A 288,358-nucleotide genomic window follows, 5' to 3' on the forward strand; every position below is an offset into this window, starting at 1 on the left:
TGCAAAAATATAATTTAGAATAGATATTTCTATGAGGATGAAAAAATATATATTGATGAATGTATAAATTATTTTAGAAAAACATTGAAGTCAGATCACTTTTTGAGCAAACCCTTGCATAAGCAGAGTATGATAACTAAAGCTGCATTTTAATTAATCAGTTCATTAAAACCTAAAACCTAAAGAAACATCCAGGCAGAGCAGAAAAAATGCATTGTTTGCAGAGGCAATCTTGGTCAGAAGAGGTAATGATGGATGAGGAATGATGTTAAGGAGTAATGATCCTTAATTGCAAGAAAAAAATGGGTAAACAGACAATGGAATGTTACAGGTTCAACATAGATGTCAGAAAGGCAGTCAAATTGAAAGAGTTCGAAAATCAAATAGGTACTAGGAAAATATTAGCTTGGGAAACTGAAATTTGAGTTTTAAAATGCTTTTGGTTTTATTCTTAGCAGTTTTGCCCTACAAATGTCTGAAACAGAATATTTTATCTTGTAGCAAAATTCTTTAAAACTTCATTCAATTGTAAATATTTCAATTTTCCTTTCTGAAATTTTTCCTAATATTTTAATTTACATGAAAATATTTCTGTAAAGAATTCAAAATACATTGACCCAGTAAATCCCCTAACTATTAGTGGCAATTAGACATTTAATCACCATTTGTTCTATTATACCAAAAATTGACAAAAGTGAAGACAGGGAGAGTCCTGAGCTTTACTTACCTTGTGATAGCAACTCTTTCTCTCTGAGGTGCCTTTCCTTATGAGGAATGTCAGCATCAAACTCTTCCTTTCTGTTGACTGCCTCATCAGAGGACAAATGCAATTCAATATCTTCTGAGTCATCCTGCAAAAACAGAGTCAAACCTTACATTTATATAGGGAATATCCATTTTAAACATAAACCAAATGCCCCATAAACTTTTGCACAATAAATAATATATTATAGTTTTCTATTTCATATATTACATTATATATTAAAATTTAAAATATTAATGCATGCATTGAACAAAAAATAATGCATTGAATTAAAAATGCATTGAATGCATTGAATTAAAAATAATTGATCCAGCACTTGTCTTCCAGCACTTAAACTTAACTTTTGCACATTAAATAAAATATATGTATGTGTGTGTATATATATATATATTTGTGAAATAACATAGATTACATAAGCAACACTAAATTACTTTGTTCTCTTACCTGAATCTCATCTTCTTTACAGTAATTATCAGCCATCAAAGACAATTTTCTGTTGGCTGTATACCTGTCCTCTTCCTCAAAAGATTGTCCTTCTACTGATTGGCCAGCAGCTATCATGGGACTGCTCAATGCAATCACATTGTCTGATGTACCCGTAACTACATCTACTCCAGGGCTCTCTGAAGCCTCATTGTCATTGCTCAGGACTACCCTCTCCACCTTATTAAACATATAATACCATATTCAAAAAGAAGGTATTGGTATGTGAATATTAAATTCACCAACTGCTAACACCTTTATGGTATTACATGCAATTATCCTATTCATAGGGTTAATATAAAGAGAAGAGATCAAAAGCTTTTCTTAGTGCGTAAGATATAAGTTTTTATGAAGAGGTTATTATTAGTTCCTGTCCTAAATTGTAAAGTTAAGGAACTGATGACAATGCACAATGCGTTAGTGATCTGCTAAATTTAGATCATCAGGTAATAGTTTGAATGACTGCAGATGGTATATGCTAGATAATATGACCATGCAAATCTTCATCTAACAAATTTGGAAACATCAATGAACTGCAAAACACTTGCCCTGAATATTTTAAAGGGCATTATAATAAGTCTAATATCCACCAGGAATGGCCTTTTGAAAAATTAAAAAAAAGATACCAAATAATAATACAATGGAAATGATAGAATAAATTATAATAATTGGATATACTTCCTTACTCTAAAACTTCCACTAAGCAAATTCATAGTGAAAGCAGTGCTTATGATTTTATATCATGCAAAGGAGGTGGTCAATCACAGAGATATACCTAAAGGAAAGGTAGGACTCTGTGGTGCTTACCTTGAAATGTAAGATAGGCTGACAAGAAGGGTCAACATGGTAATGGTGTCTCACCATTTTTGGTATATCACAGCAACAATTTAATAACGGTCATTTTAATGAGAGTTGAAAGAAGCTTAAGTTGTTGGGCAAAAAAAGTTAAGGGAATTTTCAACATGTTCACAAAAATGACACAAAACAATTTCATAAACACAGTTGATATTCATTAAAATAAAAATTATCGACGGAAGACTGTTTTATAATATGAATAAATAAAATATACAAAAAGGACCAATTTATTTTTAACCTTCCGCTTACTACTAGCAATTACAATGGACGCATACATTTTAATAATTACATCATCATTACGAATGTTAGAAGAAACTTCCTTAAAATTGTATTACTTCACAAACTTATGAATAAGAAGACCTCCATAGAGAGGATTAAAAGTTCTTTTTTGCTCACGAAACGTTATTCTACATATGGGCATCTGTAAAAATATTTATGTTTATGGATTTTTCACAAATTATTGAAAGTGAAATGTGAAGGTCACAATTTTTAGGCATTTCACTCTGCGTACCCTATTACATGCGTTATTGAGATGTATATTTAATACAAAGTTTTCAAAATATTACCAGTAGCACAGTTAATTCCTAAAATATTTCCAATTTTTACATCAACGCCAGTATTAGTCATTCGAGAATAAGACCTTGAGACTTTCGTACACAAGGGAGGTCTCTGATTCAGAATAAACATATTCATTCTTAAATTTAAACAATTTCCGTTGACGCATAACGTTATCCAGGACATAGCTCAGAACATTATAAAATGCCAACCAAAGTTGAACCAGACTCACCGTTTTACGACGGAGATTTCTCTCTCCATGTTTCTTTGTCCTTTGCCTGTTCAATAGATCGTGGTTTTCACGGCACTGCTGCTTAAACATATAAAAATCTGTCCGCAATTTAAAACATTTGTGACACAGCAACCACGGGTTGTTCCTTTCCCTTATTACCTATTAGAACTAGTTTATCAAAGCATTAAACCATAAACATTCCCTCTCAATGCAGTTCGAATCATTGTATGAATGCTATATAGGCTTTATAAATTAAAACAGGGCACCACTTAACATTTCCTGGTTAAATTACGATAAATGCGTCATTATGAATTAAACGTAAACACACAACGGATGTCTTACTTTCAATTCCAACAACTCTTCCATTGCTTCCGCACCAATTTCTCAGCATCATTGTTTTCATAAAAAATATTTGTATACCGTCCACCACGGCTTAGACATAATCTACACTTTAAACATTCATTTCGAGGCATCTTCAGAGCACTTAGAGCCGTCAACATTAAAAACTCGTAAGCAATAGATTCCAAAATGGCCGACTACATTTCGATAGGTCGCTCGATCAGAATCGATGCTAAATGCGAGTATAAGAATCGATTTCATTTTGTTTTGGTTCTAGGTGATCATCATATTTATGTAATATTAATTTCTAAAAATGGTTTAAGCTCTCACTTAATAGAATGTGGTCTTTCCTGTGAGCTTATAATACTATTGACAATCAGGAAATCAAAATAGTACTTCTATTTTCAAATAAGAGTCATTATACGCAACATTACTGTAGCTTTGTTTATTTTATTTTGTACGTTATCTAACAACTTCAAGTCTGTTAAAGTGATGTCGTGTTTAAGGTAATAGGTTTCCGGCATAAATATTTCCAATAATGACTGGAAGTGGAAATAGTGTTCATTAATTATTTTGGTCGTAAAAATCTAACGTGAACTTTTGAGTGGTAATGAATTAGACGCTTTTAATTAAATAGGCAGATTTTTTTAGAATTTAAGTATCGTGACCTTTAGTGATTATTCTGAGAGAACATTTGTGCATCGTAAGTCTCAAGCTCTACATTTTGAGGCTTAGCCTTAAACACGGGCCCTAAAAGAGTCATCATATACATTAGTACGCTTGTTGACATCCAAAATCGTATCTAACGCCTTATGAAAAACCATCCTCGAAGCTCACGCAATAGACGTACACCCTGTGAAGGCAGAGGAAATTAAATGTGCAAACACCCAGGACGTATATACAACCCCCAATATCATCTCCTCGTCGCAGTTCCTTGTTTTACTTTCCTCTTTGTCCACCTCATCTTCTCCATCTGCAAACTGACTTTTTAAATGTATCAAAACAACGTCTGTTATAAGCATTAGCATCGCAGGCGGTATTGCAATGCACCACATGCCATAGTTTTCTCTCTACTCGTACATGAAAGTAGCCTGAGACGTGCTGGTTCTGGTTAACCCTCATGCTCTTCCATTTGTGTTTCATTTTAATTATTAGTATTTCAAAATATATGCAAAAAATGCCCTTTAGGACATAAACGGGACAGGAAAATACATACCGATTGTATTATAATTGTTCATGTACATAATAGGGCCCTCATTACTGCAATACCTTCCCCTTCCTGAAACTATACTAACCATGTGTTCAGTATTACTCATTTGCCATTGCTCTCCATCCTCACGCAGAGGACCATATGTATCTTCTTAGCTGGATGTTAAACTTCCTATATTCCTGTAATTGTTGCAAATTGAAGAATTTCCTTTCTTAGAATAGACACTGAATCTAATTTAAGAATACTTGCAGACAAGTTCCTCTCTAAATGGCAGTACTATGAAATAATCCTTATTTACTCTTTTTCCACACCTGTAAGTCATTGCATTTGCAGCAACGTCACTTGTGCACTCAAAAGCCCCAGTATCAATGATACTTAAGATTTATTTTGCCTCCACAAGATATAGAAGCATCTTGCGAGCTTCAAGGATGGCTTCCTTTGCAAATCCCTCATTGCAAATTTGACATTTTTGCTATATATTCCGCAAGGGATCCTGTCCTTTGCCACCATTTGAAAGATTGATGTTATCTAATTTAAACTCACAGGAGGTATATAATATTTGGATGGCAAAAAAGAGAATAAAATATAATAGAAAACATATAAAAGGGCTCTCATATTATATATTTTTTGAGCTTGTGTTCTTTCAGACCTTGAAGGGAAAGAAGGAGGGCTAGGAAAGAAGAAGATGTAGGGCATGCCGGTACAGGAATTAAAAATAGTGATTAAGGGTGGGGTTTTAAAGGATTGATAAGTAAGGTTTATAAAAAGACTCGCCAGTTCTTTTATTTTCTAGCACCAAGCACCTTCTTATGTTTTTTGTTTTCTTATCAGACAAAAGAACAAATTAAGCCAACGATTTGCTAATATATGAACCTGCCACATATAATTAACCATGATAGAAACCAGGGTTCTCTAGATTCAGAACATAAATACTCAACAATTGGCCACGTGATTATTTAACTGTCATCCAGAATAAAATATGAATTGGCAATTTTATTTGTTTTAAACCAAAGGGCATATCAGGTGGGATCCTGTAAATCCTTGAAATGAGAGTTTCATCATCTTTAAATTTACCTTTGAGTATAATTGCATGAATCACATGGATCATATCATTTTCTTATAACCAGATACATTCTATTACATAGTTTTATTGGTTTAGGTTTCACAGTATCATGCCAATCAAGCCAACTTTCAGCTGTACTTTTGCAGTGGTAAGCCAGGCATATCCCAGAAGTTCAAATTTTCAGATGGATAGTGGATGACTTCCTCTTCATTTGGTTTTCAATTGTCTTCAACAAATGCAGATTAACAATGATTTTATTCCAAAATACAAAGTTTGGTCATCCAAATCAATCAATATTCTTGGCTGCCAAAATGGCTTGCTCTCTCAATCATTTATGATTTTTGAGGCTATCAATGACAATCGGGAACAGTTCGCTGATAAGCTCATCTTTCAGTGAAAAGAAAATGCAAACATTCTGTGGATATGAAATCAATCTGTTCATTTGTTGACAGGAAAATGGCCATTAACAAAAGGCAAGTTGCTTGGAGAAATCTGTAGCAGATGGATTAACCATCAATGCCAATCCCATGTTATTTGCCAGTTAAAGTTTCTTCTTATAGCACCAAAAGTTTGATGATTTGAGATGGGCGTTAATTTAATCTGTAACAGTCAATCTTTTAATGACTGGCAGGGTTTGGTGAAAATCGCCAGGCAGTAAAATATTTTATCAGCAAAGCATCTTGAGACATTTTGCAAATCAATCAATGTCCAGTCAAGTGTTTACAATGGGTATTTGTTTTCCATCATGCATTTGTCTAATATGATGATTTTAGGTGCTTATAAATTTCAGTCACTGGGGACTGTCTTGAAATGTTACATGTTACTTATGCTGAATTCTGTACTTTTAACGGAAACTTTAACACTGAATGAGCCTTATGGCATCCTTTCAACAATGGAGCTGCTGTACCAAAAGAAGAAACAGCTACTGCAAAATCCTAATTTGCACAAAGATTACTCAAAAGCAATGAGAGAAAAAATGAATTTCCAGTTTCACCAGGGACAACCAGGAAAGATAAGCCACAATTTCCATCATCAATTCCTTCATTATTATATCATACTCTACCTTCTCTGGGGGATTCAGCTGGTAAACACTCGCTTTAATTGATATGTCAATTTTATCATGATCATATTCACATTCACATTTCAATTCTCAAATAAACATGTTGTTCATTCCATGATCTGGCTCAGCATTCTTAACTTGACCAATAGACCGCTGCACATAAGGTAACACATATCTTCAATCAACAGAAAAGCCTGGCTATGAATCTCTTCATTTACCTCAGCATTTATATTTATTGAAATTACATAAATATGATGAATATTGTCTTCCAAAATGTTATCCTTTTATTTGTGCATCAGGTCATTTGGATTGAATGGGAAGCATGTTGAAAGAATGGTAGAATATATTGTGTGAATCTGACTTGGAGATGCAGAAATACTTGCTTCAGCCATGGTAGTGACCACTTGATTACAGCTTTGAAACAAATTGAGCTTCTAACATGCAGTACAAAATATCGGGTTCACTATACCATTAACAGTTTGTAGTTATTCAAATGATGTTGGCCCTCGAATATTTACCAGCAAAAATCATAACCAGAAGCATTCAGCATTCTTTGGATGAACCATGTACATATGGCAAAGAACATAAGTAGAACCATAATCAGAATGACCAGTAATCACGTCACCTTGCTTGGAACATTGAAATTTCCTTGATGAAGCAATGAAATATGATAATATTACAATGCTTTGATCGGTATTCTGTGATTATGATCTGAGATGAATCAGAAACAACCAAATATATTGAAAATTAACCATAGGATACGATATATAAATATAATACTTAAACGCTAATATAATGGTTATTCTGCTAGTCTGGTATGAGAAGAATCCATAACACCAAATGATATTAAAATCTAAAATGATTTGTGGGATTACGGTTTAGGCACAAGAAATGACCACAAAAGGAATGCAGTGAAATTCTGCGGGAGAAAGGGATTAGACGTCACAAACACTTAGTTTAGACACCACAAAAGATGCAAGTATACTTAGAAAATGCAACATGACTCGGAAAGGTATCAGCTAGATTATTTTCTGATTTGACACAGATTTAAGAACGGTGTGATATATTCACACAGCTTCCCGGGAGTGGATGCGGACTCTGACCACAATATAGTTGTTATGAAATTCCGGGTCCGTTTCAAGAACATATAGCAGAGCCAGTGGGTCAGGAAATAAAATGTGGAAGCATTTACGGGATTGAAAAGAAAAGACTCTTCATAGACCTTAAAGGAAAACATAGATGATGGTAAAGAGCTGAATACTATCAAAAAAATGGGAAAGTATCCAGAAAGGGTATTCTAAAGCCGCAAAGGATACTATTGGAAACATTAACACAAAAAGGAATAGGAAACCATGGATCACAGTGGAAATGATTACAAAGATGAATGAGAGGAGAAAATGGAAGAATGTAAATACATAGATAGGAAAAATGAAGTACAAAGAGTTAAACAATAGTTTTCGGTAGGCAATAAAATAAAGCAAAAGAAGCATGGTCAAAGGCACATAATGACAATGGGGTAAGTTTGCAAAGCAAGGTCAAAACTTGTGTGCTGTACAGAAAAGTTCTTTTTCAGAAAGAAAATCTTTTTTGGGAAGTAAGAAAGGAAGATCAATGCTAATAGTTAGAGATAAGGCTGGTAAAATAATAGTTGACACAGGAAAAATCCATAAAAGATGGAAGAAATATACAGAAGAGCTGTGTAGTAAAGTTGTTAGACCAACAAAGTTAGACATAGAAAAGTAACGTGATGTAGAGAAAGATATCTAAGATCCAGGCATACTCAACAATGAGAAAGAAAGTATATTCAGTGAGATGATAGTAAATAAGGCCATGAGGCTAGATACAATTCCTGTGGAACTACTGAAATGTTTAGGCAAACGTGGGAGGAAGAATGGTATCGATGATAAAGTACTCCTAAAGACTTGGTGAGATCAGTTTTAGTTTCTATATCAAAATATTTAAAGGCTACATCATGTGAGGACCACAGGACAATAAGTTTGAAATCCAATGCAGCATAGGTTATTATATAGCTGCTTATTCAGAATTTGTTGATACAATGGAAATGAGAGCACTGCTTTTTAATCATTTTGGTTTCTCTTGCCGTCCATCCTATCTAATCATATGCGTCCTGTGTATTGGATGACATTGTCTGAAGTTCTCAAGCCACTGAAAGGCTACTAATCTGTTTTCATCCGTAATCTCTTGAATGTGTTATGGTGTAGTTGTGTTGATTAATAGCTGCTTATACAGAATTTGTTGATACGATGGAAATGAGAGCACTGCTTTGTAATCATTTTGGTTTCTCATGCCGTCCATCCTATCTAATCAATTGCGCCCTGTGTAATGGATTATATTGTCAGAAGTTCTCTGTGGGTTAGAACTTTGTTTTCTCGGCCTTTAGATTGTAAGCACATTGCCGCAGTCTCAAGAAAAGGGGAAAAGTCCCAATTTGACTAAGTGACATCAGCATTTAATATACAAAATCTAACTATGCAGAGGCCGACAAAAAAATTTGCAATTCACTGGTTTTTCCTTATTTATTTATAATTTTCTCTACATGTCTTCTTGATGTTTTCTTATATTTAAATAAGCTAGTTTTATTGAAAAATGTTTTTAAAAAGTATAAGTATTGTGGCTAAAAATCGAAATTTTTTTGCTAAAAAAATTTTCTTCAAATTTATAATACTGTAATAATTCCATTTATTTTTCAGATGATGTAAATGTTTTACAACATTACTAACTACATTATTTTATTAAAAAACACTGCTAATGGATCTAGACAAATAACTTCATAATGTTTTTTTTCCTAAGGTGACACATTTTCTTAAATTACCCTTTGCACTTCTCACAAGTACCCCTGGAATCACCGCTGCACAAAGAGGGTTAATTATTGCTGGGGAAATATTTAGGAACAGCTGAATTCATCAGCTCAATTTCCCCTAGTTGGACGTTGAATGTTTTTACAAATTAATATTTCTGGCATCCAATACAAATGATAAAGCATTATAACATTGAATGAAATATCATAAACTGAATTAAAAAGCAAAGAGTATCAGCTAACTTAAGAGAGGATCATGAGTGAGGGAAAGGAGCTAAGTACCATTGTGGAAAAATTTGATATATATTCAAAAAGATTTAATGAGAACAAGAAACAAAAATATAGGTACTTTGAATAGAGAAAACAAAAGGGAATCATGCACTTAGGGACAAATTGAATAGAAAAATAGTTGAAGGATGGATATGGATGAATGCAAAATATGTTAAATAAAAGAAAGCAAAAATGGTTTAACAATAAATTGAGTTAAATAGAATGATTAAGGAAACACAGTGCCGCAGTGTCGCAAGTTTGCGACATGATATCCTTTTCCTGGCTCCTCCGAATGCCCCAACCGATCAACGACACAATGTTTCAAGAATGCAGCGTGGTATTCCTTCCCTGGTTCCTCCAAAATTCCCACGTGACCAAAGACAATGTTTCAAGGACGGACAAGGGCTCTGCCTAGGTTATGCATGTTGTGACCGCGTCCGCCCTGCCATACTCCCTTCCTTCCTGACGGACGAAGGTTCTGCATAGGTTACGTTTGTCATGAACACGTCCTCCCTGCCATACTCCCTTCCTTCCCGATGGACGAGGGTTCTGCCTAGGTTATGCGTGTCATTACCTCGTCCGCCCTGCCATACTCCCTTCCTTCCCGATGGACGAGGGCTCTGCCTAGGTTATGTTTGTTGTGACCACGTCTGCCCTGCCATACTCCCTTCCTTCCCAATGGACGAGGGCTCTGCCTAGGTTACATTTGTTGTGACCTCGTCCGCCCTGCCATACTCCCTTTCTTCCTGAGGGACGAGGGCTCTGCCTAGGTTGTGCGTGTCATGACAGTATCCGCCCTGCCATACTCCCTTCCTTCCCAACGGACAGGCATTGGGTTGCTGAGGGTTTAGCCATCTTGAAGTTGCATATAACTTTGTAAATGGTGCATTATAACTGTATGTTGTATTATAAACGATTGTTTGGTTAAGACTCGGTGTAGTTATTCTGACTTTCCCCGATACCCTTCTTGTTGCACTATGGAAATGCCCCTTGTGACACATCACTTTTGGGTGCGACCCTATATATATATATATATATATATATATAAATATATATATATATATATATATATATATATATATATATATATATATAATATATATATATATATATATATATATATATATATATGGGTCACAGTAGTCAAGTGGGTAAAGCATTGGACTGCTGACCAGGGGGTCCAAGGTTCGATTCCCGGGCAAGGCAATCAGGGCACCTGAAGCTCCACCCAAGCCAGTGATATTTCAGGTACCAGGTCTTCCTGGGAAACCATAACCAGCACAGGGAAAGGAACTGGTCTCCCGTTAATACCCTACCAATGTGTGAATTTTTACATGCTGTAGAGGGCTTAGTACTGGGTGATCTCTACCATCACCTACTAAACCGAGCTTCGGAAGGTTATTTTTTTTGTGGTCTAAAAGAATGTGTGCATTAGTTTTCAGTCTACTCTTACATGTACATGGACTGGCCATGAGCTGATTAATTGCCACAATGAGAACATGACAGGCTTAGCCACATCTTACCAGTAAAACCCTGCCATTTCATTTGGAAAAATGTGCACTGGTATCATATATGTACACACCTTTTGCCTTAGCAATTGCAATTTAATTAAATATTACAATTACCACTTGCCATAGTTGAAGACTTCTCATAGTTTGAGGAAGGTGGCCTCAGCAACTGAAATTTTAATTAATTAATGTTTTTAAATTAATGTCCTTCTCTTGATTGCATCTCTGAATTAATTTTTTGATAGAGATTTTAAAGTGTATATTTACAACTGTATGCCTGAATATACATCATGGTCTTCAACATCCCGCTGCTAATTAGTGTATGAGGTGTGTCTGAAAACTATCCTATGTGTTTTGTTCATATCTCCACATTGGTGTTAATCTTTGTAATCCAGGGCATGGCATCCTTCAAAGTAGTCCCCATTTGATTGAAGCTCATGCTCCCATGTGGGTTTCCACTTCTTAAAGCAATGCTTAAATGAAGATTTTGTAATGGCATTCAACTCATGTGTCATATTCTTCTGAATCTTTGAACTTCTTTTCTTTTGAGTGCCATTTTCAACTTTGGGAACATCCAAAAGTTGCAAGGAGCTCCGTCAGGACTGCACAGAGGCTGGTGAAGCTGTGCAATCTTTTGTTTGGCCAAAAAATTGCTTTAAAAGGTTTGCTGAATGCGATGGTGCATTATCATGGTGATGAAGCCAGTCACCACTTGACCAGAGACGCGATTGTTTTCTTCTCACAGCATCACGTAATCTTTTCAGAACTCTTATGTTTTATTCTTTTCGGAAAAGAAATAGTTATTCCACATACGTTTAATTATACACGACCTAAGGTTTGGCTTACAAATTCACCTCATGATAATGTTTTAAGTCAAAATCCTGGTCATGTTTAATTAAAAATATTTGCGGAATAACCGAATATTTCTTCTCTGGCACAACCTAGGACATTAAAACATTCTAATGTTATATTCTTTGATAGTCATATGACTTCTTGGAGCAAATTCATAGTGTACAACACCCTCACAATCAAAATAATCAATGTAAAAAGAATGCACGTCAGATACTTTTTGGACACACCCTGTATCCCCTCTATCTCGATCTTTAATTCTTCCTGCCTCCTTTACATTACTCCCCACGATATTCTCCATACTCCCCACCAACCATTCCTTTCACGCTTTGTAATTTGTTTTTCCTTTTATCACACTTTACCTAAAGTAAACCCAAAAAGTGCTGCAAATCCTATTCTTCTTTTTGCAGTAATGAATAGGAGAATGTAAATATTTACTCACCCATATTAATCCTATGAAAGTAAGTAGACATTTCTACATCTGTAACTTTTTTCTCTGATCTTACAGGATCCTACAGAAAATGGACAATTACATATGCCCTTTAACGAGGAAGTGGACATTAAGGAGGAGTCTGATATTGGTATTCCTGAGGAGGAAGGATACCCAGGAACGGATCTGTTGCAGGAACAAAGAGACAATTACGAAGCTCACACGATGGACACACATCCTGTGAAGGCGGAGGAAATCAGATGTGCTGTTGATGCTGAGGCATTTGATTGCACAAGTGATGTTGAAGCAGATGCGGTGACGTACAAGTGTGCCATTTGTTTGAGAGCATTCTCAGTGAAGGGAAAACTTTAGAGACATATGTTGGTACATACTGATGAAAGACCATTCAAGTGCGAGATGTGTTCAAAAGGTTTCAATCACAGACAACACATCGAGGGTCACATGTTGACACATACTGGGGAAAGACAACACAAGTGTCCTGTGTGTCAGAAGGGTTTTACTCTCAAGCAACACCTTAAGGATCACACTCGTATACATGCCGGAGAGAAATCTCACAAATGTGAAGTGTGTTCGAAAGTGTTTACAATGAAACAACAGCTTACCGAGCACATGTTGGCACATACAGGCGAAAAACGTCTTAAATGTGATGTGTGCTCAAAGGCATTCTCGCAAAAGGCTAATTTAAAAAGGCACATGCTGATACACATGGATGAAAGGCCTGACAAATGCGAGATATGCTCCAAATGTTTCCATCACAAGCAAAATCTTGAGTGTCGGTGAGAATCTGTGATATGTTGACACACACTGGAGAAAAGCCCTATAAATGTGAGGTCTGTCCAAAGATGTTTACACTAAAACGAATCCTGAAGGGTCATATGTTAATCCATAGCGAGGAGAAGACTCATAAATGTGAAGTGTGCTCGAAAACCTTCAGGCGTAAACAGCACCTGAAGGAGCACATGTCGAACCACAGGCATAGGCCCCAAATATGAGATGTTTGTTCAAGGACATAAGGAGTCTTAAAAGGAACTTGAAAGCGCACATAGACATCGACTGAATGCCGACAAATGACTATATGACCACCAATACACATTCACTTCCTTCTAGGAAAAACAGTGCCTCGGCAGTTTATCAGTGTAGGGCACTAGAATGCAGAGAATTGACTGATACCCTAACTCATGTATGTTTAAGGAATCATACGTAATTTGTTAATGCTAAAATTATATTTTTACATTTTTCTCAACCTGTTGTTTTCAATGAAAACTTGTTCACTAATCCTTGTATTAATGTGTGGGTCGCAGTTCCAGTGGGTAAAATGTTGGACTACTGACCTGAGGGTCCCGGGTTCTATTCCCGGGCATGGCACTCTGGGCAGCTGCTGCTCCACGCAAGCTATGTGATATTCTGGGTACCAGATCTTCCTGGGAAACCATAACCGGAACAGGAAAAGGAACTGCCCCCCCTACCATGATGTGTAAATTTCACATGCCATATAGGGCTTTGTACTGGGTGATTTCTACCATCACCCGCTAAACAGGCCTTCAGGTTGATTACTGTGTCTATGGTTTTGTATTAATGTAACATTCCTCGTTAGTATTACACGCAACAGCAAACTAATATATGTATATTCATAGAATAAATATAAAAATAAACAAATTATGGATTGGAATGCATTCCTTTCAGCCTTCTTTTGAATTTGTGGAACATCCCCCACTCTTCTCCTCTTTTTATCACTCCCTTGTTTGTTTTCCTTTCTGTCCACTTCATCTCCTCCATCTTTCTTCACACTCGCATTTCAAAAGGCTCCAATCTACAGGGAATCGAGATGGTGCGGGGGTGCTATTGTACTGGCTTCTCACCAAGAGGACGCGGGTTCAAATCCCAGCGTGGTTGAATATTTTTTAGAGGTATCTCGATCCCTACTTGAGGTGCTTTGTGGAGGGCACTTTGAGTGATTACACCGTCCATTGGATGGGACGTTAAGCTGCGAACCCTTTCGCGCCTTTTGTAAATAAAGAGTAGGCAAATGCCGATGCCGGGTTTCTCTCCTCCCTTCACCCTTTCCTGTCCATCCCCTATGGCGCAAATGACCTTAGCTGTCGGTAGCCTTACCTCAAAACTACTACAACTACTCCAATCTACACCCACCATACATTGAGCTGCGTGAGGTGATGATGGGATACACCCCATTCCATACTCCTCTTCCTAACAATGCCCATGTGGACTCTTTTTTCCTCACTCGCACCTGATAGCAGTCTGAGACATGTACAGATTGTGGATTAGCCTCCAATCTCACCAACCTAACCAATTGAACTCATTAATTAATCCTTATATCCGCTATCGAACGCTTTTTCGACATGTACTGAACAGGGAAATACGCCCTGAATGTATTCCATTCGAAATATAAATCATTTGCCATTGCTCTCCATCTTCTTGAACATGATCGTGAGTATTACAGTAGCTGCTTGTTAAATCAAACTTCCTATATTCCTTGCAAATTGAAGCCTTTACCTTTCTTTGGATAGTACTTCCGTTGAAATCCTCGCAGTTTTCCCTCGTTTTCATTCCTCGTAATATTATATTCTTTTCACATCCTCAAGAATGTAATAGGGACCTTAGAAGGTACAGCATTTACATTGTTACTTATAATTACAGCCAAATAAAGGAAAAATAGGTTTACCATTGAATAATTACTTGCGTAAAGTGACGGAAATACCATTCAAAGATGTTTGAGAAGACTTAAGGGAGTGTATCGATGTTTAAAAACACCGGGTACGCGTCAACGTTCGAAGAATTATATTCTCGTGTATTGAGAAAGGAAGTGATGGGAAAAACGGCACAACAGTATTTATATATATATTTTTACATTACTCTGTAGTGCGACAGGTAATGCATGCATACATTTATAGTTTTCCTTAAAAATTGGAAACGTAAACAATACAATTCTGAATCTATTGATCCGAATCTTTGGAATGAATGAACGGGATTGATGAAATGCTTCTTTTCTTTCCTGATGTAATTTTAGTATTATACGATACCTGTGACTATCCATCAGTTCAAGAGACTAATTGTTATTTTAATTGACCTAATTCTATATATCTAGGTGATTCAGGCCAATTAATCTCCGAGAAATGTGCTAATATGAGTGACCTGGATTAAGATCATCACTTTTTGTATCATTCAATTGAGTTTCAAAGGAAACCAAAAGATGAAGAACGAAATGCAAGTGGCCAGATGAGAAATTGTTTATTTCGTGTTTCAGAAACTTTTCATAGTACGTTAAGTAAATTGCGAACAGTGCCATTCTAATTTTAACAATACGTTTTCCAGTAAATCATTTGGAGTACTTTAAAAATATCCGGATGTGCGATAAAGTCGAATTCGAAGTGTGCAGACTGTGTTTAAACAGTCATGGACTGTTGATGAATGTTTTCGGCGACAATAGTAAATTACAATTCCTGCTGCAAAAGACCATAGAGGATTTAATAGATGTCAAAGTAAGTTTAAACTCTCTAACTGTTTTCTCTCTGTTTTAAACGTTCTATAATTATATTTCCAAGAAATCTTCGTTTATGTCATTTAGGAGTTGGTTTGTGTATTTCGTACACTGCTGTCAAAATGTATATTTATATTACGGAAAAAGGAGTTTTGTGCATTCTGTGGCTAATATCTGTATTGAAATTGTTTTATTAGGTTGTGGAGGATGCAAATTATCCCTGGTTGGTGTGTTATACCTGCATGGAGAAGCTAACGGAATTCCGGCTTCTTAAGCGTCGATGTGTCGAGTTTTGTCTGTTTTCGATGATTGTATCCAAAAGGGGTTCAATCCTACAACGAAAGAAATGATAACCAATCGAGAGGAGGTCAGTATTATTCATTACATTGGATTATGGGTTGGTGTCACTACCGATTGTGTTAAATAAAACTATGTTTAGGGGTATTTTGAAAAGTGCTTGTAGAGCACAAACAAATCAATAACAAGATGGCAAAAAGTATATATAAGTAAAATTATAAGTTTCAAAAACATGTATATGCATATATATATATGTATATGCATATATATATATATATATATATATATATATATATATATATATATATATATATATATATATATATATATATATATATATATATACACATATATATATATATATATATATATATATATATATATATATATATATATATATATATATATATATATATATATATATATATATATGCATATACATATATATATGCATATATATAGCGATTGTCCAGAAAAACTCATACGAGCAGCACAATAATGTGCTGACACAACATAACACAAATAGAAAAGAATAGACACATAGAAAAGAACACTTACACGGTAAATTGTTCGAGCTTTTGGCCCTCTCAGGGGCCTTCTTCAAGAGACTCTTCTCTCTTGAAGAAGGCCCCTGAGAGGGCCGAAAGCTCGAACAATTTACCGTGTAAGTGTTCTTTTATATGTGTCTATTCTTTTCTATTTGTGTTATGTTGTGTCAGCCCATTATATATATATATATATATATATATATATATAGCCAGAAGAAAGAGATGAGCCATATTAGCCAAATACACATTCAAACACGAAATCCCACCAAACGGCAAATAAATACTCATTTATAAAGAAACAGATATAAGGAATGAATGAATGAATTTTAGACTCTGAAATTGTTGCATTGAAATGCACATTAGCGGATGACTCCATTAAAAGTTACTGTTGCGGCATCTACCGCAGTTTCTTTGGAATTTGTCAGGATGGAATATGTTAAAAAAGAATTAAAGAACACCAAATGTGTTCAAAAAAATATGAGCATATCATCTCTCATTGCATAGAAACTTGCATGAAAAACCCATTGAAGTGACTTGGTGACTAAAATTATTATTTTGAAAAGAAATTTCAAAGGCTTGATGCTTTGAAATCAGTGTATGCTGTGGGAAGGGAGTATCAATGCCACCAGTGCAATGGTAAATGTTACAACAGTTTTCAAGTATATAATTACAGAATTCCATTTAAACGAAGTGTACCACACTTAACTACTGAGAATGAAAATTATGTGAATTATATTGCCATGTATTTAGCTTTTTTGTACAATATATATTTTTTGAAATTAATTCCACTTCAGTTGTTTCAGTCATACTTAAGTAAAGACTTGAAAAATGTTTCTCTTGGGTGCATCCCACTCAAACAGGGATGCAAATTATTGGCCATAAAATAATACAATCACTTGAGGACTTTCAGTAGGATTAACAAAAAATATGACCAAAGAATTATATCTTATAAACACACACATTAAATATCCATCAAAATAGACCACAAACAAGATAGAAGCACAACCCAAGCTCATGTAAGTTCGAAATTTTTTGTGCTTTGCCATATCTACCTTGTACCTTAAATGTTTCCTCTCCAAAGGCATCATCTTTTTGTGGAATGTCATAGTCATACTCTTCCTAATTATCAACTTCATCATCATAACATAATTGTAATTCTTCATTTTACAAATGATTCTCCAAGATCAAAGATAAACAGCAACTTTTAGGTGCATAAATATGGAAAATAGCTATCAGAAGTACCCCTACCTTTGACCATTCTGAATTTCAAAATCTGTCAATGCTGTAACATGCATTTTAAATTTTAAAAATATATTTCTTGCATTTCCTGCTCAATTTAAATTGATTTTATATTTTCCAATAATTCTCTTCTTATGAGTGAAACCATTCAACATCATCTGTTGTAAATATGTGGTGTTATGGTATCTTAGTAATTATTACAAAGGAATCACTGAGATATTAGGATAAAATTTATGTTACATATTAATTTAGCCATGCATATGAGCCATTATATATGGCATTCCTTAACTTGGAGAAGACCAAGTTGTGATTAAAGATCGATGGGCTAAGGGCAAAACGTTTTTGCAGCAATATTTCAACCGATTCAAGACAAAGGGAACTAAAATTTAACACCATGAATGTGTAATTGGTCCATCACAAAATGCATTGAAAGAGGAGATAAAGCAGGATTTTGAAGCCTGTGGTTCAGCATCAAAAAAACCGAAGTCAAATTCTTCTTGTTTTCCAAAGGGACTTTATATTCAAACCCTTATAATGAACAACTTCCATTATATTCTCCACTCAATTACTTTTCTTCACTAAGCAGCAGAAGTTTCAGGAGAAATATGAGGTAATTAAGCTGAAAACGTCTAGATAAGTTGATATTTTATCATAGACCCTCCTATTTTCAGCAGATCCATAAACAGAGGATTTTCCAGACTAAAATATCTCAACCCCTGATTATTCTGAATGAAAGTTTAGCAGAATGCAACAGCATTCTAAATACTTTTTTTGTGCATAACGACTTACTCCAAACTCTTAACATCCTAGTCTACTTTCCCAAGATTACGTCAGCAATGCAATCCTTAAAATTATTCACCAAGAACCAGGGAACACCTTCACAGCATTCCAGTATTTACATATACACCTACATAAACATACCTATACTTCTTCCAAACCAAATGCTGTGTTATTAAAGGCAGATGCCTTGTTTCATCCTACTTTCATAGGCATCATGCAATAATTCATTCTCTATGAATTAACATTCATCAAGGAACTGCCAAACTTTTGCATATATTTTCTTCAGTAATATTCTAGACAAATACTTCCTGCCCATTTTAGGCTTTCCACAGTTACTGACAAGAGAAAACATATATATTCGAAATGCCCTGTGAACAAAACAGTTTTTATTTTTCTCTTGCATAACAAACTTTGCATTTTATTGATCACATCATCTTATTCCTCAATGAAATTGAAAGGAGGTAAATTTACAGGCAAAAAGGCATGAGACACAAGTGTTTTGCCTTGTACATGGTAAACATAGTAGATAGTATTGGAATGAATTTAATAACACGATTCATGGACAAATAGGTGATATAATTTTCACATTGCCATGTAAGCCTTATAACTGATTCATGTATAGGAGAATTGAAAAGTATCATTGTTTGAATTAATGATGAATTACAAGATTATCTTATAAAAAATTATGTAATTTTAATTCTTACAGGATCAAATCGTTTCTGTTTAGACTAGTTTTATCATAATATACATAATGATGCAGAGATTTTCAACTTTCTCTAATATATTTATTTAAAGATATTATATAAAACAGAAAAATAATGTCACTTTGATACAAAGTTGTAATTAATGTTTTACAAAGGTTTTTTCAGAGTAATATATATATAATTCTCAGCAGTTTAATGCACTTCAAATTAATGTTGCCTTGGCACTCTTCTGTTCACAATGCTCCAGGTGATGAATGATATATCTTACATTTTTGTGATCATTTTGCAGGGTGTGTCCTCATGTGTGTGATAAGGTGAGTAGGCTGAATGAATGCTTTTGAACAGACATTGCACTTGTGTGGCCTTTCACCAGTGTGTGTCTTCATGTGCCTCTTTAGACCGCCCTTGTAGATAAACGTTTTCTGACATATCAGGCATCCGTATGGCTTTTCACCAGTGTGTGTCATCATGTGCACCTTTAGTAAACTGCTCTTGCTGTAAGCTTTTGAACAGACATTGCACTTGTGTGGCCTTTCACCAGTGTGTGTCCACATGTGCATCTTTAGCAAAGTACTCTTAATGAATGATTTCGGACATAGCATGCACTTGTACGGCTTTTCAGCAGTGTGTGTCATTATGTGTTCCCTAAGATAAGCACTTCGGGTGAATGCTTTTGAACAGATGCGGCATTTGTGGGGCTTTTCACCAGTGTGTGTCCGAATGTGCACCTTTAGTTCACTGCTCTTGCTGAAAGCTTTTGAACAGACATTGCACTTGTGTGGCCTTTCACCAGTGTGTGTCCACATGTGCATCTTTAGCCAGGTACTCTTAATGAATGATTTTGGACATAGCATGCACTTGTACGGCTTTTCAGCAGTGTGTGTCATTATGTGTTCCCTAAGATAAGCACTTCGGGTGAATGCTTTTGAACAGATGCGGCACTTGTGGGGCTTTTCACCAGTGTGTGTCCGAATGTGCATCTTTAGTGTAGTACTATTAATGAATGCTTTTGGACATATCATGCACTTGTACGGCTTTTCACCAGTGTGTGTCAACATATGGGTCTTTATATGATCACGATCAGCCAATACTTTAAGACATATATCACACTTGTATCTCCTTTCCCCAGTGTGTGTCAACATGTGCCTCTTTAAATGCATCTTTTGAGAAAACCCTTTGGAACATATTTCACATCTCTCTGCCTTTTCTTCAATGTGTGTCAGCATGTGAGTTTTAAATTTATTTAAATGTAGAAAGTTTTTTGAGCAGAATTCACATTGGTGCTTCTTCTTAAGAGCATGCACCAATTTGATATGACTTGCAAGGTCATTTTTTCTCTTAAATACGTCCAAACAAACATCACATTTGAATTGAATTGCCTTGTTAAGGTGCACATTCATTACATGCCCTTTGAGAAGGTCCCTTTGCTCAAATACCTTGTTGCAAATTTCACACAGATGCAGTTGAGTGGCCGAAGTTTCTTCCCCAGCATCATCTTGTTTTTTATGTTTATCTGAAAGATTTGAAGTATAAGGTAAAGTAGATATTCATTAGAAAGTTAATACCTGTGATTAAAAAATTGTTTTCACCAGTTTGGATAAACAAATTAATGTAAATTAATAATTATAGGTATGTTTGTTCACATTCAATCATATGTGTACATGAATGTATACAACCATGTCTAGTCTTGCCTATACAAACTCATTTGTCTATGCATGTATGTAAGCAACATCAGCTATGCTGAGATCCCAGGAACAAAGCATCTGTCATCACCTAATGCTGATCTGAATTAGGCCTTCTAGCACTTTTTGTTTTACCTTCATCAGTGTTAAAGTCCTTTCCTTTCAAGTCTCTCTTGACCTGGGAAACCTAAAGCAGTTACAGGGGGCTTAATCCAGTGACATGAGCCAATTTTTATTATTTTGCTTGGAAGTAATTTATTATTTAGATTAAAACTGCTATTGTAGAGCAAAGAAAAAGAATATAATATAGACTTGAAATAAAATGAACTGTTTTTTCTTACAAAGAAAAAAGAAATTATCTAATAAAAGGATGTATAATTCTTTCATGTTACTGCTTCACATGAGTTTACTTAATGTTACCCAGAAAGAACAATTATTCTTTATACAATGACTTCTAGAAGGAACAAAATGAACATTTCTTTAGCATTTACAATAAAATTAGCATTAAGAAAAGGAAATATATCTTTAAGGATTAATATATTTTTTCAATGAAAAGATTTTTAAACATCAGGGAAATTTCCTACTGCTGCTTTTAATGTAACGCAGAAAATAAATCAATAACAATGGATATGACATAAATAAGAAAAAGGTAAGATTAGGACTAGGAAAGTCAGAGTATACAGCAGTTAACATTAAGTTGTGCAATTAATTAATTTTCATCATGGTACATTTTTTAGGGTTTCCAGATGATTTCATTAATCTAATATTTCTGTTGGTTACATAAATTGTACATCTTGATTTGCTAAATTATATGAATTACTGAAGTATTTTTTAGCAAATCATTTTTGCAACTTCTTTTAATGTAATATAAGTAACTCTATAAGCATTTTTCAGAATCTTTCTTACTTTTGATTCGGTTTTATTAAATGACTTTTTTACATCTCTATCAACTGAAAATAAAAAATATCAATTTTTGCAAAAATTTAAGCAAGTTGACCAAGCCAATAGTCTATTTTGCCATATCAATATCCCATGGGGCCCTTAGGGTAAATGTAAAATAGAAAGCACTGAACTAACTCTCATCTTGGGTTTGTAGGTTTTTGTGGCATTTTGTGGCATGTGACTCTCCATTCTCAGGATGTCACCATGTAAGTTATTTTTCTGTTAACAGTTTTGCCCATGTTTCAATGAGCAACTTCAGTTTGAAGTGAACCAGATCAGGTCACTTTGACCTGAAGATGCTTGTTGACACACAGGCAGAACTGTTGTCAGAAAAACAATCTATATGAGGACATCCTGCTAATGGAGAGCCTAACTCTGATCTTAATGGTTCATGAAATCCATTGTGCAGACATCACAATTAGAGCATACTATTTGGCATGCTAATTTTTCAAAAAGCTACATAGTTTTAACAAGCGCTTTGGTAAGAAATTTGAGGTTTATTCCCATGGAAACTGAATGAATTATTATGCAGGAAACTTATATTAGGAATGAAATTATGAGACAATTAGAAAAAACCAAACAAATCCTACCTTGTTGCTTCAAACAAAAGCAGCAAACACATTATTAAGAAATAATAAACATAAAAAATCAAAGAATATAGTCTAACTGTAAATAGAGGACATGTAAAAACAACAAATGAATGGCATTGACACCTTTCACATGATGTTTAGATCCTACTTAGGGTAAAACATAAGATATTGAAAGGGAAAAGGGTTGTTTTGGATTATTTCATTTATTTTTCTTGACCGATAAAGTCCAAATTTAGCATAACCAATTAAAACAAAAGAAGAGACTTGAAAACACAGCAAAATGAATAGAAGATCTAGTCTGAGCATATAAATAAATAATTGCAAATAAGATGATGAAATTATCATCTTTTTGCAATTTATCATAATATTTAAAATGGCCTTTCAGTTATTTTTTTAAAAATTCTCTAAAGTTAACCCAGTTTTTCCAAAATACATTAAAAGTACTGCAAGGGTTAATCAACAATAGTTGTATTGCACCAGAAAGTAGCAAAAGTGAAGTGACAGCAGTCCTTAGCTCTCCTTACCTTGTTCCTGCAACACCTCCCCTTCCAGTCTTACTTCTATCTGAGGAATTTCAGTATCACAATCTTCCTTAATGTTTACTTCCTCCTCAGAGGGCATATTTACTTCTGCTTCTTCCAAATGATCCTGCAAGATCAAAGAAACAACATAAGTAAATATAAAAAAAAATATTTTGAAAAGTAAGATAAAAAAATTGTAACTTGAATGCATTATATTACTGTAGTTTTAAGTCAGCCTGTTTTGTTCAGAAATACAAGAGAAGTAACTGCATATGACTCCACACAGTGAAAAACACTTCAAACCTTTTCTTTAACCCTCTTAGTGCGGCGGGCCGATATATTGTTTCTTGCGTAGGCTATTGTTTAAATCGTTGTAACTTATGGTTTTTTCTTTATTAATTTATGGTTTTTGTGCTATCAATAGGTTGAATTACATAGAATTACATATGTATTTTTTAAATTTTTTATTAGCAATTTTAAATGCTTTTGAAATAGTATCATTCTTACTGTAATTTTTCGTTTAGTTTTGTACATGTCAGGAAGCTCGGCCTCATTGTTTGCTCTTTTTTTCTGAGTAGTCTTTCCACTATGAAAAGCCACTGAAAGGCTACTAATCTGTTTTCATCTGTAATCTCTTGAATGTGTTGTGGTGTCCTGGTGTTGATATATACCTGCTTATTCAGACTTTGTTGAGACGATGGAAATGAGAGCACTGCTTTGTAACCATTTTGGTTTCTCCTGCCGTCCATCTTATCTAATCATTTGTGCCCTGTGTATTGGAATACATTGTCAGCAGTTCTCTGTTAGTTAGAACTTGGTTTTTTTCTGCCTTTAGATTGTAAGCACGTTGCCGCAGTCTCAAGGAAAGGGGAAAGGTCCCAATTTGACACAGTGAGATCATCCTTTTCAACAAAGTTTAACTATGCAGAGGCTGAAAAAACCAATTTGCAATCCACTGGCTTTTCTTTATTTATTTAGAATATTTTCTACATGTCTTCTTGATTCTTTATTATACTTAAATATCATAGTTTAATTGAAAAATGTTTTTAAAAAGATATTAGTTTTGTGTCTAAAAATCTAAATATTATTGCTAAAAAAATATTCTTCAAATTTATGAAACTGTAATAATTACATTTGTTTTTCAGATGATGTAAATGTATTACATCATTATTAACTACAATATTATATTTTAAAATAAAAAAAACTACGTATGGATATCTAAACAAATAACTTCATAATGTTTTTTTTCCAAAGGCGACACATTTACTTAAATTACCCTTCGCAGTTCTCACTCGTACCCCTGAAATCCTTGCCGCACCAAGAGGGTTAAAAAAATATAATGTGATGAACAGAAACGCCTCTTGAGATTTGGCCTTAGCCTTATTGAACAGATATTAAGAACCCATGAACTAAAGCTGTACACTTTGCCAACTAGTGCTAACTTCATATGCATTATAATTTGATTTAGGTAATTACCAGTTAAGGTAGATTATGTATGGACATAAGTACCAAATAAAACATTTTGGGACTGATTACAACACAAAATCCATGGATATTCTTTATATTAACCCTTTAAGTGTGGCGGGCCGATATATCGGCTTTCGTATCCCTGGCGAAAAGTGCGGCGGGCCGATATATCAGCTCTTGCCTAGGCTTTTGTTTAAATCGCTGTAACTTATGGTTTTTTCTTTAATAATTTATGGTTTTTGTGCTATCGATAGGTTGAATTCCATAGAATTAAGTAACTATTTTTTAAATTTTTTATTAGCAATTTTAAATGCTTTTCAAAAAGTATAATTCTTAGCATAATTTTCCGTTCAGTTTTGTACATGTCGGGAAGCTCTGCCTAATTGTTTGCTCGTTTTTTTTCTGAGTAGTCTTTCCAATATGAAAAGCCACTGAAAGGCTACTAATCTGTTTTCATATGTAATCTCTTGAATGTGTTGTGGTGTCGTGTTGTTGATATATACCTGCTTATTCAGACTTTGTTGAGACGATGGAAATGAGAGCACTGCTTTGTAATCATTTTGGTTTCTCTTGCCATCCATCCTATCTAATCAATTGCGCCCTGTGTAATGGATTACATTGTCAGCAGTTCTCTGTGAGTTAGAACTTGATTTTTTTCTGCCTTAGATTGTAAGCACATTGCCGCAGTCTCAAGGAAAGGGGAAAAGTCCCAATTTGACTCAGTGAGATCAGCCTTTTCAACAAAATCGAACTATGCAGAGGCTGACAAAAAAATTGGCAATTCAATGGTTTTTCTTTATTTACTTATAAAATTTTCTACATGTCATTTTGATTCTTTATTATACTTAAATATCGTGTCTAAAAATCGAAATATTATTGCTAAAAAAATATTCTTCAAATTTATGATACTGTAATAATTACATTTATTATTAAGATGATGTAAATGTATTACATCATTATTAACTACAATATTATATTTTAAAATAAAAAAACTGCATATAGATATCTACACAAATAACTTCATAATGTTTTTTTTCCTAAGGTGATACATTTGCTTAAATTACACTTCGCACTTCTTACTAGTACCGCTGAAATCCCCGCCGCACTAAGAGGGTTAAGTCCCCCTTTATCTCTGAGTATTTCTTGACTTCACCCAATCCAAAATTCTTTTCTTGTTCCTGCCCTTTCCTTGTTTGACTGATATTCTCCCTTCTATTAGTTTTTAGCCTCTCACTGCCAGTCAATATGGCTTTCCTCCAATTTTTCCTGCCATCATAGGATTTCTTGGACATACCTATATCCTTGCCCACATTGCCGAGCAATTCCTGATTTGTTTTCTTTTAGGTCAATTGCTTTTTCTTCATCTTTATAGGTGCATACATTTTGAAAGCCTACAATACTCTTCTGTTAATGTCCCATATCAAATTTGAACAAGTCTTTTCTTTACATCTACACTCCATGTCCCTGTCATCAATTCCCACATTTTTAATGCCACATTTCCTAGTACAGGGAATCTCCTTATCTCAATACTGCATTGACAGCATTGTTACAGAACACTTCCTAGATACGTAAACCTTATAGTATTTGCCTTCCTTTTGCAATGCTTTTTAATCTAGCCTTTTCTTCAAAATTCTACAATCTTTGTTTCATTAATTTTGCATCTCATTCAATATCTATAAAATAATGGACAACCCTGACTTATATCCCTTCTTAGCACTGCCCAACCAGACCATCTGTTCTTTATTCTCACCTTCCCAGTCTAAGATATGTACAGATAAATGTTTACCCTTCTGTTTATCCTATCTATTCCTATTTTCTGCATTTAACTCTCAAGTTCATCCCAATTCAATCTAACAAATGAGCTTTTGAAATCAAGTAGTAGTATTCAGGGGATGTGACCAACTGCTGAGGTCATTTGCACCATAGGGAATAGACAGGAAAGGTTTAAGGGTGGAGAGAAACCCAGTGTCGGCATTAGCCTACTCTTTACAAAAGGCGCCAAGGGGTCTGCAGCTTAATGTCCCAAGTGACGGACGGCATACAAACTCAAATGCCCTCCACAAAGCACCTTAAACTGGGATTGAGATACCTCTCAAAAATATTCAACACTACCAGGATTTGAAACCAGGCCCTCTGGGTTGGAAGCCAGTACATTAGCCCCCGCACCATCTTGATCCTCTTTTGAAATCAACAAAACAGATGAATACATACTGATTGTAATCTAAATTCCTCTCCATTAATTGATTCCAAACTATACTAAAAATCTCCTATAGTAAGTATTTACTTGACTATCCCTTTATCGACAAATCCAAAGAACCACTTGAGATGTGCAGTATTTCAAATATATTGTTTATAGTCCTGATATAACCTTTACCTTGTTTGGAAAGGAATTAAAACTTATCATACAAAGTTTTTTGGTCAGATTCTTTCCTCTATACTACTACAAATCAGTCCATATACCTTTCTTCCAAAATTTCCCAAAACTTTTTGGCAATTCTGCAAACATGTTGTCTAGCCTTATCACCAAATTTAACTTTATCTGCTTCACAGCCCTTTCTATGTCATCATCAAGTATGCCTGAACCTAAGCTTCAGTCATCTTACTTTTCTGTGTATTTACTTTTTTTAGACAGTTTTTCACATTATTCCTTGCAATTTGCTTAGATATTTTCTGTCAGCTATAATCTTAGTCAACTTATCTCTAATTGCTAGTGTACATCTTTCCTCCTTACTTTCTGGTAATGATTAAACCTTGCTGAATAGTACCCTAATATTGTCCCTATATATATATATATATATATATAAACCATCCTCTTCCCGGACTACAACCTTGACATGGTGGAAGGGCTTGTGCATTCTGATGACCTTTAAGGATATGCTGGCAGGAGTAATAATAATTGCTCCTGGTAGGGTCACCCATGCCAGATAGGTTGAAGGTTAGGAGCCAGATGAAAGGTAGTCCATGCAGCATCTGTTCCTCAGTGAGGTGGCTGCAATGGCATCTGACCCCAGTGGGGCAGCCAGTAAGTGGTGTCATGATAAAAAAGCTATTGAGGAAGGAAATGGGAAATCACCTCAATTATCATTCCCAAGATTAACATGATGGACTATACAGAGATTTTGAGTCATCATCCCACGAAACCCTTGCAAGGGAAAACCAGCAGCAGCAGTACAGAAGACGCAGGAGAAGAAGACCACATTAGTAAGAATAGGAACGTGGAATGTTAGGACAATAATGAGGATAGGGATATTGGAGAATGATAAGCAAGAGATGGGATGGGGAAATATAGATATTTTCCATCTATGCAAGGTGAGATGGAAAGATAGCAGAGATTACGGGAGTGATAAGTATAGAATAATATACAGCGGTGGGGACCAGAGCCAATGAGGAGTTGCCATAGTATTAAATGAAGAGGTAGGAAGAAGCATAGTCAACATTGAGCGGGTAACGGATAGAAGACTACTAGTGGAGATAAAAGCAGAACTCACAAACTTAGTTATTATTCTGGTAAACATGCCACTAAGCAACCATAAAGAAGAAGAGGTCAATAGGATATATATGGCAAATTTGAGGACAGAATCGCATGTGTTCCTGCAGGAAAACATTTGATAGTGATGGGAGATTGGAATGCGATGGTAGGTGGAGGAAGACATGGTTACAAGGTCGGGGGCTATGGTTTTGGCACGAGGAATGACCGCAGAGGGAAAGCAGTTAAGTTCTGCAGGAGACAGGGGCTAGTCATCAACAACACTTGGTTTAGACACCACAAAAGACACAGGTATACATGGAACATGCCTAGTGACTCAGAAAGGTATCAGCTAGATTATATCCTGGTTAGACACAGGTTTAGGAACAGTGTGATAAATTTGCACAGCTTCCCAGGAACGGATGCGGACTCTGACCACAATTTAGTTGTTATGAAATGTAGCATCCGTTTCAAAAAGACAAGGCAGGGGCGCAGAGTTTGAAAATGGAATGTAAAAGCATTAAATGGTTTGAAAAGGAAAGAATACAAACAGGCAGTAGAGGAAATCATGGAGGATGGTAAAGAGCTAAGTACTATCGGAGAAAAGTGGGAGAGTTTCAAGAAAGGGTTGTCGAAAGCTGCAAAAGACACTATTGGAACGGTTAATGCTAAAAGGACTAGGAAACCATGGATCACAGATGAGATAATTACAGAGATGGATGAGCAGCAAAATTGAAAGAATATAAATACAGAATTAGGCAAAATGAAGCACAAAGAAATAAAAAATATTTTGAGCCAGGCAACAAATAAAGCAAAAGAAGCATGGTGGAAGATGTGCACGGATATGGAAAGTCTGCAGAAGAAGGGTGAAATCAGTGGGCTGTAAAGTTAAAGTTAAAAGCAAAGTTAAATCTTTATCGGGAAGTAAGAAAGGGAGATAAACAATAGCAGTTAGATATAAGGCAGGTAAGGTAATAGTTGACGCAGGAAAGATCCAAGAGAGATGGAAGGAATATATAGAAGAACTGTATAGTAAAGAGCTTAAACCAACAAAGTTAGACATAGGAAAGTCACATGATGTAGAAGAAGATAGCCTAGGTCCAAGCATACTAGACAAGGAGATACAAAGGGTATTAGGGGTAATGAAACTAAATAAAGCCAAGCAGATGGATAACATTCCTGCTGAACTTTTAAAATGCTTAGGAAAATGTGGGAAGAAGAGGCTATATAGGCTGTAGTATTTATGAAGGAATCTGGCCAGAAGACTTTTTGATATCTGTATTAGTTACATCAGTTACATAAAGTTTTAGTTTTAGGCTATATCATGTGAGGACTACAGGACAATAAGTAAGATATCCCACACAGCTAGAGTTATTCTTAGGATCATAAACAAAAGGATAGAGAGTAGGAAACATTATTACTTAGGGGATGATCAGTTTTTATTTAAGAAGGGAAAAGGTACGTGTGATGCCACTGCAGTAATGACATTATTAATCGAGATGAATATAGAACACAACCAGGAGGTATTTGCCTGGTTCGTAGATTTCGAAAAAGCATTTGATAGGGTGACTTGGGAGAAACTAATGAGTATATTGCAGAAAGTAGGAGTAGATTGGAGGGAAAGGAGGCAAATCCACAACCTGTATATGTCTCAGACTGCTCAGGTACGAGTGGGGAACAGGGAGTCTGGTTGTGCAGTGTTAGGAAGATATGTACGGCAGGGTTGCCCATTATCACCGTTGCTTTTCAATCTGCATGCAGATGAAATGATCAAAGAGGCATGGGAAGAACTGGAGGTAGGAATGAAGGTGGGCAGGGAATTCGTGAAATCAGTTCGGTTTGCTGATGACCAAGCTTTGGTTTGTCAGTCAGCCAAGGGGTTGCAAGTATAGCTGAATGAATTGGAAATTAAGTCCATCAGGTATGGGATAAGAATCAATATTAATAAAACAAAGGTTATGCAATTTTCTAGAAAGAAAAAGGTTAAGCTTTACATTAGAATAGGAGAGCAAAAACTAGATCAGGTAGAACAGTTTACATATCTCGGTAATGTTTTGGACCAACAGGGTCAAAGTGGTAGCGACGTAAGGAGAAGAATTGCGCTAGGCAAAGAGGCTTTCACAAGGAGGGAGTTGATGATGGGGGCATTGAGTAAGGATGTTAAGAAAAGACTCATAAAAACTTTGATATGGAGCGTAGCTATGTACGGTGTGAAAACGTGGTCATTGAAGCTGCAGGATAAACGTAGACTGAAGGCTTTTGAAATGTGGGTGTGGAAAAGAATGGAGAAGGTGAAATGGACAGAGCCTCTAAAGCCTCATTGTCTCTAGAATCAAGTCACCTGATGAACAAAACTCAGAATTAATAGGCCACCACCTTCAACCTTTAGCCAATTCAAACCATTCTTGTATGCAAAATTTGTACCACTTCCTGAAACATTGACACTCAATCCGAATTCCTTACAGAATAATAATTCTCAAGGCCACAGTATACATTACATTCCCTGAAGAAAGAAGGTTTTGAAGCCCCGAGGTATAACCTTTCCCTATAAACCACAACATACCCCATCCATTTATTTCCTCTTTCAACCTACCCAAGCTGTCTGCATCCAAAATTCTTTCAAATTTAAGGACAAATTATGTCTGCATGTACGAGGGTGATCTGAAAAGTAGGCTCCCTTATTTTTTTCATGAAAAATGAAATTTATTCTCAATTTTGCATACATCTTTGGAAAGGTTGAGCATTTGGCCATTTTCCTACATTGTAACCTTGATAAACAATCACTTTTGCATTCTTTTAGACAGTTTTTAATCCCAGCATCATGACTTCCTCCTGCTGCATCAGGAAGCCAACTGATGACCGCTTTTCCAATTGAAATTCATTGCCATTTAGTGAAAGTGTATGTAAAGAGGTGTATAGACATCGAAAACATGCTATAAAAGCGCAATATATTGTTTCATGCTGGGAAAATTTCCTCGATTAGCAGCCATCAGGGTGGCTGAATTTGCCACAATCAACCGTGGGCTAATTGACAAGTTTGCCCACATAAACAAGGTAATTATTCTTTATCAGATAGAAAAGGCCGTCATGAATAGTGTGGATACTTCTCCGTGCAGAATATTATGCCAAAGGTTCTTGGTAACATCAACTTGTCTCATCATAGGAGTGTGTTTGCATTATGACAATATATGTGCACATGGCTTCACATCAATTGAACAGCCTACTTTGGCTGGTCATTTGATGTGAAGATTGAGGAATGAATGTTTGATTTAATGAATTTGGCAGGAATATCATCAAATACCCTCCTTAAAGCCTGGACATTTCCCCCAGTGACTACCACTTGTTTTCTGTTCTCACAACATGCCCTTGAGGACAGAAGTTCAAGTTAGACGAGGAAGTGCAAGAAGCAGTTGTCAGTTAAATTAATGTTGCGGCATGAGAAAGGTATGACTCAAGTATTTAAAAGTGGCTTACATGGATGAAAAATATGATTGATTGACAAGGAAACTACAAATACTTACGCTTTCATATGATGTACAGTAAGTTGAGAATATATTTGATTTTCAATATAAAAAAATACAAGACCTGACTTTTCAAATTGCCATTGTAAAATGTAGTACAATAGACATGCCTATTGCTCCTGCATATGCATATCTATTTATGGGTAAACATGAACATAAGTTCCTCCATTGAAAAACACTCAAACCACACTCCAGCATCAACTATATTTATGACATTTTCTTCCATTAGTCACACTGTCATGATACATCATCATCCTTCATTTCCTTTCTGTTCGTCTTTTCCACGGGATCTTTGAATTCAATTATATCTGACTCTAATATAACTTTCCAAGCTATCAACATTTACATCTAGAAAAAAAATTTAACACTTCAGTCTGAATGAAACTGACCAACAATCAACAATAATTTATTTCAACAGGGGCCATCCATCACAAACAAAATCTTTCATCCCTTCCTCATTTAGTTTGTGGCTTCTGTTCCTACAAGAACACTACCCTCCAATAAAAATAATGGGACCAGCTTGTTGATTGTCTCAGAAAGTGGGTACCCTGAAAAAGTGCTGAATGATAAAATTTTCCTCTACCTCTAGGGAAGTCCCTTCCTGAATTTGAATATTGTGGTCCACTTCGTCCTTGATAGCTGGAACTTCAATAAACTCCGGGTCTTCAACATCAATCTTCTCTCTTTTCACTGTGATCTGTACATAATAGTTAAAAAGGTTGATAAATTTAAAAAAATTAGACTAGCAATATCAAAATTGAAATTGAGTGCATGATCAACAATTTCTATTAAATGAAAGTGATTGGGATATTTGCAATTTTAAATTAAACAGCAGGGCTTTCATGCTAATACATTATGATTATGGCATAAAAGATTTCCATTTAAACATGTGGGCAGACACATACATACATATAGCTAGCAGAGCTAGATATCACAGAAAAACCAATTAATAAGATAACTAATTGTAAAATCCAAAAAAACATCATCTGGTTGCCAATTTTAATATTTTGGGATTAGAATTTTTTAAAGATATTCAGTAATTAAAATAAATTATATTGCGTTATCATTGGATGTACATGAAGTGAAATTGTAAATCTAAGACATTCTACAATGACTAAATGCAAATTATTATTAAATCAGGAATCATTCCAAATATTATGTTTTGAACATATGACCCTATTACTTTAACCTTATAAGAAAAGATGCTAGTCATTTTCTTGGCAAATTGTTTCAAGGTTGCTTGAAAAGCTACCATTGAGTCAATGTATACATGAATGAAATATTTCTGTATACAAGAATAAAACGCGTAAAAGAAAGCCAGTCTATGAAGTCTTTTGCATACTCTTATAATAAACATATAAGTATTCAATTTTTGCATGTCTAATATATACAATATACGCGATTGTTAAGCCATAGCTCGTATTTGTCATTGGGTCATTAGACATTTAAACACTAGGTAGGGAATTCATTTCATATAACCACGTTTATTAAATAATATACCTTACTTTCCAAAACGCATATCGTTATAAAGGACATTGCTCAGAATATTATACAATAAATACATACGTTGAACACAACTCACCTTTGCACGACTAATATTTCCCTCTTCGAGTTTGATTTCCGTTTGCCTCTCCAATATAAGACTGTTTTCGTAGCATTGCTGCTTAAACATATAGAAATCGGTCAGTATTTTAAAGCACTGATAGCAAATAAACCACGGGTTGATTCCATCCCTCACTACCTACGAAAACAAGATTATCAAGCTAATAAACCCCACACATCTTCTCTCAAAAGGACTCCAATTATTAACAGAGTAATGCAAAGGCTTTTTTTGACATAAAACCGGGAACAACCAAACACCACTTTACCACTTTGTGGTAAAATTACGATAAAAGCGTCATGGTGAAAACGTAAACATGCAATGGATAGCTTACTTTCAATTCCAATAACTCTTCTATTGCTTCCCGCACCAATTGCTCAGCATCGTCGTTTTCACTAAAAATATTTGTCAACCGACCACCACGGCCAAAACATAATCTACACTTTAAACTTTCTTGTCGAGCCATCTTCGTAGCACTTGAAACTGTCAACATTAAAAACTCGTAAGCAATTGATTCCAAAATGGCCGACTATATATCGATGGGTCGTTCGTTCTGAATCGATTACTAAGAGCGATGTGGACAGTCGATCTGGTTTTATTTTGGCTCCAAGTGATCACCATATTCAAATAAATTCCCGCATTTTAAAATTATTTTAACTCTTACTTAAATGGGTACTTCACTTTTTTACATTCACAACATACCGCGGCTTTTTAATCATAATCTGCTAGGTTTAAATTCAGTGATTCGCGCATTAATATCGTTTGTAAGGACTACCAATGATTTACTGAGCAACCTAACGCTAAATATATGATAACAAAGTTTACAATTTACTTGAATTAGCCTCCAAAATTACTATAACAACACTAGTAAACAACAGAACTTCCCAGCTGGGCACTTGCGTTTCGTTCTTCAGCTGTTCATTTTATTTCCGAAGTATTTCTTCTAAATCAATGGATTGATACGATTAGAGTCGATCTGAATCTGAGTCAGAACATAGAAACATATTTTACGAATTATTAGACGAATCACGTAACATTGATGGTGAAAATTACATGAAGCTTATTTTGAGATCTTCATTATCTGATTAACCATAGCAAACAACCTTTTCTATTAACGTGACATCGATTCACATCGTCAGAAAAAGATCCAGTTCTTCAAAGTCCCGTTCCTACGGGTTGAAAAATTATTTTGATGTTAATTCAGGAAGTTACTGAATGAAAAAACGGTTACAAGGAATTTGAAATATTTTTAATACAATCTATGTCTACAACGAAAATAACTATCGCTTGTTTAAATACTCGGTTATTCTTGCATGTAACAATCGTAGGCAAAACGTATCTGGATCTTTTGATCCGGCTCTTTAAAATGAATGAATGGTACATATTAGACCTTTTTAGTTTTTTCGAATTGTATATGATATAAAAGAATGCCCGTCATCCCTTATTAACTAATAAAATTATATAAAACGGAATTATTTTTTCTTCCCTTAATTACTAGATTACATTGAAATACCCCGACATATTTGTGATCGGATTAAGATCCTTTATTTCCATTTCAATCGATACCATTGCAATTCAAGAGAACTTCTCAAATGAGTATGACAGATGAAGAACGGAATGCAAGTGTCCAGCTGTTGAGTTGTTTACCATGAGGATTCGGCTGTTTTAATAAATTTTAGTTCTATTTCAAGTAAACTGTGACATATTGCCGAAATAATTTGGGTAAGATTGTCCAGTAAATCTTTCGGAGCAGTCTAAAACTTTCATAATGTGCGATACAGCCGAATTTGAAGTGTGCAGATTGTGTTTAAACAGTCGTGGACTGTTGATCAATGTTTTCGGCGAGAATAGTGAATTACAAATCATGCTGGAAAAGACTATAGAAGATTTAATAGATTTCAAAGTAAGTTTAGTTTTCTATTTGACTGCTTTTGAAATTATGTTTGTAAAAAATCTAATATGAGTTAAAATGCGGTTTATATGTCCCGTATATTTTTGTGTCAAAGAATGGTGATATTAAGGTCAGAGGATTTAGTGCGTTATTTGGTGAATATCTGTTTATGAAATACTTTATTAGGTTGTGCAGGATGCAAATCATCCCTGGTTGGTGTGTTCTGCCTGCATGGACTTACTGACTGAATACCGGCTATTTAAGCGTCGATGTCGCGAATGTTTGTCTGATTTCTATGATCGCATGAGAAAGGGGTGCAATTTTAAGACGAAGGAGTGGGTAACCAATCGAGAAGAGGTCAGTTGTATTCATTAAATTGAATTTTGTGAACAACGAATACTATACTTCCTTCTGCGAACACGAATCTGCGTGAAAATAATTTCGTCATCACTAAGGTCTATAATATCAATGCAATTAATTTTTAAGTGTTGCGGAAATACACAATACTAGAAAGGGGAAAAATAAAAGTTTTTAAATTTTGTATTCTCGGAAAATTTTCCTTGTTTTAAAAAGTAAAAAAATGGAAATGCATTATAAAAAAGTCACCTGGAATATTTTTCCAATGTATTCAAATGCCATTTTTGGTTTTGGTTATTCATCGCCAAGTTTGGTGATGACTATCCCCTGTCTCTCTCCGGCAGAACTCAATTTCCTTCTCTGCACAGGCATTAGTTGCACATAAACCATAGTCTCCCTCCTCATCACCATCTCTTCCATTGCCCTTTATTGCATTTCTCTCTGCAGTCATTATCAAGGGTTTCCCTGAGGTAATACACACCCTATTATGTCTTCTTTGTGAGGGTGTATTATGTCAATTTATTCCTACTTTTGATTGCTTGGAGGCATTAAGACTTGATCAATATCAAGGATGTCAGTTCTGTGTACTTCTACCAATGGTATTCTATCTGTTTCTAGGTCTATGTTTATTTGGTTGATATTGATTTTTTCATTTCCAATTGCTGCCACCTTGATATTTAGTTCTGCGTATTTGGTAGTGCCACTGTCCATCAAGGACATACCCTCATACCAAATGTTTTCCAATGAATTGAAAAGGGTTTAATTAAATGTTATCAAGGTAGAATGTTTCTTCTCTTTTTTAATGGGATTAAGAAGAAATGAAAGTGGTAGATTGAGATGTGATAGGAAGGTGATAGATACTGAATTCTCAACTAGGAGACTTGAATTGGATTTGTATACACACCGCTATGGTCACTCTATACCATGGACTTGAGCATTTTCAATCTTATTTCGTTACCAGATTTAATCTTGGAAAACCATTGGTGGCACTGGGAAAGGATTTATCCACTCCCAATTATTAATACACTGCTAATGGGTGAATTTCACATAATGACATGTAGGGGTTAAAATTGGGTGAACTATAACATTAACTGCCAAATGGAGGTTCCCATTGATTGCTGTGTTAATGGTTTATAAGGAGTAGGGTGATGTCCTGAGCAATGACAACAAAGGTGCAAAGAGGCTAGGAGAGGATATGATTTGTGGTACGTCATGCAAATTGTGGACATTCAGTAGTGCTGCAGCATCTAATATCATTCGGCTTGAATAGAAATGATTGATAGAGATGTCAATTATTTTGTGAGCACTTGGAAGAACCACTTAGATTACCACTAATTAATACAACAAGGCATTGATCAAGGTTAAAGAATTAAGCTATTATGCAATGCAGTGAAAACAATAGTTTTTTCACAAAGTTTATTACAAAATTAGCTTAAAGTGATTAAGTTTTTTACTGCTGTTTCTAGTATTTGCTTAGCTGGAAAGATGTATTGTCCTGATGCTCTTATTTGTAAATGTTTATCACCTGCAATTATGATATTATAACCTGTTTATGCTTTCCATTAGTTGCCCACTGAGAATCAGAAAGACATTGATAAGGATGCATTCGCCTTTGACACTGTTGGCAGTAGTGCCTTGAATGTCCAAGATGACTTGATTATTGTAAAAGAAGAGGCTGAGACTTCTAGTGGATGCTCTGTAGCTCCAGAAAAGGATATTAAACTGCCAATGAATGCATTAATTCAGGAAGATGAAAATAATTGGTGCAGTAATGTGGAAGCAAAGAATTTGGTGAGTGTGTATATAAAATATGGTATGTGAATGTATAATAATGTGTACACAATTAACCATCTGCACATTAAATCCAGTCTCTTTTGAAATAAAACTTTCCTGTTTATTTTGAGCAATCCCCCTTTTTTATCATGACAGTTGCACTTTGTTTTTGTTATCCTTTCATTCCAGTTTACTTTGTTTCTCCATAATGGATTACAGTTCCTATTCTTCTGCCTGCAGAAGTTGTTAGGAGAGTATAACCTTATACTGTGACATGTCTGCATCTGTAATGTTTGTCTTTCAGGACCCATTGGAAGATAAACGTGTTTTATTATCCTTTAATGAGGAAGTAGATATTAAAGAAGACTGTAGTTTTGACATTCCTCAGGAGGACAAAGGCCTGGGAATGAATCTGTTGCAGGAACAAGGTAAGGTCTCATGACTATTAGTTTTTCACTTTACTATAGGCAAATCCCTTTCATTACCCTCAGTGTTTCCTATTAAGTGAGGTAGAAAGAATAAGCAACATTGGCAAGGAACTTGTTAATGTTGCTTACTTATAAAAGCCTTTGATAGCAATGCCTTTGATAACTGTTTATGGACTTTTTTAAACATTTTTTAGGATATAAGTGAAGTTGAATTTTCAAGATGTAGTCTGCATGCATGCCAATTTGCAAGTGCTGTGGACTAATGCCATTGGATGAGGAGCACTCTGAATCCATCAGTCCTGCTTCCTTTGGGTTTATCCTAACAGTCCACTGTCTCTTCACTAATAGCACTTTCTTCTATGTTTTTCTTTCTGTCCACTCCACCTTCTTTTCCTAACCTTCACATCAAAAGCAATCATTCCTTGCATCTCCTCTTGTTTCAATGACTGTGTTTCCAAGCCACACAGAGCCAGAGCTTAATGATCCATTCAACAAAATTTAAAAGGTTTCAATTCTCTAATTCATTCATTCCCTACCACATACCATAGGTTGGTACCAGGAGATTTCATGAATCAGGGAGACGGATTAATCCTTAAAGAATTCTAGCCTATCCTCAAACATGATAGTTCCTTCTTCAATCTTTTTCCTAAATGCCCCTTGTTAGCTTTCAAATGCCTTACCAACATACCACACTTCAAATCAAATCATCCTTAATATCTCAACCTCTTCCAATAATCACTTCCATTCCCTGCAGTAAAATTATATGTAAAATATTTGTTTTAAAAACCAGAATCTTATACATATCTCACATAGGATTTAACTTGCTCCCACCAAATCCCTGCTCATCATGATCTCCAATAATGTAGTTTATCTTCTGAATCACCAACTTTGCCATTCCCTCTGATTTTGGACAGTATGTTTTATCCCTCAATATTAGAATTAATAATCATGTCTGGCCTCATGCTAGGTATTTACACTGATAGAGATGTTCCTGAACCCAGATTTTACTCATACTTACATATACAACTGACCAACAAAGAACAATACTTACATTGTAACAGTTGCTACCCATATTAAACGAAATGGTCAATTCCTTATTACCTATCCATAAAAACATAATCTATAATTACCCTGAGTACTGAGATAATTCCTTTCAAGACCATGCTATGCCCTTTTTAAAAGTACCTGCCTCCACCAAATCCTCAGATTTCTACAGCATAATAAATATTCCATATATAATCATTACTTCTTGAGAAAAATATTAAATGGTGTGGTTTTCAATTTTGCAGATTATTCATACATGGTAATCCTCTACACCTCTAACACCTTACATGTTATCCATACCCTTCTAGAAATCCACCATCCAATTTTTCCTTTGGCATCCCTCACCATACCTATCCCTTCCATCCGGCATCCTCAGACCCTTATGTTAAAATCTTTTCCTAAGTTCCTTCCTTCTCTTCCTTAAAAATGTCTTTGCAGCTTCTCTTCATATAAAAGGGCAGTTCTATAAGTACTCATGTTAGAAATGAAGAAACCATTTATAAAAAATATTTTTTTATTTTTCAACCTAGTCCCCTTTTAGAAATATACACTTCTCTCAACATTGCAGCCATATTATTAACCCCTCGAAAAATAGGAATTGTCAACATCTCCAAAATATGCCTATTTCTCAGTGATAACTCATTTGGGCTAAATTTCCCACAAGGCATTTCTTCTTGTTAGGAAATATAAAGAAGGCACAGGAAGCCAGATTGGGTGAATACGGTGGGTGTGGCAGGAGTTCATAATGTAGCTCAATAATTCCAGATCAGCTTGTTGTCCACACTGTGCAATTGCGGCAATCATTGTGCCGACAAGTTTTTCATCCCCTACTTATCATGTAAAATATTGCCATTCTGGTCAACAGACCCACGACCTCTGCTATTTTGTGCACCATGAAGAAACATGGTGTGGACTTTTGAATGATTTACTTGACAAACATGTGTGCTGGGTGCCATGGTCACTCCACATCAAAAACAGATGTTTGTCCACATTAAAATTCATTCAACCGATATTTAACTGTGATCATGGTTGGCAAATTTTCCCCATAAGCAGCAACCAACTTTGCTTTTATCTCCTTGCATTTTTACCCATCCAAAAACAAAAAGTGAACTACGGAATAATACTGCTCCTTTCCCATCTCAGCGAAAATCATGAAACACTTCTTTCTCAAATGGCTGCCAAATCCTAGCTAACCGTTGAATCAGTCCGACATTTATTTCCTCATCATTTAATAGATGGCAGCACACAATTACAACATATACTTTCCTCGGGAATGTTCTTTGTTGGAAAACACTTACTTACTGAACTGCTCATTTAAGAGAGTTATATATTTACCTATTTGTATGTGGCTAAGCAGTAAATATATATATATATATATATATATATATATATATATATATATATATATATATATATATATATATATATATATATATATATATATATATATATATGCGTGTGTGTGTATATAGTATACATACATACATACATATATGATATATAAACATGCAGCTAATTGGTCTGGATGTTAATCTGTAAACTGTAATCAACTTAAAGGTTGGTATGCTAGCAAGCAGTAGATTTCACCCAGTATTAAGCCTGGCTATGTGAAATTCACACATCAGGGAATTGCGACCAGTCTCTTTTCCTGTTCCAGAAAAAAGACTTGGCAAGCCAGGCCAAAATTACAGTTAAACAATGCATAAACCAATCTGAATACTCATTAAAATATGCCATAGTCAAAACAAGTGAATAACATAACTTTAAGTTCACTGGGGCATACTACCATTTTCTTTATCCCCATCACACTTTTTGTAGTGTTGACATGTCAATTGTTATTGATTTATTTTTTGCATTTGATTAAAAGCAGTAGCATGAAACTTGTATTTTGACCTTTAAAAGAATTTTTTTCCTTATTGATATATATTTTCTCATTGTTCTACTTATTTTGTTAAAGTTCAGGGATTTTTCTTTTTTTCCCTCTCAAAGTTCCTGTCAAAAATGTATTTGTTTTGAAAATAAATATCCTAAACACACTTTTGGGAAAGTCATGGAAGACCACATGGACCATTTTTTTAGATAATTCCTTTTCATCATTTTTTGCTAAACAAAAGGTAATCAAAATAATAAGTGTCCCAATTGTTTCAATGTGAAATCAGGTGGCACAGGATAGGGATATAACCCCTTAATAATACTGCACTAATAATTAGGTTCACATAATTAAATATAAGGCTTGGTGTTAGGTGAATTAAACCATCACTAACTAAATTGACCATTTTTTTTCATTAATTAATTGGGCATGATTGAACTCATGATTTTATTCATCGCTAAGTATTGTCATTTTCATAGATCCCATTTTACCTTTTTAGTTAAGCCTTTTCAATGACTGTTGTTTTAATTTGTGCCATTTGTTGAAAGCAGGAGAATGTTATGCTTTTTATTTAGTTTTCTGTTCTTTAGGCAAAGAATTTCCTTCTCTATGTGATATTTTCCTTTCCTGCTTGCTTTTCTTTTAAAGCATAGGAAATATAATTATCCCTTCTTAATTTTAATCAACCCTATCCCTTCTTCACTTTCAATGCCCACTTGTTTTAAGTCAACAAAAAGGTGTATGTTAGGTTAAATAGTCTATTGACATAGTCAATAATAAGGGGAAAGTCGGCACAAGGGTCATAGTTTTCAGTCAATCGCAGTTAAAGTTTTAAATTATCAACAAGAGGAAATTATTTCAAAAGTATTTAAAAATTATTCTTTGATATGAATTTATAAAACCACAGAATTTAGCAAAAAGTAACTGTTTGCATAAATTGTCACAAATTTCATGCCATTTCCTTACAATATACTTCTTAAAAAGGTTTATATAGAGGCTAAGAAGTATTAAGCCTATCTTTTTATTGTGAGTACAAGCATTTTCCACGGACATTCTGGGAAAAACTCATTGAAGTAACTATTAAGGCCAGCATTCTGTGATGACAGCTGCCTTTTTCCTGAGATTTAAGCATTATTGCAGCTGATAGGATAACCAGACAGCTTGATGAATTTGTATGAAGAAAGACTTTTAAGCATTTGATTGAAAACCTACTTTCATTAATACATTAAGAATGTATACGAATATGTTTAATATTATTATTTATGTTCAGAAATGTGAATATCCCCACTTGTGATGAAAAACTTGTTTATAACTAGTTATTGATTATCTTATTTTTCTTTAAATATTTAGGCAATGTCCAGAAGCAAGAATGTACAGGGAAAGATGCTGTAGGTAACCTTCTGAACACTTGTCAATTTGGTGAGCACCTTAAGAAAAGGATAAAATTCATATGTCATATTTGCTCAGATGTATTTAAGTGTAAAAATGACATTGCAAGACATATCAAAGTGATGCACACTCTTGAGAAATATCATCAATGCCAACAGTGCACCAGAAAATTCCAAAGATTAGGTAAACTCAAAAGCCACATGTTAACACATTTTGAGGAAAGGCCATTTAAATGTGAAATATGTTTGAAAAGTTTTTCTCAAAGGTGGATCTTAAAGAGACACCTGTTCACACATTCTAAGAAGAGTCCTCACAAATGTAAAATGTGTGCGAAATCTTTTAAGGAGAAACGTCTCCTTGGGAATCATGTGCTGACACATTCAGATGAAAGGCAGCATAAGTGTGATAGATGTTCAAAAGCATTCTCAATGAAACGAACCCTAAGACAACACATCCTGACGCACGCTGCTGAAATGAGGCACAAATGTAACATATGTTCTAAAGAGTTTTCCCTCAATGGTAAGCTGAAGGTGCATATGAAGATGTATGCCAGTGTAAGACCATACAAGTGTGATATATGCTCAAAGGAATTTACTCACCTGAGAAATCTAAAGAGTCACATGTTGAGACACACTGATGAAAGGCTCCACAGATGCAAAATTTGTTCAAAGGCATTTCCTGAAAGTAGAGATTTAAGGAGACACATATTGACACACACTGGCGAGAGGAAATACAAGTGTAACATGTGCTCAAAATCATTTGCTCTAAACAGTAATCTGAAGAAGCACTTGTTAACACACGTTGACGAGAGATCTTACAAGTGTGAGTTTTGTCCGAAATCATTCAATCGCAAAGATTACCTGGATAATCATCTTCTGACACATACTGATGAAAAGCCTTATAAGTGTTTAATATGCTTGAAAGCATTTAATGATAAAAGTAACCTTAGGAGGCATATGAAGTTGCATGGAGAAGTAAACACCGACTAGAATGCCCAAATATCACACTCACATCTATCACCCAAAAAGAACCAAAATGACCAATAATGGAAGTACATTAGAACACTCAGTACTGTATGAAATTTAAAAAGTTGCTTGTATCAACTTCCTTACACTAACCAGATGCCATTATAAACACTAAATTTTACATAAAATGTTATTGTGTACAGATATTATTCTGTTGTTTTACGAATTTCTTAATAAATAACTATATGATACATCACTTGATACCTTTCTTTTATAATAACATTGATTTCCTAAATACCGCTTTCATTCCTTAAAACTTACAATTTCATATTCATTACTATAATATTCTTTCAATATCATTATCTTTGACAATGGTTTAAAGTAAAAATGTAAAGTAGAAAAGGAACAACAGTAAGGCTTCCATGGCCATGTTTAAACTGTTTAGTCCTTAGTTAACAGTGTTGGGAAGCAGTGGGAATGCAATGTTTGGCTAAAAAGGAATGGTTGGAATGTGAAGAGGGGTATACACTTCACAAAACATTTAGAAGAACATTTCAGAAAAAAACTGACAACACATCTTATATTGATGAATGCTGGCTGTAAAACTTGAACAATATGGGGAGTTTGAAAGAATTCAATTAAGGTAACACTTTTATATTAAGGTGTACTTGCGGTAGAACTTTAAGATCCAGAAGATAGGGACAGAGAAGGTAGTTGATGCATTTTTAAATATTTTTCGGGACACAAAACAATTGAAAATTCAGAGGGATGGTAGGTGGATTTTTAAATAATAAATTTCAGAAAATTCTTAAAGATGGATGATTAAAATGTTATGCTAGTAATTATCCCGCCGTTAAAAGTATTTTCAAAAGGTACAATTGAACACAAAAAATGTCATGTACTTAACAAAATAATTGGCGTATAACAACATAGATGTCTTCTAAATTGATTTTAAGTTATAACAATATTGTTCATTCCAAATTAGGTAATAAACCCTGTGATGTGATGAAAATTGCATATACATTAACCAGCAGAAGAACCAAATTCATGGAACCCTTTGAAATCTTCAAATTGGTCATCATATGAGGATAAGCATTGACCAATTTCTATTTGTAAAAGGATACACATGAAATTACCTTAGGGACGTATTTTATGTCAGTGGCAAGTGTTGATCCAGCCATACCAATTCATAAATTACAAGATATGAATGGGGAGAATTTCAAGGGTTGTTTCTGTGCTGAAGAATTAGTCAAGGTTAGCACCTCTTATTAGACAGACTATATGATTACAATGTTTTTAGGCATTTAGGGAGTTGTCAGCAACTGAAATATTTGGTTAAGTGGGAGAGGTACTATTCTTTAAACTCTTGGGTTAGGGCCTCATCAGTTTGTAAGATATGAACAAATTTTTTCTGATGCTAATTAGATATATCTCAATGGGTGTTTTACCCAAAAAAATTCTCATTTTCAAATGATAATATCACAGCGTTGTGTTTTGGGGCCAGTGGGTTTGCTAGGATTTTGATTTTATAGATTGAGGTGGTCCATCATGGAGTTGAAGGATAATATATCATGTCATATGGAAGAGTTAAAAATATCACAGCATAATGGAAAGCTTAATGAGGAGGGAGAACTGCCTGAGGATAACAGATCACACAATGAGAATGGAGTGGTCCAAGATGATTCAGGTAAACATAGGGATCAGGTCCAAATTTGATTAAAAGATATTTCATTTTTTACTATCCAAAATAGAATGCTGAGTGAATAAGATAGAACTTGGTGAAAATTTGATTAAAGAAACCTAATATACCTTTCTGCTGGGTATATAGGTCATTTATGGAATTTTTATTTATGACACTTCAAATGACTTGTAGTGTAAAATAAAATCAAATAATAAAATACTTATTTTCTTAACTTGTACTGTATCTTTCTATGGAAGATTAGTTGTCACAGCAGGATTTAAAAAATATATCAATATATTTCACAACAAATAGTACTATTTTTGGAAAAGGAAACACCATTATCAAGCCTTATCCATCAAATATATAAACATTTACAGTAATATTCCATAGCCTCAATTCCTGAATGATTCACTGAGCAGATGCCTATGAATGGTTAATATGGAGGTTGATCGATATCAGACATTCAATCCAATATACTCTTTCCCTGTCGAGACAAAGATTGTCTATAGTGTTGACATATTGATGACGCATATTATCGGTCAACCTGACTGTCCATGGGGAATCGCAGTAATCAATTGCTTGTTTACATTTTATAAAGGGGAGGTAATTCTTGTTTATGGTTCATTGGCTTTTGAGGTCATTCTGTCAGCAGATGGATACTTTGCTTCTTATGCCAGACAGTTGAGAGAGGAGTAAGGACCAAATTAAAGCTTGTTTTACCTTCTGATAATTATTGACACTGAGGGAATTATTTTGAAAATACTTTAACCTATGAGGTTTACACCTGTAGAACACAATTATGTATTCTTAGGAGGGCATTGGTTACGGGAGAAGATGGATAACAAAAATGAGAGATACATTTAATGGAAATCATGTTTAAATGAATAGTTCAGAGATGGAATTATACAGAAAATTTCATGTGGAGAGTTTCAACCATGCTCACCTATTGCTGGTTTGAGTTGATGTAGGAATGAGGCTAATGCTGGAACAAATATCTTTTTATCTTATTGGCCCAAATGATGGGATTTTGAGAATTCTTGATGCTAATTTGTTTGTGCAACATTTAGAATTTAATGCATCTATATTAGTGGCATGGATATAAATGTTGGAGAATAACAATGACTAGCTTATGGAGCTGAAAACCTTTACAATTCCTGCAAGAAGTTGATCCTTTAACATTGACAATGCAATCATTGGTAAGATACCTAAAAAAATAATTGTTTGTATGGTGGTTAACATGAGTAGTGCTACCAGTAATCCATTTGGTCTCTCTCGTTATTCCCTCTACAACTTTTCTTCTTTTTGATTGGTGTTCAGATTCCTTCCAAAGGTTTGGAGGGTAATTTATACAGCTAAGAATATTGGGCAGGGGCCAACAATTCCTTATTCTTAGGTGGTATATTAAGGTAATACAACCAAGGTAATCAATTTATCTATCATATTCCATAATCAGACATGGCTATTTCATCCTGGTCTACAGTCTTATACCTGGAAATTCAGGGAACAAAGATTATGTTAATTTCGGTGATAGAAGTGTCATCAGAATAGAGACAACATTTGAATGAGAGTTGGCAATATCCATCACCTGTTTGCTTTTAGCAGAGTACGATGATCCTGTAGAAATAGATAGAAACAGAAACAATATCACAAACTCTTAGTAATGGATTGGGTGCAGATTGATAGGGTATTATACAACAGATTTTGCGGAATGTATTCTTCTAATACAGTGATTTCTTTCAACAGGCTTTGCTTGCCAAAATAAACATAATTGCATATTTTAATGACTTCTGATATTGAAATTACATAAAAGGTAATGCAATTCAAGGAAACTCAGCATAAAAAGCTTCAATTGCCTTTTTTTGAGAGAGAGAAATTTTGAACAAAACTCTTTAATTTCAAATTATATTACATCAAAATTTTATGTATACAGTGTATAAGATTCCTAAATCACAGTTACCTAGTTTGATCAAGACTTCTATCTTAATAAGAATTATAATGGTAATTGAAGACCCATATTATATTAATTTTCTCAATTGTATTATTTTCAAAAGAAATTTCATTTATAGCTGGTTACAACAGTCAACTTGAATCAATGTAATTAATCTATGAAGGCAACAATGTATTTTGAATGAGATGGCCTTCAAGTATGTAATTTGAACATTCAAAAAATATTTATGATATATTTCAAGTACCCATTATTTCTTGCATAGATTTATTGTAATTTAAGTTTGCCAACTTTAAAACTATTAAATGGGTCACATTTTTAAAAGTTTTTCTTCTCATCAGTTTTCTCTAGCAAAGTAATTGAAACTGTTGAGATGTATGTGTAATTAGATAAAAAAGAGTACGCTGATAACTAATGCGAATATATCCTTGTACATCAAAAAAATTAATCTTCAGAAACAATCCTGGTGACGTACCTCCTCATCACCCATTTGCAAGTTGAGTACTAATTCTACTCAAAGTGCCTATATTGAAATGTTTTGTGTATTCTGTGAATGGTTAAGTGTGTAATTCCAAATGTATTAGCATGTATGTTTTGGATACTTGAGAGTTCATGTAAATATTTGTTTAAAAATCAGGTGAAGTAAGGTATTATAACCAAGGTAATCAAATTACATATTCCATGTTCAGACATCCTGGTCTTCAGTCTTACCCCTGAGCATTCAGGGAACAAAGATTATGTAAAATTTGGTAATAGAGATGTTAGAATAGAGACAACATTCGAATGAGAGTTGGCAATAACCATCACCTGATTGCTTTTAGAAGAGTAGGATGACCCTGTAGAAATAGATAAAAACAGAAACAATATCACAACCTTTTAGTCATAGATAGAATGTAGATACATAGAGCATTATATTAAATGCTAAGTGAAATATTTTTCTGGTTGTATTCTTCTGAAAGTTATTCCAGCAGGCCTTGCTTCCATCAGAATTGTTTACATACTATCATTAGGGCTCCTAAATCATAATTACCATGTTCGATCAAGACTTCTTTTTTAATAAGAATTAAAATGGTAATTGCAGACCCCTATTATATGAATTTTCTCACATGTTTTGTTTTTGAAAGACATTTTGTTTAAAGCTGGTTACATCTGTCAACCCAAATCAGTGTTATTTATCTATGAAGGCAACAATGCATTTTGAATGAGATGGACCTCAAGTATGATTTTTGAGCATTCGAAAAATATTTATGATTTATTTCAAGTACCCATTACTCCTGCAAAGATTTATTATTAATTCATGAGTTTGCCAACATTAAAACTATTTAATGGGTCACATTTTGAAATAAGTATTTCTGCTCATCAGTTTTCTCTAGGAAGCTATATCAATCTTTTGAGATGTATGTGCAAATAGATAAAAAGAGTAGGCCGATAACTAATGCATATATCCTTGTAAAACAAAAAAAATAATCTTCAGAAACACTCCTGGTAACATATGTCCTCATCAATTATTTGCAAGTTTGAGGTCATTTCATTAATTCAGTATATTTTAAGAAATAGAAGTATGTAGATCTGTTCTAGTGTTTTGTAACAGAAGTTAAACAGGGTGCTGTTATGGAATTTACATAATGCATATAATTTCTTTATTAGGGATGACCTGTTATGTCAATGAGGTTGCAGGAATACAGCTACTTTAATGAGGAAAGACCTCATTAAGATAAAGAATCTCCTAAGAGTATGAAATGGAATGATATATTTGGGTAAATTGAAATGATCTGTACCTGGCCCATAGTTGGTATTCCTAAATGAGAAAAATTAGGATTTCTGATACATATGTCCATTGACCATTTATAACTTAATCTCTCAAGTAGTTTGTTTACACATATTGTTGCAGTACATGACTTATATGTTTCCTATTGAAATGAATAGACTCAAATTTCATGCAGGCCTAGAATTCCTCAATATGGATGCATTAATCCCTGAGGTAATTAATGCAAAGTTAACTTAATGTACAGGGACTCTACTCCTTCAATATTAACCAATAAAACGTAGGAAGCATAATTAAAACATTATCTTATATCCCTTGGAAATGATCCACCTGAAGGATGGCCATAAATCTGTTGAGATGCATGTGCATTTAGATTTTAAAAAAATGGTAGGCTGATAAATAATACATATATCCATGTAGAACAAAAATATTAATCTTCAGAGACATTCCTAATGACAAATCTCCTCATCGCCCATTTGCAGGTTTGAGGACAATTCATTCATTCAGTATATTTTAAGAAATGGAAGTATGTGGACCTGTTTGAATGCTTTAGCAACAGAATATAAACAGGGTGCTGTTATGGAATTTAAGTGATGTATATAATTTCTTAATTGGGGATGAGCTGTTATTTCAATGAGGTTGCAGGAATAGAGCTGCTTTCATGAGGAAAAACCTTATTAAGATAAAGAATCTTCTTAGACTATGAAATGGAATGATTTAAATGGGTAAGGTGAAATGTTCTGTACCTGGCCCATAGCTGGTATTCCTAGATTATAAAAACTTAGGATTTCTGTCTGGATACATGTCCTTAGACCAGTTTCAACATAATCTTTCAAGTAATTTGTTTACACATATTGTTGCAGTACATGGCTTATATGTTTCATGTTGAAATGATTTAACTTAAATTTCTTGCAACCATAGAATTCCTCAATATAGATGCATTGTTCCCTGAGGAAATTTATTCAAGGTTAAATAAATGTACAGGGACTCTACTCCTTCAATATGAACCATTAAAAAGTAAGAAGCATAATTAAAACATGATGGAAGATGATCATGAATATTACAAATTGAAGAATTTTCTTTTCTTAGAATTTTAATTAAAAGTAATTTGAGATAACTTTCAGACAAGTTACTCCCTCATTTCAATACTGTGATATAATCCTGATTTACTCTTTCTCCCCCATAATCATTTGCCTCTAATCAGTTTATGGTAGAGTTAAATTATTCAATATTACATATTCTTTTCATAATCATAACAATATGATTGAGAAGTAGGGTTTATAACTTAAATTTTCATTTTTGTACAAAGCCAATAATAGTTTACAAATGAGTAATAAAATGATTACTTGTTGTCAACTTCAAACCATTCAAAGGTTGATATTATTCTTAATCACATGTTGAGAATTTTCCAACTAGTGAGGCCATGTGAACAATGGTGGAATTATTTTGATGTGTACATAGAAAGGAAGTCAATAGAACCACATCATAGTAAAGTTTTAATATTTTTACATTTCCGTAAAAAAGACAACTGATGTATGAATAGATTAATGGTTAATTTTTGATTTTGGCATCGTAAATGATATGATGAAATGCAAGTGGACAAACATTCAGTGGTATGTGTTGTTGTCATTGGGGTTTTATCATCTATTTATAATACGTCAAGTAAATAGTGGTATAAACCATTACAATTTAAACATTATTGTGTCCTTTGAAGCATTCCAAATAGTTTGAAACAATCAGAATGTGCAATGAAGCCGAATATGAAGGGTGCAAATTGTGTTTTTACATTCGTAGTTTACAACGTTTTGATCCATGTTTTTGGATAAAATAGAAAATTACAATTCATGTTGGAAAATACCACAGAGGATTTATGAAATGTTAAAGTAAGTCATGTTCTCTGTTTTATGTTTTTAGAAAAAGTGGAATGATATTTACCCCTCGCAATTTTTACATACAAATATTTGCTTTTCATAGCAATTTCAATATGTATAAAAATTAACCCAAAACTAAGAATAGCATTAAACATTTAAATTGGCCATTATTTCTCTATCAGATTTTTTACAGAGGTGAATATTTTAAGAGCATTTTGAAAACAAATTTTTATTTTAGAAATGACGTTTTTAAACATGGGAAAAGGGGACCAGAAAGTATTTTCATTTTGGGAAAATGAATTAATTAAATTATATTTAAATTATTATATGTTAGGTTCCTTGACAAATTTCTGTATTTAAAAGGGACCACTTTGCAAATACCTGTCTAAAATGTATGTTTTGCTCTGTCAATTAAGATTTGCCAATTACTCTTTTTCTACCGCATCCCGCAGATTCTTTTCAACAAATCCCTTAACAAAATTAATAATTTATGCTGTTGCTATTAACTTATCTATTTAGCATCTCTGATGACTGCCCCAATTGACTGGTGCTCTTAGATAGTCCTCTCAATTAGTCCAAATAATGTTGGTTATTTATAATGTACACGATGGTCTTAGAATAATACCAGTTTACAATAACAATAACATTACTCTAATTCTGGTAACATTTTATTTCTCTTTGTCAAAAACATATTTAACTATGAACTTTGAGTTTGTTGTTTTGCCAAACTCTGTACAACTCACAATGGTAAATTACATGCATAAATATTCAACGGAGTAATATATTTATGTATTTATGTTTCTTTGACCACAATTTCAGTCAAAACTGCTACTCTTTGATCAATAAAGGTTAATACTTTTGGTACAGTCACTTGTTAATTTATCCCAGTTGAAACAATGACCATTTAAACACGTAACTTACTGTCATCTATGGTGGAAGCAGAAACAAGATCCTTTTTGGCTGCTACAGGAGAAACTGACCAAGAATATATTAAAGAGTGTTTATAATTATATTTATTTTTACAATCGAATTCTAATGGTGATCCCTAATTTAAGGCATTATGAAGGATTTTAATATGGATTTCTTTAATTTCTTAGATTAGATTTGATATAGTTGTCCGTAAAAAAGTCCTAATTAGGGTCTTTTAGAATAATTTTGCATTCTTTGAAGAATTATATGAAGGTGTTTAAGAGAGTAACTTACATTTGCATATATGAAGTAAAATAATGGAGGGAGTAAAGATAAATTTCTTACAATGAATAAATTTAGTTACGTAACTAGATAAACAAAAAAAGCAATCAACCCCCTTTAGTTATTAATGCGCTAATCAAGAGAAACAGGAATCCTTTAATATTCATTGGCCCTGGAGCCTGTTTGTCAATGCCCCATGCATTATTTTTGATGATTCAGATCATAAGATTTGCAATAGGTTATTATTTGACCACAGCATTGAAGAATAACTATAAATTCATGCATGCAAAAGCTTACATACCTCCAGATAAATATAAAAATATTCTGATTATAAATTAAATTTAAAAACTTTTCTCTTTGGTTCCTTTTGGATGAGTCTCAATAGTTGTACATATTTTGGTTCATTTCAATGTTTCAACCTAATGTATAATTTTTATTCACTTAATAAGCTTTGTTTTTTCCAAAATCGGCTTTCTTTATTCTGAAATCCATGGTAACTCCGATTCCATCAGGCACTATTCTAATCATATTTTGAAGCAAACGTCTAAATATTTCGACAATTTTTTGGTTCATTGCAACGTTTGAACCCTATTCTATAAATTTCAATGTCATAATATCATCGTTTTTCCGCAAATTTGGTTTTTAATTCTTTTAATCAATGGTACCATCGATTCCATCAGGCGTTAGTATCATCATTTTTTCATTTCAACGTTTAAACCCGGTTAAATAACTTTATATCCCATGGTTTGCATCGTTTTTCCTCAAATCGGCTTTGTTTAATCTGATACCCATTATAACACCGATTCCATCAAGCATTGTTTTTATCATTTCTTGGAGTAACCGTCTCAAGTTTTTTATAGTTTTTTTTCATTTCATCTTTTGAGCTTTATTGTTTAACTTAATATGCCATAGCTTGCATCGTTTTCCTACAACTCCGGTTTGGTTTTCTTAATCCCATGGTAACACCGATTCCATCGGGCGCAGTTCTTTTTAATTCTTGGAGCACACATCTAAATATTTCGACATTTTTTGGTTCATCTCATCGTTTAACACGTAATGTTTAATTTTAAGTCCAAGGTTTGTATCGTTCTTCCGCAAATTATCTTTATTTATTCTGAAATCCATGATAACACCATATCCATCATGCGCGACTCTAATCCTTATTTGGAGAATATATCTAAATATTTTATCGTTTTTGGTTCATTTCAACGTTTAAACTCTGATGTTTAATTATCAATCTCAATGTATGCACCGTTATTTCTCAAATCGGCTTGGATTATTCTGAAATCCATGGTAATGCCAATCCCATCAGGATTTGTTCTAATCAATTCTTAAAGCAGACGTCTCAATTTTTGTATATTTTTTGGTTCATTTCAACGTTTAAACGTTATTGTTTAAGTTTCAATATCAAAATATGTATCGTTTTTCCGCAAATTTTGTTTATTTATCCTGGAATCCATGGTAAAATCGATTCAATCAGGCGCTCTTCTATTGAATTCATGGAGCATGCAAAATATTAATTAACGACAATTTAATTCTTTTAATCAATGGTACCATCGATTCCATCAGGCGTTAGTATCATCATTTTTTCAAGTAAAAATCTTAATGTTTAGACTTTATTTTTCTTTTCAGCGTTTAAACCCGATTAATCAACTTTACATCCCATGGTTTGCATCGTTTTTCCTCAAATCGGCTTTGTTTAATTTAAAACCCATGGTAACACCGATTCCATCAAGCATTGTTTTTATCATTTCTTGGAGTAACCGTCACAAGTTTTTTATATTTTTTGGTTCATTTCATCTTTTGAGCTTTATTGTTTAACTTAATATGCCATAGCTTGCATCGTTTTCCTACAACTCCGGTTTGGTTTTCTTAATCCCATGGTAACAATGATTCCATCGGGCGCAGTTCTTTTTAATTCTTGGAGCAAACGTCTAAATATTTCGACATTTTTTGGTTCATCTCATCGTTTAACACGTAATGTTTAATTTTAAGTCCAAGGTTTTTATCGTTCTTCCGCAAATTATCTTTATTTATTCTGAAATCCATGATAACACCATATCCATCATGCGCGACTCTAATCCTTATTTGGAGAATATATCTAAATATTTTATCATTTTTGGTTCATTTCAACGTTTTAACTCTGATGTTTAATTATCAATCTCAATGTATGCATCGTTTTTCCTCAAATCGGCTTTGATTATTCTGAAATCCATGGTAATCCCAATCCCATCAGGCGCTGTTCTAATCAATTCTTAAAGCAGACGTCTCAATTTTTGTGTATTTTTTGGTTCATTTCAACGTTTGAACGTTTTTGTTTAAGTTTCAATATCAAAATATGCATCGTTTTTCCGCAAATTTTGTTTATTTATTCTGTAATCCATGGTAAAATCGATTCCATCAGGCGCTGTTCTATTGAATTCTTGGAGCACGCATGTAAATATTAATGCATGTTTTTAGTCATGACAACGTTTGAACCCTAATTCATAATTTTTATTCTCATAGAAGGCATCGTTTTTCTGCAAATTGGTTTTGTTTGTTCTGAAAACCTTCGTAACACAATTTCAATCAGGCGATGTTCTTTTCAATTTTTGGAGAAAATATTTCCATATTTATAAATTTTTTGGTTCATTTCAACGTTTAAAACTTAATGTTAAATTGTAAATCCCATAGAGTTTCGATTTTTCACAAATCGGCTTTGTATATTTTGAAATCCATGGTAATACCGATCCCATCAGGTTCTTATCATTTTTTGGAACAAACGTCTGAATATTTTTACATTTTTTGGTTCATTTCATGATTTGAAACCTAAAATATAAATTTGAATCCAATAATATGCATCCTTTTTCCACAAATCGGCTTTGATTCTTCTGAAATCCATGGTAACTCCGATTCCATCAGGCACTGTTCTAATCATTTTTTGGAGCTAACGTCTAAATGTTTCTACATTTTTTTGGTTCATTGCAACGTTTGAACCCTATTGTATAAATTATCATGTCATAATATCATCGTTTTTCCTCGAATCGGCTTTGTTAAATCTGAAACCCATGGTAACACTGATTCCATCAGGCACTGTTTTAATCATTTCCTGGAGTAACCGTCTTATGTTTTTATATTTTTTGGTTCAATTCCTTGTTTGAAATTTAGTTTTTTACTTTATATCCCATGGTATGCATCGTTTTTTCCACAAATCGGGTTTGTTTAATCTGAAATCCATGGTAACACCGATTCCATTAGGCGATGTTAAAATCATTTCTTGGAAAGAAATGTTTCATTATTTTTACATTTTCAGTCATGTCAACGTTTGAACACTATTGTATAATTTTGAATCACATAGAATGCTTTGTTTTTCCGCAAATCGGCGTTGTCTATTTTGAAATATATTGTAACAGCGAATCCATCAGGCGTTGTTCTAATCAATTCTTAAGGCAAATGTCTCAATATTTTTACAATTTTGGGTTTATATTTGAACGATTGAAATTAAATGTATAATTTTCACTCCAATAGTATGTTTCGATTTTCCGCAAATAATCTTTGTCTATTCTGAAATCCATGGTAACACCGATTCCATCTGGCGCTCTTCTAATCAATTCTTGGAGGAAACATTTCAATATTCACATTTTTTTTGGTTCACTTCAACGTTTGCACAATATTTTATAATTTTCAATGCCATAGTATGCATCGTTTGTCCTCAAATGGACCTTGTTTATTCTGAAATCCATGTTATTACTGATTCCATCAGGAGCTTTTCTAATTATTTCTTGGAGCAAAAGTCTCAAATATATGTACATATTTTGGTTCATTTCAATAATTCACCCTAATGTATAATTTTTAATCACTTAATATGCTTTGTTTTTTCCAAAATCGGCTTTCTTTATTCTGAAATCCATGGTAACTCCGATTCCATCAGGCACTGTTCTAATCATTTTTTGAAGCAAACGTCTAAATATTTCGACAAGTTTTTGGTTCATTGCAACGTTTGAACCCTATTGTATAAATTATCATGTCATAATATCATCGTTTTTCCTCGAATCGGATTTGTTAAATCTGAAACCCATGGTAACACTGATTCCATCAGGCACTGTTTTAATCATTTCGTGGAGTAAACGTCTTATGTTTTTTATTTTTTGGTTCATTTCATTGTTTGAAATTTAGTTTTTACTTTATATCCCATGGTATGCATCGTTTTTTCCACAAATCGGGTTTGTTTAATCTGAAATCCATGGTAACACCGATTCCATTAGGCGATGTTAAAATCATTTCTTGGAAAGAAATGTTTCATTTTTTTTACATTTTCAGTCATGTCAACGTTTGAACTCTATTGTATAATTTTGAATACCATGGAATGATTCAGTTTTCCGCAAATCGGCGTTGTCTATTTTGAAATATATTGTAAAAGCGAATCCATCAGGCGGTGTTCTAATCAACTCTTAAGGCAAATGTCTCAATATTTTTTACAATTTTGGGTTTATATTTGAACGATTGAAATTAAATGTATAATTTTCACTCCAATAGTATGTTTCGATTTTCCGCAAATAATCTTTGTCTGTTCTGAAATCCATGGTAACACCGATTCCATCTGGCGCTGTTCTAATCAATTCTTGGAGCAAACGTTTCAATATTCACTTTTTTTTGGTTCACTTCAACGTTTAAACAATATTTTATAATTTTCAATGCCATAGTATGCATCGTTTGTCCTCAAATGGACCTTGTTTATTCTGAAATCCATGGTATTACTGATTCAATCAGGAGCTTTTCTAATTATTTCTTGGAGCAAAAGTCTCAAATATATGTACATATTTTGGTTCATTTCAATAATTCAACCTAATGTATAATTTTTAATCACTTAATATGCTTTGTTTTTTCCAAAATCGGCTTTCTTTATTCTGAAATCCATGGTAACTCCGATTCCATCAGGCACTGTTCTAATCATTTTTTGAAGCAAACGTCTAAATATTTCGACAATTTTTTGGTTCAATGCAACGTTTGAACCCTATTCTTTAAACTTCAATGTCATAATATCATCGTTTTTCCGCAAATTTGGCTTTTAATTCTTTTAATCAATGGTACCATCGATTCCATCAGGCGTTAGTATCATCATTTTTTCAAGTAAAAATCTTAATGTTTAGACTTTATTTTTCTTTTCAGCGTTTAAACTTGATTAATCAACTTTACATCCTATGGTTTGCATCGTTTTTCCTCAAATCGGCTATGTTTAATCTGAAACGCATTATAACACCGATTCCATCAAGCATTGTTTTTATCATTTCTTGGAGTAACCGTCTCAAGTTTTCTGTATTTTTTGGTTCATTTCATCTTTTGAGCTTTATTGTTTAACTTAATATGCCATAGCTTGCATCGTTTTCCTACAACTCCGGTTTGGTTTTCTGAATCCCATGGTAACACCGATTCCATCGGGCGCAGTTCTTTTTAATTCTTGGAGCAAACGTCTAAATATTTCGACATTTTTTGGTTCATCTCATCGTTTAACACGTAATGTTTAATTTTAAGTCCAAGGTTTGTATCGTTCTTTCGCAAATTATCTTTATTTATTCTGAAATCCATGATTACACCATATCCATCATGCGCGACTCTAATCCTTATTTGGAGAAAATATCTAAATATTTTATCATTTTTGGTTCATTTCAACGTTTGAACTCTGATGTTTAATTATCAATCTCAATGTATGCATCGTTATTCCTCAAATCGGCTTTGATTATTCTGAAATCCATGGTAATACCAATCCCATCAGGCTTTGTTCTAATCAATTCTTAAAGCAGACGTCTCAATTTTTGTATATTTTTTGGTTCATTTCAACGTTTGAACGTTATTGTTTAAGGTTCAATATCAAAATATGCTTCGTTTTTCCGCAAATTTTGTTTATTTATTCTGGAATCCATGGTAAAATCTATTCCATCAGGCGCTGTTCTATTGAATTCTTGGAGCACGCATGTAAATATTAATGCATGTTTTTAGTCATGACAACGTTTGAACCCTAATTCATAATTTTTATTCTCATAGAAGGCATCGTTTTTCTGCAAATTGGTTTTGTTTGTTCTGAAAACCTTCGTAACACAATTTCAATCAGGCGATGTTCTTTTCAATTTTTGGAGAAAATATTTCCATATTTATAAATTTTTTGGTTCATTTCAACGTTTAAAACTTAATGTTAAATTGTAAATCCCATAGAGTTTCGATTTTTCACAAATCGGCTTTGTATATTTTGAAATCCATGGTAATACCGATCCCATCAGGTTCTTATCATTTTTTGGAACAAACGTCTGAATATTTTTACATTTTTTGGTTCATTTCATGATTTGAAACCTAAAATATAAATTTGAATCCAATAATATGCATCCTTTTTCCACAAATCGGCTTTGATTCTTCTGAAATCCATGGTAACTCCGATTCCATCAGGCACTGTTCTAATCATTTTTTGGAGCTAACGTCTAAATGTTTCTACATTTTTTTGGTTCATTGCAACGTTTGAACCCTATTGTATAAATTATCATGTCATAATATCATCGTTTTTCCTCGAATCGGCTTTGTTAAATCTGAAACCCATGGTAACACTGATTCCATCAGGCACTGTTTTAATCATTTCCTGGAGTAACCGTCTTATGTTTTTATATTTTTTGGTTCAATTCCTTGTTTGAAATTTAGTTTTTTACTTTATATCCCATGGTATGCATCGTTTTTTCCACAAATCGGGTTTGTTTAATCTGAAATCCATGGTAACACCGATTCCATTAGGCGATGTTAAAATCATTTCTTGGAAAGAAATGTTTCATTATTTTTACATTTTCAGTCATGTCAACGTTTGAACACTATTGTATAATTTTGAATCACATAGAATGCTTTGTTTTTCCGCAAATCGGCGTTGTCTATTTTGAAATATATTGTAACAGCGAATCCATCAGGCGTTGTTCTAATCAATTCTTAAGGCAAATGTCTCAATATTTTTACAATTTTGGGTTTATATTTGAACGATTGAAATTAAATGTATAATTTTCACTCCAATAGTATGTTTCGATTTTCCGCAAATAATCTTTGTCTATTCTGAAATCCATGGTAACACCGATTCCATCTGGCGCTCTTCTAATCAATTCTTGGAGGAAACATTTCAATATTCACATTTTTTTTGGTTCACTTCAACGTTTGCACAATATTTTATAATTTTCAATGCCATAGTATGCATCGTTTGTCCTCAAATGGACCTTGTTTATTCTGAAATCCATGTTATTACTGATTCCATCAGGAGCTTTTCTAATTATTTCTTGGAGCAAAAGTCTCAAATATATGTACATATTTTGGTTCATTTCAATAATTCACCCTAATGTATAATTTTTAATCACTTAATATGCTTTGTTTTTTCCAAAATCGGCTTTCTTTATTCTGAAATCCATGGTAACTCCGATTCCATCAGGCACTGTTCTAATCATTTTTTGAAGCAAACGTCTAAATATTTCGACAAGTTTTTGGTTCATTGCAACGTTTGAACCCTATTGTATAAATTATCATGTCATAATATCATCGTTTTTCCTCGAATCGGATTTGTTAAATCTGAAACCCATGGTAACACTGATTCCATCAGGCACTGTTTTAATCATTTCGTGGAGTAAACGTCTTATGTTTTTTATTTTTTGGTTCATTTCATTGTTTGAAATTTAGTTTTTACTTTATATCCCATGGTATGCATCGTTTTTTCCACAAATCGGGTTTGTTTAATCTGAAATCCATGGTAACACCGATTCCATTAGGCGATGTTAAAATCATTTCTTGGAAAGAAATGTTTCATTTTTTTTACATTTTCAGTCATGTCAACGTTTGAACTCTATTGTATAATTTTGAATACCATGGAATGATTCAGTTTTCCGCAAATCGGCGTTGTCTATTTTGAAATATATTGTAAAAGCGAATCCATCAGGCGGTGTTCTAATCAACTCTTAAGGCAAATGTCTCAATATTTTTTACAATTTTGGGTTTATATTTGAACGATTGAAATTAAATGTATAATTTTCACTCCAATAGTATGTTTCGATTTTCCGCAAATAATCTTTGTCTGTTCTGAAATCCATGGTAACACCGATTCCATCTGGCGCTGTTCTAATCAATTCTTGGAGCAAACGTTTCAATATTCACTTTTTTTTGGTTCACTTCAACGTTTAAACAATATTTTATAATTTTCAATGCCATAGTATGCATCGTTTGTCCTCAAATGGACCTTGTTTATTCTGAAATCCATGGTATTACTGATTCAATCAGGAGCTTTTCTAATTATTTCTTGGAGCAAAAGTCTCAAATATATGTACATATTTTGGTTCATTTCAATAATTCAACCTAATGTATAATTTTTAATCACTTAATATGCTTTGTTTTTTCCAAAATCGGCTTTCTTTATTCTGAAATCCATGGTAACTCCGATTCCATCAGGCACTGTTCTAATCATTTTTTGAAGCAAACGTCTAAATATTTCGACAATTTTTTGGTTCAATGCAACGTTTGAACCCTATTCTTTAAACTTCAATGTCATAATATCATCGTTTTTCCGCAAATTTGGCTTTTAATTCTTTTAATCAATGGTACCATCGATTCCATCAGGCGTTAGTATCATCATTTTTTCAAGTAAAAATCTTAATGTTTAGACTTTATTTTTCTTTTCAGCGTTTAAACTTGATTAATCAACTTTACATCCTATGGTTTGCATCGTTTTTCCTCAAATCGGCTATGTTTAATCTGAAACGCATTATAACACCGATTCCATCAAGCATTGTTTTTATCATTTCTTGGAGTAACCGTCTCAAGTTTTCTGTATTTTTTGGTTCATTTCATCTTTTGAGCTTTATTGTTTAACTTAATATGCCATAGCTTGCATCGTTTTCCTACAACTCCGGTTTGGTTTTCTGAATCCCATGGTAACACCGATTCCATCGGGCGCAGTTCTTTTTAATTCTTGGAGCAAACGTCTAAATATTTCGACATTTTTTGGTTCATCTCATCGTTTAACACGTAATGTTTAATTTTAAGTCCAAGGTTTGTATCGTTCTTTCGCAAATTATCTTTATTTATTCTGAAATCCATGATTACACCATATCCATCATGCGCGACTCTAATCCTTATTTGGAGAAAATATCTAAATATTTTATCATTTTTGGTTCATTTCAACGTTTGAACTCTGATGTTTAATTATCAATCTCAATGTATGCATCGTTTTTCCTCAAATCGGCTTTGATTATTCTGAAATCCATGGTAATGCCAATCCCATCAGGCGCTGTTCTAATCAATTCTTAAAGCAGACGTCTCAATTTTTGTATATTTTTTGGTTCATTTCAACGTTTGAACGTTATTGTTTAAGTTTCAATATCAAAATATGTATCGTTTTTCCGCAAATTTTGTTTATTTATTCTGGAATCCATGGTAAAATCGATTCCATCAGGCGCTGTTCTATTGAATTCTTGGAGCATGCATGTAAATATTATGGCATGTTTTTAGTCATGACAACGTTTGAACCCTAATTCATAATTTTTATTCTCATAGAAGGCATCGTTTTTCTGCAAATGGGTTGTGTTTGTTCTGAAATCCTTCGTAACACAATTTCAATCAGGCGATGTTCTTTTCAATTTTTGGGGAAAAAATTTCCATATTTATAAATTTTTTGGTTCATTTCAACGTTTAAAACTTAATGTTAAATTTTCAATCCCATAATGTTTCGATTTTTCACAAATCGGCTTTGTTTATTTTGAAATCCATGGTAATACCGATCCCATCAGGTTCTTATCATTTTTTGGAGCAAACGTCTGAATATTTTTACATTTTTTGGTTCATTTCATGATTTGAAACCTAAAATATAAATTTGAATCCAATAATATGCATCCTTTTTCCACAAATCGGCTTTGATTCTTCTGAAATCCATGGTAACTCCGATTCCATCAGGCACTGTTCTAATCATTTTTTGGAGCAAACGTCTAAATGTTTCTACATTTTTTTGGTTCATTGCAACGTTTGAACCCTATTGTATAAATTATCATGTCATAATATCATCGTTTTTCCTCGAATCGGCTTTGTTAAATCTGAAACCCATGGTAACACTGATTCCATCAGGCACTGTTTTAATCATTTCCTGGAGTAACCGTCTTATGTTTTTATATTTTTTGGTTCATTTCCTTGTTTGAAATTTAGTTTTTTACTTTATATCCCATGGTATGCATCGTTTTTTCCACAAATCGGGTTTGTTTAATCTGAAATCCATGGTAACACCGATTCCATTAGGCGATGTTAAAATCATTTCTTGGAAAGAAATGTTTCATTAATTTTACATTTTCAGTCATGTCAACGTTTGAACACTATTGTATAATTTTGAATCCCATAGAATGCTTTGTTTTTCCGCAAATCGGTGTTGTCCTTTTTGAAATATATTGTAACAGCGAATCCATCAGGCGGTGTTCTAATCAATTCTTAAGGCAAATGTCTCAATATTTTTACAATTTTGGGTTTATATTTGAACGATTAAAATTAAATGTATAATTTTCACTCCAATAGTGGTTTCGATTTTCCGCAAATAATCTTTGTCTATTCTGAAATCCATGGTAACACCGATTCCATCTGGCGCTCTTCTAATCAATTCTTGGAGGAAACATTTCAATATTCACGTTTTTTTTGGTTCACTTCAACGTTTGCACAATATTTTATAATTTTCAATGCCATAGTATGCATCGTTTGTCCTCAAATTGACCTTGTTTATTCTGAAATCCATGTTATTTCTGATTCCATCAGGAGCTTTTCTAATTATTTCTTGGAGCAAAAGTCTCAAATATATGTACATATTTTGGTTCATTTCAATAATCCACCCTAATGTATAATTTTTAATCACTTAATATGCTTTGTTTTTTCCAAAATCGGCTTTCTTTATTCTGAAATCCATGGTAACTCCGATTCCATCAGGCACTGTTCTAATCATTTTTTGAAGCAAACGTCTAAATATTTCGACAATTTTTTGGTTCATTGCAACGTTTGAACCCTATTCTTTAAATTTCAATGTCATAATATCATCGTTTTTCCGCAAATTTGGTTTTTAATTCTTTTAATCAATGGTACCATCGATTCCATCAGGCGTTAGTATCATCATTTTTTCAAGTAAAAATCTTAATATTTAGGCTTTATTTTTCATTTCAACGTTTAAACCCGGTAAAATAACTTGATATCTCATGGTTTGCATCGTTTTTCCTCAAATCGGCTTTGTTTAATCTGAAACCCATTATAAAACCGATTCCATCAAGCATTGTTTTTATCATTTCTTGGAGTAACCGTCTCAAGTTTTTTATATTTTTTGGTTCATTTCATCTTTTGAGCTTTATTGTTTAACTTAATATGCAATAGCTTGCATCGTTTTCCTACAACTCCGGTTTGGTTTTCTGAATCCCATGGTAACACCGATTCCATCGGGCGCAGTTCTTTTTAATTCTTGGAGCAAACGTCTAAATATTTCGACATTTTTTGGTTCATCTCATCGTTTAACACGTAATGTTTAATTTTAAGTCCAACGTTTATATCGTTCTTCCGCAAATTATCTTTATTTATTCTGAAATCCATGATAACACCATATCCATCATGCGCGACTGTAATCCTTATTTGGAGAATATATCTAAATATTTTATCATTTTTGGTTCATTTCAACGTTTGAACCCTGATGTTTAATTATCAATCTCAATGTATGCATCGTTTTTCCTCAAATCGGCTTTGATTATTCTGAAATCCATGGTAATGCCAATCCCATCAGGCGCTGTTCTAATCAATTCTTAAAGCAGACGTCCCAATTTTTGTATATTTTTTGGTTCATTTCAACGTTTGAACGTTATTGTTTAAGTTTCAATATCAAAATATGTATCGTTTTTCCGCAAATTTTGTTTATTTATTCTGGAATCCATGGTAAAATCGATTCCATCAGGCGCTGTTCTATTGAATTCTTGGTGCATGCATGTAAATATTAATGCACGTTTTTAGTCATGACAACGTTTGAACCCTAATTGATAATTTTTATTCTCTTAGAAGACATCGTTTTTCTGCAAATGGGTTTTGTTTGTTCTGAAAACCTTCGTAAAACAATTTCAATCAGGCGATGTTCTTTTCAATTTTTGGAGAAAATATTTCCATTTTTATAAATTTTTTGGTTCATTTCAACGTTTGAACCCTATTGTATAAATTATCATGTCATAATATCATCGTTTTTCCTCGAATCGGCTTTGTTAAATCTGAAACCCATGGTAACACTGATTCCATCAGGCACTGTTTTAATCATTTCCTGGAGTAACCGTCTTATGTTTTGATATTTTTTGGTTCATTTCATTGTTTAAAATTTAGTTTTTTACTTTATATCCCATGGTATGCATCGTTTTTTCCACAAATCGGGTTTATTTGATCTGAAATCCATGGTAACACCGATTCCATTAGGCGATGTTAAAATCATTTCTTGGAAAGAAATGTTTCATTTTTTTTACATTTTCAGTCATGTCAACGTTTGAACCCTATTGTATAATTTTGAATACCATGGAATGCTTCAGTTTTCCGCAAATCGGCGTTGTCTATTTTGAAATATATTGTAACAGCGAATCCATCAGGCGGTGTTCTAATCAATTCTTAAGGAAAATGTCTCAATATTTTTAAAATTTTGGGTTTATATTTGAACGATTGAAATTAAATGTATATTTTTCACTCCAATAGTATGTTTCGATTTTCCGCAAATAATCTTTGTCTATTCTGAAATCCATGATAACACCGATTCTTCTGGCGCTGTTATAATCAATTCTTGGAGCAAACGTTTCAATATTCACATTTTTTTTGGTTCACTTCAACGTTTAAACAATATTTTATAATTTTCAATGCCATAGTATGCATCGTTTGTCCTCAAATGGACCTTGTTTATTCTGAAATCCATGGTATTACTGATTCAATCAGGAGCTTTTCTAATTATTTCTTGGAGCAAAAGTCTCAATATATGTACATATTTTGGTTCATTTCCATGTTTTAACCTAATGTATAATTTTTAATCACTTAATATGCTTTGTTTTTTCCAAAATCGGCTTTCTTTATTCTGAAATCCATGGTAACTCCGATTCCATCAGGCACTGTTCTAATCATTTTTTGAAGCAAACGTCTAAATATTTCGACAATTTTTTGGTTCATTGCAACGTTTGAACCCTATTCTTTAAATTTCAATGTCATAATATCATCGTTTTTCCGCAAATTTGGTTTTTAATTCTTTTAATCAATGGTACCATCGATTCCATCAGGCGTTAGTATCATCATTTTTTCAAGTAAAAATCTTAATGATTAGGCTTTATTTTTCATTTCAACGTTTAAACCCGGTTAAATAACTTTATATCCCATGGTTTGCATCGTTTTTCCTCAAATCGGCTTTGTTTAATTTAAAACCCATGGTAACACCGATTCCATTAAGCATTGTTTTTATCATTTCTTGGAGTAACCGTCACAAGTTTTTTATATTTTTTGGTTCATTTCATCTTTTGAGCTTTATTGTTTAACTTAATATGCCATAGCTTGCATCGTTTTCCTACAACTCCGGTTTGGTTTTCTTAATCCCATGGTAACAATGATTCCATCGGGCGCAGTTCTTTTTAATTCTTGGAGCAAACGTCTAAATATTTCGACATTTTTTGGTTCATCTCATCGTTTAACACGTAATGTTTAATTTTAAGTCCAAGGTTTTTATCGTTCTTCCGCAAATTATCTTTATTTATTCTGAAATCCATGATAACACCATATCCATCATGCGCGACTCTAATCCTTATTTGGAGAATATATCTAAATATTTTATCATTTTTGGTTCATTTCAACGTTTTAACTCTGATGTTTAATTATCAATCTCAATGTATGCATCGTTTTTCCTCAAATCGGCTTTGATTATTCTGAAATCCATGGTAATCCCAATCCCATCAGGCGCTGTTCTAATCAATTCTTAAAGCAGACGTCTCAATTTTTGTGTATTTTTTGGTTCATTTCAACGTTTGAACGTTTTTGTTTAAGTTTCAATATCAAAATATGCATCGTTTTTCCGCAAATTTTGTTTATTTATTCTGTAATCCATGGTAAAATCGGATTCCATCAGGCGCTGTTCTATTGAATTCTTGGAGCACGCATGTAAATATTAATGCATGTTTTTAGTCATGACAACGTTTGAACCTAATTCATAATTTTTATTCTCATAGAAGGCATCGTTTTTCTGCAAATTGGTTTTGTTTGTTCTGAAAACCTTCGTAACACAATTTCAATCAGGCGATGTTCTTTTCAATTTTTGGAGAAAATATTTCCATATTTATAAATTTTTTGGTTCATTTCAACGTTTAAAACTTAATGTTAAATTGTAAATCCCATAGAGTTTCGATTTTTCACAAATCGGCTTTGTATATTTTGAAATCCATGGTAATACCGATCCCATCAGGTTCTTATCATTTTTTGGAGCAAACGTCTGAATATTTTTACATTTTTTGGTTCATTTCATGATTTGAAACCTAAAATATAAATTTGAATCCAATAATATGCATCCTTTTTCCACAAATCGGCTTTGATTCTTCTGAAATCCATGGTAACTCCGATTCCATCAGGCACTGTTCTAATCATTTTTTGGAGCAAACGTCTAAATGTTTCTACATTTTTTTGGTTCATTGCAACGTTTGAACCCTATTGTATAAATTATCATGTCATAATATCATCGTTTTTCCTCGAATCGGCTTTGTTAAATCTGAAACCCATGGTAACACTGATTCCATCAGGCACTGTTTTAATCATTTCCTGGAGTAACCGTCTTATGTTTTTATATTTTTTGGTTCAATTCCTTGTTTGAAATTTAGTTTTTTACTTTATATCCCATGGTATGCATCGTTTTTTCCACAAATCGGGTTTGTTTAATCTGAAATCCATGGTAACACCGATTCCATTAGGCGATGTTAAAATCATTTCTTGGAAAGAAATGTTTCATTATTTTTACATTTTCAGTCATGTCAACGTTTGAACACTATTGTATAATTTTGAATCCCATAGAATGCTTTGTTTTTCCGCAAATCGGCGTTGTCTATTTTGAAATATATTGTAACACCGAATCCATCAGGCGTTGTTCTAATCAATTCTTAAGGCAAATGTCTCAATATTTTTACAATTTTGGGTTTATATTTGAACGATTGAAATTAAATGTATAATTTTCACTCCAATAGTATGTTTCGATTTTCCGCAAATAATCTTTGTCTATTCTGAAATCCATGGTAACACCGATTCCATCTGGCGCTCTTCTAATCAATTCTTGGAGGAAACATTTCAATATTCACATTTTTTTTGGTTCACTTCAACGTTTGCACAATATTTTATAATTTTCAATGCCATAGTATGCATCGTTTGTCCTCAAATGGACCTTGTTTATTCTGAAATCCATGTTATTACTGATTCCATCAGGAGCTTTTCTAATTATTTCTTGGAGCAAAAGTCTCAAATATATGTACATATTTTGGTTCATTTCAATAATTCACCCTAATGTATAATTTTTAATCACTTAATATGCTTTGTTTTTTCCAAAATCGGCTTTCTTTATTCTGAAATCCATGGTAACTCCGATTCCATCAGGCACTGTTCTAATCATTTTTTGAAGCAAACGTCTAAATATTTCGACAAGTTTTTGGTTCATTGCAACGTTTGAACCCTATTGTATAAATTATCATGTCATAATATCATCGTTTTTCCTCGAATCGGATTTGTTAAATCTGAAACCCATGGTATCACTGATTCCATCAGGCACTGTTTTAATCATTTCGTGGAGTAAACGTCTTATGTTTTTTTATTTTTTGGTTCATTTCATTGTTTGAAATTTAGTTTTTACTTTATATCCCATGGTATGCATCGTTTTTTCCACAAATCGGGTTTGTTTAATCTGAAATCCATGGTAACACCGATTCCATTAGGCGATGTTAAAATCATTTCTTGGAAAGAAATGTTTCATTTTTTTTACATTTTCAGTCATGTCAACGTTTGAACTCTATTGTATAATTTTGAATCCCATAGAATGCTTTGTTTTTCCGCAAATCGGCGTTGTCTATTTTGAAATATATTGTAAAAGCGAATCCATCAGGCGGTGTTCTAATCAACTCTTAAGGCAAATGTCTCAATATTTTTTACAATTTTGGGTTTATATTTGAACGATTGAAATTAAATGTATAATTTTCACTCCAATAGTATGTTTCGATTTTCCGCAAATAATCTTTGTCTGTTCTGAAATCCATGGTAACACCGATTCCATCTGGCGCTGTTCTAATCAATTCTTGGAGCAAACGTTTCAATATTCACTTTTTTTTGGTTCACTTCAACGTTTAAACAATATTTTATAATTTTCAATGCCATAGTATGCATCGTTTGTCCTCAAATGGACCTTGTTTATTCTGAAATCCATGGTATTACTGATTCAATCAGGAGCTTTTCTAATTATTTCTTGGAGCAAAAGTCTCAAATATATGTACATATTTTGGTTCATTTCAATAATTCAACCTAATGTATAATTTTTAATCACTTAATATGCTTTGTTTTTTCCAAAATCGGCTTTCTTTATTCTGAAATCCATGGTAACTCCGATTCCATCAGGCACTGTTCTAATCATTTTTTGAAGCAAACGTCTAAATATTTCGACAATTTTTTGGTTCAATGCAACGTTTGAACCCTATTCTTTAAACTTCAATGTCATAATATCATCGTTTTTCCGCAAATTTGGTTTTTAATTCTTTTAATCAATGGTACCATCGATTCCATCAGGCGTTAGTATCATCATTTTTTCAAGTAAAAATCTTAATGATTAGGCTTTATTTTTCATTTCAACGTTTAAACCCGGTTAAATAACTTTATATCCCATGGTTTGCATCGTTTTTCCTCAAATCGGCTTTGTTTAATCTGATACCCATTATAACACCGATTCCATCAAGTATTGTTTTTATCATTTCTTGGAGTAACCGTCTCAAGTTTTTTATATTTTTTTGGTTCATTTCATCTTTTGAGCTTTATTGTTTAACTTAATATGCCATAGCTTGCATCGTTTTCCTACAACTCCGGTTTGGTTTTCTGAATCCCATGGTAACACCGATTCCATCGGGCGCAGTTTTTTTTAATTCTTGGAGCAAACGTCTCACTATTTCAACATTTTTTGGTTCATCTCATCGTTTAACACGTAATGTTTAATTTTAAATCCAAGGTTTGTATCGTTCTTCCGCAAATTATCTTTTTTTATTCTGAAATCCTTGATAACACCATATCCATCATGCGCGACTCCTATCCTTATTTGGAGAAAATATCTAAATATTTTATCATTTTTGAGTAATTTCAACGTTTGAACTCTGATGTTTAATTATCATTCTCAATGTATGCATCGTTATTCCTCAAATCGGCTTTGATTATTCTGAAATCCATGGTAATACCAATCCCATCAGGCTTTGTTCTAATCAATTCTTAAAGCAGACGTCTCAATTTTTGTATATTTTTTGGTTCATTTCAACGTTTGAACGTTATTGTTTAAGGTTCAATATCAAAATATGCTTCGTTTTTCCGCAAATTTTGTTTATTTATTCTGGAATCCATGGTAAAATCTATTCCATCAGGCGCTGTTCTATTGAATTCTTGGAGAATGCATGTAAATATTATGGCATGTTTTTAGTCATGACAACGTTTGAACCCTAATTCATAATTTTTATTCTCATAGAAGGCATCGTTTTTCTGCAAATTGGTTTTGTTTGTTCTGAAAACCTTCGTAACACAATTTCAATCAGGCGATGTTCTTTTCAATTTTTGGAGAAAATATTTCCATATTTATAAATTTTTTGGTTCATTTCAACGTTTAAAACTTAATGTTAAATTGTAAATCCCATAGAGTTTCGATTTTCACAAATCGGCTTTGTTTATTTTGAAATCCATGGTAATACCGATCCCATTAGGTTCTTGTCATTTTTTGGAGCAAACGTCTGAATATTTTTATATTTTTTGGTTCATTTCATGATTTGAAACCAAAAATATAATTTTGAATCCAATAATATGCATCCTTTTTCCACAAATCGGCTTTGATTCTTCTGAAATCCATCGTAATTCCGATTCCATCAGGCCAGTTCTAATCATTTTTTGGAGCAAACGTCTAAATATTTCTACATTTTTTTGGTTCATTGCAACGTTTGAACTTTATTGTATAATTTATCATGTCATAATATATCGTTTTTCCTCGAATCGGCTTTGTTAAATCTGAAACCCATGGTAACACTGATTCCATCAGGCACTGTTTTAATCATTTCCTGGAGTAACTGTCTTATGTTTTTATATTTTTTGGTTCATTTCATTGTTTGAAATTTAGTTTTTTACTTTATATCCCATGGTATGCATCGTTTTTTCCACAAATCGGGTTTGTTTAATCTGAAATCCATGGTAACACCGATTCCATTAGGCGATGTTAAAATCATTTCTTGGAAAGAAATGTTTCATTATTTTTACATTTTCAGTCATGTCAACGTTTGAACACTACTGTATAATTTTGAATCCCATAGAATGCTTTGTTTTTTCGCAAATCGGCGTTGTCTATTTTGAAATATATTGTAAGAGCGAATCCATCAGGCGGTTTCAAATCAATATTTAAGGCAAATGTCTCAATATTTTTACAATTTTGGGTTTATATTTGAACGATTGAAATTAAATGTTTAATTTTCACTCCAAAAGTATGTTTCGATTTTCCGCAAATAATCTTTGTCTATTCTGAAATCCATGGTAACACTGATTCCATCTGGCGCTCTTCTAATCAATTCTTGGAGCAAACATTTCAATATTCACATTTTTTTTGGTTCACTCCAACGTTTAAACAATATTTTATAAATTTCAATGCCATAGTATGCATCGTTTGTCCTCAAATGGACCTTGTTTATTCTGAAATCCATGGTATTACTGATTCCATCAGTTTTTCTAATTATTTCTTCGAGCAAAAATCTCAATATATGTACATATTTTGGTTCATTTCAATGTTTCAACCTAATGTATAATTTTTAATCACTTAAAATGCTTTGTTTTTTCCAAAATCGGCTTTCTTTATTCTGAAATCCATGGTAACTCCGATTCCATCAGGCACTGTTCTAATCATTTTTTGAAGCAAACGTCTAAATATTTCTACATTTTTTTGGTTCATTGCAACGTTTGAACCCTATTGTATAAATTATCATGTCATAATATCATCGTTTTTCCTCGAATCGGCTTTGTTAAATGCTGGAGATCTGGAGATAATCCAGAAATCCATGGTAACTCCGATTCCATCAGGCACTGTTCTAATCATTTTTTGAAGCAAACGTCTAAATATTTCGACAATTTTTTGGTTCATTGCAACGTTTGAACCCTATTCTTTAAATTTCAATGTCATAATATCATCGTTTTTCCGCAAATTTGGTTTTTAATTCTTTTAATCAATGGTACCATCGATTCCATCAGGCGTTAGTATCATCATTTTTTCAAGTAAAAATCTTAATGATTAGGCTTTATTTTTCATTTCAACGTTTAAACCCGGTTAAATAACTTTATATCCCATGGTTTGCATCGTTTTTCCTCAAATCGGCTTTGTTTAATCTGATACCCATTATAACACCGATTCCATCAAGTATTGTTTTTATCATTTCTTGGAGTAACCGTCTCAAGTTTTTTATATTTTTTTGGTTCATTTCATCTTTTGAGCTTTATTGTTTAACTTAATATGCCATAGCTTGCATCGTTTTCCTACAACTCCGGTTTGGTTTTCTGAATCCCATGGTAACACCGATTCCATCGGGCGCAGTTTTTTTTAATTCTTGGAGCAAACGTCTCACTATTTCAACATTTTTTGGTTCATCTCATCGTTTAACACGTAATGTTTAATTTTAAATCCAAGGTTTGTATCGTTCTTCCGCAAATTATCTTTTTTTATTCTGAAATCCTTGATAACACCATATCCATCATGCGCGACTCTAATCCTTATTTGGAGAAAATATCTAAATATTTTATCATTTTTGAGTAATTTCAACGTTTGAACTCTGATGTTTAATTATCATTCTCAATGTATGCATCGTTATTCCTCAAATCGGCTTTGATTATTCTGAAATCCATGGTAATACCAATCCCATCAGGCTTTGTTCTAATCAATTCTTAAAGCAGACGTCTCAATTTTTGTATATTTTTTGGTTCATTTCAACGTTTGAACGTTATTGTTTAAGGTTCAATATCAAAATATGCTTCGTTTTTCCGCAAATTTTGTTTATTTATTCTGGAATCCATGGTAAAATCTATTCCATCAGGCGCTGTTCTATTGAATTCTTGGAGAATGCATGTAAATATTATGGCATGTTTTTAGTCATGACAACGTTTGAACCCTAATTCATAATTTTTATTCTCATAGAAGGCATCGTTTTTCTGCAAATGGGTTTTGTTTGTTCTGAAATCCTTCGTAACACAATTTCAATCAGGCGATGTTCTTTTCAATTTTTGGAGAAAAAATTTCCATATTTATAAATTTTTTGGTTCATTTCAACGTTTAAAACTTAATGTTAAATTTTCAATCCCATAATGTTTCAATTTTCACAAATCGGCTTTGTTTATTTTGAAATCCATGGTAATACCGATCCCATTAGGTTCTTGTCATTTTTTGGAGCAAACGTCTGAATATTTTTATATTTTTTGGTTCATTTCATGATTTGAAACCAAAAATATAATTTTGAATCCAATAATATGCATCCTTTTTCCACAAATCGGCTTTGATTCTTCTGAAATCCATCGTAATTCCGATTCCATCAGGCACTGTTCTAATCATTTTTTGGAGCAATCGTCTAAATATTTCTACATTTTTTTGGTTCATTGCAACGTTTGAACCCTATTGTATAATTTATCATGTCATAATATCATCGTTTTTCCTCGAATCGGCTTTGTTAAATCTGAAACCCATGGTAACACTGATTCCATCAGGCACTGTTTTAATCATTTCCTGGAGTAACTGTCTTATGTTTTTATATTTTTTGGTTCATTTCATTGTTTGAAATTTAGTTTTTTACTTTATATCCCATGGTATGCATCGTTTTTTCCACAAATCGGGTATGTTTAATCTGAAATCCATGGTAACACCGATTCCATTAGGCGATGTTAAAATCATTTCTTGGAAAGAAATGTTTCATTATTTTTACATTTTCAGTCATGTCAACGTTTGAACACTACTGTATAATTTTGAATCCCATAGAATGCTTTGTTTTTTCGCAAATCGGCGTTGTCTATTTTGAAATATATTGTAAGAGCGAATCCATCAGGCGGTTTCAAATCAATATTTAAGGCAAATGTCTCAATATTTTTACAATTTTGGGTTTATATTTGAACGATTGAAATTAAATGTTTAATTTTCACTCCAAAAGTATGTTTCGATTTTCCGCAAATAATCTTTGTCTATTCTGAAATCCATGGTAACACTGATTCCATCTGGCGCTCTTCTAATCAATTCTTGGAGCAAACATTTCAATATTCACATTTTTTTTGGTTCACTCCAACGTTTAAACAATATTTTATAAATTTCAATGCCATAGTATGCATCGTTTGTCCTCAAATGGACCTTGTTTATTCTGAAATCCATGGTATTACTGATTCCATCAGTTTTTCTAATTATTTCTTCGAGCAAAAATCTCAATATATGTACATATTTTGGTTCATTTCAATGTTTCAACCTAATGTATAATTTTTAATCACTTAAAATGCTTTGTTTTTTCCAAAATCGGCTTTCTTTATTCTGAAATCCATGGTAACTCCGATTCCATCAGGCACTGTTCTAATCATTTTTTGAAGCAAACGTCTAAATATTTCTACATTTTTTTGGTTCATTGCAACGTTTGAACCCTATTGTATAAATTATCATGTCATAATATCATCGTTTTTCCTCGAATCGGCTTTGTTAAATCTGAAACCCATGGTAACACTGATTCCATCAGGCACTGTTTTAATCATTTCCTGGAGTAACTGTCTTATGTTTTTATATTTTTTGGTTCATTTCATTGTTTGAAATTTAGTTTTTTACTTTATATTCCATGGTATGCATCGTTTTTTCCACAAATCGGGTTTGTTTAATCTGAAATCCATGGTAACACCGATTCCATTAGGCGATGTTAAAATCATTTCTTGGAAAGAAATGTTTCATTATTTTTACATTTTCAGTCATGTCAACGTTTGAACACTACTGTATAATTTTGAATCCCATAGAATGCTTTGTTTTTCCGCAAATCGGCGTTGTCTATTTTGAAATATATTGTAACAGCGAATCCATCAGGCGGTTTCTAATCAATTCTTAAGGCAAATGTCTCAATATTTTTACAATTTTGGGTTTATATTTGAACGATTGAAATTAAATGTATAATTTTCACTCCAATAGTATGTTTCGATTTTCCGCAAATAATCTTTGTCTATTCTGAAATCCATGGTAACACCGATTCCATCTGGCGCTCTTCTAATCAATTCTTGGAGGAAACATTTCAATATTCACATTTTTTTTGGTTCACTTCAACGTTTGCACAATATTTTATAATTTTCAATGCCATAGTATGCATCGTTTGTCCTAAAATGGACCTTGTTTATTCTGAAATCCATGGTATTACTGATTCCATCAGTTTTTCTAATTATTTCTTCGAGCAAAAATCTCAATATATGTACACATTTTGGTTCATTTCAATGTTTCAACCTAATGTATAATTTTTAATCACTTAAAATGCTTTGTTTTTTCCAAAATCGGCTTTCTTTATTCTGAAATCCATGGTAACTTCGATTCCATCAGGCACTGTTCTAATCATTTTTTGAAGCAAACGTCTAAATATTTCGAATATTTTTTGGTTCATTGCAACGTTTGAACCCTATTGTATAAATTATCATGTCATAATATCATCGTTTTTCCTCGAATTGGCTTTGTTAAATCTGAAACCCATGGTAACACTGATTCCATCTGGCACTGTTTTAATCATTTCCTGGAGTAACCGTCTTATGTTTTTATATTTTTTGGTTCATTTCATTGTTTGAAATTTAGTTTTTTACTTTATATCCCATGGTATGCATCGTTTTTTCCACAAATTGGGTTTGTTAAATTTGAAATCCATGGTAACACCGATTCCATTAGGCGATGTTAAAATCATTTCTTGGAAAGAAATGTTTCACTATTTTTACATTTTCAGTCATGTCAACGTTTGAAACCTATTGTATAATTTTGAATCCCATAGAATGCTTCGTTTTTCCGCAAATCGGCGTTGTCTATTTTGAAATATATTGTAACAGCGAATCCATCAGGCGGTGTTCTAATCAATTCTTAAGGCAAATGTCTCAATATTTTTAAAATTTTGGGTTTATATTTGAACGATTGAAATTAAATGTATAATTTTCACTCGAATAGTATGTTTCGATTTTCCGCAAATAATCTTTGTCTATTCTGAAATCCATGGTAACACCGATTCCATCTGGCGCTGTTCTAATCAATTCTTGGAGCAAACGTTTCAGTATTCACATTTTTTTGGTTCACTTCAACGTTTAAACAATATTTTATAATTTTCAATGCCATAGTATGCATCGTTTGTCCTCAAATGGACCTTGTTTATTCTGAAATCCATGGTATTACTGATTCAATCAGGAGCTTTTCTAATTATTTCTTGGAGCAAAAGTCTCAAATATATGTACATATTTTGGTTCATTTCAATAATTCAACCTAATGTATAATTTTTAATCACTTAATATGCTTTGTTTTTTCCAAAATCGGCTTTCTTTATTCTGAAATCCATGGTAACTCCGATTCCATCAGGCACTGTTCTAATCATTTTTTGAAGCAAACGTCTAAATATTTCGACAATTTTTTGGTTCATTGCAACGTTTGAACCCTATTCTTTAAATTTCAATGTCATAATATCATCGTTTTTCCGCAAATTTGGTTTTTAATTCTTTTAATCAATGGTACCATCGATTCCATCAGGCGTTAGTATCATCATTTTTTCAAGTAAAAATCTTAATGATTAGGCTTTATATTTCATTTCAACGTTTAAAACCCGTTTAAATAACTTTATATCCCACGGTTTGCATCGTTTTTCCTCAAATCGGCTTTGTTTAATCTGATACCCATTATAACACCGATTCCATCAAGTATTGTTTTTATCATTTCTTGGAGTAACCGTCTCAAGTTTTCTATATTTTTTGGTTCATTTCATCTTTTGAGCTTTATTGTTTAACTTAATATGCCATAGCTTGCATCGTTTTCCTACAACTCCGGTTTGGTTTTCTGAATCCCATGGTAACACCGATTCCATCGGGCGCAGTTCTTTTTAATTCTTGGAGCAAACGTCTAAATATTTCGACATTTTTTGGTTCATCTCATCGTTTAACACGTAATGTTTAATTTTAAATCCAAGGTTTGTATCGTTCTTCCGCAAATTATCTTTATTTATTCTGAAATCCTTGATAACACCATATCCATCATGCGCGACTCTAATCCTTATTTGGAGAAAATATCTAAATATTTTATCATTTTTGAGTCATTTCAACGTTTGAACTCTGATGTTTAATTATCAATCTCAATGTATGCATCGTTATTCCTCAAAATGGCTTTGATTATTCTGAAATCCATGGTAATACCAATCCCATCAGGCTTTGTTCTAAACAATTCTTAAAGCAGACGTCTCAATTTTTGTATATTTTTTGGTTCATTTCAAGGTTTGAACGTTATTGTTTAAGGTTCAATATCAAAATATGCTTCGTTTTTCCGCAAATTTTGTTTATTTATTCTGGAATCCATGGTAAAATCTATTCCATCAGGCGCTGTTCTATTGAATTCTTGGAGCATGCATGTAAATATTATGGCATGTTTTTAGTCATGACAACGTTTGAACCCTAATTCATAATTTTTATTCTCATAGAAGGCATCGTTTTTCTGCAAATGGGTTTTGTTTGTTCTGAAAACCTTCGTAACACAATTTCAATCAGGCGATGTTCTTTTCAATTTGTGGAGAAAATATTTCCATATTTATAAATTTTTTGGTTCATTTCAACGTTTAAAACTTAATGTTAAATTTTCAATCCCATAATGTTTCGATTTTTCACAAATCGGCTTTGTTTATTTTGAAATCCAAGGTAATACCGATCCCATCAGGGTCTTACCATTTTTTGGAGCAAACGTCTTAATATTTTTATATTTTTTTGGTTCATTTCATGATTTGAAACCTAAAATATAATTTTGAATCCAATAATATGCATCCTTTTTCCACAAATCGGCTTTGATTCTTCTGAATCCATGGTAACTCCGATTCCATCAGGCACTGTTCTAATCATTTTTTGGAGCAAACGTCTAAATATTTCTAAATTTTTTTGGTTCATTGCAACGTTTGAACCCTATTGTATAAATTATCATGTCATAATATCATCGTTGTTCCTCGAATCGGCTTTGTTAAATCTGAAACCCTTGGTAACACTGATTCCATCAGGCACTGTTTTAATCATTTCCTGGAGTAACCGTCTTATGTTTTTATATTTTATGGTTAATTTCATTGTTTGAAATTTAGTTTTTTACTTTATATCCCATTGTATGCATCGTTTTTTCCACAAATCGGGTTTGTTTAATCTGATATCCATGGTAACCCCGATTCCATTAGGCGATGTTAAAATCATTTCTTGGAAAGAAATGTTTCATTATTTTTACATTTTCAGTCATGTCAACGTTTGAACACTATTGTATTATTTTGAATCCCATAGAATGCTTCGTTTTTCCGCAAATCGGCGTTGTCTATTTTGAAATATATTGTAACAGCGAATCCATCAGGCGGTGTTCTAATCAATTCTTAAGGCAAATGTATCAATATTTTTACAATTTTGGGTTTCTATTTGAACGATTGTAATTAAATGTATAATTTTCACTCCAATAGTATGTTTCGATTTTCCGCAAATAATCTTTGTCTATTCTGAAATCCATGGTAACACCGATTCCATCTGGCGCTCTTCTAATCTATTCTTGGAGCAAACATTTCAATATTCACATTTTTTTTGGTTCACTTTAACGTTTGCACAATATTTTATAATTTTCAATGCCATAGTATGCATCGTTTGTCCTCAAATGGACCATGTTTATTCTAAAATCCATGTTATTACTGATTCCATCAAGAGCTTTTCTATTTATTTCTTGGAGCAAAAGTTTCAAATATATGTACATATTTTGGTTCATTTCAATGTTTCAACCTAATGTATAATTTTTAATCACTTAATATGCTTTGTTTTTTCCAAAATCGGATTTCTTATTCTGAAATCCATGGTAACTCCGATTCCATCAGGCACTGTTTTAATCATTTTTTGAAGCAAACGTCCAAATATTTCGACAATTTTTGGTTCATTGAACGTTTGAACCCTATTCTATAAATTTCTATGTCATAATATCATCGTTTTTCCGCAAATTTGGTTTTTAATTCTTTTAATCAATGGTACCATCGATTCCATCAGGCGTTAGTATCATCATTTTTTCAAGTAAAAATCTTAATGATTAGGCTTTATTTTTCGTTTCAACGTTTAAACCCGGTTAAATAACATTATATCCCATGGTTTGCATCGTTTTTCCTCAAATCGGCTTTGTTTAATCTGAAACCCATTATAACACCGATTCCATCAAGTATTGTTTTTATCATTTCTTGGAGTAACCGTCTCAAGTTTTTTATATTTTTTGGTTCATTTCATCTTTTGAGCTTTATTGTTTAACTTAATATTCCATAGCTTGCATCGTTTTCCTACAACTCCGGTTTGGTTTTCTGAATCCCATGGTAACACTGATTCCATCGGGCGCAGTTCTTTTTAATTCTTGGAGCAAACGTCTAAATATTTCGACATTTTTTGGTTCATCTGATCGTTTAACACATAATGTTTAATTTAAAGTCCAAGGTTTGTATCGTTCTTCCGCAAATTATCTTTATTTATTCTGAAATCCATGATAACATCATATCCATCATGCGCGACTCTAATCCTTATTTGGAGAAAATATCTAAATATTTTATCATTTTTGGTTCATTTCAACGTTTGAACTCTGATGTTTAATTATCAATCTCAATGTATGCATCGTTTTTCGTCAAATCGGCTTTGATTATTCTGAAATCCATGGTAATGCCAATCCCATCAGGCGCTGTTCTAATCAATTCTTAAAGCAGACGTCTCAATTTTTGTATATTTTTTGGTTCATTTTAACGTTTGAACGTTATTGTTTAAGTTTCAATATCAAAATATGCATCGTTTTTCCGAAAATTTTGTTTATTTATTCTGGAATCCATGGTAAAATCGATTCCATCAGGGGCTGTTCTATTGAATTCTTGCAGCATGCATGTAAATATTAATGCACGTTTTTAGTCATGACAACGTTTGAACCCTAATTGATAATTTTTATTCTCATAGAAGGCATCGTTTTTCTGCAAATGGGTTTTTTTTGTTCTGAAAACCTTCGTAACACAATTTCAATCAGGCGATGTTCTTTTCAATTATTGGAGAAAATATTTCCATATTTATAAATTTTTTGGTTCATTTCAACGTTTAAAACTTAATGTTAAATTTTCAATCCCATAGTGTTTCGATTTTTCACAAATCGGCTCTGTTTATTTTGAAATCCATGGTAATACCGATCCCATCGGGTTCTTATCAATTTTTGGAGCAAACGTCTGAAAATTTTTAAATTTTTTGGTTCATTTCATGATTTGAAACCTAAAATATAATTTTGAATCCAATAATATGCATCCTTTTTCCACAAATCGGCTTTGATTCTTCTGAAATCCATCGTAACTCCGATTCCATCAGGCACTGTTCTAATCATTTTTTGGAGCAAACGTCTAAATATTTCTAAATTTTTTTGGTTCATTGCAACGTTTGAACCCTATTGTATAAATTATCATGTCATAATATCATCGTTTTTCCTCGAATCGGCTTTGTTAAATCTGAAACCCATGGTAACACTGATTCCATTAGGCACTGTTTTAATCATTTCCTGGAGTAACCGTCTTATGTTTTTATATTTTTTGGTTCATTTCATTGTTTGAAATTTAGTTTTTTACTTTATATCCCATGGTATGCATCGTTTTTTCCACCAATCGGGTTTGTTTGATCTGAAATCCATGGTAACACCGATTCCATTAGGCGATGTTAAAATCATTTCTTGGAAAGAAATGTTTCATTATTTTTACATTTTCAGTCATGTCAACGTTTGAACCCTATTGTATAATTTTGAATCCCGAAGAATGCTTCGTTTTTCCGCAAATCGGCGTTGTCTATTTTGAAATATATTGTAACAGCGAATCCATCAGGCGGTGTTCTAATCAATTCTTAAGGCAAATGTCTCAATATTTTTACAATTTTGGGTTTATTTTTGAACGATTGAAATTAAATGTAAAATTTTCACTCCAATAGTATGTTTCGATTTTCCGCAAATAATCTTTGTCTATTCTGAAATCCATGGTAACACCGATTCCATCTGGCGCTCTTCTAATCAATTCTTGGAGCAAACATTTCAATATTCACATTTCTTTTGGTTCACTTCATCGTTTGCACAATATTTTATAATTTTTAATGCCATAGTATGCATCGTTTGTCCTCAAATGGACCTTGTTTATTCTGAAATCCATGTTATTACTGATTCCTTCAAGAGCTTTTCTAATAATTTCTTGGAGCAAAAGTCTGAAATATATGTAAATATTTTGGTTCATTTCAATAATTAAAGCTAAACAATAATTTTTAATCACTTAATACGCTTTGATTTTTTCAAAGTCGGCTTTCTTTATTCTGAAATCCATGGTAACTCCGATTCCATCAGGCACTGTTCTAATCATTTTTGAAGCAAACGTCTAAATATTTCGACAATTTTTTGGTTCATTGCAACGTTTTAACCCTATTCTATAAATTTTAATGTCATAATATCATCGTTTTTCCTAGAATCGGCTTTGTTAATTCTGAAACCCATGGTAACACTGATTCCATCAGGCACTGTTTTAATCATTTCCTGGAGTAACCGTCTTATGTTTTTATATTTTATGGTTAATTTCATTGTTTGAAATTTAGTTTTTTACTTTATATCCCATGGTATGCATCGTTTTTTCCACCAATCGGGTTTGTTTGATCTGAAATCCATGGTAACACCGATTCCATTAGGCGATGTTAAAATCATTTCTTGGAAAGAAATGTTTCATTATTTTTACATTTTCAGTCATGTCAACGTTTGAACCCTATTGTATAATTTTGAATCCCATAGAATGCTTCGTTTTTCTGCAAATCGGCGTTGTCTATTTTGAAATATATTGTAACAGCGAATCCATCAGGCGGTGTTCTAATCAATTCTTAAGGCAAATGTCTCAATATTTTTACAATTTTGGGTTTATTTTTGAACGATTGAAATTAAAAGTAAAATTTTCACTCCAATAGTATGTTTCGATTTTCCGCAAATAATCTTTGTCTATTCTGAAATCCATGGTAACACCGATTCCATCTGGCGCTCTTCTAATCAATTCTTGGAGCAAACATTTCAATATTCACATTTCTTTTGGTTCACTTCAACGTTTGCACAATATTTTATAATTTTTAATGCCATAGTATGCATCGTTTGTCCTCAAATGGACCTTGTTTATTCTGAAATCCATGTTATTACAGATTCCTTCAAGAGCTTTTCTAATAATTTCTTGGAGCAAAAGTCTGAAATATATGTGCATATTTTGGTTCATTTCAATAATTAAAGCAAATGTATAATTTTTAATCACTTAATACGCTTTGATTTTTTCAAAGTCCAAGTAAAATCCATGGTAATGCCAATCCCATCAGGCGCTGTTCTAATCAATTCTTAAAGCACGCGTCTCAATTTTTGTATATTTTTTGGTTCATTTCAACGTTTGAACGTTATTGTTTAAGGTTCAATATGAAAATATGCATCGTTATTCCGCAAATTTTGTTTATTTATTCAGGAATCCATGGTAAAATCGATTCCATCAGGCGCTGTTCTATTGAAATCTTGGAGCTTGCATGTAAATATTATGGCATGTTTTTAGTCATGACAACGTTTGAACCCTAATTGATAATTTTTATTCTCATAGAAGGCATCGTTTTTCTGCAAATGGGTTTTGTTTGTTCTGAAAACCTTCGTAACACAATTTCAATCAGGCGATGTTCTTTTCAATTTTTGGAGAAAAAATTTCCATATTTATAAATTTTTTGGTTCATTTCAACGTTTAAAACTTAATGTTAATTTTTCAATCCCATAATGTTTCGATTTTTCACAAATCGGCTTTGTTTCTTTTGAAATCCATGGTAATACCGATCCCATCAGGTTCTTATCATTTTTTGGAGCAAACGTCTGAATACTTTTACATTTTTTGGTTCATTTCATGATTTGAAACCTAAAATATAATTTTGAATCCAATAATATGCATCCTTTTTCCACAAATCGGCTTTGATTCTCCTGAAATCCATGGTAACTCCGATTCCATCAGGCACTGTTCTAATCATTTTTTGGAGCAAACGTCTAAATATTTCTACATTTTTTTGGTTTATTGCAACGTTTGAACCCTATTGAATAAATTATCTTGTCATAATATGATCGTTTTTTCTCGAATCGGCTTTGTTAAATCTGAAACCCATGGTAACACTGATTCCATCAGGCACTGTTTTAATCATTTCCTGGAGTAACCGTCTTATGTTTTTATATTTTTTGGTTCATTTCATTGTTTGAAATTTAGTTTTTTACTTTATATCCCATGGTATGCATCGTTTTTTCCACAAATCGGGTTTGTTTAATCTGAAATCCATGGTAACACCGATTCCATTAGGCGATGTTAAAATCATTTCTTGGAAAGAAATGTTTCATTTTTTTTACATTATTAGTCATGTCAACGTTTGAACCCTATTGTATAATTTTGAATCCCATAAAATGCTTCGTTTTTCCGGAAATCGGCGTTGTCTATTTTGAAATATATTGTAACAGCGAATCCATCAGGCGGTGTTCTAACCAATTCTTAAGGCAAATGTCTCAATATTTTTACAATTTTGGGTTTATATTTGAACGATTGAAATTAAATGTATAATTTTCACTCCAATAGTATGTTTCGATTTTCCGCAAATAATCTTTGTCTATTCTGAAATCCATGGTAACACCGATTCCATCTGGCGCTGTTCTAATCAATTCTTGGAGCAAACGTTTCAATATTCACATTTTTTTGGTTCACTTCAACGTTTAAACAATATTTTATAATTTTCAATGCCATAGTATGCATCGTTTGTCCTCAAATGGACCTTGTTTATTCTAAAAACCATGGTATTACTGATTCCATCAGGAGCTTTTCTAATTATTTCTTGGAGCAAACGTCTCAATATATGTACATATTTTGGTTCATTTTAATGTTTCAACCTAATGTATAATTTTTAATCACTTAATATGCTTTGTTTTTTCCAAAATCGGATTTCTTTATTCTGAAATCCATGGTAACTCCGATTCCATCAGGCACTTTTCTAATCATTTTTTGAAGCAAACGTCTAAATATTTCGACAATTTTTTGGTTCATTGCAACGTTTGAACCCTATTCTTTAAATTTCAATGTCATAATATCATCGTTTTTCCGCAAATTTGGTTTTTAATTCTTTTAATCAATGGTACCATCGATTCCATCAGGCGTTAGTATCATCATTTTTTCAAGTAAATATCTTAATGATTAGGCCTTATTTTTCATTTCAACGTTTAAACCCGGTTAAATAACTTTATATCCCATGGTTTGCATCGTTTTTCCTCAAATCGGCTTTGTTTAATCTGAAACCCATTATAACACCGATTCCATCAAGTATTGTTTTTATCATTTCTTGGAGTAACCGTCTCAAGTTTTCTACATTTTTTGGTTCATTTCATCTTTTGAGCTTTATTGTTTAACTTAATATGCCATAGCTTGCATCGTTTTCCTACAACTCCGGTTTGGTTTTCTGAATCCCATGGTAACACCGATTCCATCGGGCGCAGTTCTTTTTAATTCTTGGAGCAAACGTCTAAATATTTCGACATTTTTTGGTTCATCTCATCGTTTAACACGTAATGTTTAATTTTAAATCCAAGGTTTGTATCGTTCTTCCGCAAATTATCTTTATTTATTCTGAAATCCTTGATAACACCATATCCATCATGCGCGACTCTAATCCTTATTTGGAGAAAATATCTAAATATTTTATCATTTTTGAGTCATTTCAACGTTTGAACTCTGATGTTTAATTATCAATCTCAATGTATGCATCGTTATTCCTCAAATCGGCTTTGATTATTCTGAAATCCATGGTAATACCAATCCCATCAGGCTTTGTTCTAAACAATTCTTAAAGCAGACGTCTCAATTTTTGTATATTTTTTGGTTCATTTCAACGTTTGAACGTTATTGTTTAAGGTTCAATATCAAAATATGCTTCGTTTTTCCGCAAATTTTGTTTATTTATTCTGGAATCCATGGTAAAATCTATTCCATCAGGCGCTGTTCTATTGAATTCTTGGAGCATGCATGTAAATATTATGGCATGTTTTTAGTCATGACAACGTTTGAACCCTAATTCATAATTTTTATTCTCATAGAAGGCATCGTTTTTCTGCAAATGGATTTTGTTTGTTCTGAAATCCTTCGTAACACAATTTCAATCCGGCGATGTTCTTTTCAATTTTTGGAGAAAATATTTCCATATTTATAAATTTTATGGTTCATTTCAACGTTTAAAACTTAATGTTAAATTTTCAATCCCATAGTGTTTCGATTTTTCACAAATCGGCTTTGTTTATTTTGAAATCCATGGTCATACCGATCCCATCGGGTTCTTATCAATTTTTGGAGCAAACGTCTGAATATTTCTACATTTTTTTTGTTCATTGCAACGTTTGAACCCTATTGTATAAATAATCATGTCATAATATCATCGTTTTTCCTCGAATCGGCTTTGTTAAATCTGAAACCCATGGTAACACTGATTCCATCAGGCACTGTTTTAATCATTTCCTAGAGTAACCGTCTTATGTTTTTATATTTTTTGGTTCATTTCTTTGTTTGAAATTTAGTTTTATACTTTATAACCCATGGTATGCAACGTTTTTTTCCATAATCGGGTTTGTTTAATCTGAAATCCATGGTAACACCGATTCCATTAGGCGATGTTAAAATCATTTCTTGGAAAGAAATGTTTCATTATTTTTACATTTTCAGTCATGTCAACGTTTGAACACTATTGTATAATTTTGAATCCCATAGAATGCTTTGTTTTTCCGCAAATCGGCGTTGTCTATTTTGAAATATATTGTAACAGCGAATCCATCAGGCGGTGTTCTAATCAATTCTTAAGGCAAATGTCTCAATATTTTTACAATTTTGGGTTTATATTTGAACGATTGAAATTAAATGTATAATTTTCAATCCAATAGTATGTTTCGATTTTCCGCAAATAATCGTTGTCTATTCTGAAATCAATGGTAACACCGATTCCATCTGGCGCTGTTCTAATCAATTCTTGGAAAAAACATTTCAATATTCACATTTTTTTTGGTTCACTTCAACGTTTAAACAATATTTTATAATTTTCAATGCCATAGTATGCATCGTTTGTCCTCAAATGGACCTTGTTTATTCTGAAATCCATGTTATTACTGATTCCATCAGGAGCTTTTCTAATTATTTCTTGGAGAAAAAGTCTCAAATATATGTACATATTTTGGTTCATTTCAATAATTCAACCTAATGTATAATTTTTAATCACTTAATATGCTTTGTTTTTTCCAAAATCGGCTTTCTTTATTCTGAAATCCATGGTAACTCCGATTCCATCAGGCACTGTTCTAATCATTTTTTGAAGCAAACGTCTAAATATTTCGACAATTTTTTGGTTCATTGCAACGTTTGAACCCTATTCTTTAAATTTCAATGTCATAATATCATCGTTTTTCCGCAAATTTGGTTTTTAATTCTTTTAATCAATGGTACCATCGATTCCATCAGGCGTTAGTATCATCATTTTTTCAAGTAAAAATCTTAATGATTAGGCTTTATTTTTCATTTCAACGTTAAACCCGGTTAAATAACTTTATATCCCATGGTTTGCATCGTTTTTCCTCAAATCGGCTTTGTTTAATCTGAAACCCATTATAACACCGATTCAATCAAGTATTGTTTTTATCATTTCTTGGAGTAACCGTCTCAAGTTTTCTACATTTTTTGGTTCATTTCATCTTTTGAGCTTTATTGTTTAACTTAATATGCCATAGCTTGCATCGTTTTCCTACAACTCCGGTTTGGTTTTCTGAATCCCATGGTAACACCGATTCCATCGGGCGCAGTTCTTTTTAATTCTTGGAGCAAACGTCTAAATATTTCGACATTTTTTGGTTCATCTCATCGTTTAACACGTAATGTTTAATTTTAAATCCAAGGTTTGTATCGTTCTTCCGCAAATTATCTTTATTAATTCTGAAATCCTTGATAACACCATATCCATCATGCGCGACTCTAATCCTTATTTGGAGAAAATATCTAAATATTTTATCATTTTTGAGTCATTTCAACGTTTGAACTCTGATGTTTAATTATCAATCTCAATGTATGCATCGTTATTCCTCAAATCGGCTTTGATTATTCTGAAATCCATGGTAATACAATCCCATCAGGCTTTGTTCTAAACAATTCCTAAAGCAGACGTCTTAATTTTTGTATATTTTTTGGTTCATTTCAACGTTTGAACGTTATTGTTTAAGGTTCAATATCAAAATATGCTTCGTTTTTCCGCAAATTTTGTTTATTTATTCTGGAATCCATGGTAAAATCTATTCCATCAGGCGCTGTTCTATTGAATTCTTGGAGCATGCATGTAAATATTATGGCATGTTTTTAGTCATGACAACGTTTGAACCCTAATTCATAATTTTTATTCTCATAGAAGGCATCGTTTTTCTGCAAATGGGTTTTGTTTGGTCTGAAATCCTTCGTAACACAATTTCAATCAGGCGATGTTCTTTTCAATTTTTGGAGAAAATATTTCCATATGTATAAATTTTTTGGTTCATTTCAACATTTAAAACTTAATGTTAAATTTTCAATCCCATAGTGTTTCGATTTTTCACAAATCGGCTTTGTTTATTTTGAAATCCATGGTCATACCGATCCCATCGGGTTCTTATCAATTTTTGGAGCAAACGTCTGAAAATTTTTAAAATTTTTGGTTCATTTCATGATTTGAAACCTAAAATATAATTTTGAATCCAATAATATGCATCCTTTTTCCACAAATCGGCTTTGATTCTTCTGAAATCCATGGTAACTCCGATTCCATCAGGCACTGTTCTAATCATTTTTTGGAGCAATCGTCTAAATATTTCTACATTTTTTTGGTTCATTGCAACGTTTGAACCATATTGTATAAATTATCATGTCATAATATCATCGTTTTTCCTCGAATCGGCTTTGTTAAATCTGAAACCCATGGTAACACTGATTCCATTAGGCGATGTTAAAATCATTTCTTGGAAAGAAATGTTTCATTTATTTTACATTATTAGTCATGTCAACGTTTGAACCCTATTGTATTATTTTGAATCCCATAGAATGCTTCGTTTTTCCGCAAATCGGCGTTGTCCATTTTGAAATATATTGTTACAGCGAATCCATCAGGCGGTCTAATCAATTCTTAAGGCCAATGTCTCAATATTTTTACAATTTTGGGTGTATTTTTGAACGATTGAAATTAAATGTAAAATTTTCACTCCAATAGTATGTTTCGATTTTCCGCAAATAATCTTTGTCTATTCTGAAATCCATGGTAACACCGATTCCATCTGGCGCTCTTCTAATCAATTCTTGGAGCAAACATTTCAATATTCACATTTTTTTTGGTTCACTTCAACGTTTGCACAATATTTTATAATTTTCAATGCCATAGTATGCATCGTTTGTCCTCAAATGGACCTTGTTTATTCTGAAATCCATGTTATTACTGATTCCTTCAAGAGCTTTTCTAATAATTTCTTGGAGCAAAAGTCTGAAATATATGTACATATTTTGGTTCATTTCAATAATTAAAGCTAATGTATAATTTTTAATCACTTAATACGCTTTGATTTTTCCAAAGTCGGCTTTCTTTATTCTGAAATCCATGGTAACTCCGATTCTACAGGCACTGTTCTAATCATTTTTGAAGCAAACGTCTAAATATTTCGACAATTTTTTGGTTCATTGCAACGTTTGAACCCTATTCTATAAATTTCAATGTCATAATATCATCGTTTTTCCGCAAATTTGGTTTTTAATTCTTTTAATCAATGGTACCAACGATTCCATCAGGCGTTAGTATCATCATTTTTTCAAGTAAAAATCTCAATGTTTAGACTTTATTTTTCTTTTCAGCGTTTAAACTTGATTAATCAACTTTACATCCTATGGTTTGCATCGTTTTTCCTCAAATCGGCTTTGTTTAATTTAAAACCCATGGTAACACCGATTCCATCAGGCATTGTTATAATCATTTCTTGGAGTAACCGTCTCAAGTTTTCTATATTTTTTGGTTCATTTCATCTTTTGAGCTTTATTGTTTAACTTAATATCCCATAGCTTGCATCGTTTTCCTACAACTCCGGTTTGGTTTTCTGAATCCCATGGTAACACCGATTCCATCGGGCGCAGTTCTTTTTAATTCTTGGAGCAAACGTCTAAATATTTCGACATTTTTTGGTTCATCTCATCGTTTAACACGTAATGTTTAATTTTAAATCCAAGGTTTGTATCGTTCTTCCGCAAATTATCTTTATTTATTCTGAAATCCTTGATAACACCATATCCATCATGCGCGACTCTAATCCTTATTTGGAGAAAATATCTAAATATTTTATCATTTTTGGTTCATTTCAACGTTTGAACTCTGATGTTTAATTATCAATCTCAATGTATGCATCGTTATTCCTCAAATCGGCTTTGATAATTCTGAAATCCATGGTAATACCAATCCCATCAGGCTTTGTTCTAATCAATTCTTAAAGCAGACGTCTCAATTTTTGTATATTTTTTGGTTCATTTCAACGTTTGAACGTTATTGTTTAAGGTTCAATATCCAAATATGCTTCGTTTTTCCGCAAATTTTGTTTATTTATTCTGGAATCCATGGTAAAATCTATTCCATCAGGCGCTGATCTATTGAATTCTTGCATCATGCATGTAAATATTAATGCATGTTTTTAGTCATGACAACGTTTGAACCCTAATTCATAATTTTTATTCTCATAGAAGGCATCGTTTTTCTGCAAATGGGTTTTGTTTGTTCTGAAAAACCTTCGTAACACAATTTCAATCAGGCGATGTTGTTTTCAATTTTTGGAGAAAAAATTTCATATTTATAAATTTTTTGGTTCATTTCAACGTTTAAAACTTAATGTTAAATTTTCAATCCCATAATGTATCCCATAATTTTGCACAAATCGGCTATGTTTATTTTGAAATCCATGGTAATACCGATCCCATTAGGTTCTTATCATTTTTTGGAGCAAACGTCTGAATATTTTTATATTTTTTGGTTCATTTCATGATTTGAAAACCAAAAATATAATTTTGAATCCAATAATATGCATCCTTTTTCCACAAATCGGCTTTGATTCTTCTGAAATCCATCGTAACTCCGATTCCATCAGGCACTGTTCTAATCATTTTTTGGAGCAAACGTCTAAATATTTCTACATTTTTTTTGGTTCATTGCAACGTTTGAACCCTATTGTATAAATTATCATGTCATAATATCATCGTTTTTCCTCGAATCGGCTTTGGTAAATCTGAAACCCATGGTAACACTGATTCCATCAGGCACTGTTTTAATCATTTCCTGGAGTAACCGTCTTATGTTTTTATATTTTTTTGGTTCATTTCCTTGTTTGAAATTTAGTTTTTTACTTTATATCCCATGGTATGCATCGTTTTTTCCACAAATCGGGTTTGTTTAATCTGAAATCCATGGTAACACCGATTCCATTAGGCGATGTTAAAATCATTTCTTGGAAAGAAATGTTTCATTAATTTTACATTTTCAGTCATGTCAACGTTTGAACACTATTGTATAATTTTGAATCCCATAGAATGCTTTGTTTTTCCGCAAATCGGCGTTGTCTATTTTGAAATATATTGTAACAGCGAATCCTACAGGCGTTGTTCTAATCAATTCTTAAGGCAAATGTCTCAATATTTTTACAATTTTGGGTTTATATTTGAACGATTGAAATTAAATGTATAATTTTCACTCCAATAGTATGTTTCAATTTTCCGCAAACAATCTTTGTCTATTCTGAAATCCATGGTAACACCGATTCCATCTGGCGCTCTTCTAATCAATTCTTGGAGGAAACATTTCAATATTCACGTTTTTTTTGGTTCACTTCAACGTTTGCACAATATTTTATAATTTTCAATGCCATAGTATGCATCGTTTGTCCTCAAATGGACCTTGTTTATTCTGAAATCCATGTTATTACTGATTCCATCAGGAGCTTTTCTAATTATTTCTTGGAGCAAAAGTCTCAAATATATATACATATTTTGGTTCATTTCAATAATTCACCCTAATGTATAATTTTTAATCACTTAATATGCTTTGTTTTTTCCAAAATCGGCTTTCTTTATTCTGAAATCCATGGTAACTCCAATTCCATCAGGCACTGTTCTAATCATTTTTTGAAGCAAACGTCTAAATATTTCGACAAGTTTTTGGTTCATTGCAACGTTTGAACCCTATTCTTTAAATTTCAATGTCATAATATCATCGTTTTTCCGCAAATTTGGTTTTTAATTCTTTTAATCAATGGTACCATCGATCCCTCAGGCGTTAGTATCATCATTTTTTCAAGTAAAAATCTCAATATTCAGCCTTTATTTTTCATTTCAACGTTTAAACCCGGTTAACTAACTTTATATTCTATGGTTTGCATCGTTTTTCCACAAATCGGCTATGTTTAATCTGAAACGCATTATAACACCGATTCCATCAAGCATTGTTTTTATCATTTCTTGGAGTAACCGTCTCAAGTTTTTTATATTTTTTGGTTCATTTCATCTTTTGAGCTTTATTGTTTAACTTTATATGCCATAGCTTGCATCGTTTTCCTAAACCTCCGGTTTGGTTTTCTGAATCCCATGGTAACACCGATTCCATCGGGCGCAGTTCTTTTTAATTCTTGGAGCAAACGTCTAAATATTTCGACATTTTTTGGTTCATCTCATCGTTTAACACGTAATGTTTGATTTTAAGTCCAAGGTTTGTATCGTTCTTTCGCAAATTATCTTTATTTATTCTGAAATCCATGATAACACCATATCCATCATGCGCGACTCTAATCCTTATTTGGAGAATATATCTAAATATTTTATCATTTTTGGTTCATTTCAACGTTTGAACTCTGATGTTTAATTATCAATCTCAATGTATGCATCGTTATTCCTCAAATCGGCTTTGATTATTCTGAAATCCATGGTAATGCCAATCCCATCAGGCTTTGTTCTAATCAATTCTTAAAGCAGACGTCTCAATTATTGTATATTTTTTGGTTCATTTCAACGTTTGAACGTTATTGTTTAAGGTTCAATATCAAAATATGCATCGTTTTTCCGCAAATTAAGTTTATTTATTCTGGAATCCATGGTAAAATCTATTCCATCAGGCGCTGTTCTATTGAATTCTTGGAGCATGCATGTAAATATATTGGCATGTTTTTAGTCATGACAACGTTTGAACCCTAATTCATAATTTTTATTCTCATAGAAGGCATCGTTTTTCTGCAAATGGGTTGTGTTTGTTCTGAAATCCTTCGTAACACAATTTCAATCAGGCGATGATCTTTTCAATTTTTGGGGAAAAAATTTCCATATTTATAAATTTTTTGGTTCATTTCAACGTTTAAAACTTAATGTTAAATTTTGAATCCCATAATGTTTCGATTTTTCACAAATCGGCTTTGTTTATTTTGAAATCCATGGTAATACCGATCCCATCAGGTTCTTATCATTTTTTGGAGCAAACGTCTGAATATTTTTACATTTTTTGGTTCATTTCATGATTTGAAACCTAAAATATAAATTTGAATCCAATAATATGCATCCTTTTTCCACAAATCGGCTTTGATTCTTCTGAAATCCATGGTAACTCCGATTCCATCAGGCACTGTTCTAATCATTTTTTGGAGCAAACGTCTAAATGTTTCTACATTTTTTTGGTTCATTGCAACGTTTGAACCCTATTGTATAAATTATCATGTCATAATATCATCGTTTTTCCTCGAATCGGCTTTGTTAAATCTTAAACCCATGGTAACACTGATTCCATCAGGCACTGTTTTAATCATTTCCTGGAGTAACCGTCTTATGTTTTTATATATTTTGGTTCATTTCCTTGTTTGAAATTTAGTTTTTTACTTTATATCCCATGGTATGCATCGTTTTTTCCACAAATCGGGTTTGTTTAATCTGAAATCCATGGTAACACCGATTCCATTAGGCAATGTTAAAATCATTTCTTGGAAAGAAATGTTTCATTTTTTTTACATTTTCAGTCATGTCAACGTTTGAACTCTATTGTATAATTTTGAATACCATGGAATGATTCAGTTTTCCGCAAATCGGCGTTGTCTATTTTGAAATATATTGTAAAAGCGAATCCATCAGGCGGTGTTCTAATCAACTCTTAAGGCAAATGTCTCAATATTTTTACAATTTTGGGTTTATATTGAACGATTGAAATTAAATGTATAATTTTCACTCCAATAGTATGTTTCGATTTTCCGCAAATAATCTTTGTCTATTCTGAAATCCATGGTAACACCGATTCCATCTGGCGCTCTTCTAATCAATTCTTGGAGGAAACATTTCAATATTCACATTTTTTTTGGTTCACTTCAACGTTTGCACAATATTTTATAATTTTCAATGCCATAGTATGCATCGTTTGTCCTCAAATGGACCTTGTTTATTCTGAAATCCATGTTATTACTGATTCCATCAGGAGCTTTTCTAATTATTTCTTGGAGCAAAAGTCTCAAATATATGTACATATTTTGGTTCATTTCAATAATTCACCCTAATGTATAATTTTTAATCACTTAATATGCTTTGTTTTTTCCAAAATCGGCTTTCTTTATTCTGAAATCCATGGTAACTCCGATTCCATCAGGCACTGTTCTAATCATTTTTTGAAGCAAACGTCTAAATATTTCGACAAGTTTTTGGTTCATTGCAACGTTTGAACCCTATTCTTTAAATTTCAATGTCATAATATCATCGTTTTTCCGCAAATTTGGTTTTTAATTCTTTTAATCAATGGTACCATCGATCCCTCAGGCGTTAGTATCATCATTTTTTCAAGTAAAAATCTCAATATTCAGCCTTTATTTTTCATTTCAACGTTTAAACCCGGTTAACTAACTTTATATTCTATGGTTTGCATCGTTTTTCCACAAATCGGCTATGTTTAATCTGAAACGCATTATAACACCGATTCCAGGAAGCATTGTTTTTATCATTTCTTGGAGTAACCGTCTCAAGTTTTTTATATTTTTTGGTTCATTTCATCTTTTGAGCTTTATTGTTTAACTTTATATTCCATAGCTTGCATCGTTTTCCTACAACTCCGGTTTGGTTTTCTGAATCCCATGGTAACACCGATTCCATCGGGCGCAGTTCTTTTTAATTCTTGGAGCAAACGTCTAAATATTTCGACATTTTTTGGTTCATCTCATCGTTTAACACGTAATGTTTGATTTTAAGTCCAAGGTTTGTATCGTTCTTTCGCAAATTATCTTTATTTATTCTGAAATCCATGATAACACCATATCCATCATGCGCGACTCTAATCCTTATTTGGAGAATATATCTAAATATTTTATCATTTTTGGTTCATTTCAACGTTTGAACTCTGATGTTTAATTATCAATCTCAATGTATGCATCGTTATTCCTCAAATCGGCTTTGATTATTCTGAAATCCATGGTAATGCCAATCCCATCAGGCTTTGTTCTAATCAATTCTTAAAGCAGACGTCTCAATTATTGTATAGTTTTTGGTTCATTTCAACGTTTGAACGTTATTGTTTAAGGTTCAATATCAAAATATGCATCGTTTTTCCGCAAATTAAGTTTATTTATTCTGGAATCCATGGTAAAATCTATTCCATCAGGCGCTGTTCTATTGAATTCTTGGAGCATGCATGTAAATATTATGGCATGTTTTTAGTCATGACAACGTTTGAACCCTAATTCATAATTTTTATTCTCATAGAAGGCATCGTTTTTCTGCAAATGGGTTTTGTTTGTTCTGAAATCCTTCGTAACACAATTTCAATCAGGCGATGTTCTTTTCAATTTTTGGGGAAAAAATTTCCATATTTATAAATTTTTTGGTTCATTTCAACGTTTAAAACTTAATGTTAAATTTTCAATCCCATAATGTTTCGATTTTTCACAAATCGGCTTTGTTTATTTTGAAATCCATGGTAATACCGATCCCATCAGGTTCTTATCATTTTTTGGAGCAAACGTCTGAATATTTTTACATTTTTTGGTTCATTTCATGATTTGAAACCTAAAATATAAATTTGAATCCAATAATATGCATCCTTTTTCCACAAATCGGCTTTGATTCTTCTGAAATCCATGGTAACTCCGATTCCATCAGGCACTGTTCTAATCATTTTTTGGAGCAAACGTCTAAATGTTTCTACATTTTTTTGGTTCATTGCAACGTTTGAACCCTATTGTATAAATTATCATGTCATAATATCATCGTTTTTCCTCGAATCGGATTTGTTAAATCTGAAACCCAGGGTAACACTGATTCCATCAGGCACTGTTTTAATCATTTCCTGGAGTAAACGTGTTATGCTTTTATATTTTTTGGTTCATTTCATTGTTTGAAATTTAGTTTTTACTTTATATCCCATGGTATGCATCGTTTTTTCCACAAATCGGGTTTGTTTAATCTGAAATCCATGGTAACACCGATTCCATCTGGCGTTCTTCTAATCAATTCTTGGAGGAAACATTTCAATATTCACGTTTTTTTTGGTTCACTTCAACGTTTGCACAATATTTTATAATTTTCAATGCCATAGTATGCATCGTTTGTCCTCAAATGGACCTTGTTTATTCTGAAATCCATGTTATTACTGATTCCATCAGGAGCTTTTCTAATTATTTCTTGGAGCAAAAGTCTCAAATATATATACATATTTTGGTTCATTTCAATAATTCACCCTAATGTATAATTTTTAATCACTTGATATGCTTTGTTTTTTCCAAAATCGGCTTTCTTTATTCTGAAATCCATTGTAACTCCGATTCCATCAGGCACTGTTCTAATCATTTTTTGAAGCAAACGTCTAAATATTTCGACAAGTTTTTGGTTCATTGCAACGTTTGAACCCTATTGTATAAATTATCATGTCATAATATCATCGTTTTTCCTCGAATCGGCTTTGTTAAATCTGAAACCCATGGTAACACTGATTCCATCAGGCACTGTTTTAATCATTTCCTGGAGTAACCGTCTTATGTTTTTATATTTTTTGGTTCATTTCCTTGTTTGAAATTTAGTTTTTTACTTTATATCCCATGGTATGCATCGTTTTTTCCACAAATCGGGTTTGTTTAATCTGAAATCCATGGTAACACCGATTCCATTAGGCGATGTTAAAATCATTTCTTGGAAAGAAATGTTTCATTTTTTTTACATTTTCAGTCATGTCAACGTTTGAACTCTATTGTATAATTTTGAATACCATGGAATGATTCAGTTTTCCGCAAATCGGCGTTGTCTATTTTGAAATATATTGTAAAAGCGAATCCATCAGGCGGTGTTCTAATCAACTCTTAAGGCAAATGTCTCAATATTTTTTACAATTTTGGGTTTATATTTGAACGATTGAAATTAAATGTATAAATTTCACTCCAATAGTATGTTTCGATTTTCCGCAAATAATCTTTGTCTATTCTGAAATCCATGGTAACACCGATTCCATCTGGCGCTGTTCTAATCAATTCTTGGAGCAAACGTTTCAATATTCACTTTTTTTTGGTTCACTTCAACGTTTAAACTATATTTTATAATTTTCAATGCCATAGTATGCATCGTTTGTCCTCAAATGGACCTTGTTTATTCTGAAATCCATGGTATTACTGATTCCATCAGGAGCTTTTCTAATTATTTCTTGGAGCAATAGTCTCAATATATGTACATATTTTGGTTCATTTCAATGTTTCAACCTAATGTATAATTTTTAATCACTTAATATGCTTTGTTTTTTCCAAAATCGGCTTTCTTTATTCTGAAATCCATGGTAACTCCGATTCCATCAGGCACTGTTCTAATCATTTTTTGAAGCAAACGTCTAAATATTTCGACAATTTTTTGGTTCATTGCAACGTTTGAACCCTATTCTTTAAATTTCAATGTCATAATATCATCGTTTTTCCGCAAATTTGGTTTTTAATTCTTTTAATCAATGGTACCATCGATTCCATCAGGCGTTAGTATCATCAATTTTTCAAGTAAAAATCTTAATATTTAGGGTTTATTTTTCATTTCAACGTTTAAACCCGGTAAAATAACTTTATATCCCATGGTGTGCATCGTTTTTCCTCAAATCGGCTTTGTTTAATCTGAAACCCATTATAAAACCGATTCCATCAAGCATTGTTTTTATCATTTCTTGGAGTAACCGTCTCAAGTTTTTTATATTTTTTGGTTCATTTCATCTTTTGAGCTTTATTGTTTAACTTAATATGCCATAGCTTGCATCGTTTTCCTACAACTCCGGTTTGGTTTTCTGAATCCCATGGTAACACCGATTCCATCGGGCGCAGTTCTTTTTAATTCTTGGAGCAAACGTCTAAATATTTCGACATTTTTTGGTTAATCTCATCGTTTAACACGTAATGTTTAATTTTAAGTCCAAGGTTTATATCGTTCTTCCGCAAATTATCTTTATTTATTCTGAAATCCATGATAACACCATATCCATCATGCGCGACTGTAATCCTTATTTGGAGAATATATCTAAATATTTTATCATTTTTGGTTCATTTCAACGTTTGAACCCTGATGTTTAATTATCAATCTCAATGTATGCATCGTTTTTCCTCAAATCGGCTTTGATTATTCTGAAATCCATGGTAATGCCAATCCCATCAGGCGCTGTTCTAATCAATTCTTAAAGCAGACGTCTCAATTTTTGTATATTTTTTGGTTCATTTCAACGTTTGAACGTTATTGTTTAAGTTTCAATATCAAAATATGTATCGTTTTTCCGCAAATTTTGTTTATTTATTCTGGAATCCATGGTAAAATCGATTCCATCAGGCGCTGTTCTATTGAATTCTTGGAGCATGCATGTAAATATATTGGCATGTTTTTAGTCATGACAACGTTTGAACCGTAATTCATAATTTTTATTCTCATAGAAGGCATCGTTTTTCTGCAAATGGGTTGTGTTTGTTCTGAAATCCTTCGTAACACAATTTCAATCAGGCGATGTTCTTTTCAATTTTTGGGGAAAAAATTTCCATATTTATAAATTTTTTGGTTCATTTCAACGTTTAAAACTTAATGTTAAATTTTCAATCCCATAATGTTTCGATTTTTCACAAATCGGCTTTGTTTATTTTGAAATCCATGGTAATACCGATCCCATCAGGTTCTTATCATTTTTTGGAGCAAACGTCTGAATATTTTTACATTTTTTGGTTCATTTCATGATTTGAAACCTAAAATATAAATTTGAATCCAATAATATGCATCCTTTTTCCACAAATCGGCTTTGATTCTTCTGAAATCCATGGTAACTCCGATTCCATCAGGCACTGTTCTAATCATTTTTTGGAGCAAACGTCTAAATGTTTCTACATTTTTTTGGTTCATTGCAACGTTTGAACCCTATTGTATAAATTATCATGTCATAATATCATCGTTTTTCCTCGAATCGGCTTTGTTAAATCTGAAACCCATGGTAACACTGATTCCATCAGGCACTGTTTTAATCATTTCCTGGAGTAACCGTCTTATGTTTTTATATATTTTGGTTCATTTCCTTGTTTGAAATTTAGTTTTTTACTTTATATCCCATGGTATGCATCGTTTTTTCCACAAATCGGGTTTGTTTAATCTGAAATCCATGGTAACACCGATTCCATTAGGCAATGTTAAAATCATTTCTTGGAAAGAAATGTTTCATTTTTTTTACATTTTCAGTCATGTCAACGTTTGAACTCTATTGTATAATTTTGAATACCATGGAATGATTCAGTTTTCCGCAAATCGGCGTTGTCTATTTTGAAATATATTGTAAAAGCGAATCCATCAGGCGGTGTTCTAATCAACTCTTAAGGCAAATGTCTCAATATTTTTTACAATTTTGGGTTTATATTTGAACGATTGAAATTAAATGTATAATTTTCACTCCAATAGTATGTTTCGATTTTCCGCAAATAATCTTTGTCTATTCTGAAATCCATGGTAACACCGATTCCATCTGGCGCTGTTCTAATCAATTCTTGGAGCAAACGTTTCAATATTCACTTTTTTTTGGTTCACTTCAACGTTTAAACTATATTTTATAATTTTCAATGCCATAGTAGGCATCGTTTGTCCTCAAATGGACCTTGTTTATTCTGAAATCCATGGTATTACTGATTCCATCAGGAGCTTTTCTAATTATTTCTTGGAGCAAAAGTCTCAATATATGTACATATTTTGGTTCATTTCAATGTTTCAACCTAATGTATAATTTTTAATCACTTAATATGCTTTGTTTTTTCCAAAATCGGCTTTCTTTATTCTGAAATCCATGGTAACTCCGATTCCATCAGGCACTGTTCTAATCATTTTTTGAAGCAAACGTCTAAATATTTCGACAATTTTTTGGTTCATTGCAACGTTTGAACCCTATTCTTTAAATTTCAATGTCATAATATCATCGTTTTTCCGCAAATTTGGTTTTTAATTCTTTTAATCAATGGTACCATCGATTCCATCAGGCGTTAGTATCATCAATTTTTCAAGTAAAAATCTTAATATTTAGGGTTTATTTTTCATTTCAACGTTTAAACCCGGTAAAATAACTTTATATCCCATGGTGTGCATCGTTTTTCCTCAAATCGGCTTTGTTTAATCTGAAACCCATTATAAAACCGATTCCATCAAGCATTGTTTTTATCATTTCTTGGAGTAACCGTCTCAAGTTTTTTATATTTTTTGGTTCATTTCATCTTTTGAGCTTTATTGTTTAACTTAATATGCCATAGCTTGCATCGTTTTCCTACAACTCCGGTTTGGTTTTCTGAATCCCATGGTAACACCGATTCCATCGGGCGCAGTTCTTTTTAATTCTTGGAGCAAACGTCTAAATATTTCGACATTTTTTGGTTCATCTCATCGTTTAACACGTAATGTTTAATTTTAAGTCCAAGGTTTATATCGTTCTTCCGCAAATTATCTTTATTTATTCTGAAATCCATGATAACACCATATCCATCATGCGCAACTGTAATCCTTATTTGGAGAAGATATCTAAATATTTTATCATTTTTGGTTCATTTCAACGTTTGAACCCTGATGTTTAATTATCAATCTCAATGTATGCATCGTTTTTCCTCAAATCGGCTTTGATTATTCTGAAATCCATGGTAATGCCAATCCCATCAGGCGCTGTTCTAATCAATTCTTAAAGCAGACGTCTCAATTTTTGTATATTTTTTGGTTCATTTCAACGTTTGAACGTTATTGTTTAAGTTTCAATATCAAAATATGTATCGTTTTTCCGCAAATTTTGTTTATTTATTCTGGAATCCATGGTAAAATCGATTCCATCAGGCGCTGTTCTATTGAATTCTTGGAGCATGCATGTAAATATATTGGCATGTTTTTAGTCATGACAACGTTTGAACCCTAATTCATAATTTTTATTCTCATAGAAGGCATCGTTTTTCTGCAAATGGGTTGTGTTTGTTCTGAAATCCTTCGTAACACAATTTCAATCAGGCGATGTTCTTTTCAATTTTTGGGGAAAAAATTTCCATATTTATAAATTTTTTGGTTCATTTCAACGTTTAAAACTTAATGTTAAATTTTGAATCCCATAATGTTTCGATTTTTCACAAATCGGCTTTGTTTATTTTGAAATCCATGGTAATACCGATCCCATCAGGTTCTTATCATTTTTTGGAGCAAACGTCTGAATATTTTTACATTTTTTGGTTCATTTCATGATTTGAAACCTAAAATATAAATTTGAATCCAATAATATGCATCCTTTTTCCACAAATCGGCTTTGATTCTTCTGAAATCCATGGTAACTCCGATTCCATCAGGCACTGTTCTAATCATTTTTTGGAGCAAACGTCTAAATGTTTCTACATTTTTTTGGTTCATTGCAACGTTTGAACCCTATTGTATAAATTATCATGTCATAATATCATCGTTTTTCCTCGAATCGGCTTTGTTAAATCTGAAACCCATGGTAACACTGATTCCATCAGGCACTGTTTTAATCATTTCCTGGAGTAACCGTCTTATGTTTTTATATATTTAGGTTCATTTCCTTGTTTGAAATTTAGTTTTTTACTTTATATCCCATGGTATGCATCGTTTTTTCCACAAATCGGGTTTGTTTAATCTGAAATCCATGGTAACACCGATTCCATTAGGCAATGTTAAAATCATTTCTTGGAAAGAAATGTTTCATTTTTTTTACATTTTCAGTCATGTCAACGTTTGAACTCTATTGTATAATTTTGAATACCATGGAATGATTCAGTTTTCCGCAAATCGGCGTTGTCTATTTTGAAATATATTGTAAAAGCGAATCCATCAGGCGGTGTTCTAATCAACTCTTAAGGCAAATGTCTCAATATTTTTACAATTTTGGGTTTATATTTGAACGATTGAAATTAAATGTATAATTTTCACTCCAATAGTATGTTTCGATTTTCCGCAAATAATCTTTGTCTATTCTGAAATCCATGGTAACACCGATTCCATCTGGCGCTCTTCTAATCAATTCTTGGAGGAAACATTTCAATATTCACATTTTTTTTGGTTCACTTCAACGTTTGCACAATATTTTATAATTTTCAATGCCATAGTATGCATCGTTTGTCCTCAAATGGACCTTGTTTATTCTGAAATCCATGTTATTACTGATTCCATCAGGAGCTTTTCTAATTATTTCTTGGAGCAAAAGTCTCAAATATATGTACATATTTTGGTTCATTTCAATAATTCACCCTAATGTATAATTTTTAATCACTTAATATGCTTTGTTTTTTCCAAAATCGGCTTTCTTTATTCTGAAATCCATGGTAACTCCGATTCCATCAGGCACTGTTCTAATCATTTTTTGAAGCAAACGTCTAAATATTTCGACAAGTTTTTGGTTCATTGCAACGTTTGAACCCTATTCTTTAAATTTCAATGTCATAATATCATCGTTTTTCCGCAAATTTGGTTTTTAATTCTTTTAATCAATGGTACCATCGATCCCTCAGGCGTTAGTATCATCATTTTTTCAAGTAAAAATCTCAATATTCAGCCTTTATTTTTCATTTCAACGTTTAAACCCGGTTAACTAACTTTATATTCTATGGTTTGCATCGTTTTTCCACAAATCGGCTATGTTTAATCTGAAACGCATTATAACACCGATTCCATCAAGCATTGTTTTTATCATTTCTTGGAGTAACCGTCTCAAGTTTTTTATATTTTTTGGTTCATTTCATCTTTTGAGCTTTATTGTTTAACTTTATATGCCATAGCTTGCATCGTTTTCCTACAACTCCGGTTTGGTTTTCTGAATCCCATGGTAACACCGATTCCATCGGGCGCAGTTCTTTTTAATTCTTGGAGCAAACGTCTAAATATTTCGACATTTTTTGGTTCATCTCATCGTTTAACACGTAATGTTTGATTTTAAGTCCAAGGTTTGTATCGTTCTTTCGCAAATTATCTTTATTTATTCTGAAATCCATGATAACACCATATCCATCATGCGCGACTCTAATCCTTATTTGGAGAATATATCTAAATATTTTATCATTTTTGGTTCATTTCAACGTTTGAACTCTGATGTTTAATTATCAATCTCAATGTATGCATCGTTATTCCTCAAATCGGCTTTGATTATTCTGAAATCCATGGTAATGCCAATCCCATCAGGCTTTGTTCTAATCAATTCTTAAAGCAGACGTCTCAATTATTGTATATTTTTTGGTTCATTTCAACGTTTGAACGTTATTGTTTAAGGTTCAATATCAAAATATGCATCGTTTTTCCGCAAATTAAGTTTATTTATTCTGGAATCCATGGTAAAATCTATTCCATCAGGCGCTGTTCTATTGAATTCTTGGAGCATGCATGTAAATATTATGGCATGTTTTTAGTCATGACAACGTTTGAACCCTAATTCATAATTTTTATTCTCATAGAAGGCATCGTTTTTCTGCAAATGGGTTTTGTTTGTTCTGAAATCCTTCGTAACACAATTTCAATCAGGCGATGTTCTTTTCAATTTTTGGGGAAAAAATTTCCATATTTATAAATTTTTTGGTTCATTTCAACGTTTAAAACTTAATGTTAAATTTTCAATCCCATAATGTTTCGATTTTTCACAAATCGGCTTTGTTTATTTTGAAATCCATGGTAATACCGATCCCATCAGGTTCTTATCATTTTTTGGAGCAAACGTCTGAATATTTTTACATTTTTTGGTTCATTTCATGATTTGAAACCTAAAATATAAATTTGAATCCAATAATATGCATCCTTTTTCCACAAATCGGCTTTGATTCTTCTGAAATCCATGGTAACTCCGATTCCATCAGGCACTGTTCTAATCATTTTTTGGAGCAAACGTCTAAATGTTTCTACATTTTTTTGGTTCATTGCAACGTTTGAACCCTATTGTATAAATTATCATGTCATAATATCATCGTTTTTCCTCGAATCGGATTTGTTAAATCTTAAACCCATGGTAACACTGATTCCATCAGGCACTGTTTTAATCATTTCCTGGAGTAAACGTCTTATGCTTTTATATTTTTTGGTTCATTTCATTGTTTGAAATTTAGTTTTTACTTTATATCCCATGGTATGCATCGTTTTTTCCACAAATCGGGTTTGTTTAATCTGAAATCCAGGGTAACACCGATTCCATTAGGCGATGTTAAAATCATTTCTTGGAAAGAAATGTTTCATTTTTTTTACATTTTCAGTCATGTCAACGTTTGAACTCTATTGTATAATTTTGAATACCATGGAATGATTCAGTTTTCCGCAAATCGGCGTTGTCTATTTTGAAATATATTGTAAAAGCGAATCCATCAGGCGGTGTTCTAATCAACTCTTAAGGCAAATGTCTCAATATTTTTTACAATTTGGGGTTTATATTTGAACGATTGAAATTAAATGTATAATTTTCACTCCAATAGTATGTTTCGATTTTCCGCAAATAATCTTTGTCTATTCTGAAATCCATGGTAACACCGATTCCATCTGGCGCTGTTCTAATCAATTCTTGGAGAAAACGTTTCAATATTCACTTTTTTTTGGTTCACTTCAACGTTTAAACAATATTTTATAATTTTCAATGCCATAGTATGCATCGTTTGTCCTCAAATGGACCTTGTTTATTCTGAAATTCATGGTATTACTGATTCCATCAGGAGCTTTTCTAATTATTTCTTGGAGCAAAAGTCTCAATATATGTACATATTTTGGTTCATTTCAATGTTTCAACCTAATGTATAATTTTTAATCACTTAATATGCTTTGTTTTTTCCAAAATCGGCTTTCTTTATTCTGAAATCCATGGTAACTCCGATTCCATCAGGCACTGTTCTAATCATTTTTTGAAGCAAACGTCCAAATATTTCGACAATTTTTTGGTTCATTGCAACGTTTGAACCCTATTCTTTAAATTTCAATGTCATAATATCATCGTTTTTTCGCAAATTTGGTTTTTAATTCTTTTAATCAATGGTACCATCGATTCCATCAGGCGTTAGTATCATCAATTTTTCAAGTAAAAATCTTAATATTTAGGGTTTATTTTTCATTTCAACGTTTAAACCCGGTAAAATAACTTTATATCCCATGGTGTGCATCGTTTTTCCTCAAATCGGCTTTGTTTAATCTGAAACCCATTATAAAACCGATTCCATCAAGCATTGTTTTTATCATTTCTTGGAGTAACCGTCTCAAGTTTTTTATATTTTTTGGTTCATTTCATCTTTTGAGCTTTATTGTTTAACTTAATATGCCATAGCTTGCATCGTTTTCCTACAACTCCGGTTTGGTTTTCTGAATCCCATGGTAACACCGATTCCATCGGGCGCAGTTCTTTTTAATTCTTGGAGCAAACGTCTAAATATTTCGACATTTTTTGGTTCATCTCATCGTTTAACACGTAATGTTTAATTTTAAGTCCAAGGTTTATATCGTTCTTCCGCAAATTATCTTTATTTATTCTGAAATCCATGATAACACCATATCCATCATGCGCGACTGTAATCCTTATTTGGAGAATATATCTAAATATTTTATCATTTTTGGTTCATTTCAACGTTTGAACCCTGATGTTTAATTATCAATCTCAATGTATGCATCGTTTTTCCTCAAATCGGCTTTGATTATTCTGAAATCCATGGTAATGCCAATCCCATCAGGCGCTGTTCTAATCAATTCTAAAAGCAGACGTCTCAATTTTTGTATATTTTTTGGTTCATTTCAACGTTTGAACGTTATTGTTTAAGTTTCAATATCAAAATATGTATCGTTTTTCCGCAAATTTTGTTTATTTATTCTGGAATCCATGGTAAAATCGATTCCATCAGGCGCTGTTCTATTGAATTCTTGGAGCATGCATGTAAATATTATGGCATGTTTTTAGTCATGACAACGTTTGAACCCTAATTCATAATTTTTATTCTCATAGAAGGCATCGTTTTTCTGCAAATGGGTTGTGTTTGTTCTGAAATCCTTCGTAACACAATTTCAATCAGGCGATGTTCTTTTCAATTTTTGGGGAAAAAATTTCCATATTTATAAATTTTTTGGTTCATTTCAACGTTTAAAACTTAATGTTAAATTTTCAATCCCATAATGTTTCGATTTTTCACAAATCGGCTTTGTTTATTTTGAAATCCATGGTAATACCGATCCCATCAGGTTCTTATCATTTTTTGGAGCAAACGTCTGAATATTTTTACATTTTTTGGTTCATTTCATGATTTGAAACCTAAAATATAAATTTGAATCCAATAATATGCATCCTTTTTCCACAAATCGGCTTTGATTCTTCTGAAATCCATGGTAACTCCGATTCCATCAGGCACTGTTCTAATCATTTTTTGGAGCAAACGTCTAAATGTTTCTACATTTTTTTGGTTCATTGCAACGTTTGAACCCTATTGTATAAATTATCATGTCATAATATCATCGTTTTTCCTCGAATCGGATTTGTTAAATCTGAAACCCATGGTAACACTGATTCCATCAGGCACTGTTTTAATCATTTCCTGGAGTAAACGTCTTATGCTTTTATATTTTTTGGTTCATTTCATTGTTTGAAATTTAGTTTTTACTTTATATCCCATGGTATGCATCGTTTTTTCCACAAATCGGGTTTGTTTAATCTGAAATCCATGGTAACACCGATGCCATTAGGCGATGTTAAAATCATTTCTTGGAAAGAAATGTTTCATTTTTTTTACATTTTCAGTCATGTCAACGTTTGAACTCTATTGTATAATTTTGAATACCATGGAATGATTCAGTTTTCCGCAAATCGGCGTTGTCTATTTTGAAATATATTGTAAAAGCGAATCCATCAGGCGGTGTTCTAATCAACTCTTAAGGCAAATGTCTCAATATTTTTTACAATTTTGGGTTTATATTTGAACGATTGAAATTAAATGTATAATTTTCACTCCAATAGTATGTTTCGATTTTCCGCAAATAATCTTTGTCTATTCTGAAATCCATGGTAACACCGATTCCATCTGGCGCTGTTCTAATCAATTCATGGAGCAAACGTTTCAATATTCACTTTTTTTTGGTTCACTTCAACGTTTAAACTATATTTTATAATTTTCAATGCCATAGTAGGCATCGTTTGTCCTCAAATGGACCTTGTTTATTCTGAAATCCATGGTATTACTGATTCCATCAGGAGCTTTTCTAATTATTTCTTGGAGCAAAAGTCTCAATATATGTACATATTTTGGTTCATTTCAATGTTTCAACCTAATGTATAATTTTTAATCACTTAATATGCTTTGTTTTTTCCAAAATCGGCTTTCTTTATTCTGAAATCCATGGTAACTCCGATTCCATCAGGCACTGTTCTAATCATTTTTTGAAGCAAACGTCTAAATATTTCGACAATTTTTTGGTTCATTGCAACGTTTGAACCCTATTCTTTAAATTTCAATGTCATAATATCATCGTTTTTCCGCAAATTTGGTTTTTAATTCTTTTAATCAATGGTACCATCGATTCCATCAGGCGTTAGTATCATCAATTTTTTAAGTAAAAATCTTAATATTTAGGGTTTATTTTTCATTTCAACGTTTAAACCCGGTAAAATAACTTTATATCCCATGGTGTGCATCGTTTTTCCTCAAATCGGCTTTGTTTAATCTGAAACCCATTATAAAACCGATTCCATCAAGCATTGTTTTTATCATTTCTTGGAGTAACCGTCTCAAGTTTTTTATATTTTTTGGTTCATTTCATCTTTTGAGCTTTATTGTTTAACTTAATATGCCATAGCTTGCATCGTTTTCCTACAACTCCGGTTTGGTTTTCTGAATCCCATGGTAACACCGATTCCATCGGGCGCAGTTCTTTTTAATTCTTGGAGCAAACGTCTAAATATTTCGACATTTTTTGGTTCATCTCATCGTTTAACACGTAATGTTTAATTTTAAGTCCAAGGTTTATATCGTTCTTCCGCAAATTATCTTTATTTATTCTGAAATCCATGATAACACCATATCCATCAACGCGACTCTAATCCTTATTTGGAGAATATATCTAAATATTTTATCATTTTTGGTTCATTTCAACGTTTGAACCCTGATGTTTAATTATCAATCTCAATGTATGCATCGTTTTTCCTCAAATCGGCTTTGATTATTCTGAAATCCATGGTAATGCCAATCCCATCAGGCGCTGTTCTAATCAATTCTTAAAGCAGACGTCTCAATTTTTGTATATTTTTTGGTTCATTTCAACGTTTGAACGTTATTGTTTAAGTTTCAATATCAAAATATGTATCGTTTTTCCGCAAATTTTGTTTATTTATTCTGGAATCCATGGTAAAATCGATTCCATCAGGCGCTGTTCTATTGAATTCTTGGAGCATGCATGTAAATATATTGGCATGTTTTTAGTCATGACAACGTTTGAACCCTAATTCATAATTTTTATTCTCATAGAAGGCATCGTTTTTCTGCAAATGGGTTGTGTTTGTTCTGAAATCCTTCGTAACACAATTTCAATCAGGCGATGTTCTTTTCAATTTTTGGGGAAAAAATTTCCATATTTATAAATTTTTTGGTTCTTTTCAACGTTTAAAACTTAATGTTAAATTTTCAATCCCATAATGTTTCGATTTTTCACAAATCGGCTTTGTTTATTTTGAAATCCATGGTAATACCGATCCCATCAGGTTCTTATCATTTTTTGGAGCAAACGTCTGAATATTTTTACATTTTTTGGTTCATTTCATGATTTGAAACCTAAAATATAAATTTGAATCCAATAATATGCATCCTTTTTCCACAAATCGGCTTTGATTCTTCTGAAATCCATGGTAACTCCGATTCCATCAGGCACTGTTCTAATCATTTTTTGGAGCAAACGTCTAAATGTTTCTACATTTTTTTGGTTCATTGCAACGTTTGAACCCTATTGTATAAATCATCATGTCATAATATCATCGTTTTTCCTCGAATCGGCTTTGTTAAATCTGAAACCCATGGTAACACTGATTCCATCAGGCACTGTTTTAATCATTTCCTGGAGTAAACGTCTTATGTTTTTATATTTTTTGGTTCATTTCATTGTTTGAAATTTAGTTTTTACTTTATATCCCATGGTATGCATCGTTTTTTCAACAAATCGGGTTTGTTTAATCTGAAATCCATGGTAAGCCCGATTCCATTAGGCGATGTTAAAATCATTTCTTGGAAAGAAATGTTTCATTTTTTTTACATTTTCAGTCATGTCAACGTTTGAACTCTATTGTATAATTTTGAATACCATGGAATGATTCAGTTTTCCGCAAATCGGCGTTGTCTATTTTGAAATATATTGAAAAGCGAATCCATCAGGCGGTGTTCTAATCAACTCTTAAGGCAAATGTCTCAATATTTTTTACAATTTTGGGTTTATATTTGAACGATTGAAATTAAATGTATAATTTTCACTCCAATAGTATGTTTCGATTTTCCGCAAATAATCTTTGTCTATTCTGAAATCCATGGTAACACCGATTCCATCTGGCGCTGTTCTAATCAATTCTTGGAGCAAACGTTTCAATATTCACTTTTTTTTGGTTCACTTCAACGTTTAAACAATATTTTATAATTTTCAATGCCATAGTATGCATCGTTTGTCCTCAAATGGACCTTGTTTATTCTGAAATCAATGGTATTACTGATTCCATCAGGAGCTTTACTAATTATTTCTTGGAGCAAAAGTCTCAATATATGTACATATTTTGGTTCATTTCAATGTTTCAACCTAATGTATAATTTTTAATCACTTAATATGCTTTGTTTTTTCCAAAATCGGCTTTCTTTATTCTGAAATCCATGGTAACTCCGATTCCATCAGGCACTGTTCTAATCATTTTTTGAAGCAAACGTCTAAATATTTCGACAATTTTTTGGTTCATTGCAACGTTTGAACCCTATTCTTTAAATTTCAATGTCATAATATCATCGTTTTTCCGCAAATTTGGTTTTTAATTCTTTTAATCAATGGTACCATCGATTCCATCAGGCGTTAGTATCATCATTTTTTCAAGTAAAAATCTTGAGGTTTAGACTTTATTTTTCTTTTCAGCGTTTAAACCCGATTAATTAACTTTACATCCCATGGTTTGCATCGTTTTTCCTCAAATCGGCTTTGTTTAATCTGATACCCATTATAACACCGATTCCATCAGGCATTGTTATAATCATTTCTTGGAGTAACCGTCTCAAGTTTTCTGTATTTTTTGGTTCATTTCATCTTTTGAGCTTTATTGTTTAACTTAATATGCCATAGCTTGCATTTTTTTCCTACAACTCCGGTTTGGTTTTCTGAATCCCATGGTAACACCGATTCCATCGGGCGCAGTTCTTTTTAATTCTTGGAGCAAACGTCTAAATATTTCGACATTTTTTGGTTCATCTCATCGTTAAACACGTAATGTTTAATTTTAAGTCCAAGGTTTATATCGTTCTTCGCAAATTATCTTTATTTATTCTGAAATCCATGATAACACCATATCCATCATGCGCGACTCTAATCCTTATTTGGAGAATATATCTAAATATTTTATCATTTTTGGTTCATTTCAACGTTTGAACCCTGATGTTTAATTATCAATCTCAATGTATGCATCGTTTTTCCTCAAATCGGCTTTGATTATTCTGAAATCCATGGTAATGCCAATGCCATCAGGCGCTGTTCTAATCAATTCTTAAAGCAGACGTCTCAATTTTTGTATATTTTTTGGTTCATTTCAACGTTTGAACGTTATTGTTTAAGTTTCAATATCAAAATATGTATCGTTTTTCCGCAAATTTTGTTTATTTATTCTTGAATCCATGGTAAAATCGATTCCATCAGGCGCTGTTCTATTGAATTCTTGGAGCATGCATGTAAATATTATGGCATGTTTTTAGTCATGACAACGTTTGAACCCTAATTCATAATTTTTATTCTCATAGAAGGCATCGTTTTTCTGCAAATGGGTTGTGTTTGTTCTGAAATCCTTCGTAACACAATTTCAATCAGGCGATGTTCTTTTCAATTTTTGGGGAAAAAATTTCCATATTTATAAATTTTTTGGTTCATTTCAACGTTTAAAACTTAATGTTAAATTTTCAATCCCATAATGTTTCGATTTTTCACAAATCAGCTTTGTTTATTTTGAAATCCATGGTAATACCGATCCCATCAGGTTCTTATCATTTTTTGGAGCAAACGTCTGAATATTTTTACATATTTTGGTTCATTTCATGATTTGAAACCTAAAATGTAAATTTGAATCCAATAATATGCATCCTTTTTCCACAAATCGGCTTTGATTCTTCTGAAATCCATGGTAACTCCGATTCCATCAGGCACTGTTCTAATCATTTTTTGGAGCAAACGTCTAAATGTTTCTACATTTTTTTGGTTCATTGCAACGTTTGAACCCTATTGTATAAATTATCATGTCATAATATCATCGTTTTTCCTCGAATCGGCTTTGTTAAATCTGAAACCCATGGTAACACTGATTCCATCAGGCACTGTTTTAATCATTTCCTGGAGTAACCGTCTTATGTTTTTATATTTTTTGGTTCATTTCCTTGTTTGAAATTTAGTTTTTTACTTTATATCCCATGGTATGCATCGTTTTTTCCACAAATCGGGTTTGTTTAATCTGAAATCCATGGTAACACCGAATCCATTAGGCGATGTTAAAATCATTTCTTGGAAAGAAATGTTTCATTAATTTTACATTTTCAGTCATGTCAACGTTTGAACACTATTGTATAATTTTGAATCCCATAGAATGCTTTGTTTTTCCGCAAATCGGCGTTGTCTATTTTGAAATATATTGTAACAGCGAATCCATCAAGCGTTGTTCTAATCAATTCTTCAGGCAAATGTCTCAATATTTTTACAATTTTGGGTTTATATTTGAACGATTGAAATTAAATGTATAATTTTCACTCCAATAGTATGTTTCGATTTTCCGCAAATAATCTTTGTCTATTCTGAAATCCATGGTAACACCGATTCCATCTGGCGCTCTTCTAATCAATTCTTGGAGGAAACATTTCAATTTTCACATTTTTTTTGGTTCACTTCAACGTTTGCACAATATTTTATAATTTTCAATGCCATAGTATGCATCGTTTGTCCTCAAATGGACCTTGTTTATTCTGAAATCCATGTTATTACTGATTCCATCAGGAGCTTTTCTAATTATTTCTTGGAGCAAAAGTCTCAAATATATGTACATATTTTGGTTCATTTCAATGTTTCAACCTAATGTATAATTTTTAATCACTTAATATGCTTTGTTTTTTCCAAAGTCGGCTTTCTTTATTCTGAAATCCATGGTAACTCCGATTCCATCAGGCACTGTTCTAATCATTTTTTGAAGCAAACGTCTAAATATTTCGACAAGTTTTTGGTTCATTGCAACGTTTGAACCCTATTGTATAAATTATCATGTCATAATATCATCGTTTTTCCTCGAATCGGCTTTGTTAAATCTGAAACCCATGGTAACACTGATTCCATCAGGCACTGTTTTAATCATTTCCTGGAGTAAACGTCTTATGTTTTTATATTTTTTGGTTCATTTCATTGTTTGAAATTTAGTTTTTACTTTATATCCCATGGTATGCATCGTTTTTTCCACAAATCGGTTTTGTTTAATCTGAAATCCATGGTAACACCGATTCCATTAGGCGATGTTAAAATCATTTCTTGGAAAGAAATGTTTCATTATTTTTACATTTTCAGTCATTTCAACGTTTGAACCCTATTTTATAATTTGGAATCCCATAGAATGCTTCCTTTTTCCGCAAATCGGCGTTGTCTATTTTGAAATATATTGTAACAGCGAATCCATCGGGCGGTGTTCTAATCAACTCTTAAGGCAAATGTCTCAATATTTTTTACAATTTTGGGTTTATATTTGAACGATTGAAATTAAATGTATAATTTTCACTCCAATAGTATGTTTCGATTTTCCGCAAATAATCTTTGTCTATTCTGAAATCCATGGTAACACCGATTCCATCTGGCGCTCTTCTAATCAATTCTTGGAGGAAACATTTCAATATTCACATTTTTTTTGTTCACTTCAACGTTTGCACAATATTTTATAATTTTCAATGCCATAGTATGCATCGTTTGTCCTCAAATGGACCTTGTTTATTCTGAAATCCATGGTATTACTGATTCCATCAGGAGCTTTTCTAATTATTTCTTGGAGCAAAAGTCTCAATATATGTACATATTTTGGTTCATTTCAATGTTTCAACCTAATGTATAATTTTTAATCACTTAATATGCTTTGATTTTTCCAAAATCGGCTTTCTTTATTCTGAAATCCATGGTAACTCCGATTCCATCAGGCACTGTTCTAATCATTTTTTGAAGCAAACGTCTAAGTATTTCGACAATTTTTTGGTTCATTGCAACGTTTGAACCCTATTCTATATATTTCAATGTCATAATATCATCGTTTTTCCGCAAATTTGGCTTTTAATTCTTTTAATCAATGGTACCATCGATTCCATCAGGCGTTAGTATCATCATTTTTTCAAGTAAAAATCTTAATGTTTAGACTTTATTTTTCTTTTCAGCGATTAAACTTGATTAATCAACTTTACATCCTATGGTTTGCATCGTTTTTCCTCAAATCGGCTTTGTTTAATTTAAAACCCATGGTAACACCGATTCCATCAGGCATTGTTATAATCATTTCTTGGAGTAACCGTCTCAAGTTTTCTGTATTTTTTGGTTCATTTCATCTTTTGAGCTTTATTGTTTAACTTAATATGCCATAGCTTGCATCGTTTTCCTACAACTCCGGTTTGGTTTTCTGAATCCCATGGTAACACCGATTCCATCGGGCGCAGTTCTTTTTAATTCTTGGAGCAAACGTCTAAATATTTCGACATTTTTTGGTTCATCTCATCGTTTAACACGTAATGTTTAATTTTAAGTCCAAGGTTTATATCGTTCTTTCGCAAATTATCTTTATTTATTCTGAAATCCATGATGACACCATATCCATCATGCGCGACTCTAATCCTTAGTTGGAGAAAATATCTAAATATTTTATCATTTTTGGTTCATTTCAACGTTTGAACTCTGATGTTTTAATTATCAATCTCAATGTATGCATCGTTATTCCTCAAATCGGCTTTGATTATTCTGAAATCCATGGTAATGCCAATCCCATCAGGCGCTGTTCTAATCAATTCTAAAAGCAGAAGTCTCAATTTTTGTATATTTTTTGGTTCATTTCAGCGTTTGAACGTTATTGTTTAAGGTTCAATATCAAAATATGCATCGTTTTTCCGCAAATTATGTTTATTTATTCTGGAATCCATGGTAAAATCTATTCCATCAGGCGCTGTTCTATTGAATTCTTGGAGCATGCATGTAAATATTATGGCATGTTTTTAGTCATGACAACGTTTGAACCCTAATTCATAATTTTTATTCTCATAGAAGGCATCGTTTTTCTGCAAATGGGTTGTGTTTGTTCTGAAATCCTTCGTAACACAATTTCAATCAGGCGATGTTCTTTTCAATTTTTGGGGAAAAAATTTCCATATTTATAAATTTTTTGGTTCATTTCAGCGTTTAAAACTTAATGTTAAATTTTCAATCCCATAATGTTTCGATTTTTCACAAATCAGCTTTGTTTATTTTGAAATCCATGGTAATACCGATCCCATCAGGTTCTTATCATTTTTTGGAGCAAACGTCTGAATATTTTTACATATTTTGGTTCATTTCATGATTTGAAACCTAAAATGTAAATTTGAATCCAATAATATGCATCCTTTTTCCACAAATCGGCTTTGATTCTTCTGAAATCCATGGTAACTCCGATTCCATCAGGCACTGTTCTAATCATTTTTTGGAGCAAACGTCTAAATGTTTCTACATTTTTTTGGTCCATTGCAACGTTTGAACCCTATTGTATAAATTATCATGTCATAATAGCATCGTTTTTCCTCGAATCGGCTTTGTTAAATCTGAAACCCATGGTAACACTGATTCCATCAGGCACTGTTTTAATCATATCCTGGAATAACCGTCTTATGTTTTTATATATTTTGGTTCATTTCCTTGTTTGAAATTTAGTTTTTTACTTTATATCCCATGGTATGCATCGTTTTTTCCACAAATCGGGTTTGTTTAATCTGAAATCCATGGTAACACCGATTCCATTAGGCGATGTTAAAATCATTTCTTGGAAAGAAATGTTTCATTAATTTTACATTTTCAGTCATGTCAACGTTTGAACACTATTGTATAATTTTGAATCCCATAGAATGCTTTGTTTTTCCGCAAATCGGCGTTGTCTATTTTGAAATATATAGTAACAGCGAATCCATCAGGCGGTGTTCTAATCAATTCTTAAGGCAAATGTCTCAATATTTTTACAATTTTGGGTTTATATTTGAACGATTGAAATTAAATGTATAATTTTCACTCCAATAGTATGTTTCGATTTTCCGCAAATAATCTTTGTCTATTCTGAAATCCATGGTAACACCAATTCCATCTGGCGCTCTTCTAATCAATTCTGGGATCATCATTTTTTCAAGTAAAAATCTTAATGTTTAGACTTTATTTTTCTTTTCAGCGTTTAAACCCGATTAATCAACTTTACATTCTATGGTTTGCATCGTTTTTCCTCAAATCGGCTTTGTTTAATTTAAAACCCATGGTAACACCGATTCCATCAGGCATTGTTATAATCATTTCTTGGAGTAACCGTCTCATGTTTTCTGTATTTTTTGGTTCATTTCATCTTTTGAGCTTTATTGTTTAACTTAATATGCCATAGCTTGCATCGTTTTCCTACAACTCCGGTTTGGTTTTCTGAATCCCATGGTAACACCGATTCCATCGGGCGCAGTTCTTTTTAATTCTTGGAGCAAACGTCTAAATATTTCGACATTTTTTGGTTCATCTCATCGTTTAACACGTAATGTTTAATTTTAAGTCCAAGGTTTGTATCGTTCTTTCGCAAATTATCTTTATTTATTCTGAAATCCATGATAACACCATATCCATCATGCGCGACTCTAATCCTTATTTGGAGAAAATATCTAAATATTTTATCATTTTTGGTTCATTTCAACGTTTGAACTCTGATGTTTAATTATCAATCTCAATGTATGCATCGTTATTTTATCAAATCGGCTTTGATTATTCTGCAATCCATGGTAATTCCAATCCCATCAGGGTTTGTTCTAATCAATTCTTAAAGCAGACGTCTCAATTATTGTATATTTTTTGGTTCATTTCAACGTTTGAACGTTATTGTTTAAGGTTCAATATCAAAATATGCATCGTTTTTCCGAAAATTATGTTTATTTATTCTGGATTCCATGGTAAAATCTATTCCATCAGGCGCTGTTCTATTGAATTCTTGGAGCATGCATGTAAATATTATTGCATGTTTTTAGTCATGACAACGTTTGAACCCTAATTCATAATTTTTATTCTCATAGAAGGCATCGTTTTTCTGTAAATGGGTTTTGTTTCTTCTGAAATCCTTCGTAACACAATTTCAATCAGGCGATGTTCTTTTCAATTTTTGGAGAAAATATTTTCATATTTATAAATTTTTTGGTTCATTTCAACGTTTAAAAGTTAATGTTAAATTTTCAATCCCATAGTGTTTCGATTTTTCACAAATCGGCTTTGTTTATTTTGAAATCCATGGTAATACCGATCCCATCAGGTTCTTATCTTTTTTTGGAGCAAACGTCTGAATATTTTTATATTTTTTGGTTCATTTCATGATTTGAAACCAAAAATATAATTTTGAATCCAATTATATGCATCCTTTTTCCACAAATCGGCTTTGATTCTTCTGAAATCCATCGTAACTCCGATTCCATCAGGCACTGTTCTAATCATTTTTTGGAGCAAACGTCTAAATATTTCTACATTTTTTTGGTTCATTGCAACGTTTGAACCCTATTGTATAAATTATCATGTCATAATATCATCGTTTTTCCTCGAATCGGCTTTGTTAAATCTGAAACCCATGGTAACATTGATTCCATCAGGCACTGTTTTAATCATTTCCTGGAGTAACCGTCTTATGTTTTTATATTTTTTGGTTCATTTCATTGTTTGAAATTTAGTTTTTTACTTTATATCCCATGGAATGCATCGTTTTTTCCACAAATCGGGTTTGTTTAATCTGAAATCCATGGTAACACCGATTCCATTAGGCGATGTTAAAATCATTTCTTGGAAAGAAATGTTTCATTATTTTTACATTTTCAGTCATGTCAACGTTAGCACAATATTGTATAATTTTGAATCCCATAGAATGCTTTGTTTTTCCGCAAATCGGCGTTGTCTATTTTGAAATATATTGTAACAGCGAATCCATCAGGCGGTGTTCTAATCAATTCTTAAGGCAAATGTCTCAATATTTTTACAATTTTGGGTTTATATTTGAACGATTGAAATTAAATGTATAATTTTCACTCCAATAGTATGTTTCGATTTTCCGAAAATAAGCTTTGTCTATTCTGAAATCCATGGTAACACCGATTCCATCTGGCGCTCTTCTAATCAATTCTTGGAGCAAACATTTCAATATTCACATTTTTTTTGGTTCACTTCAACGTTTGCACAATATTTTATAATTTTCAATGCCAAAGTATGCATCGTTTGTCCTCAAATGGACCTTGTTTATTCTGAAATCCATGTTATTACTGATTCCATCAGGAGCTTTTCTAATTATTTCTTGGAGCAAAAGGCCCAAATATATGTACATATTTTGGTTCATTTCAATAATTCAACCTTATGTATAATTTTTAATCACTTAATATGCTTTGTTTTTTCCAAAATCGGCTTTCTTTATTCTGAAATCCATGGTAACTCCGATTCCATCAGGCACTGTTCTAATCATTTTTTGAAGCAAACGTCTAAATATTTCGACAATTTATTGGTTCATTGCAACGTTTGAACCCTATTCTTTAAATTTCAATGTCATAATATCATCGTTTTTCCGCAAATTTGGTTTTTAATTCTTTTAATCAATGGTACCATCGATCCCTCAGGCGTTAGTATCATCATTTTTTCAAGTAAAAATCTCAATATTCAGCCTTTATTTTTCATTTCAACGTTTAAACCCGGTTAACTAACTTTATATTCTATGGTTTGCATCGTTTTTCCACAAATCGGCTATGTTTAATCTGAAACGCATTATAACACCGATTCCATCAAGCATTGTTTTTATCATTTCTTGGAGTAACCGTCTCAAGTTTTTTATATTTTTTGGTTCATTTCATCTTTTGAGCTTTATTGTTTAACTTTATATGCCATAGCTTGCATCGTTTTCCTACAACTCCGGTTTGGTTTTCTGAATCCCATGATAACACCGATTCCATCGGGCGCAGTTCTTTTTAATTCTTGGAGCAAACGTCTAAATATTTCGACATTTTTTGGTTCATCTAATCGTTTAACACGTAATGTTTAATTTTAAGTCCAAGGTGTGTATCGTTCTTCCGCCAATTATCTTTATTTATTCTGAAATCCATGATAACACCATATCCATCATGCGCGACTCTAATCCTTATTTGGAGAAAATATCTAAATATTTTATCATTTTTGGTTCATTTCAACGTTTGAACTCTGATGTTTAATTATCAATCTCAATGTATGCATCGTTTTTCCTCAAATCGGCTTTGATTACTCTGAAATCCATGGTAATGCCAATCCCATCAGGCGCTGTTCTAATCAATTCTTAAAGCAGACGTCTCAATTTTTGTATATTTTTTGGTTCATTTCAACGTTTGAACGTTATTGTTTAAGGTTCTATATCAAAATATGCATCGGTTTCCGCAAATTTTGTTTATTTATTCTGGAATCCATGGTAAAATCGATTCCATCAGGCGCTGCTCTATTGTATTCTTGGAGCATACATGTAAAAATTATGGCATGTTTTTAGTCATGACAACGTTTGAACCCTAATTCATAACTTTTATTCTCATAGAAGGCATCGTTTTTCTGCAAATGGGTTTTGTTTGTTCTGAAAACCTTCGTAACACAATTTCATTCAGGCGATGTTCTTTTCAATTTTTGGAGAAAATATTTCCATATTTATAAATTTTTTGGTTCATTTCAACGTTTAAAACTTAATGTTAAATTTTCAATCCCATAATGTTTCGATTTTTCACAAATCGGCTTTGTTTATTTTGAAATCCATGGTAATACCGATCCCATCAGGTTCTTATTATTTTTTGGAGCAAACGTCTGAATATTTTTATATTTTTTGGTTCATTTCATGATTTGAAACCTAAAATATAATTTTGAATCCAATTATATGCTGTGACGTTGTGCTTGGCGCAGCGTCACTGGCCCAGTTCGAATACGCGCGCCCCTCTCGCGAGCCGTAGAACGGCGGGGCGCTATTTGTGGGCGCCGACAATGTATGTAAGGAAAAAAGAAGAGCGGAGCGCGCCGCGCGCGGAGAGTGCCGGCCAACACGTGGGAAGCAGAGTTCGTTGTGAGATGTCCGAGAAAGAAGGTCGTGTGCTATCATCGTCGAGTCACCGACAGCCTGCGAACACCGGGGGTGCGCGTGCCAGCAACCGACCTCGCCGTGTGGGCCCCCCGCAGGCCCCGACCGGAACATCGGGACCCAGCAGTCGACAGCGAGGCGGCCATCTTCGGCTGCCGCCGAGCGGCCACCCAACATCGTGGCCCAGCAGGCGTCGGCACCGCGCGTCATGTTTGCTTGGGATCGCCCACACCTTTTCTTGTGATAATAAATAGTTCTTATGAAGTTTACTCGTCGGAGTCCATTTTTTTGCGCCTCCTTGCGTCCCTCGTGATTTCAGCTGAAGAGCCGCTGCCCACCCCGGGGCACATCAAAGGTGAGCGAGCCCTCCCCTGGGACGAGGAGTGTGATGGGCCAGGTGACAGCCAGCGGCGTGACTCTGCGGCTAGCCATGCGGCTAGCCTGGCGCCCTCAAAACAAGTAGAGTCACGGCCTCCCTTGTCTCGCGGTATCGGGGAAAATTTATCTATAAATTAAATACCGCGTCACAAATGGCGCCCAACGTGGGGCAGCCTTTCTATTGTTTTGCGAGTAAAGTGACAATTATATTTCGAGAGTGCGCATGAGGCGCGAGTGTAAAATGGCGTCGCGTCGGCCTTGACGAGGCAACAATGGTGTGAAGGAGAGCGAGCAGAGTGATATCGGCATGGTGTGCATAGCGTGTGTGTGAGCGGGAACAATGCGTGATTAACATCGCGCGAGCGCCAGTTATTACGTACAGCTCTTTCGCGAGCTGTATACAATTTTTCTATTTGATTAATAAATTAGTCCTTTTTTTTTTCGCTATACAATTTCATGAAATAAAAAAATTTAAAATTCTTTGTGAGGGAAGCAGTAAATAAGAGATTATAATTTCTACTCAATCTTTTGTAATTGAATGTGGTTTGTGCGGTTGCTTTGAGTGGTTGCTTGGCGTTGAGGGTGGGATGAAAGCTGTGAACATTCCCGAGGCGACTTGTTTCCAGTTAAGTTGCGGAGGGACGATCGGTTTCTAAGATTAACTACTATTATTGGCGTGATGGAAGCTCCGTGCGTAGCCACGTATCCCCAGAGTGGCAGAGGATCCTTTGAAAAGAGGAAGTGGAGTTTGTAATTTTTGAATTTTGAGGTTAGGTTATGCTTTTAATATAGAATTCTGATTTATTCTACCCTATTTGTTATAATAACTGTAGAACAGGGAAATATCTTTAGATTAGGATTAAATTTTTGCAGTAAGCGTATTTTAGGTTAGGTGGGGCAAATCCTTTAATTATTCAATAGGTTAAGAATTTTCTTCTTCCTAATTTACAATGGAGGGTGACACTGGATTTTTGGCGAGATATCAGAGAGATATGAGGGCACTGCTACGGCATTCAGCGGTAAAGGCAGAATTTGAAATAATTAAGCAAATGAGTGAAGAAGAGGTGGAAAATGAGTTGTCAAGTAAAGGACACTCCTTGGTAGGGCCACTCTTAGTACGCAAAGAGCGATTATTGCGGGCTAAGCTTCTTTTGGCACAACCACGGTTAGGGACACCATGGTCAAAAGAATTGGACGAGGATGTGCAGCCTGACGATGTAATCCTCTCAGGAGCTCTACACGCCTTAAACTGGGACGAAGACCTAGAGGCAGGGCGGAAAACGAAAGGAGCATGCAGTAAGGGGCATAAAAAGAAGCACATCGAGACGGAGAAAGTTGCCGCAAGCAACGGAGAAATTAATGAGGAACTGAACCCCATTCGGACCATTACAGCAAACGCAGCGGGAGGCCCTCAGCCCAAACTGCCGCTGATGGACTCATATGATTTTCCGCCGCTGGGGGAAAGGAAAGAAGCGTCAGATTTGACCAGAGAAAAGGAAAAACTGCGCATTCTGCCTTCGGAAGCGAAATTAAATCAGAAAGAGATACCAGTACAGAGCGACCGCAACTCTGAGGAAATAAAGGAGTTGCGGAGTCAATTGCAACAGCAGAACGAGATGATCAACAACCTAACGGATGGACTTAGCCGAATTTTACAAAAATTGGGCAGTGAGAAGAACGATAAGGAAGTGAACTTGAGAAAGGGTTCCAGGAAAAAGTATCGGAGGGAAATAACATCCACTTCGTCATCTTCTTCAGAGTCGGAGGTAACGAGCGGGTCGTTATCTACTGACAGCAGTGATGACTCGGACGATGCATCAGGGGACGATGGACATAGACAGAGCATCAGCTCTGAGTTAGGAAGGGCCAGTGCTCCGAGAAAATTGGCATCTAAATCCAAGAGACATCGTACGAGCTCGTCACGCTCAGCTGAGATCTCGCAAAGATGCATAAAGGCGTTCCAGAGTTGGAAGCTTGAATTTCGAGGAGACGGCAATTCAAAGGCAAGAGAGTACCTCCAGAAGTTGGGAAACATCAGAGCCAGCACTAATGCCTCGGATAGCGATATCTTGAAGGTTTTGCCGTTTACTCTTCGAGATACCGCTTACAACTGGTATGCGGCCACGGAGGAGTACATCAAAGACTGGAATGACTTTCAACGGCGATTTAAACAGAGATTCGTCGAAGAGTGGGACGAAGAGCAAGTGATGAGGGAAATTACCAATAGAACCCAAGGGAGGAAGGAGAAGATAGCAGAATTTATAGGAAATTTACAACATCTTTCTAAATATTTGAAGAAACCGTTGTCAGAGAGGAAACTGCTCAAGGTCGCATTGAGCAATCTACTTCCAGAATATCGAAATGAGATAAAGGATCGACGACTTAAGACGTTGGATGAGCTGATGGATTGTGGTCATAAGTATGAAAGAAGAATGGCAATCAATGCTCGTTATCATGATCCTATGCCAGCTAGCGAGTCGCTAATCACGACTGGCGCTTATGTGAGGAAAGGAGAAGAGCAAGGATCGAGAAAACTAGCGAAAGTAGGGGCCCTGGGGAGTAATGTGGAGGAAATGAATAAGAAGACCAGCATTGTTAATGAACTTCAACCCAATGAGGTCAAGAAAAAGTCCATCGCGGATGGAGGAGGGAGAATACCGCCCACTATGGGGAAAAATGGCGAGCCGTCCTCTCCGAGAGAGGTCACGCCCAGCTCCTCTGGGGCAGGTTACAATGGCCGATGGGACAACCGGGCCATAACGAGACGTACGTTGTCTAGGCCTTCACAGGCGAGAGACCAGGGACCGGGCTTTGACGGAGCTTGTTATTCCTGCGGAGAGTCGGGACATAGGGCAAATGTGTGCCCGAGAGTCCAGTGTTTCAGCTGTGGCGCAAGAGGGCATATCAGTGTCAATTGCCCCAGTCGACAGGGTAGGACACGAGGAAAGTGCCAACTTTGCGGCAAGGTCGGCTTATTGGCAATTAATTGCCCTAATTGCAAACATCTGTTTACTCGGCAGGAAAACGGACAAGCGGGGAGTCGCCTAGCCCAAGCGGCTTCCCCGCAAACCAACCCGTCGAACACAAACCGGCTGAATTAGATTTAGATAATCATAGGAATAAGTCGATTAGGTTAGGAAATGGTGATTCGATTTTGGAAAAGCCGAGTTGGACAGCCAAATTCTGCGAACCAAATTCGATCAAGGAAGATGTAAATAGGGGAATAAAGGATTGTATAGGGAAAGGAAGGGAGATAAACTCAGATGGGCCAGATGAAACATCTGCTCCTGGGTCGAGTTGGACAGCCAACATCCACCACCCATCTGAGGCGTTGGCAAAGATCAAGGATGAAGAAATCTACAGATCGAGGTGGACAGCCAACCTCTATCGATCTGGCCAATGCAATGGAGCTATCAGGAAAAGCTCTCCAGCTGAGCAGTCGAGACGGACGGCCGACCTCCACCGCAAAGCTGATATTTGCTGTCCAGCCGTTGATTTCGCCGAGCCGAGCGGGTCAGCCCGTCTCCGCCCACCAAATCAACCGCATATGGGGCAGAAGGCGCATTGGTCGACGGAGTCAGCTCCGCTCTGCCAATCCGTTGGGTCAGAAGAAAGCGAAAGGGTCAAGTCTTTGGTAGGATCGAACAGGCCAGCCTGTCTCCAGCCACCAAAGCAAGCAGAGAGTGAGAGAATGGTTGAGAGGCCTCAGAGCATCTCGTCGGTGCCACAAAGCCCGCCGAGACATGCGTGGAATGTAGATGCTGCCCAGTCGCTTCACGCGGGCCAGAAATCAGAAGAGGAGAGCGATTATGAGAAATTGCCTCAAGTACTGTTCACTCTGGATCGGTTGTGTTCCAACAAAGGGACGGGCAGGAATGAGTCGAGTGAGAGTGTGACATACCCTGTAACCATTGAGGACAAACCTGATAGGCTGTGTCCGGTTCAGGGAGGGGGAGTCGGCGTGGAGCCCACGCCTAGAGTGAGTTTAGCGAGTGTGACAGCAGAGAATAGAGACCAAGTCTCAGTCTTGATCGGGGGAAAAGAGTACATTGCGCTCTATGACCCCGGGGCTCAAGTGACCATAGTAGGTCCCGAGGTGGTGAAAAGGTATAAGTCAAGATTGAAGGGGTCAATGACTCAAGTGACGATGCCAATGACGCCCATACCAGCTAAGACTTTGGGATACCTAGATGTGACGATTACCATCGATGAAAAAACGGAGAAGATGCAATGGAAAGCCGCTGATTTCCTGTCTTCTCATCAAGTGATCGTAGGAGCGGATTTGAAAAACCTCTTTTCAATTGATACAATGTCCGCGGAGAAGTGTTGGAGAGCAAAAAAGGGCCCGTGGCACCCATTTTGGAAGAAAGGGACAAGAAATGAACCACACATTTTCGCAGAATGCGCGGGTCTATCAATACTAGAGAGTTATCAAAGCGTAAGGCTCAGCGCACTACTGAGCGAATTTAATAGAGAGGAAAGAAAACAGGGTGAGAAAAAAAACATGGAACGTGGAGGCATCACTACGCTCACTGATGACCAGAGAAGAAGACTGAACAGGGTAATAGAGCAAGCGATCACAGAGGGCCCGAAGTTAATGCTGCTGACAGAACACCATATTGACGTTCAAGGAGCAGAACCAATAAAACATCGGCCGAGACGAATGTCTCCTAGAATGATGGAAGTAGCTCAACAGGAACTTCAGAGGATGTTAGACGAGGGAGTAGTGGAAAGGTCGGCCTCAGCTTGGAGCAGTGCGCCAGTCATTGTCAAGAAAGCAGATGGTAGCGCGAGATTCTGTATCGATTACAGAGACCTTAATAAGGTTACAAAGAAGGATGCGTACCCTCTGCCTAATATGGATTCAATCCTTGACAAGCTGAGGAAGGCCAAGTATATATCGAAAATCGATCTCCGTTGGGCCTACAACCAGATTCCTATGGAGGAATCGTCTAAGAAGTACACAGCCTTTGCTATTCCTGGCTCAGGTCTGTTCCAGTTCCGACGAATGCCATTCGGTTTGACGAACGCACCAGCAACGTTCCAACGACTAATTGATTCGTTGTTCGGACCAGAATTCGAACCAATAATGTTCGGATATCTGGACGACATAATCATAGTCACCGAATTATTCGATGAACATCTGAAATGGGTCGAAATTGTGTTGAGAAAACTGGACCAGGCAGGGCTAGTAATCAATAAGGAGAAGAGCGAGTTTTGTTGTACCAGGGCTGCATATCTTGGATATCTGTTAGACGCAGAGGGACTTAGACCAGATCCGGAAAAGATAGCTCCAGTCGTGAATTATCCAGCACCATCTAACCTCAAACAACTAAGACGATTTCTTGGTATGATTGGATGGTACGCTCGGTTCATAAAGGACGATTCGGAAATCAAGCTTCCACTGGTCAAGTTATTGCACAAAGGTCAAGAGTGGGAATGGACAGAGGAACAGCAGAAAGCGTTTGAGACATACAAAAGGGCCATTACGGAAGCCCCGGTCTTGGCAAGGCCGGACTTCTCTAAACCCTTCATTGTACAAACTGATGCGAGTAGTGAAGCAATTGGAGGTGTTCTTTCTCAAGTGAATGAGGACGGAGAACATCCAATCGTTTATGTCAGCCGAGTTCTCACATCAGCTGAGAAAAACTATACGACGACAGAGAGAGAGTTGTTAGCTATTCTATGGGCCATAAAAAAACTAAGGCCTTATTTAGAGGGCTACAAGTTCCTCGTGATCACAGACCACTCCGCACTCCAATACCTGCGAAACCTCAAGGAACCTACGGGTAGGCTCGCGAGATGGGCGCTGGAGTTGCAGCAGTGGGACTTCGAGGTGGTGCATCGTCGAGGTAAAATCCATGATTTGCCTGATGCACTATCTCGTATGTACGAGCAACTTTCTGGCGAAGAGAAGATCGCTGAAATTACGGAAGTAAAGGATGAGGACTACCAACGCAGAGTCGAGGAAGTCAGCAAATATCCGGAGAGGTATAAAAATTGGAAGGTCGAAGCGGGCCACTTGTATCGTTACAAGTACGATGAGCTGCTCGATCCAATCGCTGATTGTGAAGAGGGCTGGAAACTCGTGCTTCCAAAAGAATGTCGAGAGCGGGTCATAAGGGATGCCCATTGTGAACCTTCATCGGGCCACCTCGGAGTGGAAAAGGCGTTCGATCGAGTCGTACGAGATTACTATTGGAGAGGGGCCTATCACGACATTCACAACTTTGTGAGGCAATGTCAGGACTGTCAACAACTCAAAACGTCGCAGCAAGCGCCTCAGGGACTATTGGGTAAAAGAACGGTAGAGAGACCATGGAGCGTCGTAGCAGCAGATCTCATGGAGTTTCCGCTTAGCAAAGCCAAGAACAAGTACTTAATAATCTTTCAGGACTTATTTTCAAGATGGGTGGAGCTAAAGGCGGTCAGAGCTGCTACGGGGGCCAACGTGGTTAAAGCACTTGAGGAGCTTGTCCTATTTCGCTGGGGAACGCCGGAGTATCTCTTGACAGATAATGGAAAAGAGTTTGATAACAAATGCGTAAGAGAAGCATTGGCAGAGTATGGAATAACGCATACAACAACGCCTCCATACCATGCTCAGGCAAACCCAGTGGAAAGATCCAATCGAACGCTGAAGACAGCCATCGCGATGTTTGTAGAAATAGACCATAGAGACTGGGATCAGCATTTACACGAACTAAGGCATGCAGTCAACACCGCGAAGCAGGCCTCGACTAAGATCTCGCCAGCCTACTTGAACTTCGGAAGGCATCCACTGCCAGTGAAGAGTTTGCGGCGCGAGCTTGAGAAGGGGGAAGGCATAGAGAGCAGATTGGATCCACAAGCGTGGAAAAAGAGGGCCGATAGGTTAGGCTTTTTACGAGATTTATTAGCCGAGAATATAGAGAAAGCTCAGAAAAAACAGACGCGAGCGTATAATAAGGGTAGAAGAAACATCGAATTTAATGTAGGAGACCTAGTAATGCGTAGGACCCACCATCTGTCCAGTGGGATTGATAGGTTTTCAGCCAAGCTAGCCCCTAAATTTGAAGGACCGATCGAGATACTAAAAAAACTGTCTCCAACAGTTTATATCGTAGAAACGCGTTCCAATAAGCAAAACGCGAAAGTAGATATTGGTGACTTGAAAAGATATATAGCACCAAGATCCACTCGTCAAAGTGGTGAGTCCTCCGAGCGCCAAGCCCACGGAGCACACTCTCAAAAAAATTCCTTATGAATTTTGGTATTATGCAATAGGTCAGCATTGTGTGTTTGCCTCATGTTATCTTGTCTGTGTGTCAAAGTGAGCGATTTATTTTTCAATGATGTGAAAATCTCTGTCGGACATTATTGTTGTTATGGCACATAGCCCTTGAATTGTGGTGAATGAAAGTTTGCAAACGAGGTGTGATGTGTTTGAGCTGAGGACGTACTGCCTTTTATAGAGTGAATTATCTGAGCGAGTGATGCTTTTGTTGAAATTTTGTGAGAAATTCCCTTGGAATGTATGAAAGATTCATGCCAAAAGTTTGTTAATACCAAATGTATTACTTGATGTTCATAGAGAATGTGGTTAAAATTAGAAAAAGTTGTGCTATCCATTTTCTATCCAATAGCTGAAGACAGAATCTCAAAACTGAGTGAACTACTGGTAGAAATCTGTGAAATTGTTGTTATTATATTGTGTTCATAGGTTTAAGTTGCAGGCTCGTTTGTAAGCGGTCCACTCGGACGAGTGTCCGGCTTAGGGAGGGGGTATGTGACGTTGTGCTTGGCGCAGCGTCACTTGCCCAGTTCGAATACGCGCGCCCCTCTCGCGAGCCGTAGAACGGCGGGGCGCTATTTGTGGGCGCCGACAATGTATGTAAGGAAAAAAGAAGAGCGGAGCGCGCCGCGCGCGGAGAGTGCCGGCCAACACGTGGGAAGCAGAGTTCGTTGTGAGATGTCCGAGAGAGAAGGTCGTGTGCTATCATCGTCGAGTCACCGACAGCCTGCGAACACCGGGGGTGCGCGTGCCAGCAACCGACCTCGCCGTGTGGGCCCCCCGCAGGCCCCGACCGGAACATCGGGACCCAGCAGTCGACAGCGAGGCGGCCATCTTCGGCTGCCGCCGAGCGGCCACCCAACATCGTGGCCCAGCAGGCGTCGGCACCGCGCGTCATGTTTGCTTGGGAGCGCCCACACCTTTTCTTGTGATAATAAATAGTTCTTATGAAGTTTACTCGTCGGAGTCCATTTTTATGCGCCTCCTTGCGTCCCTCGTGATTTCAGCTGAAGAGCCGCTGCCCACCCCGGGGCACATCAAAGGTGAGCGAGCCCTCCCCTGGGATGATGTGCCAGGTGACAGCCAGCGGCGTGACTCTGCGGCTAGCCATGCGGCTAGCCTGGCGCCCTCAAAACAAGTAGAGTCACGGCCTCCCTTGTCTCGCGGTATCGGGATAAATTTATCTATAAATTAAAAACCGCGTCACAATGCATCCTTTTTCCACAAATCGGCTTTGATTCTTCTGAAATCCATGGTAACTCCGATTCCATCAGGCACTGTTCTAATCATTTTTTGGAGCAAACGTCTAAATATTTCTACATTTTTTTGGTTCATTGCAACGTTTGAACCCTATTGTATAAATTATCATGTCATAATATCATCGTTTTTCCTCGAATCGGCTTTGTTAAACTGAAACCCATGGTAACACTGATTCCATCAGGCACTGTTTTATTCATTTCCTGGAGTAACCGTCTTATGTTTTTATATTTTTTGGTTCATTTCATTGTTTGAAATTTAGTTTTTTACTTTATATCCCATGGTATGCATCGTTTTTTCCACAAATCGGGTTTGTTTAATCTGAAATCCATGGTAACACCGATTCCATTAGGCGATGTTAAAATCATTTCTTGGAAAGAAATGTTTCATTATTTTTACATTTTCAGTCATGTCAACGTTTGAACACTATTGTATAATTTTGAATCCCATAGAATGCTTTGTTTTTCCGCAAATCGGTGTTGTCTATTTTGAAATATATTGTAACAGCGAATCCATCAGGCGGTGTTCTAATCAATTCTTAAGACAAATGTCTCAATATTTTTACAATTTTGGGTTTATATTTGAACGATTGAAATTAAATGTATAATTTTCACTCCAATAGTATGTTTCGATTTTCCGCAAATAATCTTTGTCTATTCTGAAATCCATGGTAACACCGATTCCATCTGGCGCTGTTCTAATCAATTCTTGGAGGAAACATTTCAATATTCACATTTTTTTTGGTTCACTTCAACGTTTGCACAATATTTTATAATTTTCAATGCCATAGTATGCATCGTTTGTCCTCAAATGGACCTTGTTTATTCTGAAATCCATGTTATTACTGATTCCATCAGGAGCTTTTCTAATTATTTCTTGGAGCAAAAGTCTCAAATATATGTACATATTTTGGTTAATTTCAATAATTCAACCTAATGTATAATTTTTAATCACTTAATATGCTTTGTTTTTTCCAAAATCGGCTTTCTTTTTTCTGAAATCCATGGTAACTCCGATTCCATCGGGCACTGTTCTAATCATTTTTTGAAGCAAACGTCTAAATATTTCGACAATTTTTTGGTTCATTGCAACGTTTGAACCCTATTCTTTAAATTTCAATGTCATAATATCATCGTTTTTCCGCAAATTTGGTTTTTAATTCTTTTAATCAATGGTACCATCGATTCCATCAGGCGTTAGTATCATCATTTTTTCAAGTAAAAATCTTAATGTTTAGACTTTATTTTTCTTTTCAGCGTTTAAACCCGATTAATCAACTTTACATCCCATGGTTTGCATCGTTTTTCCTCAAATCGGCTTTGTTTAATCTGATACCCATTATAACACCGATTTCATCAGGCATTGTTATAATCATTTCTTGGAGTAACCGTCTCAAGTTTTCTGTATTTTTTGGTTCATTTCATCTTTTGAGCTTTATTGTTTAACTTAATATGCCATAGCTTGCGTCGTTTTCCTACAACTCCGGTTTGGTTTTCTGAATCCCATGGTAACACCGATTCCATCGGGCGCAGTTCTTTTTAATTCTTGGAGCAAACGTCTAAATATTTCGACATTTTTTGGTTCATCTCATCGTTTAACACGTAATGTTAAATTTTAAGTCCAAGGTTTGTATCGTTCTTCCGCATATTATCTTTATTTATTCTGAAATCCATGGTAACACCATATCAATCATCCGCTACTCTAATCCTTATTTGGAGAAAATATCTAAATATTTTATCATTTTTGGTTCATTTCAACGTTTGAACTCTGATGTTTAATTATCAATCTCAATGTATGCATCGTTTTTCCTCAAATCGGCTTTGATTATTCTGAAATCCATGGTAATGCCAATCCCATCAGGCACTTTTCTAATCAATTCTTAAAGCAGACGTCTCAATTTTTGTATATTTTTTGGTTCATTTCAACGTTTGAACGTTATTGTTTAAGGTTCAATATCAAAATATGCATCGTTTTTCCGCAAATTTTGTTTATTTATTCTGGAATCCATGGTAAAATCGATTCCATCAGGCGCTGTTCTATTGAATTCTTGGAGCATGCATGTAAATATATTGGCATGTTTTTAGTCATGACAACGTTTGAACCCTAATTCATAACTTTTATTCTCATAGAAGGCATCGTTTTTCTGCAAATGGGTTTTGTTTGTTCTGAAAACCTCCGTAACACAATTTCATTCAGGCGATGTTCTTTTCAATTTTTGGAGAAAATATTTCCATATTTATAAATTTTTTGGTTCATTTCAACGTTTAAAACTTAATGTTTAATTTTCAATCCCATAATGTTTCGATTTTTCACAAATCGGCTTTGTTTATTTTGAAATCCATGGTAATACCGATCCCATCAGGTTCTTATTATTTTTTGGAGCAAACGTCTGAATATTTTTATATTTTTTGGTTCATTTCATGATTTGGAACCTAAAATATAATTTTGAATCCAATAATATGCATCCTTTTTCCACAAATCGGCTTTGATTCTTCTGAAATCCATGGTAACTCCGATTTTATCAGGCACTGTTCTAATCATTTTTTGGAGCAAACGTCTAAATATTTCTACATTTTTTTGGTTTATTGCAACGTTTGAACCCTATTGTATAAATTATCATGTCATAATATCATCGTTTTTCCTCGAATCGGCTTTGTTAAATCTTAAACCCATGGTAACACTGATTCCATCAGGCACTGTTTTAATTATTTCCTGGAGTAACCGTCTTATGTTTTTTTATTTTTTGGTTCATTTCATTGTTTGAAATTTAGTTTTTCACTTTATATCCCATGGTATGCATCGTTTTTTCCACCAATCGGGTTTGTTTGATCTGAAATCCATGGTAACACCGATTCCATTAGGCGATGTTAAAATCATTTCTTGGAAAGAAATGTTTCATTATTTTTACATTTTCAGTCATGTCAACGTTTTAACACTATTGTATAATTTTGAATCCCATAGAATGCTTCGTTTTTCAGCAAATCGGCGTTGTCTATTTTGAAATATATTGTAATAGCGAATCCATCAGGCGGTGTTCTAATCAATTCTTAAGGCAAATGTCTCAATATTTTTACAATTTTGGGTTTATATTTGAACGATTGAAATTAAATGTATAATTTTCACTCCAATAGTATGTTTCGAATTCCCGCAAATAATCTTTGTCTATTCTGAAATCCATGGTAACACCGATTCCATCTGGCGCTCTTCTAATCAATTCTTGGAGCAAACATTTCAATATTCACATTTTTTTTGGTTCACTTCAACGTTTGCACAATATTTTATAATTTTCAATGCCATAGTATGCATCGTTTGTCCTCAAATGGACCTCTTTTATTCTGAAATCCATGTTATTCCTGATTCCATCAAGAGCTTTTCTAATTATTTCTTGGAGCAAAAGTCTCAAATATATGTACATATTTTGGTTCATTTCAATGTTTCAACGTAATGTATAATTTTTAATCACTTAATATGCTTTGTTTTTTCCAAAGTCGGCTTTCTTTATTCTGAAATCCATGGCAACTCCGATTCCATCAGGCACTGTTCTAATCATTTTTTGAAGCAAACGTCTAAATATTTCGACAATTTTTTGGTTCATTGCAACGTTTCAACCCTATTCTATTAATTTTAATGTCATAATATCATCGTTTTTCCGCAAATTTGGTTTTTAATTCTTTAAATCAATGGTTCCATCGATCCATCAGGCGTTAGTATCATCATTTTTTCAAGTAAAAATCTTAATGTTTAGACTTTATTTTTCTTTTCAGCGTTTAAACCCGATTAATCAACTTTTCATCCCATGGTTTGCATCGTTTTTCCTCAAATCGGCTTTGTTTAATTTAAAACCCATGGTACACCGATTCCATCGGGCGCAGTTCTTTTTAATTCTTGGAGCAAACGTCTAAATATTTCGACATTTTTTGGTTCATCTCATCGTTTAACACGTAATGTTTCATTTTAAGTCCAAGGTTTGTATCGTTCTTTCGCAAATTATCTTTATTTATTCTGAAATCCATGATAACACCATATCCATCATGCGCGACTCTAATCTTTATTTGGAGAAAATATCTAAATATTTTATCATTTTTGGTTCATTTCAACGTTTGAGCTCTGATGTTTAATTATCAATCTCAATGTATTCACCGTTATTCCTCAAATCGGCTTTGATTATTCTGAAATCAATGGTAATACCAATCCCATCAGGCTTTGTTCTAATCAATTCTTAAAGCAGACGTCTCAATTTTTGTATATTTTTTGGTTCATTTCAACGTTTGAACGTTATTGTTTAAGGTTCAATATCAAAATATGCATCGTTTTTCCGCAAATTTTGTTTATTTATTCTGGAATCCATGGTAAAATCTATTCCATCAGGCGCTGTTCTATTGAATTCTTGGAGCACGCATGTAAATATTATGGCATGTTTTTAGTCATGACAACGTTTTAACCCTAATTCATATTTTTTATTCTCATAGAAGGCATCGTTTTTCTGCAAATGGGTTTTGTTTGTTCTGAAATCCTTCGTAACACAATTTCAATCAGGCGAAGTTCTTTTTAATTTTTGGAGAAAATATTTCCATATTTATAAATTTTTTGGTTCATTTCAACGTTTAAAACTTAATGTTAAATTTTCAATCCCATAACGTTTCGATTTTTCACAAATAGGCTTTGTTTATTTTGAAATCCATGGTAATACCGATCCCATCAGGTTCTTATCATTTTTTGGAGCAAACGTCTGAATATTTTTATATTTTTTGGTTCATTTAATGATTTGAAACCTAAAGTATAATTTTGAATCCAATAATATGCATCCTTTTTCCACAAATCGGCTTTCATTCTTCTGAAATCCATTGTAACTCCGATTCCATTAGGCACTGTTCTAATCATTTTTTGGAGCAAACGTCTAAATATTTCTACATTTTTTTGGTTCATTGCAACGTTTGAACCCTATTGTATAAATTATCATGTCATAATATCATCGTTTTTCCTCGAATCGGCTTTGTTAAATCTGAAACCCATGGTAACACTGATTCCATCAGGCACTGTTTTATTCATTTCCTGGAGTAACCGTGTTATGTTTTTATATTTTTTGGTTCATTTCATTGTTTGAAATTTAGTTTTTTACTTTATATCCCATGGTATGCATCGTTTTTTCCACAAATCGGGTTTGTTTAATCTGAAATACATGGTAAAACCGATTCCATTAGGCGATGTTAAAATCATTTCTGGGAAAAAAATGTTTCATTATTTTTACATTTTCAGTTTTGTCAACGTTTGAACCCTATTGTATAATTTGGAATCCCATAGAATGCTTCGTTTTTCCGCAAATCGGCGTTGTCTATTTTGAAATATATTGTAACAGCGAATTCATCGGGCGGTGTTCTAATCAACTCTTAAGGCAAATCTCTCAATATTTTTACAATTTTGGGTTTATATTTGAACGATTGAAATTAAATATATAATTTTCACTCCAATAGTATGTTTCGATTTTCCGCAAATAATCTTTGTCTATTCTGAAATCCATGGTAACACCGATTCCATCTGGGGCTGTTATAATCAATTCATGGAGCAAACGTTTCAATATTCACATTTTTTTTGGTTCACTTCAACGTTTAAACATTATTTTATAATTTTCAATGCCATAGTATGCATCGTTTGTCCTCAAATGGACCTTGTTTATTTTGAAATCAATGGTAATACCGATCCCATCAGGTTCTTATTATTTTTTGGAGCAAACGTCTGAATATTTTTATATTTTTTGGTTCATTTCATGATTTGAAACCTAAAATATAATTTTGAATCCAATAATATGCATCCTTTTTCCACAAATCGGCTTTGATTCTTCTGAAATCCATGGTAACTCCGATTCCATCAGGCACTGTTTTAATCATTTTTTGGAGCAAACGTCTAAATATTTCTACATTTTTTTGGTTCATTGCAACGTTTGAACCCTATTCTATAAATTTCAATGTCATAATATCATCGTTCTTCCGCAAATTTGGTTTTTAATTCTTTTAATCAATGGTACCATCGATCCCTCAGGCGTTGGTATCGTCATTTTTTCAAGTAAAAATCTCAATATTCAGCCTTTATTTTTCATTTCAACGTTTAAACCCGGTTAACTAACTTTATATTCTATGGTTTGCATCGTTTTTCCACAAATCGGCTATGTTTAATCTGAAACGCATTATAACACCGATTCCATCAAGCATTGTTTTTATCATTTCTTTGAGTAACCGTCTCAAGTTTTTTATATTTTTTGGTTCATTTCATCTTTTGAGCTTTATTGTTTCACTTTATATGCCATAGCTTGCGTCGTTTTCCTACAACTCCGGTTTGGTTTTCTGAATCCCATGATAACACCGATTCCATCGGGCGCAGTTCTTTTTAATTCTTGGAGCAAACGTTTAAATATTTCGACATTTTTTGGTTCATCTAGTCGTTTAACACGTAATGTTTAATTTTAAGTCCAAGGTGTGTATCGTTCTTCCGCCAATTATCTTTATTTATTCTGAAATCCATGATAACACCATATCCATCATGCGCGACTCTAATCCTTATTTGGAGAAAATATCTAAATATTTTATCATTTTTGGTTCATTTCAACGTTTGAACTCTGATGTTTAATTATCAATCTCAATGTATGCATCGTTTTTCCTCAAATTGGCTTTGATTATTCTGAAATCCATGGTAATGCCAATCCCATCAGGCGCTGTTCTAATCATTTCCTAAAGCAGACGTCTCAATTTTTGTATATTTTTTGGTTCATTTCAACGTTTGAACGTTAATGTTTAAGGTTCAATATGAAAATATGCATCGTTTTTCCGCAAATTTTGTTTATTTATTCTGGAATCCATGGTAAAATCGATTCCATCAGGCGCTGTTCTATTGAATTCTTGGAGCATGCATGTAAATATATTGGCATGTTTTTAGTCATGACAACGTTTGAACCCTAATTCATAACTTTTATTCTCATAGAAGGCATCGTTTTTCTGCAAATGGGTTTTGTTTGTTCTGAAAACCTTCGTAACACAATTTCATTCAGGCGATGTTCTTTTCATTTTTTGGAGAAAATATTTCCATATTTATAAATTTTTTGGTTCATTTCAACGTGTAAAACTTAATGTTTAATTTTCAATCCCATAATGTTTCGATTTTTCACAAATCGGCTTTGTTTATTTTGAAATCCATGGTAATACCGATCCCATCAGGTTCTTATTATTTTTTGGAGCAAACGTCTGAATATTTTTATATATTTTGGTTCATTTCATGATTTGGAACCTAAAATATAATTTTGAATCCAATTATATGCATCCTTTTTCCACAAATCGGCTTTGATTCTTCTGAAATCCATGGTAACTCCGATTTTATCAGGCACTGTTCTAATCATTTTTTGGAGCAAACGTCTAAATATTTCTACATTTTTTTGGTTTATTGCAACGTTTGAACCCTATTGTATAAATTATCATGTCATAATATCATCGTTTTTCCTCGAATCGGCTTTGTTAAATCTTAAACCCATGGTAACACTGATTCCATCAGGCACTGTTTTAATTATTTCCTGGAGTAACCGTCTTATGTTTTTTTATTTTTTGGTTCATTTCATTGTTTGAAATTTAGTTTTTCACTTTACATCCCATGGTATGCATCGTTTTTTCCACCAATCGGGTTTGTTTGATCTGAAATCCATGGTAACACCGATTCCATTAGGCGATGTTAAAATCAATTCTTGGAAAGAAATGTTTCATTATTTTTACATTTTCAGTCATGTCAACGTTTTAACACTATTGTATAATTTTGAATCCCATAAAATGCTTCGTTTTTCAGCAAATCGGCGTTGTCTATTTTGAAATATATTGTAACAGCGAATCCATCAGGCGGTGTTCTAATCAATTCTTAAGGCAAATGTCTCAATATTTTTACAATTTTGGGTTTATATTTGAACGATTGAAATTAAATGTATAATTTTCACTCCAATAGTATGTTTCGAATTCCCGCAAATAATCTTTGTCTATTCTGAAATCCATGGTAACACCGATTCCATCTGGCGCTCTTCTAATCAATTCTTGGACCAAACATTTCAATATTCACATTTTTTTTGGTTCACTTCAACGTTTGCACAATATTTTATAATTTTCAATGCCATAGTATGCATCGTTTGTCCTCAAATGGACCTCTTTTATTCTGAAATCCATGTTATTCCTGATTCCATCAAGAGCTTTTCTAATTATTTCTTGGAGCAAAAGTCTCAAATATATGTACATATTTTGGTTCATTTCAATGTTTCAACCTAATGTATAATTTTTAATCACTTAATATGCTTTGTTTTTTCCAAAGTCGGCTTTCTTTATTCTGAAATCCATGGTAACTCCGATTCCATCAGGCACTGTTCTAATCATTTTTTGAAGCAAACGTCTAAATATTTCGACAATTTTTTGGTTCATTGCAACGTTTCAACCCTATTCTATAAATTTTAATGTCATAATATCATCGTTTTTCCGCAAATTTGGTTTTTAATTCTTTAAATCAATGGTTCCATCGATCCATCAGGCGTTAGTATCATCATTTTTTCAAGTAAAAATCTTAATGTTTAGACTTTATTTTTCTTTTCAGCGTTTAAACCCGATTAATCAACTTTTCATCCCATGGTTTGCATCGTTTTTCCTCAAATCGGCTTTGTTTAATTTAAAACCCATGGTAACACCGATTCCATCGGGCGCAGTTCTTTTTAATTCTTGGAGCAAACGTCTAAATATTTCGACATTTTTTGGTTCATCTCATCGTTTAACACGTAATGTTTAATTTTAAGTCCAAGGTTTGTATCGTTCTTTCGCAAATTATCTTTATTTATTCTGAAATCCATGATAACACCATATCCATCATGCGCGACTCTAATCCTTATTTGGAGAAAATATCTAAATATTTTATCATTTTTGGTTCATTTCAACGTTTGAGCTCTGATGTTTAATTATCAATCTCAATGTATTCACCGTTATTCCTCAAATCGGCTTTGATTATTCTGAAATCAATGGTAATACCAATCCCATCAGGCTTTGTTCTAATCAATTCTTAAAGCAGACCTCTCAATTTTTGTATATTTTTTGGTTCATTTCAACGTTTGAACGTTATTGTTTAAGGTTCAATATCAAAATATGCATCGTTTTTCCGCAAATTTTGTTTATTTATTCTGGAATCCATGGTAAAATCTATTCCATCAGGCGCTGTTCTATTGAATTCTTGGAGCACGCATGTAAATATTATGGCATGTTTTTAGTCATGACAACGTTTTAACCCTAATTCATATTTTTTATTCTCATAGAAGGCATCGTTTTTCTGCAAATGGGTTTTGTTTGTTCTGAAATCCTTCGTAACACAATTTCAATCAGGCGAAGTTCTTTTTAATTTTTGGAGAAAATATTTCCATATTTATAAATTTTTTGGTTCATTTCAACGTTTAAAACTTAATGTTAAATTTTCAATCCCATAATGTTTCGATTTTTCACAAATAGGCTTTGTTTATTTTGAAATCCATGGTAATACCGATCCCATCAGGTTCTTATCATTTTTTGGAGCAAACGTCTGAATATTTTTATATTTTTTGGTTCATTTCATGATTTGAAACCTAAAGTATAATTTTGAATCCAATAATATGCATCCTTTTTTCACAAATCGGCTTTCATTCTTCTGAAATCCATTGTAACTCCGATTCCATTAGGCACTGTTCTAATCATTTTTTGGAGCAAACGTCTAAATATTTCTACATTTTTTTGGTTCATTGCAACGTTTGAACCTTATTGTATAAATTATCATGTCATAATATCATCGTTTTTCCTCGAATCGGCTTTGTTAAATCTGAAACCCATGGTAACACTGATTCCATCAGGCACTGTTTTAATCATTTCCTGGAGTAACCGTCTAATGTTTTTATATTTTTTGGTTCATTTCATTGTTTGAAATTTAGTTTTTTACTTTATATCCCATGGTATGCATCGTTTTTCCTCAAATCGGCTTTGATTATTCTGAAATCCATGGTAATGCCAATCCCATCAGGCGCTTTTCTAATCAATTCTTAAAGCAGACGTCTCAATTTTTGTATATTTTTTGGTTCATTTCAACGTTTGAACGTTATTGGTTAAGGTTCAATATCAAAATATGCATCGTTTTTCCGCAAATTTGTTTTATTTATTCTGGAATCCATGGTAAAATCGATTCCATCAGGCGCTGTTCTATTGAATTTTAGGGAGCGTGCATGTAAATATTATGGCATGTTTTTAGTCATGACAACGTTTGAACCCTAATGCATAATTTTTATTCTCATTGAAGGCATCGTTTTTCTGCAAATGGGTTTTGTTTGTTCTGAAATCCTTCGTAACACAATTTCAATCAGGCGATGTTCTTTTCAATTTTTGGAGAAAATATTTCCATATTTACAAATTTTTTGTTCATTTCATTGTTTAAAACTTATTGTTAAATTGTCAATCCCATTTAGTTTCGATTTTTCACAAATCGGCTTTGTTTATTTTAAAAATCCATGGTTATACCGATCCCATCAGGTTCTTATCATTTTTTGGAGCAAACGTCTGAATATTTTTACATTTTTTGGTTCATTTCATGATTTAAAACCTAAAATATAATTTTGAATCCAATAATATGCATCCTTTTTCCACAAATCGGCTTTGATTCTTCTGAAATCCATGGTAACTCCGATTTTATCAGGCACTGTTCTAATCATTTTTTGGAGCAAACGTCTAAATAGTTCTACATTTTTTTGGTTTATTGCAACGTTTGAACCCTATTGTATAAATTATCATGTCATAATATCATCGTTTTTCCTCGAATCGGCTTTGTTAAATCAGAAACCCATGGTAACACTGATTCCATCAGGCACTGTTTTATTCATTTCCAGGAGTAACCGTCTTATGTTTTTATATTTTTTTGTTTATTTCATTGTTTGAAATTTAGTTTTTTACTTTATATCCCATGGTATGCATCGTTTTTTCCACAAATCGGGTTTGTTTAATCTGAAATCCATGGTAACACCGATTCCATTAGGCGATGTTAAAATCATTTCTTGGAAAGAAATGTTTCATTATTTTTACATTTTCAGTCATGTCAACGTTTAACCCTATTGTATAATTTTGAATCCCATAGAATGCTTCAAACTCAAATCGGCTTTGATTATTCTGAAATCCATGGTAATGCCAATACCATCAGACGCTGTTCTAATCAATTCTTAAAGCAGACGTCTCAATTTTTGTATATTTTTTGGTTCATTACAACGTTTGAACGTTATTGTTTATGTTTCAATATCAAAATATGCATCGTTTTTCCGCAAATTTTGTTTATTTATTCTGGAATCCATGGTAAAATCGATTCCATCAGGCGCTGTTCTATTGAATTCTTGGAGCATGCATGTTAATATTAATGCACGTTTTTAGTCATGACTACGTTTGAACCCTAATTGATAATTTTTATTCTCATAGAAGGCATCGTTTTTCTGCAAATGGGTTTTGTTTGTTCTGAATACCTTCGTAACACTATTCCAATCAGGCGATGTTCTTTTCAATTTTTGGAGAAAATATTTCCATATTTATAAATTTTTTGGTTCATTTCAACGTTTAAAACTTAATGTTAAATTTTCAATCCCATAGTGTTTCGATTTTTCACAAATCGGCTTTGTTTATTTTGAAATCCATGGTAATACCGATCCCATCAGGTTCTTATCATTTTTTGGAGCAAACGTCTGAATATTTTTAAATTTTTTGGTTCATTTCATAATTTGAAACCTAAAATATAATTTTGAATCCAATAATATGCATCCTTTTTCCACAAATCGGCTTTGATTCTTCTGAAATCCATGGTAACTCCGATTCCATCAGGCACTGTTCTAATCATTTTTTGGAGCAAACGTCTAAATATTTCTACATTTTTTTGGTTCATTGCAACGTTTGAACCCTATTTTATAAATTATCATGTCATAATATCATCGTTTTTCCTCGAATCGGCTTTGTTAAATCTGAAACCCATGGTAACACTGATTCCATCAGTCACTGTTTTAATCATTTCCTGGAGTAACCGTCTTATGTTTTTATATTTTTTGGTTCATTTCATTGTTTGAAATTTAGGTTTTTACTTTATATCCCATGGTATGCATCGTTTTTTCCACAAATCGGGTTGATTTAATCTGAAATCCATGGTAACACCGATTCCATTAGGCGATGTTAAAATCATTTCTTGGAAAGAAATGTTTCATTATTTTTACATTTTCAGTCATGTGAACGTTTGAACACTATTGTATAATTTTGAATCCCATAGAATGCTTTGTTTTTCCGTAATCGGCGTTGTCTATTTTGAAATATATTGTAACAGCGAATCCATCAGGCGGTGTTCTAATCAATTCTTAAGGCAAATGTCTCAATATTTTTACAATTTTGGGTTTATATTTGAACGATTGAAATTAAATGTATAATTTTCACTCCAATAGTATGTTTCGATATTCCGCAAATAATCTTTGTCTATTCTGAAATCCATGGTAACACCGATTCCATCTGGCGCTCTTCTAATCAATTCTTGGAGGAAACATTTCAATATTCACATTTTTTTTGGTTCACTTCAACGTTTGCACAATATTTTATAATTTTCAATGCCATAGTATGCATCGTTTGTCCTCAAATGGACCTTGTTTATTCTGAAATCCATGGTATTACTGATTCCATCAGGAGCTTTTTAAATTATTTCTTGGAGAAAAAGTCTCAAATATATGTACATATTTTGGTTCATTTCAATGTTTCAACCTATTGTATAATTTTTAATCACTTAATATACTTTGTTTTTTCCAAAATCGGCTTCCTTTATTCTGAAATCCATGGTAACTCCGATTCCATCAGGCACTGTTCCAATCATTTTTTGAAGCAAACGTCTAAATATTTCGACAATTTTTTGGTTCATTGCAACGTTTGAACCCTATTGTATAAATTTCAATGTCATAATATCATCGTTTTTCCTCGAATCGGCTTTGTTAAATCTGAAACCCATGGTAACACTGATTCCATCAGGCACTGTTTTAATCATTTCCTGGAGTAACCGTCTTATGTTTTTATATTTTTTGGTTCATTTCATTGTTTGAAATTTAGTTTTTTACTTTATATCCCATGGTATGCATCGTTTTTTCCACAAATCGGTTTTGTTTAATCTGAAATACATGGTAAAACCGATTCCATTAGCCGATGTTAAAATCATTTCTTGGAAAAAAATGTTTCATTATTTTTACATTTTCAGTTTTGTCAACGTTTGAACCCTATTGTATAATTTGGAATCCCATAGAATGCTTCGTTTTTCCGCAAATCGGCGTTGTCTATTTTGAAATACGAGGGTCATCCGGAAAGTAGTACCCGTTCGTGAAATAAAGACACAAAAGTAAATATTAACAAACATAAAAAATTTTATTTGAAAGAGGATACTTTAAACTACTTCTCAACATAATCTCCAAGCAAATTAAGGCATTTGTCATAACGTGTGACAAGTTTCTGTATTTCCGCTGCATAGTCCTTCGCCGCCAGCTCATTGAGATACGCGAGGGACCCATCTTGCACAAATTTTTGCATAATGCAGATGGTGTTTAACAATTTCATGAACAATTGTTCGAGAAACATTGGGAAAATGCTCACAGATGTCATCAATTGTGACGCGCCGATCGTTCCTCACGAATTCGTCAACTGAGCTCACCAGTTGGTCTGTAATGACAGACGGTCTCTCCGAACGCTCATCGTCGTGTGTGTTCCCCCTCCCCATGTTGAAGTTGCGACACCACCGCCGAACAGACGACTCGTCCATTACATTGTCTCCATACACCTCCTTTAATTGGCGATGAATATCACATGGGCGAACGTTTCTTGCATTGAGGAATTTAATCACTGCCCTCACTTCACAACTGGCGGCGTTCTCAATTTTTTTAAACATTGTAAACAATCACAGAAACAACACAGGCAATGCTAGCGTCACGCAACTTGGCTCAGAGAAGGCAGACAAGCCACTGAAGCTATCTGACCTCGTCCGGCGGCTACTCGCGTCGTCAGCACTTCATGCGGCACGAACGGGTACTACTTTCCGGATGACCCTCGTATATTGTAACAGCGAATCCATCGGGCGGTGTTCTAATCAATTCTTTAGGCAAATGTCTCAATATTTTTACAATTTTGGGTTTATATTTGAACGATTGAAATTAAATATATAATTTTCACTCCAATAGTATGTTTCGATTTTCCGCAAATAATCTTTGTCTATTCTGAAATCCATGGTAACACCGATTCCATCTGGCGCTGTTATAAACAATTCTTGGAGCAAACGTTTCAAAATTCACATTTTTTTGGTTCACGTCAAAGTTTAAACATTATTTTATAATTTTCAATGCCATAGTATGCATCGTTTGTCCTCAAATGGACCTTGTTTATTTTGAAATCAATGGTAATACCGATCCCATCAGGTTCTAATTATTTTTTGGAGCAAACGTCTGAATATTTTTAAATTTTTTGGTTCATTTCATGATTTGAAACCTAAAATATAATTTTGAATCCAATAATATGCATCCTTTTTCCACAAATCGATTTTGATTCTTCTGAAATCCATGGTAACTCCGATTCCATCAGGCACTGTTTTAATCATTTTTTGGAGCAAACGTCTAAATATTTCTACATTTTTTTGGTTCATTGCAACGTTTGAACCCTATTCTATAAATTTCAATGTCATAATATCATCGTTCTTCCGCAAATTTGGTTTTTAATTCTTTTAATCAATGGTACCATCGATTCCATCAGGCGTTAGTATCATCATTTTTTCAAGTAAAAATCTTAATGTTTAGACTTTATTTTTCTTTTCAGCGTTTAAACCCGATTAATCAACTTTACATCCTATGGTTTGCATCGTTTTTCCTCAAATCGGCTTTGTTTAATTTAAAACCCATGGTAACACCGATTCCATCAGGCATTGTTATAATCATTTCTTGGAGTAACCGTCTCAAGTTTTCTATATTTTTTGGTTCATTTCATCTTTTGAGCTTTATTGTTTAACTTAATATGCCATAGCTTGCATCGTTTTCCTACAACTCCGGTTTGGTTTTCTGAATCCCATGATAACACCGATTCCATCGGGCGCAGTTCTTTTTGATTCTTGGAGCAAACGTCTAAATATTTCGACATTTTTTGGTTCATCTCATCGTTTAACACTAAATGTTTAATTTTAAGTCCAAGGTGTGTATCGTTCTTCCGCAAATTATCTTTATTTATTCTGAAATCCATGATAACACCATATCCATCATGCGCGACTCTAATCCTTATTTGGAGAATATATCTAAATATTTTATCATTTTTGGTTCATTTCAACGTTTGAACTCTGATGTTTAATTATCAATCTCAATGTATGCATCGTTTTTCCTCAAATCGGCTTTGATTATTCTGAAATCCATGGTAATGCCAATCCCATCAGGCGCTTTTCTAATCAATTCTTAAAGCAGACGTCTCAATTTTTGTATATTTTTTGGTTCATTTCAACGTTTGAACGTTATTGTTTAAGGTTCAATATCAAACAATGCATCGTTTTTCCGCAAATTTTGTTTATTTATTCTTGAATCCATGGTAAAATCGATTCCATCAGGCGCTGTTCTATTGAATTTTAGGGAGCATGCATGTAAATATTAATGCACGTTTTTAGTCATGACTACGTTGGAATCTAATTGATAATTTTTATTCTCATAGAAGGCATCGTTTTTCTGCAAATGGGTTTTGTTTGTTCTGAAAACCTTCGTAACACTATTCCAATCAGGCGATGTTCTTTTCAATTTTCGGAGAAAATATTTCCATATTTATAAATTTTTTGGTTCATTTCAACGTTTAAAACTTAATGTTAAATTTTCAATCCCATAGTGTTTCGATTTTTCACAAATCGCCTTTGTTTATTTTGAAATCCATGGTAATACCGATCCCATCATGTTCTTATCATTTTTTGGAGCAAACGTCTGAATATTTTTAAATTTTTTGGTTCATTTCATGATTTGAAACCTAAAATATAATTTTGAATCCAATAATATGCATCCTTTTTCCACAAATCGGCTTTGATTCTTCTGAAATCCATGGTAACTCCGATTCCATCAGGCACTGTTTTAATCATTTTTTGGAGCAAACGTCTAAATATTTCTACAATTTTTTGGTTCATTGCACGGTTTGAACCCTATTGTATAAATTATCATGTCATAATATCATCGTTTTTCCTCGAATCGGCTTTGTTAAATCTGAAACCCATGGTAACACTGATTCCATCAGGCACTGTTTTATTCATTTCCAGGAGTAACCGTCTTATGTTTTTATATTTTTTTGTTTATTTCATTGTTTGAAATTTAGTTTTTTACTTTATATCCCATGGTATGCATCGTTTTTTCCACAAATCGGGTTTGTTTAATCTGAAATCCATGGTAACACCGATTCCATTAGGCGATGTTAAAATCATTTCTTGGAAAGAAATGTTTCATTATTTTTACATTTTCAGTCATGTCAACGTTTGAACCCTATTTTATAATTTGGAATCCCATAGAATGCTTCGTTTTTCCGCAAATCGGTGTTGTCTATTTTGAAATATATTAAAACAGCGAATCCATCAGGCAGTGTTGTAATCAATTCTTAAGGCAAATGTCTCAATATTTATACAATTTTGGGTTTATATTTGAACGATTGAAATGAAATGTATAATTTTCACTGCAATAGTATGTTTCGATTTTCCGCAAATAATCTTTGTCTATTCTGAAATCCATGGTTACACCGATTCCATCTGGCGCTGTTCTAATCAATTCTTGGAGGAAACATTTCAATATTCACATTTTTTTTGGTTCACTTCAACGTTTGCACAATATTTTATAATTTTCAATGCCATAGTATGCATCGTTTGTCCTCAAATGGACATTGTTTATTCTGAAAAACATGGTAATACTGATTCCATCAGGAGCTTTTCTAATTATTTCTTGGAGCAAAAGTCTCAATATATGTACATATTTTGGTTCATTTCAATGTTTCAACCTATTGTATAATTTTAAATCACTTAATATACTTTGTTTTTTCCACAATCGGCTTCCTTTATTCTGAAATCCATGGTAACTCCGATTCCATCAGGCACTGTTCTAATCATTTTTTGGAGCAAACGTCTAAATATTTCTACATTTTTTTGGTTCATTGCAACGTTTGAACCCTATTGTATAAATTATCAGGCATAATATCATCGTTTTTCCTCGAATCGGCTTTGTTAAATCTGAAACCCATGGTAACACTGATTCCATCAGGCAATGTTTTAATCATTTCCTGGAGTAACCGTCTTATGTTTTTATATTTTTTGGTTCATTTCTATGTTTGAAATTTAGTTTTATACTTTATATCCCATGGTATGCATCGTTTTTTCCACAAATCGGGTGTGTTTAACCTGAAATCCATGGTAACACTGATTCCATTAGGCGATGTTAAAATCATTTCTTGGAAAGATATGTTTCATTATTTTTACATTTTCAGTCATGTCAACGTTTAAACTCTATTGTATAATTTGGAATCCCATAGAATGCTTCGTTTTTCCGCAAATCGGCGTTGTCTATTTTGAAATACATTGTAACAGCGAATCAATCAGGCGGTGTTTTAATTAATTCTTAAGGCAAATGTCTCAATATTTTTACAATTTTGGGTTTATATTTGAACGATTGAAATTAAATGTATAATTTTCACTCCAATAGTATGTTTCGATTTTCCGCAAATAATCTTTGTCTATTCTGAAATCCATGGTAACACCGATTCCAATTGACGCTCTTCTAATCAATTCTTGGAGCAAACGTTTCAATATTCACATTTTTTTGGGTTCACTTCAACGTTTGAACAATATTTTATAATTTTCAATGCCATAGTATGCATCGTTTGTCCTCAAATGGACCTTGTTTATTCTGAAATCCATGGTATTACTGATTCCATCAGGAGCTTTTTAAATTATTTCTTGGAGAAAAAGTCTCAATAGTTGTACATATTTTGGTTCATTTCAATGTTTCAACCTAATGTATAATTTTTATTCACTTAATATGCTTTGTTTTTTCATAAATCGGCTTTCTATTCTGAAATTTATGGTAACTCCGATTCCATCAGGCACTGTTCTAATCATATTTTGAAGCAAATGTCTAAATATTTCGACAATTTTTTGGTTCATTGCAACGTTTGAACCCTATTCTATAAATTTCAATGTCATAATATCATCGTTTTTCCGCAAATTTGGTTTTTAATTCTTTTAATCAATGGTACCATCGATTCCATCAGGCGTTATTATCATCATTTTTTCAAGTAAAAATCTTAATGTTTAGACTTTATTTTTCTTTTCAGCGTTTAAACCCGATTAATCAACTTTACATCCCATGGTTTGCATTTTTTCCTCAAATCGGCTTTGTTTAATTTAAAACCCATGGTAACACCGATTCCATCAGGCATTGTTATAATCATTTCTTGGAGTAACCGTCTCAAGTTTTCTGTATTTTTTGGTTCATTTCATCTTTTGAGCTTTATTGTTTAACTTAATATGCCATAGCTTGCATCGTTTTCCTACAACTCCGGTTTGGTTTTTCTGAATCCCATGGTAACACCGATTCCATCGGGCGCAGTTCTTTTTAATTCTTGGAGCAAACGTCTAAATATATCGACATTTTTTGGTTCATCTCATCGTTTAACACGTAATGTTTGATTTTAAGTCCAAGGTTTGTATCGTTCTTTCGCAAATTATCTTTATTTATTCTGAAATCCATGATAACACCATATCCATCATGCGCGACTCTAATCCTTATTTGGAGAATATATCTAAATATTTTATCATTTTTGGTTCATTTCAACGTTTGAACTCTGATGTTTAATTATCAATCTCAATATATGCATCGTTTTTCCTCAAATCGGCTTTGATTATTCTGAAATCCATGGTGATCCCAATCCCATCAGGCGCTGTTCTAATCAATTCATAAAGCAGACGTCTCAATTTTTGTATATTTTTTGGTTCATTTCAACGTTTGAACGTTATTGTTTAAGTTTCAATATCAAAATATGCATCGTTTTTCCGCAAATTTTGTTTATTTATTCTGGAATCCAAGGTAAAATCGATTCCATCAGGCGCTGTTTTATTGAATTCTTGGAGCACGCATGTAAATATTAATGCATGTTTTTAGTCATGACAACGTTTGAACCGTAATTCATAATTTTTATTCTCATAGAAGGCATCGTTTTTCTGCAAATGGGTTTTGTTTGTTCTGAAATCCTTCGTAACATAGTTTCAATCAGGCGATGTTTCTTTCAATTTTTGGAGAAAATATTTCCATATTTAAAAATTTTTTGGTTCATTTCAACGTTTAAAACTTAATGTTTAATTTTCAATCCCTTTGTGTTTCGATTTTTAACAAATCGGCTTTGTTAATTTTGAAATCCATAGTAATACCGATCCCATCAGGTTCTTATCATTTTTTGGAGCAAACGTCTGAATATTTTTATATTTTTTTGTTCATTTCATGATTTGAAACCTAAAATATAATTTTGAATCCAATAATATGCATCCTTTTTCCACAAATCGGCTTAGATTCTTCTGAAATCCATGGTAACTCCGAATCCATCAGGCACTGTTCTAATCATTATTGGAGCAAACGTCTAAATATTTCGACAATTTTTTGGTTCATTCCAACGTTTGAACCCTATTCTATAAATTTCAATGTCATAATATCATCGTTTTTCCGCAAATTTGGTTTTTAATTCTTTTAATCAATGGTACCATCGATTCCATCAGGCGTTAGTATCATCATTTTTTCAAGTAAAAATCTTAATATTTAGGCTTTATTTTTCATTTCAACGTTTAAACCCGGTTAAATAACTTTATATCCCATGGTGTGCATCGTTTTTCCTCAAATCGGCTTTGTTTAATCTGAAATCCATGGTAACACCGATTCCATTAGGCGATGTTAAAATCATTTCTTGGAAAGAAATGTTTCATTATTTTTATATTTTCAGTCATGTCAACGTTTGAACCCTATTGTATAATTTTGAATCACATAGAATGCTTCGTTTTTCCGCAAATCGGCGTTGTCTATTTTGAAATATATTGTAACAGCGAATCCATCAGGCGGTGTTCTAATCAATTCTTAAGGCAAATGTCTCAATATTTTTACAATTTTGGGTTTATATTTGAACGATTGAAATTAAATGTATAATTTTCACTCCAATAGTATGTTTCGATTTTCCGCAAATAATCTTTGTCTATTCTGATTTCCATGGTAACACCGATTCCATCAGGCACTGTTCTAATCATTTTTTGAAGCAAACGTTCAAATATTTCGACAATTTTTTGGTTCATTGCAACGTTTGAACCCTATTCCATAAATTTCAATGTCATAATATCATCGTTTTTCCGCAAATTTGGTTTTTAATTCTTTTAATCAATGGTACCATCGATTCAATCAGGCGTTAGTATCATCATTTTTTCAAGTAAAAATCTTAATGTTTAGACTTTATTTTTCTTTTCAGCGTTTAAACCCGATTAATCAACTTTTCATCCCATGGTTTGCATCGTTTTTCCTCAAATCGGCTTTGTTTAATTTAAAACCCATGGTAACACCGATTCCATCAGGCATTGTTATAATCATTTCTTGTAGTAATCGTCTCAAGTTTTCTATAATTTTTGGTTCATTTCATCTTTTGAGCTTTATTGTTTAACTTAATATGCCATAGCTTGCATCGTTTTCCTACAACTCCGGTTTGGTTTTCTGAATCCCATGGTAACACCGATTCCATCGGGCGCAGTTCTTTTTAATTCTTGGAGCAAACGTCTAAATATTTCGAAATTTTTTGGTTCATCTCATCGTTTAACACGTAATGATTAATTTTAAGTCCAAGGTTTGTATCGTTCTTCCGCAAATTACCTTTATTTATTCTGAAATCCATGATAACACCATATCCATCATGCGCGACTCTAATCCTTATTTGGAGAATATATCTAAATATTTTATCATTTTTGGTTCATTTCAACGTTTGAACCCTGATGTTTAATTATCAATCTCAATGTATGCATCGTTATTCCTCAAATCGGCTTTGATTATTCTGAAATCCATGGTAATCCCAATCCCATCAGGCGCTGTTCTAATCAATTCTTAAAGCAGACGTCTCAATTTTTGTGTATTTTTTGGTTCATTTCAACGTTTGAACGTTATTGTTTAAGTTTTAATATCAAAATATGCATCGTTTTTCCGCAAATTTTGTTTATTTATTCTGGAATCCATGGAAAAATCGATTCCATCAGGCGCATTTCTATTGAATTCTTGGAGCATGCATGTAAAGATTAATGCATGTTTTTAGTCATTACAACGTTTGAACCCTAATTGATAATTTTTATTCTCATAGAAGGCATCGTTTTTCTGCAAATGGGTTTTGTTTGTTCTGAAAACCTTCGTAACACGATTTCAATCAGGCGATGTTCTTTTCAATTTTTGGAGAAAATATTTCCATATTTATAAATTTTTTGGTTCATTTCAACGTTTAAAACTTAATGTTAAATTTTCAATCCCATAGTGTTTCGATTTTTCACGAATCGGCTTTGTTTATTTTGAAATCCATGGTAATACCGATCCCATCAGGTTCTTATCATTTTTTGGAGCAAACGTCTGAATATTTTTACATTTTTTGGTTCATTTCATGATTTGAAACCTAAAATATAATTTTGAATCCAATAATATGCATCCTTTTTCCACAAATCGGCTTTGATTCTTCTGAAATCCATGGTAACTCCGATTCCATCAGTCATTGTTCTAATCATTTTTTGGAGCAAACGTCTAAATATTTCTACATTTTTTTGGTTCATTGCAACGTTTGAACCCTATTGTATAAATTATCATGTCATAATATCATCGTTTTTCCTCGAATCGGCTTTGTTAAATCTGAAACCCATGGTAACACTGATTCCATCAGGCACTGTTTTAATCATTTCCTGGAGTAACCGTCTTATGTTTTTATATTTTTTGGTTCATTTCATTGTTTGAAATTTAGTTTTTTACTTTATATCCCATGGTATGCATCGTTTTTTCCACAAATCGGGTTTTTTTAATCTGAAATCCATGGTAACACCGATTCCATTAAGCGATGTTAAAATCATTTCTTGGAAAGAAATGTTTCATTATTTTTACATTTTCACTCATGTCAACGATTGAACCCTATTGTATAATTTTGAATCCCATAGAATGCTTCGTTTTTCCGCAAATCGGCGTTGTCTATTTTGAAATATATTGTAACAGCGAATCCATCAGGCGGTGTTCCAATCAATTCTTAAAGCTGACGTCTCAAATTTTGTATATTTTTTGGTTCATTTCAACGTTTGAATGTTATTGTTTAAGTTTCAATATCAAAATATGTATCGTTTTTCCGCAAATTTTGTTTATTTATCCTGGAATCCATGGTAAAGACGATTCAATCAGGCGCTATTCTATTGAATTCTTAGAGCATGCAAAATATTAATTAACGACAATTTAATTCTTTTAATCAATGGTACCATCGATTCTATCAGGCGTTAGTATCATCATTTTTTCAAGTAAAAATCTTAATGTTTAGACTTTATTTTTCTTTTCATCGTTTAAACCCGATTAATCAACTTTACATCCCATGGTTTGCATCGTTTTTCCTCAAATCGGCTTTGTTTAATTTAAAACCCATGGTAACACCGATTCCATCAGGCATTGTTATAATCATTTCTTGGAGTAAGCGTCTCAAGTTTTTTATATTTTTTGGTTCATTTCATCTTTTGAGCTTTATTGTTTAACTTAATATGCCATAGCTTGCATCGTTTTCCTACAACTCCGGTTTGGTTTTCTGAATCCCATGGTAACACCGATTCCATCGGGCGCAGTTCTTTTTAATTCTTAAAGCAAACGTCTAAATATTTCGACATTTTTTGGTTCATCACATCGTTTAACACGTAATGTTTAATTTTAAGTCCAAGGTTTGTATCGTTCTTCCGCAAATTATCTTTATTTATTCTGAAATCCATGATAAAACCATATCCATCATGTGCGACTCTAATCCTTATTTGGAGAATATATCTAAATATTTTATCATTTTTGGTTCATTTCAACGTTTGAACTCTGATGTTTAATTATCAATCTCAATGTATGCATCGTTTTTCCTCAAAACGGCTTTGATTATTCTGAAATCCATGGTAATGCCAATCCCATCAGGCGCTGTTCTAATCAATTCTTAAAGCAGACGTCTCAATTTTTGTATATTTTTTGGTTCATTTCAACGTTTGAACGTTATTGTTTAAGCTTCAATATCAGAATATGTATCGTTTTTCCGCAAATTTTATTTATTTATCCTGGAATTCAGGGTAAAGACGATTCAATCAGGCGCTGTTCTATTGAACTCTTGGAGCATGCATGTAAATATTAATGCATGTTTTTAGTCATGACAACGTTTGAACCCTAATTGATAGTTTTTATTCTCATAGAAGGCATCGTTTTTCTGCAAATGGGTTTTGTTTGTTCTGAAATCCTTCGTAACACAATTTCATTCAGGCGATGTTCTTTTCAATTTTTGGAGAAATTATTTCCATATTTATAAATTTTTTGGTTCATTTCAACGTTTAAAACTTAATGTTAAATTTTCAATCCCTTTGTGTTTCGATTTTTAACAAATCGGCTTTGTTTATTTTGAAATCCATGGTAATACAGATCCCATGAGGTTCTTATCATTTTTTGGAGCAAACGTCTGAATATTTTTACATTTTTTGGTTCATTTCATGATTTGAAACCTAAAATATAATTTGGAATCCAATAATATGCATCCTTTTTCCACAAATCGGCTTTGATTCTTCTGAAATCCATGGTAACTCCGATTCCATCAGTCATTGTTCTAATCATTTTTTGGAGCAAACGTCTAAATATTTCTACATTTTTTGGTTCATTGAAACGTTTGAACCCTATTGTATAAATTATCTTGTCATAATGTCATCGTTTTTCCTCGAATCGGCTTTGTTAAATCTGAAACCCATGGTAACACTGATTCCATCAGGCACTGTTTTAATCAATTCCTGGAGTAACCGTCTTATGTTTTTATATTTTTTGGTTCATTTCATTGTTTGAAATTTAGTTTTTTACTTTATATCCCATGGTATGCATCGTTTTTTCCACAAATCGGGTTTGTTTAATCTGAAATCCATGGTAACACCGATTCCATTAAGCGATGTTAAAATCATTTCTTGGAAAGAAATGTTTCATTATTTTCACATTTTCAGTCATGTCAACGTTTGAACACTATTGTATAATTTTGAATCCCATAGAATGCTTCGTTTTTCCGCAAATCGGCGTTGTCTATTTTGAAATACATTGTAACAGCGAATCAATCAGGCGGTGTTCTAATCAATTCTTAAGGCAAAAGTCTCAATATTTTTACAATTTTGGGTTTATATTTGAACGATTGAAATTAAATGTATAATTTTCACTCCAATAGTATGTTTCGATTTTCCGCAAATAATCTTTCTCTATTCTGAAATCCATGGTAACACAAATTCCAACTGGCGCTCTTCTAATCAATTCTTGGAGCAAACGTTTCAATATTTACATTTTTTTGGTTCACTTCAACGTTTAAACAATATTTTATAATTTTCAAAGCCATAGTATGCATCGTTTGTCCTCAAATGGACCTTGTTTATTCTGAAATCCATGGTATTACTGATTCCATCAGGAGCTTTTTAAATTATTTCTTGGAGAAAAAGTCTCAAATATATGTACATATTTTGGTTCATTTCAATGTTTCAACCTAATGTATAATTTTTAATCACTTAATATGCTTTGTTTTTTCCAAAATCGGCTTTCTTTATTCTGAAATTTATGGTAACTCCGATTCCATCAGGCACTGTTCTAATCATATTTTGAAGCAAATGTCTAAATATTTCAACAATTTTTTGGTTCATTGCAACGTTTGAACCCTATTCTATAAATTTCAATGTCATAATATCATCGTTTTTCCGCAAATTTGGTTTTTAATTCTTTTAATCAATGGTACCATCGATTCCATCAGGCGTTATTATCATCATTTTTTCAAGTAAAAATCTTAATGTTTAGACTTTATTTTTCTTTTCAGCGTTTACACCCGATTATTCAACTTTACATCCCATGGTTTGCATCGTTTTTTCCTCAAATCGGCTTTGTTTAATTTAAAACCCATGGCAACACCGATTCCATCAGGCATTCTTATAATCATTTCTTGGAGTAACCGTCTCAAGTTTTTTATATTTTTTGGTTCATTTCATCTTTTGAGCTTTATTGTTTAACTTAATATGCCATAGCTTGCATCGTTTTCCTACAACTCCGGTTTGGTTTTCTGAATCCCATGGTAACACCGATTCCATCGGGCGCAGTTCTTTTTAATTCTTGGAGCAAACGTCTAAATAGCAAGAAATAATGAGCTCTACGGCCTCTCAATAAAGAAGAAAGGGGAAGAAAACTCCAATGGCCGTAAGGATTAGTTGCCAATCTGTGAAGGATTCCATCTCCATCTGAAATTCTTTAACAGGGTCTCACAGCCTCGTGAAGGATTTCAGACAGGATAGTGTGCGTGTGGCTGTGTGTTGGTCCCTGACGCGGATTAATCTCCCGTAAACCGCCACAGAGTGTGTGCTTGAGAATATCCTGGAACCTTTAACGGGGTCTACTCTACAGCCTCGTGAAGGATTCCATCTCCATCTGAAATTCTTTAACAGGGTCTCACAGCCTCGTGAAGGATTTCAGGCAGGATAGTGTGCGTGTGGCTGTGTGTTGGTCCCTGACGCGGATTAATCTCCCGTAAACCACCACAGAGGGTATTCTGGTCGAGAGGTTGTGGTTGGTCCCTGACGTGATTCCCGTCACACCAACACAACATTTGGTCTGACGAGAGATTGGCAACTAATCCTTACGGCCATTGGAGTTTTCTTCCCCTTTCTTCTTTATTGAGAGGCCGTAGAGCTCATTATTTCTTGCTATATTATGGCTTTCCAGTCATTTGAGCTTAATAAGTACCATCAATTGAAAACCAAAATAGGGAAAATTGCCGAAGACATCCGTTTTTTAAAGTGTTGTAAACGAAACAATATTTATCCTAAGTTCATCAATTCACTTGCTCTGTATCGTAAAAGAAATCTGGATATTGACGAAGCGTTACGACGCAAAGCCCTTCACTCCGAAATAATATCTCTCTACGCCAAACGTAGTTACCTGGAATTGCAAACCTACAGTTTGCATTTAAAACTGACTCGGAGATTATCAGACACCGATTTTCAAGACTGGTTAGAAATCGACGGGAGAATCCACATCGTAGTTCTCAAGAAACGAGAACAGAAAGCCCGCTGCATCAATCGTAAACTAGCAAAACTTATCGGTGAGTCCAAAGCTTCTTCTTCCTCTGACAACAAAGGTTTCCCCAATGTTTGCAACTTGTCCGATGAAACGTTTTCACAACAAGAGTTGAAGTTGCTCAATTATGGTCTAAACTTTAGCATACAGCCAAAAAATAGTCCCTTGGAGGATTTAATAGCCCACATAGAAGGATCTCTGTATCCATTTGACTTTCCCACAAAAGATTTTTTACGGAAAGCCTGCGAAAATCAGATTAAAAATAACCTCAACCACCCAGTCTTCCAACGCAAGCTTGAATCACAGAATTTAAATCAAATTGTTACCTCTTTAAAAAGGAAAAATTGTTTCTATATGAAAGCAGACAAAGGTAACCTCTGTGTCATTTTGAATAAATTAGACTACTTCGATAAAGTGAGCAACCTAATATCATCTGGGCCATATATTGAAGTGAAAAAGAATCCCCTTAATAAACTTATAACTCAAGTTAAAAACGTGCTAAACGACTGCCCATCCCTCATTGATAAAAAAACTAAATTCAGACTTTCAGTGTCAAATCCAATTTTACCTAGATTATACTGCTTACCTAAAGTCCACAAAGTTGGTCTCCCCATGAGACCCATTGTTTCAGGAATAGATTCTCCCACATATCTTATATCCAAGTGGCTGGTTTGTGAGTTTAATAAATTGGTTTTCCCGAGCCCCCATTCTCTTAAAAATTCCTTAGATTTCGTATCCAAAACCAAAAGTCATAATTTCAGTCAAGGAGAAGTCATGGTATCGTTTGATGTTTCAAACCTTTTTCCAAGCGTACCAGTAGAAATTGCAATCAACGCACTAAAAGTTTGGTTAACATCATTACATCTAGATCCCAATTTAATTGATGAATACATCAGACTAACTAACCTAGTCATGAATCAAAATTTCTTTCAATTCCAAGGAAAGTTTTATAAACAAGAATTTGGAACGGCGATGGGAAACCCTCTATCCCCATTCATAGCTAATGTATTTATGACTCACTTTGAGAAGGAGTTCAAAAAGAAATTCAGTTATTTCCCTTCTCTTTTTGTTAGATATGTGGACGATATCTTTGCTATTTTTGACACAACTACATATAACATAGATCAGTTTATTAACGACTTAAACAGTTTATTCCCCTCGGTTAAATTCACATACGAATTAGAAAAGAATAACCAACTTCCATTCCTTGATCTACTATTAACAAGAAATACTAAAATATCATACGACGTGTATCGCAAACCAACACACACCAACAATTACATACATCATGATTCCTTCACACACAACAGTCACAAACTGGGCACCTTCCATGCCCTTGTACACAGACTAGTAAATATTCCATTAAATAGAAACAACTATTACAAAGAATTAAAAAACATCAAACTTATAGCTTTTAAAAATGGCTTCAAAGAGTCAATAATTGACAATCTAGTGAAAAAGCACAAACATAAAAAACTAGTTCAAAACACGACCACCCTCACACAACATAAAACCCCGCGGTATATCAAACTGCCGTTCCACCCACATTTAACAAAAGGGCTAGGAATGATTTTTAAAACCGTTGACACTAATATATCATTTAGCAGCACCAACAAACTAAGACATCTATTAGGCAACACTAAGGACAAAATCGACGCCTCAAACAAGTCCGGCATTTACAAAATAAACTGCTCCTCCTGCGATTCAACTTACATCGGCCAGACGCGGAGGAATATTAAAACTAGATTCAAAGAACATATGGCCCATTACAGATACAACAGATCAGATAAATCGAGCATTGCCCTACACTTACTCAAGGAAGACCATAAAACATCAGAAAAGGAATTGAAGTTGATCAAACAGACCCCCAAACACCTTTTAGACGCATACGAAAGCATTTTCATGCACAAATTTAGAAATGTGGTTGTCAACAACGATAAAGGGCCGATTCCATTCTCCCCACTTTATTCCCTTTTGAAATGACTTCTCTAGTTTTGAAACATATTTCCGTTGGACTATGGTCCAACGGAAATATGTTTAAACCCCCCCCCCCCAATTCCCCTTCATAATCCGTTACTCGGATACCTTTCACTTTTACCCAACCCCCCCCCTCTTCCCCCCCTTCTCCTTCAATAATTACTCCTTCCCGTTCCACTCAGTCCCTTGGTATCTGTTTTTCCTCCTCCCCCCCCCCCTCCTTCCTCTTCACCAATACGTTTAAAGTACCCCTCCCCTTTCCATCTTCCACCTATTTCGATTGGTCCCCCCAACTCCCACAGTCTCTATATAAATATGACGTTTGTCTACGGTTGTTTACTTTCAACCTTGTGTTGGAGGTGTTTTCCCTTCGGTTCGCTGAAGAGGGCCACTTTGTGGCCGAAACACGCGTGTTCGACGCACTTCCTAGTTGCCTTTTACCTGTGTCCAGATTCTCCCAGAAGTTGGGCCCTTTTGAGTGTGTGTGCGTTTCTCGAGTGCTTGTGTGTGTGTTTGGTCTGTGCCATCCACAGAGTGTGTGCTTGAGAATATCCTGGAAGCTTTAACGGGGTCTACTCTACAGCATCGTGAAGGATTCCATCTCCATCTGAAATTCTTTAACAGGGTCTCACAGCCTCGTGAAGGATTTCAGACAGGATAGTGTGCGTGTGGCTGTGTGTTGGTCCCTGACGCGGATTAATCTCCCGTAAACCGCCACAGAGTGTGTGCTTGAGAATATCCTGGAACCTTTAACGGGGTCTACTCTACAGCCTCGTGAAGGATTCCATCTCCATCTGAAATTCTTTAACAGGGTCTCACAGCCTCGTGAAGGATTTCAGGCAGGATAGTGTGCGTGTGGCTGTGTGTTGGTCCCTGACGCGGATTAATCTCCCGTAAACCACCACAGAGGGTATTCTGGTCGAGAGGTTGTGGTTGGTCCCTGACGTGATTCCCGTCACACCAACACAACATTTGGTCTGACGAGAGATTGGCAACTAATCCTTACGGCCATTGGAGTTTTCTTCCCCTTTCTTCTTTAAACGTCTAAATATTTCGACATTTTTTGGTTCATCTTATCGTTTAACACGTAATGTTTAATTTTAAGTCGAAGGTTTGTATCGTTCTTCCGCAAATTATCTTTATTTATTCTGAAATCCATGATAACACCATATCCATCATGCGCGACTCTAATCCTTATTTGGAGAATATATCTAAATATTTTATCATTTTTGGTTCATTTCAACGTTTGAACTCTGATGTTTAATTATCAATCTCAATGTATGCATCGTTTTTCCTCAAATCGGCTTTGATTGTTCTGAAATCCATGGTAATCCCAATCCCACCAGGCGCTGTTCTAATCAATTCTTAAAGCAGACGTCTCAATTTTTGTATATTTTTTGGTTCATTTCAACGTTTGAACGTTATTGTTTAAGTTTCAATATCAAAATATGCATCGTTTTTCCGCAAATTTTGTTTATTTATTCTGGAATCCATGGAAAAATCGATTCCATCAAGCGCATTTCTATTGAATTCTTGGAGCATGCATGTAAATATTAATGCATGTTTTTAGTCATTACAACGTTTGAACCCTAATTGATAATTTTTATTCTCATAGAAGGCATCGTTTTTCTGCAAATGGGTTTTGTTTGTTCTGAAAACCTTCGTAACACAATTTCAATCAGGCGATGTTCTTTTCAATTTTTGGAGAAAATATTTCCATATTTATAAATTTTTTGGTTCATTTCAACGTTTAAAACTTAATGTTAATTTTTCAATCCCATAATGTTTCGATTTTTCACAAATCGGCTTTGTTTATTTAGAAATCCATGGTAATACCGATCCCATCAGGTTCTTATCATTTTTTGGAGCAAACGTCTGAATATTTTTACATTTTTTGGTTCATTTCATGATTTGAAACCTAAAATATAATTTTGAATCCAATAATATGCATCCTTTTTCCACAAATCGGCTTTGATTCTTCTGAAATCCATGGTAACTCCGATTCCATCAGGCACTGTTCTAATCATTTTTTGGAGCAAACGTCTAAATATTTCTACATTTTTTTGGTTCATTGCAACGTTTGAACCCTATTGTATAAATTATCATGTCATAATATCATCGTTTTTCCTCGAATCGGCTTTGTTAAATTTGAAACCCATGGTAACACTGATTCCATCAGGCACTGTTTTAATCATTTCCTGGAGTAACCATCTTATGTTTTTATATTTTTTGGTTCATTTCATTGTTTGAAATTTAGTTTTTTACTTTATATCCCATGGTATGCATCGTTTTTTCCACAAATCGGGTTTGTTTAAACTGAAATCCATGGTAACACCGATTCCATTAGGCGATGTTAAAATCATTTCTTGGAAAGAAATGTTTCATTATTTTTACATTTTCAGTCATGTCAACGTTTGAACCCTATTGTATAATTTTGAATCCCATGGAATGATTCAGTTTTCCGGAAATCGGCGTTGTCTATTTTGAAATATATTGTAACAGCGAATCCATCAGGCGGTGTTCTAATCAACTCTTAAGGCAAATGTCTCAATATTTTTTACAATTTTGGGTTTATATTTGAACGATTTAAATTAAATGTATAATTTTCACTCCAATAGTATGTTTCGATTTTCCGCAAATAATCTTTGTCTATTCTGAAATCCATGGTAACACCGATTCCATCTGGCGCTGTTCTAATCAATTCTTGGAGCAAACGTTTCAATATTCACATTTTTTTGGTTCACTTCAACGTTTAAACAATATTTTATAATTTTCAATGCCATAGTATGCATCGTTTGTCCTCAAATGGACCTCTTTTATTCTGAAATCCATGTTATTACTGATTCCATCAGGAGCTTTTCTAATTATTTCTTGGAGCAAAAGTCTCAATATATGTACATATTTTGGTTCATTTTAATGTTTCAACCTAATGTATAATTTTTAATCATTCAATATGCTTTGTTTTTTCCAAAATCAGCTTTCTTTATTCTGAAATCCATGGTAACTCCGATTCCATCAGGCACGGTTCTAATCATTTTTTGAAGCAAACGTCTAAATATTTCGACAATTTTTTGGTTCATTGCAACGTTTGAACCCTATTCTATAAATTTCAATGTCATAATATCATCGTTTTTCCGCAAATTTGGTTTTTAATTCTTTTAATCAATTGTACCATCGATTCCATCAGGCGTTAGTATCATTATTTTTTCAAGTAAAAATCTTAATGTTTAGAATTTATTTTTCTATTCAGCGTTTAAACCCGATTAATCAACTTTACCTCCCATGGTTTGCATCGTTTTTCCACAAATCGGCTTTGTTTAATTTAAAACCCATGGTAACACCGATTCCATCAGGCATTGTTATAATCATTTCTTGGAGTAACCATCTCAAGTTTTTTATATTTTTTGGTTCATTTCATCTTTTGAGCTTTATTGTTTAACTTTATAGCCCATAGCATGCATCGTTTTCCCACAAATCCGGTTTGGTTTTCTGAATCCCATGGTAACATTGAATCCATCAGGCGCAGTTCTTTTTAATTCTTGGAACAATCGTCTAAATATATCGACATTTTTTGGTTCATTTCAACGTTTAACACGTAATGTTTAATTTTATGTCCAAGGTTTGTATCGTTCTTCCGCAAATTATCTTTATTTATTCTGAAATCTATGATAACACCATATCCATCATGCGCGACTCTAATCCTTATTTGGAGAATATATCTAAATATTTTATCATTTTTTGGTTCATGTCAACGTTTGAACTCTGATGTTTAATTTTCAATCTCAATGTATGCATCGTTTTTCCGCAAATCGGCTTTGTAAATTCTGAAATCCATGGTAATCCCAATCCCATCAGACGCTGTTCTAATCAATTCTTAAAGCAGACGTCACAATTTTTGTATATTTTTTGGTTCTTTTCAACGTTTGCACGTTATTGTTTAAGTTTCAATATCAAAATATGCATCGTTTTTCCGCAAATTTTGTTTATTTATTCTGGAATCCATGGTAAAATCGATTCCATCAGGCGCTGTTCTATTGAATTCTTGGAGCATGCATGTAAATATCAATGCATGTTTTTAGTCATGACAACGTTTGAACCCTAATTCATAATTTTTATTCTCATAGAAGGCATCGTTTTTCTGCAAATGGGTTTTGTTTGTCCTGAAATCCTTCGTAACACAGATTCAATCAGGCACTGTGCAAATCATTTTTTTCGGGTTAACGTCTTTAAAGTAGTATAATTGTAGTATTGTTTATTTTTCACTGCCATAGTATGCATCGTTTTTCGGCAAATTGACTTTGTTTATTCTGAAGTCCATGGTATTATTGATTCAATCAGGCGCTGTTTAAATCATTTCTTGGAGAAAAAGTCACAATATTTATACTTTTTTTGTTTAATTACAACGTTTCACCCTAAGGTATAATCTTCAATCACATAGAATGCTTTGCTTTTTCGAATATCGGCTTTGTTTATTCTTAAATTCATTGTAACACCGATTCCATCAGGCGCTGTTCTAATCATTTTTTGCAGCATTTATCTCAATATTTTTAAGTTTTGTGGTTAATTTCAACGTTTGAACACTTTTTTATAATTTTCAATCCCATTGTTTTCATTATTTTTCAGCAAACGGGCTTTGTTTATTCTGAAACCCATGGGAACACAGATTGCATTAGGTGCTGTTCTAAACATTTCTTGACGCTAATGTTTTATTATTTTTACATTTTGCGAATCATTTTAACGTTTTCACTTTTATGATTATTTTTCAATCACAAAGTATGCTATGTTTTTTCGAAAATCGGCTTTGTTGATTCTGATATCCATGGGAACACCGATTCCATTAGGCGATGTTCTAATCAACCCTGGGGGAAAACGTCCCCTTTTTTTACATTTTTTTGTTCATTTAAACGTTTGATCCCTAATGTATAACTTTTAATCCAATAGTATTCATCGTTTCTCCGCAAATCGGCTGTGTTTATTCGGAAAATCCATGGTAATACCGATCCCATCAGGCGCTGTTCTAATCATTTTTTGGATGAAATGACTAAATATTTTTCCATTTTTTTGGTTAATTGAAACGTTTGAAACCCTATTGTATAAGTTTCAATGCCACAATATGCATCGTTTTTTCGAAAATCGGGTATTTTATTCTGGAATCCATGGTACCATCAATTCCATCATGTTCATATTCACATCATGGCGGTGTTCTAATCAATTCTGGTAGAAAACGTCTCAATATTTACATATTTTGGTTCATTTCAACGTTTCCCCCTATTGTATAATTTTGAATCATATAGTATGCTTTGTTTTTTAGAAAAACGTCTTTGTTTATTCTGAAATTCATGGTAACAACGATTCCGTCAGGCGCTGTTCTAATCATTTTTTGCAGCAAATGTCTCTATATTTTCACATGTTTTGGCTTATATGTACATTTGAGCCCTTTTTAATAATTTTCGATCCCGTTGTTTTCATTATTTTTCAGCAAATGGGATTTGTTTATTTTGAAACCCATGGAGACACCGATTGCATTAGGTGCTTGTCTAAATATTTCATTATTTTTACATTTTTCGAATCATTTTAACATTTTAACCCTAATGTCTATTTTTCAATCCAATATTATGCATCGTTTTTCCGCAAATCGGCTTGGTTTATTTTGAAATCCATGGTAACACCGATCACATCAGGCGATGTTTAAATCATTTCTTGAAAACGCCTAAATATTTAAAAAATTTGTAATTTATATCAACGTTTGAACCCTAAGGTATAGTTTTCAATCCCATAGTCTGCATCGTTTTTCCGCAAATGGGCTCTTTTGTTTTTGAAATCCATGGTAACACCGATTCCATCAGGGGATATCCTATTCAATTCTTAGAGCAATCGTTTCAATATTTATACATATGTCAGTTTATTTCAACGTTTGAAACTTAATTTATAATTTTCAATCTAATGGGATGTTTCTTTTTTCCGCAATCGGCATTGTCTATTCTGAAATCCACGGTAACACCGATTCAATCGGGCACTGTTCTAATCATTTCTTGGAGCAAAAATAAAAATTTAAACATTTTTTAGTCATGTCAACGTTTGAACCCTAATGCTTAATTTTTAATCCCATTGAATTCATCGTTTTTCTGCAAATGGGCTTTGTTTATTCTGAAATCCATTATAACCCCGATTATATCAGGCGCTGTTCTAATCATTTTTTCAAATAAACGTCTTAATATTTTGACATTTTTTGGTATATTTCAACGTTTAAAACGTAATGTTTAATTTTTAGGTCAATAGTATGTATCGTTTTTCCGCAAATCGAATTTTTGTTTATTGAAATCCATGGTAAAACCGATTTTATCAGGCGCTGTTCTAAAAACGACTAATTTTTTTTACATTTTTTGGTTTATTTAAACCTTTTAAACGTAATTTATAATTATAAGGTCCAAAGTATACATCGTTTTTCGGAAAATCGGCTTTGTTTATTCTGAAATCCATGGTAACACCGATTCCATCAGGTAATGCTCTAATCATTTCTTGAGGGGTTACTGTCTCAATTATTTTAAAGTTTTTGGTTCATTTTACGTTCGAACCCTAATGTATAATGGTAACTCCCATAGAAGGCATCGTTTTTTTGCAAATTGGCTTTGTTTTTTCCGAAATCCATGGTAACACCGATTTCAAAAGGCAGTGTTCTAATCAATTCTTGGAGCAAATACTCAATTTTTGTACTTTTTTGGTTACTTTTCAAGCATGAACCCTAATGTGTAATTTTCAATCCTAAAGTATGCCTCGTTTTTCCGCCAATCGGCTTTGTTTATTCTGAAATCCATGATAACACCGATTCCATCAGGCTCTGTTCTAATTATTTCTTGGAGCTAATGGCCCAGTAATTCTACATATTTTGGATCATTTTAACGTTTAAACCCTCTTGAATAATTTTTCATTCCTAGTATGCAACGTTTTTCCGCAAATCGACTGTGTTTATTGTGAAATCAATGGTAACACCGATACCATCAGGCGGTTTTTTAATCATTTCTTGGAGAAAATGTCTAAATATTTTTACATAATTGTGTTTATTTCAACGTGTTAAACGTAAATTTTAATTTTAAGGTCCATAGTATGTAACGATTTTCCGCAAATCGGTTTTGTTTATTCGTCAATTCATGGTAACGCTAATTCCCACGGTTTTCTAATGCTTTATTGAAGCAAATGTCTCTATATTTTTACATTTTTTGGTTCATTACAACGTTTGAACATTATTGTTATATTTTCAATGCCAATTTATGCATCGTTTTTCAGCAAATCGTCTTTGTTTATGCTGAAATCAATGGTAAAAACCGACTCCATCAGGCACTGTTCTAATGATTTCTTAAAGTAACTGTCTCAATGTTTTTACATTTTTTGGATCATATAATCGTTTGAACCCTATTTTCAAACTTTTAATTTCAGAGTATGCATCGTATCTCCGCGAATTGGCTTTGTTTATTTTAAAATAAGGGTAACGCCAATCCCATCAGGCGCTTTTTTAATCATTTCTTGTGGCAAATGCTCCAATAATTCTACATATTTTGGATTATTTTAACGTTTGGACCCTCTTCCATAATTTTTAATCCCCTCCTATGCATCCTTTTTCCGCTAATCGACTTTGTTTCTTGTGAAATCCATTGTAACACCGATGCCATCAGGCGGTTTTTTAATCATTTCCTGGAGAAAACGTCTAAATATTTTTACATAATTTTGTTTATATCAACGTTTTAAAGGGAAAGTTTAATTTTAAGGTCCATAGTTTGTATCGTTTTTCCGCAAATCGTCTTTGTTTATTCGGAAATCCATGGTAACGCTTTATCCCTCAGGAGCGGTTCTAATCCTTTATTGGAGAAAATGTCTCAAAATTTTTACATTTTTTGGTTCATTACAACGTTTGAACATTATTGTTATATTTTCAATGCCAATTCATGCATTGTTTTTCAGCAAATCGGCTTTGTTTATTCTGAAATCCATGGTAAAAACCGACTACATCAGGCACTGTTCCAATCATTTCTTGGGATTACCGTCTCAATATTTTTACATTTTTTGGTTCATTCAATGGTATGAACCCTAGTTTTTAACTTTCAATCCAAGCGTATGCATTGTTTTTTCGCCAATCGGCTTTGTTTATTTTGAAATTAACGGTAACAACAATCCCATCAGGTGTTGTTTTAATCATTTTTTGGAGAAAACGTCTAATATTTTTACATTTTTTAAGTCATGTCAACCTTTGAACCCTTACGTAAAATTTTCAATCCCATAGTATGCATCTTTTTTCCGCAAATCGGCTTTGTTTATTCTAAAATCCATGGTAACACGGATCCCATCAGGCACTCTTCTAATCATTTTTTGGAGCAAACGACTAAATTATTTTATATTTTTTGGATCAATTCATCGTTTTTTCTCTATTGCATATATTTAAATCCCATTATATGCATCGTTTTTCGGCAAATCGACCTTTTCTATTCTAAAAATCCATGGTAACACCGATTCCATCAGGTGCTTTCAAATCATTATTTGGAGCAAACGACTAAATTTTTTTTTACATTCTATGGTTCATTTTAGCGTTTTAAACGTAATGTTTAATTTATAGGTCCATAGTATGTATCTTTTTTCCGCAAATCGAGTTTGTTTATTCTGAAATCCATGGTAATACCGATTCCATCAGGCGCTGTTCTAATCATTTCTCGGAGCAAACGACAAAATTATTTTACATTTTTTGGTTTATTTTAGCGTTTTAAACGTAATGTTTAATTTAAAGGTCCATAGTACGCAGCGATTAGTAGATACATGAGGTTCTTTTTAGCAGACAACTTTAAGTGATTACACTGTCTGTGTGATGGGAAGTTAACCCATGTTACCCTTACATTCATCTTATTATTCATATCAAGAAAGCTTACACTGGGTTCTATATTTCTTTCCAACCATCCTTCATTGTGATACTGACCTCCCTAATAATAACCTGCAACAAAGATAAAAAAATAATAATCACCAAATAGGTAAAAGATAGATACCAAATGGATAATATAGGTAGTCTGTAATATGACGAATCAATAAAATGGATATCTGTAGATGACTTTAATCTGCAAGATGGGTAACCTTTAAATTTTTCTAACAACAAGGATATCTGTTCAAGGATAATTATCAAGATATTTAATTAATAAAATAGATATCTGTGGACAGATAATCCAGAACATGAAGATTCACAATATAGTCCACAATTTGGTTGATTCATTCATTGGATATGAATGGTAATAATCTACAAGATGGATTTCTTCATAAAATTTATAATTTAAAAAACTGATCTCATAAAGCGATAACCATCATCCTTGTTAGACCATAAAATGACTACCTGTACACCTGTAAATGAATAATCTGCTGTATAAATAATCTTTAAAATGGATTGTTATTGACGTGGATGTCAACACAAGAATGATCAACAGCACAGTCAATCAATTAAATGGATATCTGTAATGAGATAATCCAAACAATGCATAACCCATACTTCATATAACATACATACATATTTTTATCAATAGTTGTCCTCTACAAAAAGGTTGTCCTCTACATTGATACCAGTACAGGAATAATCAGTGAGTCAGTTAATCAATAATTTAAATGGTCCATATGTTGATATTTATGCAAGGATAATCAATAAACTATTATCCTTTACATGGAATTCTCCTTGGGTATAATCCACAATACAGTTAATTAATAAAACCGAAATCCATTTACAGTTAACCTACCACCTCCTAAATATCCATAAAATATCCACATCGTCAATCTGCAACACTGATATTTCAAAACTTTGAAAATTGATATAATATTTTGAATATCACATAAACCCAAGCACTACGTGGAAGAAGAAGCACCTAGATGGAAATTGAACCCGTGACTTTTCGGCTGGCAGATGTAGACATTATCCTACCGCCAATGAGGCTGGTGACTAGACAAAATCCAATGGATAGATATTTTACAGGGATAATGCACAGAATAGATATGCAAAATTAAAAAAAATCAATGGTAAGTCCAACAATTGTCAAACACGAGCCACATTGTTGTCAATATTGTTGGTTGATGGCTGCCCAAAGCATTCTTAATCATGACACTCTTCCTTACCCTTCTGTAAATCTAAAAACCATCTCAAAAATGGTGAGGATTAAGCAGAATCCCTTTGGACCTCAAAATCATTTTGCTAATCTGCTGAAGAGATTTTTTAAATTAAACACAAAACTTAGTAATTTGATTATAATGATTGATTCCATTTTTGTGTGATGCAGTTTGTGCCCGAAGGTTTAGAATAACAATTTCCCAGATGCTTTCACAGCTTAGAGAGCACTAAGAATGGTTTTTTGGCAAACCTTGGCATCCGTTCACCTTATCCAAATGGTTTGATACCTCATCAATGAATGGCTGGGTTGGGAGAAATTCAATTGCATTACTTTAGGAACGCACCCTGTAATCTTTAAAATAGATATGCTAACTAAGAAATTGAAAGTAAGTTGCATGCATTTTGGTGTGGCATTGAAGGTATCTTTCTAATTTAAATTTGCTACCACAGAAACTATATTCAATATGCTCTCTGTCAATGTAGAACATTTTGCATTTCTTCAGTTTACCGATTGTAACAAATCTCTATTTGACAAACTTCAAAATGTATGATTTTAATCTTCACGAGTCTTCTAAAGATGACTCCTCCATGCTTGAAGGAAAAATCAACCTTTTTGACTATATTTTGACATGCATTTGGTGTTTTTTAAGAAGAATATGGATGTGATTCTTCATTTTGTTCCTTTCCCCAAACACCTTGTCTAAATATATGCAAATGAATTATTTCTGTTTGATATGAACATCTCTGATGTATTCTCTAAGAAAAGCCTGACTTTTATATTATTTCTTGCATATGTCACAGAAGTAAATGAGAGCAAAGTGGCCTTTTGCATGTGGCAAATATTCATCCCAATTTTAGAACTTCTCATTACAAACAAAGCATGTGAAAATCCCTATGTGAATGCAATTAACTTCGGCATTCTGTCTGAATCAAAAATCACTGCCTAGAACTAAAGCTGCAACCTAGGATAACACATTGGCTTACATTTTCTCCTGCATATAATTTGAATAGAAAGTGATGCTCATTAATTACATGCATGTATTCCATCCATATCTAAATACTAATTTATCTAATACGAATTTTAAGACTGAAAACGGCAATATCATGACTTTTACCATAGTCATATTTTTCAAACATAAATCAGAATACTCTATTGCCCTGATAAAATGCATAAACCAGATCCTGTCCAGGGTTGCATCTAAGGATGCATAATTTTTGAGAGAAAATGCCTGTCATTGGACAATAATATCCTTTTAATAAATTGGCTTATATTACGTTATAAGACCTATGCTAGAGTTCAAAAGTCATCATTTTTGGCTTTATTCAAGCCTACAAGTGAAAACACAGCATAAAATTCTTTATATTGTAACTGAGATAAAGTAAAGAATATAAAAATGCATCTCTCATGATCATTAAGACTGAAAAAAATATGTAGAGGCCCAAGGACAGTGCTTTGAACAATTTTAAGTATTTGTACAGATCAGTTAAATATAATACCTTTTAAAAATATTTGCATAACTTCTGGTGTATGCAGTGTACCTTCTGGTTAACCCTAATATCATGGAACCTTCATGACAGGGAAAAGGAATGAGTAGGAAGAAGAGAAATACTTACAAGTACAATTGCATTGAAAATCAAGAGAACTAGATTTCTAAGTACGGTCAAGGTAAATGGCTTGTACACCCCTAGATTATTGCATTGTGATTCACTCTTACCAAATGACTTAATTAAAGATTACCATTGCAGCATATCCCAGTTTCTTGTAATTATCAAAGTCCTAACCTCTAAAGATTATGGCATTAGGTGCCATTATTTAGAGGCCCTGATTCACTGATATGACCCAGGGTGCTTCAAATTGGGACTACTTATTCTTAATACAGAGAATATAGGCAGTTATTGAAGCCATTGAGGGATAAAGGTCAAACAATTTTTTGTTGATAAGACAAAAATATTGGTGCAAAATATTTCATGAACATTTTAATTTTTGCAATAAAAATTAGGAAAAAATCATCATTCAATGGCCAATACTTTTAAATATGACTGTTTTAATAATGTGCATGTTACTGTTTTAATAATGTGCATGTTTTAATAATGTGCATGTGTGTTAGAGTAAACCTACAAGAGTTAATAACTGCAAGGAGGGAACTCTGATGAGCATCAATTCTAATAGAAAGGACTTGGAAAATTTTTTAAAAGAAAGTTTGAAGAGATAATTGGTTAGCTTTGTGAGATACAATAGGAAGGCCAAATCGGGACTGAAAGGTGACTGGGGACCACCTCATGGATGGTCCTCTGGGCCAGGATGTTGGTAATGATGAAGAAAATGTTACTGGGGGCATTGTAATGGTGGAGTTTGACTGTCTTGGTTGTGTTACAGGTGGAAAAAAATTTTACCTTGAGACATATCTATTCACTCAGGATAATGTAAATGGAAAAATACACTGCAGGTGAAGTCACACTTTTTCACTTAGACTGCTTGAAGAAAACTGAATACCAACTGAGTTGGATGGACAGAGCTTCACATCACATTTATTGGGTGGTTTTGCTGCAACGCTATGGATAATTGTATCACAATAATTTAATGTTTAAAACATTCATAAAGGACCATGTATACCCAATATGTCCAGGCAATTTCCGGACAGACCTCATAAAGGCATTAGCCATGATTGTTTTACTACTTTCATAGATCAGGTAAAGGCACCCGCATTTCATAACATCTTAGTTCAGTATAACAGTTTAGACATCTGCTGGAAAATTGATATCGGTACTGTATTTACTCACCACAATTAGTTAATACCCTCTATATGTTATGATTTACCTTACTGCTTGAGAATTTGTCTTCCATTTCAACTATTATATCATCCACACATTCTAACCCTCATTCAAATTACATATGGCACAAACAATTTTTTTTTTAATTTCTCATTTTACCAATTATTGGTACATCTTTTTTCAAAGTGGAAATAATTTTCAGGGAGGTGTTCAACAGCTGAGGTCATTACCACAATTAGGGATGAGGAGAAAGATGAAGAGATACCTAGTATCAGCTATCTTACTATGCATGATGAGAAGCATCTAAGAATAACATAGGTTAACTTCCAACCTGATAGACACAAAAAATCCAATATAACTATTGGAATATAAGTAATAATACCTGCCATTGCAATGATACCAATCTGGGTCCCCTCAATGATAAGGCAGTAAAAAAACCAGGTTAAAATTCCCAAACCATTCAGATATTTCAATTTTTCATAACAATGGTTATTTTAAACCTACAAATAAAGTAATTTAGGATTGTTTGTTTGGGTCTTTCATTTTGTTTTTCCTAGCGATTGAAAATTTAAATAAAAGAACGACAGTATATATCATCCATCATCTCAAGGTGGAAAGAATCTGATTCCGCAAAGAGCCTTCATTTGGGGTTCTTTGTACCAAAATACCTCAAAGCCTCCTTAACTGAAATATAAAATTCTGCAGATTATAGCAGCATTCCAATCCCTATTTTCATATATTACTGGATACTATAATTTTTACTTCCCAATTCAATTTCCCTAAGATGATATCAGCCATAAAATACCCAGAATTATTCACCAAGAAGTGGAGCATTCTTTTGTCACATTCCAGTATTGACATATGCCTTTACTTCTTCTAAACTAAAGGCTCTATGATCCCTATTATTTTATCTTTCTTTCAATGTTGTGGTGTTACACTTCATTTTCTATCAGTATACCATCTTTGACCAACTGGCAATCTTGAGAGCAAAACTTTGCCTACCTTAGGCTGAGAATCCATATTCATTGAAAAGCCAAAACAATACTCCCCTAATGTCCTTCACATAAGATTATTTGCATTTTTCCCTGAGACTGCTAAACCAACTCTCAGCATGATATGCATCTTATTATCGTCTCTCACAAGGAAATAAAAGACAGGTAACTTCATCATAAATTCATGTAATGATATATAAAAGGTTTTTTATAGTCATCCTGGGCTCAAAGCCATTAAACACTGGTTTATTTCCTTATATAAACGTTTTATAGTGTTTAAGCACAGTTATGGAAGCCTTTTAGTTGATTAATGAATAGTTCATCAAATAAGTGGAACACATAGTAATCAATACTAGAATTAATAATATTGCATAGAAAGATTGTCATATAAAATATTTCATAAGGGAATTGAGATTTTTGCAGTGGCTATTGTACTGGCTTCCCACCCTGAGGGCGCGGGTTCAAAATCCGGCAGTGTTGAATATTTTTCTTGGTATCTTGGTCCCTACTTTAAGTTCTTTGCTGAGGGCACTTTGACTGAGTATGCCGTCCTTTGGATGGGATGTTACAATGCAGACCCTTGGCGCCTTTCATGAAGAGTAGGCTTATGCCAACGCAAGGTTTCTCTCCACCATTCATCCTTTCCTGCCCATCCCCTATGGTGCAAATGACCTTAGCTGTTAGTCACCTCCCCTAAATACTACAACTACCAACATTTCATAACTGTCAATTTTTATTGAAGAAAATTACACAATTTTCACTTTTTATAAAGTTGTAAGAAATGTTTTATGATGATTCCCTGGCAGGGTGATAACATTTTTGGGAAGACTTAATGAGTATTACATAATCCTTAGCATTTAACTTTACATATCAATTTTAGATTGCTTCAGTATTCTTTGGGAGAAAGATGTGTTGAATTAGAGCACTTCAGTTTTTAATTAGTTGAATAAAACTTTTAACTTGTTTCTGAGCCTCATTGTATTTAATGATGGAGCTTCATTGTCTGAATACTGTCAAATGGGTCACTCATTTATGTGCACTTTCATTAGTATGTGGCCAAAAATATTGCTTGGGTTAAGACTTATGAGTGAATGATCCAGTTATCCAGTGTTACATTATGTATGACTTTAGATTACTACTCTGAATAAATGTTTTTGGAGCTATCTGGATATTTGTTTGTATTTTCAGCAGTGTGGGTCAACAAATGCCTCATAAAAAAATATTTGCGAATAAATGCTTCAGAACATATCTCACATCTGCATGGCCTTTAACCAGTGTGTGTCAACAAGTGCCTTTTTAGAGTACTACTTTTAGTAAATGCTTTGGGACACATCTGACACTTGTGTCTCCTTTCCCCAGTGTGTGTCAACATATGACTCTTTAGCCTGCTTGTGAGAGTAAATGCTTTGGAACATATAACACAATGGTTTGGCCTTTCATCAGTGTGTGTCAACAAGTGAGTCTTTAGGTTACCACTCCAAATGAATGCTTTGGAACATATCTGGCACTTGTGTCTCCTTTCCCCAGTGTGTGTCAACATGTGAGTCTTTAGCGTACCTTTGAGAGTAAATGCTTTTGAACATATCTCACACCTGTGTGGCCTTTCTCCTGAATGTGTCAACAAGTGCCTCTTTAGATTACCAGTCTGAGCAAATGCTTTTGAACACATCTCACACCTGTGTGGCCTTTCACCAGTGTGTATACTAATGTGATTCTGTAGATTTAACTTTCGAGTAAAACCTTTCAAACACAATGCACATCTCAATGGCTTTTCTCCCGTATGTGATAAATTGTGGGTTTTGAGTTGACTCAAATAAAGAAAGTTTCTGGAGCATAATTCACATTGGTGCTTCTTTTTCACAGCATGCACCAATTTGATGTGCCTCGCAAGGTCATTTTTTCTCTCAAATAGCTCTGAGCAAATCTTACATCTAAATTTCATTACTTTGTTAAGGTGTACATGTATTACGTGATCTTTGAGAAGGTCCCTTTGTGCAAATACTTTGCTGCATATTTGACAAACATGAAGTGCAGTGCCTGGTGCATCCTCCACTGGACCACCTTGTTTCTGGCCACTATCTGAAAGATTCGAAGAGATGGAAGATAATCAATGAATGGTCATATTCCCCCAATGAACGAGTTTATTAACTTCGGTCCATACACACATTTATGTACATAAATAACCCAAGAAATAAACATATTCAGATGCCTTCTGTTTTCACCCTAATTATGAAGGAGTTTCACTAAGTTAAAAGTGCAACTGCAACATTTTTTCACATTGTTTCATATTGTCATTTAGGTATGTGTGCTAACAATCAACTTCAGGTATGCTTAAATCCTATGGAAATGCGGTATCTCACATCATCCATTGTTGACCTAAATAATTTCTTTAATTTTTGTTTCCCAGAGAGCCTGCAGAAATATTTTAACTCAAAACTAAAATGTATGCAGAATACTTCTCAGCTTCTTATTTATACCATTTTAAGAAATATATGGCCAGGAATTGGCAGTAACCAAGTTTTTTAAATCATTTCATTCATTGGACCTTTGTATGAAATTAACAATTCTAAAATGCTGATAATTTATCTGAGCCAATATTTTTTGCCCTATTCTTTGGTTTTATAAAATCGATCTAAGGCATAAGTTTTAAATCCTTTTCAGCCATTTCATCTCATTAATAAATTAAAACTTTTACAGCAATCAATTAAAATAAAAGGCTTAAATGTAAAAGTGGTCACAAAGGATTTAAAAATTTCAAGGAAACTCAACACAATTTTTTACAGGGATTTTGGAAAGGAATTGAAATATTTCCTATTCTTTAAAGGTATAGCAAGTGGGAAAAGAAAGGTATCATATAAAGAAGGAATGTCATTTCCTAGAGAATAAATAATTAAATGAAAGAAATTACACGCCACTGCTTTTTACCAAAATCACAAAATAAAACAGATATTTACACGGCAAAACATCAAAAATAACTAATTAAAAACAATGGTCAATTAATTAATTAATAGTATATTTCAATAAACATTAAGCCTTATTTTAATTTATATAAAACATTATTAAAACCATGGTATTAATTCATCACTTTTTTCATCAATAACAGATGAAAACATTGATGAAGTGAACAAAATGGTATTGACCAATCATTGAATCACCGTCAGACAAGTTGCTGAGAACCTACACATACTGATTAGATAGAGGCTTTTGATATTTACCAATAACACTGGTCATGGCAAAATTTGTATTTTGACCAAAAAACTTTTTATTTCTGTGCATACTCTTGGCCAAAAACAAAAAAATGATAATGGCACATCCACCTTATTCCTCAGATCTGGCCTTAAGTGACTTTTTCCTGTTCCAAAAACTTAAAATGCCCATGGAAATTTGATGTTACAATATGATTGACAGGAGAAAGACCACATAAAAGGAGGAGATACAGAAGATCATTAAAAATGATTTTTTGAAGTGCTATGACAATTGGCAAAAATATAATTTCTCTGAAGATGAAAAAATATATATTGATGAATGCATAAATTATTTTGGAAAAAAATTTAAGTCAGATTACTTTTTGAACAATTTTTTGAATAAGCAGAGTATGATAACTAAACCTGCATTTTAATTGATCAGTCCACTAAAACCTAGACTAACGAAACATCCAGGCAGAGCAGAAAGAATGCATTGTTTGAAGAGGCAATCTTGGTCAGAAGAGGAAATGATGAATAAGTAATGATGATAAGGAGTAATGATCCTTAATTGCCTGAACAAAATGGGTAAACAGACAATAGAATGTTACAGGTTCAACATAGATGTCAGATTGGAAGTAAGTTGAAGGAGTTCAAAAATCAAATAGGTACTAGGAAAATATCAGCTTGGGAAACTGAAATTTGAGTTTTAAAATGCTTCTTGGTTTTATTCTTAGCAGTTTTGCTCTACAAATGTCTGAAACAGAATATTTTATCCTGTAGCAAAATTGTTTAAAACTTCATTGCATTGCAAATATTTTAATTTTCCTTTCAGGAATTTTTCTTAATATTTTAAATGACATGTAAATTATATTTAAAAGAATTTAAATTACATTAATCCAGTCATTTCTCCCAAATATTAGTGGCAATTAGACAGTTAATTATCATTTGTTCTATTGCAACAGAAATTGGCAAAAGTGAAGACAGGAGAGTCCTGAGCTTTACTTACCTTGTGACAGCAACTCTTCCTCTCTGAGCTGTCTTCCCTTATGAGGAATATCAGCATCAAACTCTTCCTTTCTGTTGACTTCCTCATCAGAGGATAAATGCAATTCAATATCTTCTGAGTCCTCCTGCATTATCACAGACAAACTTTACATATGTAGAGAATATCAATTTAAAACAAAGACAAAATACCCTACAAGCTTTTGCACATTGAGCAAAATATTGTAATTTTCCATTTTACATTAAATTTTAAAATACTAATTCAAGTATGCATTTACTTGAAACAAATTGATCATTGTCTTCAAGCCCTTAAACTTAATTGAACCAATTGATATCGGCCATATTTCAATAAAAGTTGAAATGAGATTAATTATGACAGACAATACTGAAAATTAAGGTAAATGTCTGTTTTCCATGGATTAAAAATGTAAAATGAATTATTTAAATATTATTAACAATTGTGTGTAATCAGAAGGATTGCAACTGCAGCAGAATTTGGAGATAAGAGATTATTTGGAGAATGATAAAGTTAAGAGGGAATAATTTTATATGTATATATTATATATATATATATATATATATATATATATATATATATATATATATATATGTATATATTATATATATATATATATATATATATATATATATATATATATATATATATATATATATATATATATATATATCTGTGTGTGTGTATGTATATATTATATATATATATATATATATATATATATATATATATATATATATATATATATATATATATATATATATATATATCTGTGTGTGTGTATGTGTGTGTGTGAAAACATTAATTACTTAAGCAATGCTAAATGACTTTTTTTTCTTACCTGAATCTCATCTTCTTTACAGTAATTATCAGCCATCAAAGGCAATTGTCTGTTGGCTGAATACCTGTCTTCTTCCTCAAAAGATTGTCTTTCTACTGATTGGTCAGCAGCTATCATGGGACTGCTCAATGCCATCACATTGTCTGATGTACCAGCAACTAAATCTACTCCAGGGCTCCCTGAAGCCTCATTGTCATTGCTCAGGACTACCCTCTCCGCCTTATTTGACACAAATAATGGTAATCAAAGGAGAGGTATTGGTATGTGAATATTAAGTTCACCAAATGCTAAGACCTATATGGTTAAACATGGAGTTATTCTATTCATTGGGTTATAATAGGGAGAGGAGATCAAAGGCTTTCCATAGTACTGCTTTGGGAAAAGAAATAGGGTACACAATTAAGATTTACACAGGTATTGCAAATGTTAAGGGATAGTCAGGTAGATGTGCCTGAAAATCAAAATGACAAAAAAAGGTTGTTTTACCATATCAAATTATCTTGAATAGTTTATAAATTTTTGCACTAATTAGAGGAGAATATAAAAAAAATATTGAATAAAAATGAATTTAGGGATACAATATCTCATTTTAACATCCTATATCCAAAATAAACTTCACAATGTAACACACCTTGGAGCCATCTAATTGAAGAACATCTGCTTAACTTACAAATAACTACATTTACTGACACTAACAGATTCCCTTTTTCATAAGTGATAATTAAAGCTGTTTTCTTTTTAAATAAAAGCAATTACACACCTGGGAGGTCATGATCATCTGGTATGGCCAAAAATCAATATTTTTTCCATAAATACCTTGTCGTACTTCAAATAGCATCATATTAATAAGATGACATAAACATCTGCCCTACCAGGTTAATACTATGTCAAATTGCCTTGAATATTTTATATACTTTTTACACTAATAATAGGAGATTATAAGCAAAAAAATGCACGATTAAAAATGAATTTAGAGATAAAAGATCTCTTTGCAATATCATATATCAAAAAGTTTACTTTCAAGATATAAGTTTTTATGAAGAGGTTATTATTAGTCCCTGTCCTAAATTGTTAAGTTAAGGAACTGATGACAATGCACAACGCGTTAGTGATCTGCTAAATTTAGATCATCAGGTAATAGTTTGAATGACTGCAGATGGTATTTGCTAGATAATATGACCATGCAAATCTTCATCTAACAAATTTGGAAACATTAATGAACTGCAATACTCTTGCCCTGAATGTTTTAAAGGGCAACATAATAAGTCTAATATCCACCAGGAATGGCCTTTTGAAAAATTAAAAAGAAGATACCAAATAATAATACAATGGAAATGATAGAATAAATTATAATAATTGGATATACTTCCTTACTCTAAAATTTCCACTAAGCAAATTCGAAGTGAAAGCAGTGCTTATGATTTTATATCACGCAAAGGAGGTGGTCAATCACAAAGATATACCTAAAGGAAAGGTAGGACTCTGTGGTGCTTACCTTGAAATGTAAGATTGGCTGACAAGAAGGGTCAACATGGTTATCACAGCAATAACACTAAATATATGAAATTATATCACATCAAAACAGGTCAGCTTTAAGGAATTAAATACCTGATGAAAAACAGCCACTGTGATTCTGACACTTCCTAATACTCCTACAATTTCAATGACCATTTCTTGTTCCTTAAAATAGAACCCTGCCTCAAAATTAATTGTCATGAGATCTTAAATGCCGTCAAAGAATTTTGCCAGTACATCCATGTTGTCTTTCCCTATCTAACAAACCTTGGAGCCTTCTAATTGAAGAACATCTGCTTAAAAAAAGGTGCTGATTCTCAGCAGATTGACAAAGATTTTTGGCCATTAAGCAACAACAGAAAAAATGGACTTTCAAAAACTTTTCCTGATAATCATAGTAATTACTTTTTTTCATGCCACACCATTCTATTGCAATAATCTCTCCTATCATTTTACATCTATTGCTAATGCTGGGCATCCCTAATTTCACCACAACAAAATGGCACTTAACTACATTCAATCACACTAAAAGATTCCTTTTCTCATAACTGATAATAATGCTGTTTTTTTTAAATAGAAAGTAATTACATACCTGGGAGGTCAGGATCATCTGACATAGCCAAAAATAATTATTTATTCCATAAATACCATGCCATACCTCAAATAGCATTACATTAATAGGATGACATAAACATCTGCCCTACCAGTGGTATTCATGAGATAAAACATGAAGCATTAGCCATAATGGCAGAAATATCACCATTTTTATTTCTCAAATACCTCAAGAGAAGTTACTTCCTGAATCCCCATATTTTGGTCCATACTGCCCTGACTAGCTGGAATTTCAACAACCTCTTGCTCTTCAACATCCATTTCCTCAATCTTTACAATGGTCTGCAAAGTTAGTTAAATAATGAGAATATAATAAAACAATAAAACCAGATTTTCGTACAATGTTGAATTCACAATTAACTTTTTGTATTAAATGAAATACTAAGTGGCAAAGGTATATTCAAATGCAAATGAATATGTATTTTCTTAATCAGTTTTGGAAAAAAGAAGTCTTTTGTTCTGATACATTATACCTTTGGCACAAAAAATGAAATGTCAAACCACTCTAATTTCTTCCTTACCTCAGTAGAATTTCCTTCTTGGTTGTCCATATTGTGGTCCATATCCCTCAGCCTAGTTGGCATTTCCACAGCTTCCTGATCTTCATCATCTGATGTCTCTCTTTTAATTGTGATCTGAACCTGAATGTCAAAAATATAAATTATAATAAAAACTTGGTTGGAATATTGTAATGGAAACTAAATGCATGTTCTACATTTCTCATTATAATTTTATGCATATAATTATTTTTTATGTTTAAATGCAAATCAAAATGGAGGAGCAGTGCATTTTATCTAATATTTTTGCACATTGTATCAGAATATCAATCTTAACCTGTTAAAAGATCATTTCAATCTATAGCGCAGATATATATCCAGGCAAAACCAAATAACAATGGATACTATTTTAAAATGCAGATATACACTTGATATTAGCCAATTTCTACATTAAAATTAAAATTATAAAAGATATTAAATACACAACATTTGACCATAAGTTAACATGTATGTAGGAGTCAGATAAATTTAACTTTCCACAACCAGTAAAAAAGTATTGTTCTTCATTATGGATATATTCAGAGTTGAAATCAAAATTCCTTTACTAAGCTCACAGAGGATAAAGGTATCATTTATAGAATTTCAATAAGTACTTACATTGTTTACACTGGGAATGCCACTGTCTTGCAATATGCTAGCAGCTCTAGTGACCACTTCACAATTGACAATGTCCTCATCACTATGGTTGGTGACATCATTTGACTCCCTCTTTATTTTTAACCTTCTCTAAAAATATCAACAGAGAAAATATGAAATTTGACAAAAAATGAATATATAGGAAAATATATTAATTAGAGTATATACCCGTACTATCTTAGTGAAAACAATTGTAAATAACTTGTTCATTAAAGTCTCACCATTTTTGGTATATCATAGGAACAATTTAATAAGGGTCATTTTAATGAGAGTTGAAGGAAGCCTAAGTTGTTGGCCAAAAATTTTTAAGGAATTTTCAACATGTTACCAAAAATACCACAAAACAATTTCTTAAACACAGTTGATAATCATTAAAATAAAAGATATCCACGGAAGACTGTTTTATAATATGAATAAATAAAATATACCAAAAGGACCAATTTATTTTTAACCTTCCTCTTACTACTAGCAATTACAATGGACGCATACATTTTAATAATTACATCATAATTACAAATGTTAGATGAAACTTCCTTAAAATTCTATCACTTCACGAGCTTATGAATAAGTAGACATCCATAGAGAGGACTAAAAGTTATTTTTTTCACACGAAAGGTTGTTCTAAAAATGGGCATCTGTAAAATTATTTACCTTTACGGTTTTCTTTACAAATTATTGAAAGTGAAATGTTAAAGTCAAAATTTTTAGACATTTCACTCTGCGTACCCTATAACATGCGTTATTAAGATATATATTTAATACAAAATTTTCAAAATATTACCAGTAGCACAGTTAATTCCTAAAATATTTCCAATTTTTACATCAACTCCAGCATAAGTCATTCGGGAATAAGAACTTGAGACTTTCTTACACAAAGGAGGCCTCTGATTCAAAATAAACATATTCATTCTTAAATTTAAATAAATTCCGTTGACGCATAACGTTATCCAGGACATTGCCCATTACATTATAAAATACCAACCAAAATTGAACCAGACTCACCGTTTTACGACGAAGTTTTCTCTCTCCATGTTGCTTTGTCCTTTGCCTGTTCAATAGAACGTTGTTTTTACGGCACTGCTGCTTAAACATATAAAAATCTGTCAGCAATTTAAAACATTGGTAACACAGCAACCACGGGTTGTTCCTTTCCCTTATTACCTATTAGAACAAGTTTATCAAAGCATTAAACCATAAACATTCCCTCTCAATGCAGTTCGAATCATTGTATGAATGCTATATAGGCTTTCTTAATCTAAAACAGGGCACAATTGAGCATTTCCTGGTTAAATTACGATAAATGCGTCATTATGAATTAAACGTAAACACACAACGGATTTCTTACTTTCAATTCCAACAACTCTTCTATTGTTTCCCGCACCAATTTCTCAGCATCATTGTTTTCATAAAAAATATTTGTATACCGTCCACCACGGCTAAGACATAATCTACACTTTAAACTTTCGTGTCGAGGCATCTTTAGAGCACTTCACACTGTAAACATTAACTCTGCCAAGACGATATATTTCAAAATGGCCGACTACATTTCGATAGGTCGCTTTATAAGAATCGATTGCTAAATTCGAGTATGAGAATCGATTTCGTTTTGTTTTAGGTGATCACCATATATATGTAATATTAATATCTAGAAATTATTTAAACTCTAAATTAATAGAATGTGGTCATTCCTGTGAACTTATAATACTGTTGAACCATCAGGAAATCAAAATAGTACTTCTTTTTTCAAATAAGGAACATTATAACCAACATTACTTTAGCTGAGTATATTTTATTTTGTACGTTTTCTAACAACTTCAAGTATGTTAAAGTGATGTCGGGTTTGAGGTAATAGGTTTCCGGCATAAATATTTCCAATAATGACTGGAAGTAGAAATAGTGTTGGTTAATTATTTTGGTCGTAAAAATTAGACGTGAACTTATGTGTGGTGATGAATTAAACGCTTTTACTTAAATAGGCAGATTATTTAGAATTTTAGTATCATGACCTTTTGTGAGTATTCTGAGAGGACATTTGCAAATCGCAAGTCTCAAGCTCAATATTTTGAGGCTGAGCCTTATACACGGGCCCTAAAAGAGTCATCATATACATTACTACGCCTGTTGACATCCAAAATCGGATATAACACCGTATTAAAAGGCATCCTCGAAGCTCACGCAATGGGCGGACACCCTGCGAAGGCAGAGGAAATTAAATGTTCAAACACCCAGGACGTATAAACAACCCCCAATATCCTATCCCCGTCGTAGTTCCTTGTTTAAGTTTCCTTTTTGTCCACCTCATCTTCTCCATTCTTCTGCAAACTGACTTTTTAAAGGGATCAAAACGTATGTTATAAGCATTAGCATTACAGGCGGTATTGCAATGCACCCCATGCCATAGTATTCTCTACTCGTACATGAAAGTAACCTGAGACATGCTGGTTCCAATACACCCTCATGCTAATCCATTTTTATAATTTGTGTTTTATTTTAATTACTAGTATTTCAAAATATATGCAAAAAAACCCTTTTACGACATTAATGGAACAGGGAAATACATTCTAATAGAATTATATTTCTTCATGTCCATAATAGGGCCCTCATTACTGCAATAACTTTCCCCTTCCTGAAACAATACTAACCATGTCTTAAGTATTACTCATTTGCCATTGCTCTCCTTCTTTACGTAGATGACCATATGTATCTTCTTAGCTGCAAGTTAAACTTCCTATATTCCCGCATTTGTAGCAAATAGAAGAATTTCCTCTCTTGGAATAGATACTAAATCTAATTTAAGAATACATGCAGACAAGTTCCTCTCTCATGGCAATACTATGAAATAATCCTTATTTACTCTTTCTCCACACCTGTAAGTCATTGCATTTGTAGCAACGTCACTTGTGCACTCAAAAGCCCCAGTATCAATGCTACTTATGATTTATTTTGCCTCAATAAGATACAGAAGCAACATGCAAGCTTCAAGGATGCCTTCTTGTGCAAATCCCTCATTGCAAATTTGACATTTTTGCTAAATATTCCCCAAAGGATCCTGTCCTTTGCCACCATTTGAAAGATTGATGTTATCTAATTTAAACTCACAAGAGGCATATAATATTTGGATGGCAAAAAAAAGCACAAAATGTAATAGAAAACACATAAAGGGCTCTCAAATTATGAATTTTTTGAGCTTGTGTTCTTTGAGATCTTGAGGAGAAACAAGGAAGTCCGGGAAAGAAGTTGATGTAGGGTATGCCGGTACAGGAATTAAAAATAGTGATTAAGGGTGTGGTTTTAAAGGATTGATAAGTAAGGTATGTATAAAGACTCACCAGTTCTTTTATTTTCTAGCACCAAGCACCTTCTTATTATTTTTGTTTTCTTATCAGGCACAAGAACAAATAAAGCCAACAGTTTGCTAATATATGAACCTGCCACATATAATTAACCATGATAGAAACCAGGGTTCTCTAGATTCAGAACATAAATACTCAACAATTGGCCACGTGATTATTTAAATGTCATCCCGAATAAAATATGAATCGGCAATATTATTTATTTTAATCCAAAGGGCATATCAGTTGGGATCCTGTATATCCTTGGAATAAGAGTTTCCTCATCTTTAAATTAACCTTTCAGTTTAGTTGCATTGATCATATCATTTTTTTATCAACAAATACATTCAATTACATAGTTTTATTGGCTTTGGTTTCACAGTATCATGAATATCAAGCCAACTTCCAGCTGTATATTTGCAGTGGTAAGCCAAGTACATCCCAGAAGTTTAAATATTCAGATGGATAATTAGTGACTTCTTCATTTGATTTACACAGTCAATTGTCTTCAACGAATGCAGAGTACCAATGATTTCACTCCAAAATACAAAATTTAGTCATCCACATCAATCAATATTCTTGGCTGCAAAAATTGCTTGCTCACTGATTCATTTATGATTTTTGAGGCAGTCAATGACAATTGTGAAGAGTTTGCTGATAAGATCGTCTTTCATTGAACACAAAATGCAAAAATTCTGAGGATATGAAATCAATCTGTTTCATTAGTTAACAGTTACAAGGCTATTACCAAAAGAAAAGTTGCTTAGAGAAATTTGTAGATCAGTCATCAATGCAACTCCCATGTTTTTTGTCAGTTAAAGTTTCTTCTTTTACCACCTACCAGTTGATGATTTGAGATGGGCGTTTATTTTATCTGTAGCAGTCAATTCTTTAATGACTGGATGGGTTTGGTGAAAATCGCAAGGCAGTAAAATATTACATTGACAAGCATCTGGAGACATTTTGCAAATCATTCAATGTCCAGTCAAATGTTTACAATGGGTCTTTGTGTTCCATCATACATTTGTCCTATATGATGATTTTAGGTGCTAATAAATTCCAGTCATTGGGGACTGATTTGAAATGTTATATGTTACTTTGATTCTTTCTTTAATTCTGATTTTTTTAGATTTAATGGCTACATTTACAATGAATGAGCCTTATGGCATCCTTTAAACAATGGGGCTGCTCTACCAGAAGAAGAAACAGTTACTGCAAAATCCAATTTTGCACAAAGAGTGTTCAAAAGCAATGACATAAAAAATGAATTTCCAGTTTCAACAGCGGACAACCAGGAAAGATAAGCCACAATTTCCAACATCAATTCCTTCATTATTGTATCATACTCTACCTTCTCTAGGTGATTCAGCTGGTAAACACTCGCTTTAATTGATATGTCAATTTTATCATGATCATATTCACATTCACATTTCAATTCTCAAATAAACATGTTGTTCATTCCATGATCTGGCTCGGCATTCTTAACTTGACCAATAAACTGCTGCACATAAGGTTACACATATCTTCAATCAACAGAAAAGCCTGGCTATGAATCTCTTCATTTAACCCCAGCATTTATATTTATTGAAATTACATAAATATGATGAATATTGTCTTCCAAAATGTTATCCTTATATTTGCGCATCAGGTCATTTGGATTGAATGGGAAGCATGTTGAAAGGATGGTAGAATATATTTTGTGTGAAAATGACTTGGAGATGCAGAAATACTTGCTTCAGCCATGGTAGTGACCACTTGATTATAGCTTTGAAACAAATTGAGCTTTTAACATGCAGCACAAAATATCGGGTCCACTATATCGTTAACAGTTTGTAGTCATTCAAATGATGCTGGCCCTTGAATATTTACCAGCAAAAATCATAACCAGAAGCATTCAGCATTCCTTGGATAAACCATGTACATATGGCAAAGAACATCATAAGATTATAATCAGAATGACCAGGAATCACGTCACCTTGCTTGGAACATTGAAATTTCTTTGATTAAGCAATGAAATACGATAGTATTACAATACTTTGATGGGTATTCTGTTATTATGAGCTGACATGAATCAAAAACAACCAAATATATTGTAAAATGAACCATAGGTTATGATATATAAATATGATATTTAAACGCTTATTTAATGGTTATTCTGCTAGTCTGGGTTGAGAAGAGTCCATTATACCAAACAATATTAAAATCTTAAATTAAGCGTGTGATTACGGGTTAGGCACAAGGAATGACCACAGAAGGAAAGCAGTGGAATTCTGCAGGAGACAAGGATTAGTCATCACCAACACTTGGTTTAGACACAACAGAAGACCGTGGTATACATGGAAAATGTCAGGTGAATCAGAATGTATTCAGCTAGATTATCTTCTGGTAAAACATAGGTTTAGGAACAGTAATAAATTTGCACAGCTCCCTGGAAGTGAATGCGGACTTTGAGCATAGATCATTTTTTGTGAAATGTATTCTTCATTTCAAAAAGATAAGGCAGCTTGATGTGCGCCTACTGTGGCCAAAGCCCGCTCCGCAGAGCGAAGGAAATTCAAATCTCTTGGCAGCGGAGACGCTTCCCCACCACCCGCGCTCCAATGCGAAAGGGGAGAGTCTGCCACGCGGCGAGCGATGCGTCACACAGTGGCGTGGGAGTGCCTTCACTTCTCCCCTCCCCCAGAGTCCCCTCAGCGCTCGCCCATTGGCTACCGCCCGGGCCAGGGCAGGTATATAAGGAGGGCCCTGAGACTCTTACAGACAGAACGGGGTGGGAGTCAGATCGCTGTGAGCACTTGTGCGAGCACCTTCTGTCTTCGGTGTCTCTTCGGAGAAGCCATTTTGAGTCTCGAGTGTGGCCGAGGTTTCCCTTGGGAAACATTCTCATCTTTTCCCCCTGGGAATTGATTAAGTTGCCAATCTTGTGACTTTTTATTCTGGTGAAGTGTAGGGTCAGCTCCTCTGACGAGTAAGTGTCCTTCGGGACCGAGGGGCCCTACGTCTGAGCCAGGGATGGAGGAGAGGCTCTCGAGGGGGTGGGTAAACGAGAACCACCTTCTCACCTTCCAGTGGTGCTCGAAAACTTAGTTTGTTGTCTCGTTTGGGGACTTGAGGAAGAGGGCTTTGACCTCATTGCACTCCTCTTGAAACCAAGCGGGTCCACTTCTTAGGGATTCAATTAGGGAATTAGGGCCCGGAATAGTGGGGGGAACCTGGGCAAAGACCCACTGTGCCCGCACTGCTTGCAGTCGGATCGGTGGGATTGCTTTTGGGACCTCTTTTCTATCCGGATCTTAGAGAGTAGGATAGATCGTAGGTAAAAAGAGAAACAGAAGTGATATATCAGGCGGGAGCGAATATCTCTCTTGAGATGATTCGCTCGCCCGCTAAGAAGAAAGAGGCGGCCACAACCCTGGCTACGGAAGAAACCAATGTGCTAGAAAAAAGGCACATACCCTTACCACCGGCAATATCGTCTGTTCTCTTTAGAAGAGAGACAAGACAGGATTTACGACCTGAGACTCCGCCAAATAGAAATCAGATTATTGATGCTTCTGATCTTACGGGTTACAGGCAAGGACAGGAGGACATGGATACCAACGGGGAATGAATGGAGGAGGGTGGAATATTCATCACCGTGGCAGAGAGTAAAAACAAACGGAAGAGAAGCAACACTATCCAGACATCGCCAAATTCAATAGAGGTTAACAACCGATACGACCCACTAATAGGACAATGCCAATATGGTGTCCGAAGATTGCCCGAAGGAAACAATTCACCAAGTGGTGCACCTAAAAAAGGGAAACGTCCACCACCCATTATCATATATGAAGTGAAAGATCAAGCAGCCTTTGTTAAAGCAATCAAGGACCAGGCAAGGGACCAGATGTTTTATCTGAGGAAAGTGAAGGAAGGCTGTCGCCTTCAATTGACTAACGAGGCCGACTACATAAAAATTAAAGATTTCTTGGATAAGTCAGGTGCACAATATTCCACCTGGGCAACAAAAGAAAATAAGATCCAGAAATATGTTATTCACGGACTGAGCCCAAAAATGGACCTGGACTACATTGTAGAAAACTTAAAAGAACAGGGAATACCTGCCCTGAAAGCGCTGCCCCTAGGCAAAAGGGACGACATATATACCGTCACGGTACAAATGGGGAACGGCTTTAAAGCTAGCAGGATTGGCGAAATATATTCCATCTGCCATTATCAAGCCAAATTAAAAGTGTACCGATACGACACTCCCCAAATGTGTTATCGATGCAATAGATATGGTCACGGCTCTAAGGGATGCACAGCTGCACCTAGATGCTATAAGTGCGCAGGGCCACATGAAGGACGAGACTGCACCAAGACAAGGGATGATAAAGCCACTTGCTGCAACTGTGGAGGAGATCATGTCTCATTTGCGAATGCCTGTCCCCTTAGACAGGAAAAAGTCAAGGCCTACCAAAATGCCAAGATGCCAAAGGCCCTGCCAACTTATAAGGATACCCCTTACCAATAGTAAACGCATGGAATAGAACTCCAAGAGCCGCAACGGAAAGTATACATAGAGAAAGACCTGTTTCAGCGGGATTTGAGACGACGATTCCCTCAAATGCAGAAGGAAAAAACAACGAGCACAATACACAGCAAACAGAAAAAGGGAACGAGGAACTAAGAGCAATGATGGCGGCACTAACAGAATTAGTCCGAATGATGCAGACACAAATGTCCGCCATCACAACGCTATTAATGAGGCTCTTACCCGCAAACCCATAATGGATTACACACCATTACGAAATACCTCAATGGCCGTGACCATTTGGAATGTAAATGGTGGATTAATAGGAAAAATTGACGAATTGTTACATTTTCTAGATAACAAGAAATGCAATATCTGCCTGCTGAGCGAAACGCATTTAACACCCAAGGAAAACATTAATATTCCTAATTGGACAGTAATCAGAAAAGATCGTGATGACAACGGCAAGAAAGGTGGCGGTGTTGCCATTATGATTAGAGAGGGAACTCAATACAATCTTAGTGAACCGCTTGATACCAAGACTATTGAAATAGTGGGGATAAGAGTGGCGGGCTGTAAGATATATAGCTGTTACCTCCCGCCCTCAAAGACATTGCATGCTGATGACCTCAGAAAAATATTTTCTGGAGAACCAACAATTGCAGCGGGAGACTTTAACGCTAAAAGTCCCCAATGGAATTGTAGGACTGAGAATTGTAGGGGCAAGACGTTAAGAACCTGGACATTTGACAATAAGGCAAGAATAGTAGCTCCAAACAACAGTACGAGACCAATGAGGAATGGAGTGGGAGATGTGATAGATATCGCCATTCTTCACGGTCTCACGTTAAGAGCAAAAGCAACTACAGCCATTGCGCTACCTAGCGACCATTTACCTGTCATCCTACAATTAGGAAAAGGACCAGTGATGCCAGTTCCAACCACTGACAGACTCGTTTACGGGAAAGCCAATTGGGAGCTTTTTCGTAAAAGAGTTACCGACTTACTTCCAGTCACAATACCGAAACCAGAAACTCCCACCGAGCTTGACGCAATGGCGGAAACCATAACCTCCGTCATTAAGAAAGGTATAGAAGACGCAATTCCTTGTGGGACTAAGAGGAATCCAGACTTCCTTTCTCTACCGCCAGAAATAATACAAAAGATTAGAGTGAGGAATCGTCTCAGAATGCGGTACCTACGCATTGGAACCAACAATCTGAGGCGAGAATACTACAAATTAAAACACAATGTGCGAGACGACATTAGAGAACTAAGGAGAAAAAGGTGGGAAGACAAACTGGCCTCATTGAATATGCAGGATGGTAGCATTTGGAAAATGGTCAGGGAAGAAAGAATCCGCAATTCAGGCAGAGAAAAGATAACTGTTCTGAAAGCGCCAAACAAAAAATTGACTACTGCCGAAGAGAAAGCTGATCACATGGCAGCATATTTAGAAAGAGTATTTACAACCCCCCATGGATTGGATGACGACGGAGAAGACAGTGCCGAAGACTACAGAGAAGACGAAGAGTTTCCAGAAATTGTAATTGACGAGGTAGTGGCAGTATTGAAAAAACTACCACTTCGAAAAGCCACTGGAAATGATAGAATACACAAAGAGATCCTCAAACGTATTCCTAGAGCTGCAGGATTATATATGCTAGAGATAGCAAACTCATCCATTAGACTAGGCCATTTCCCGAGTCCATGGAAAAAATCAGTAGTAGTGTGTATCCCAAAAGGCGGCAAGGGGCCACTTACTGCTGACAAATACAGACCATTATCGCTACTTTCCGGACTGGGAAAAATTTTGGAGAAATTAATCATGCCATTATACCAAAAAACCACGGACGACAAGGGAATCATCCCACCGGAACAATTTGGCTTTCGGGAGGGGAGAGGAACGGAGCAACAGCTGCATAGAGTTGTTGAATTCATCGTAGACAGCTTTAATAGAAAAGCATACTCTGCCGCGGCGTTCTTGGACATATCCAAAGCGTTCGACAGAGTGTGGCATAAAGGACTGATTAGGAAGATGTCTGTGATGGGTTTCACCTGCTGGCAGATAAAACTAATAAAATCATATCTTAGTGACCGCACCTTTCGAGTAAGGTGGGACAACGCCCTGAGCAGGGAAGGAATGATCTCTGCGGGAGTTCCACAGGGATCAGTCCTTGGTCCGTTCCTTTTTAATATATTTACGGCAGATGTCCCTAATATAGGAAATAATGGGAATACTATGTTAGCTCTCTATGCTGATGATGCAGCCATTATCTGCCGAAGCGTTCAGGCTAAATACGCAGCAAAATACTTACAAGATGCAGTTAACAAGCTGGCGAAATGGTATAGAGAGTGGAGGATCGACCTAAACCCAGTAAAGACGCAAGCAGTAATCTTCTCCCGAAGAACTATAGACTACGTAGATCCCTTAAACATCGAGGGAAATCCAATCCAATGGAAAGACACGGCGCTTTACCTAGGAGTTACTTTAGACACAGTGTTGCACTTTGTCCCACACATAAGAAAAACAATTCTCAAAGCAGTTGGTAGCAGGGCAGGCCTTTCATACCTGCTCAGATCAGGAAATGTAGACAGGAAACTAAAACTTAAATTATACACAGCATGCATAAGACCCATTGTCACATACGCCAGTACGGCATGGGCAGGAATGGCGAATGTGACAGCAAAATTAAAATTTAATGGATTTGAAAAGAAAACCCTCAAAATGATCTTTCGTTTACCAAACAATTACCCTGAGAAGGACCTTTACTCAACGGCCAGAATAGTAGAAATCGACAAATACATTAAAAACAAAGCAATCGATTTCTACAAAAAACATGAAACAAAAGATGACGAAACTCTCCGAAATATTGGTAAAAATACAGTTTCAAAGAAATGGGATGTCCATAAAAGACCAAGGGCAATTACAGAAGACGACAGCGACCAACCACTACCCAAGGCAAGACGCCGAGACAGTTGAATGAATACATATTAAAATTAATTAATTATTAAAACAAAAAACGCTGAAGTGTTGATCAGCAAACCAAATAGGTAAAGTCGCTTGTCGAAAACACCCCTTATTGGGATAAGCCACAAGGGCGGCAATCCCAAATAAAACATATAGTCACACGGTACAGACAGAACGGGGTGGGAGTCTCAAGGGAGAGAGAGTGCAGTGAGCAGATCCTCGCTCTCCCAAGCAACCTGGCCGCGCAGCGAGGAGATCCTCGCCCTCTGGTCCACTCTCCCTTCCCCCCCCCCCACGCTACCTGATTGCGCAGCGAGGAGATCCTCGCCCCCAGGTTTCGCTCGCCCTCTTCAGTCCAGGACCAAGCTCCATCGGACGAATACCGCGTCAGCCGCGCCGCATACGAAACGCCATCCGGGCTCGGCGCCGCTCGGAGGACCGACCCGCCGCTCCGACACTTCGCCATTAGCACCTCCGGCGACCACCCCGGGATCATCGCCGACCCTCAAGGACTACCGGACCTGGTTGGACCAAACCGGACCTCCCAGGAAGAAGGTTGAGTGGCGCCCAACGTGGGGCGCCAATTGTCGTGTCGCTGGCGTCCAGGGTTGGCTGCGCGACCCGCCCCGAAACGCGAGAGCGAGTGAGCAGGCAAGGGCTAGGCTCCCTGGAGGAATAAAACCTCCCTGCCGTTCTGGTTGATTGCCTCGAAGGGCGTTTATTCTGTCCAGTACATGGTTACAGTAGGGGACCCTCTCCCAGGGAGAAGGTCGAGTGCCGTTTGCCTGAAGGGCGCGTGGAGTCCGGTGCAGTTACAGCTGCCGAATGGCGACCGGGGTCCTCGCCGGCTTCTGGCTGGTCGCGGGAGCGGCAGGGCGGCGTCGCGGCGGGTCGGTCCTCCGTGCGGCGTCGAGCTCGGTTGGCGCTGGAAGGCGGCGCGGTGGACGCGGCATTCGTCCGGTTGAGCTTTGGTCCTGGTCTCAGAAGGCGAGCGAAACCTGGGGGCGAGGATCTCCTCGCTGCGCCACCGGGTAGCGTGGGGGGGGGGAAGGGAGAGTGAACCTGAGGGCTAGGATCTCCTCGCTGCGCGGACAGGTAGCTTGGGAGAGCGAGGATCTGCTCACTGCGCCCTTTCTCCCTTGGGACTTCCACCCTGCTCTGTCTTTAAGAGTCTCAGGGCCCTCCTTATATACATGCCCTGGCCCGGGCGGTAGGCAATGGGCGAGCGCTGAGGGGACTCCGGGGGAGGGGAGAAGTGAAGGCACATCCACGTGACTGTGTGACGCATCGCTCGCCACGTGGCAGACTCTCCCCTTTCGCATCGGAGCGCGGGTGGAGGGGAAGCTTCTCCACTGCCGGGAGATTTGAATTTCCTTCGCTCTGCGGAGCGGGCTTTGGCCACATTAGGCGCACATCAAGCTAAGTACCATAGAAGAATAATGGGAAAGTATGAAGAAAGGGTTACCTAAAGCCACAAAATACACTATTGAAACCGTTAAAGGAAAAAGGACTAGGAAGTCATGCATCATGAATGAGATGATGGCAAAGATGAATGAGAGGAGAAAATTGAAGAATGTAAAAAACATAGATAGGCAAAATGAAGTACAAAGAGTAAAAAACAATAATTTTAGGAAGGCAATAAAATAAAGCAAAAGAAGCATGGTCAAAGGCACATATTGACGATGCGTAAAGATCGGGTCAAAATTTTTGTGCTGTACAGGAAAGTTAAATCTTTATTGGGAAGTTTGAAAGGAAGAAATATGCCAAAGTTAGAGATAAGGCTGGTAAGATAATAGTTGACACAGGAAAAATCCATGAGAAAGGAAGATATATACAGAAGAACCCTGTAGTAAAGATCTTAGACCAATAAATTTAGACATAGAAAAGTAACATGATGTAGAGAAAGATATCTTAGGTCGTGGCTTACTCAATAATAAGAAAAATAGTATATTAAGGGAGATGATAGTTTATAAGGCCATGAGGCTGGATAACATTGCTATGGAACTACTGAAATGATTAGGCAAATGTGGGAGGAAGATTGGTATCAATGATGAAGGAATCTGGCCTGAAGACTTTGTGAGATCAGTTTTACTTTCTATTTCAAAATATGTAAAGGCTACATCATATGAGGACCATAAGACAGTATGTTTGATATCCCATGCAGCTTAAGTTCTCCTAAGGTCAAGAGGTATAAGCGGGGTCTCCCATTATTATCACCATTCCTGTTAAACCTGTATGTGCAGGAAATGATCAAAGAGGTTTGCTGATGACAAAGCTTTAGTTTATCAGTCAGCCAAGGGGTTGCAGGTATTGCTTAGAGAATTGAAAATTCAGTGCGATAGATATATGGGATGAGAATCAATATTAATAAAATAAAGGTTATGCCATTTTCTAGAAAAAAAGGCTAAGCTAAACATTTTAATAGGAGGGTAAAAACTAGAGCAGGTGGAACAGTTTATGTATCTTGGTAGTGTTTCGGACAAACACAGTCAAAGTAGTAGGGATGCAAGGAGAAGAGTTGTGCTAGGTATAAAGGCTTTCACAAGGAAGAGAGAATAGATGACAGGGAAGTTGAGCTAGGATATTAAGAAAAGACTTTTAAAAACTTTGATATGGGGCATAGCTATGTACAGTGCGGATAGGTGGTCATTGAAGCAGGAGGATAGATGTCAACTGGAGGCTTTTGAAATGTGAGTGTGGAGAAGAATGGTGAAGGTGAAATGAACCAAAAAGAAAACAAATGAGGAAGTACTTGGTATGGTTGGAAAAGAGAGGGATTTATTTGGAGGAATTCTATGGGGGCAGGAAAAGTGGATGAAGGGGGTATTGACCAGCAGTGGGATGTTGAAGAATGTGATAGAGAGGAGAAGGTTGGGTGGACAAGGAATGGGAAGTACAGGATAGGGATGTTGGATGGGATGAAGGGAGAAAGAAAGTACTCAGAGATGAAGAGGGACCTGATATAGAATAGGATTCTGGATTTTTTTGTATTGTTACGAGTCACAAAATGTTTCATTTAGCAGCTGTATCCAAAACCCTACCTTACCTGGTAGATTACCTAATAATCACTGTTCTACCTGCTCTATATTTTGCACTATTATTTTAATGTTCAGCTCAATATTTTTCTGTCTATAAAATCACATAACCTTTGTTTTTTTAATACTGATTCTCATCCTACCCCTATCGCACTGAATTTCCAATTCACTCAACAATGCTTGCAACCCCTTGGCTGGCTGACAAACTAAGGCTTTGCATATACGCCTTAGTTTTTCCCAATCCACTCTATGAAACACCTTTGTGAAATCTACAACACAGGAAATTACCTCCAGGTTATATTCTATATTCCCCTTTATTATAAATTTCATTACTGCAATGTCATCTTGCATACCTCTCCTCTTCCTAAATCTAAACTGGTTATCCCAAGTGTAATTATTTGCCTTACTACTTATCCTTTTGTTTATGATCTTTAGTAGAACTTAAGCTGCATGGGATATCAAACATACTGTCCTACGGTCCTCATATGATGTAGCATTTACATATTTTGAAATAGAAACTAAAATTGATCTCACAAAGTCTTCAGTTCAGATTCCTTCATCATCAATACCATTCTTCCTCCCACATTTGCCTAATTATTTCAGTAGTTCCTCAGGAATGTTATCCAGCCTCAAGGCCATATTTACTATCATCTCCCTTAATATACTTTCTTTCTCATCGTTGAGTATGCCTGGATCTAAGATATCTTTCTCTACATCATGTCACTTTTCTACGTTATTCTGGTAACTACCTTATCTTTAACAATCGTATATTTTTGAAAAATGAAATTTCCTTCTTTCTTGTGTTTAAAAGCAGACTTAATCAGTATCTTTAGTTCAAGTGGAAGTTGGTACTCCAACATGTGGTGAAATTCATTTACCTTTGTTTAAAGTTCATGGTAAAACATGAATCCTCACCGGAAAATATAAGGAAATAAATGGAAATGATAAGTAGAAACTGAAAATGTTCTCATTAACTTAAAGGAAAAGATTAATATCAGAGCGGTTTCCAACAATGGGACAATCTATCTAAAAAGCTCTCAGATTAAATGGAAATAATAATAAACAATCATTTTTCCCTAAATTTTAACTGAACTGTTTTTCCTGGTTTCATGGTTTCTTATTTCAGGCTATTTGTGTAGATTTGGTAGGAGAAATTTATTTGTTTCGCATATTTATTAATTTCATCATAGCACAACTTCAAATAAGGTAAAAAGTAAATAGTAAATGGAAATTAAGGTGTTTTCAACTACTTTTTTTTAATGGTAATGCCTTCTGATGTTATTCCATAGTCATTTTATTTGTCCCATCTTGGACATCCACAAAATCTTTTCTGAAGGATAATTTTATGGATTAAAAGTGGCAATGGTTTATAAAAGAAAACTAGAAATAAAACAAAACATTGACTTGAGGTTTCATATTTTCATATGAAACCCTTGATCATTATCCTTTTTGAGCATAATTGCATTTGTTTAGTAGCACATTGACCAGTTCACGGTAATTAAAGTCAATACAATGACCATAAATTTGCCTGCTTTTCCTGGAAAAAACAACACAAATTTAGATGGTAACTTTTAAAAATACAATCCTTATGGCACACAATCGTTTTTGTTATTTCAGTGAATCTTACATAATAAAACAAACATGCAGTTTTTGCTTTTTCGTATCTTTTTTCAACCTACGTTAAGTGCAATAATTTCAAGGGCATTGGGGCTGAAAAAACAAATGTAAAGTCAAATCTAGGTGAGTTGGAAATGTTTTATTCCTTTTGTTCTTATTGTAATTGAGTTACTCCAAACTAATGTTTAAAATATGTGGATGAATTTATTTGAAATTTGTCTTTGGGCATAGTCAGCTCTAGCTCAACACTAAAGTAATATTTTAGTATTATTTTATTTATTTAAGAATATTTATCACTGCAATTAGGAAAATGTCCTGTTGGCAATGATCAAATTGATTTAACAGCCACATATATTCATTCAAATCACACATAGGAAGAACAGAAATGAGAAAAAATGCTCTAATATGCAATGAAACTTAACAATTACCAACCACACTTTCATCATTAGACATGAGCTTGGTTTACATCATGCAAACCACACTCAATCCATCACCATACTCAGTCCATAATAATGCACTCCTAAACTTTATATGATTAAAATAAATTGCACTGATAAAAAATCATTCACTTCTTAATACAACATCTCATGCCATGCACACAACATACAAACAATATTTTAACGAGTATTGTAGTATGGTAATCACTGATCAAAGAGAATTTTCACACTGTGGCAGCATTATACTTACTCCTAAAACTCCTGAATTTCGAATGAAAGGGCTCAAAAAATCTAAAGACAACATTTTGCAATCAATAATTGTTCTTTATAATGAAGTGCTTTTTCTTAGTTTGATATAAATTTTTCTGGTTGGTGCTGATATATAGTCTTGCAATGAGCATGGTCTGCAAATGTAATTATCAATAATGAGAGGGTAATCATTTTATTACAAAACACACTTCTCTGGGTACCCTCGGCCTTTCATCTTAGCTTTGTAATTTTCAAGGGTAACTTCCACAGAAACAATATGCACCACAGGAATTTGGTTCATTGACATTATTTAAGGAATGTATGTCACCAAACAGTTGAAAAGAGAAAGTTGGTAAGGTATGACATCAGTTGAAAGACAATATAATAAGCCTTATATTCTGCATTTGATAGTGATGAGGAAATAGAATGCTGTGAAGGGAAATGGAAGAAATGATGATGAGATGCAAGATTACAGTTTGGATAGAAAGGATGACCATAAAAAGAAAACAAAAGAATTCTACAGGAGATAGGGGTTGGTTACTATCTACAGCTATTTGTGACACTAAATAGGATACATAGATATGCAAGGAAAATGCCAGGCAGCTCAAAAAGGTATTAATTAGAGGATCTGTTATTTTTAGGCTAAGGTTATTAATGACCAATGTGATTCATTTTTAGACCTACCTGAAAGTGATTGCTGTCTCTGCTCATAATTTAGTAATTATTAATTTTTTATTATTTGATGAAACAAGGTAAGGCAGAAGGTGGTGACTTAGGAAATGGAGTATAGATGCACTCACTCAAATGAAAAGGAAGAAGTATGAGCAGTTTTTAGAGATCACATGAATGAAGGAAAGGAGCTAAGTACTATCAAGAAATAAAATAATTGGAATAAAAATATAAATAAAGGATATTAAAAGCTGCAGAAGATAATGCAGAGGACCTGTTACTATGGAAAAGGACAGGAAAACCATGGATTACAGCGATTAGAAAGATAGATAAGAAAAGGAAAGGGAATACTATAAAAACACACAGAGATTGCCAGAAGGAATTACAAAGGAAGCTAAATAATAAATTGAGATGGGCAATGAATCAAGTTAAAGAAGAATGACAGGTGGCTTATTCATTGGATATGATAAGTTTGCAATTAGTGCACTAAAAGCAAGGTTAAAACACTATTTGGAAGTGGGAAGGGATGACCTGGGTCAATGGGTTAATTAGTTAGGCAAGAAAATAGTTGCACGGATACAATCAAAGGGAGATGGAAAGAATACATAGAAGCCCTATATTGTAAAGGACTTGGGTAAAATAAGCTTACATTCATGCATAATGATGATAAGATAGAAAGGAAGGGCGTTAAGAGAGATGAAACCAAAAAAAATTGAGGTAGACAATATTCTCTCTGCAGAGCTAGTGAAAGGTTTAGTAAGATGTGGAGGGAAGAGTTGGTATGATCTGCTTGGTAAGGTCTTTGAGAAAGGAATCTAGCCAGAAGACTAAGATCATAAATTAATTCTTACTCTGAAAAAGGTAAAGTACAATACATAATACTATAGAACAATGAGTAATATTCTGCATAAGCAAGCATTGTTATCAGGATCACCAATAAGAGGGTGTGCTGTGATATCACTACTTGAGATGCTTTATGCATGACTACTTTGAGTGAGTACGATGTCCATCAGATAGCAATTTAAACTCTATGACTACTTGTTATTTTGCATCCCTTAAAGACTACAGGGGTAATAGTGGTCGAATAATGCTTCCCTGGGGAACACATGAAGTAATTTAATTTGAAAAAGCTATAATTTTATGAGTACTCTTTCAATTAAATGTATGTGCCTTGAATAAAGTAAATAAAGAGATTTGCAATGCCCTTTCTGCAAGGAGTCATTGAACATGATAGTGTCAAATAAAGAATCAAAGGGAAGTTGATTAATGGGTTGCTGGTAATTATTACAAAAACTTAAAGTTTTATCTAATTTTAATAATTTGTAAATGAACAGACACATACAACAACAGAAAGAGATTGAATTCCCATTGAAAATTGTGTTTCAATCCTTAAATTATAGTATTCTTCTCTAATTAATTAAATTTAACTCAAGTTTTATTGAAATGAAATCTATTTTGGCTTCATCTCAAACAACTTAACATGCACAGTCCCCCCTAAATATATGTAGAAATAAAATGGGGAAATCAATTAATGCAGATTAAAGTACAACAATATTAAAACTCCTGAAAAACAGAATATTTCGTCCATCAACGTACCAAATGTCATCAATATATTTGCCATGGTTCTAGTACACTTGCTGTAAGGCATCAACAGGACCTTTGTGGTGGCCTACTTAAACATAATCCATAGGGGTAAAAATATTACCTAAATCACAGTTGTTTTTGGGTTATAATCCAAGATCCATCTCCTGTCACTGGTGACCACATATTCCGATCAAAATTTCAGTCATTTTCTTTATGGTCCCATAGATCAAAAAGGGCAAGTTTCCATATAAAAGCAGCAGTCTTCCTCCAACAGTCCCTTTAGAGCCATCTTGGAAATGAACACTTTTCTTTCGTTTTCTTTCTAACCTTCTGTCATAATAATGCAATGCATTGTGATTTTCTGAATATTGCAGTACTTTTCTTTTGATAGCGCACCGTCTGTCTCACCTTTGTCTCATTCTATTGCATGTTTTGATCACACTGTTATGTTGTTTGATGGGCAATATTCCTCATTGTCTACTTCTTCTTCACTTTCCCAGAGACCTTCTGACATGCATAAACAAAAAACCTATCACCTTTGACATTTCTCATTCATCTTCAATATAGTAAGCCTCCTTAATATCATGTTCATGGTCCCCCAACATAAAAGTGCCCTGCTAAGGTAATATTTGCAAACAGTCCAAGACAAGAGTTTCTCATGCTTTTGGCATTTTTGTTATTTCGCTAGAAGATTGGTGATTTGCTGTTATCTCCTCAGAAAAGCTCTTCTCCACAATGTCTTCCAGTTAAATACAATGCAATTGCACAAGCCTTTCAAGATTCACCTTTTCCTTGTTCTTAGGGAATGGGAAAATGGTTGAAGTTCATCAATTTTGTGTAATAGATCAGCCTTATGCTGATACCTTGGTCTTGTTCATGAATGATTTCAGTTTCAATTTCTATTCTCATTTTTATTCTTCTGGCTTTTTCTTTGGAGAGAAAATTAAAGCTATTCATAAAATATAAGCACTGTCTGAAAACTAATGTTTGCATGCTTGAACACTAAAAATTATATTACTTAGGAAACACTCCTGGTGGCATAATAATAATAATAATAATAATAATACTTTATTCATTTTAAAAATGGTACAACCATATTAAATGTCGTCAATCATAATATTACTTAATATATAAACATAAGTTCTTAAATGTGATGAAGATTGTCACAAAAGAATTCATCCAATGAGTAAAGTGGGTGAGCAAGTAATCAGGTATATACCCTATTCTTGAAACTCTGGATACCATCTGATTTCAACTGAGTAGGCAGATAGTTATACAGTCGTATGTTCATATTGTGAAATGTGTTGTAAGTTGATGACAATCTACAATAAGTAGTATTTAGATTCGATTTACCTCTTGTGGAATAGTTATGGAGGTTGGATCTTAATTGGTAAGTTTCTAGATTAACTTTCACATGAATCAGAGCCTTAAAGATATACAAACAAAATACAGTCATGATTCTATACCTAATAAAAAAAGGTTTGCAGGAATCACGTGGTGGTATATTAGCAAGAGAGCGAATAGCTCTCTTTTGCAGTAGCAAAATTTGTTTAACATGAGGGGAATGACCCCATAACTCAACACCATAATTCAAATGACATTGAAAGAAGGCATGGTAAAGTGTTAAACGATACTCATTTGAAATGATAAAGTTGAGCTTTCTTAACATATAAACAGCTTTACTAAGTTTATTACAGGTCTGACTGATGTGAGTCTCCCAGTTAAGTTTTGCATCAATATAAATTCCTAGTATTTTAGCAGTTTCAATATTAGTTGTTTTTGATTTAAGACTGCACACAATATGCTGAGTTTTGTTAGTATTTAATTGTAAATGATTAACATCAAACCATTCCTTAGCCTGTTTTTGGGTAGGGCTAGATCGTAACTTTGCATCTTCTGGATGTTGACACTTTTGTACAAAAGTAGTGTCATCAGCATATAAAACAGATCTAGGTTTCATATTACAGGGCAAATCATTAATCATGATAATGAAAAGTACTGGGCCAAGCACAGAGCCCTGTGGTACACCACATTTTACTTTAAGAGCTGCAGATCGACAGCCATCAAGTTCAACCAATTGGTGGCGATCATCCAAATATGACTTCATTAGTTTCAGTGCAACTCCCTTAATACCATAATATTCTAGCTTTGTTAGTAATATTGAATGATTAACACAGTCGAAGGCCTTACTAAGATCACATAGTGTCACTGAGACTGATTCCTTTTCTTCAAATGCATTAATGACATAATTAACTATGGACTCTACTGCCAAAATTGTAGATTTCCCAGATCGAAAGCCGTACTGGGATTTGGAAAAGAGATTATTTAACTCAAAAAAATTGCATATTTGATCTTTCATAATAGCTTCAAAAATTTTACCAAAAACGGGGACTATGGAAATGGGGCGGTAGTTAGCTAAATCATCTTTATCACCTTTCTTATAGACAGGTACTGTTTTGGAATATTTTAGAGCTGTTGGAAAATCTCCTGTCTCAAAACATAAATTGACTAACATTGCTAATGGTTGCGCAATGAGCACAATAATGTCCTCTATTAGGGAGTTAGAAAGACCATAAATATCCTTACTGTTGGATTTTTTAAATTTTTTAACAGTCGATATAATATCAAGTGGAGTAACAAAATTCCATTTAAAATTTAAATTATTCGGAGGAAGATTTTGCAGCATATTACCAATATTGGCAGCATCAACTTTTCGAGAGAACAAATTGTCTTCAACAGCTTTTAAGAAAAAATTATTTACAGCATCTGGGGTGAAAGGAAGATTTTCTTTTCCATTACCATGACCAACTTCTTGATTGATTACACTCCATGCTGCCTTTTGTTTATTTTTTGCATTCAATATAAAATCCTTGTAAGCATTATTTTTTGCACACCTAACTAAATTATAATAATCTATTTTGTATTTCAAGTAGGCCTCTTTGTCATGCCGGCTTCCACTGGTTTATACTGGCATATGGCAGAAACATTCCGCCAAACATACATGTGCAGGTTTGAGGCCCTTTCATTCACCCAGGATAATTTGATGATCGAAAGTATCAAGATGTTTGAGAGCAACAGTAAATTTTTCTGAAGTCATCCATTAATATCCTAATAAATTCAGCAATTTAAGATCAAAAAGCATTTCCTTCGATCCAGATTGGAATGAGAATCCTTTGTAAGATTCTTGGTCAAGGCAGTCCATTAAATAGTTGCTGTTATAGCCTCTTCCACTGTTTCCTATAAATTCTCAATGGAAAAAATAACCTTTTAGTTTAAAAGTTGGCCTTAACCTTGTGGAATGTGGTGAATCTTCCACTTTAATGCCTTAATCAGGATTGTATTCCTGATATTTTGTCATAACATTCTGTTTACTTAAAACCCACAAAGTTGCCATATTTGAGAGTACACCTCAATAGCTTGGTTCTTTTTTACCAATCTCACTTTCTACAAAATAATTGCTTCATTGTTTTTATATCCATCCAATTGATCCTACAAAATGGTTGCTTTTCATACCAATTTCAATATCAACACAATAATATCCAGAAATTAAGAATTTGCATTAAAAAAACTTAAAATGATAAATATTTCCCTGTGGGATTTTGTAAAGAGAGAAGATTATTTTGAAACCATATTGAAATTAAATTTTTGGTTTAAGTAATAATGTTTTAAATCATGCAAAAAGGGGGAAAGACAGTATTTTAATGATGTGAAATGGAATTTATTGCATTATAATTATACATAACCAACATTAAGGTCCTCTACAAAATTTCTCCAATTAAAAAGGAAAACATTGCAAATACCTCTTTAAATTTATGCTCTTCTCTGTCAATGATATTTTCCAATTAATCTTTTTTTGATCTATGTCCGACAGTTTCTCTGCAAAGTATCCTTGAAAAAATAAATGATTTATGCAGTCAGCATTGAATTTGTCAGGAATAAAGAGCCTTAGGAAGTTTGATTTTGCATGCAGCTTATTTTATGCTCAAGATCATCTACAAGGTAATGTAGAGCAGGGCAAACGATTAATACTTAATGCGTGATCAGTCCAGGTTCAAGAATGTAAAAGTGGGTGTGCAACTTCCTGTGGAAAGGAATTCCAGGATGCCTTCCAGGCATGGCAGACATGACTCCTCAACTGTTTTGATGCAAGGGAACTTGTATATCTTGAAGAATATTTGGAATTTACACAAGTACACAAAATCAGTTAATCTATTTTCACTCAAAAAATGCACACTATAATTTATTATAGACCCACTTCATGAGGTTTTAACTCTCACACAGCTTAATTGGTTCTTAGAATCATAAATGAAAGGATTGACATAATTTATTTTTCTGGGTGAATGGTTTAAGATAAGAAAGGAGAAAGCCAAGGTAGTAATTAGAAAGTCAGTAGAGAGTAACAAAGAAAATTATCAGGATGTATTAAGCCTGTTCCTTAGATGTCCAAAAGGTGGTTCAATGGAGTCAATTTAGAAAAGAAAATGGCTAATTTTCAAAATAGGAATAGATTGTAGAGACAGGGGGCTAATCTGCAACCTTTAAATAATTTAGACTGTTATCAGGTATAAGAAGGGAATGAAGAGTCCAAAGGGGTGGTGTTAGGAAGAGGAGTTGATGGAAAATGCTAGGTGACTCGGAAGGGAATCAGTTAGATTTAATTACAGATTTGGGAACAGTGTATTCCATTTGCACAGCTTCTTGGAAGCCAATGCAGATACTGCCCACAATTTTGTTGTTATGAAGTATTGAGTCAACTTAAAAAGGATAAGACAAGGGCAGTGGTTTGGATATTGGAATGCAGAAGCATTTCATGGATTAACAATTAAGGAGTACCTACAGGCTGTAGGGAAAATCATGGAGGATGATAAAGAGTTGAGTATTATGGAAGAAAAATGGGAATGCATCAAAATATCAATAAACGCGTCATGCCTTAAGCAAGGTATTTACACTGATTGGGATCTTCCCTCAGACTTTACTTTTCTATGTATATGCAACTGTCCAACAGAGAATAATATTCTTGTAACAGTTGCCATCCAGATCAAACCAAATGCTCCATGCCTTAATACCTGTACATAAGAAGATACATTATTTGCAATGACCCTGACTACCTAGATAGTTCCTTTCTAATCTATACTATGCCCTTTTCAAAACGACCTTTCTCCACCAAGTCCTCAGAAATATGAATACTAATTAATATTCCTTACATAATCAATACTTCTAGTGACAAATGTTTCATGGATGTGGTTTTGAATGTAGCAGATCCTTCATATATACCCCCTCTGCCCCCAGCACACTCCATGCTATCCCCATCATTCTAAAATTCCACCACATTATTCTTCCTTTTGAAACCCTATTCTTACCTTTGCTTCCATCCAGTATCCTCAGACCCTTCTGTTCAAATATTTTCCTTAGTTCCTTCCATCTCTCCCTTAAAAAGGTGTCTTGCAGCTTTTCATCATATAAAGGGAATATATGTATAATATAAATATTTTTTTTAAGGTAATCTACCGGTTAAGGTAGGTTTTTCGATGGACACAACTACCAAATAAATATTTTGTGACTACTAACAAAACACAACCCTAAATTCTACTCTAAACCAGGTCCCTCTTCATCTCTGAGTACTTTCTTCCGCCCTTCATCCCGTCCAACATCCCTATCCTGTTCCTTCCCTTTCCTCTTTTGCCCAACATTCTACCCTCTATCACAGTCTTCAACATCCCACTGCCGGTCAAAACCCCCTTCATCCACTTTTCCTGCCTCCACAGGATTGCTCCCAACAAACCCCTCTCTTCGCCCACCATACCAAGTACTTCCTCATTTGTTTTCTTCTCTGTCCATTTCACCTTCTCCATTCTTCTCCACACCCACATTTCAAAAGCCTCCAGTCTACGTCTATCCTCCTGCTTCAATGACCACGTTTCCGCGCCGTACATAACTACGCTCCATATCAAAGTTTTTACGAGTCTTTTCTTAACATCCTTACTCAAAGTCCCCGTCATCAACTCCCTCCTCCTCGTGAAAGCCTCTTTGCCTAGCGCAATTCTTCTCCTTACGTCCCTACTACTTTGACCGTGTTGGTCCAAAACACTACCGAGATACGTAAACTGTTCTACCTGCTCTAGTTTTTGCCCTCCTATTTTGATGTTAAGCTTGCCCTTTTTCTTTCTAGAAAATCGCATAACCTTTGTTTTATTAATGTTGATTCTCATCCCATACCTGTCGCACTGAATTTCCAATTCACTCAGCAATGCTTGCAGCCCCTTAGCTGACTGACAAACTAAAGCTTGGTCATCAGCAAACCTAACTGATTTTACGAATTCCCCGCCCACTTTCATTCCTACCTCGAGTTCTTTCCATGCCTCTTTGATCATTTCCTCAGCATACAGGTTGAACAGCAACGGTGATAATGGGCAACCCTGCCTTACACCCCTTCCTAACACTGCCCATCCTGGCTCCCCGTTTCCCACCCGCACCTGAGAAGTCTGAGACATGTACAGGTTGCGGATTAGCCTCCTTTCCCTCCAATCTATTCCTATTTTCTGCAATATACTCATTATTTTTTCCCAATTCACTCTATCAAACGCTTTTTCGAAATCTACGAAACAGGCAAATACCTCCTGGTTGTGTTCTATATTCCTCTCGATTAATAATCTCATTACTGCAATGGCATCACACGTACCTCTCCCCTTCCTAAACCCAAACTGATCATCCCCTAAGTAATCATTTGCCCTACTCTCTATCCGTTTGTTTATGATCCTGAGAACAACTTTAGCTGCGTGGGATATCAAACTAATTGTCCTATAGTCCTCACATGACGTGGCCTTTACCTTTTTCGGAATCGGAACTAAAACTGCTCTCACAAAGTCTTCCGGCCAGATTCCCTCCTCATAAATGCTACGGATCAGCCCATATAGCCTCTTCCTCCCACATTTTCCTAAGCATTTTAAAAGTTCCACGGGAATGTTATCTACCCCCACGGCCTTATTTAGTTTCATCTCCCTTAATGCCCTTTCTATCTCATTGTCTAGTATGCCTGGACCTAAGCTGTCTTCCTCTACGTCATTTTCTTTTTCAATGTCTAACTGTGTTGGTCTGAGTTCTTTACTATACAGTTCTTCTATATACTCCTTCCATTTCTCTTGGATCTTTCCTGCGTCAACTATTACCTTACCCGGCTTATCTCTAAATATTAGCATAGCTCTTCTTTTCTTACTTCCCGATAACGATTTAACTTTGCTGTACAGCGCACCGATTTCACCCTTCCTTTGCAGACTTTCCATATCCTCGCACTGCGTCTTCCACCATGCGTCTTTTGCCTTATTTGTTGCCCGCCTCAATTTATTGTTCAATTCTTTGTACTTCATTTGGCCTATTTCTGTATTTATATTCTTCCATTTTCGCCGCTCATCCATCTTTGTAATCATCTCATCCGTGATCCATGGTTTCCTAGTCCTTTTAGCGTTAACGGTTCCAATAGTGTCTTTTGCGGCTTTAGACAACCCTTTTTTGATCATTTCCCATTTTTCTTCGATAGTAATAAGCCCTTTACCATCCTCCATGATTTTCTCTACCGCCTGTTTGTATTCCTTCCTTTTCAACCCATTTAATGCTTCTACATTCCATTTTCTAACTCGCCGCCCCTGCTTTATCCTTTTGAAACGTACGCTACATTTCATAACAACTAAATTGTGGTCTGAGTCCGCATCCGCTCCCGGAAAGCTGTGGGAATTTATCACACTATTCCTAAACCTGTGTCTAACCAGGATATAATCTAGCTGATATCTTCCTGAGTCACCTGGCATTTTCCATGTATACCTGCGTCTTTTGTGGTGTCTAAACCAAGTGTTGGTGATGACTAACCCCTGTCTCCTGCAGAACTCAACTGTTTTCTCCCCGCGGTCATTCCTCGTGCCTAAACCGTAGTCGCCCACCTCATCACCATCTCTTCCTTCGCCTACCCTCGCATTCCAATCCCCCATCACTATCAAATGTTTCCCTGCAGGAACACACGCGATCATGTACTCTGACTGATCGTATATCTTATCGACCTCTTCTTCCTTATGGTTGCTCGGTGGCATGTATACCTGAATAATAACTAAGTTCGTCGGTTCTGCTTTTATCTCCACTAGTAGTATTCTATCCGTTACCTGCTCTATGTTGACTACGCTTCTTCCTACCTCTTCATTTAATACTATGGCAACCCCTCGTTGGCTCTCGTCCCCACCGCTGTATATTATTCTATACTTATCACTCCAGTAATCCCCGCTATCTTTCCATCTCACCTCGCATAGACCTAAAATATCTATATTTCCCCTTTCCATCTCTCGCTTAACATTCTCCAATTTCCCTGTCCTCATCATTGTCCTAACATTCCACGTTCCTATTCTAACTAATTTTGTCTTCTTCTCCTGCGTCTTCTGTCCTGCTGCTGCTGGTTTTCCCTTGCAAGGGTTTCGTGGGATGACGACCGCGGAAGCCTTGCCTCCCCCGCTGCCGGGCACGACACACGGCCGATTGGGCCGAGCCCCGTGGTTGCCAGGACTCAAATTATCTCTATTGTCCATCATATTTTTCTAGGGAATGATAATTGAGGTGGTTTCCCGTTGCCTTCCTCAATAGTGTTTTTAACGTGACACCATCACTTACTGGCCGCCCCACTGGGGTCAGACGCCATTGCAGCCGCCTCACTGAGGAACAGACGCTGCGTGGACTACCTTTCGTCTGGCTCCTAACCTTCGACCTATCTGGCATGGGTGACCCTACCAGTAGCAATAATTATTACTCCCGCCAGCACAGCTCTAGGGGTCATCGGAACGCACAAGCCCTTCCACCACGTCAAGGTTGTAGTCCGGGGAGGGAATATAAATATATATATAAATATATATATACCTAAATGCATGTGGCTAAGCAGTAAACACATACATATACAGTACATAGTAAGTACATGCATATATGTAGTATATATATATATATATATATATATATATATATATGCACCTAAGAGGACAAGATGTTATCTTAATTATATATATATATATATATATATATATATATATATATATATATATATATATATATATATATATATATATATATATATATATAATACACAGTAACACATAATATAGAAACACAAAAAAAGAGAACACTCACACGTATTTTCTTGATATTTCGACGGAAACAATCCGTCTTCCTCTGAAGATGTAGAAGTAATGACTGCTGGAATTGTTGAGGTGAGGGGTGCGAGAGAAAGGGAAGGGGGCCAGGGGAAGGGGAGAACGGGAGGCGAAGGAGGGGTGAAAGGAATGGTTGGGGAGAGGAAAGGGAGAGGGAAGGGGTGGAAGTAACAGTTTTAGGCCACTCCCATCAGTGAACGACATTGAGGCCCGGATGCTGATAGGCCATACAGATGTAAATGAAAGCCAATTCAAGGGTTTTTAATTCTATAGGGTTATCGGATGTGGGAAGGGACGCTAGGACGGAAACATTGTAACACTGGTTGAAGGGGGTATTATGATGGGAAGCATGTTTAGGGATGGGGAGACCCGCGGACGGGGAGGAGGGATTGCACGAGGCGCGGTGGTTGTTAATCCTAATGTTAAGTGGTGTGGAACATTGGCCTATGTAAAAGGATGGGCAGAGTTTACAGGTAAGAAGATAAACAACATTCTTGGAAGTGCAAGAGGAATAGGGGAAGGGCGGGAGAGAGTTGAATGGTGGGATGGAGTGGGGTGGAGTGGTGAAAATAGGGCAGGTTTTGCATCTTGCTCGATGACATGGAGTGGGTATGGCTCTGGGTGTGTGAGGGGATTTTGAGAGTGGCCTGGTGGATTTGAGGATATCTGCTAGGTTGGCGGGACGTTTGAAGGTGACAGAGGGGCAATTGGGGAGAAGGTTGGAGGAAGTGTTGTGATGTTTGAGGATGCGGAATAGGTCTTTGAGGATGACTTTGAGAGACTGAATGCCTGGGAAGTAGGTCGTACAGATTGAGAGAGGCTGGGAGTCTGTGGTTGACGCAGGCTTGGGGGTGTAGGAATGTTTAAGTATTTTTTTATGGAGGAGAGAATCAGGGTATCCTCGTTGGAGGAGGGAGTGGTGAAGGTTGTTAAGGTATTTGTTAAGGGAATCGGGATGGTTGCAAATGCGGTGACCGCGGATAGAAAGAGAGTAAGGGAGGGAGCGCTTGGTATGGGAGGGGTGACAACTGCTGTAATGAAGGTATTGCTGCTTATTAGTAGGTTTGGTGTGAACAGAGGTAAGGAATTTGTTGTTGCTGAGGGAAATATTAACATCGAGGAAGGTAATCTGAGAGGATGAAATGGTCGAGGTGAAAGACAAAGATGAGGAATCATTGAGTGTGGAGATGAAGGAATTGAGGGAATCTATGCCGTGTGGCCATAGTAGAAAGATGTCGTCAATGTATCGGAGCCACAGGAGAGGTTGCAGAGGATAGTTGGAAAGGAAATTCTCTTCCAGGACACAGAGGTCGAGGTTTGCATATGAAGGGCTGAATCTGCTACCCATGGCACAGCCCTTTATTTGGAGGTAATGGTTATTGTTGAAAGAAAAGGAGTTGCGGGTGAGAATGAAGTTGGAAAGATCAATGAGAAAATCGTTACTGGGGATTTGAGGGGTAGGGCGTTTGGAGAGGAAGTAACGTAGGGAAGAAAGGCCTTCTTGGTGAGGAATGGATGTGTATAAGGAGGTGACATCGATTGTAGCCATAGTAATTTGGGTGTCAGGAGGGAGTGAAGTTGAGTGGAGCAATCTGAGGAAGTGGTAGGTATCTTTGATAAAGGAGGGTAGGGAGTGAACTAAAGGTTGGAGATAGTGGTCCACGAAGGCGGAAATTCTTTCGGTCGGAGAGCTACGCGAGGAGACAATAGGGCGGCCTGGGTTGTTGGGTTTGTGGATCTTAGGAAGGATGTAGAAGTGAGGGGTGTGAGGTTGGGAAGGGGAAAGGAGGGAGATGTCCCTGGGGGAAAGATTCTCCTTAGGGCCATTGTCTCGGAGGAAAGCGATTATTTCTTTTTGGAATGCGGGGCTTAACATATTCCTGCTGACCCTAACCCCAACTTCATTCTCACCCGCAACTCCTTTTCTTTCAACAATAACCATTACCTCCAAATAAAGGGCTGTGCCATGGGTAGCAGATTCAGCCCTTCATATGCAAACCTCGACCTCGGTGTCCTGGAAGAGAATTTCCTTTCCAACTATCCTCTGCAACCTCTCCTGTGGCTCCGATACATTGACGACATCTTTCTACTATGGCCACACGGCATAGATTCCCTCAATTCCTTCATCTCCAAACTCAATGATTCCTCATCTTTGTCTTTCACCTCGACCATTTCATCCTCTCAGATTACCTTCCTCGATGTTAATATTTCCCTCAGCAACAACAAATTCCTTACCTCTGTTCACACCAAACCTACTAATAAGCAGCAATACCTTCATTACAGCAGTTGTCACCCCTCCCATACCAAGCGCTCCCTCCCTTACTCTCTTTCTATCCGCGGTCACCGCATTTGCAACCATCCCGAATCCCTTAACAAATACCTTAACAACCTTCACCACTCCCTCCTCCAACGAGGATACCCTGATTCTCTCCTCCATAAAAAAATACTTAAACATTCCTACACCCCCAAGCCTGCGTCAACCACAGACTCCCAGCCTCTCTCAATCTGTACGACCTACTTCCCAGGCATTCAGTCTCTCAAAGTCATCCTCAAAGACCTATTCCCCATCCTCAAAAATCACAACACTTCCTCCAACCTTCTCCCCAATTGCCCCTCTGTCACCTTCAAACGTCCCGCCAACCTAGCAGATATCCTCAAATCCACCAGGCCACTCTCAAAATCCCCTCACACACCCAGAGCCATACCCACTCCATGTCATCGAGCAAGATGCAAAACCTGCCCTATTTTCACCACTCCACCCCACTCCATCCCACCATTCAACTCTCTCCCGCCCTTCCCCTATTCCTCTTGCACTTCCAAGAATGTTGTTTATCTTGTTACCTGTAAACTCTGCCCGTCCTTTTACATAGGCCAATGTTCCACACCACTTAACATTAGGATTAACAACCACCGCGCCTCATGCAATCCCTCCTCCCCATCCGCGGGTCTCCCCATCCCTAAACATGCTTCCCATCATAATACCCCCTTCAACCAGTGTTACAATGTTTCCGTCCTAGCGTCCCTTCCCACATCCGATAACCCTATAGAATTAAAAACCCTTGAATTGGCTTTCATTTACATCTGTATGGCCTATCAGCATCCGGGCCTCAATGTCGTTCACTGATGGGAGTGGCCTAAAACTGTTACTTCCACCCCTTCCCTCTCCCTTTCCTCTCCCCAACCATTCCTTTCACCCCTCCTTCGCCTCCCGTTCTCCCCTTCCCCTGGCCCCCTTCCCTTTCTCTCGCACCCCTCACCTCAACAATTCCAGCAGTCATTACTTCTACATCTTCAGAGGAAGACGGATTGTTTCCGTCGAAATATCAAGAAAATACGTGTGAGTGTTCTCTTTTTTTGTGTTTCTATATTATGTGTTACTGTGTATTGTACTATTCGGCACTTCCGTGTTACGTCTATGAAAGCATATACTATATATATATATATATACACATATATAGATATATATATATATATATTTATTTACATATATAAGAAAAATAAAGTAGAATAGCAACATTTAAAATGACACGCACACGGATAATTGTTCAAGCTTTCAGCCCTCTCAGAGGCCTTCTTCAAGAGAGACTGAAAATATTCTGTTGCTTTGGAGAGAGGAAAGAATTACGGGTGGGGAGGGGAGGTGTGGAGGGAATGCTGGGAGAGAAATTAAATATGGCGGTTAAGGGTGGGAATTTTGAAAGAATGGAAAGCTAGTTTGTAGGCGGATTCACGAGTTCTCACCTCTATGTTGGTGGCTGAATCAGGTAGGGATTCTAGGATGGTGAAAGCAAAACACTGGTTGAATGAAAGGTTGTGGGAATAGGCGTGTGAAGAGATAGGAAGAGAAGAGAGTGAGGCAGAAATACAACAGGAGTACCGGTAATTATTCATTCGGATGGATAAGGGGGTAATGCAATCATGTATGTAAAAAGAAGTGCAATGTTTGCATGATAAAAGATAAAGAACATTTTTTGAGAGGCAATTAGCATGGGAACGAGGTAAGGGGGCAATGAGGGGATCAATAGCATTGATTACTATTTGTGTCGATAGATAATAATCAATAGCATTGATTACTATTTGTGTTCCACTTATTTGATGACCTATACCAGAATCAACTAAAAGGCTTCCATAACTGTGCTTAAACACTAAGATAGGTTTATATATGGAAATAAACTAATGTCTAATGGCTATTAGCCCAGAATGACTGTAAAAACTGTTTGTTTGAAAACTGAGTGTTTAGTTTAGAAGAAGTAAAGGTATATCTATATAGGTTCCTATATATCTCAATATGGGAATGTGACCAAACTTCTTGGTGAATAATTGTGGGGATTTTATTGCTGATGTCATCTTAGGGAAAGTGAATTGGCAGTTTTTAGTATCCCATTCTACCAGAAAATAAGGATTGGAATGCTGCTACATTTTGCAGAATATTATATTCCAGTTAAGATGGCCTTGAGGTATTTTGGTCCAAAGCACCCTTGGTTTATTTATGAGGGCCAAATAAGGGGGGGAGTATGGAGAAATTTTACATGTGCAGACTTTACAAACTAGATTATTTTAAATGCTGCTGCTATAGGAGAAATGTGGCTCATTTGGGAATAGCATAGAACTTGTTTTTACTTTGGGTTTGAAATGCATGGCTTTGGATATCAAGGCTTTTTGCCAAATGAGATTCATTCCAATTTTAGGTGATGGATAATAAATAAAGTCATTCTCTTATTCAAATTTTTAAAGAACATATTGTAAGACCCAAAAATTAGAAGCTAAATTACTTAACCTCTAGGTTTCAAATTACCATTGTTATGAAAAATTGAAACATCTGCATGGTTTGGGGAATTCTACCTGGTTTTGTAATGCTTTATCATTCAGGAGACCCAGGATTGAATCCTTGAGAGGGCAAGTATATGTGATTCTTTGCAAAGAGTATTTTCAGTGATTACATTGTCCATCCGGTGGGAAGTTGAACTATGTTACTCTTAGATCCTTCTGGTCATTCATAGTAAGATAGCTGATACTAGGTTGCTCTTCATCTTTTCCACTCATCCCTAATTGTAATAATGATCTCAGCCATTGAACATTGCCCTGAAATTAATTCGTAAAATGAATAATTTATAAACAGATTATTGGGTGTGACTAATGCAATTTGAATGTGGGTTAGATAATGTGTATGATATTGTAGCTATTACTGAAGTTGAATTCTCAATCAGTAAGTCATTACACAAAGAGGGTATTAACTAATTGTGGCGAGTAAATATAGTACCAATATCAAACACTTCCTTCATCATTACCAACATCCTGGCCCAGGGCACCATCCATGAGGTGGTCCCCAGTCACCTTTCAGTCCCGATTTGGCCTTCCTATGGTATCTCACAAAGTTGACCAATTATCTCTTCAAAATTTCATTTCAAAAATAACCAAGTACTTACAATTAGAATGGTGCTCATCAGAGCTGCCTCCTTGCTGTTTCTAACTTTATCCTAGCATCAAGAGGTTTTTGCAGTGGCGGCACTTGTAGGCTTGCTTTAAGATGTATATGAGTATCTAGAAAATTTTGAAGTATTCATGCAGATACCATCAATGAATCTTTTATTCCCAGAGAAATTTGACTTTAACAGAAGATTAGATGACTGAAATAAACATTAATTAAATACAGGGTTTTCGAAAAATATTGGCAAATAAACAATTTTTCCTAACTTTTATTGAAAAAAATGAAAATGTTTATGAAATATTTTTGTGTTATCATGCACAACGAATTTGTGTGATGAATATTCCTCAATGGCTTCAATAACAGCCTCCATTCTCTGTTTAAAGCATATGTAGTCCCAATTTGATGCACCGTGGGTCATATCAGTGACCTCTAAATAATGGCACCTGATGCTGTAATCTTTAGAGGTTAGGACTGATAAATACAAGAAACTGGTATATGCTGCAATGGTAATCTTTAATTCAGTGATTTACTAATGGTACAACACAAAGAAACAATCTAGTGTAGAGTGTAAAAACCATTCACCTTGACCAGAGCTAGGTCTCTTGATTTTCAACTTACTTGTACTTGTAAGGATTTCTTTTCCCCCTACTCATTCCTTTTCCCTGTCACAAAGGTTCCCTGATATTATAGTACAGTGAATATGCAAGAAGTATTGCAAATATTATCCTTGGGCCTCTACATATTTTTGTCTTTTTTATGATCATCAGAGGTGCATTTTTATATTATATACTCTCTCTCAGTTACAATATTAAGCCATAAATGATGACTTTTGTACTCTAGCATAGCACTTATAACTGAATATGAGCCAATAGGTTCAATTAAAAAATTTTATTAAAAGTGGAATGATATTTTTGTCCAATGACAGGCATTTTCTCTCAAAAATTGTGCATCTCTAGATACAACCCTGGACAGGCCCTGATTTATACATTTTATCAAGGTGATAGATTATTTTGATTTTATGTATGAGAAATATGATTATGGTAAAGGTCATGATGTTGCCGCTTTCAGTCTTAAAATTCAATGAAATGGGATAAACAGTCTGCCAAAAATAATTCTCATTGTTTGAAGTATGAAATGAATTCAAATTATTATTCATGTATACTATATATGTATGGAATATATGCATGTAATTATTAAGCACCACTTTCTATTCAAATTATATGCAGGAGAAAATGTAAAGCAATGTGTTATCCTAGGTTGCAGCTTTAGTTCTAGGCAGTGATTTTTGAGTCAGACAGAATCCTGAAGTTAATTGCATTCACATGGGGTTTTCACATGCTTTGTTTGTAATGAGAAGTTCTCAAATTGGGATGAATATTTTCCACATGCAAAAGGCCACTTTGCTCTCATTTACTTCTGTAACATATGCAAGAAATAATACAAAAGTGAGGCTTTTCTTGGAGAATACATCAGAGATGTTCATATCAAACAGCAATAATTCATATGCATATATTTAGACAAGGTGTTTGGGGAAAGGAACAAAATGAAGAATCACATCCATATTCCTTGTAATAAACAGCAAATACATGTCTTAAATGCCAAAAAGGATGATTTTGCATTCAAGCCTTGAGAGGTTACATTTAAAATACTCATGAAGGTGAAATCATACATTTTAAAGTTTGTTTTCACAGAGATTTGTTACAATTGGTAAATTGAAGAAATACAAAATGGTGCGCATTGATGGAGAGAATATTGAACATGGTTTCTGTGGTAGCAAATTTAAATACCTTCAATGCAATACCAAAATGCATTCAACTTACTTTCGAAAAGTCTGTGAAAATTGCCATTAAACTTACTAAGCAGAATATCATTAAAGAACTCATACAGTTATGTACAATATCAGGAAGTCTCTCAATTGCAAGCATTGCATGGAGACTTCCTTTGCCCAAAGTACTTTCAAGAGACTTGCTGGTGCCTTGCAGTGAGAAGGTTCATTCTTGTAGCAAGAGTAGGAAAACATTCAATTTTCATTGCCATTATGTATAGAAAAGGAAGGGCATCAAAGTTTCATGAAGAGTTCTGTGTTACTGGAACAGCCTGAGGCAATCCTGGTATATTCACACAGGAGATGCAATATTTGTGACTTATACTCTGAGTCTGTTCTCAAGAACCACATGGTTGTAAATGAAAGCATGAGGTGTCTATGAAGTGTGCCCACACTAATTCTGCCGGAAGTAGCCTGGAGGTCAATATGACCAAACAAATCTAATTAGGTATGAATTAATCTCAGGGAGGGAAACTTCATCATTAATGGCCAGGGTTTGCCAAAAAACCATTCTCAGTGCTCTCTAAGATGTGGAAGCATCAGGGAAATTGTTATTGTAAACCTCTGTGCACCAACTGTATCACACAAAAATGGAATCAATCATTATTATCAAATTACTAAGTTTTGTGTTAAATTTTAAAAATTTCTTCAGCAGATTAACGAAAAGATTTTGATGTTCAAAGGGTTTTCTGCTCTATCCTATGTAAGGATAATCAATAAACTGTATTATCTATTACATTGTATTCTCTTTGGGTATAATCCACATTACAGTTAATTAATAAAATGGATATCCATTAACAGTTAACCTACCATCTCCTAAATATCCATAAAATATCCACATCGTCAATCTGCAACACTTATATGTCAAAACTTTGAAAATTGATATAATATTTTGAATATCACATAAACCCAAGCACTAGGTGGAAGAAGAAGCACCTAGATGGAAATTGAACCCGTGACCTTTGGGCTGGCAGATGTAGACATTATCTTAACGCCAATGAGGCTGGTGACTAGACAATCCAATGGATAGATATATTACAGAGGTAATGCACAAAATAGATATCCAAAATTTAAAAATGGATGGTAAGTCCAACAATTGTCAAACACGAGCCACATTGTTGTCCGTGTTATCCTGGTGTGTGAATTTCACTTTCCCTCTAGCTAAGTACAGGGTGAACTCTATCATCACCTACCAAACCTAAATAAGCACAATCCAGTAACCTAAACTACATTAAGTTTCTCTTATCTCTGAGTTATTTTTTTCCCTTTCCATCTCATATTGAAGACATCCCTATCCCGTTATCCCCTATCCCATTTCCCCTCTTTTACAGTCTTCAAAATCTCACTATATCTCAAACACCTCAGGCTTTTCAACATCCATCTTCTCCTTTTTAACTGTGATCTGCACATTATTGTTAGAATTGTTGAACAATAATAAAAAAATGATAAAATATATGACTAGCAACATCAAAATTTAAGTTGAGTGCTCAATCAAAAATGTCCATTGAATAACAATGATTCTGATGATTGAAATTATAAATTAAGCTGCAGATCTTTTGTGCTAATATGTTATGCTTATGACATAACAGATTTTCATTTTAACCTGTGGGTTGCTCATTTATATCATCATATACCACAGCTAAAATATCACAGGAAAACCATTTATTAAGAGAAATAATTCTAAAATGCTAAAATACATTACCTGTTTGCCAATTTGAACATTTAAGGATGAGAATTTTTTAAAGATATTGTGTAACAAAAATTATTTATATCAGGTTATCATTGGATGTTCATGATGTGGAAATGTAAATCTCAGAAATTCCACAATGACTGAATGAGAATTTTTCTGTTATATGGATTCATTCAAAATTGTAAATGTTGAACATGTTATCCCATAACTTTCACTAAAAATGACAAGTTTTCAGTCATTTTCTGGGTAAATTTTGTTTCCATGTTAAACTGAGAAACTACCATAGTTTCAAACCTTACATGAATGAAATATTGTTGTATAGAAGTACATCTTTTAAAAACTAGTGTATTGACGACTCTAGCATAGCAGTAAATGTACCGCAATACAGAGGAAATACTTTAGCAATGCATTTTTAATATCCATCATAATTACTCAGGCTTGCAATGCACAAAAAATGAATGCAAATATTAATTGATAAAAAACACCACAATTAGAATAAAGTGGCCTCTAGTCATTTTAAAACACCTGCCCAGATAAAAATGCCACTGGATTCCTGAGGCTCACGATTACAAGCAATCACCACAGTCTTCATTCTTTTGAAAACAAGATATTCCCAAAAAATCACTGGAATGCTTCCTACAGACAAACACGTCACATCTGGCATTTAATGAGTACTATTATTCTTTACACTGAGGATATTTCTTTCCTGAAATATGATTATCACTCTAGCAGTGACCACTCCATGATTCGCAAAGTCCTCATCACTAATACTGGAAGCAACATTGCACTCCCTCCTTAGATTTTCTTCCTTTACCAAATATGAACAAAGAAATGGAATTATAAAAAAAAAAACCTGACTAAATTTGTTGTTTTAGGTGTAATGTCATGGAATTTGCATAAGATAATGAAATGAAATAATTGCCTTTGATATTCCACACTTTATTTAAAAGACACAACCAAGGTTTACACAGTCAGAACATCATCGTCAGGTGGTCTTCATTTAAAGCAAAAAATATTTGTATACCGTCTAATCAAAGGAGAGGGGGTTGGTCAGAGAGGGAGGGTGGAGGGTTAAAAAGGTAACAATGTGGCTTCATGGAATGATCCACCATTTAACAATTACCCCTATGTCAAAATTCAATATAAATAAGAAGATTAATATAATTAGAACATTGCTAGTAAAAAATTGCTATTCGGAAGATCTAATTGCTAAACATTACCTGAAGAAACATACAGAAATAGCCTTAAGCCACATTTACAAAACCAAAAATTTAAAAGATCCCATTGCTTAAAGGCTACCACTAATCTATCCAGGGACTAATTCTCAAAATTTAATTAAAATAGTACCAAAAACCAAATAATAAATGTGATTTTATAATGGTTCATGCCTTAAGAACCTGATCTCTCTCACACACTAAAGACAAAGTCCCCAAAAACGAAAGGAGTGGCATGTGTATGATTTCAAGTGGTCACAATGTTAAACAAATTGTATTGGGCAAACAGGATGGGAAATTTTAAGAAAAAAAAATTAAGAACATGTGTAAAATAAGAGCATAACATCTATCTGTGCAAATAAACTCATCAAAAGTGCCCACAAAAGGGTATTTGTGACAGAAATTACTTACTTTGAAAATAAATGTCAAAGCCTTGAAGCTTTCCAGCAGTTGGAAATTTTGAAATGCATCCATCACAAAGATGTGCTAGGGAATGAAATTTTGTATCCGTCCCACTCCACACTCCTAAACCTACCACTATTCCAAGTCAACGATTGACACCAGTGTGAGGAATTACAAAGTCAATTATTTTATTTCTTTATATAACATGATTATTTGGAAAAATATAAGCACTACTTTGATGCACTAATATCACATTTGAAGAACAAATAATAAGCAGAACCCTCGTAAAATGTCTCTTTTGTTATGTAAAATGTTTAGCCATTATGTCATCACTGGTAGATAAAATTCATAAACATGGAAAATTATAATAAAATGTGACAAGAATTTTAAATTTCTTCTTACAAATATATTAAAAACTGTTTAAAAAATTAAAAATAACTCCTTTCCAACTATATCATTCATTATTAGAGTAGATCTCAATAGAAAAATACCAATCAATATGAATAAATAAAACATAAAATAGGATTTATCTATTTTCCAATGTCTACTTTCCACCTATTTGGCACCTGAATTTAGTTTTAATCCTTGCGGAAATATGTCGACTACATACTATTAAGCTGCACAATTCGTCAAAATAATTATATATGTAAACCCTACAAATTCCGTTTATATCACTAACTAAAAACTACCCACTTTTTGCTGCACATTTACCTAATAATTCCTGGAGTTTCTTCTTGAGGAGGAAATTTCTACAAAACAATACGGTTTTACTGGCTTTTCAACAAGTAGTCATACCTACATTATATTATTTACCACGAGATATTATATAACAGATGTACATACGTAAATTATTGATCTTTTCTGCTTTTTTAAATATTTATGCACCGTATTTGCCCTCTTTTATTAAATATTTTCACTCTTTTTCGAAAAAATTCCAGTATAAGTACACTCACGAATGCTCTTCCAATAAATATTTAAGTATTACATTTTTTCCTACATACATACCAAATGCATAAAATTTTCGCAATTTTTAATTCAATGCACCTATTTGCTATTTGCATATGTACACAGGAAATACATATCACATAAAAACGTTTATTTACCAATATAACTTACTTTCCTAAACGAATATTATTATCACAACCATTGCTCAGAACATAATTAAATAAACACATAAGTTACACACAACTCACCTTTGCGCGACCAATATTTCCTTCTTCCTGTTTCTTTTCCGCTTGCCTCTCCAATAAAAGATTATTTTCATGGCATTGCTGCTTAAACATATAGAAATCGGTCACTATTTTAAAGCACTGATAGCAAAGGAACCACGGGTTGCTTCCTTCCCACACTACCTATGAAAACAAGATTATCAAAGTATAAAACCCCATACATTATCTCTCAATGGAACTCTAATTATTGAAAGAGTAATGCAGAGGCTTTGTTTTGTCCTAGAACCGGGCACTACCGAAATATTCGTGTTAAAATTACGATATAAACGTCAATGTGAAAGTTACGTAAACATACAACGGATAGCCTACTTTCAATTCCAATAACTCTTATATTGTTTCCCGCACCAGTTGCTCAGCATCGTCGTTTTCGCAAAAAATATCCGTCAACCGACCACCTCGGCCAAGATATAGTCGACAGTTAAATCTTTCTTGTCGAGGCATTTTCGGAACACTTCCAGCTGTCAACTTTATATACACATAAGCAATTGATTCCAAAATGGCCGACTACATTTCGATGGGTCGTTCGTTCTGAATCGATTGATAAATGCGAGTTTGAGAATCAATTAGGTTTTGTTTTGGCACTAAATGATCACCATATTCAAATAAATTTCAACATCTTAACATTATTTAAACTCTCATTCAAAAGAATGTTATGATTCCTTTGATCAGATAATACAATTAAAAACCAAACACTTAAAATAGTACTCAGTTCTCTAAATATTAGTCCGTAAACCCCAACATTACATTGTCTGTGCGTTAGAATATATTTTATCTATTATTTGTACGTGAACTAACAATTATAATCCTTTTAAAGTGATGCTGTAAATAGATAGCTGGTTTCCCGGAGATAATATTTCCAAAAAGGTTCAACGTCCAAACTGGAGCAATTTTTAATGATCTAATTTAGGGCGTAAAACATTGAAATTACCTCCTTATGTATGTGATGAACTTAATAGTACAATAGACATTTAGTCGCAGTTTATGAAATTTAACATTATAGTTAAAACAAAATAATGGTATAGATTCCTAAAAATACAATAACTTCCAGCCAAGGTTCAATGCATTCGTAATATTTATAATCAATAAAGTGTGAATGCTTCTGTTATTTGTTTTCAGTAAGATTATTTAAATTGATAGTTCTTATTCTTAAAACAAAACATTTTCTTTCACCCTTAAACCATGTTATTTAGATAGTGCCTTTTTAAAATAAGTTTGTATGAGAATAGGAATATTTTACATCAGTGTTTTCGCAGGCTAAAACGAAGTATACCTATCTGAAATCATGTCTACCAAAGGACTCAATACCATTTCAGTAAATGTGACAAATATGTTTTTGTTCTTTCCCAAATTTTATATTCCAATGTAAACTTGCCAACAAATCCATGTGTTATTGTTCTCTGTTAGTATGTCATGCATTTATAAACTCTTAAGTATATTTATTATTTGAATAAATAAGTAAATAACAATATGATGGATTAAAATGCATTTCTCCTGCCTCTTTCGGATTTCTCCCAAAAACCCCACTCTCCTCCCCTCTTTGCACTTCTTTGGATGTTTTTTCTCTCGGCCACTTCATCTCCTCCATTCTAAATCACTACATAGGATTCAGTAGTTGGTATATCTATTCGATACACTGTTGTCAAAATGTTTATTTACATTAGGGAAAACGGAGTTTCATGCATTTTATGGTTAATATCTGTTTATGAAATATTTTATTAGGTTATGGAGGATGCAAATTGTCCCTAGTTAGTATGTTCAACTGGAATGAAGAATATAATGGTATTCTGGCTATTTAAGCATCAATATCTCGAGTGTTTGGCTGTCATCTATAATATAAATCCAAAATTGATGATATCCGACAGCAACGAAAGAAAGGACAACCAATCGAGAGGAGATAAATTGTATTCATGGAATTGAATTATATTACATTTTTGCAAAAAGGAATGTTTTGTAACATTTCCTTGCATTAATTTGTACAAAAACCAATCTCTCGGCAATACGATGGATAATAGTAATCCCAGTCATTTTATATGTTAGAGAAAACACTTTATCTCATAAAAGGGAAACATTTAAGCATTTAGTTAATGAATTGTCCGATACTCTTTCAACAGTGATCATGTTGTTTATGTGAAATGTATGGAAAATTCAGTTTTCATCCCTCATTGGATTTGACGTTAAAAATTATTTTGACCTGAAAAAAAATTTTCCTTTGTGTGTGGCTTCAATCACATTGGCCATATAACAATCAGCCTACCTTCTTGTACACCCCACCAATATCGTAAAAATTGTTATTTTTCCCTGTATTTTATATACTTTGGATATATTATTTAACTCTTGTGCTAATTTAAATGTAAATTGATGTTTACAAATTGTTCATTGAGCCAAAACCATAGTCTGCTACCTCTACTATACATCTTCCTTTGTCTATTGTCTTATTCCAATGTGTAGTCATGATCAAATATTTCCCTGCAGAAGCACATGCCCTATTATGTCCTTTAACTGATGGTATTTCCTAGCGAATTCTTCCTCCTTATGAGTTCTTGTTGGCATGTATAACTCAACTATGTCAGTTCTGCATGTACTTCTACTGATAATAAGCTATCAGTTGCAATATTATAGTTAATTATGCTTTGATCAAAATTTTTAGCTGTATTATTTATGAATTGCACGTAATAACATGTGGGGCTTATTATTTGTCAACTCTTACGTTAACTTCCAAACCAGCCTTCCTATTGACAGCTGTGTTTATGGTTTATAACAATCGGTAGTCACTGATGGCGAAATCCTGGCTGTAAAGAGGGTAATCATTTATATTGTGTTGGTAAGTCTTGTGTTATGACACATTGATGTGCACATTGGTTTGGACATGCATTGTCCACACCAATGTACATCATCTCATCAATTAAAGCAAGCGTTGATTCTGACAAACTCAGCCAACCAGACCACTGCTTATTGTGGACATTTTCCCATTTAAATATTTTGGCAAACTTATTTTTTCCTTAATTTGAATAGCATTTGTGGTGTAGACCAGTTGGGTCAATTGAAAGAAGAATTTAATGGATGGGGCATGTTGTGGTTTTAAGGGAGAGGTTATATTTCAGGGTTTCTAAGCCTTCCAAAATGGATGGTGTCACGTTAAAAACACTATTGAGGAAGGCAACAGGAAACCACCTCAATTATCATTCCCAAGAAAAAATGATGGACAATAGAGATATTTTGAGTCCTGGCAACTTCGGGACTCGGCCCAATCGGCCGTGTGTCATGCCCGGCAGCAGGGGAGGCAAGGCTTCCACGGTCATCATCCCTCAAAACCCTTGCTAGGGAAAATCAGCAGCAGCAGGACAGAAGTGGCAGAAGAAGAAGACCAAATTAGTTAGAATAGGAACGTGGAATGTTAAGACAATGATGAGGACAGGGAAATTGGAGAATGTTAAGCGAGTGATGAAATGGGGAAGTATAGATATTTTAGGTCTATGCAAGGTGAGATGGAAAGATAGCGGGGATTACTGGAGCAATAAATATAGAATAATATACAGCGGTGGGGACGAGAGCCAACAAGGGGAGGTAACGGATAGAATACTACTAGTAGAGATAAACGCAGAACCGACGACCTTAGTTATTATTCAGGTATACATGCCACCGAGCAACCATAAGGAAGAAAATGTCGATAGGATATACGATCAGTTAGAGGACATGATTGCATGTGTTCCGGCAGGGAACCATTTGATCGTGATGGGGGATTGGAATGCGACGGTAGGCGAAGGAAGAGATGGTGATGAGGTGGGGGACTATTACGGTATAGGCATGAGGAATGACCGCGGGGAGAAAGCAGTTGAGTTCTGCAAGAGACAGGGGCTAGTCATCACCAACACTTGGTTTAGACACCAAAAAAGACGCAGGTATACATGGAAAATGCCAGGTGACTCAGGAAGATATCAGCTAGATTATATCCTGGTTAGACACAGGTTTAGGAATAGTGTGATAAATTCCCACAGCTTTCTGGGAGCGGATGCGGACTCAGACCACAATTTAGTTGTAATGAAATGTACCGTACGTTTCAAAAAGATAAGACAGGGGCGATGAGTTTGAAAATGGAATGTAGAAGCATTAAATTGGTTGAAAAGGATGGAATACAAACAGGCAGTAGAGAAAATCATGGAGGATGGTAATGGCTTAGTACTATCGAAGAAAAATTGGAAATGATCAAGGAAGGGTTGTCTTAAGCCGCAAAAGACACTATTGGAAACGTTAACGCTAAAAGGACTAGGAAACCATGGATCACGGATGAGATGATTACAAAGATGGATGAGCGGCGAAAATGGAAGTAGATAAATAAAGAATTAGGCAAAATGAAGTACAAAAAATTGAACAATAAATTGAGGCGGGCAACAAATAAAGCAAAAGAAGCATTGTGGAAGACGTAGTGCAAGGATATGGAAAGTCTGTAGAGGAAGGGTGAAATCGGTGCACTGTACAGCAAAGTTAAATTGTTATCGGGAAGTAAGAAAGGAAGAGCTATGCTAACAGTTAGAGATAAGGCGGGTAAGGTAATAGTTGACGCAGGAAAGATCCAAGAGAGATAGAAGGAGTATATAGAACTGTATAGTAAAGAACTCAGACCAACGTAGTTAGACATTGAAAAAGAAAATGACATAGAGGAAGACAGCTAAGGTCCAGGCATACTAGACAATGAGATAGAAAGGGCATTAAGGGAGATGAAACTAAATAAGGCCATGGGGGTTAATAACATTTCTGTGGAACTTTTACAATGCTTGGGAAAATGTAGGAGGAAGAGGCTATATGGGCTGATCCGTTGTATTTATGAAGAAGGAATCTGGTCGGAAAACTTTGTGAGATCAGTTTTAGTTCCTTTACTGAAAAAGGTGAAGGCCACGTCAAATGAGGACTATAGGACAATTTGTTTGATATCCCATGCTGCTAAAGTTCTTCTCAGGATCATAAACAAAAGAATAGAGAGTAGGGCAAATGATTACTTAGGGGATGATCAGTTTGGGTTTATCTGCGCATCATCTGCACATGTGCTGGTCTGAGCGTGGATGGAATTAACTAGTTCAGGTATTTTAATTATCCTCCAGAGCAACCTGACCATGTGCCAAGGTTTGTGGAGTTGGCAGCTTCTATTGATAAAATGCAATGCTCAATGCTGGACATCCGTGCAAGAAGGTCACCTATTTGGAATCAAGTAATTTCATCATCTACGCATATCCTTGCCTGGGCTTGGATGGAATTAACTAGGTCAGGTATTTCCCTCAATTATTCTTCCACGCAACCTGAGCATATGCCAAGGTCTGTGGAGTTTGCAGCTCGTACTGCAAAATTGCAATGCCAAATGCTACAATGCATTAGACTACCCATCAACCACTACTCAGTTGACCGCAGCCATTGTCACTAATAGCCATCGACCACTACTCAGTCACTTTTTTGACGGACTTCTTCTCTAGGGACAGGTATGATTATATATTTATATAATATATGTACATATGATTTTTTATGTACAAAGTTGTTGTTTTTACCTTTGTGGGATGGAGTCCATCACCTCAGCTATGACGCTGATCATCTCCCCCAAATTCAGCGTCCCCACCTCTACCTCGTCACCCGAAGCGTTCATCTCTCCTTAAACTTATGTGGTAGCTTTTTCAACTGGTTATATCAAATTTTAATACTGCTCGATGTGTAATTAATATCTTCTGACGGTATATATTTTGTTCTGGCAGGTTAGCATCCGGGAAAGATTCTTTCGGCTGCGGGTGGAGGGGCCATTTCTGAAGGAGGACTTGGAGGAGGAAACGCGCTACCAGGTGGAGAAGTTTGAGAAGATGACTAACCGATTCAGGGAGGGGGTAGTGGCAACAATTTTTTTTCGGGGGAGGAAGGTAAAAATTTTTCTCCCCGAATGTTTACAATTGCAGTGGGGGAGGTGATGACGTATAATCAAAGTGAAGATAATTTTTTTATATTTAAAAAGAATAATCTAATAAAAGTTGTTTGAAACAAAATTTTTTTTAAATATATATAACTATATATTTCAACAATTTTGTATCCCTTTTCCTTTTAGAAAACATTATAAATTAGATTCACCTATTTGGTTCATCAAATTTTAAAAATTTGGATTGGTAAACACGTATATCTGGTATCGTATAGAATTTTTAAAAGGGTACCTCTATTCGGGATTTTGCCATTCCCTTAATTTTGAAATGTAAGCCCTTTATAAATTTACGGGTAATTCTATGCGAAATCAAAAGCTACATTTTTCCTGATAAACCGTTAAAGTTAAACCATATTTTTATTTTTTCAAACAACGGATTTATGAAGGTTTTTAACGCCATATTCCAATTTCTCACGGATTCCTTAGGGAAACTTTAAATTAAATTAAATTTTGGCCCACCTCTACGGTGTATCAAAATTTTAGAAATTGTGAATAGTATACACGTATGCTTAGTATCATATGGAATTTTTAAAAGGGTACTTTATAAGAGGATTTTACTTTACTCCTTTTACCCTATGGTAAACCCTAATATTTTCAAGAATAACTTCATGCGAAAGCGATAGCTAATTGTTTTCTTATAAACTTTCAAATTTAAATCATATTTTTATATAATCAAAAAACAGAGTTATTGTGCATAGTTCCTGAAAATATCGGCTTTTTTGGCCATGGGGCCAAGCCGCTGGTCCAATCGATCTGAAAAATCTGGAAAATACTCAGTACGATAGTACTGACTACTCCCTACGCTGCTCAACCCCTTAAGGGGTACAAAGTGGGTGTCCTGACGAAAATGATATTCCCATACCCTGAAAACCCTTGGATACCCTGAAAAGGGTGTCATGTTTTCTCGCCGGGATTTGAAAGCGGGCATTGAGAGTGTCCAATCTTCATATTGGCTCGCTCGTAGAGCGTATAGAAAAAATTTTAAAAAAATTCGAAAAGCCAATTCGGCTAACAGGTCATACTTACCCCACAACTTTTGGTGTTACCCCACGGAGGAAGGTCTTATCTGAAACATGTACACGCTGAAATGTCGGGCCGATAGCTTGAGCTAGCCTCAGACCACTGCCGACTTACTGCCGATTACCCGCTTTTTATACTGCTTAGAAGGTGCAGTGGAAGGGGAAAAAGCAGGGGGGTGAGGGATGGGCATTTCCCGCTAAACGCAATTCTACTCTCTCCTCATGACTCCCGCTTTAAACGTCAATTTCCGACTAGGAGGATACTGTGAATTATGGGGATAGAATGAGAGAATAGTGAAGCGGAATGAAAGAGAATAAGTGGGCTGTTCAAAAACTCGGTCTTGAAAAATTTAATAAATTTTTTACGGCTTATTTCAAGTCCTTTTAAAATATTAAGGGTGTCATTTTTACATATAATTTAGTTGTCTTTTGAAAAATGTCGTTAATTTGTTGTTATCGTTATTTTAAAACGATATAATTGATGAAATTTATATATTTCCTCCCATAAAAGGGATACTTTAAGTTATTTCCTTAAGTAAAATTGCTTTGTCTATCACGTAACACCGTTTGAGATATAAGAGGCGATGGTCTTGGGTCATGATTTTTCATGCTTGGGGGCTGTTTTGACATCATGCAATTACATTGAATATGAAGAAAGTATGCCCCCTCCTTTTTCACGTGACGTCATTTGTTTTTTTGCGACCGATAGTTCTTGATATATCCGGCTTTGATTTTAAGGTCAAACCTGCGCCAATACAATTATTTGCCCCCTACTTATAACAAAACACAAGGTTAGTGGAAGAGAATTCATTTAAGTAGAACTAATTATTCTTTGAACGCTGAGGGGGGCAAGATTCCCTGATATAAATTCATTGTCATTTAGTGGAAATGTATGGTAAGAACTGTATGCACATCAAAAATGACCAAGGAGTATTTAAATGGCTGGAAAAATGTCCACAATAAGCAGTGGTCTGGATGGCTGAGTTTATCAGAATCCATGCTGGCTTTAATTGATGAGATCATTTACAATAACCAGAAAATTATCCTTCATTGGACAGAAGAAGGCCTTAATGAAGTGTTTGTATTTCTCTGTCCAGAATTGTAAGAAGTCCTAGGTTAAAACAAGGTGTCTCAAAAAACTAGGGTTTCCATCATGATAATGCATGTCCACACCAACGTGCAAGTGTCATATCACATGACTGTCCTATACAATGCAAATGATTACCCTCCTTACAGCCTGGATTTTACCCCAAGTGACTACCAATTGTTATAAACCATAACTACAGCAGTTAATAGGAAGGTTGGTTTGGAAGTTAACGTTATAGTTAACAAAATACCAAGCCTTATATATCATACGTGCAATACATAAAAAATTATTAAGACACTGGAAACTTTTGGCTTTTTGTATGGGTTATTTTACCAAATCTATTCCTCTCATATTTTCTGAGAGAGTTTAAGCAATTTCCATATTTAGTCCAATAAAAGCAAAATGCCAATCACATTAGACATAAAACAATCAGCCTGCCATCGTGTATACTCCGTCAATATCCATCTTTCTCTTCTTTATCCATATCCTCAAACTGCACCCTCAAAATTGTTCTTTTTCCCCATATATTTTATTAACTTCGATTATATTATTTTACTCTTGTAATTAATTAAATGTAACTTGATGTTTAGAAATTGTTCATCCTGTTTCTCATTGTTTTCCAAGCCATAATTAATAATGTAACTGATATCTTTCTTTTATTGACTTGGAATCATTCACCATGTATTCGTATGCCTTTTGTGATGTCTATACCATGTGTTGGTGATGAGTTACCCATATCTCCCTCCAGCAGAGCTCAATTGATTTCTCCCTACGGTCGGTCATTCATTGTGCCTAAACCACAGTCCCCCACCTCTTCACTATCTCTTCCTTTTTCTATTATCTTATTCCAATCTGTATTCATGATCAAATATTTCCATGCAGGAATACATACCCTATTATGTCCTCTAACTGATGATATATCCTAGCGAATTCTTCCTCTTTATGATTGTTTGGTGGCATGTAGAACTGAATTAAGTCCATCAGTGCTTTGTTTACTACTACCGATAATAAGCTATCAGTTGCAAGATGATAGTTAATTATGCTTTTAAGTATATTTTTGTTCGGTATTATTTATGAATTGCACGTAATGACATGTTAGGCTGTGGAGCTATTTCAAACATTAACTCCCAAAGCAACCATACTATTAACTGTTTTGTTTATGGTTTATAAAAATTGGTAGTCATTTGCATTGTGTAGGTCAATCATGTGATATGACACATGAACGTTAGTGTGGATATGCATTTTCATTGTGCAAACACTGGTTTTTTGAGACACCTTGTTTTAACCTAGAATTTCTGACAATTCTGTGCAAAGAAATAACAACACTTCATTAAGGCCTTCCTCTGTTTCATGAAGGCGTACATCAGAGAGCATAGGTGCAAGTAGGGGACTGAGAGTGTGGATGGACAGTGTTAGAGAGAGAGGTGTTAGGAAGGGTTGCCCATTATCACTGTTGCTGTTAAACATATATGTCGAAGAAATAATTAAGAAGAGGCATTAAGGGAAGAGCTGGAGGTAGGAATGAAATTCGGCAAGGAATTCATAAAATGAGTTGGTTTTGCTGTTTAACAAGCTTCAGATTGTCAGTCAGCTAAGGGAATGCAAGCATTTATGAGTAAATTATAAATTCAGTGCGATAAATATGGGATGAAAATCAAAATTATTAAAACATATGTTCTGCAATATTCCAGGAGGAAAAAAGCTTATAAACATAAAAATGAAAGGTGAAAAAGTAGAGCTGGTAGAACAGTTAATGTATCTCTGAATTGTTATTTTGACCAACTCTGCCAAATTAGTAGGGACATAAGGAAAAGAATTGCACAAGTGAGGAGGCTTTAATACAAGGAGGAGGGAATTGACGAGATGGACATTGCGTAAGTATATTGAGAAAAGACTTGTTGAAACCTTGATATGGAGCATAGCTATGAACGGTGGGGAAAAGTGGTCAGCAGGAGGTTAGATATAAATGGGAGGCTGAATTAATTTATTTTGGGCATGAAAAGGGATGGAGAATTTACCAAAAGAAGGAAAACAAATGAGGAAGTATAGTATAGTCATGGACAAGAGGCAAGAAGAGAGGAACTCAGTTGGCATATATATTACTAAGGATAAGGAGTCAGATGTAAGAGTGGATGAAGTGTGTATTGATCAGACATTGTGAGATGTTGAAGACTGTAAAAGAGGGGAAATGGGATAGGGGATAACTGGGTAAGGATGTCTACAATATGAGATGAAAAGGGGAAAAAATAACTCAGAGATGAAGAGAAACTTAATGTAGTTTAGGTTACTAAATTGTGCTTCTTTAGGTTTGGTAGGTGATGATAGAGTTCACCCTGTACTTAGCTAGAGGGAAAGTGAAATTCACACACCAGGATAACACGGACAACAATGTGGCTCGTGTTTGACAATTGTTGGACTTACCATCCATTTTTAAATTTTGGATATCTATTTTGTGCATTACCTCTGTAATATATCTATCCATTGGATTGTCTAGTCACCAGCCTCATTGGCGTTAAGATAATGTCTACATCTGCCAGCCCAAAGGTCACGGGTTCAATTTCCATCTAGGTGCTTCTTCTTCCACCTAGTGCTTGGGTTTATGTGATATTCAAAATATTATATCAATTTTCAAAGTTTTGACATATAAGTGTTGCAGATTGACGATGTGGATATTTTATGGATATTTAGGAGATGGTAGGTTAACTGTTAATGGATATCCATTTTATTAATTAACTGTAATGTGGATTATACCCAAAGAGAATACAATGTAATAGATAATACAGTTTATTGATTATCCTTACATAGGATAGAGCAGAAAACCCTTTGAACATCAAAATCTTTTCGTTAATCTGCTGAAGAAATTTTTAAAATTTAACACAAAACTTAGTAATTTGATAATAATGATTGATTCCATTTTTGTGTGATACAGTTGGTGCACAGAGGTTTACAATAACAATTTCCCTGATGCTTCCACATCTTAGAGAGCACTGAGAATGGTTTTTTGGCAAACCCTGGCCATTAATGATGAAGTTTCCCTCCCTGAGATTAATTCATACCTAATTAGATTTGTTTGGTCATATTGACCTCCAGGCTACTTCCGGCAGAATTAGTGTGGGCACACTTCATAGACACCTCATGCTTTCATTTACAACCATGTGGTTCTTGAGAACAGACTCAGAGTATAAGTCACAAATATTGCATCTCCTGTGTGAATATACCAGGATTGCCTCAGGCTGTTCCAGTAACACAGAACTCTTCATGAAACTTTGATGCCCTTCCTTTTCTATACATAATGGCAATGAAAATTGAATGTTTTCCTACTCTTGCTACAAGAATGAACCTTCTCACTGCAAGGCACCAGCAAGTCTCTTGAAAGTACTTTGGGCAAAGGAAGTCTCCATGCAATGCTTGCAATTGAGAGACTTCCTGATATTGTACATAACTGTATGAGTTCTTTAATGATATTCTGCTTAGTAAGTTTAATGGCAATTTTCACAGACTTTTCGAAAGTAAGTTGAATGCATTTTGGTATTGCATTGAAGGTATTTAAATTTGCTACCACAGAAACCATGTTCAATATTCTCTCCATCAATGCGCACCATTTTGTATTTCTTCAATTTACCAAATGTAACAAATCTCTGTGAAAACAAACTTTAAAATGTATGATTTCACATTCTTGAGTATTCTAAATATGACTCCTCAAGGCTTGAAGGCAAAATCATCACTTTTGGCATTTAAGACACGCATTTGGTGTTTTTTTTAGAAAGAATATGGATTTGATTCTTGAATTTATTCCTCTCCCCAAATACCTTGTCTAAATATATGCATGTGAATTCTCTCTGTTTGTCATGAACATCTCTGATGTATTCTCCAAAATAGACCTCACTTTTGTATTATTTCTTGCACATGTCACAGAAGTAAATGAGAGCAAAGTGGCCTTTTGCATGCGACATAATATTCATCCCAATTTGAGAACTTCTCATTACAAACAAAGCATGTGAAAACCCCATGTGAATGCAATTAACTTCAGGATTCTGTCTGACTCAAAAATCACTGCCTAGAACTAAAGCTGCAACCTAGGATAACACATTGCTTTACATTTTCTCCTGCATATAATTTGAATAGAAAGTAGTGCTCAATAATTACATGCATATATTCCATACATATATAGTATACATGAATAATAATTTGAATTCATTTCATACTTCAAACAATGAGAACTATATTTGGCAGATCCCATTTCATTGAATTTTAAGACTGAAAATGGCAAGATTAGATTTCTAAGTCTGGTCAAGTTAAGTGGTTTTTACACTCCTAGATTATTGGATTGGAATTCCAGCTTTAGCAAATCAGTTAATTAAATAGATTACCATTGTGGCATACCCCAGTTTCTTGTATTTATCAGTCTTAACCTCTAAAGATTAGAGCACCAGGTGCCATTATTTAGACATTACTCATTCGTATGAACCAGGATGCATCAAATTAGGACTACATATACTTTAAACAGAAAATGGAGGCTATTATTGTAGCCAATGAGCGATACACATCGGACGAATTTTTTTTACGTGATAACACAAAAATATTGGTGCAAAATATTTCATAAACATTTTCATTTTTGTAATAAAAGTTATGAAAAATTGTTTAACTGCCAATATTTTTATATAACCCTGTATTTTAATACTTTTCATTCATCAGTAAGTCATCTAATCTTCTGTTAAAGTCAAATTTCTCTGGGAATAAAAGATTCATTGATTGCACAGATGCTTAAAATTTTTCTAGATACTCATATACATCTTAGAGCAAGCCTTAAAGTGCCGCCATTGCAAAAAACTCATGATGCTGGGATGAAGTTAAAAACAGCAAAAAGACACCTCTGATGAGCACCATTCTAATGGAGTGGACTTGGCAAATTTTTTAAATGAAATTTTGAAGAGATAATTGGTCAACTTTGTGAGATACCATAGGAAGGCCAAATCGGGACTGAAAGGTGACTGGGGACAACCTCATGGATGGTGCTCTGGGCCAGGATGTTGGTAATGATGAAGGAAGTGTTTGATATTGGTACTATCTTTACTCGCTAGTCACTCACTAATTAGTTAATACCCTCTTTGTGTAATGACTTACTGATTGAGAATTCAACTTCAGTAATAGCTACAATATCATACACATTATCTAACCCACATTCAAATTGCATTAGTCACACCCAATAATCTGTTTATAAATTATTCATTTTACGAATTAATTTCAGGGCAATTTTCAATGGCTGAGATCATTATTACAATTAGGGATGAGTGGAAAAGATGAAGAGCAACCTAGTATCAGCTATCTTACTATGAATGACCAGAAGGATCTAAGAGTAACATAGTTTAACTTCCCACCGGATGGACAATGTAATCACTGAAAATACTCTTTGCAAAGAATCACATATACTTGCCCTCTCAAGGATTCAATCCTGGGTCTCCTGAATGATAAAGCATTACAAAACCAGGTAGAATTCCCCAATTTCAAAAAGTTTCAATTTTTCATAACAATGGTAATTTGAAACCTAGAGGTTAAGTAATTTAGCTTCTAATTTTTGGGTCTTTCAATATGTTCTTTAAAAATTTGAATAAGAGAATGACTTTATTTATTATCCATCACCTAAAATTGGAATGAATCTCATTTGGCAGAAAGCCTTGATATCCAAAGCCATGCATTTCAAACCCAAAGTAAAAACAAGTTCTATGCTATTCCCAAATGAGCCACATTTCTTCTATAGCAGCAGCATTTAAAGTAATCTAGTTTGTAGTCTGCACATGTTAAATTTCTCCATACACCCCTCCCTATTTGGCCCTCAAAAACCAGAATGTAGCAGCATTCCAATCCATATTTTCATGTATAACGGGACACTAAAAGCTGCAACCACCCTAATTCACTTTACCTAAGATGACATCAGCAATAAAATCCCCACAGTTATTCACCAAGAAGTTTTGTCACATTCCCATATTGAGATATATAGGAACCTATATAGATAAACCTTTACTTCTTCTAAACTAAACACTCTTTGATCCCTATTCTTTTATCTTTCATTCAATGTTATGGTGTTACACTTCATTTTCTATCAGTATACCATCTTTGACCAACTGACAAGCTTGAGAGCAGAAACTTGTCCACCTTAGGCTGAGAATCTGCATTAATTGAGAAGACAAAGAGATAAATGTACTCTTGTAATGTCCTGTCCACAAAAATATTTGCATTTTTACCTTTAACTACTAAACCAAGTCTCAGCATGATATAGATCTTATCTTCTTCTTTCGCAATGAAATAAAAGACAGGTAACTTCATCATACATTCATGCAGTGATATTTAGAACAGTTTTTACATAGTCATTCTGCGCTAATAGCCATTAGTTTATTTCCTTATATAAACCTATCTTAGTGTTTAAGCACAGTTATGGAATCCTTTTAGTTGATTCTGGTATATAGTAGGTCATCAAATAAGTGGAACACAAATAGTAATCAATGCTAGTTAATAATATTTAATTAAAAGATTTTCATATGAAATATTTCATAACTGTCATTCTTTATTTAAAGATATTACAATAAACAGCAGAATATTGGCACTTGTACAAAGTTGTAATTAATGTTTTATGATGTTTCCTTGGCAGGGTGATAACATTTTTGGGAAGAGTTCAAGAATATAACCTAATACTTAGCATTCAATTCTGCATATCAATTTTACATAGCGTTATTACTCTTTGAGAGAAGGATTTCTTGAATTAGAGAAAATCAGTTTTTAATTAGTTGAATTAGAGCATTTTACTTCTTTCTGCGGCTTCCTGTATTTAATGATGGTGCTTGTTATTTGAATGTCAAACATGTCACACATTTAATTTCATCAGTATGTGGCCCAAATACCACTTCGTTTAAGAAGTGGGAGTGAATAATTTTGAATATATTTGTTACATTTGCCTGTGATCATTTCGCAGGGTGTTTCATCACATGTGACTAAAGATTATTGCTCTTAATGAATGCTTTTGGACATCTCTGGACAGTTGGTTGGCTCTTCACCAGTGTGTGTCAACAGGTGCCTCTTTAGATTATTACTCTTCTTTATGATAGATGCTTTGGCACAAATCTATCATGTGTGGTCAACATATGAGTCTTCAGAGTCCTTTTGAAATTAAATGCTTTGGAACATATCTCACATCTGTGTGGCCTTTCCCCCGTATGTGTCAATAAGTGCCTCTTTAGATTATTAGCCTGAGTAAATGCTTTGGAACATATCTTACATCTGTTTGGCCTTTCCCCTGTATGTGTCAACATATGAGTCTTTAGTTTATAATTGTGAGTAAATGCTTTCGAACATATCTTACACCTGTATGGCCTTTTGCCTGTATGTGTCAATAAGTGCCTCTTTAGTCTATAATTGACACTAAATGCTTTGGAACATATCTTACATCTGAATAGCCTTTCTCCTGTATGTGTCAACAAGTGCATCTTTAGATTACCAGTCTGAGCAAATGCTTTTGAACACATCTGACATCTGTGTGGCCTTTCTCCCATGTGTATATTAATGTGCCTCTGTAAATGTAACTTTTGAGCAAAACCTTTCAAACACAATGCACATCTAAATAGTCTTTCTCCAGTATGTGATGACTTATGGATTATGAGTTTACTCAAATAAAGAAAGTCTCTGGAGCAGAATTCACATTGGTGCTTCTTTTTCACAGCATGCACCAATGTGATGTGCCTTGCAAGGTCATGTTTTCTCTCAAATAGCTCTGAGCAAAACTCACATGTAAATTGCATTACCTTGTTAAGGTGTACATGTATTACGTGAGCTTTGAGAAGGTCCCTTTGCGCAAATACTTCGTGACAAATTTGACAAACATGAAGTACAGTGCCTGCTGTATCCTCCACTGGGCCACCTAGTTTCTGGCCACCATCTGAAAGATTTGAAGAAATGGAAGATAATCAATGAATAGTCATATTCAACCAATGAATGAGTTTGCTATCTTCAGTCCATACACACACATTTATGTACATAAATAACCCTAGAAATAAACATCTTCGGATACCATCTTTTTTCACCCTCATTATGAAGGAGTTCCACAAAGCTTAAAACACAACTTTTACATTTTTTCATATTGCCATTTAGGTATATGTGCTAACAATTAAATGTTCACAAGTCTTCTTATATACAGACTAAACATATTGTTTGTTCATCCGATCAACTTCAGATATGCTTAAATCTTACGGAAATACGGTATCTCACATCACCTATTGCTGACCCAAATAATATCTTTAATGTTTGTTTCCCAGAGATCCTGCAGAAATATTTTAACTCAAAACAAAAATGTATGCAGAATACTTCTCAGCTTTTTATTTATACCATTTTAAGAAATATATGGCCAGGAATTGGCAGTCACCAAGTTTTTTAACCCCATTCAATTAAAATGAAAGTCTTTAATGCTCAATTGCATAACTTATCCACAGGTGTTCACAAAGTATGTAAAAATTTGAAAAAAACTCAATTTTTTACAGGGATTTTGAGAAGGAATTAAAATATTTCCTATGCTTTAAAGGAATAGCAAGTGGGAAAAGAAAGGTATCATATAAAGAAGGAAGTTCATTTTCTAGAGAACAAACAATTAAATGAAAGAAGTTACACACAACTATTTTTTACCAAAATCACAAAATAAAACAGATATTGACATGGCAAAATATCAATAAGGTAAATACAGATCAAGAAGATGGAGATAATAAGTTATAAATAAAATTATTAATTCAATTATGAGCAATTCACTAATCAAAAACAATGGTCAATTAAGTAATTAATGGTATATTTCAATAAACATGAAGCCTTATTTCAATTTATATGAAACGTTATTAAAACCATTGGTATTAATTCATCAATAACAGATGAAAACATTGATGAAGTGAACAAAATAGTATTGACCAATCATTGAATTACCATCACACAAGTTGCCGAGAACCTACACATATTAATTGGATTAAGCCTTTTGAATTTTACCAATGACACTGGCCATTGCAAAATTTGTATTTGGACCAAAAAACTTGTTATTTCTGTGCACACTCTTGGCCAAAAACAACAAACTATATAATGGCACATCCATCCTTTTTCCCAGATCTGGCCGTAAGTGACTTTTTCCTGTTCCAAAAACTTAAAATGCCCTTGGAAATATGATGCTACAATATGATTAACAAGATAAAGACCACAAAAAAGGAGCAGATACAGAAGATCATTAAAAATGATTTTTTAAAGTGCTATGACAATTGGCAAAATATTTGCAAAAATATAATTTAGAATAGATATTTCTATGAGGATGAAAAAATATATATTGATGAATGTATAAATTATTTTAGAAAAACATTGAAGTCAGATCACTTTTTGAGCAAACCCTTGCATAAGCAGAGTATGATAACTAAAGCTGCATTTTAATTAATCAGTTCATTAAAACCTAAAACCTAAAGAAACATCCAGGCAGAGCAGAAAAAATGCATTGTTTGCAGAGGCAATCTTGGTCAGAAGAGGTAATGATGGATGAGGAATGATGATAAGGAGTAATGATCCTTAATTGCAAGAAAAAAATGGGTAAACAGACAATGGAATGTTACAGGTTCAACATAGATGTCAGAAAGGCAGTCAAATTGAAAGAGTTCGAAAATCAAATAGGTACTAGGAAAATATTAGCTTGGGAAACTGAAATTTGAGTTTTAAAATGCTTTTGGTTTTATTCTTAGCAGTTTTGCCCTACAAATGTCTGAAACAGAATATTTTATCTTGTAGCAAAATTCTTTAAAACTTCATTCAATTGTAAATATTTCAATTTTCCTTTCTGAAATTTTTCCTAATATTTTAATTTACATGAAAATATTTCTGTAAAGAATTCAAAATACATTGACCCAGTAAATCCCCTAACTATTAGTGGCAATTAGACATTTAATCACCATTTGTTCTATTATACCAAAAATTGGCAAAAGTGAAGACAGGGAGAGTCCTGAGCTTTACTTACCTTGTGATAGCAACTCTTTCTCTCTGAGGTGCCTTTCCTTATGAGGAATGTCAGCATCAAACTCTTCCTTTCTGTTGACTTCCTCATCAGAGGACAAATGCAATTCAATATCTTCTGAGTCATCCTGCAAAAACAGAGTCAAACCTTACATTTATACAGGGAATATCCATTTTAAACATAAACCAAATGCCCCATAAACTTTTGCACAATAAATAATATATTATAGTTTTCTATTTCATATATTACATTATATATTAAAATTTAAAATATTAATGCATGCATTGAACAAAAAATAATGCATTGAATTAAAATTCAATTGAGTTTCAAAGGAAACCAAAAGATGAAGAACGAAATGCAAGTGGCCAGATGAGAAATTGTTTATTTCGTGTTTCAGAAACTTTTCATAGTACGTTAAGTAAATTGCGAACAGTGCCATTCTAATTTTAACAATACGTTTTCCAGTAAATCATTTGGAGTACTTTAAAAATATCCGGATGTGCGATAAAGTCGAATTCGAAGTGTGCAGACTGTGTTTAAACAGTCATGGACTGTTGATGAATGTTTTCGGCGACAATAGTAAATTACAATTCCTGCTGCAAAAGACCATAGAGGATTTAATAGATGTCAAAGTAAGTTTAAACTCTCTAACTGTTTTCTCTCTGTTTTAAACGTTCTATAATTATATTTCCAAGAAATCTTCGTTTATGTCATTTAGGAGTTGGTTTGTGTATTTCGTACACTGCTGTCAAAATGTATATTTATATTACGGAAAAAGGAGTTTTGTGCATTCTGTGGCTAATATCTGTATTGAAATTGTTTTATTAGGTTGTGGAGGATGCAAATTATCCCTGGTTGGTGTGTTATACCTGCATGGAGAAGCTAACGGAATTCCGGCTTCTTAAGCGTCGATGTGTCGAGTTTTGTCTGTTTTCGATGATTGTATCCAAAAGGGGTTCAATCCTACAACGAAAGAAATGATAACCAATCGAGAGGAGGTCAGTATTATTCATTACATTGGATTATGGGTTGGTGTCACTACCGATTGTGTTAAATAAAACTATGTTTAGGGGTATTTTGAAAAGTGCTTGTAGAGCACAAACAAATCAATAACAAGATGGCAAAAAGTATATATAAGTAAAATTATAAGTTTCAAAAACATGGATATGCATATATATATATGTATATGCATATATATATATATATATATATATATATATATATATATATATATATATATATATATATATATATATATATATTTATATATATATATATATGTATATATATATATATATATATATATATATATATATATATATATATATATATATATATATATACATATATATATATATATATATATATATATATATATATATATATATATATATATATATATATATAAATATATATATATATATATATATATATATATATATATATATATATATATATATATGCATATACATATATATATATGCATATATATAGCGATTGTCCAGAAAAACTCATACGAGCAGCACAATAATGTGCTGACACAACATAACACAAATAGAAAAGAATAGACACATATAAAAGAACACTTACACGGTAAATTGTTCGAGCTTTTGGCCCTCTCAGGGGCCTTCTTCAAGAGACTCTTCTCTCTTGAAGAAGGCCCCTGAGAGGGCCGAAAGCTCGAACAATTTACCGTGTAAGTGTTCTTTTATATGTGTCTATTCTTTTCTATTTGTGTTATGTTGTGTCAGCCCATTATATATATATATATATATATATATATATAGCCAGAAGAAAGAGATGAGCCATATTAGCCAAATACACATTCAAACACGAAATCCCACCAAACGGCAAATAAATACTCATTTATAAAGAAACAGATATAAGGAATGAATGAATGAATTTTAGACTCTGAAATTGTTGCATTGAAATGCACATTAGCGGATGACTCCATTAAAAGTTACTGTTGCGGCATCTACCGCAGTTTCTTTGGAATTTGTCAGGATGGAATATGTTAAAAAAGAATTAAAGAACACCAAATGTGTTCAAAAAAATATGAGCATATCATCTCTCATTGCATAGAAACTTGCATGAAAAACCCATTGAAGTGACTTGGTGACTAAAATTATTATTTTGAAAAGAAATTTCAAAGGCTTGATGCTTTGAAATCAGTGTATGCTGTGGGAAGGGAGTATCAATGCCACCAGTGCAATGGTAAATGTTACAACAGTTTTCAAGTATATAATTACAGAATTCCATTTAAACGAAGTGTACCACACTTAACTACTGAGAATGAAAATTATGTGAATTATATTGCCATGTATTTAGCTTTTTTGTACAATATATATTTTTTGAAATTAATTCCACTTCAGTTGTTTCAGTCATACTTAAGTAAAGACTTGAAAAATGTTTCTCTTGGGTGCATCCCACTCAAACAGGGATGCAAATTATTGGCCATAAAATAATACAATCACTTGAGGACTTTCAGTAGGATAACAAAAAATATGACCAAAGAATTATATCTTATAAACACACACATTAAATATCCATCAAAATAGACCACAAACAAGATAGAAGCACAACCCAAGCTCATGTAAGTTCGAAATTTTTTGTGCTTTGCCATATCTACCTTGTACCTTAAATGTTTCCTCTCCAAAGGCATCATCTTTTTGTGGAATGTCATAGTCATACTCTTCCTAATTATCAACTTCATCATCATAACATAATTGTAATTCTTCATTTTACAAATGATTCTCCAAGATCAAAGATAAACAGCAACTTTTAGGTGCATAAATATGGAAAATAGCTATCAGAAGTACCCCTACCTTTGACCATTCTGAATTTCAAAATCTGTCAATGCTGTAACATGCATTTTAAATTTTAAAAATATATTTCTTGCATTTCCTGCTCAATTTAAATTGATTTTATATTTTCCAATAATTCTCTTCTTATGAGTGAAACCATTCAACATCATCTGTTGTAAATATGTGGTGTTATGGTATCTTAGTAATTATTACAAAGGAATCACTGAGATATTAGGATAAAATTTATGTTACATATTAATTTAGCCATGCATATGAGCCATTACATATGTCATTCCTTAACTTGGAGAAGACCAAGTTGTGATTAAAGATCGATGGGCTAAGGGCAAAACGTTTTTGAAGCAATATTTCAACCGATTCAAGACAAAGGGAACTAAAATTTAACACCATGAATGTGTAATTGGTCCATCACAAAATGCATTGAAAGAGGAGATAAAGCAGGATTTTGAAGCCTGTGGTTCAGCATCAAAAAAACCGAAGTCAAATTCTTCTTGTTTTCCAAAGGGACTTTATATTCAAACCCTTATAATGAACAACTTCCATTATATTCTCCACTCAATTACTTTTCTTCACTAAGCAGCAGAAGTTTCAGGAGAAATATGAGGTAATTAAGCTGAAAACGTCTAGATAAGTTGATATTTTATCATAGACCCTCCTATTTTCAGCAGATCCATAAACAGAGGATTTTCCAGACTAAAATATCTCAACCCCTGATTATTCTGAATGAAAGTTTAGCAGAATGCAACAGCATTCTAAATGCTTTTTTTGTGCATAACGACTTACTCCAAACTCTTAACATCCCAGTCTACTTTCCCAAGATTACGTCAGCAATGCAATCCCTAAAATCATTCACCAAGAACCAGGGAACACCTTCACAGCATTCCAGTATTTACATATACACCTACATAAACATACCTATACTTCTTCCAAACCAAATGCTGTGTTATTAAAGGCAGATGCCTTGTTTCATCCTACTTTCATAGGCATCATGCAATAATTCATTCTCTATGAATTAACATTCATCAAGGAACTGCCAAACTTTTGCATATATTTTCTTCAGTAATATTCTAGACAAATACTTCCTGCCCATTTTAGGCTTTCCACAGTTACTGACAAGAGAAAACATATATACTCGAAATGCCCTGTGAACAAAACAGTTTTTATTTTTCTCTTGCATAACAAACTTTGTATTTTATTGATCACATCATCTTATTCCTCAATGAAATTGAAAGGAGGTAAATTTACAGGCAAAAAGGCATGAGACACAAGTGTTTTGCCTTGTACATGGTAAACATAGTATATAGTATTGGAATGAATTTAATAACACGATTCATGGACAAATAGGTGATATAATTTTCACATTGCCATGTAAGCCTTATAACTGATTCATGTATAGGAGAATTGAAAAGTATCATTGTTTGAATTAATGATGAATTACAAGATTATCTTATAAAAAATTATGTAATTTTAATTCTTACAGGATCAAATCGTTTCTGTTTAGACTAGTTTTATCATAATATACATAATGATGCAGAGATTTTCAACTTTCTCTAATATATTTATTTAAAGATATTATATAAAACAGAAAAATAATGTCACTTTGATACAAAGTTGTAATTAATGTTTTACAAAGGTTTTTTCAGAGTAATATATATATAATTCTCAGCAGTTTAATGCACTTCAAATTAATGTTGCCTTGGCACTCTTCTGTTCACAATGCTCCAGGTGATGAATGATATATCTTACATTTTTGTGATCATTTTGCAGGGTGTGTCCTCATGTGTGTGATAAGGTGAGTAGGCTGAATGAATGCTTTTGAACAGACATTGCACTTGTGTGGCCTTTCACCAGTGTGTGTCTTCATGTGCCTCTTTAGACCGCCCTTGTAGATAAACGTTTTCTGACATATCAGGCATCCGTATGGCTTTTCGCCAGTGTGTGTCATCATGTGCACCTTTAGTAAACTGCTCTTGCTGTAAGCTTTTGAACAGACATTGCACTTGTGTGGCCTTTCACCAGTGTGTGTCCACATGTGCATCTTTAGCAAAGTACTCTTAATGAATGATTTCGGACATAGCATGCACTTGTACGGCTTTTCAGCAGTGTGTGTCATTATGTGTTCCCTAAGATAAGCACTTCGGGTGAATGCTTTTGAACAGATGCGGCACTTGTGGGGCTTTTCACCAGTGTGTGTCCGAACGTGCACCTTTAGTTCACTGCTCTTGCTGAAAGCTTTTGAACAGACATTGCACTTGTGTGGCCTTTCACCAGTGTGTGTCCACATGTGCATCTTTAGCCAGGTACTCTTAATGAATGATTTTGGACATAGCATGCACTTGTACGGCTTTTCAGCAGTGTGTGTCATTATGTGTTCCCTAAGATAAGCACTTCGGGTGAATGCTTTTGAACAGATGCGGCACTTGTGGGGCTTTTCACCAGTGTGTGTCCGAATGTGCATCTTTAGTGTAGTACTATTAATGAATGCTTTTGGACATATCATGCACTTGTACGGCTTTTCACCAGTGTGTGTCAACATATGGGTCTTTATATGATCACGATCAGCCAATACTTTAAGACATATATCACACTTGTATCTCCTTTCCCCAGTGTGTGTCAACATGTGCCTCTTTAAATGCATCTTTCGAGAAAACCTTTTGGAACATATTTCACATCTCTCTGCCTTTTCTTCAATGTGTGTCAGCATGTGAGTTTTAAATTTATTTAAATGTAGAAAGTTTTTTGAGCAGAATTCACATTGGTGCTTCTTCTTAAGAGCATGCACCAATTTGATATGACTTGCAAGGTCATTTTTTCTCTTAAATACGTCCAAACAAACATCACATTTGAATTGAATTGCCTTGTTAAGGTGCACATTCATTACATGCCCTTTGAGAAGGTCCCTTTGCTCAAATACCTTGTTGCAAATTTCACACAGATGCAGTTGAGTGGCCGAAGTTTCTTCCCCAGCATCATCTTGTTTTTTATGTTTATCTGAAAGATTTGAAGTATAAGGTAAAGTAGATATTCATTAGAAAGTTAATACCTGTGATTAAAAAATTGTTTTCACCAGTTTGGATAAACAAATTAATGTAAATTAATAATTATAGGTATGTTTGTTCACATTCAATCATATGTGTACATGAATGTATACAACCATGTCTAGTCTTGCCTATACAAACTCATTTGTCTATGCATGTATGTAAGCAACATCAGCTATGCTGAGATCCCAGGAACAAAGCATCTGTCATCACCTAATGCTGATCTGAATTAGGCCTTCTAGCACTTTTTGTTTTACCTTCATCAGTGTTAAAGTCCTTTCCTTTCAAGTCTCTCTTGACCTGGGAAACCTAAAGCAGTTACAGGGGGCTTAATCCAGTGACATGAGCCAATTTTTATTATTTTGCTTGGAAGTAATTTATTATTTAGATTAAAACTGCTATTGTAGAGCAAAGAAAAAGAATATAATATAGACTTGAAATAAAATGAACTGTTTTTTCTTTCAAAGAAAAAAGAAATTATCTAATAAAAGGATGTATAATTCTTTCATGTTACTGCTTCACATGAGTTTACTTAATGTTACCCAGAAAGAACAATTATTCTTTATACAATGACTTCTAGAAGGAACAAAATGAACATTTCTTTAGCATTTACAATAAAATTAGCATTAAGAAAAGGAAATATATCTTTAAGGATTAATATATTTTTTCAATGAAAAGATTTTTAAACATCAGGGAAATTTCCTACTGCTGCTTTTAATGTAACGCAGAAAATAAATCAATAACAATGGATATGACATAACTAAGAAAAAAGTAAGATTAGAACTAGGAAAATGAGAGTATACAGCCGTAAAAATTAAGTTGTGCAATTAATTAGTTTTAATTATGGTACATTTTTTAGGGTTTTCAGATGATTTCATTAATCTAATAATTCTGTTGGTTACATAAATTGTACATCTTGATTTGCTAAATTATATGAATTACTGAAGTATTTTTTAGCAAATCATTTTTGCAACTTCTTTTAATGTAATATAAGTAACTCTATAAGCATTTTTCAGAATCTTTCTTACTTTTGATTCGGTTTTATTAAATGACTTTTTTACATCTCTATCAACTGAAAATAAAAAATATCAATTTTTGCAAAAATTTAAGCAAGTTGACCAAGCCAATAGTCTATTTTGCCATATCAATATCCCATGGGGCCCTTAGGGTAAATGTAAAATAGAAAGCACTGAACTAACTCTCATCTTGGGTTTGTAGGTTTTTGTGGCATTTTGTGGCATGTGACTCTCCATTCTCAGGATGTCACCATGTAAGTTATTTTTCTGTTAACAGTTTTGCCCATGTTTCAATGAGCAACTTCAGTTTGAAGTGAACCAGATCAGGTCACTTTGACCTGAAGATGCTTGTTGACACACAGGCAGAACTGTTGTCAGAAAAACAATCTATATGAGGACATCCTGCTAATGGAGAGCCTAACTCTGATCTTAATGGTTCATGAAATCCATTGTGCAGACATCACAATTAGAGCATACTATTTGGCATGCTAATTTTTCAAAAAGCTACATAGTTTTAACAAGCGCTTTGGTAAGAAATTGGAGGTTTATTCCCATGGAAACTGAATGAATTATTATGCAGGAAACTTATATTAGGAATGAAATTATGAGACAATTAGAAAAAACCAAACAAATCCTACCTTGTTGCTTCAAACAAAAGCAGCAAACACATTATTAAGAAATAATAAACATAAAAAATCAAAGAATATAGTCTAACTGTAAATCGAGGACATGTAAAAACAACAAATGAATGGCATTGACACCTTTCACATGATGTTTAGATCCTACTTAGGGTAAAACATAAGATATTGAAAGGGAAAAGGGTTGTTTTGGATTATTTCATTTATTTTTCTTGACTGACAAAGTCCAAATTTAGCATAACCAATTAAAACAAAAGAAGAGACTTGAAAACACAGCAAAATGAATAGAAGATCTAGTCTGAGCAGATAAATAAATAATTGCAAATAAGATGATGAAATTATCATCTTTTTGCAATTTATCATAATATTTAAAATGGCCTTTCAGTTATTTTTTTAAAAATTCTCTAAAGTTAACCCAGTTTTTCCAAAATACATTAAAAGTACTGCAAGGGTTAATCAACAATAGTTGTATTGCACCAGAAAGTAGCAAAAGTGAAGTGATAGCAGTCCTTAGCTCTCCTTACCTTGTTCCTGCAACACCTCCCCTTCCAGTCTTACTTCTATCTGAGGAATTTCAGTATCACAATCTTCCTTAATGTTTACTTCCTCCTCAGAGGGCATATTTACTTCTGCTTCTTCCAAATGATCCTGCAAGATCAAAGAAACAACATAAGTAAATATAAAAAAAAATATTTTGAAAAGTAAGATAAAAAAATTGTAACTTGAATGCATTATATTACTGTAGTTTTAAGTCAGCCTGTTTTGTTCAGAAATACAAGAGAAGTAACTGCATATGACTCCACACAGTGAAAAACACTTCAAACCTTTTCTTTAACCCTCTTAGTGCGGCGGGCCGATATATTGTTTCTTGCGTAGGCTATTGTTTAAATCGTTGTAACTTATGGTTTTTTCTTTATTAATTTATGGTTTTTGTGCTATCAATAGGTTGAATTACATAGAATTACATATGTATTTTTTAAATTTTTTATTAGCAATTTTAAATGCTTTTGAAATAGTATCATTCTTACTGTAATTTTTCGTTTAGTTTTGTACATGTCAGGAAGCTCGGCCTCATTGTTTGCTCTTTTTTTTCTGAGTAGTCTTTCCACTATGAAAAGCCACTGAAAGGCTACTAATCTGTTTTCATCTGTAATCTCTTGAATGTGTTGTGGTGTCCTGATGTTGATATATACCTGCTTATTCAGACTTTGTTGAGACGATGGAAATGAGAGCACTGCTTTGTAACCATTTTGGTTTCTCCTGCCGTCCATCTTATCTAATCATTTGTGCCCTGTGTATTGGAATACATTGTCAGCAGTTCTCTGTTAGTTAGAACTTGGTTTTTTTCTGCCTTTAGATTGTAAGCACGTTGCCGCAGTCTCAAGGAAAGGGGAAAGGTCCCAATTTGACACAGTGAGATCATCCTTTTCAACAAAGTTTAACTATGCAGAGGCTGAAAAAACCAATTTGCAATCCACTGGCTTTTCTTTATTTATTAAGAATATTTTCTACATGTCTTCTTGATTCTTTATTATACTTAAATATCATAGTTTAATTGAAAAATGTTTTTAAAAAGATATTAGTTTTGTGTCTAAAAATCTAAATATTATTGCTAAAAAAATATTCTTCAAATTTATGAAACTGTAATAATTACATTTGTTTTTCAGATGATGTAAATGTATTACATCATTATTAACTACAATATTATATTTTAAAATAAAAAAAACTACGTATGGATATCTAAACAAATAACTTCATAATGTTTTTTTTCCAAAGGCGACACATTTACTTAAATTACCCTTCGCAGTTCTCACTCGTACCCCTGAAATCCTTGCCGCACCAAGAGGGTTAAAAAAATATAATGTGATGAATAGAAACGCCTCTTGAGATTTGGCCTTAGCCTTATTGAACAGATATTAAGAACCCATGAACTAAAGCTGTACACTTTGCCAACTAGTGCTAACTTCATATGCATTATAATTTGATTTAGGTAATTACCAGTTAAGGTAGATTATGTATGGACATAAGTACCAAATAAAACATTTTGGGACTGATTACAACACAAAATCCATGGATATTCTTTATATTAACCCTTTAAGTGTGGCGGGCCGATATATCGGCTTTCGTATCCCTGGCGAAAAGTGCGGCGGGCCGATATATCAGCTCTTGCCTAGGCTTTTGTTTAAATCGCTGTAACTTATGGTTTTTTCTTTAATAATTTATGGTTTTTGTGCTATCGATAGGTTGAATTCCATAGAATTAAGTAACTATTTTTTAAATTTTTTATTAGCAATTTTAAAAGCTTTTCAAAAAGTATAATTCTTAGCATAATTTTCCGTTCAGTTTTGTACATGTCGGGAAGCTCTGCCTAATTGTTTGCTCGTTTTTTTTCTGAGTAGTCTTTCCAATATGAAAAGCCACTGAAAGGCTACTAATCTGTTTTCATATGTAATCTCTTGAATGTGTTGTGGTGTCGTGTTGTTGATATATACCTGCTTATTCAGACTTTGTTGAGACGATGGAAATGAGAGCACTGCTTTGTAATCATTTTGGTTTCTCTTGCCGTCCATCCTATCTAATCAATTGCGCCCTGTGTAATGGATTACATTGTCAGCAGTTCTCTGTGAGTTAGAACTTGATTTTTTTCTGCCTTAGATTGTAAGCACATTGCCGCAGTCTCAAGGAAAGGGGAAAAGTCCCAATTTGACTCAGTGAGATCAGCCTTTTCAACAAAATCAAACTATGCAGAGGCTGACAAAAAAATTGGCAATTCAATGGTTTTTCTTTATTTACTTATAAAATTTTCTACATGTCATTTTGATTCTTTATTATACTTAAATATCGTGTCTAAAAATCGAAATATTATTGCTAAAAAAATATTCTTCAAATTTATGATACTGTAATAATTACATTTATTATTAAGATGATGTAAATGTATTACATCATTATTAACTACAATATTATATTTTAAAATAAAAAAACTGCATATAGATATCTACACAAATAACTTCATAATGTTTTTTTTCCTAAGGTGATACATTTGCTTAAATTACACTTCGCACTTCTTACTAGTACCGCTGAAATCCCCGCCGCACTAAGAGGGTTAAGTCCCCCTTTATCTCTGAGTATTTCTTGACTTCACCCAATCCAAAATTCTTTTCTTGTTCCTGCCCTTTCCTTGTTTGACTGATATTCTCCCTTCTATTAGTTTTTAGCCTCTCACTGCCAGTCAATATGGCTTTCCTCCAATTTTTCCTGCCATCATAGGATTTCTTGGACATATCTATATCCTTGCCCACATTGCCGAGCAATTCCTGATTTGTTTTCTTTTAGGTCAATTGCTTTTTCTTCATCTTTATAGGTGCATACATTTTGAAAGCCTACAATACTCTTCTGTTAATGTCCCATATCAAATTTGAACAACTCTTTTCTTTACATCTACACTCCATGTCCCTGTCATCAATTCCCACATTTTTAATGCCACATTTCCTAGTACAGGGAATCTCCTTATCTCAATACTGCATTGACAGCATTGTTACAGAACACTTCCTAGATACGTAAACCTTATAGTATTTGCCTTCCTTTTGCAATGCTTTTTAATCTAGCCTTTTCTTCAAAATTCTACAATCTTTGTTTCATTAATTTTGCATCTCATTCAATATCTATAAAATAATGGACAACCCTGACTTATATCCCTTCTTAGCACTGCCCAACCAGACCATCTGTTCTTTATTCTCACCTTCCCAGTCTAAGATATGTACAGATAAATGTTTACCCTTCTGTTTATCCTATCTATTCCTATTTTCTGCATTTAACTCTCAAGTTCATCCCAATTCAATCTAACAAATGAGCTTTTGAAATCAAGTAGTAGTATTCAGGGGATGTGACCAACTGCTGAGGTCATTTGCACCATAGGGAATAGACAGGAAAGGTTTAAGGGTGGAGAGAAACCCAGTGTCGGCATTAGCCTACTCTTTACAAAAGGCGCCAAGGGGTCTGCAGCTTAATGTCCCAAGTGACGGACGGCATACAAACTCAAATGCCCTCCACAAAGCACCTTAAACTGGGATTGAGATACCTCTCAAAAATATTCAACACTACCAGGATTTGAAACCAGGCCCTCTGGGTTGGAAGCCAGTACATTAGCCCCCGCACCATCTTGATCCTCTTTTGAAATCAACAAAACAGATGAATACATACTGATTGTAATCTAAATTCCTCTCCATTAATTGATTCCAAACTATACTAAAAATCTCCTATAGTAAGTATTTACTTGACTATCCCTTTATCGACAAATCCAAAGAACCACTTGAGATGTGCAGTATTTCAAATATATTGTTTATAGTCCTGATATAACCTTTACCTTGTTTGGAAAGGAATTAAAACTTATCATACAAAGTTTTTTGGTCAGATTCTTTCCTCTATACTACTACAAATCAGTCCATATACCTTTCTTCCAAAATTTCCCAAAACTTTTTGGCAATTCTGCAAACATGTTGTCTAGCCTTATCACCAAATTTAACTTTATCTGCTTCACAGCCCTTTCTATGTCATCATCAAGTATGCCTGAACCTAAGCTTCAGTCATCTTACTTTTCTGTGTATTTACTTTTTTTAGACAGTTTTTCACATTATTCCTTGCAATTTGCTTAGATATTTTCTGTCAGCTATAATCTTAGTCAACTTATCTCTAATTGCTAGTGTACATCTTTCCTCCTTACTTTCTGGTAATGATTAAACCTTGCTGAATAGTACCCTAATATTGTCCCTATATATATATATATATAAACCATCCTCTTCCCGGACTACAACCTTGACATGGTGGAAGGGCTTGTGCATTCTGATGACCTTTAAGGATATGCTGGCAGGAGTAATAATAATTGCTCCTGGTAGGGTCACCCATGCCAGATAGGTTGAAGGTTAGGAGCCAGATGAAAGGTAGTCCATGCAGCATCTGTTCCTCAGTGAGGTGGCTGCAATGGCATCTGACCCCAGTGGGGCAGCCAGTAAGTGGTGTCATGATAAAAAAGCTATTGAGGAAGGAAATGGGAAATCACCTCAATTATCATTCCCAAGATTAACATGATGGACTATACAGAGATTTTGAGTCATCATCCCACGAAACCCTTGCAAGGGAAAACCAGCAGCAGCAGTACAGAAGACGCAGGAGAAGAAGACCACATTAGTAAGAATAGGAACGTGGAATGTTAGGACAATAATGAGGATAGGGATATTGGAGAATGATAAGCAAGAGATGGGATGGGGAAATATAGATATTTTCCATCTATGCAAGGTGAGATGGAAAGATAGCAGAGATTACGGGAGTGATAAGTATAGAATAATATACAGCGGTGGGGACCAGAGCCAATGAGGAGTTGCCATAGTATTAAATGAAGAGGTAGGAAGAAGCATAGTCAACATTGAGCGGGTAACGGATAGAAGACTACTAGTGGAGATAAAAGCAGAACTCACAAACTTAGTTATTATTCTGGTAAACATGCCACTAAGCAACCATAAAGAAGAAGAGGTCAATAGGATATATATGGCAAATTTGAGGACAGAATCGCATGTGTTCCTGCAGGAAAACATTTGATAGTGATGGGAGATTGGAATGCGATGGTAGGTGGAGGAAGACATGGTTACAAGGTCGGGGGCTATGGTTTTGGCACGAGGAATGACCGCAGAGGGAAAGCAGTTAAGTTCTGCAGGAGACAGGGGCTAGTCATCAACAACACTTGGTTTAGACACCACAAAAGACACAGGTATACATGGAACATGCCTAGTGACTCAGAAAGGTATCAGCTAGATTATATCCTGGTTAGACACAGGTTTAGGAACAGTGTGATAAATTTGCACAGCTTCCCAGGAACGGATGCGGACTCTGACCACAATTTAGTTGTTATGAAATGTAGCATCCGTTTCAAAAAGACAAGGCAGGGGCGCAGAGTTTGAAAATGGAATGTAAAAGCATTAAATGGTTTGAAAAGGAAAGAATACAAACAGGCAGTAGAGGAAATCATGGAGGATGGTAAAGAGCTAAGTACTATCGGAGAAAAGTGGGAGAGTTTCAAGAAAGGGTTGTCGAAAGCTGCAAAAGACACTATTGGAACGGTTAATGCTAAAAGGACTAGGAAACCATGGATCACAGATGAGATAATTACAGAGATGGATGAGCAGCAAAATTGAAAGAATATAAATACAGAATTAGGCAAAATGAAGCACAAAGAAATAAAAAATATTTTGAGCCAGGCAACAAATAAAGCAAAAGAAGCATGGTGGAAGATGTGCACAGATATGGAAAGTCTGCAGAAGAAGGGTGAAATCAGTGGGCTGTAAAGTTAAAGTTAAAAGCAAAGTTAAATCTTTATCGGGAAGTAAGAAAGGGAGATAAACAATAGCAGTTAGATATAAGGCAGGTAAGGTAATAGTTGACGCAGGAAAGATCCAAGAGAGATGGAAGGAATATATAGAAGAACTGTATAGTAAAGAGCTTAAACCAACAAAGTTAGACATAGGAAAGTCACATGATGTAGAAGAAGATAGCCTAGGTCCAAGCATACTAGACAAGGAGATACAAAGGGTATTAGGGGTAATGAAACTAAATAAAGCCAAGCAGATGGATAACATTCCTGCTGAACTTTTAAAATGCTTAGGAAAATGTGGGAAGAAGAGGCTATATAGGCTGTAGTATTTATGAAGGAATCTGGCCAGAAGACTTTTTGATATCTGTATTAGTTACATCAGTTACATAAAGTTTTAGTTTTAGGCTATATCATGTGAGGACTACAGGACAATAAGTAAGATATCCCACACAGCTAGAGTTATTCTTAGGATCATAAACAAAAGGATAGAGAGTAGGAAACATTATTACTTAGGGGATGATCAGTTTTTATTTAAGAAGGGAAAAGGTACGTGTGATGCCACTGCAGTAATGACATTATTAATCGAGATGAATATAGAACACAACCAGGAGGTATTTGCCTGGTTCGTAGATTTCGAAAAAGCATTTGATAGGGTGACTTGGGAGAAACTAATGAGTATATTGCAGAAAGTAGGAGTAGATTGGAGGGAAAGGAGGCAAATCCACAACCTGTATATGTCTCAGACTGCTCAGGTACGAGTGGGGAACAGGGAGTCTGGTTGTGCAGTGTTAGGAAGAGATGTACGGCAGGGTTGCCCATTATCACCGTTGCTTTTCAATCTGCATGCAGATGAAATGATCAAAGAGGCATGGGAAGAACTGGAGGTAGGAATGAAGGTGGGCAGGGAATTCGTGAAATCAGTTCGGTTTGCTGATGACCAAGCTTTGGTTTGTCAGTCAGCCAAGGGGTTGCAAGTATAGCTGAATGAATTGGAAATTAAGTCCATCAGGTATGGGATAAGAATCAATATTAATAAAACAAAGGTTATGCAATTTTCTAGAAAGAAAAAGGTTAAGCTTTACATTAGAATAGGAGAGCAAAAACTAGATCAGGTAGAACAGTTTACATATCTCGGTAATGTTTTGGACCAACAGGGTCAAAGTGGTAGCGACGTAAGGAGAAGAATTGCGCTAGGCAAAGAGGCTTTCACAAGGAGGGAGTTGATGATGGGGGCATTGAGTAAGGATGTTAAGAAAAGACTCATAAAAACTTTGATATGGAGCGTAGCTATGTACGGTGTGAAAACGTGGTCATTGAAGCTGCAGGATAAACGTAGACTGAAGGCTTTTGAAATGTGGGTGTGGAAAAGAATGGAGAAGGTGAAATGGACAGAGCCTCTAAAGCCTCATTGTCTCTAGAATCAAGTCACCTGATGAACAAAACTCAGAATTAATAGGCCACCACCTTCAACCTTTAGCCAATTCAAACCATTCTTGTATGCAAAATTTGTACCACTTCCTGAAACATTGACACTCAATCCGAATTCCTTACAGAATAATAATTCTCAAGGCCACAGTATACATTACATTCCCTGAAGAAAGAAGGTTTTGAAGCCCCGAGGTATAACCTTTCCCTATAAACCACAACATACCCCATCCATTTATTTCCTCTTTCAACCTACCCAAGCTGTCTGCATCCAAAATTCTTTCAAATTTAAGGACAAATTATGTCTGCATGTACGAGGGTGATCTGAAAAGTAGGCTCCCTTATTTTTTTCATGAAAAATGAAATTTATTCTCAATTTTGCATACATCTTTGGAAAGGTTGAGCATTTGGCCATTTTCCTACATTGTAACCTTGATAAACAATCACTTTTGCATTCTTTTAGACAGTTTTTAATCCCAGCATCATGACTTCCTCCTGCTGCATCAGGAAGCCAACTGATGACCGCTTTTCCAATTGAAATTCATTGCCATTTAGTGAAAGTGTATGTAAAGAGGTGTATAGACATCGAAAACATGCTATAAAAGCGCAATATATTGTTTCATGCTGGGAAAATTTCCTCGATTAGCAGCCATCAGGGTGGCTGAATTTGCCACAATCAACCGTGGGCTAATTGACAAGTTTGCCCACATAAACAAGGTAATTATTCTTTATCAGATAGAAAAGGCCGTCATGAATAGTGTGGATACTTCTCCGTGCAGAATATTATGCCAAAGGTTCTTGGTAACATCAACTTGTCTCATCATAGGAGTGTGTTTGCATTATGACAATATATGTGCACATGGCTTCACATCAATTGAACATGATGCATTCGCCTTTGACACTGTTGGCAGTAGTGCCTTGAATGTCCAAGATGACTTGATTATTGTAAAAGAAGAGGCTGAGACTTCTAGTGGATGCTCTGTAGCTCCAGAAAAGGATATTAAACTGCCAATGAATGCATTAATTCAGGAAGATGAAAATAATTGGTGCAGTAATGTGGAAGCAAAGAATTTGGTGAGTGTGTATATAAAATATGGTATGTGAATGTATAATAATGTGTACACAATTAACCATCTGCACATTAAATCCAGTCTCTTTTGAAATAAAACTTTCCTGTTTATTTTGAGCAATCCCCCTTTTTTATCATGACAGTTGCACTTTGTTTTTGTTATCCTTTCATTCCAGTTTACTTTGTTTCTCCATAATGGATTACAGTTCCTATTCTTCTGCCTGCAGAAGTTGTTAGGAGAGTATAACCTTATAGTGTGACATGTCTGCATCTGTAATGTTTGTCTTTCAGGACCCATTGGAAGATAAACGTGTTTTATTATCCTTTAATGAGGAAGTAGATATTAAAGAAGACTGTAGTTTTGACATTCCTCAGGAGGACAAATGCCTGGGAATGAATCTGTTGCAGGAACAAGGTAAGGTCTCATGACTATTAGTTTTTCACTTTACCATAGGCAAATCCCTTTCATTACCCTCAGTGTTTCCTATTAAGTGAGGTAGAAGGAATAAGCAACATTGGCAAGGAACTTGTTAATGTTGCTTACTTATAAAAGCCTTTGATAGCAATGCCTTTGATAACTGTTTATGGACTTTTTTAAACATTTTTTAGGATATAAGTGAAGTTGAATTTTCAAGATGTAGTCTGCATGCATGCCAATTTGCAAGTGCTGTGGACTAATGCCATTGGATGAGGAGCACTCTGAATCCATCAGTCCTGCTTCCTTTGGGTTTATCCTAACAGTCCACTGTCTCTTCACTAATAGCACTTTCTTCTATGTTTTTCTTTCTGTCCACTCCACCTTCTTTTCCTAACCTTCACATCAAAAGCAATCATTCCTTGCATCTCCTCTTGTTTCAATGACTGTGTTTCCAAGCCACACAGAGCCAGAGCTTAATGATCCATTCAACAAAATTTAAAAGGTTTCAATTCTCTAATTCATTCATTCCCTACCACATACCATAGGTTGGTACCAGGAGATTTCATGAATCAGGGAGACGGATCAATCCTTAAAGAATTCTAGCCTATCCTCAAACATGATAGTTCCTTCTTCAATCTTTTTCCTAAATGCCCCTTGTTAGCTTTCAAATGCCTTACCAACATACCACACTTCAAATCAAATCATCCTTAATATCTCAACCTCTTCCAATAATCACTTCCATTCCCTGCAGTAAAATTATATGTAAAATATTTGTTTTAAAAACCAGAATCTTATACATATCCCACATAGGATTTAACTTGCTCCCACCAAATCCCTGCTCATCATGATCTCCAATAATGTAGTTTATCTTCTGAATCACCAACTTTGCCATTCCCTCTGATTTTGGACAGTATGTTTTATCCCTCAATATTAGAATTAATAATCATGTCTGGCCTCATGCTAGGTATTTACACTGATAGAGATGTTCCTGAACCCAGATTTTACTCATACTTACATGTACAACTGACCAACAAAGAACAATACTTACATTGTAACAGTTGCTACCCATATTAAACGAAATGGTCAATTCCTTATTACCTATCCATAAAAACATAATCTATAATTACCCTGAGTACTGAGATAATTCCTTTCAAGACCATGCTATGCCCTTTTTAAAAGTACCTGCCTCCACCAAATCCTCAGATTTCTACAGCATAATAAATATTCCATATATAATCATTACTTCTTGAGAAAAATATTAAATGGTGTGGTTTTCAATTTTGCAGATTATTCATACATGGTAATCCTCTACACCTCTAACACCTTACATGTTATCCATACCCTTCTAGAAATCCACCATCCAATTTTTCCTTTGGCATCCCTCACCATACCTATCCCTTCCATCCGGCATCCTCAGACCCTTATGTTAAAATCTTTTCCTAAGTTCCTTCCTTCTCTTCCTTAAAAATGTCTTTGCAGCTTCTCTTCATATAAAAGGGCAGTTCTATAAGTACTCATGTTAGAAATGAAGAAACCATTTATAAAAAATATTTTTTTATTTTTCAACCTAGTCCCCTTTTAGAAATATACACTTCTCTCAACATTGCAGCCATATTATTAACCCCTCGAAAAATAGGAATTGTCAACATCTCCAAAATATGCCTATTTCTCAGTGATAACTCATTTGGGCTAAATTTCCCACAAGGCATTTCTTCTTGTTAGGAAATATAAAGAAGGCACAGGAAGCCAGATTGGGTGAATACGGTGGGTGTGGCAGGAGTTCATAATGTAGCTCAATAATTCCAGATCAGCTTGTTGTCCACACTGTGCAATTGCGGCAATCATTGTGCCGACAAGTTTTTCATCCCCTACTTATCATGTAAAATATTGCCATTCTGGTCAACAGACCCACGACCTCTGCTATTTTGTGCACCATGAAGAAACATGGTGTGGACTTTTGAATGATTTACTTGACAAACATGTGTGCTGGGTGCCATGGTCACTCCACATCAAAAACAGATGTTTGTCCACATTAAAATTCATTCAACCGATATTTAACTGTGATCATGGTTGGCAAATTTTCCCCATAAGCAGCAACCAACTTTGCTTTTATCTCCTTGCATTTTTACCCATCCAAAAACAAAAAGTCAACTACGGAATAATACTGCTCCTTTCCCATCTCAGCGAAAATCATGAAACACTTCTTTCTCAAATGGCTGCCAAATCCTAGCTAACCGTTGAATCAGTCCGACATTTATTTCCTCATCATTTAATAGATGGCAGCACACAATTACAACATATACTTTCCTCGGGAATGTTCTTTGTTGGAAAACACTTACTTACTGAACTGCTCATTTAAGAGAGTTATATATTTACCTATTTGTATGTGGCTAAGCAGTAAATATATATATATATATATATATATATATATATATATATATATATATATATATATATATATATATATATATATATGCGTGTGTGTGTATATAGTATACATACATACATACATATATGATATATAAACATGCAGCTAATTGGTCTGGATGTTAATCTGTAAACTGTAATCAACTTAAAGGTTGGTATGCTAGCAAGCAGTAGATTTCACCCAGTTTTAAGCCTGGCTATGTGAAATTCACATATCAGGGAATTGCGACCAGTCTCTTTTCCTGTTCCAGAAAAAAGACTTGGCAAGCCAGGCCAAAATTACAGTTAAACAATGCATAAAACAATCTGAATACTCATTAAAATATGCCATAGTCAAAACAAGTGAATAACAACTTTAAGTTCACTGGGGCATACTGCCATTTTCTTTATCCCCATCACACTTTTTGTAGTGTTGACATGTCAATTGTTATTGATTTATTTTTTGCATTTGATTAAAAGCAGTAGCATGAAACTTGTATTTTAACCTTTAAAAGAATTTTTTTCCTTATTGATATATATTTTCTCATTGTTCTACTTATTTTGTTAAAATTTAGGAATTTTTCTTTTATTCCCTCTCAAAGTTCCTGTCAAAAATGTATTTGTTTTGAAAATAAATATCCTAAACTAACACTTTTGGAAAAGTTATGGAAGACCACATGGACCATTTTTTTAGATAATTCCTTTTCATCATTTTTTGCTAAACAAAAGGTAATCAAAATAATAAGTGTCCCATGTGTTTCAATGTGAAATCAGGTGGCACAGGATAAGGATATGACCGCTTAATAATACTGCGCTAATAATTAGGTTCACATAATTAAATATAAGGCTTGGTGTTAGGTGAATTAAACCATCACTAACTAAATTGACCATTTTTTTTCATTAATTAATTGGGCATGATTGAACTCATGATTTTATTCATCGCTAAGTATTGTCATTTTCATAGATCCCATTTTACCTTTTTAGTTAAGCCTTTTCAATGGCTGTTGTTTTAATTTGTGCCATTTGTTGAAAGCCGTAGAATGTTATGCTTTTTATTTAGTTTTCTGTTCTTTAGGCAAAGAATTTCCTTCTCTATGTGATATTTTCCTTTCCTGCTTGCTTTTCTTTTAAAGCATAGGAAATATAATTATCCCTTCTTAATTTAATCAACCCTATTCCTTCTTCACTTTCAATGCCTACTTGTTTTAAGTCAACAAAAAGGTGTATGTTAGGTTAAATAGTCTATTGACATAGTCAATAATAAGGTGAAAGTTGGCACAAGGGTCATAGTTTTCAGTCAATCGCAGTTAAAGTTTTAAATTATCAACAAGAGGAAATTATTTCAAAAGTATTTAAAAATTATTCTTTGATATGATTTTATAAAACCACAGAATTTAGCAAAAAGTAACTGCTCACATAATTTGTCACAAATTTCATGCCATTTCCTTACAATATACTTCTTAAAAAGGTTTATATAGAGGCTAAGAAGTATTAAGCCTATCTTTTTATTGTGAGTACAAGCATTTTCCACGGACATTCTGGGAAAAACTCATTGAAGTAACTATTAAGGCCAGCATTCTGTGATGACAGCTGCCTTTTTCCTGAGATTTAAGCATTATTGCAGCTGATAGGATAACCAGACAGCTTGATGAATTTGTATGAAGAAAGACTTTTAAGCATTTGATATAAAACCTACTTTCATTAATACATTAAGAATGTGTACGAATATGTTTAATATTATTATTTATGTTCAGAAATATGAATATCCCCACTTGTGATGAAAAACTTGTTTATAACTAGTTATTGATTATCTTATTTTTCTTTAAATATTTAGACAATGTCCAGAAGCAAGAATGTACAGGGAAAGATGCTGTAGGTAACCTTCTGAACACTTGTCAATTTGGTGAGCACCTTAAGAAAAGGATAAAATTCATATGTCATATTTGCTCAGATGTATTTAAGTGTAAAAATGACATTGCAAGACATATCAAAGTGATGCACACTCTTGAGAAATATCATCAATGCCAACAGTGCACCAGAAAATTCCAAAGATTAGGTAAACTCAAAAGCCACATGTTAACACATTTTGAGGAAAGGCCATTTAAATGTGAAATATGTTTGAAAAGTTTTTCTCGAAGGTGGATCTTAAAGAGACACCTGTTCACACATTCTAAGAAGAGTCCTCACAAATGTAAAATGTGTGCGAAATCTTTTAAGGAGAAACGTCTCCTTGGGAATCATGTGCTGACACATTCAGATGAAAGGCAGCATAAGTGTGATAGATGTTCAAAAGCATTCTCAATGAAACGAACCCTAAGACAACACATCCTGATGCACGCTGCTGACATGAGGCACAAATGTAACATATGTTCTAAAGAATTTTCCCTCAATGGTAAGCTGAAGGCGCATATGAAGATGCATGCCGGTGTAAGACCATACAAGTGTGATATATGCTCAAAGGAATTTACTCACCATAGAAATCTAAAGAGTCACATGTTGAGACACACTGATGAAAGGCTCCACAGATGCAAAATTTGCTCAAAGGCATTTCCGGAAAGTAGAGATTTAAGGAGACACATATTGACACACACTGGCGAGAGGAAATACAAGTGTAACATGTGCTCAAAATCATTTGCTCTAAACAGTAATCTGAAGAAGCACTTGTTAACACACGCTGACGAGAGATCTTACAAGTGTGAGTTTTGTCCGAAATCATTCAATCGCAAAGATTACCTGGATAATCATCTTCTGACACATACTGCTGAAAAGCCTTATAAGTGTTCAATATGTTTGAAAGCATTTAATGATAAAAGTAACCTTAGGAGGCATATGAAGTTGCATGGAGAAGTAAACACCGACTAGAATGCCCAAATATCACACTCACATCAATCACCCAAAGAAAACCAAAATGACCAATAATTGAAATGCATTAGAACACTCAGTACTGTATCAAATTTAAAAAGTTGCTTGTATCAACTACCTTACACTAACCAGATGCCATTATAAACACAAAATTTTACATAAAATGTTATTGTGTACAGATATTATTCTGTTGTTTTACGAATTTCTTAATAAATAACAATATATGATACATCACTTGATACCTTTCTTTTATAATGACATTGATTTCCTAAATACCGCTTTCATTCCTTAAAACTTACAATTTCATATTCATTACTATAATATTCTTTCAATATCATTATCTTTGACAATGGTTTAAAGTAAAAATTCACGTTTTGCATTTAGTAGAAAAGGAACAACAGTAAGGCTTCCATGGCCATGTTTAAACTGTTTAGTCCTTAGTTAACAGTGTTGGGAAGCAGTGGGAATGCAATGTTTGGCTAAAAAGGAATGGTTGGAATGTGAAGAGGGGTATACACTTCACAAAACATTTAGAAGAACATTTCAGAAAAAAACTGACAACACATCTTATATTGATGAATGCTGGCTGTAAAACTTGAACAATATGGGGAGTTTGAAAGAATTCAATTAAGGTAACACTTTTATATTAAGGGTCATTAAGGTGTACTTGCATCAGAACTTTAAGATCCAGAAGATAGGGACAGAGAAGGTAGTTGATGCATTTTAAAATATTTTTCGGGACACAAAACAATTGAAAATTCATAGGGATGGTAGGTGGATTTTTAAATAATAAATTTCAGAAAATTCTTAAAGATGGAGGATTAAAATGTTATGCTAGTAATTATCCCGCCATTAAAAGTATTTTCAAAAGGTACAATTGAACACAAAAAATGTCATGTACTTAACAAAATAATTGGCGTATAACAACATAGATGTCTTCTAAATTGATTTTAAGTTATAACAATATTGTTTATTCCAAATTACGTAATAAACCCAGTGATGTGATGAAAATTGCATATACATTAACCAGCAGAAGAACCAAATTCATGGAACCCTTTGAAATCTTCAAATTGGTCATCATATGAGGAAAGGCATTGAGCAATTTCTATTTGTAAAAGGATACACATGAAATTACATAAGGGACGTATTTTATGTCAGTGGCAAGTGTTGATCCAGACATACCAATTCATAAATTACAAGATATGAATGGGGAGAATTTCAAGGGTTGTTTCTGTGCTGAAGAATTAGTCAAGGTTAGCACCTCTTATGATACAGACTATATGATTACAATGTTTTTAGCCATTTAGGGAGTTGTCAGCAACTGAAATATTTGGTTAAGTGGGAGAGGTACTATTCTTTAAACTCTTGGGTTAGGGCCTCATCAGTTTGTAAGATATGAACAAATTTTTTCTGATGCTAATTAGATATATCTCAATGGGTGTTTTACCCAAAAAAATTCTCATTTTCAAATGATAATATCACAGCGTTGTGTTTTGGGGCCAGTGGGTTTGCTAGGATTTTGATTTTATAGATTGAGGTGGTCCATCATGGAGTTGAAGGATAATATATCATGTCATATGGAAGAGTTAAAAATATCACAGCATAATGGAAAGCTTAATGAGGAGGGAGAACTGCCTGAGGATAACAGATCACACAATGAGAATGGAGTGGTCCAAGATGATTCAGGTAAACATAGGGATCAGGTCCAAATTTGATTAAAAGATATTTCATTTTTTACTATCCAAAATAGAACTTTTATTTATCAACCCCTATGGGGATAAAAGAGCTAATATTTTAAGTGATGTAAAGTATGACATGGATGTATTGGATATATGGGATAACATTAGTGGAATAGCTGAGTGAATAAGATAGAACTCGGTGAAAATTTGATTAAAGAAACCTAATATACCTTTCTGCTGGGTATATAGGTCATTTATGGAATTTTTATTTATGACACTTCAAATGACTTGTAGTGTAAAATAAAATCAAATAATAAAATACTTATTTTCTTAACTTGTACTGTATCTTTCTATGGAAGATTAGTTGTCACAGCAGGATTTAAAAAATATATCAATATATTTCACAACAAATAGTACTATTTTTGGAAAAGGAAACACCATTATCAAGCCTTATCCATCAAATATATAAACATTTACAGTAATATTCCATAGCCTCAATTCCTGAATGATTCACTGAGCAGATGCCTATGAATGGTTAATATGGAGGTTGATCGATATCAGACATTCAATCCAATATACTCTTTCCCTGTCGAGACAAAGATTGTCTATAGTGTGGACATATTGATGACGCATACTATCGGTCAACCTGACTGTCCATGGGGAATCGCAGTAATCAATTGCTTGTTTACATTTTATAAAGGGGAGGTAATTCTTGTTTATGGTTCATTGGCTTTTGAGGTCTTTCTGTCAGCAGATGGATACTTTGCTTCTTATGCCAGACAGTTGAGAGAGGAGCCAGGACCAAATTAAAGCTTGTTTTACCTTCTGATAATTATTGACACTGAGGGAATTATTTTGAAAATACTTTAACCTATGAGGTTTACACCTGTAGAACACAATTATGTATTCTTAGGAGGGCATTGGTTACGGGAGAAGATGGATAACAAAAATGAGAGATACATTTAATGGAAATCATGTTTAAATGAATAGTTCAGAGATGGAATTATACAGAAAATTTCATGTGGAGAGTTTCAACCATGCTCACCTATTGCTGGTTTGAGTTGATGTAGGAATGAGGCTAATGCTGGAACAAATATCTTTTTATCTTATTGGCCCAAATGATGGGATTTTGAGAATTCTTGATGCTAATTTGTTTGTGCAACATTTAGAATTTAATGCATCTATATTAGTGGCATGGATATAAATGTTGGAGAATAACAATGACTAGCTTATGGAGCTGAAAACCTTTACAATTCCTGCAAGAAGTTGATCCTTTAACATTGACAATGCAATCATTGGTAAGATACCTAAAAAATAATTGTTTGTATGGTGGATAACATGAGTAGTGCTACCAGTAATCCATTTGGTCTCTCTCGTTATTCCCTCTACAACTTTTCTTCTTTTTGATTGGTGTTCAGATTCCTTCCAAAGGTTTGGAGGGTAATTTATACAGCTAAGAATATTGGGCAGGGGCCAACAATTCCTTATTCTTAGGTGGTATATTAAGGTAATACAACCAAGGTAATCAATTTATCTATCATATTCCATAATCAGACATGGCTATTTCATCCTGGTCTACAGTCTTATACCTGGAAATTCAGGGAACAAAGATTATGTTAATTTCGGTGATAGAAGTGTCATTAGAATAGAGACAACATTTGAATGAGAGTTGGCAATATCCATCACCTGTTTGCTTTTAGCAGAGTACGATGATCCTGTAGAAATAGATAGAAACAGAAACAATATCACAAACTCTTAGTAATGGATTGGGTGCAGATTGATAGGGTATTATACAACAGATTTTGCGGAATGTATTCTTCTAATACAGTGATTTCTTTCAACAGGCTTTGCTTGCCAAAATAAACATAATTGCATATTTTAATGACTTCTGATATTGAAATTACATAAAAGGTAATGCAATTCAAGGAAACTCAGCATAAAAAGTTTCAATTGCCTTTTTTTGAGAGAGAGAAATTTTGAACAAAACTCTTTAATTTCAAATTATATTACATCAAAATTTTATGTATACAGTGTATAAGATTCCTAAATCACAGTTACCTAGTTTGATCAAGACTTCTATCTTAATAAGAATTATAATGGTAATTGAAGACCCATATTATATTAATTTTCTCAATTGTATTATTTTCAAAAGAAATTTCATTTATAGCTGGTTACAACAGTCAACTTGAATCAATGTAATTAATCTATGAAGGCAACAATGTATTTTGAATGAGATGGCCTTCAAGTATGTAATTTGAACATTCAAAAAATATTTATGATATATTTCAAGTACCCATTATTTCTTGCATAGATTTATTGTAATTTAAGTTTGCCAACTTTAAAACTATTAAATGGGTCACATTTTTAAAAGTTTTTCTTCTCATCAGTTTTCTCTAGCAAAGTAATTGAATCTGTTGAGATGTATGTGTAATTAGATAAAAAAGAGTAGGCTGATAACTAATGCGAATATATCCTTGTACATCAAAAAAATTAATCTTCAGAAACAATCCTGGTGACGTACCTCCTCATCACCCATTTGCAAGTTGAGTACTAATTCTACTCAAAGTGCCTATATTGAAATGTTTTGTGTATTCTGTGAATGGTTAAGTGTGTAATTCCAAATGTATTAGCATGTATGTTTTGGATACTTGAGAGTTCATGTAAATATTTGTTTAAAAATCAGGTGAAGTAAGGTATTATAACCAAGGTAATCAAATTACATATTCCATGTTCAGACATCCTGGTCTTCAGTCTTACCCCTGAGCATTCAGGGAACAAAGATTATGTAAAATTTGGTAATAGAGATGTTAGAATAGAGACAACATTTGAATGAGAGTTGGCAATAACCATCACCTGATTGCTTTTAGAAGAGTAGGATGACCCTGTAGAAATAGATAAAAACAGAAACAATATCACCACCTTTTAGTCATAGATAGAATGTAGATAGATAGAGCATTATATTAAATGCTAAGTGAAATATTTTTCTGGTTGTATTCTTCTGAAAGTTATTCCAGCAGGCCTTGCTTCCATCAGAATTGTTTACATACTATCATTAGGGCTCCTAAATCATAATTACCATGTTCGATCAAGACTTCTTTTTTAATAAGAATTAAAATGGTAATTGCAGACCCCTATTATATGAATTTTCTCACATGTTTTGTTTTTGAAAGACATTTTGTTTAAAGCTGGTTACATCTGTCAACCCAAATCAGTGTTATTTATCTATGAAGGCAACAATGCATTTTGAATGAGATGGACCTCAAGTATGATTTTTGAGCATTCGAAAAATATTTATGATTTATTTCAAGTACCCATTACTCCTGCAAAGATTTATTATTAATTCATGAGTTTGCCAACATTAAAACTATTTAATGGGTCACATTTTGAAATAAGTATTTCTGCTCATCAGTTTTCTCTAGGAAGCTATATCAATCTTTTGAGATGTATGTGCAAATAGATAAAAAGAGTAGGCCGATAACTAATGCATATATCCTTGTAAAACAAAAAAAATAATCTTCAGAAACACTCCTGGTAACATATGTCCTCATCAATTATTTGCAAGTTTGAGGTCATTTCATTAATTCAGTATATTTTAAGAAATAGAAGTATGTAGATCTGTTCTAGTGTTTTGTAACAGAAGTTAAACAGGGTGCTGTTATGGAATTTACATAATGCATATAATTTCTTTATTAGGGATGACCTGTTATGTCAATGAGGTTGCAGGAATACAGCTACTTTAATGAGGAAAGACCTCATTAAGATAAAGAATCTCCTAAGAGTATGAAATGGAATGATATATTTGGGTAAATTGAAATGATCTGTACCTGGCCCATAGTTGGTATTCCTAAATGAGAAAAATTAGGATTTCTGATACATATGTCCATTGACCATTTATAACTTAATCTCTCAAGTAGTTTGTTTACACATATTGTTGCAGTACATGACTTATATGTTTCCTATTGAAATGAATAGACTCAAATTTCATGCAGGCCTAGAATTCCTCAATATGGATGCATTAATCCCTGAGGTAATTAATGCAAAGTTAACTTAATGTACAGGGACTCTACTCCTTCAATATTAACCAATAAAACGTAGGAAGCATAATTAAAACATTATCTTATATCCCTTGGAAATGATTCACCTGAAGGATGGCCATAAATCTGTTGAGATGCATGTGCATTTAGATTTTAAAAAAATGGTAGGCTGATAAATAATACATATATCCATGTAGAACAAAAATATTAATCTTCAGAGACATTCCTAATGACAAATCTCCTCATCGCCCATTTGCAGGTTTGAGGACAATTCATTCATTCAGTATATTTTAAGAAATGGAAGTATGTGGACCTGTTTGAATGCTTTAGCAACAGAATATAAACAGGGTGCTGTTATGGAATTTAAGTGATGTATATAATTTCTTAATTGGGGATGAGCTGTTATTTCAATGAGGTTGCAGGAATAGAGCTGCTTTCATGAGGAAAAACCTTATTAAGATAAAGAATCTTCTTAGACTATGAAATGGAATGATTTAAATGGGTAAGGTGAAATGTTCTGTACCTGGCCCATAGCTGGTATTCCTAGATTATAAAAACTTAGGATTTCTGTCTGGATACATGTCCTTAGACCAGTTTCAACATAATCTTTCAAGTAATTTGTTTACACATATTGTTGCAGTACATGGCTTATATGTTTCATGTTGAAATGATTTAACTTAAATTTCTTGCAACCATAGAATTCCTCAATATAGATGCATTGTTCCCTGAGGAAATTTATTCAAGGTTAAATAAATGTACAGGGACTCTACTCCTTCAATATGAACCATTAAAAAGTAAGAAGCATAATTAAAACATGATGGAAGATGATCATGAATATTACAAATTGAAGAATTTTCTTTTCTTAGAATTTTAATTAAAAGTAATTTGAGATAACTTTCAGACAAGTTACTCCCTCATTTCAATACTGTGATATAATCCTGATTTACTCTTTCTCCCCCATAATCATTTGCCTCTAATCAGTTTATGGTAGAGTTAAATTATTCAATATTACATATTCTTTTCATAATCATAACAATATGATTGAGAAGTAGGGTTTATAACTTAAATTTTCATTTTTGTACAAAGCCAATAATAGTTTACAAATGAGTAATAAAATGATTACTTGTTGTCAACTTCAAACCATTCAAAGGTTGATATTATTCTTAATCACATGTTGAGAATTTTCCAACTAGTGAGGCCATGTGAACAATGGTGGAATTATTTTGATGTGTACATAGAAAGGAAGTCAATAGAACCACATCATAGTAAAGTTTTAATATTTTTACATTTCCGTAAAAAAGACAACTGATGTATGAATAGATTAATGGTTAATTTTTGATTTTGGCATCGTAAATGATATGATGAAATGCAAGTGGACATACATTCAGTGGTATGTGTTGTTTTCATTGGGGTTTTATCATCTTTTTATATTACGTCCAGTAAATAGTGGTATAAACCATTACAATTTAAACATTATTGTGTCCTTTGAAGCATTCCAAATAGTTTGAAACAATCAGAATGTGCAATGAAGCCGAATATGAAGGGTGCAAATTGTGTTTTTACATTCGTAGTTTACAACGTTTTGATCCATGTTTTTGGATAAAATAGAAAATTACAATTCATGTTGGAAAATACCACAGAGGATTTATGAAATGTTAAAGTAAGTCATGTTCTCTGTTTTATGTTTTTAGAAAAAGTGTAATGATATTTACCCCTCGCAATTTTTACATACAAATATTTGCTTTTCATAGCAATTTCAATATGTATAAAAATTAACCCAAAACTAAGAATAGCATTAAACATTTAAATTGGCCATTATTTCTCTATCAGATTTTTTACAGAGGTGAATATTTTAAGAGCATTTTGAAAACAAATTTTTATTTTAGAAATGACGTTTTTAAACATGGGAAAAGGGGACCAGAAAGTATTTTCATTTTGGGAAAATGAATTAATTAAATTATATTTAAATTATTATATGTTAGGTTCCTTGACAAATTTCTGTATTTAAAAGGGACCACTTTGCAAATACCTGTCTAAAATGTATGTTTTGCTCTGTCAATTAAGATTTGCCAATTACTCTTTTTCTACCGCATCCCGCAGATTCTTTTCAACAAATCCCTTAACAAAATTAATAATTTATGCTGTTGCTATTAACTTATCTATTTAGCATCTCTGATGACTGCCCCAATTGACTGGTGCTCTTAGATAGTCCTCTCAATTAGTCCAAATAATGTTGGTTATTTATAATGTACACGATGGTCTTAGAATAATACCAGTTTACAATAACAATAACATTACTCTAATTCTGGTAACATTTTATTTCTCTTTGTCAAAAACATATTTAACTATGAACTTTGAGTTTGTTGTTTTGCCAAACTCTGTACAACTCACAATGGTAAATTACATGCATAAATATTCAACGGAGTAATATATTTATGTATTTATGTTTCTTTGACCACAATTTCAGTCAAAACTGCTACTCTTTGATCAATAAAGGTTAATACTTTTGGTACAGTCACTTGTTAATTTATCCCAGTTGAAACAATGACCATTTAAACACGTAACTTACTGTCATCTATGGTGGAAGCAGAAACAAGATCCTTTTTGGCTGCTACAGGAGAAACTGACCAAGAATATATTAAAGAGTGTTTATAATTATATTTATTTTTACAATCGAATTCTAATGGTGATCCCTAATTTAAGGCATTATGAAGGATTTTAATATGGATTTCTTTAATTTCTTAGATTAGATTTGATATAGTTGTCCGTAAAAAAGTCCTAATTAGGGTCTTTTAGAATAATTTTGCATTCTTTGAAGAATTATATGAAGGTGTTTAAGAGAGTAACTTACATTTGCATATATGAAGTAAAATAATGGAGGGAGTAAAGATAAATTTCTTACAATGAATAAATTTAGTTACGTAACTAGATAAACAAAAAAAGCAATCAATCCCCTTTAGTTATTAATGCGCTAATCAAGAGAAACAGGAATCCTTTAATATTCATTGGCCCTGGAGCCTGTTTGTCAATTCCCCATGCATTATTTTTGATGATTCAGATCATAAGATTTGCAATAGGTTATTTTTTGACCACAGCATTGAAGAATAACTATAAATTCATGCATGCACAAGCTTACATACCTCCAGATAAATATAAAAATATTCTGATTTTAAATTAAATTTAAAAACTTTTCTCTTTGGTTCCTTTCGGATGATATCCTTGAAAGAAATCCCTCAAAAAAAAAAATACACATGCAAATAATTCTTATAGCATGATGCTATAAATTCAGTTCTGCAAAATTAAAATTGGAAATATGGGTTAAAATCTATTTAGAAACCTATGAATGGTTTTAATTGAACTTTATCATTTAATGGTTTATAATTAGCATGTAAACCTTTATTTAGACATGATCTTACATATTATTGTCAATTATTCCCCTAGGCATATTGCTATCACATGGTAATAAATTTTGAAAAGGATGATATTATGAACTACTAGAATGATTATAATCCAGTTTGACAAAATCTTGGAGGAAATGTTTCTAGAAAATCTATTTTATTCTTGAGATGAGGAAGGACTTTCCCAAAAAAATTGGTCAGATCATTGTCAGTCCTTTTACCTAAAAAGATAAATGCTCTACCATCCAAGGGATATGGAAGTTTGTTATTGCACACAGCTAATGGGAAAATGAAGGTGAAAAAGTACCAAACTCCAATCATAGTATTGACATTAAGGAGTAATTTGGCCAAAAATGTTCCTCAGGTCAACATTTGTTCCTATTTTAAAAAAGATGAAATATTCATTTTGTCAGGAATTAAAAAAAACTAGAGGAAGGTTTATTGTGCATGCTGCTCACTTTATGCTCAATATCATCTACAAGATTATGCAGGTGAAATATAAATAAGAAATAATCAGTGTGGGTTAAACAAGGAGAAAGAGATTTGTGGGGAAAGAAGTATCAGGATGCCTTACATGTGTGGATTTATGAAACGTCTTTTTAATTCAAACAGGCATGTTACCGAAAAGAAAAAAAATGATTTCATTATATTTGCCAAATATATATGGTTCCTTAAACATGAATGAATTAGTGTTTCATAAGCCTCTCAGCATTCTAGTGTCAAACATTGATATTCTATCTAGACATTCTTTGTCCCAGGAGGAAGTTAATGTGCATTGAGGGCCATATAGTTATTTGTAGGCTTTTCTTCATAAGTTTCAGCTTCTTTCCCTTATACTTTCACTTGTTAGAATTATTAGCCACCATTTTAATCATTCAAAAAATGTTGGTAAATTATTCATCCCTCTCAACTGGTGCTAGTCTATCCACATGATTTTTAGATTCCATGGAAATACTGAATGCCTAAACTATGCATGGCTTACCTTAAGCCATATCCCTTCTGCACCTTGTACTGGCTCAGGAAACCACTCTTCTCCTTACAAACAATAAATGCAATGAGAAACGAAGAGATAAGTTGAATAGCTAATGTTAGAGCTGAACTAATACCAGTATACCAATAACATACACCAATATACCAGCATACCAATACCAAATAACTTAGACCTACACAGCAATTTGTGATATTTACCTGAAGCAGGATATTCTTTAATGAGGAGTATGATATTCTTCCTGTGCCTAACTTTAATTTCTCAGAACATGTTGTATCCTGGTAAGGATCATGTAACTCTTTTAAACAGTAAAGGGGACCAGAGAAGTGTCTATATGAATTAAACGTAGGGTTCTGTGTAAGAAATCTTATTTTATACTTCCTTATATGAGTACTAGGTCAGCATCTATTAGTTATTCATCCTCTTTACCACATGCATTAAGTAAAGAAAATTCCACATAAATAGCATTTCATTAAACTTGTAATAATTTATTGGAAAATCCTTTGCTATGATGCTATGTCTTAGATGATTACTGGCTAAAAATAATACTTAACCAAAACCCCTGGACATTCTTTACCCTTAATATCAGGTGAGCAAAAATATTGATGAAAACATTGATTAAACCATACTTAAGATAGACCTATTAACTGAGAAAACATTTTCAGTGGAAGTGCACCCAGAACTGATACCCTTCCTCATTGTACAGGTCTATATTCTACTAAGCAAATATAAGGAGAAAGAAATTGATAGAATATACCATCAGTTATAGGATATGTGGCATGTGTATATGAGTCATGTGTTCCTGGGGGAAATCATTTCATAATGATTTGAGATTGAAATCAATAAAAACAAAGGAAGAATTGATGATGCAGTGGGCAACTACCATGTAAGCACAAGGAATGTCCACAGGGAGAAAGGAATTGAGTTTTCAGACTAGAGAATGAGACAAGTCATCAACATTACTTGGCTTTCACACTGCAAAAGGCATATGGATGCATAGAAAATTCCAGGTGACTCAGGAAAGTATCTGTCAGATTATCAATAGATAGAGTTTGGTAGATGTTAGTATTAAAATTTAAATAATAAACTATATTAAGAGGTTAGTGAAATAAGAATCATTTTGAATGTGCATTCTCTAGATGTGAAATATTGAGTTAGCATAAAATCAGTGCACAATTGGGGAAAGCAAACTGAGTGTCATTCTTTCAATGACTTTTGCTAGCTACTGTACTAGTTCAAAAATATAAATGATTAGGTAAAATCTTGTTAGGCAGTAAGAGGATACAAGAGCTGATCATGTTATTCATTCAAAAAGTAAACAGTTTTCTCATTGTGTCAATGGTTTTCACCATTCATCTTGGTATGAAAAAATAATGGCTTACTGATCACAGAAAATGAAAAGAGATGAAAACTCCTTATTTCCTAAAGGGCAACTGATCTCATTTTGATTATTTATCTTCCCTTTTGTTGCAGGATTGAACCCCTTGTTGGATGCGATCATTGAAAGCAGATAAACATTCATCACATCAATGCTGAAAAAGCAGGAATTCAGTTTTATTCACCACGCAGTTAGAGCACACCATCTTCAGATGATTTTCATCCTTTATAATTTATTACAATGTTTTATTTACAACTGTTTAACCACATAATGCACAAAAGTCCTTTTTCCAAAATACAAAAATACACTTTGACAACATTGTACTGAATATATAAACGAAATACTGATTCATGTAACTCAAGATATATTTCAAATGAAATAAAAAAAATGTCAACAGAACAACTTAATTTACTGTAACATTTAAATATCCTCTACAGTATTTTCCAAACATGAATTGTAATTTTCTATTTTCGCCAAAAACATATTTTACACTCCCAACCTGTTTCACCACAAACATTTCATTTCATATTCCGCTTCATTGCACATTCTAATCATTTTAATGTACTTAAGATGATTTACTGGACATAATAATGTTGAATTTATAATGGTATCTTCCACAATTTACTTGAAACAATAATAAAAGATGTTAAAACCCCAATGATACACAATGATAACCATTTAATGTGTGGCAACTGACATTTTGCTCTTTATCTTTTTCTCTACAATTCTAAAGTTTTTCAGCTGACATAATAGCACCAGGATCATTTAATAGTACAGGGACATCAGGAAGGACAAGATTCAGTTTACTAATGTGCCGTTCAATCATTTATAAGATCTGGGTCAAAAGATTCAATGCCATATTATTTACAATGGCAACATTAAAAATTAGCAATGAATCTGTTCGTATATCAGCTGTCATAGCTATTGGGTAATGTAAAAATTTTAAAATTCTACTGTGACATGCTTCATTTGACGTCCCTCTATTAAATTCATCCACATTGGCCCGGCCCTGCTATTTTAAACAATCTTAAATTGTGATGTAGCATAAAAAATACCTTTGAATGGTTTGAAGCAAACATTAATCATTTTATTACTCATTTGTTAACTATTATTTGGCTATGTATATACATGCTATTTAAGACACACATCCTACATCCCAGCCATAATGTTATAATTGTGAAAATAATCTGAAATATTGAATCACCATGTCATAATAATTATAAGAAACTAATGGAGGCAAATGAATATGTGAGAGAAAGAGTAAATAAGGATTATATCATTGTATAGATATGAGGAGGTAACTCGTCTGAAAGTATTCTCAAATTACTTTGAATTCCTCTTCTTAGAAATGGTAATTCAACAATTTATAACAAATACGGAAGTATAGGAAGATAATCGCAGATAACAAGATACTCAAGTGTATCTACAAAAGGATGGAGGGCAATGTCAAAGGATTAACCCTTAACAAATGTTCAGTTTTAACTCAGGAGGGTAAAAGGCAACGCAGCAATGAGGGCACTTATAAGTACAGAAACAAATATAATAAAATGAGGATGTATTTTCCTGTTTCATAAATGCCTTAAAGTGGATTTTGTAGCATATATTTTGAAAAACTAATAATTAAAATGGAGAAAATATTAAGAAATTGGGGGGACATGAGGCTAATCCACAACAATTACTTGTCTCAGACACCTTTCAGGTACGCGTGGAGAGAACATTCTGGCCTGGGGTGTATTGCGATTTCACCTGTGATGTTAATACATATTTAAGGTGCCATTTTGAGCCCTTTGAAAATTGACTGTGGAGAGGGGTGGAGAAGAAGAAGTGGAAAAAAGGGAAGTAAAATATTTGCGACGAAGAAAGGAGATTAAAGATGACTTATACGTCCTCTTTGTTTGCACATATTATTTCCTCAGCCTTCACAGGATATTCATGTTTTGCTTGAGCTTCGAGGATGCCGTATTATTTAGATGTAGTTAGATCCGTTTTTTCCAGTGTACATTCATACTTATTTATACGATGATTCTTTTAGGGCCTGTGGTCAGAGTTCACTCACTGTGTTATAGCCACACTCAAAATGTTAAGCTTCAGACGTGCATATCTTTCCCTCCTCCTCCTCTAAGATAATCCACATAATTATCATTTTCTAAAAAAATCTGCCAAATGAAGTAAATGCATTTAGTTTATCACCACATATAAGTTTATTTCAGAGTTTTCCAACGAATAAAATTAATAAACATTATTTCCAATTTGCTATTATTAATCTTAGAAATTATTATGCCGGGAACCTATTTATATACACATAACATCACTTTAAAAAGATTGAAGATTTCAGTTTAAATACAAAATAAAATATACTCGGGTTTGGTAATGTTGGATTTAATGTCTCCTTTTAAAAAACAGAAGTAATTTTTTTAATTAATCGGTAGTGCAAAAAGTATTATAAGTTTACAGGAGTGACCACAAACTATTAAAGTGAGAGTTTAAATAATTTTAAAATATGGAAAAATATTTAAATATGGTGAACACTTAGTGCCGAAACAAAATGAAATCGATTCTCTAACTCGCAATTAGTAATGAAGTGATCCGCAAGTTATTTCGTGATTTCCAAACAATTGAGTCTTTGATCATCACTGAGCACTTTCGGCACCAACTTTGCACAAATTTTTTGCATCTGTAATTTCTCACTAATAATCACGTGCACTATTGTTTTTGGCACATTACACTGCTCTGCTATCATCCAAACACTAAGACACTAAGAAACCTGAAGCCTGGTTAATCATACCAACAGTTTTGGTAGACGATTTCCCAAGCTTTACCGCAAATTTGATGGAATAACACTGCTCGAAAAACTTCGGCATCGCATTCCATGATGTGGGTTGAGCATGGAGGTTCGCATTAACAGAGCTCACTACACCACAGCTCAGAGCCGACTGCCTTTTTCACTGTTACTTGCCAACATACCCCCCTCCAATCGCAGCCCGTCAGAGCGGTGCTGGGCGCGCCTGGAGTGGTGGGAAAAAATCAGTACACTTATTTTCCAGACAAACCGTGTATTCAAAATCATCAAATCTTAAACACACATTCAAAAGTCATTTCAAATGCATACTGATGATAGACAATATAAATGTGTAAGAATATATATATTTGTACGATATTTGACAATATATATTTGTAAGAATTATAATGTAAAAGCACATTAATCAACAATTTGATGATCATTATTTTGTCAATTTCATTTACCAAGAGATAATTACTCAATCTAAACATAATACGTTTCTTTTTTACAATTTGTTTATTTTCACATTCATAAGAGACTTACATTATTTATAAATGTATATATATATTCATACATATGTATATATGCATAGATATATATACATATACAAAGAAACATATTTATATATACACACACATATGTATAAAAAATAAGGCAGGTGGCTTATATGGCACAGGGAAGGCAAGTGGCAAGTAGTAGCTCAGTTGGTGTAGAGAAGGCAGGTGGCCAAGTAGAAGCTGGTGCAGGGAATCTTTGGCACAGGTGTCCAATTTGCAACAAGATATTCACAGGGTATTATCTTTTCAGGTCTCATCTCACAGGTGTGCACCATGAGAAGGGAAAACATTTGAGAGGATGACACACTGCAAAGTGATCATAAAAATGTGAAATATATATTTAAAATAACCGTTTCCTGCTCCCGCAGTTTCTTTGGAATTCGTCAAAGTATTACCACCATAAGTGTTTAAAGTTGGTTTTAACCCCGTGGACAGTGGCGACGAATGCCTGTGACATTGTGCGTATGGTATTTCATCATAACATCTAGTTCCTTTAAAAGCCCCAAAATTTCAGAGTTTAAGAGGATGCCTTGGTAGCTTAAGTGGCTTAAGCACTCGACCGGATATTGAGGGATCTGGGTTCGACTCCCAGTCAAGGGGAATGGTTTTTACGCTCTGAAATGGTTGCATTGTCATTTATTCAAATGATAACTGGAGCATTGTGAACAGAAAAGTGTTGAGGCAACATAAAATTGAAATTGTGCATTAAAATGCTGAGGATTATTTGTTATTTCTTAACTCTTCCCAAATATCCCTTACACTCTGAAGAAACCATTTTTAAACATTTATAACAACATTGTGAGAAATTGACATTATTGTCCTGTTTTGTGTAATTTATTAAAATAACTGCTAAAGTTAAATCTATGCATAATTTTGTGTCTCATTGTAACATTACTCCAAACAGTAACAATTAGATTATGTAAGCATTAAAATTTCATAATTTTTTATATGTTAATCTTCCAATTCATCATTAACTTAAACAATTTTACCTATCAATTTTTTGATCTCATTAAATATGAATCAATTATAAGGCTTCTATGGCCAAGTTTAACCCATATCATCTATTTGTTCATTATGCCGACATTGTTATTAATATGTTCATTTCTGCACTATTTACTAAGATCCATTTGTACAAGGCAAAACACCTTTGTCTCAAGCCTTTTTGCCTGGAATTTTACCGGCTTTCAATTTCCTTGAGGGTGAGATGAATGTAATGCAGAGTTGGTTGTTCAAGATAAAAATTCAAATTGTTTTGTTCACAGGACATTTTGAATGTTTGTTTTCTCTTTGATTTGTCATTAAGTGTGGAAAGCCTAAGCTGGGCGTGGGGTTTTGATGGCAAAGATAATTCTTGAGAAAAAAAAACAAAAGTTTGGCAGTTGGTTGATGAACATTTGTTGTTAAAAAATATATTATTGCATAATGCCTATGAAAGAAGGATGAAACAAGTCATGTCTTGAATCACACAGCATTTTCTTTGGAAGAAGTAAAGGTATATTTACATATGTGCTTATGTCAATACTGGAATGCTGTGAAGGTATTCCCTGGCTCTTGGTCAATGATTTTGGAGATATCATTGCAAACATCATCTTTGGAAAAGGACTGAGATATTTCTCTCTGGATCTGCACAGAAATAGTGATTAGGACCCTTTTACATTCTGGTTGAATTTCATTCCTGATAATGAGGCTTTGAGATATTTCAGTCTGGAACACCCTCTGTTTATGGAAGAGCTGGAAATAGGGGGTCAATGGGAAATTTTCACCTATCTACACATTTTGACCCAGATTACCTCATATTTCACCTGAAACCTCTGCTGCTTAGTCGAGAAAAGTGGGTTAGTAGAAAGTATTATGGAAGCAGTTCATTATAATGGTTTGAATAAGTGGGGGTGGATATGAAGTCCCTTTGAAAAACGAGAAGCATTTGACTTTGGTTTATTTGATGCTGAACCACAGGCTCCTAAAACCTGCTTTATCTGCTGGATATGAAGTCCCTTTGAAAAACGAGAAGCATTTGACTTCGGTTCATTTGATGCTGAACCACAGGCTCCTAAAACCTGCTTTATCTGCTGTTTTGATGCATTTTGTGGTAGACTAATATCTATTTCATGGCGTTAAATTGTAGTACAAAATAGATTGGCTTCCTGTTGAAATGGTTAAAATATTGCTACAAAAATGTTTTGCACCTAGCGGGCATCCATCTTTAATCTCACTGCATTTAGTTTGGAAGAACTTAAGGTGTATCTATGTAAGTTCTGTTGTATGTCAATTATAGAAAACTGCAATTGCATTCACCAATTCTCTGTATAACTCTGGGGATTGTATTGCTGACTTCATCTTAATGAAAGTAGATTGGGATTTTAGGAGTTGGAATGGTTCAGGCTCTGCACAAAAATAGGTATCGGAACACTGTTATCTTCTGTGGAAGTTGCCTTCAGGATAAAGTGACATTTGTGTATTTCTGACATGGTACCATCTCTCGATGGAAGAATGGGAAATAGGGGGGATTGCCTAGAAGGTCCACTTATCTAGACATTTAGAACTCGGGTTCTGGATGGGTTTGGATATAAAGGCACTTCACCAAACCAGATATTTCTACTTGGGTATCTTTGGCACTAAAACCTTGGCTTCCATGCAATGCTTTGGTGGATGATTTGTTATCTGCCTGTAGTGTTGGGATCCATTTCACATATATTGTGATAATTTATAGAAAAAATTGGTCAATTTTCTCTTGAATTGGTTGAAACATTGCTGTAAAATTTGTTTGGACATTTTCTTGTTAATGGCCTTCAGCAAATGCAGCACTCACCTTGCCCAGAGATTTCCCATCCCTAATTCCTTGTAGAAGTCATTTTGCACATTTTTCTTATAATAAACTCATGACCATTCAATGTTTAATGTATTGCTACACTTAATGGTCATCCTTCAGGTGGATCATTTCCAAGGTATGTAAGATAATGTTTTAATTATGCTTCCCACTTTTTAATGGTTGATTTTGAAGGAGTACAGTCCCAGTACATTTAGTTAACATTGAATTCATTTCCTCAGGGAACAATGCATCAAAGTTGAGGAATTTTAGGGCTGCAAGAAATTTAAGTTTATTCATTTCAACAGGAAACATATAAGCCATGTACTGATGTACTGCCACAATGTATATAAATAAATTACTTGTGAGAATAAGTTGAAACTGGTCTAAGGACATATGTATCCAGACAGAAATCCTAAATTTTTATTGGTTTGGAATACCAACTATGGGCCAGGCACAGAACATTTCACCTTACCCACATATATCATTCCATTTCATACTCTTAGAAATTCTTTCTCTGAATGAGGTTTTTCTTCATTAAAGCAGCTGTATTGCCGCAACCTCCTTGAAACAACAGCTCATCCCTAATAAAGAAATTATATACATAACTTAAATTTCATTACAGTACCCTGTTTAACTTCTATCGTTAAAGCACTAAAACAGGGCCTCATACTTCCATTTCTTAAAATATACTGAATTAATGAATTGTCCTCTAACTGGCGAATGGGTGATGAGGAGGTACATCACCAGGAGTGTTTCTGAAGATTATGCTTTTTGTTATACAAGGATATATGCATTAATAATCAGCCTACTCTTTTTAATCTAACTACAAATGCATCTCAAAAGATTCAAATAGCTTCCTAGAGAAAACTGATAAGCAGAAAAGCTCTTTTAAAAATGTGACCCATTAAATAATGTTAAAGTTCGCAAACTTAACATATATAATAAATCTTTGAAGGAGTAGTGGGCACTATAAATATATCACAAATATTTTTTGAATGTTCAATTTACATACTTTATGGCCATCTCATTCAAAATGCATTGTTTCCTTTGCAGATTAATAACATTATTTCGAGTTGACAGTTGTAACCAGCTTTAAACAAAATTTCTTTTGAAAACAATACAACTTATAAAATTTATGACAGTGGTCTCCAATTACCATTTTAATTCTTATTAAGAAAGAAGTCTTGATTAAACAGGATAACCATGATTTAGCAGTCCTATAGAGAGTATTCATACAATTTTGATGTAATATAAATACAAATTAAAGAATTTTGTGCAATATTTCCCTCTGCTGATTTTTCTTGCATTGCATTAGCTATTATGTTATGTCGACATCACCAGTCATTAAAATATGGGATTAAGTTTGTTTCGTCAAGCAAAGCCTGCTGAAAGAAATAACTCTATCAGAAGAATACACCGACAAAATCTTTCATGTGGCATTTTATATAATACCCTGTCTATCTGCATGCTATCCATGATTAAATGTTTGTGATATTGCTTCTGTTTTTATCTCTTTCTACAGGATCATCATACTCTGCTATAAGCAAACAGGTGATGGGTATTGCCAACTCTCATTCAAATGTTTTGTCCATTCTAACAATACCTTATTTACTGAAATGAAGATAATCTTCATTCCCTAAATCGTCAGGTCTGAGGCTGAAGACCAGGATGAAATAGCCATGTTTGAACATGGAATATGTAATTTGATTACCTTGGTTATAATACCTTGTTCTAACACCTATGAATAAGGAATGGTTTGCCCCTGACCAATATTTTTTCCTGCATAAATTACACTCCAAACCTTTGGAAGGAATCTGAACACTGTTTATAAAGAGTTAAAAGTTCTTGAGGGAATAGTGAGAGAGAGCAAAAGGATTACTGTTAGCATTACTCGCATATGCTTCATTATCCACCATACCAACATTTATTTTGTTAGGTACACTACCAAGGATTGTATTGTCAATGTTAGTTGATCAACCTCCAGCAGGAATTGTAAAGGTTTTCAGCTCAGTAAGCTTCTCCTAATTCTTCTCCAACATTTTATTATCCGCCACTAATATGGATGCATTAAATTCCAAATGTTGCACAAATGAAGTCGCATTGAGATTTCTCAAAACCCCAAGCCAATAAGATAAAAAGATATTTGTGCCAGCATAACCCTGATTCTTATTGCAAATTGATCCAGCAATAGGTGAGCATGATGGAACATGTCCAGATGGAATTTAATGAATAATTCCACCTCTGCACTATTCATTTAACCACAATTTCCACTTAATGTTTACCCAATTTATACTGTCATGTTCTCCCATAACCGATTCCCTCGCAACAATACAAAGGTATGTTCTACAGGTGTCAACCTCATAGTTTAAAGCATTTTCAAAATAACTCCCTCAGTGGCAATAATTGTCAGAAGGTATAAAAAGCTTATGGTTCCGTGACCCCTTTGGATCCAATACAAAGCCCTTTCAATTGACCCTAACTCCCATCCCAACTCTCTGGGATAATAGGCATAGTATTCATCCAGAGTCAGAATGATCTCAAAGGTCAATGAACCACTGAAAAAGTTACCTGTTTTATAAAATGTTAAAAACCAATCCATGACTGTGATTCCCCATGTACAGTCAGTTTGACCAATATTATGCATTATCAATATGTCCATAATCTAGATAACTGTTGTCTTGATTTTGAAAGAGTATATTGGATTGAATGTCTGATATCGACCAACTCCCATGTTTAGAATGCATCGGCATCTCCTCAGTGAACCATTCAGGAATTGAGGGAATGTAATATCACTGTAAATATATATATATATCTGTGATGGATAAGAATTGATAATTCTCTTTGCTCTTTCACCAACAGGTCCATTTTTTTGTGAAATATATTGATATATTTTCCAAGTCCTGCTGTGACACCTTATCTTCCATAGAAATATAGAGTAAAAGATAAAAAAATAAGTACTTTTTTGTTTTGGTTTGCATTACACTACTACTCTTTTGAAGTGCCATCCATAAATGACCTATACATGCCCAGTAGAAACGTATATTTTCTTTTTTTTGATTGAATTTGCACCAAGTTCTGTTTATTTACGCAGCTATTTCACTGATGTTATCCCATTGATAAGTACTCGTACACTGATATCATACATTACATCACTTACAATATCAGCCCTTTTTTCCTCAGAAAGGTTGATGATTGAGGTGCGAAACCTCTACTTTTCTAAGTTCCATGTGGAATAGTAAAATTATATATATATCTTTTAGTTTAATTCTGACCTGATCCCTACATTTACCCGAATGATCTTGGACCACTCCATCCTCATTTCGTGATCCATTATCCTCTGGCAGTTCTCCCTCCTCATCATGCATTCCATTACGCAGAGGTATTTCCACATCTTCCACATGACATGATCTATTATCCTTCTCCTCCATGATAGACTACCTCAATCTGTAAAATCAAAATCCCACCAAACCCACCGGCCCCAAATCGCTATACTGTGATATTATCATTTGAAAATGAGAATTGTTTTTGGAAAAACACCCATTGAGCTAATTCTAAGTAGCATCAGATAATTCGTGAAGGATTCTCGGGTCTTCCACCGGGTCAAGGGTTCCATATTGGCCGACGTTTTGATGCCCGACTCGTGCATCGTCTTCAGGGTTGATGGCTGCCATTCCGTATTTGGCCGCCTTATATACCTGAGCTCCCGCCTCAGGTGACCTGTGATTGGCCCGAGGAGGGGGGACCTCCTGATTGGTCGCCGGGCAGTTGTGGTCTGTTCCTTCCTTTCTTTACTTGCTTTAGCACCGGTTTCCATGCATTGCTGAGGGAATAGCCGGAATCCCTATTGAAATTATGTCCTGCCATTTTAATTTCAATTGATTCTTTGACTATTCGGTCCCAGTAACCACTGGCGCGGGCAACTACCTTCGTCTCATTGAAATTGATGGAATGATCCATCGCGATGCTGTGTTCGGCGATGGCTGATTTTTCCAATTGTCCCAGGCGAAGGTTTCTTTTAGGTTCTTTTAATCTTGTCTCAATGGTCCGCCCCGTCTCTCCGATGTAAACATCTCCACAGGCACACAGGACTTGGTATATGCCTGGGGTCTTTGGGCCGATAGGGTCCTTTGCTCTGACGAGCAAATTTCAGAAGACCATGCACGAGTCGGGCATCAAAACGTCGGCCAATATGGAAGAAGAAGAAGACAGACCACAACTGCCCGGCGACCAATTAGGAGGTCCCCCCTCCTCGGGCCAATCACAGGTCACCTGAGGCAGGAGCTCAGGTATATAAGATGGCCAAATACGGAATGGCAGCCATCAACCCTGAAGATGATGCACGAGTCGGGCATTGAAACGTCGGCCAATATGGAACCCTTGACCCAGTGGAAGACCCGAGAATCCTTCACGAATCAAAAATGCCAGGAAAGCACCAGATCTTACTTCACCTACCTCTACGGGGAGGAGACACATCGGAACATCCGTGCCGTTGAGCACTTGCGGAAGGAGAACGCAAGACTCCTAAGTTCTCTAGCCTTTCTCTTGAGATGCTGCGATGAAGAAGCCATTCCTTCTTTTGCCGTTGTTTGGTCCGCCGTGAGAACTCTGGCAGCCGAACGAATTTTGAAACGGGCTTGCCCTGGTTCGTGAACGCATACACGAGAAACGACGAGCCCTTGATTGGAACGCCAAGGAATTGAAATCGCTGCATCTCCAACTCGCAGCGAAACTCTATCCAATGGATTGGGACTACATCGACCGTGCAACCACTGCCAATGGGGAATTACTTCTGAGAAATGATTCCGAGAGACAGAAGAAGAAATTCGCCAGACTAAACAGCACCAAGGCGATCAGAATGCCACTGGACCGGAGCAAAACTGTCATTAATTTGACTGACACCGAGTTGGACGAACCTACCCTTTCCGTTCTCTCCAAAGGACTAAACTTCGCACCGGCCCCTCAGTCTATTCCTTACACTGACTTCATTGGAGGAATTGAACAGGCGGTCCGGAAGCTTCCCGGCAAAGCAGCAGAGGAAGTTAGAAATGAAGTCACCATGGTCCTGAAAAGGGCCTTGCCGCCCAAATCAAACACCTCCAAGGAGGAACGGGAAGCACTCCAAGCTTTGCGGAGGAAGACGGACATCATGGTGTTACCCGCGGACAAGGGAAACGCCACTGTCAACATGAAAAAGGAGGAATACCATACTAAAATACGTGAAGTCCTCTCAGATACAGCCTACATAAGGCTGTCCCGCGACCCCACGGATGCCATCATAAGAAAGACCAGTGAACTCTAAAAGAAGGCCAAGATTCCTGCCAAAATCACTAAGCACCTGAGGCCACAAGCACCAGTCCCCCCGAGATTATACGGCTTACCAAAGATCCACAAAACTGGGGCGCCTCTGCGACCAATTGTGAGTGCCATCAGCTCACCGACCTATAATCTTGCGAATCACCTCACCAGTGTTCTGTCGCCACATGTGGGCTGCTGCGAGCATCACCTAAAAAACTCTGCAGATTTTGTAAAAGTCTTGTATGAAATCCATCTGGAGGAAAGGGATATCCTGGTGAGTTTGGACGTGGTATCCCTTTTCACATGGGTCCCCCTGACGGACACTCTACGCCTCCTGGAAGCCAAGTTTGACGCTACCACGGTGATGCTTTTCCGCCATGTCTTGACCTCCACCTACTTCCTCTATGATGGGCAGTACTTTGAGCAAGCAGATGGAGTGGCAATGGGATCTCCACTCTCCCCTGCCATAGCCAACTTCTTCATGGAAGACTTCAAAGAAAAGGCACTACAATCAGCCCCGCTCCGCCCGAAATATTTCTTCCGCTACGTCAATGACACATTCGTGATTTGGCCACATGGGAACGATACACTGAACGAATTCCTGGCGCATATGAATCGCCAGCATTCCAACATTTCCTTTACCATGGAATTGGAAATTGACGGCAAACTCCCGTTCCTCGATATCCTGGTTCAACGAAAGAGTGATGGTACACTCGGACATGGGGTGTATCGTAAGCCGACGCACACTGGGCTCTACCTCAACGGTAAGAGCCACCACCACCCAACCCAAAGGCGAGCAGTTTTGAATACACTCTTCCAACGAGCCAGGGACATCGCTGACAAGAATAGTTTGTTGGAGGAGATTAAACATCTCAAAACCACGTTTTGCCAAAATGGATATAGCGGACGCGAAATCTCTCTGGCCCTAAAAAGGGCCTTCAACCCGCTACCACGCACGATGAAGGAGGAAAAAGAAAAACCGATAGCAAGGGCCTGCCTGCCGTACGTCGCCACGATGTCAGGTAAAATATCCAGGATACTGGCGAGGCACAACATCGAGGCTATCCACAAACCACCGGGAAAAATTAGAAATTTGCTCGTCAGAGCAAAGGACCCTATCGGCCTAAAGACCCCAGGCATATACCAAGTCCCGTGTGCCTGCGGAGATGTCTACATCGGAGAGACGGGGCGGACCATTGAGACAAGATTAAAAGAACACAAAAGAAACCTTCGCCTGGGACAATTGGAAAAATCAGCCATCGCCGAACACAGCATCGCGATGGATCAGTCCATCAATTTCAATGAGACGAAGGTACTTGCCCACGCCAGTGGTTACTGGGACCGAATAGTCAAAGAATCAATTGAAATTAAAATGGCAGGACATAATTTCAATAAGGATTCCGGCTATTCCCTCAGCAATGCATGGAAACCGGTGCTAAAGCAAGTAAAGAAAGGAAGGAACAGACCATAACTGCCCGGCGACCAATCAGGAGGTCCCCCTCCTCGGGCCAATCACAGGTCACCTGAGGCGGGAGCTCAGGTATATAAGACGGCCAAATACGGAATGGCAGCCATCAACCCTGAAGACGATGCACAAGTTGGGCATCGAAACGTCGGCCAATATGGAACCCTTGACCCGGTGGAAGACCCGAGAATCCTTCACGAATCAAATACGCCGGGAAAGCACCAGATCTTACAGCATCAGATAACATTTGTTCATATCTTACAAACTGGTGAGGCCGAAACCCATGAGTTTAAAGGGTAGTGGGTACCTCTCCTACTTGACCTAATATCAGGGATGTTGACAACTCCCTAAATGCCTCTAAACATTGTAATCATGTAGTCAGTATCATAAGAAGTGCTAACCTTGACTAATTCTTCAGAACGGAAACTTCCCTTGAAATTCTCCCCATTTATATCTTGCACCTTGTGAGTTCGTATGTCTGGATCAATCCTTGTCAGTGACTGCAAATACTTCCCTAGGGTAATTTAATGTGTATCCTCTTGCAAATGGAAATTTTTACATGCTAATCCTCATGTGATGACCAATTTGAATATTTGAAAGTGTTCCATGAATTTGGTTCTTCTGCTGGTGAGTATAAATGCAAATTTCATCACATCACTGGGTTTATTACCTAATTTGGAATGAACAATATTACTATAGCTTTAAATCAATTTAGACAGGACATCTGCATGATTATATGCCAAGTATTTTGTTAAGTACATGAATATTTTGCTTTAAGTGTTCAATTGAAGAATTTGACAATTCTTGTTGTAATTTCTGGCTAATTATTGGGGTAAAATTTTAATCCTCTATCTGTAAGAATTTTCCAAAATTTACTATTAAAAAATCCACCTCTCATCGCTCTCTGATTTTTCAATGGTTTTGTGCTCCCAAAAAATATCTCTAAATGCAATTCAATTACTTCCTCTGTCCTCTTCTGGATCTTAAAGTTCTGATGAAAGGGTACCTCAACAACCGTTAATACGTAAGTGTTACCATGATTGAATTCTTTCAAACTCCACACATTGTTCATGTCGCACTGCTAGCATTCATCAATATAAGACATGTCAGCTTTTTCTTTGAAATTTTTCAGACAAACCTCACATTTGTGAGGTCTCTCCTTAGAATGTGTGCACAGGTATCTATTTCAGATAAACCTTTGAGAAAAACTTTTCAAACATGTTCCACATTTAAATGGCCTGCCTCCAGCATGTGTTGACATGTGGATTTTGAGTTTACCCAATCTTAGGAGGCGTTTCTGGTGCACTGTTAACATTGGTGATATTTCTCAAGAGTGTGCATCACTTTGATATGTCTTGCAGTGTCATTTTTATACATAAATACCTCTGAACAAATATCACATCTGAATCTTTCCCTGAACCATCTTGCTTCTGGACATTCTCTAAATATTCGACGAAAAAAAAGATAATCAATAACTAGTTATAAATAAGTTTTTCATCACAAGTGGGGATATTCATATTTCTGCACATAAATAATAACATTTAAAAATATTCGTATAGATTCTTATTGTACTAATGCATGTAGGTTTACAATCTATTGGCAGATTCGTTTTCGCAAAAGAAATAAAGTATTCGTTGTTGACATAGTTCAATTTAATGTAGACATACTGACCTCTTCTCGATTGGTTATCAAGTCCTTCGTCGTAAAATTGCACCCCTTTTCCATGCGATCATAGAAAACAGGCAAACACTCGCCACATCGACGCTTAAATAGTCGGTATTAAATAATAGGTATTCAGTCAGTAACTCCATGCAGGCAGAACACACCAACCAGGGATGATTTGCATCCTACGCAACCTAATAAAATAATATTTCATAAACAGATATGCACCAAAAAACGCACTAAATCCTCTGGCATTAATATAACCATTCCTTTACACATCAGTGTACGGGACATATAAACCACCTTCTAACTCACATTAAATTTTTTACACATATTATTTCAAAAACACTCAACACAGACAATTAAACTTACTTTGAAATCTATTAAATCTTATATAGTATTTTCCAGCATCAATTGTAATTTACTATTCTCGCCGAAAATATTGATCAACAGTCCACGACTGTTTAAACACAATCTGCACACTTCAAATTCCGCTTTATCGCACATGTTGAAAGTTTTAGACTACTTCGAATGATTAACTGGACAATCTTACTTAATATATTAATGCAATATGACACAGTTTACTTGAAATACAACCAAAATTCATTAAAACAGCCGAAACATCTAGGTAAACAACTCAACACCTGGACACTAGCTTTCCGTTCTTCATCTGTCACACTCGTTTGAGAAGTTCTCCTCAATTGCTATGGTATCAATTGATATGGAAATAAAGGATCTTAATCCGATCACAAATATGTCGCGGTATTACAATGTAATCTAGTTAATAAGGGGAGTAAAAATAATTCCGTTTTATATAATTATATTAGTTAAGGAGGGATGACGGGCATTCTTTGATATTAAATACAAATCTAAAAGGTCTCATATGTTCCATTCGTTCATTCTAAAGATCTGGATCAAAAGATTCATATAGGTTTTGCTTGCGATTGGTAAATGTAAGAATAACCAACCACACAAGAGATAGTTAATGTGCCTTGTAAACATACAGTGTATTTAAAATATTACAAGTTCCATGTAGCCGTTTTTTCATTAAGTTCCTTCCCGAATAAACATGAAAATAATTGATCGACCCGTATGAACCGGACTTTGTCGAACTGAATGTCTTTCTGACGATGTGAATCGATGTCAAGTTAAAAGTAAACGTTAATTGTTATGGGTAATGAGATAATTAAGATCTCAAGATAACCTTCTTGCAATTATCACTAAACACCTTGTAACGTGATACGTCAAAAAATTCCCAAAATATGTTCAGATGTTCTGACTCAGATTCAGATGGACGCTTCTCGTATCAATCCATTGATTTACGAGAAATACTTCGGAAATAAAATGAACAGATGAAGAACGAAACGCAAGTTCCCAGCTGGGGAGTTACTTTGTTTACTAGTGTTGTTTTAGTAATTTCGAACACTAATTCAAGTAAATTGTGAACGTTGTTATCATTAATTTAGCGTTAGGTTCTTCAGTAAATCGTTGGTACTACTTTCAAACGATAAAGATGTGCGATGAAGCGGAATTTCAACTCTGCAGATTGAGATTAAAAAGTCGGGGTCTGTTGATTAATGTTTTTGGCGAAAACAGTAAATAATAATTCATGCTGGAAAAAACGTAAGAGGAGTAAACAGATGTTTAAGTAATTAGAGCTATCCGTGTGAAGAGTTTATTTAAGTTACGTTTGTGAGAAATCCTCTGATAAATGGTTATTAGTTGGTTTATATATACTGTTCACTTGTCAAAAACTACAGTGGTACTTAACTGAAAGGAGTTTCGTTCATTCTGTTGTTAAAATATATTTAAGGACAATTTTATTTGGTTATGGAGGATTCATATTATCCCTAGTTGATGTGTTCTATCTGAATGGAGAGTTTAAAGGAATTCCGGTTGTTTAACCGACCATGTGCCGATTGTTTGACTGTTTTTAATGATTTCATCCAAACGGGATTCGCTTCTGCGACGAAATACTCTATAACCAATTGAGAGGACGTCATTTATATCTGTTTACGTGAATCATGTCGGTAGCAAAGCCATATAGAGTCAAAAATTGATATTTTGTGCCATATTCAGGGATTAATATGTTATTATGATGAATCGCAGTCATTGTAGAGGTTAGCAAAAAGGTTCGCTTTCCCAGAATGGAAAATTGGATGAAGTATTGTATGTATTTTATTTCAGACTAATTTTAATTTGTCCAATGCCATTTTCGTTAACAGTTTATATGACTGCGTTTGATCGCATTGACGATAAATTGGGTATTTTACGTCTTAAGCAAGGAACATCTACATGTAAGCAAAATACGCCGTCTTTACTGGTATGAATCATTCTAATGTGTTCATTTTGACTGACCTCATCTCGATTGGTTATCACGTATTTCCTAGCCTGATAGCATCCCTCTTGGATGCGATTATAGAAAATAAACTTGACATGCTCGAATATCTGGAAATCCTTAAGCTTCTCTGAAGTTAAGTGTCTCCATGAAGACTCAAGAAGACACCAACCAGGAATAATTCCTATCCTCCACAATAGAAAATGCAATTAACATGTATTAACACCTGAATGCACATAACTCATCTTGCTAAATATCGATTTAATTTAGAAAACAGTGTATGTAATATATAAACAAAATAACATCCTTTCAGATTTCTTACACTTAACAGAGAAATATTAACTTGTTTTAGCATCTATTATATCCTCTATCGCATTTTCCTAAATTATTTGGAATTTACTATTATCTCCAAAAACATTGATCAACAGACCTCGACTGTTTAAGCACAATCTGCAAACTTCATCATCGCAAATTATGAAGGTTTTTGAGTACGCCGAATGAATTACTGAACAATCTAACGTTAGAGAAATAATGCAATATGTCATTATTTATTGATCTACTATTAAAATTTATTAAAACAGCCGAAAAAACTAAGGAAACAATGATATAGCTGGGCATTTGCATTTCGTTTTCATCTGTGACTGTCATTTGAGTAGTTCTTTTGATCTGCAACGGTACCATTAATATGGAGAGGCTTCTCATCTGGGTCATAAATATTTCAGGCTAATTGAATGTAATCTAGTAATTTGGTAAATGAAAAAACTCAACCCTTTTACATATGTTTATTAGACAATGAATTATGATAGGCTTTCTTTGATATAAAGTGGAAATCGAAAATATTAATTATTTTGTGTATGTTCCGTTCATTCATTCGACTGATATAGGTCATTTCTAAAACACATGTATGAAAACGCAAGTGAAAAATACTTCTAAACTTACTTTTACAAATATTATATCCTCTATTTCCTTTTCCAGCATGAATTGTAAATTAGTCTCATCGCAGTAAACATTGTTCAAAACTTCACGACTGCTCAAACACAAACTGCAGAGTTTAAATTCGGCTTTATCGGACATTGTGATCGTTTTCAAGTACACAGAAGGATTGAACTGAGAAAAAAAAAAGAAAATACAATGCCTATTTTCACATATTACGTCGCTTTTCGATATAGCAATAACACACAAAATACGTAACTTGTCAGCTGGCCATTTGCATTTCGTTCTTCATTTGTTACGAAAGTGTTTAGAATGTATAAGGAATGGGTGTGTTTGGAAAGAAAGGATTTTATTCCAGATCATACAAATGAATACCTATCTCGCGACTACTCTGATTTAATTCAAGGGTGAGTCATGGAAAATCGGAATCCACCTTTCTTAAGATATTTACGACCTTTCGTAGTATTAATAAAATCATTTGAATAGGCATAGAAATAAATGAATGAAATCATTGCTGTTCTGTTCTTTAATTTCCAAGATCCGTGACAACATAGATACAATAGGTATTGCTTACGATGCAAACATTCAAGATTATCCAATAATACAGGCATCTATCAGCCGTCGTTATCCTAGAGTAATGTAAATATATTGTAATTTCTACTCTGCCGTTTTTTCATTCGGTTCCTTTTAGAATACACGTGAAAATAATTATTCGATAGCTGACGTCCCGTTTCTAAAATTCGAAAAATATGATGCATTATATTAAAATATAGATGAATGACTTCGTAGGGCAATCTAGTAATGGGCATAGGAAAATCTGGGCGATAGTGTATCTTAAGATTATATCGAGGAACCTTATACCATTATTTCAAGCTGATTGAAATATCTGATCGTTTTCACTCTGAATAATGACACTTTTAGTAAAAGTTTTTTTCTGGAAACCCAGCCGTCTTATTAAAACATCAATTTAAAAGAATTAAAATTGTTGGTTAATGAATCAATAATAAATAAAATATTCTCTTATGCTTCAGACAATGCAATATTGTGTTTAGCGTGTCATTTTTAGAGAACCAAATACTATTTTAAACCCTTGCTATTTCGACAGTTTTATTTGGTCAAAAAAAATATTACACTCAACTAAGTAAGAGTTTAAATAATTTTAAGATGCGGAAATTAATTTGAGTTTGGTGATCACTTGGAGCCAAAATATATCCAGATCGACTCTCCACCTCGCGCTCAGTAATCGATTCAGAACCAACGACCCATCGATATTTAGTCGGCCATTTTGGAATGTATTGCTTACGAGTTTTTAATGTTGACGTTTTTAAGTGCTACGAAGATGTCTCGGCAAGAAAGTTTAAAGTGTAGATTATGTCTTGGCCGTGGTGGTCGGTTGACAAATATTTTTAGTGAAAACGACGATGCTGAGCAGTTGGTGCGAGAAGCAATAGAAGAGTTATTGGAATTGAAAGTAGGCCAATCAATTATATGTTTACGTTTTCACTATGACGCCTTCATCGTAATTTTACCCCAAAGTTTTTGGTTGTTCCCGGTTATATGTCAAAAAAAAACCTTTGCATTACTATGTTAATAATTAGTGTCCTTTTGAGAGAAGATGTGTGGGGTTTATCAGCTTGATTATCTTGTTTTCGTAGGTAGTGAGGGATGGAATCAACCCGTGGTTTATTTGCTATCAGTGCTTTAAAATACTGACCGATTTCTATATGTTCAAGCAGCAATGCTACGAAAACAATCTTATATTGGAGAGGCAAGCGGAAAACAAACATGAAGAGGGAAATATTAGTCGTTCAAAGGTGAGTTGTGTTCAACGTATGTTTTTATTGTATAATATTCTTAGCAATGTCCATTATAACAATATGCGTTAGGGAAAGTAAGGTATAATGATTAATAAACGTGT

General features: G+C 34.4%; 5 protein-coding genes across 5 annotated transcripts in view; 3 read left to right on the forward strand and 2 right to left on the reverse strand.

Moving 5' to 3' along the window:
* Positions 1–19,722: 19,722 nt before the first annotated feature.
* LOC139697444 (zinc finger protein ZFP2-like) lies at positions 19,723–33,455 on the reverse strand. The gene is made up of 5 exons (XM_071596167.1): positions 33,292–33,455; positions 32,293–32,406; positions 23,259–23,382; positions 20,900–21,033; positions 19,723–20,680 (listed from the first exon to the last, which is right to left on the reverse strand). The coding sequence occupies exons 1-5, from the start codon at positions 33,379–33,381 to the stop codon at positions 19,799–19,801; spliced, it is 1,344 nt and encodes a 447-aa protein (XP_071452268.1). The 5' UTR covers positions 33,382–33,455; the 3' UTR covers positions 19,723–19,798.
* A 1,622-nt stretch (positions 33,456–35,077) lies between these two features.
* LOC139697445 (uncharacterized) lies at positions 35,078–168,593 on the forward strand. Its single transcript, XM_071596168.1, has 5 exons — positions 35,078–35,212; positions 35,387–35,557; positions 37,124–37,348; positions 37,635–37,758; positions 168,478–168,593. Exons 1-5 carry the CDS (start codon positions 35,078–35,080, stop codon positions 168,591–168,593), a joined length of 771 nt encoding a protein of 256 aa, XP_071452269.1.
* Positions 168,594–168,915: 322 nt separating this feature from the next.
* LOC139697446 (GDNF-inducible zinc finger protein 1-like) lies at positions 168,916–235,268 on the reverse strand. Its single transcript, XM_071596169.1, has 10 exons — positions 235,257–235,268; positions 235,074–235,197; positions 232,746–232,982; positions 180,961–181,059; positions 180,318–180,399; positions 176,960–177,011; positions 176,607–176,720; positions 174,464–174,530; positions 171,017–171,346; positions 168,916–168,959 (listed from the first exon to the last, which is right to left on the reverse strand). Exons 1-10 carry the CDS (start codon positions 235,266–235,268, stop codon positions 168,916–168,918), a joined length of 1,161 nt encoding a protein of 386 aa, XP_071452270.1.
* Positions 235,269–279,485: 44,217 nt separating this feature from the next.
* Positions 279,486–280,046, forward strand: LOC139697447 (uncharacterized). Its single transcript, XM_071596170.1, has one exon. The coding sequence runs from the start codon at positions 279,486–279,488 to the stop codon at positions 280,044–280,046; it is 561 nt and encodes a 186-aa protein (XP_071452271.1).
* A 7,733-nt stretch (positions 280,047–287,779) lies between these two features.
* Positions 287,780–288,358, forward strand: part of LOC139697448 (uncharacterized) — a 7,251-nt gene continuing 6,672 nt past the window's right edge. Inside the window, exons 1-2 of the mRNA XM_071596171.1 lie at positions 287,780–287,911; positions 288,096–288,254. Coding sequence (XP_071452272.1) covers positions 287,780–287,911; positions 288,096–288,254 — 291 coding nt within the window. The remainder of the gene's footprint in view (positions 287,912–288,095; positions 288,255–288,358) is intronic.

Source organism: Hetaerina americana, unplaced genomic scaffold (genome assembly GCF_022747635.1).
Source record: "Hetaerina americana unplaced genomic scaffold, ioHetAmer1.1.p SCAF_77, whole genome shotgun sequence".
NCBI lineage: Eukaryota > Metazoa > Arthropoda > Insecta > Odonata > Calopterygidae > Hetaerina > Hetaerina americana.

What these genes read in the sequence shown, in the direction of transcription:
- LOC139697444 (XM_071596167.1), bottom strand. Translation starts at nt 33,381, where the DNA reads ATGTTTAAGCAGCAATGCTACGAAAACAGTCTTATATTGGAGAGGCAA. An exon ending in GGAGGTGTTGCAGGAACAAG is followed by an intron (nt 21,034 to 23,258) that starts GTAAGGAGAGCT and finishes CAAATCTTTCAG; the next exon opens with ATAAACATAAAAAACAAGAT. An exon ending in TGAATGTGCACCTTAACAAG is followed by an intron (nt 20,681 to 20,899) that starts GCAATTCAATTC and finishes TTTTCTCAAAAG; the next exon opens with ATGCATTTAAAGAGGCACAT.
- LOC139697445 (XM_071596168.1), top strand. Translation starts at nt 35,078, where the DNA reads ATGTGCGATACAGCCGAATTTGAAGTGTGCAGATTGTGTTTAAACAGT. An exon ending in AAGATTTAATAGATTTCAAA is followed by an intron (nt 35,213 to 35,386) that starts GTAAGTTTAGTT and finishes ATACTTTATTAG; the next exon opens with GTTGTGCAGGATGCAAATCA. An exon ending in GGGTAACCAATCGAGAAGAG is followed by an intron (nt 35,558 to 37,123) that starts GTCAGTTGTATT and finishes GCTTTCCATTAG; the next exon opens with TTGCCCACTGAGAATCAGAA.
- LOC139697446 (XM_071596169.1), bottom strand. An exon ending in AGATACATATGGTCATCTAC is followed by an intron (nt 177,012 to 180,317) that starts GTAAAGAAGGAG and finishes AATGCCAACTAG; the next exon opens with GCTGAGGGATATGGACCACA. An exon ending in AGGAAGTAACTTCTCTTGAG is followed by an intron (nt 174,531 to 176,606) that starts GTATTTGAGAAA and finishes GTGTCAAATAAG; the next exon opens with GCGGAGAGGGTAGTCCTGAG.
- LOC139697447 (XM_071596170.1), top strand. Translation starts at nt 279,486, where the DNA reads ATGGATTGGGACTACATCGACCGTGCAACCACTGCCAATGGGGAATTA.